The sequence below is a fragment of the Balearica regulorum genome, chromosome 1, assembly GCF_011004875.1.
Source record: "Balearica regulorum gibbericeps isolate bBalReg1 chromosome 1, bBalReg1.pri, whole genome shotgun sequence".
NCBI classification, from domain to species: Eukaryota; Metazoa; Chordata; class Aves; order Gruiformes; family Gruidae; genus Balearica; species Balearica regulorum.
In genome coordinates this window covers 60,896,285-61,140,077 of record NC_046184.1, presented here as the reverse complement: position 1 = coordinate 61,140,077, position 243,793 = coordinate 60,896,285, and the positions used below count along the sequence as shown (strand labels likewise).

The 243,793-nt window shown below is 41.3% G+C and overlaps 5 protein-coding genes and 3 long non-coding RNA genes across 13 annotated transcripts; 5 read left to right on the top strand and 3 right to left on the bottom strand.

Moving 5' to 3' along the window:
• The first annotated feature begins 1,063 nt into the window (after window positions 1-1,063).
• On the top strand, window positions 1,064-6,560 carry NOPCHAP1 (NOP protein chaperone 1). The gene is made up of 4 exons (XM_075754489.1): window positions 1,064-1,189; window positions 2,424-2,510; window positions 4,210-4,346; window positions 5,941-6,560. Exons 1-4 carry the CDS (start codon window positions 1,120-1,122, stop codon window positions 6,121-6,123), a joined length of 477 nt encoding a protein of 158 aa, XP_075610604.1. The 5' UTR covers window positions 1,064-1,119; the 3' UTR covers window positions 6,124-6,560.
• Window positions 6,561-7,643: 1,083 nt separating this feature from the next.
• ALDH1L2 (aldehyde dehydrogenase 1 family member L2) lies at window positions 7,644-42,516 on the bottom strand. The gene is given in 24 exon segments (XM_075754268.1): window positions 7,644-8,432; window positions 9,444-9,643; window positions 10,815-10,920; window positions 12,190-12,355; window positions 13,087-13,185; window positions 14,692-14,788; window positions 15,038-15,131; window positions 15,898-15,985; window positions 16,333-16,438; window positions 16,552-16,622; window positions 17,332-17,482; window positions 21,341-21,468; window positions 22,615-22,734; window positions 23,451-23,598; window positions 24,451-24,542; window positions 25,807-25,932; window positions 26,324-26,458; window positions 27,549-27,638; window positions 29,206-29,307; window positions 30,172-30,337; window positions 33,949-34,183; window positions 36,400-36,541; window positions 42,338-42,405; window positions 42,408-42,516. Coding segments are annotated over 24 exon segments (2,895 nt in total). The 3' UTR covers window positions 7,644-8,376.
• Window positions 42,517-51,594: 9,078 nt separating this feature from the next.
• WASHC4 (WASH complex subunit 4) lies at window positions 51,595-96,652 on the top strand. The gene is made up of 34 exons (XM_075754254.1): window positions 51,595-51,750; window positions 55,748-55,887; window positions 56,958-57,011; window positions 57,128-57,193; window positions 57,365-57,410; window positions 59,808-59,875; window positions 62,707-62,789; window positions 63,858-63,900; window positions 64,404-64,507; window positions 65,118-65,238; window positions 66,470-66,593; window positions 66,693-66,820; window positions 67,532-67,692; window positions 72,006-72,132; window positions 73,444-73,569; window positions 75,163-75,270; window positions 77,193-77,339; window positions 77,451-77,530; window positions 78,441-78,546; window positions 79,364-79,480; window positions 80,458-80,626; window positions 80,765-80,919; window positions 82,355-82,429; window positions 83,240-83,344; window positions 84,898-85,032; window positions 86,371-86,479; window positions 87,164-87,230; window positions 87,832-87,918; window positions 88,673-88,820; window positions 90,137-90,233; window positions 90,706-90,902; window positions 91,666-91,765; window positions 93,351-93,426; window positions 94,174-96,652. The coding sequence occupies exons 1-33, from the start codon at window positions 51,690-51,692 to the stop codon at window positions 93,416-93,418; spliced, it is 3,522 nt and encodes a 1,173-aa protein (XP_075610369.1). The 5' UTR covers window positions 51,595-51,689; the 3' UTR covers window positions 93,419-93,426; window positions 94,174-96,652.
• APPL2 (adaptor protein, phosphotyrosine interacting with PH domain and leucine zipper 2) lies at window positions 94,706-133,975 on the bottom strand. Its single transcript, XM_075754307.1, has 21 exons — window positions 133,715-133,975; window positions 128,589-128,687; window positions 117,934-117,993; window positions 117,404-117,475; window positions 115,482-115,569; window positions 113,446-113,487; window positions 113,266-113,324; window positions 112,149-112,295; window positions 109,838-109,920; window positions 106,143-106,301; window positions 104,853-105,041; window positions 104,496-104,538; window positions 104,361-104,417; window positions 104,157-104,245; window positions 102,370-102,522; window positions 102,196-102,245; window positions 100,862-101,036; window positions 100,147-100,183; window positions 99,873-100,013; window positions 99,148-99,195; window positions 94,706-98,272 (listed from the first exon to the last, which is right to left on the bottom strand). The coding sequence occupies exons 1-21, from the start codon at window positions 133,766-133,768 to the stop codon at window positions 98,144-98,146; spliced, it is 1,974 nt and encodes a 657-aa protein (XP_075610422.1). The 5' UTR covers window positions 133,769-133,975; the 3' UTR covers window positions 94,706-98,143.
• On the top strand, window positions 133,965-176,917 carry C1H12orf75 (chromosome 1 C12orf75 homolog). 4 transcript variants are annotated; one of them, XM_075754498.1, is made up of 6 exons: window positions 133,965-134,236; window positions 157,847-157,871; window positions 164,192-164,227; window positions 165,378-165,467; window positions 166,252-166,292; window positions 167,618-176,917. In XM_075754498.1, the coding sequence occupies exons 1-6, from the start codon at window positions 134,128-134,130 to the stop codon at window positions 167,626-167,628; spliced, it is 312 nt and encodes a 103-aa protein (XP_075610613.1). In that variant the 5' UTR covers window positions 133,965-134,127; the 3' UTR covers window positions 167,629-176,917. The 4 variants fall into 4 exon arrangements, with proteins under 4 accessions (XP_075610613.1, XP_075610623.1, XP_075610646.1 ...); XM_075754508.1 differs by having other exon boundaries at window positions 133,997-134,236; window positions 165,378-165,457; XM_075754531.1 differs by lacking the exon at window positions 133,965-134,236 and adding an exon at window positions 150,810-150,970 and having other exon boundaries at window positions 165,378-165,457.
• LOC142602066 (uncharacterized) lies at window positions 151,359-156,448 on the top strand. The gene is made up of 2 exons (XR_012835727.1): window positions 151,359-151,644; window positions 153,478-156,448. It is a non-coding gene; the product is annotated as an uncharacterized LOC142602066 (long non-coding RNA).
• Window positions 176,918-199,910: 22,993 nt separating the features above from the next.
• Window positions 199,911-206,820, top strand: LOC142602062 (uncharacterized). Of its 2 annotated transcripts, XR_012835721.1 has the most exons (4): window positions 199,911-200,750; window positions 201,180-201,516; window positions 204,221-204,353; window positions 204,887-206,820. It is a non-coding gene; the product is annotated as an uncharacterized LOC142602062 (long non-coding RNA). The 2 variants fall into 2 exon arrangements; XR_012835722.1 differs by lacking the exons at window positions 204,221-204,353; window positions 204,887-206,820 and adding an exon at window positions 202,307-203,812.
• An 18,900-nt stretch (window positions 206,821-225,720) lies between these two features.
• LOC142602045 (uncharacterized) lies at window positions 225,721-231,505 on the bottom strand. Of its 2 annotated transcripts, none has more exons than XR_012835682.1 (3): window positions 231,292-231,505; window positions 228,454-228,586; window positions 225,721-227,920 (listed from the first exon to the last, which is right to left on the bottom strand). It is a non-coding gene; the product is annotated as an uncharacterized LOC142602045 (long non-coding RNA). The 2 variants fall into 2 exon arrangements; XR_012835681.1 differs by lacking the exon at window positions 231,292-231,505 and adding an exon at window positions 228,668-229,689.
• Between the last annotated feature and the right edge of the window lie 12,288 nt (window positions 231,506-243,793).

The window sequence follows — 243,793 nt, the reverse complement described above, 5'->3', positions numbered from 1 at the left end:
GCAATCGTTTCATCGCTCCCTATTATGGGTTCCTTGACAGTATTATATCCCTCGTCCACTGAAATCACATAATACCCATGGATTAAGTATAGTATTTGAGGTTCACACACTTATTTTGGGCTGTGTGCAATTGCAGAAAGACTCATATTTTTTGTGGCCCAAGGCATAAAACCTTAGTCCTTGAGATTTTTCAGTCATCAAAGCAGGATTTTTTTTTTTTTTTTTAAACTGAAATTCTGGAGCACAGTTGAGTAGAAAGGTACAGACCAGGTAGCAAATTCAGTTGGGACGCAGCTAGTGCTGCAGGTGGCCTGGGAAAGTGGGAGAGGATGTTTGTTTGGGCCGGTCTGTCAGGAAAACAGCAATGTGGTCTCTTGCTTCAGGCCTTGCAGAAGGTTTGCATCTTGCTCCTTTGTGTTTGTTAAGTCTAAGGTACTGGGACCTGGGGGGGGGTTGGGTTTTTTTGTGTTTGTTAGTTGTTTTTTGACTGTTTTTTTCCCCCCCTTGTGTTCTTTGCAGTGAGGGCATATAAACAGCAGTTACCTGATTACTGCTTTTTTTTTTCATCTTTGGCTTGGACTTCCCGTTCTGTGTCTTATGAACCATTCGGTTTTCTTTCTACAGTTTGCACGTTGTCTAGATTATAAACAGATAGGGACAGAAACTGCAGAACAAAGTTTGAATTACAGGTTGGCCAGCGTCAACTGAACTTGATGGTTATATAAGTTTATTTTCCAAAAGATAATTAAAATTCCCTCGGGGTCTGAAATGTATTTTTAGGTGCATTTGTCAAATTCTGACTATGAAAGTGGGAAAGTTTTCAAAGAAAAGCAGCTGCTGGCAGGCGTTCAAGTAAAGTTATCTGCTTGCAGCTTGGCTTCGTACTCTCATTTCTCCTCCAAGGGATGGGATGGACTTTTCAAGCCAAATCGTTTCCTATAGATTTTAAAATATTTTCTTTTTGTCTGTGTAACGTGCTTTACTTTCCTTTCCGCATCGCGAACCCCAGGTTCACATGAGTGTACGTTCTGCACCTCCCGCCCTCCAGGGGGCGCTGCGCCGCGCCGGTTGCGGCGGGGCGAGCGACCGGCCCGGAGCCACTTCCGGTTCGGTCGGCGCATGGCGGGGGACGGCGGAGCGGCCGGCCCGGCCGCCTCTCGGGAGCTGCTGGCCGTGGGGCGCCGTGGAGGTGAGCGGCCCCTTCGGGGGGAGCCCCGCCGCCGAGACGTGCGGCGCTGCTCTCCAAGCTGAGCTGGGCCTCCCGCCCCAGTTTCGGCCGAGCGCCGGGACCGGCGGTGGAGGCCACAGCCCGGCCGCCCCCCGGGCCGGGAGGTTGGGGAAGGGCGAGCCGGGGAGCGGGGGGGTTGGCTTGGCCTGTGCTGAGTCCCCGGCCTCCCCCGCCGGCGGGCTGCCCGAGGGAGGGGGCTTTTCAGCCCATCTGGGTGCTAGTACTTCATTTTTTAATTAAATCTCGCGTGTTTTGAAGAACTACCGTTGTCCCGGGCACTGCTAAGATAATACGAAGTAAATGCAGGGGAAAACCCCACGTTAAACTAGTATCTACATTCATAACAACATTTCTATGAGGATAAAAAATGTTAAAAAGAAATAAAGATTCATTTTACTAAACGATAAAAGGCTGATGGCTGTGTCAGTGGTCGTAAGAACTAACTTCTCTAATTAACGTAGAGTTGGATTTTATGATCCTACTCATGAAAATACTTCTTTAGGTCATTAGCACCACTATTTGTGGCCTGCTTTCATTGATTGCCACTGCAGTCACATGTGTGAGGGAAGGGATCTAAATCAGTCTTTAACTAGCATGCGTTAGCTCTTACCTCGTTATGTTTTGCTGTGGGATATTGCAGATAATTTCTCTGTGTGTTGATATCTGTCGCTAAATAAGTCTTTGATGAAGGACTCTAAACACAGTGGGAGCCTGTAAGAAATGACCTGCTGGATCAGACCAACGGTCGATATAGCCCAGTATTCTGTCTCCCATCAACTGCAATAGCAGATGATAATTACAGAGAACTTGTTAGTTGAAGCACTGTGTGCTCCTTGTTTTTGTAGTTGTAATTTTGTAATTGTATGACTCTCCTGCCCTGAATTTGTCTAATTCTGCATTGAATCTGTTGATCTGGCCGCTTTCACAGCCTCTTGTGACAGCAAGTTCTAAACATTCACTGTCTGTTATGTACAGAAGTACTGAGGTAACCCACCTCACACAGACACAGAAACTGTCAAGAAACAATATTTGCAGGAAAGCAAACTGGAATTCCTGGAGGCAGAGACAGTTGAATCCTCATGTTTAGTCTTGGTGTGGAAAGGTGGGAAAGTAGCAGGAAGAAGAGAGCCCCACAGTTAAAATGTGACATTTGCAGTTGGCATAGGTAAACATTCAGATACTTGTTTGTTTCCAGGACTGGAAGAAACTTTGTTGATTAGTTCAAAATGTAGCAGCAAGAAGGCCACAACTTTACAGACAGTTAGGATGCCGAGGAGTAATAGTAAGTATATCTGTGTTATTGGAACAGCGTCAAGTAGTAGGTAACATCTTTGACATCACTTACTTTTGCTCCAGTGCTTTTCTTGTACCCTTAATAAAAGAAGAAACTTGTGTTCTGTTTCTTCTGGGGTTAGGTCCTCCATTGCAGTTGCATATCCCACAGGTTAATCATGTAACTGCTGCTTCTGCAAAACTAGCTTGTGCAATGCTGGGCATTACAGCTCTTAAGTTTTAGGGACTTAGTTCACCTTGCAGAAATACTCCTGCTGTCTGGTTGTAGTGAATTTGCCAGGTTGTACCTTTGGTCTTCATTGAGTTGGCTACTTTCAAATTGATGGAAGTTACGTAGATCACTTTCAGAACTTTATGTTGAATAAATGTGCTGGCAAGATTATTAAGCCAGATCATACAATCATTTATTCACAACGAATTAATTTGGGTGCATTAAGAAAACTTTTTTCCTTTAATCAAGCTATGTTCTTTCTTAGTCAAAGCTACATATAGATTGCTAGCATTCTCTTCAGTGTAACTGTGTGCATAAGAGGACATAGTGTAAAAATTGTTATTCTTTAAAAGTAGTATATCTTTGGGAGTTTTTCTCTTCATGAAAATATACCAGAGTTCTTTAGTCTTGGAATGTTATTTTCCAGTGTAGAGTTGTTGCTTTTATGCTGTTCTGGGCTTCTTATCTCTTTGCAGAAGTAATTTATCAGGATAAAATATTTGGTGTATAAAAGCATTTAATTTAAAATTAACTCCTGTCAAATTATTACATTTTTATTTTGTGATTGAACTGAGATTTAAAAAAGTAATAGAAAAAAGAAGTTGTTCTATCAAGTTCAGTTTTGGATAAAAGTCTCTACAAAGATGCTGACACTGTTTCAAAGGTAGATTATACCTGTTAGACTTCGTGGAGCTCCCTCAGAATAGTACCTCTGACTTAACGGGGAATGAAAACTAGTGATTGGCTCACCTGCATGTGCGGAGCAAAGATTATTTCAAGAAACTCTGGAGGCAGGTGAAGATATTCCCTTCCTCCATGGAAGGGAAGTGGGTGTGATTCTCCTAATGACACTGATTATCTTAAAATTGTTGGGAAGTCCCACTGAGCTTAGAGGGGTATTTCTGTAGAGGATAAGTGCTTTATACTTCAACCTAGAGCATCATCTCTGTTCCACCATCTTAATTTCAGAGCCCCTTTTGATAATGATGTTGAACTTTCTTTAGTGTAGCATGACATCTGTGGCATAAGTGCTACAGCTATTTTTTCCCTCTTTGAGACTTTCAGTCTATATTTTAATAGGGAAGAAAAGGGAACATAATTATATTTCCACTGGAGATAGTACCAATGTGGAAGTTTCTCAAGATGGCACTCAACATGTATTTAAAACCATGGAATTTACAAGCAAGTTTTGTGTAAAGTGGTCACATTTTGTTTTAAGAATCCGAATGGAATTGTTGAAGTGTTTTCTTCTTGCACCACATGCTGACCAATAGATTCAATAGCTTTTTGCTGTTGATGTCTTAGGAAATTGAATACTATAATAAATCCTCCTATTAAAACATCTTAGATATGGCAGACAGCTGGAAATTACAGTTGAAATGGACTCTGTTTAAATGCTCAGATTTCTGAGGTATAAATGTATAAATTCGTGTACATCTGTTTGTATATATACATGTGTTAATTATTTCCTTTTCAGTTTTGGACCGAGTACAGAGCTTTTTACCACAGATGGCCCATGCAAATGATGAGCTAAGAAGAAAAATGGTAACAGCACCAGCTCATCAGTTTGATATTGAAAATCTAGACAGTGCAACAGAAAAAGTTATAGAAATGGTAAATACTTTTTTTTTATTTTATAAAGTAAATTTAGATGTGATTAAAATAATTCTCTGATCTTAGAAGGAGCTAATTTGATAGATAAGGCTAAATCTTTACCATTTTAGTCTGCGATCTGCAAATTCAAAATGTAGATGTAATAAAAATGCTTATTTGGTTAAAATTTACTACTTGGTTTTCATACTTGCAGAATCTAATGACTGGCGATGAAGTAGTTTAAGGCCAGAATAAGATATACTTTTGAATCAGCAACTCTGAATCAAAAGTAAGTCATAAATTGTATTTTAAATGTCTTGTGGGTAATTTGGTTTAGAAACTGGACAGTGTAAGGCGTAGTAAGGCATAACAGAAAGCTTCAGTGTAAGAGTAATAACTAGTTTTCAGCTGTGCTTTGTAGGTATTTTTAGGACTGGCTATAGGTCTTTGGTTTTGAAAAGTTATTGGTGATGTTGTCATCCTTTATGGCTGGTATTTGTCTATTTATATACATTCATGTCAATGTTTTCTATCTGGTTTTAATTGAAGTGCTGCAGCCACATGTTCATGTAAGAAAATTTTTAATATGAAGATGATGTGATATGTGCATGTCCCAGACAAAGTGCCTGCTGGCCTGCAGACCCACAAGATAAAAGGCAGAAATAAGGCAGCCCAGGGTCTGGCGCATGAGCTGTCAGAATAATTTATTGGCCTCTGGTTGGATTCAGAGTTCTTGTAGATTGTATCCAGCCTACACGTGATAGGTTGTCCAGTGCTGGTACATGCTGAAGAATTCCAAATAAATAATGAGAAAACAAAGTGGATCATGAAGATTTTTTGTTTTAATATGCTGGAATGGGCAACTGGGACAGGATTTTAAAAAGATTTTTCATGTGACACTGTCTAAGTGTCTTCACTTTCTAATAAACAAGCCAGGACACCTCGTGATTGCTGTTTGCAAATCACTGAAGAAATTTATTTGTGTCTCAAATTCCTGTACTTTGCTTTGCAGCATACAGGAAATTTTTGAGGTGAGGATTATCAGTTTAAGACAGATGTTTTCAGACAGAAAAACAGACCTCAAAAGAGACCATGGCTCTGCGTATGGAAATATACGATCATTTTTGCTTCAAAAAATATCCTGGTGGTTTAAACTGCTTGCTATTTTACAGTAGCTGTAGTACCATGAACACTACTAGGTTATAAAATATGACCTATATTAATAAATATATAAACACATGTTTGTATATATATCATGACCCCTTGTACACTAAATGGTTTCATTTGAATTCTTTACTGCAAATTAGTTTTCATGCCTCCTGCTCATCACTTTAAATATCTGATTTAAACTGAGTTCAGCTATCTACTTATGTCTCTGATGATGTATAAATAGCTTTATATTTGCTATAGGGCAACATAAATTACAATTTAAATATTTAGGAATATGTCCATGAATGATATTTGTCATAATCCTAGGAGAACCCAGAAGTCTTTCTAATTGCGGTTGTGGTTTTCCTATGATAGTAGGCTGTTTCATGTGTTTGCTTTATGTTTTACTCAAGTGATAGAAGTGGTATAGAAATGTATAACATGTTAACTAAGGGTCTTTTTCCAGAATGTGGCCGTAGTTGAACTGAGTGATTCCGATACAGATGAAGAGATACTAACTTCAGAAGATGACTCAGAATCTGAAGATGACTGTACAACTGATGAAGTGACAATAGACAACATTAAGTTTCCTAAACAAAAGGGAGAAAAGGGCAAAATAGAAATTTTGGACAGCAAAGTGAATGAGTAAATCCATTTTTATTTTACTTCAAATCTAATTGTGTTTTATTACTTTGAGGACTTGGCCCGTAAAACCACCTTCTCTCCCAAAGTAGCATCCCTCAGGATTGTGTGAAATGCTATAGTTTACATGGTGGAGAATTCAGGATCCACTCATGACTGAGGCAAACTGGATTTCTGAAGAATTAAGTACGGTTTTATTCATCAAGCAATATGGAAATGAACTTCATTGTAGGTTAGACTAAGAAAGCATTTGGGCCACTGAACTAGTTAAGTTAAAATTCTTGTTCTCTTGCTTTGTTGAAGAAAGATTTTTGTAGTGTGATAGAAGTTTTTACTTCAAGGGCAGGAAAGAGTTAACTAGGAAAAAAAGCTTTGTTTTTATATTCCATATCCTGTGAAGTGTTATGTACAATATCTTCAATATTAAACATTATCTTGAAGTACTACATTGCATTCATGACAATGACTGTTGAACACTAACGCAGTGACAGATGAGCCGGCACGGGTGAGGACAGCCACGACTCAAGAGAGCGTTCGGCAAAGGATTATTTACCCTGTCTGCCTGCAGTGAGCTCCGTAGCATTGCGGGTAGGTTACTAGCTCATAGCTGGAACGTTTGTGGCTGCAGTGCAGATACCCATGGTACTTAAACAGTCAAGTCTGCCTCTCTGGTGTTACAGTTGCTTTAAGCTATGTTTTTCATCTCCCACTTCCCCTGCCATGTTTATGTCCTCTCCATTTTGTTAACAACTGTCACTGCCAGAAGAATAAAAAAATGAATTTTCAGCTGTTCTGTATTTAGGTTAGCTTGAGACAATTGTGAAACTAAAATCAGTGAAAGTATGTCTCATTCATACTTACCTCAGATTGATCAAGTACAGTGGTTTGGGCTGTTGTATTTACTTTGCAGATCAGTTTGCATTTCAGAAGCATCTATCATGCTCCTGGATGCCGTCATTTGTTTCTTAAAGGAACTTTGTATTTTCTATACCATTAAAATAAAAGTTTCTATATTGTATTTACTCAAATATTAAATGTCATGACTTGAAACCTGCAGTTATTTACAGAATTATTTTGTATCTCATACTTAAATCTATAGTTTTCTTTTAAGATCTGCTTCTTTAATATTTGTGATAAGAAAAGGCAAGTATTCTGGTCTGTCTTTTTAAAAATAGAAGGGGGCATGATTTACTGGAATTTACTGGGATTAACTGATAAAACCACAAAATGTTTTAGGGAATGGGAAGGATGGGAATCAAAGAATGGGACTGCTATTTGTAATGGCAGCCCACAGACCAGATAAAGCTTTGGGTAGAGTTGTAGTCTAAGAAGAGCATGTGGTCTGAATTCGGCTTTGTTTATTATATAAGGTCTCAATCTATGGAAAATGTCTCTTCAAACTGAAGAAATTTTGAAAGCCAACATCTTAACTCAGCTATTTTACAAGAGATTTTCCCATAAATTAAAAAAAAAAAAATGTGAAATACAAAGTAATAATGCTCTATAAAACAGTGGGAACAGTCCATGTGCACAGACACAAAAAGTGATTTTAATCTGTTAATGTAACCACCTTCCAAATTGCAGGCAGATCACGCACTCCGTATCAACAAAAAGATAGAAAATATTTTCTGTAACTTTAGCTTGATATGCATAGTTTAACACCAATGTTGAACTCTGTATGTCCTATACAAAGATCATAGTAAGTGCACTTTCTTGCATTGATTTACTTCTTATGGCACAAAGGTTTTCTGTACTGCTGAAGGATCACCAGAGCAGAATGTTGAATTGCTACTGTAAAGCTTGAACTGGTTTATAGCAAAAATGGCATCATCAGTATATTTTAATTCAACTTTAAGAGAAGGCTAATAACTAAGGATTTAAAATGATTATGTAAATATTACGTTCACACAAATAAGAAGTAGGCATGTGAGAACTCATTCTTTAGTTGTATTTAAAAAAATAAACCAACCCATGTTGTTGGTTTATTTGGGGGTATTGTGCTAACAAAGGCTGCTGCTGTATAGTTTAAATAACTTCAGGTTAATTTCCAAATACTTCTATCTGTCAGAGATACTAAAACTTGGACCTGGTTTATAGAAACTTATCCATGGAATGGGTGTTTTGGTTTGTGTTTCTTTTTGTTTTGTTTTCCAGTTGTAGCACTGCAGACAGCATATCCTGGGCATGGTATTAAGTGCTTCATGGAGTCATTAAGATTCAAACTCTGCTGAAAGTTTACTTTCCAAGTGAGGCTCTTCATTTAATATTCCACAGTGATAGCCTTGGTCCTAAGATATTCATGAAGAGCTTCTTCACCTGTACAAGCACAATATTCACCAGTTAGAATAGCAGCTAAATAAGAGAATGTTGTCAGAGATTTAACTATATTATTCAGAAAAAACCTTAAATGCTTTAGCTAATATTTGAGACCTTAAGGAACAATGGAAACTAATTAACTTACCCTCCCACTAAGATTTACAGAACTGGTTTGACAACAGCTGTGGAAAGAAAAAGGAGCTGGAATTTAAGAAGCAGCCGCCTGGATGGGACTGAAGCAGTGGCAGTGTCTAGATGGCCTTCGGGGGCTCATAGTTGAGTTTACGAACTTTGGTTTGCCTATGTTAAAGTTTCTAGGTAAAGAAGCTGTGTAAAAATTGTTAGTCTTTTTTCCTGACGCTATTACTCATTTTGGTTTCAGGAAATGTCTGATACTTGCTAGAGATTCCAAAGGCAAAAATCTGTTGTGTCCCTGAAAAATTTTTTTCTTTCATTTTTCTTTGCCACAAGGCTTGATCTGTCCAGACTTGTGAAGTTTCTTTGACAGATTAGACTTCACATTTTTTAAAACTGGTTTTGAAAATAAAAGATTTTTCAAATGCATCTTTCTCTGTGGCTGTCAGCAAAATTTGGTGACATTTTAAGGCATAAAAAAGTTTCCCATGCTTTTACACATTTAGAGGAGAAACCTAACTTAGCATTCTTTCTGAGGGTAAAGAAAGAAGATTTTGGCCAATACATTTGCTGCTTGACAGCATTTTGTACGCAGCTCTGGACAAGCTGCAATTTGGCTGTTCTGGGAGGAGTTGGAGAGGAATATTCTGCGTGCTGTCAGCATTGGTTAGTGAACGTACGGGAAGGGCTGAACTGGAGGTATTGAGGTGGGAATATTGTAGGGATGGGAGAGGAACGAGATTACTGTAACCGGAGGAATGTAGGAGATGTAGGAATTGCATCATGTTTTACTAGATACACTGTACACGGGGAAGGTGGTTTTTTCATTGATTTGGACTGTCAGTTGAGAAATGAGGAAGGGAGAAAACAACTTACCTAAATCTTTCCCAAAGCCAGACTGTTTAAATCCACCAAATGGTGCTGCCACATCAGTTTTGTTGTATGTGTTAATAAAAACTGTGCCAGCTTCTAGCTTTTCACTGATGTAGAGAGCTTTGCTTATGTCTTTTGTGAAAACTCCTGAAGCTAAGCCATATTCTGTGGTATTTGCCCGTTGCAGCACTCCATCGACATCCCTGTGAGGGAAAGAAATGATTTAATTGCAACTAGGTAAAATAAACAAGTGTTAGCAAACTTCTGCCTTCAATGTCATTGAAGCACCTTTTCCCACGCTCTTTCTTCTCTGGTTAGCTTTTTTAAAGGCAATTTATTAAGGACTAATCTGTGTGTCAATCTGACAGATTTATGGAAATTCATACCCTTGTTTCAAACTTGCAAAGCTCGTAAGCTTACATTTCAATGGTTAAGATCTACACTAAGAAATGTCAAAGGAAAAGTTGCACTATGCATACCAACTTTGCTCAGCTACAGTACAACATGGGGATTAGAGCGAAACAAAAATAGTTGTAAAGCAGACCTTGGCAGCAAATTATGAATCGGTTTGCTAAAATTTTGGCCCTGCTTTACAAGTCAATGGAGAATAAATGCTGAAATTCAGACTTCTATCAAGACACAACTTTTCAGGCCGTCTCCAGAGTGCTATTTTCTATTTGCATCTCATCTCCACATAGCTTCAAAAATCCATAAGAATTTAAAACTTTAAAAAGGTCAAAACAGTCCCTTATCACCATACCAAATTTATGGAAGGGTTATCTGTGTGGCTGGTTCTTAACTGCATTATCGAACTGCAGAATATGAAACCTGCTGGAAATAGTTATATGAAGTTTTTATATAGGGTTTTAATCTCATCTGTGTGTAAAATGATGATTTGGAATGAAAGCAGTTAAAACTGGCAGTCTACAAAACATACAGAGGGGGTTTCATTTGTAACAGTAATGTGCCAATGTGACACAATACACAACAACACTATGTGGTCTTTTGTGACAAAGAGAAAAATAAGTGATTCCGATGGAAAAAATACACATTTTGTAATTTGATCAAGCTGTTGCAATTTCCACATCAACTTCAGTAAAAATGTTTCACTGAATACTAAGACTTATTTAAGAACTGGCATTTAGGGTTGCATTAATTCCTATTACACACTGCTAACAGAATTAGTTCTATATTGCCACGGAGCAGGATACCTCTCATTAAAAAGGGTATTTTCTTAGCATTTAGCTGGAAGAGGATCTAGAGATTCAGATTGGTCTTAGAAGATTTAACTACATACTACGTATGCTATCATTTCTACACTTAGAGTGAAAATGTGAAAATAAAGTTTCTAACAGTAATTGGAGGAGAACGTACCCATTTTTAAATTTAGAAATCACCATCACAGGACCAAAGGACTCTTCCTGGGCAATATACATATGGTCTTCGACATCTGTGAATACAGTGGGTTCCATGAAGAAACCTAAACAGAGGACAGAGCATTATTTAAGCATGGCGAAAGTACTTTGTGGTTTGTATTGTCCAGGCCATCTCTTTTCTTTGAGGTCAGAGATATGTTGAGACTTGTAACAGAAAATATTAAGATCGATATGAATGAAGTATGAAGGAAACGCATGTGTGTAAGCACCAGAGAAACAGCAGAAAACTGTTTAAAAGAATGGCCTGTATTGATCAGAGCAGCAAGGTGTGCTGTTCCCTGCCAGGCCAGAAGCTCTGCCTGCCACAGCCCAGGGGACTCCGCAGGGGAAGACCCTGCAGTCTGACAGCAGGAAGGCAAGGCTACAGCATGTCCAAAGGCCACTGTCTCTCCTGTTTCCCAACAAGAAGACAGACTGTAGCCATAAAGGTCTGTATATCCCAAACAAGAAAAAACATGCAATGGGCAGCGACTTTGCCTGAGATTTGAGGAGGCTGAAGTAAAAACTGTGAGGCAAAGGGCCTCTTCATAACAACTGTTCATTTCTAAATGGTGCAAGGACCTATCCAAAAACTAGTTCATCATTGCCAGTCAAGACCTATCCTGGTATTATACACAAGCGATCCTCGTCAGCTACAGCTTGGTGAGCGTATTTCAGTGTGAGCGGGTAAGATCATCTTCAGAGATTTTCTGTAATTGTGTCCCTTTTCCATAAGATTTCCCATTTTGCTTTGCTAGACTGATTTCATATAGCTACAAATCGCCCTTTCATTTTATTTGGTGATGCAATCATTATGTTTTCAAACTCTGATGCAGAGGTTTCTCCTTCATTATTGATACAGGATAGATGTTCATGAGAAAATGTTGCCTTCATGCCTTCCCATTAAACTTAGTATACATATTCTTTAGATAGCAAAAAAGGCTTATAATGATGATGATGATGATGATAATAATAATAATGCCTTACGCAGTTTCCTCAGTCATCTTTAGTGTTTTGTTGACCTAAATGGATAGAATTATACATATGGTTCTTGACAGTTCAAGGATGTTCCACAAAAGGCCTCAATGCCTCACAAACAACAGGAATAAATGAGCAAAAGTTTCCTGTATAGACTAGATTCTATTTCCTATGTTCCACCTGAGTTGCACAACTTCTCTTAATATGAGACTTGAAAGCCCTGTTCTCAAGTGTCATCTTAGGCTTACCTGGTCCTGTTCCCATGACATTGCTACTTCACATAATGCAGCAGAGACAACCATGATGGCTTTTATTTGAAGTGTAAAAGTTCCAAACATCTTTGAACAGTATTTTACCTGGTCTACGTACTTGTCTTCCTCCATACACCAGAGTGGCTCCTTCTTTTACTCCAGTTTCACAATATTGCAGCAGCTTTTCCAAATGTGCCTTGTGATTTTGTGGACCATGATCTGTAGATCTATCAAGTGGGTCACCAATTTTCATCTTTTTTATTTCTTCCACCTATGGGTTACCAGGTTAAAATGAAGTTACAGGACACAGCAAATAGTTAAGCGACCGGTGATTTGGGATGCTTCATTGTTTGTGCTACGAAGTTTGTCTCTAAGAAAGGGCTGGATTCTTAGAAAGTGGAATGCTCTTCCCTTTCTAAAATGAGGCTTTGTATGGTGTATTATGTTCAATAATTTCTGTTTACTTCTGGAAGTTTTTGATGCTGTTTTCATGTACTCATTCTGCTATTAAGATAGGCATGTAAAATGTTAGCTTTTATGGTGGTAAATGTGTTACCACAGTGATTTCATGTTCTTGAGCCAGATAAATGAATTTTCCAGTAGTACAGAGTGGTGACTATTGGATTTTTAATAATGACCTTTGTATTATTCTAGCTACACTTCCAATATGCCTTTTTTTTAAACTTCACTGCAATCTTCAATCACATTGACCTAAGTTCAGTAATTTTTTTAATCTTACTTTCCTAGTCAAATATGAAATATTACTTAAGGTACAATAGCTACTTCAGTGTCACTTATCTGTGCATTACTGCTTAAAATATATCCTTTCAGTGCCTTCCTTTTAACCCCATAAAGAGGTTCCTGAGAAGCAACATTGCATATCATAAGCAATAATGAGAATTTAAACAACTGAAGATTAGAAAAAATGCAAGTGTCTATAAAATAGTGGCTCTTTGTGCCACAGAAAAGTAGTGTTTAAACTTTAGTCCTTGAATATCTTACCACTTTTCTAACAAATTCATCATGGATTGATTCTTCCACAAACAACCTGCCAGCTGCAATGCAGTTTTCTCCTTTGTTGAAATATACTGCTCCCATACCCTGATCAGGGGAAAAAAAATAATATTTATATGCATCCTTTTGTTCAATCTCCCTTTCCTTCTGTTCCCTTGGGTTGCATTCTGTGTTTGTGACCCTCAATGCGTAATACTTTATGTAAAGGGACATCATCAGTGCAACAAGCAGACTAATAACTGGCAAACACACTTCCATGGAGACAAATGGCTCCGGATGAACCCATTAGCAATGCTCTTTCCATTTCCATCAGCATTCCACAGAAACACCTGCTGCAGCATCACAGAGGAGAGGGCTGGCAGCACGACCAGCGAATATAAAACTGTGCTAATCCACTGAGCAATACTGCTTGCATCGAAAGTCGCGTGTAACTGGGTGAACATTACTTAACTCTAATCTGCAGAGAACCTATTTCAAGAGTGTGGATTCAGACCCCATGCAGTTTGTTCCTTTTTATTTACCAAGAACTGACACCTGCCATTGTTTTTCCAGGGGGGTAGGGAGCTGGGAGAAGGAAGAACAGGACAAATAAAATTCATAAGAAGGTAGTTTTCTAGCAGCTGCAGAGGCCTAGGGTCCTGGCGTTAGTAGGTATGACTGGGATCATGCGCTAGTGTCACATGTGTGGCAAAAAAGCATTGTTTCACAATCATTTAAAGCCAACAATGCCAGCTATAGCTCAGGCCAGCCTCTGCGTCACCCTCTCACTTCTACAGCTGAGAACAGTGGTGGGGTCAAGCAGTGGGCTGATGGCAAAGTTTTAGCTATTATTATTTTCCACATATACTTCACTGTGGAGTCACTCAGAGTCCTGTCCTGCCAAAAGACACTTCAAAAATGGTGAAAGTGTATAATAGTTTCTTCCTGGTAGCAGTGCTTGCTTGTGCTGGTTTAGAGAATTCACAGAATTAGCACTTTGGCTAAGTACAGTATAGAAGACCTTTGTTTGCTTTTTAGTGAGCAAACTGCGGCTGCTGTCATTTTGATGAATCAGATTACCTGAGCAGGAAATAAACTCCCTAAATCCACTGACTTTCTCATTTGCACATTATATTTATGAACTTTAAACATGTTACGTCTGGTTGGGAAGGTGGCTTATGGTGATTGACCATATGGTGAATTACAACAAACTATATGGCAATAGGGAGCTCAATGTACATTTTAACCACTTCCAGGCTTTTATTTTTTAAATGCTTTTTTTTCTTTTGAGTATCAGATTTTGACAAGTCAATATTAATGTGCTAACTTGGCTAGTGAAAATACTTTCCAGGTGTATTTCCTTGTTTTGTTGTATTTTTCTAATCTATATTTCTTGTAGTACTGATCCCTGCCTTTTTGGTGCAGCATGAACAGTTTAATTGTGCTGGCATAAAGAAACATCCTGTAGGAAAAGAGTCTGTTTTCTAACAGATTGCATGATTTTTCATGCAAGGGCTCCCTACTGCAGTTTTTGGCAAGTCAAGAGGAATACTGCAATACTGTGAGGATGTATCACAAAGGCTTTGAATGTATTTTACTTCAAAGTAACATTACCATTTTTACAGCTCTGTCAAGTTCACAGTCACTGAATATGATCAATGGTGATTTACCACCAAGCTCAAGAGAAACTTTCTTCAGATTAGTGGCTGCACTGTAAAAAATATAAATAATCATATAAAAACAACTTTTAAATAGCTTATTTCATTATTTCCTTTGAATCATATCTAGTGAAAATTTATAAACCTCTGTTTTCCAGTAGTGACTTAGTAGAATTCTACATAAAGGTAAACAGGTATATGTAGTTATGCTTTCTATTACTGCTACATGCACAATATAGCTAATAAGATACTTCTGAACTAGATTAAGCAGTGTTTATTTATGAATCTTTCGCTGAGAGTACCTCTTCATGATCTGTTTACCAGTTGGTGTTGAACCAGTGAATCCAACTTTGCGAACATCTGGATGTTCAGAGAGGTGCTGTCCCACTAAGCCACCTATCGGGGTGAGGAAAACAGCTTAACTGGACAGTACACAGGCAATTTTTACTACTCCAGCAGCAGCACTGTAACACAGAAAGAGCTAACAATATGTCAATCAAGTACAATATCACATCCTTATTTATATTTACAGCTTTATTCATATAACTATGAAAAACATCATGTTAGTTAGCTTGGATCACATTAGTGTCTCCAGATTCCCCTATCTCTCTGGACTAAAGAACTTCCTTCCTAATATTCCACTGTAGGTGGAATTATCTGATTTGTAACAGAGCCTGCCCCATACAGTTACTTTGTCACTTTCTTCCTCAGGGGAAAGAGGAAAGTGGTGACATCGGGTAACACGGTGTGGACCATGATTTACCTATAGTAACCAATATGCATCTTACCAGCTTGCTCTAGGTCTCAGAGTCACATTTAAGTACTTCCAAGTGATGATAAGATAGGAGAAAAAATGAAGTTTTACAATCAAGTGAAACATGCTTCTCTCTAATACATTCTTTTTCAGAGCATTCATGCTATTTGTGTGAACTTCTGAAGGGTGTAGGCTGACAGCTCTTACCACCAGCCAGAGGCAGGTGACATACAGATTTTTCCAATTCTGTTCTGGAAATATGTGAAATCGCTGTATGACATAGATGCAAGCCTATTACCTATGAAGATACACGCACTTATGTTATTGGTCTTCAAAAAGATAAAATGCTAGTTCACCAGTTTTAGCATGACCTATTCTTCCCAGAAAAATGTTTAGTTGAAATTTTACCTGAACCAGGCAGAATATTTATAACACCCTTGGGAAACCCAGCTTTAGCTGAGAGTTCGGCAAACTTCAAGGAAGTCAGAGGTGTGACCTAAGTAGAAACATTTAGATTAGGTCTCCTATTTTAATTAAATGTAATATGATATCTTTTACATTCAAGACATATTAATTTTGATACAATATTCATCTTCTTACAGTATTAACAAATTAAAAGTGATGGCTTCTTGTGGAAAAGAATTCCTTCTTGAAAATGAGAGTAGCAACAGAGCAGAATTGAAGACAATCAGTATCTTGTATCATCATGGCAATTTGTAACATTATACATGCACTTTAAAACATATGACAAGGTCAACCTAGGGGTGAAATCCACTAGATTGCCTGAATTAACTTGCCAACAAATAGGACCCGAGCCATCTGTACATTCCTTTTTGTTTGTACCTGAGCTGGCTTGAGAACAAGTGTGTTGCCTGCAGCCAAGCACGCTGCGCTCTTCCATGCAAGCATCATCAGTGGGTAATTCCAGGGGATTACGATTGCACAGACACTTGTAAAAAAAAAACAGGGAAAAACAGTGAAAGACTGTATTTTTGATGGCAGCTTTTTAAAGGCTTTTCTGCATGTCAAGGCTGTTACTAAGAAGAAAAAAGTGATACTTACCCTATTGGCTCTTTCTTGGTGAACGTTAGATTATGGTTTGGCCGGGCCTGGCTAATTGGAATTGTAGCACCCTAAAAGACAGAGAAAGGACAAATCTAGGTACTGTTTAATCATTTTTATTACAAATATATTTGCCATATAAGTATGTTTTGGAAAGCCACAGAGTAGGCTTCAAAATCAGAAGCATTTCTGCATCAGAGAAAGGGGTGGGGATGCTTCTACTGTATGATTCTCTACTATGGATACCATAGTCAACTCCTGATCTTCAGTTGGATGAAATAAAAGCGTAGATAACAAAAGCATGAAAGAACATAAAGTGAGGGTCAGATGGATAAAAAAAAAGCTGAATGATATTCTTGATTGGGGACCTTAAAAGGTACTTGAAGAAATGCTGTTGAACCTGTGCCACGTGCTGTGCCAGCCTTGGCACAGCAGCCTTGGTCAGAATGTAACATAGCACATGAGTCTCTGCACTTACCTGCATGATGACCACAGCGACATTCTGCTCCATGAATAATCAAGAGCTGACTAAGCATGCCTGTCCACTGTAACACCTCAATTGATTTCTGAGATATTTAGAGTCACATTCTAAATCCCTGTTCTCCAACTGGAAGCAGATTGTCCTTTTGTATTGCCAGGGAGACCCATTTTAGGTAAAATTCTAATTTTGCTTTATTTTTTGATTCCTTGACTAACACTGCTTTTTGGCACTGTCAGAACAAAAACAAAACCAAAAGTCTAGAGAAGCACTGCTGTTATTTCCTTTACATATTCACTTGCCTGAATCTTGTCACACCATCCAGCGAAGTATCTGAATGTTTGCACAGACATTCCAACATGAGTCTTCAAAGCTAAAGTGTAGACAGCTCCTGAGTCGATAGACTCTATTGTTGCTAACTCTTCTTGATGTTCTTCCATCAGGTCTGCAAGTCTTTAATAAAAACATTACAAATCCACATCAAAGAGAAGTGACAACTAACCATTGACAGCCTAAAATGATATTTGGTATGGCAAAGAACCATAATTAAAATTGCATTCTCACTGAATTTGGAGGTGGAGCACCGGAGCCACTGCTCACTAATATCAGTAAGAGCTTGAACAATTGCCTGTTAGAGTCTGCAAATGTCTTCACATTGGCTGTAGTAGACACTTGATGAAGACATGAACAGTGAAAACTTACCTGATATTGTTCAATTACAGTTTTGTAAATAAAATAATAAGTAAATTTGTACTCTTTTTCTGTTGTCCTACAAGGAGACAATTACAGAAAATCAGACCAGTAATTTGAAAGCAAATACACAATAACATAAGAAATGTCAAGTAATCAAAAGTACCAAGAAGGAGTACTCAGAGTCCTAGCTTAAGATTTGGGAAACCTACCTTCATAATGCTGTTTTGTATTTTTTTGAACTTGTACTAAAATACTTAAGTGTTAGATGCTTCAAAGGCACCCAGATGTCCAAAGACACAGCTCCTAATCTGTAATGCAAATTGAATTTTATATGCCTTGGTACATTTGAAAATCTGGCCCATGGTGTCCTTGGGCCTCAAGTTCTCCATCTGTTAGATTTATGAAGCAACACAATGAGGTGTGGTAAATATTATTGAGTTAATAGTAACTATCAGAGTGTCTCAAAAATGCATCTGCACAGACAGATACCTATACTTATGAGGAGCTCTTGTAATTTTAGCAGTCCCCTGCTCGGGCAGAAAGGTCCGTTTGCATGAACAAATTTTTACATTCAGGTCTTAGATCTCTCACATGTCAGTGAAACAGATGCATCAACATTTTTCTTAAGCTTCTGTCTGTGTTTTGGTAGTCAGACGTATAATCAACGCTCCCTTTGATTTTAAGAGCTCAACCAAGTCATTTTAGATCCTGTAAAGAGTATTCAAAACTTGCTGTGAAACCCATTTTCCCATTATGTAAATTCTGCCCATTTGAAGCATTTGCAGAGACATGGAAAAATGCTCTTTAATACTTGTTTTAACTGTATTTTGGAGACGCAGCTACAGGTCAGGGTATCAGCAGTAGTGTGTAAAAGAACAGACACGGCATGTCAGAGACAAAGGAGGAAGTTCCATTTAATGCATGCCTAATACCTTCTATTAATGATTCCTTAAGACAAAACAGCAGAGCTAGGAGCTTTAATGGCACAAACCTTCCCTCTGGTTCAGCACTCAAAAACCCTAGTTTGAACAGAGACCAGAGATGAAGAGGTCTTGTTTGAATTAAGGTGGACCAGAGGGATACTGCATTCATACTGGGGATGGTTTGCAACACGAACACTTTGGATAGCTATCCTAGAGAGCCAGTAGCCTAAGCAGAGAAGAGTTTAATCCAGGAATAATTCATGCAGTGTAGGGGAGTTACATTTTCAACATGCCTAACATAGTTATACTTGCAAATCTTTCAAGTGTAAAACAGAGCAGTAGTTCTAAGGCCTTAAAAGTTTCTCTTCAGGGCAGAGCTAACTTGGGCTGTCATGCACTCTATGTTCCTAACACAAATTAAACCCAAATTTGAACATACTTTGAATCTGTGCAGACTTGTGAAAAATGTGATTGACTGTATTTAATTTTAATATGAGTTCTGTGTCACTCACTTTCTGTTGTGATGATTACTCAACTTTTTTACAGTCCTGCAGGCCTTTTTTAAAGGCCTGGTCACATACTTTATGAGACAAGCAGAATTTTCAGTTTTACTTTCATTCTTTTTTCCTAAGATGCCTGCAATGTCTTGTAAAACATGTGACATTTTTTAATACTTCTTTATTTCTAATTACATCTACTCGGTCCATATGGATATGGTAAAAGAGGGGAGGGAAATTTACATCCAAGGCATTCAAGAAAGCAAAATTATAGCTATACTAATGTGATAACAAATGACCTGCTGCATACACTACAGTGGACACAGAGCCAAGTGCAGCATTACGTTTTCCCATGCTCCTCTTCCTTAGCTGCCAGAGCATAGACATGCAACGGATTCCCTACTCCTTACTGTCTGGTTAGGCTAAGCCCAGCCTTATGAGGACAGGATCATTTTTCTAGTTGCATATTCCAAACCTTTGAATCAGCTGGATCTTCAGTTTCCAAATCCTCACAGAAGTTGCACAGAGACCAGTGTGCAACAATAAAAGGAAGGGCAGTGACCTACCCCTGCACCCAAGCAAACTGCCAGACTGTCTTGCCATCCAAATACATAGCCTGCTACCATCCTGCAGCTGCTCACCATGTAACTCATCCTTCTTCTGCTGTCTCTTCTGGTGTCCAGGGCTAGCCTCCTGGCACAGCACAATAAAGGCTTAACACAGCAGCGGTTATGGACACGGTATTGAAGATTATCTTTTTTGAAGGTGAAAAAAATTCATTCTCTTCCCTATAGATAAATATCCAGTCTGCTCAGCACAAATGTCTTGCCCAGGACATCCGATAGTAATGTGGATAAGCCTGCAGACTACACCCTGCAGAAGAAAGGTGTTTGACACACAGGACCTACTTCTTCATGAGTTCCTTGGGGCAGGAAGTTTCAGCTCTATTCAAGATCCTAACTTCTTTAAAGCCAGCTGCTATGTCAAGCACAGTAACTAAGCTCTTCACCTGCTGAATAGGAACAGAATTTGGCTAGTACATCTCCTCTGTGCTGACGATTGATTTTCCATCATCACATTAGCTAAATGTGGCAATCAGGAATAGCTGTCTGCTTCTTCACTCATCTCTATTCTACTTAGTCATTTTTATGTCCTGGAAAAGAAAAAGCAGTGAAAACTCTTTATGAACCTCCCCAAAAGAGGCTTTCTTTATAGGGAAGCTCTGGAGCTTCTAGTCATCCCAAGTCTGGAAGACGGTGTTCTCTCTGCACTCGCTATAAGGCACCAGAAGCATCATGCTGCATATGGAGTCCATAGTTACTGGGCTTTTATTAGCTGCCTCCAGGACCACCCTCACAATACATAGCTAGCATCATCATCCTTCTAAGACCACTTCTTGCCCTTCAGGGATCAGAAACCACCACTAAAATACCATTCACTCAGCATAACCTATCTTCTGAAACAATAACACAGCCAAAAAAAAAAAAAGAACCATGCATTATCTGGGGTTGACACAATGAAACTGATACAAATAAGAAATACTGAGCTGGAAGTGTCTCAGATAAATGTGGGATTCAGTGTTTCCACACAGGACAATTCTTCCACAACAGACCATATCACATCTCCTAGAGGGGGTCTTTAGCCAGGTGAGAAGTATGTTGGGATATGATCCTGGAAAATTTAGCATCACTTAGAATGTATTTCAAAATTAATGGGAATGTGGCTGTATGTTTACTGTATGGAGCGCAGATGGAGGCAGGCTTAGCAAGGTCAGAAGTCTCTGCCTACCTACCGTAGGTAGACTCTGCCTGTAAACTTAGCTTTATTTATACAGAAGGATTTGGACTTTACAAGGGAATTTTCAATCCTTGCAATAAAAAGCATACAGATTAAATGAAGCTATCAAGTATTTAAAAGACGTTTACCTCAAATTCTTTGTTTCCATTCATAAATAATTTTAAAAAATGCTAGTAGTGAGAGACCACATAATTTTTCTCTGCTGAAGAAAGGTTAGTCAGCTAAGACTTGAGGCCGGTACACTTGAGTAAATTAGGGGATGAAAAGATGGCTAGTCTGGTTCCTCTGACAGTGGGATTACGAATATCCTTCATATTCAGAATATATATGCAACAATTCTTCAGAGGAACAAACCAATAAGATTTAAGAAAACAAAACAATAGGAGCTGCCTTTCACATACCTGTACATGAGTCGCCCTCTTTCCCTTGCATTCATTCTTCCCCATTCACCATTTTCAAATGCCTCCTTTGCTGCTGCCACTGCCTTGTCAACATCAGCCAATGAAGCAGAAGATACACTGGCTATTACCTGTCCGAAGGCACCATTGTGTTAGCTCAGACTAAATTGCTGGGATGCAGATTGTTACTCCTTCCACATAAACTTCCTGACTGGCTATAAGCAAATACTTGATATCCTCAACCCCAGCAGCTGACACGGGTGAGTCAGGCTGCAAAAAGTTCAGGAACAATTGAGGTGGCAGAATTTGGAGGCTTCTGCAGCGACTCTGATTCCTAGATCTATCTTCTTCTTGGCATCAAGGTGCATCGTCCTACCTGATTTAACTCTCTCTTTCCAGATGTAAAATCAATGTGATATTACAAAAGTTGGAAGTCTTTATATGTGATATGATGATCTAATATCCAAACATGCTAAAACGACTCCTGCATGTTCCATTTCTTAGGAATGGAGCTTCTGTTACCATAAGGCACCATATACACAGAGTCTTTTATGATGATTCTGTTCCAGAAATACACACATTGTAAATTCTAACACAGAATTGTTATGACTTTTATTCAATTCCATAATGAGTTTCAGGAAAAGTACCAGAGTCTGACTCATGATAATGAAATTTGTGGTATTGATTTCAGCAGAATTTCTTTACTCCAGAATGAAATGGCAATTGCATGGACATCAGAATCACTACTTTTACTTATAATTCATAGTTATGAATATATATCAACCAAGACTCAGTATTTCAAGACCAAAATGCAAAGCCATTTTTCTTACAGGCAATTTAAAGGGATGTTTTAAAGTTACGCTTGCCCTAAGACATCAGATTTGTAAAAAAAAATAAAATAAAAACTGAAGTTAATGACTGACAGGAAATACATATAATATCCTAAAAGAAATACTTCTTGAGCAACTAAAGCATAGCAATTTTTGTTTGCAAAGCTAAGCAAGAATGAAATCAAAGTAAAACATACGGCTGGGTATGGAAATTGACATAATAATTGAAGGGGAAGTAGGTTATTTTTACTGTGCAGCTTGACTATATGCAAAAACTGTAAAATATACAGACTGAGAAGTAAATTGAAAATTCAAATTATTTCTAGGGGTTGTTGAATGTGTACTGTATGGTTTTGAAACTGACAATATTCAGTTAGTGGTTTAGACTTTTTAATAGGCAAAGAAATTGAAATAAACTGCTAATGATCATATTTAGAAATTACTCACTGATCCATCCGTTGGATTTATAGTGTCATATGTTTTTCCATCATCAGCATTTATAAATTGGCCATTTATGAAACACTGGTATGGCATATTCACAGTCATGTTGTTCACATTTTTTGAAACCTAAAAATGAAATAAACAACAAATTAATTTAACAAGCTTCTGATATCTACAGCCAACATCCAGCCACATTTTACAATGTATATATGGCTGTTAGAAGCGGACAAAAGAGTAAAATGAAATGGAAATCATATTCTCCCTGAACACCAATGACCATACTCTAAGATAGTTAAGCTGATTTCTGTATTTTTTATCATTGGATCTCTATGTTCAAACCAATACTAAGCCCTGGTTAAGGCTGGTCCTAGTGGACTTCAATCAAATGCATAATACCCAAATTCAAGAAATCCTGACTTGCTTAATGACTTAAAAACCACACAATCCTCCTTTCACACAAAGTTTTTGAACAGACTTTTAGGAGAAAAGTCTAGCACTGTTTGCCTCAGGAAAGCAGAAGGTCTAGAACCATTCTAACTGAAGCATACTGGCAGAAGAGTGCAAGGGAGGTAGGAACATTTGCCCACGTGTGATCTACTCTACCGCATGTTCTTGATCTCCTGGTTTCTGGTACACTGTAAGTGACATTACATATATACCTCCATTTCAAAATGCAAATATATAAAAGCTGCAAAAAAAAAAAAAAAAAGCCACAAAGAGTTTTATGACCAAATACTTGTTTGCTTTTCCTACTGCATCAAGCAGTCTAATAAAATGCACTGTCTACCCTCTCCCAAAAAACAAGAAAGAATAAGCAATAAAGGCAAAATAAAAGGTCTTACATAATCAATGACTAACTCTTCTTCTTTGTCTTCTCCTCTGAATTTTCTGACAGCCATTTGAATAAAGTCTGCAAACTTAGTGGCCATATACACATCTTCATTCTGTAGTTGAAGTCCACTATATTTCTGTTTGATCTCTTCTAGCATTCTAAAGATTTTGAAGAAAGAATAAGTTTAATTACAAATGAAAGAATTATTCAGATAACTGAATCATTAGAAGGTCAAAAGGGGTCAAAACCAGGCACCAGTTTGTATGCATATGAATGTGTTTCTCTGACAACAGTGGCACAGAAGTTGTGCACTTTATGGAAATCTGTTGGTTTAATTGGGGGTGTGATGGAAAAGAAAATGTCAGTTCTGGAATACTTTTAGGTAAACTTTTGGAAATAAATGACAAATAGCATATATTGATTGATAAAACAGTTTATGGGACTACTCTAACCAATACATGGAGGACATTCAGAGCCCTATAAGACTGGTAAGTAATAAGGACAATAATCAGTTTGCTAAAAAAAAAAAAAAAACCACCTGAAATTCTGGTCTTATATTAAGGCCTGGGATAATTGAGTTGCAAAAAGAAGGTAGGTGAGGTGACCCAACACAGCATGAACTCTGCACTTGCAAGCATAGGCTCAATTCTTTCTGTGAAAGGCTCCTCTCTCCCTCTGGGAAGTTCTTTGCTCAGCTTCCCAGTCAGCCCCCTGGTCTTGAGATACCTGTTACTGCATGCAGACAGGTTTGAGCATCACCATGCTCCCCCATGTGGCTGATGTTCCTGAAGTTAAGAGGAATTTTCCTTCAATAGAAAGAGCAGGATTATGTCAACATCTCCTAATTTTGGGAGCAGAAGTGTATTACATTTTCAAAGGTAGGAAAGGGAACACTTAAATAGGGGGATTTTTTTTATCACTACTTGATCAACCCTGATTTAAACTCAGCATGACAACTTTGTTTCCCTTAACTTTGGCTACAAAATTTTGTTATTTTGAATATTTTTTACCTGACAACATGCATAGAGGATGCTCCAGATTTGAAGAAGTCTGTGGAATCCTCAATTACAGCAACATTGCTCAAAATTCCCTTCCAAATAGCCTAATAATACATTAAAAAAGTAATGACCTGATGTTAGTCAATAAATTCTTCAGCATAATTAGCTTATAAAAATATTTTGTCCATGATAATTTAACCTAATCAGCAAGAAACCTGAATGGTATAATGCTAATAATTTTCAGGCCCATTTTTTTCAAGATCTTTATCCTCCAAATAATAACTTCCCATTGTGTGATGGAATGCATCATCAGCAGAGGCAAGGACAGCCTGGAGCACTTTGACAGCATTTCTGGCACCTGGGCAGAGCTAAGAAGTAGCTTAAGCTGCATGCATGACATGGACACTTCTGCTAACATGAATAGTGAAATAACTGGTATTGTAATATTTCAATTAATTATAATTAGGTTTCAGAGTTAGCAGGTAGTGTCATGACCCGAAGAGTTTATATTTCTTTTAGCTATTGTCTCAGTCAGTCAATAGCTCCAGGCAGCTTTTAGGTTGTTGGCAAGCAGGTTTAAGGTAATCTTGAAGAAGCAATTTAAACTATTAGTGCACCAAGCTGCCTGACCTGTGCCAAAAATTATTGACCCTGTAGCAGAGTTAGCAGAAGGGAAGACATCTGTGATTCACTTGCTCTGGCACAAAACTTTAAGGACAAATGTGGCTTTCAGCTAAGCCCCTGACACTCACTACAGAGGGACGGATTACATGAGAGGGCAGCAAAGCGCCTCTCTGCCTATGAGAGCTTTCTGCTCCAGCTGCCCCACTGCTGCATCCCTCTGCCACCTAGCCCCTTGTGTGCGGCAGAAGAGTGACAGTGCACATGGGTACAAGGAGAAAATGGCTGCTTTTTTTCTTTCAGACTGCTGTTCTAAGGCTCCCTGGAGCTCGTCCAACAGGACCACTCTGAGTACATCCTAGTGAGCAACACCACAGTGAAGAAAGAATTTCAGAACTGTCCAGGTCTGTCAGTGTTGAAAACCTCAGTGTTGTGAGGCAGAGGTTAATTTGTTTTTCCTGACTCCCACCTTCATCATTCATAAATGTTTACCATAACTGATCCTGCAATCACTGTCTTTGTATCACTTGTATCTGAAAGAAAACTTTCTAAAGTGACATGTAAGTACTCCAGTGAATTCCCAATTCCACCTGAATTAATTTTAATAACTAAAGATTCAACCCCGTACTCTCTGAGTACATTTTATCAATTGCATGGCTAAATAAAAGATATGCTTTGCCTATAATGAGAAGTATGTAATGCTTTTGTCTGGAGTAATATCCTACTAAAACAGTTTTTTTTAATTACCCTAATATCTTCTGCCATCTTTTTCTCCTCTTCTGTAAGTTCCAGGGCAGTTGTTTCATCAGCAGAGAAGTATTTAGATGCAGGGATCATTTTTCCGTCCTCAAACTGTAGATTTCTCACTAGTACCTGAAAAATGAGAGGATATGATTTTACATTATGTGGGAGGCAATATATCCTCGTGTGAAGAGTTTTTAGGCATTAATATGGTTATTGAAATAAATGGCTTGCAGGAAAGCTGCTCTGATGCAGGTAATTCAACACAGGCCACTGCTACCTGTCTTTCAGATTCTCTCCTAGTGTTGGTATATTTTAGTCCATATTGGAAATGAATATGAATTGCGTGAAAACCAAAACATGAATGTCTTCTCTATAGGATGGTAGAGGATTGATAAACTTCAGGCGAATTAGCTGACTGTCATTAGCGGCTGGGTTTGCATAGCCTGACAATTCCACATTACTTCCACTTCTTGCTACAGTTATCCCATCCATGCTCATGTTTACCAGGGTGAACACTTACCATCTTCCCATCGTTACCAAAAATGACTAGACCATTCTTGGTTATAAGTCCAGGTCTTGATGCACCTTTTATTGCCAGCTCTTGTCCAGCAGGCACTGAAGCATCAAGTAATGATGACCCATAAAAAGTAACCACCTAAAAATAAATGGAATTAAAAGTGCACAGATTCTAAACATGCTCTAAAATTCTAACAATGAAATTATATTGTTTGAAGCTTTAATATAAAATAAAATATAAGTACCTACACATGGAAAACATGTTACAACATTATAGCTGTGTCTTACAACCCAGGTCTTGTAAAACTTTGCAAGCTGCCTAACCCTGCAAAGGTGCTTAGCCGTAACAACGTGCCTGCTGGAACGAGTGCAGAAAGGGAGGCACCTTTTGTCAGTGCATGCCCAAAGTGAGAGACCAGCAGAAGCCTGACTGTGACTGGTGGGGAGTCCTGCTCTGCACCCAGGCTGGCAATGCTGAACACTGCCTCTCTCTTGGGCTCTTCTGTTCTTTCTGGGCTCTCAAATCAGCAACAGTTCCTGAACACTAGGGCAGAATCAAGCTTTTTGGAGCAGCCTACTAGCAGATGGCTAATAGTGAAGTAAGAAAATCTGGACATCACACCCAGGAAAGATAATGTGATTTTTAAAGTATTTTATGCAAGTACAACGTGGATCAAATGTATAGTACTTAATAATAGTAATTAATACATTGAAAGGAAGTAGTTGATTTTGGATAAAATGAGATATATTTATTTCTGCAAATGATCTAGGCCCAAATCTCTTTAAAATAAAACTTCCTTTGTTATTTCAGTGGCTCACAGTGTTTCATTTTGCTCTTAATACTGTGATGTTGCCTACTGTACAGCATGGGTCGCATTATACTGTAATGCATGCCTGCTTCCCAAAATGACTGGCACAGTCTGGATCTACCCTTCTTATTGCTTTGTACCATGCCCAATTTTTTTTTCCAGATATTACTCGTATCTTTCTTTGAATTAAATGGATCTATTGTTTGAAAAAAAAAAACAACCCCAACTTTACTGTGTTCTGTACATTTGTTTAGGTGCCTGTTCTAGATATATACAAAACATATAGTCACCAAATGAGAGCTACTACAATGTAACTCTCACTTGTATTCACTTGTATGGAGGCACCTTCAGTTTTATAATAAAAAAGCTCAAAAAGAGGGTAAAGAAAAGACAAAAATTCTTCTGGTTTTCAGAGCATACCTGGCCATCTATTGTTGCCCATGCTCCAGGCACTTTATCATGCCCTCGAATCCAGTTGTGCAAAGCTGATGCAGGTTGGTCCCAGGAGATCTAGGAAATCAAGACATGCCAGCTAATTCTTCTCTGTTTAGTTATAAATCAAGTTAGTAATCTTTTCCTATATAAGTATTACAAATTGTCCCTCCTTCTCTTTCGACCGTTCATTTATTTAAGAGCATAGAAAGGGTCTGGTCTAAAAGGAAGATCAGTGATCTCCGGGTGGCTAATCATCAAAGACCTATCAAATGGGATGCTCTTAGCACTTCTGTGTTCTGTACAGCCTGTATCTTTTCACAGATTCTCCTTCTAACACTAATATAATGAAAATATAACTCTTTCTACTAGGTATTCATTCTGAAATAATTAATATTATGATTAACAAATATAATAAACACAGTATAAATATAAATAAGTATATGCTGGGGTATTACCTTTTGCTGAAAGTGATTTATTAGCAATAAATAGATCCTAAGTTCTTTAATAAATCTACAAGCTTTCATTAAAATACTTTCTAATAATTTACTAACCCTTTATAAATTGTTTCACAAATGGAATCCCTATTACAACTTGCAATTCCTGCAAGACTTTTAGGAAAAAGGAAATAACATTTTGTTAAGAATGTCATGTATATTTAATGTGTAACACCAGCAAAAAGAAATTCCTTTATCTTTGCAGTATTGTGAGTACATGTACAAAATGAATTAAAGAAAATACCAGAATAGCTATTAAATAACACAGTTCAGGTACCCAGCATCATTCTTAGTTTAAGCACAAAGAATATTTAGAAGCAAGTTACAAGCCGATGAGAATAGTTTTACAGCAAGGAGATTCAGCTAGTTCACTCCAGGGAAGCTCCTTATATTTTATATTAAAGGGATGAACAAAAATATCCTTATGCAAAACAATTTGTTTCTAAGGTAAGTCAGGAATGGAAATATGATAAAAAGTATCACCTGCGACATTTCAGGTGGAAAAGACTACATTTACCATGGACAAGTGACTGAAATTGTTGGAATAATTTTTACTTTTTCTTTTTTAACTTTTGCATGGGTCTAGAAAAGGAAAATAGGGTATTACAGGTAGCATTCACTACCATTTTATGGTGGCCTTCCCAACCACAAAGAAGATCCAGCTAATGCAGTGGAGGTGTTTACATAATACAGTTCTTACATGGGTGTTTAAATTCTTTTTTTCTCTGTTGTTTATGTGACCTATTTTTTTTTTCCTGATGCCAACTGGAAAGGTGCCAACCCTTGCTTTTTCTAACATCAAATCTATTTCTGGTAGAGAATTTAGTAAACAAGGAGAGCTATCTCCATTCAATGCTGTATCTAAAAGTATGGCAACATATTAAGAATCCACTGAAGGTGCAGCTGCCATCTAGCTATGTGTAGATGATCCCAAGTAGGACATCAAGTTTCTAAATATATGCAACTGCTGAAAGGAAGTAGGAACTTAACGCTCCTATTACATGCATCCTTGGAGTTATCCTAGGAATAAAAGGTGGGGAAATGACTGAGTTAAAATTCATGTTAACTTGATATCACTGCTATTGTAATCTGAGTTAATAACAACTTTTCTAGTGATATGCACAAACCACAATGTTATTTAACACTACCTCTGCGTTTTCCTTTTTCTGGATCCCTTCATATGTTGCCCCTTCTTTAGGCTGAGGTATACGAGGGGCCTTACCATCAGCAATTAGATGTACAGCTTCCACCTAAGTGAAAAAAAAAACCAAACAGATTTAATGTTAGCTTGGTTCACTTTTTTCCCTCAGTCATACTTGTGAATGACAGCAAAAGACTTTCTGCCACAAGGGAAACTGGTTTCTTTTTAAAACCTAGGATTTCTAAAATCTAGGGGACCAATGCTGCACTGATTAACATATATATATGCTTAAACCTCTTCGACAAAGAAATAGCCTCAGAAATTTGATGGGAGTACCTAGTCACCAAACACAGAGCAGCTACCTAAATGCTGCAAGACCGAAATGTGGCTCTGTATGACTGCACTCAACTCTCTCCTTTTTCCTTTCTGCAAAAAGCTATTTCTCTGCATTTAAGTGGAGAGAGAAAAAATTTCTCTAACGATCCTTGCAGAGTATTTTTTATGCATTTTCTTTTCTTCATTTTAAAATAAAACAAAAAAGGACAAGCATACAGTAGCCAAAGCTAATCCACCAGGGCTCTGAGTTTAAAACATCATCCCACTTTTTTTTTCAGTCTCCTCCCTAACTTTTTATTCTCTCTGAGCCAGTAAAAAATTTCACCTTGTAAAAACATTCAAGAAATCTGTGGAAAGAGCTACATTCCAGACAAATACGACTTCTTGCCTTCTGTGGAAACAAGATATGGTCTGCCTGCAGAGCATTTGTTACTCTGTCAGCAACAAATATTCTGAGGTCACCTCCTCAGCTGTCGTGAAGCAGTACAGCTCCACTGAAGTCTAGGATTCAGCTGAGCACCACAAGTTCTGTCTTTCCAAATGTATGCATCTTGTCTATATTTCCTTTACTTTCAAACTCCAACAGATGCTTTTCTTTTTCTCTTAAAATGCTGATATTTAGTACAGCTACACATACCATAGCCTTTACTCCTTCTGGGAAGAGAAACTGGTTATACAGGTCATCCACAGTATCGTTTTGGCCAACATCACATTCTCGCTGCAGAAGTATTGGTCCAGTGTCCAAACCATCATCAGCCCAAAAAATAGTAAATCCTGCTTTCTTATCTCCTTGAATTAAAGTCCTGGACATAAAAAAAACCCAACCAAACAACCTTACAGTAAATACAGACAGTATGAAAGTAGTCAGGGATATCAACCCATCTGTTACACATTAGTTTGCTTTAGGTAGATAGAAGAGACAATCCTAACCGTCTTTAACACTAGTTTCACTGCGCATTTCTTAGTCAGAAACCCAGGTTTGATACTGCTGATGTGTGGTTTCCACAAAGTGGCATCAGAAATGCTGCAACTGAATCCAGGGCGCCTATCAAACAGTTCATTGTGATAATTATTTTTAAAGTGTTCATTGTGATAATTATTTTTAAAGCATTATTAGTGGTGAGACACACAGAGCAAAAGGTGTGCAATAGTTATGATGTAATTTGAAAGATGGAAGCATCTACACAGCATATTATCTGAATAATTCATAGTTTACTGTAACTAGCTAAGCCTCACAACTTATCTGTAGGTCAGCAAGGGCAGTACAGTTGTCCCACTGCTGAAAAAGAGCTAAACTCAGAGTGGAAAATGATGGCTATGCAACTGTTTAAGGAAAAGTTTTTAAGGGAATTTACATCCAGCCAGATTCTCAGCTGCAGTGAATGAACATAGATAGCACTGCTTACAATAGGCCTGTGTCGATCTGTATCAACTCAGGCTCCGACTCTGAATCTGAAGGGAACTTCAGCCACTTAGATTTCCAGTTCTCTTTTGGAGCTGTAAGTGCCTCAGAATGATGTATAATCAAACAGAAGTGTGTTTAAGGGAGCAGCCAGAAATGGAGAGATATACATCTTTCCTACAGGCTTTTAACCATTTCTCTGCATGCAAACACCAATGCCATTTTCTGTAAGGTATATCACATGTAAGTATTCCCTTGGCAGTCCATGTTGTAACAGGATCGTCGGAGATCTGGCTTATACACATGAAAAATCACTATCAATTGTAAGCACTGAAAACTACATTAAAAGGAGTAAAGCACACATTTGTGCAGAAGAAGGGACAAACTCTAAAGACAACTGGGGAAGTTGGCAGGTTCACAGAAGTGACAGCTTGGCTAGCCCATATTGTATCTTTCCCACATTTAAGCAGCATCTCTTCTGTTTTATATTATGTGCAAATCCAAAAAGAGCACCCTGGTGAGAAATGCATGTCCTCTGCATGGCTGCAGAAGAAAAAGGTACCATGGGCAAATGTCCCTAATGTTGAATAGGTGACAGGATGAGAACTACTGCGTGCCCCCTCCTCTGCCCACCAGCTCCTTCCACAGACAGCTGATTAGAAAGTGGCAGCAGCTAGAAGAGGCTGTAAAGGATGAAGCGAGGAACCCTCAGAGGCCCAACATCCTTGTTTGTGTCTGGTGCCCCTTTAGCCATGCCTAATTCCCACAGGCTTTCTCAGTCATACTGTGGGGGAGAAGGGTCTGATCAGCACCAGGGCTGTAGCCACAACAGATGAAAGAAGTTGCATGCAAGAGGTGTGAGGGTGAAACATGAGAATGGTCAGCCAAGGCCAAATCAAGGCCAAATCTTAGCTTAGTTTAAAGGTCTTAGGACAACAGCCTTTACCTGAGAAGGGCAGGAGCAGGTGCTTACAGAAGGAACGTGCAAAATAGGGCAAGACTCGGTGATACACCATTGGAATACATTCTCATTTCTGCAAACCTTCACCTCAGAAACTCCCTGAAAGAGAGTTGGTATCTATGCCTTCCTGTGGAATATATCTTGATGAACTTTTCCTCTGTGAAAACACTCTTCTGGAGTTCTCTAGATGTGCAGTTCCACAGTTTAATAACAGACTGCATGGAGTAAAAGTACCTCCTTTTTTAGTCAAATCCTATTACCTGATCTCTTTGCTGACTGCCCCCTAACTTTTGATTAAGAATGACCAATCATTCCTTATTCACCTTCCCATGTCTTTCATGGCTTAATATACTGCTGGTACATTTCCTTCCCAATAACTTCTTTTCCAGTCTGAAGACTCCTAGATTTCTCTCCCATCATGTGGAAACTGTTCTATACATTTCACCATCTTTCTTAGCCTTTTCTGAAGCATTTCTAGCTCCTTCATGTCCTAACTGAGATGCAGACAGTATTTAAGATCTTCCCATGGTCTCTTTTCTGAGTAACAACAACTAACTAAATCTTATTGCTGCTTACATATAGTTAGGTTTTTTCCCCTTATGTACATTATCTTATAATTTTTAAACTTTGAATTTGACCACTCATTTTCTTAATCTCACTTTCACATTATCACATTTACCCATTTGTGTAAAAACTGTATTCTTTATTACAGATTGAAATCAGAGTGACTGGTCTACAGTTTCCTGGCTTTTCCTCCGAGCTCATTTAAAACTGATATTGCTCTTCCTGTTTTCCAGTCTCCTGCACCCACACAATCTGAAGGAACAGTAACCTGCAAAACCTTTGCTTGAAAGTCACCTGGTCCTGAGCAGAGATTCTTATTCATTCATCAGTTTATCTAAAATCTCTTCCATTCACAGTTCAGCTCAAGAGAATTGTTCTGACTTATTCTACACAAAGAAGGGCTGTGTGGTAGTAACATCTTAAGCTCCCCCATCCTGAATTCCAATACAGATTTCCTACTATGGTGTTCTCTTTGATAAACATCTTTTTTATATCGAACACCTAGATCACCCTATCTATCTCCTACCTTGAATGCATTTGAGAAAATGGTTATTATTCAATTTTATGCTGTTAAAAGCTAGTTCTTTACTTCTTTTCCGGATTGCTTTACTCTTATTTTACATCTAATTTGCCAGAGTTTATGCTCTTTTTTTTATTTTACTCTCTTGGACACAACTGCCAATTTTTGAAGGATTTCCTTATGTCTCTAATAGTCTACTTTACTCCTCTGTTTACGTACTTCAGCTTAGCATTTTTTCCATTAAGGATATAAAAAAAAACCCAACAAAATATGCCTTTACATTGAAGCTACAACACTGTGTCTTTAGATAATTATCATACTGCCTGTAAGATTCTTTTAAAATTCTTTCTTTATATTTACACAATTTCTTATTGAATTTAAACACAGTGATAATGGCATTTCCGCTGTTACAGGAATGCTAGATCTGAGTCTACTATGGTCATTATTGCAGTGTAGTTCTTTCACAGTAACATTTTGAATCTAGCCATGCATTGCTTAGGAAGACAGTAAGATAAGGTTTCATTCTTGTGGATTCTCTTCCCCCTTCCCTCTTCCCTTCCCTTCCCTTCCCTTCCCTTCCCTTCCCTTCCCTTCCCTTATTTCCCTTCTGTGAAATCTTAGGCTCTGCCTCAGGCCCTGTCGTGACACTGATCTAGTGTTTGTAGGTGACGAGCTAGGAGGGCAGTGTTCTGCCTGTGAAAATTACAGATTGTTGATTTGCCTGTGTAAATTATATGAATGTACAGATCATATCACTGATCTTCCCAGAACAGCTGCACTTGCATTGGAAAGCATAATGAATCTTAGGTATGAAGTGCAGTTCATGAACCAAATACTCAGCTGCTTCAGAGAAGTTCCTTCAGGGCAATTGCAAAGTCAACAGAACTGTGCTAGCATTTACATGAGTAATGGGTACAGACCAACATCCTAACATGACATACGTATAGTTTTGATGAACAAAACTCACCAGTTGATTGCAGAAGCTCCTCGGTGGCGTGGTAGGATGGATGGATGGTAAATAATTGAACCATGTTTTGGGCAGCCAATAACATCCATAGGGATGAACTGTGTACAGAACGGAAGGACATTTAGCTCTGCTCCAACTGATTTGTAGGCTGCAACTACCTCCTGGATAGGTTTGCCTTTAGCTCTCCATCTGGGGAACTTAAAAACAGGAGTGCCGTCCTTCTCCGCTGCCAGTGCTGAGGGGCAAAAACAATTTTCTTTTTAAATTCACATTTTGTGTTAAAAATTCAAACTTGAAATCAGAAACATATTGCATGGCAACTCAAGTAGATCATCAGGTGTATGATTACAGAGTGCCCTTTGTACTGTCTTGTATGTTGTTTAAAAACCTTTGTGCTGCGATATATTTTATTCATTCTGTCTTTGATTCTCATTCCTACAGCTTATGTCATTCTTAACTTTAAGTTCACTCTTGTGACTTAGCTAATAAGTACCAGTGAAAGCAGAAAAGAATGATGAATGCTATTGACTATTTAACAGTCACACTTCATTTCCTGTCCGGTCATTACTTTTGACTGCAACAGGTTTGTTTTAGCAGAAGTTAATTTTCCACATCAGCAATCTGTATGTGAATATGACTATGTACAACTAAGATTCACTCAAGTCAGCAGCATTTTGCCATGTGGCGCAAATAATTACAGATGCTAGAGGCCTTCAATAATTTCTTCAAAATTCTTTTTACTGATGCCTTCTGGATATGCTTCCATTTATCTGTGAGACACACAGCTCAAAAATAGGCTACACCCCAAAATAGGCTCAAAGGTGAGAAAAAACTGCAGTAATTGCAGAGAGAATTTTTAGATGTTTGATAAATTCTATTGCACAACTGCTTAATAACTCATCACAGAGAGCCAAACTCTACATCTGTTGAGTTATATGTGTAATAGGGAAAACAAGAAGAGGTATGGAAAATTCACCTAATTTAATTTATATTTCTAACCACATTTTTGTACCTTCTCTTTTTCACTTCTGAAACTGGATCTTAAGTTCGACATGAAGTATCTTTAGCTTATTAACCTAGGTCTTAAGTAAATACTTACTTAAATAGCATTCCATAGACATTAGTGTGTACGGCAATTGCTTTTAGAAATAAAAATTGCAGCTGTCTGAGGATACAGAAACATTAGCAAATTTCATTTGAGATTTAAGCTGTTTGAGTCAGCTGGAAGTAAAAAGCAACAAAGTATTTAGTGTTTTTTTTTTCACTAGACAGCAATAAACTAATTCTAAGGTTTAGTTAAAATAAATATATGATTGAAATCAGTGGAAGATTTGCTTAGTTACAACTCCTAGTGTAACAACTGTACAAAGATATATAATGTAACCAAATGTTATGGTATGCTTCCAGAGCTGGATAGTCGAACTGTCTTTTTCTAAACTAATAGTTTCCTCCTCTAATTCTTCCAAAGTGTGATTAAATCTTTTAATGAGGTGGACTTACAGAATATAATAAACTTGAGAACTATAGGTTAGTTTGGGAGTGCGTATCCCAGGTAAGCAAAATTTTGTTTGATTCATCCCTCATAAGAGTTCTGTAAAAACATGTCAGGACCTGACAAAAAAAAAAACCAAAAAAACCCAAAGTCTTAAGACTGCTTATGGAATGTAGTTTTAATTTCTGATTATCCATAAAGGTATATCCCATTCTGGCACTTCTATTTGCTAATCATATTAACTCGCTATTTTTCTGCTACCAAAAAAAAAAAAAAAAAAAATTACAATTCAGATGATTCCAAAGTAGCTTCTTTGTTACACTGAGTTCTGCTGTATGAGTACAATTCTGAATATATGTCAGGCAGCAACTCTTTCTTTAGGAAGTCTAGAAAATCCTTATGCATCTTGGCAATGGGAAAAGGGAGAGCAAAGCTTCCTCTACCCTTTTCAATGGGATTTCCATAGTTCAGGTGGAAGAGAAATAGGGTCTGCAGGTACACTGATGCATGCGAGCTTGTCAGAAAGGGCAGAAAGCCAGGGACAAACTGCTTTGGCTTCACGCCTTGAGTGTCCCAGACAGCACAGTGAAAGAGTGTCCCAGACAGCACAGTGAAACAGGTGACAGACATTTATGCTTGAGTACAGGCTCAGCAGCTATTTGCTTTAAGATAGAGATCTAGTTCAAGATGATTACCTCTAGGATGTACATTAATTTATTTATTTTTTTTAATATCATAATGTATGGCCCTGTATGGTTAGAAACAACATTTAAATACTAACTAACAAGGTTAAACCAGTTCTGGGACTTGTGTTTGTTAAAGCATAGTTCTTGTGCTGAGTCCAGTGTAACAAAGGCAATATATGCAAATCATTCCCATATAGATATCACCTTCTCACGAAAAGGCAAGTTTGTTCTGTATGCCCATAATTTTAACATTTGGATTAAGGTTACACTTACCCAAAGGATCGGCTTGTCCATTCTTGTCAGGCACCGTGAATACTCCTACGACTTTATGGCCCTCTTTTCTCAGCTTGTTATAAACTTCTTGTCCAAAAATACTTTGACCTATAAGGGCTAGCTTTAGCTTCTGTTGATAAGCCTGGTAAAAAGAATTAAAACAAGTCATGTTCCAGGATGCAAAGAAAAGATGATTTTGCTTACATTTCTCTCTTGCTCCTTCTTGATCAATGTTAATTTCACTTTAAAATGGAATAGTCTTTTTACCCCAATCATCTTCCAAGGAATAATAATTTTTTTTGTGATAAATGACAGGCAATGTACAAACGTACAATGTACAATTCGGAGAGTACACACTTAACATAAAAGTATCATCTGATACTGTCACTGATGTTTATATTGCTTTCCCAGTATTTTCATTAGACAGACCCCACTGCTTGTTACAAGATGCGTAACAGGCTGCATGATTCTATTTATAGTCAGAACTAATATGATAATAAATGAAAATACATTTTTTGGCACGGACACATAAAAAACACTTTTTCTAGGCATAACTTAGGTACCTGGAACATGCCCTGTAATTAAATGGTGGCATATTATTTGTGGTTAATATGTACAGGCTAAAAAAGACAAGCTTGCATTGTTCCTGTCAAGTTAATCATCATCCATTTGATTTTCCTACAAGGAAACACTGCAAGGTTCCTTTGTTTTAACTGCCATTGTCTTCTGTGTTTGCATCCCAGTACACTGGACACATGCTATTAAGCTTCTCCAGACTGAGTAGGTACCAATAAGTGCCACAACATTTATTTTTAGGATAGTTAGAATGTACTGCTACGTTATTTGAGTGTTTGCACCCTGAGAAAACTACTGATTCCTTCAGAGTCCCTTTAGATTTAAGGGACGTTTGTGCTCCTCTCCCACCCTACCTCCAGATCCTCACCTCTAATGCCTCCTTTATCCCAGAACTGGTATTCCTGTAGCTGCCAGAACTTGATTAGGATACTGAGGTAGGGAGGCACCGACCTGACAAAATGCAGCTTACTCTTAACTGGATCTATTCACTAATCTAGTTCATTGCACCGCCACAAGTCCTAACGCAGGTCCAGCAGGGGAGCAGGAATGAGCATGCAGGCACTGGCAGAAGGGTGGAACTGTCCCTATAAGCAATGCCTTTGCATTTTTCATCAGCTTCTGGAAAGTGAAAACTGGAAATCTTCAAAAAACAAATGGACTACCAGACCTGGTCATGAAGGAAAGGTCCAGACAGAATAAACAGAAAACTTACCTTCCCCAAAGCTGAATCTAGTAGAAACCATTCCTAGACTCAAACCATTAAAGATCCCTCCTGTTAGGAGGACTGAGTGAAAGGTTGAAAATAAATCCACATATTCCCCACTTTTATTCTTAACTTCATCTTTCACAACTGGACTTTGACTTCCATTTTTTTCGAATGACCCACCAGATGCCATAAGCTCAGAATGATAAAGAGGAATCAAAGCACTGTTTGCATATCTTAACCACTGGCATTTGTTCTGTATGTTACCACTTGTGTTTTTCTCCTCCCTCCTCTTTTCCCTTTCTTATGGTGGCATATGACAAATTCAACGACAAACAGAAATGTCCTGAAAAACTGGTTACTCAAAACCACAATCCATTGCATTCCAATTCATTTCACAGCTGAAATATTACAGATGTATTCTGCTGTTTTCAAATTACATTTTAGTGGTGCAGCTAGCCTCAGAAAAGGGACTTTTGAAATGCTAGGTTCCATTAGATGAATACTGAAGTGTGCTTTTTACTTTTTATATAAAACAATAAGAAATAACTATTTGTCCACAGACAATATTTTCCCTCTGAATGAAACTGTGTAGTAAAACTGTCCCTGTGTTACACCATTAGTCAGCACTAGTGCAACTGCAGTAGTAACAAGTAGTAAGATGCAAAGGTGGACATAACTCAGGCTCTTGCAAAATCAGATCGTTGTAGTTGGCTGGTAAAAAAGCCTATGAAGATGGTGATGATAATGTTCCTAACCAACGCTGCACTGTTGGCAGTAATGCCTAAAATACGACCACTATTTTGTTCTTAATAAAGACAAGGCCTTGTTCTGCATTACAATGAGCACAACTTGCCCTGGCGATCTTTGTCTAGCAAGGCCCAATGGGTGCAGGTAGATCTCATTAACAATGGTTTATGACTGATACCTTTGCTTTTACAGCAGAAATGTTGCTGCATTATAAAAAGTAACTATCAGATTTTCCTAATCACTTAATTATTTTAACTAGAGCAGGCAACCTGGAGAAACAGTAACCTGTTGGATCACTGAACATGTTTGGCATGGTATGAAATCCTCTGATTTCTGTACAGTGCTAATTTACAGTGGTAGCCCAACCAGTACATTGAAGAAACATTAAAGATAATCCAGATGAGAGTTACTTATTCTACTTTCATCCTTTTGTTAACATCTCTCAGTAAGAACACAAGACTGGAAGGGATCTCCTTAGCTAACAAATCTAGTCCCCTGCCATCACAAGCAATCATGTCATATGATTGCTTTTGCAAATTTATCCGACCTGCATTTTAAAGTACTTTTACTCACTGCTGTACTCAGTTGCTTTTCTGATACTTGGCCAATCTTGTAATTTCCAGTCCAAATTTATTACCATTTTAAGAGCTACTTTTTCTCCACTTATTCACAAAGTGTTAATAACATATGAATCCTCTATTCCTAAACTTAACTTCTAGTTCATGTTTCCCTGTCAATAAATCTGATTCTCATATTACATAGAACTGCATACCAGTTTCAGTTCCAAACCATGAGCTGCTGTAACTCAACATAGTTTCAGGAAAGCTGCATGTGCTTAATTTGTACTAGAACTGAATCAACAAACGATGAGAAGTAAACAGAGAACACAGACTCCAAATGAGCAAAAAAATAAACCTGGCAAAATTGAGAAGATTGCAGACTGGCTTAGCCCCATTGCTTCATTGTAGTGCACAAAAAGATTAGCCTGGCAGCAAATCAGCTCTGCTGTCTCACACTTACAGAAAGTTACTCACACAGAGACTGATCTCAATTGCAAGATGGATCTGGTAATTGTGCTATGACCAGTGATTCTTGTGTTACTTCTCCAATGAATGGTAGATGTATACTGCATTGTGATTTTTATTAACATCTGGCTTAGACGTGGCAATTTGCTTGTAGAGTGTTAACCCATACACTGTCACCAGCAGAAAGCAGGAGCCAAACCCACAAGTCAGCCACACACAGAATTTCTACTGAATAAAAAAAGAAGAAAAGAAATCCCATATGTGGAAGGGCTTGCATGATCAGACCACAACTTCAATCCTTTTTTGTCTTATTTGAAAAATGGCAGTTGAGCAACTGCACGAGATCTTATAGCCACTGTGTATCTTATTTTGGAAATTCTCCTCCAGCATTTTTACCTAAGATGAGTTAGACCTGGGAAAGTGGGAAATCCTTTTAGAAGAATTTAATGTGGACATTACAACCAATTAAAATGGAAAATTCTGTGAGATTTCACAGAAATGAGAAACAGTTTGGTGTTTTTTCTTATAGAAATGGCACACTTTGGCCAGCATACCATCACTAGTGTTCATCAAGAAGCTGTAGAAAGGAACCTCATTAAAAAACAGTGAAAAACCCTTGTGGTTGGAAAACATGCTAGGTGGACACTGGATCATTATCACTAACACATACAAAGATTAAACTTTGTATTGTTTCTGTCAGTGATATTAAGAGGCTATATTAGATTTCTTTTGCAGTTGCCTGGCTGACTATAGACATACAACAGTCATTAATAGATGCATGGGAAGGTTAATGGTCATGTAGTATCAGAGTGGATTTTTTGTTGTACTTTTGTAAGATTACCCAGTTCCTAGTTATGGCAAACAAAGCAGCTCGGGTGGCTTAGAGAGATCTGGCTTTTCTTTTATTACTTTAGTAATCATAGGATAATGTAGTTGTTACAACACTGCTACCAAAAAGATAAGAATTTAGAAGTCAGTGTTCACTCTACTGTAATTCTGTTGTTTTCACTGCCTGAACTTTTAAGTTCTTCTTTAACTTTCTATTTTGCTTATATTATAACACAGATTAATATTAATTCTGTTTCACTGACTCAAGTGCTCCCAATTTGGATGGAGGAAATAAGATCAAGATAAGGAGCATAAACCTGAGAACTACTGTACAAGCAGTCTTACGTTAAATGCTCAACTTGTCTGAAAGCCCACTTTTTTTCACTGCCTCAATATGGAAGTGCAGCTTTACATTTAACTTCCCTATTTAAAAATTCTGGTTATATCATCTGTTGATACAGTATGGGAATTTATTTTACAATGGCTCATTGAAAGATATACAGTATTTTAATGTTTGCTTCCATTCTGGTTATTTTTTTCCTCCAAGCCACCTAACCAAAAATAAAACTAAAAAATAGAATTAAGTACTGCATAGAGAAGCAGCCTAACAAATGCTGGAAACTATCTCATCAAGTTCTAGTTCCTAAAAATGGAAGACAAGTCCAAGAGCTACATTTTCTTCTCTCAGAAGAGTCTAATATTACAAAATCTATCCGTAGGAGAATATTTATTTCATAGATAAAAATAATTTTCTGTTACTGCCTCTTTTGTATGTGTGTCTAACATTCAATTGGTTATAATCTTCTAATCAAATTTCTTGAAGGTGAACATTTAGTCACTGCTACTCTGGTTATGAAGCTTACTATCAAAAGGATTACAATATTTTATTTATTCTGTATAAGAATTCAGTGAGGCTAGTAAATAGTTTAATGTGTTACATCTTTTTTTAAAAATTAATGTAGAATTCTGCCTCCTTTGAAAAGCAGTACTGCAACTTTATTTCTATTGAGGGTTCCCCTACATGTGCTAAATTCCAGTGCCTCCAAAGAGAAACCCACCGTAGAGCCTCCCCTCCCATCTACACATCTATGGGCAATGTGTTCTCATCAGTCATTCATTCTCATTTTTTGGCACTGCTGACTGCATTTCCAAAAAGCTTGTGTTAAATCTCTTTATTCTAACCCCTTCCGTGTGGATACCGTAGTAGAACTGCTGTTCTTACGCTAAACCAAGCAGTCAAACATGAAACAAAGAACAGTCTTTAGGAAAGAAAAAAATCTTCTCCCAGCCTCATTCAGCTTGCCAGACCTACACATCTGGACAATTTGGATTGGGCAAGGCTTTCGGGAGCAGTTACTTGCAGGAGTTCTGCAGTCTGTATATTTAACAGGACATAAAGAATAGGTTGGAACAAATGGGCAGAGCTGTAAAAAACTAAACCATGGGGTGCAGAAGAATTTAGGCCATCAACTCCAACCCTGAACAACCCACCAGCCCAGAGCTAGGAAGGTCACAAACTAAACAACTCCTCCTAGGCCAAAGCGTGGGGCTTCTCTCCAGCACCGGGAACGGACGTGGTTCTTCCCGAGAACCTTCAGCTTCTCACAGGGCAAATCCAGCGTGAGGGAGGCAGCGAACAGCCACGCTCACTTTGTTCTCGACACACCATTACTGGAGATGATCGCAGCATCGCTGGTGCCTGTTCCCTGCAGCTTCCAGGCACATCCCTGCAAGATGCAGCGCCCAGATGATGGCCGCGATCCCGCTCGCAGACTTAGCCGGGCAAGATGCTGCTTCTGCACCCAAACCAAGCCCTCTCCCCAGCCCTCCTGACCTTCCCGTGCCCGTACGCTCTTTACTAAAACCCCGGCAGAGACAACACGCATCACTCCTGATGCCCCCTCCCGCCACCTCCCCCGCTTTGCTCGGCCCCTGACTGCCCTCCGACCGGGGCGGCACGCCGAGGAGCGGCCCCCGCCGCTCGCCCCCGGCACGGCACGGCACGGCGGGGGGGGGGGGACACCACGTCCCCTGCTGCCCGCCCCACGCTACTCACCGCGGCCGTCGTGCAGATCGTCCGCAGCAGCCGGGGTGCTGTCCGCAGCATCTTGCGGAGCGCCGCCGGGCCCCGGCTCCCTCGGCCACCCGGCGAAGACCGAGCCGGCACCGCGGCCGCGGAGGACCGCCTCGTCTGATGCAACCCGCGCCGATGCCGCTGGCGCCCCGCCAGCGCATGCATCCGCGGCCGCGCGCCCCCGCCCGGGCCCACGGGGACCGGCGCGGCGGGTGGAGGGGGGAAGCCCCGCACCTGCCGCTCCCGCTGCCGCCGCGCCCTCCCGCTCCCTTGGCGGCTGCATGGCGGGACCGGCCCCGGCCCCGGCCCCGGCCCCGGCGCCGGGGGAGCGGCGGGGGGTCGCAGGGGGCGTGCAGCCCCGGGAAGGGGACGGGGAGCCAGGTAAGCGCCTCTGCTCCCCACCGGCTTCCCCCCGCGAGGCGCAGCCCCGGAGGCGGGCTGTGCCCTCCTGCTGCTGCCCACGGGGCCCGAGGGCAGGGACTAGCGGGGTGGGGTGGGGGGCTCCCGGCCCACGGGGATACGAATCGCGGCCACCTGGGCGGCATTTTGTGGTCTGAGGCAGCGCGGTACCCCCGCAGTAGTTCCCTGCCACGGGGCCCACTACAGCCCCTCTCCATTTACAACCTCTACCAAGGCTGTCAGCAAGACATTCATGGGAATCTGCTGTGACAGTCAAAAGATCATGTAGATTATCGACATTAATTTTTAGAATCATAGAATCATTAAGGTTGGAAAAGACCTCTAAGATCATCAAGTCCAACCATCAACCCATCACCACCATGCCTACTAAACCATGTCCCGGAGTGTGATGTCTACATGTTTTTTTGGCCACCTCCAGGGATGCTGACTCCACCACCTCTCTGGGCAGCCTGTTCCCATGCTTGACCACTCTTTTGGTGAAGAAATTTTTCCTCATTTCCAATTTAAACCTCCCCTGATGCAACTTGAGGCCATTTCCTCTCATCCTATCACTAAAGACTAGTCAAGTGCAGCAGTGGGAAGGGGGGAAAGAGAGAACGAAGAGATCAGTCTGTAACTGACTGTGAACAATTTATTGCATGCCAAAAATGCCAGTAATGAGGTTAAAAAACATTAATGACTTTATGGAAATCCATATCGCCAACATCGCCAGGTATTTTTAAAGCAGCTCATTCTACTCAATAATTTAAACAATTCTTCTTGCATTTGACGTCATCTATAAATATTTCAACTTCAGTATTTTTCTAAAGTTACAACAAAATCTTCTCGTCAGAGGTATGGAGAAGATCTTGAAAATACAAATTCAAAGTGCTAAAAAAAATCAGAAGGCAAATGAAAATGACCCCAAAAGGGGTATGAATAGCAACCCCAAAAGTTGATAGCATAGCAGTAGTATAAGCATCACTGCAAATTAGGCCAGGTTTAAATCCCAGCAAGACTTACTCTTAAAGAACAAGTGTGGGTAAAAGGCTGAAATACACTCTGTTCCTGTCAAGAAAACGAGGAAGGAAAAAACGGAGATGTTGGTCATCATATGGCCGGGTTGTGAATCACCTCAGAGATGTCAGAAGCAACACGAGCCAAGTGTATGACCTGCAGAGATCTTGCTACAGAAGAAAATACAGTAGAAAAAGTCTTGCCTAGCACTTGCAAACATCCATGTCTCACTGATTTTTTTATGCTTTCCTGCAAAAGAAACGCAATAGTAATCCCCAGGGTTTAATTCCAAGGCCCTCAACCTCTTCTTCGGGGTACTTCAAATGCTCAGCTATACCTGAAAGAAGAGCACCGCCGCAGAACTGCTGCTCCCTCTGTGCTCAGGGGACACGGGGAGGAGAGGAACTGCAAGAGCTAAATCGTGCCAGTCCCAAAGTAAGTCAGGTTGGCACAACACAATTCCCCCATGGAGTAAAGTTACACAAGAGCTTGCATTATGACTCTCATAACATAATTCATTCCCTGATTTACTCCCGTGTAGCAAAACTATATCCTGCCCTTTATTCAAGGCTCTTGGGGGTCCTGTAAGTGTAGGTGGCATCAAGTGGAATCAACAGAAATTATAATAAAAAGTTTTTAATTAAAATAAAAATACTTCAATAAAAAGTATTTGATTAAAATAAATTTGCTTTTGTAACGAAAATTCAAGAAAGAAAATCACTAGTCAGTTCCTATAATTTCCTCTCTATGAGGTGAAAAACCTAGGGGAGTATTTTGCTCACTTCAATGAAGATTCTTCTCATGATGCCTTCATTTGGAGTATGTAGTGACTTACTAGATTATGGAATAGTCAGTTAAGGGAATTAGTGAGTTTCTTTGCCTGAGACACTAAGAACTAAACTAGTAGAATTCATCAAAAAGTCCCATTAACAAGGGGATACAATACCTTTATACAACTGGTTCCTTCTCTAGTATCTGCCGTACTATCAGTTTACAAAGAATGGTGTACAGTGATTTCAGATTTTCATTAAGAAAGCAAAAAGATTTTGGTTTCTGGTTTATTTTTAAAATAGTATATATTCTGTTGCTACTGACTACTTCTATGGGCATGTGGCCTCATATCTTCTAATTATCTCACATAAAATCTACCAGATTACATTGTTAAAAGTGTTTCTTTAAAATACTCCCCCTTTAAATTGTATAATAGAAACATTAAAAGTAATAATCTTGTTGGACTAAAATGCCTCATTTAAATCCTACAGGCACTGTTAGTCTGAAATGCCCATTGATAATCTTCTTTTTGATTTACTCTCATATCTTACTGTGATGTATACAACAAGGGCCTGATCCTCTTTTAACAAATACCAAGTCCGGTTTCTATAATTCGTTTTGCTCATCTTTCAGCAGTGATTCCTGAAATAGAATCCATTCTTTCTTTTTGGCTTCATCTGCCAACAATTCACATAGTTGGTTATGTCTCTCAATTCTGCCATCCTGCACTAGAGGCCAATATCTGATTATTATCAGGTCTCATTCTCTGCCTGACAATGCCAACATGATTTAATTTGAGTCTCTTCTTGTCTGCCCCTTGCCAAAAATTCTTTTTTGAATTAGCAGTTTCTTTAAGAAAGATTAATAATTGCACAGTTTGATAGGTCATGTTGCAACACTACAGGAACTATACACACACGTGCACAAGACAGTCATGCAATTGACCCAAACCACTATGAGCTCGAATAAAAAATGCAGACATCTAGTCCTTACTAAAGGACCTATTTCACTACCTCAGACAATAGGAGGAATCGGTGCATGTGTAGTCTTCCTATGACTTGATGAAAGCTGCACAAATTCCATACAACAGAGTGCAAACAACTTCTGCTATAACAGTTAGCATCAAAATGGTCCTATATTGCAAGGTTTGGAACTGGATTCAAGCATTGCTGCAGTTCATGAAACTCCAAATACTGGTTCATGATCCAAAATCCTCTCCAACTAAAACACCACATACTTGGCATTTAACCGCTGACACACAGGCTTACGGCAAAATACCTTGTATTCCTAGGTACACAATTTGTAATGACTTCTGGCTCTACTCGTTATACACACGCATCATAGACAACATAACAGTGCACGTGTAAAGCACCAAGGTTTTAATTAGTTGGCGTACCTTCATCTTGAAAACACAACTCCAAACCTATTGAGACAATAATATATCTGCATTTATTTCACAGACTACTAAAATGTTAGGTAACAAAAGTGAAAAATCACAAGAGAAGATGTCCCTTGTATATGGGAATGACAGTATAAAGAAGAGCTGGGGAGTAAGATATGGGCTTTACTTTAGATTTCATAGTAATAAGAGGGGCAGGGACTGCATACCATCAGCTTCTTCCTTATGATCAGTGTGATAAACTCATATGCATGCGTTTTAACAACCACTTAACAAATTGGCTATTTAGAATTTCAAGAATCAGTGTAAACATTTACAGTCAAATCAAATCACATGGTTTTTGTCATCCAGAAAATGGTTGACCTGTCTGTTGGAGAATGAGCAATAGGTCTTGTGTGACATAGTAAGCTCCATCATCAGTGTTAAATGTTATAAGGGTTACAATGCACTCCTCTGGTCTTTATGTTGTTTGGAAGAAGTGACACCACATATTCCCCATTGATTTCTCTATCCCAGTCAGAGAAATACCTTGCAAATTATCCAAGTTTCTTGTTAATCATGGGAGAAACCCTAGCTCCAGTGGTATCAGTGTAAATTTATGCAATTGGTTTGTAGCACATTTTATACATTAAGTTTTCTCTCTTTATTTTTTTTCTTCCAGTTCTGGTCTTTGTTTCTTAAAGCCAAAGTTTAGCTCTGAAAAAACCCGCAATTATCCATAATAAGCTTTCCAGCGTAGGCTTTCCCCTTTCTGTTCCCTAATTTTCCAGAGATGTATCTCAGCAAGTTGCAAAAACATATAGATATATATACAGAAACTATTCAGGAGTTAAACATGCTTGTTCAAGAGCATGCTCACAAAGCAAAGTGTGTATGTGCAGAAATGTACAGAACAAATGTAAGACCTAATCCAGCTGAACATTGTAATTCCTTGTTGATTTCTGTGAAGCAGAAGTTACTCAGTGTCTTTGAAGATATCATCAAGACTTGGCAAGATCACTAGGGAGGGCTGTGTTCCACAGGACGCTGAGTACGTGCACATACTGAAGTGCTTGGGAAACTGCTTGGAATCTTCCAGGATTTGCTTTCTTTTGAAAATCATGCCCTGGGACTCAGTAATCAACTAAATTAGGTCTGCATAGGCTTTTTTTTTTTTTTTTTTTTCATTAGAAATCAGCTTTGGTGGGGCTTTTCATGATGAATAAAGATTTGGTCATAGTTCAGACTCAAATTCCTCAGGAGTACTTTAGAGTTCACCCAGTTTTAAAGATCAAGTAATTAAAAAAAATAAAGTAAGGCTTGGTACTGGTTATTCCCTAACTATGTTAATTGCATGACAAGTTTCAACTCAAATTTTATACAACAGAAACTTTTCATGTTTTTCCACTTGCTGAAGCAAGATTTCATGGGAAAGTTATTTCTTGTTTTCTCTCTGCTACATTTATGTTTTCTTCCCCCGCCCCCCCACCCCCCTCCTTCCCTGGATCTTAACTTCATTTCAGGTTAGACACACAATAGTAAGGCTTTCACAACCTACTCATGCAGATTTTCTACCATCTAGACAACTGTTTAAAATCTTGTGCTTGACATTTCATTTTTTTCCAGAGTAACCAAAAGGAGGCATATATTTGGTGATGAAAGGGAATTATTTTACCAATTTAACAAGTAGAAAGAATTATCATGTGCAGATGCCTTACTCATATGCATAAATTGAAGTCTCTCAAATTCCATACAATAGAATAGAAACTATTCCTGCAAAAATTGGCATTATCTTTGTGGAAAGGACTTGCAAGGAGCAAATCTCAGATAGTAAATCCTTTCTGGGAATCCTGCCACAAAAACTTTGAGCAAGAACTTTATTTAAAATATTCAGAGAACTGAGCATTAAATGTTCCATAGACAAGGAATGTATAGCATAGCTGGTTTCCTGCAGATCCAGCAAGCCAAATTCTTTCTCCCATAAGTAACTACAATTCTGTCAATCTTGGTGGAGCTTTGCCTGCATACACAAGAAGCAATTTTTGCTCTGGATGCTTTTCACCATTTTTTTCTATAAAATGGTTATTGTTTGAATGCTATTTAAAAATTTTCAATAAGCTTTCAAACATCATAAAAATACTGTTTAAAAATACCAGGTAACTGTATTGTCCAATATTGAATGATATTTCCATTATCCTCCCCCTCTGCTCCGCCCTGGTGAGGCCACATCTGGAGTTCTGCATCCAGTTCTTGGCTCCCCTGTTCAAGAAAGGCAGGGAACTACTGGAGAGAGTCCAGCGGAGGGCTGGCTACGAAGATGATTAGGGGACTGGATCTGAGGAAAGGCTGAGAGAGCTGGGTCTGTTTAGCCTGGAGAAGAGAAGACTGAGAGGGGATCTCTTCAATGCTTATAAATATCTAAAGGGTGGGTGTCAAGAGGATGGCGCCAGAGTCTTTTCAGTGGTGCCCAGCAACAGGACAAGGGGCAACGGGCACAATCTGGGACACAGGAACATGAGGAAAACCATCTTCACTGTGAGGGTGACCGAGCACTGGAAGAGGCTGCCCAGACAGGTTGTGGAGTCTCCTTCTCTGGAGATATTCAAAACCCGTCTGGACACCATCCTGTGCAACCTGCTCTGGGTGATCCTGCTTTAGCAGGGGGGTTGGACTAGATGATCTCCAGAGGTCCCTTCCAACCCCTGCCATTCTGTGATTCTGTGATTCCAACTGGGATAATTTCAAAGGAAAAAAAGATTTTTAACATCTCATGGAATCAAGCACCTGTTCATTTATGAATCCATAGATACCTAGCCACCCCATAAATAAAATGGTCATAGTACCATATTAATTCTACTATATTTTGGACTTTATTCTCTCACCTACCCTTTTTCGTACTTAAGTGTAAGTGTAACAAGTAATTTCAGCTGGAACATACTTATGTTCACATTTCACTCAGTTCAGGTGAAAGTCCAATATGAAATCTCACTTTCACGATCATTTTGGTCTGGTCAAAAGAAATTATTGTTTTCTCAACTATGCCTGTGTTCAGTAACACTCAGCTTACCAAACATCACTGTAACACTCAGCTTACCAAACATCACTGTATTAAAGTCTAAAGACTTTTCTGAGTATTGTATTATCTGAAGATACTAACAGATATTTGAGCAATCTTAGCAACTTCCTATAAGCTTGTACCAAATAAAAGCTTTCTGGTACAGATGAAAGCCATGAGTGTCACCCAGCTTTCAGAAATGATGCTTATAAAATGTCAATAATTTCATATGAGCAAACAGCATAAAGCCATTCACTGACACTAATCAATCAAAGTTGAGCTAGACTTGCTGTCACTAAACCAGTCAGCTTCAAGATAAAATCTAAATCAGATTTTCAGAGGAAATAGAAATTCTAGCAGCATCTAGAATTGACCTAAATATCTTCAGCGTAAGCAACAAAACACTGCCACCTGGTGAGCCAAAGGAAAACCCAGTAACTGCATCATGAATGGCAGCATAAAATTTACTGGTGTACTTACTTAAGTCTAATTGTGATTTTTTTTCAGTTACAGAGCTTCCTGTTCCTTTTTTAAAAATGCACCATTTCAATATGTTTTCTTTTGAAATAATTTTCTTTTTCCATATCCAAATTAACAGCTATATCAGCTTATGCTGTGAGGATCATAGTGTACTCTTTGGTGTGGCCATTGCATAGACCAACCAGTTGGGTTACCTTGCACTCAGAAGTGACGATCTCACAACCTTGCAATAACCAACCCTACAGTATTTTACTCTTTACAACTTCAGTTCAGATGTGGGGAAGGGAGGGCACTACTGAATGCCAGTTCTACAAGCGTCTCTCTTGTACCATCCTGCAGAATTCAAGGACGTGTTTTTCTGAGGCAGATAACAAAAAAACTACTCTTTAAGCAATCTGAAAGCCTCTGTTTCTGTGCAGTTTTCCATAGCTGAAAGAAACAGTATTTTGTTTCAAAGAAAGTATATATATCATTTGTAGAGAAAAGTTTTCTATTGTTTCATTTTTCAAAACTGGAAAACATACCTTGGCTTTGAATTTATGTATAGCAGCTCTGCTGAGTTCAATGAAAGCTGCATTTGCATGGCTGTAGACAGAATGTGATCCTTAAAGTCTAGCATAAATTATAGTTTTATTTTGTGTGATGCTTATCATCTCCTTAGAGACACTTGTGCTCACTGCCACCTGCAATGTCCTGCACAATTAAACTCTTAGGACTTAAAAAACCCACTATAAACATCTTAAGTTTGCACAGAAGCCAATGAGTGGAGGAGATACATTTACATTATGATTATTTGACAACATTTACCAAAGCAGAGTTCTCTCCCTTAAAAAAAAACCCTAAAGTTACTCTAAACATTCTTGATGTAATTTCACACAAAACTAAATTTGGTCTCTTCTTTCCCAGACTCAGGTTGGTCTCTTTAAATAGGTAAAAATTAATCATCAATAAACCTGCCAACCAGATCTTTCTTCCCTATAAACTTTTAAAATCAATAGATTCCAAAGGATGAATTCCTGTCAATCAGACAACAATTACAGTAGGTGCTATTTTCAGAGCTGCTGCATTACAGAGTTAGCTTTTTGGATGATCCTGCACTTACTGATACATCTCTCACCAGAGCTGCTATTTTTGGTGCTCCTTCCCCACTGAAATTGCTGATGCTCCTGGTGACACTGCTTTTGAAGCCATTTCCATTTCTGCTGATGCTACAGATTCTGCTGAGGTAATTGCTGTGGCCATTGTTAATGGCCATGAATGGCTACTTCTCTTGCTTTCCAAAGTGCTTCTATTTTTATTCCCTGATATTACACCCACCAAGGCCTTGATAAAAACAAAGTGATGACTGCATGCAGGTTGTACCTCATGGCTTTATGTGACAACAAACAACAGCGAGATGATTAGATGACATTGTTGCAGCAGTCACCCCGTCCAGCCCTCCCTGAGCTCCAGACCCTTCCCCAGAGGTGGGATAGTTCCTCCCACCGCTTCCTTCCTTCAGCATCAGAAAGGGGAAGTGTTGGGGGGGGTCACGCACTATCGCCTGTACCCGGCAGAGTTTTCCCTCTTCTCAGCAACGTGACAGAGATGTGGAATCGGTGCGAGAGGGACTCGGGCTGGGGCGCTGTACACCAGGGCAAAAGCAGAGAAGCTCCCAAAGCCAAGCCCCGGTCCCTCTGAGGTAGGCCTTGCCTCACCAAAACGATCAGCTCACAGATGCAGCGGAGTCAAGAGGAAAGAGGACTCCTCTGCCCTACCGCACCTCTGAGGCGTCGCTGCCCGCTCCGCAGGAACCTCGGCAGGAACCACCGCCCGCGGCGGCTGCCGCCACGCTCTCCTCCCGCACCACGGGGCCGAAGCGCCCTCCCCTCCCGCTCTTCCTCTGCTTTACTCCCCCTGACCTTCGCCGCGGGGCAGGCACTTGGCGGCACTGACACTTGAGAAACGGCCCGCCCAGCCGTGAGGGAGCTAACGGCCGGGAACGGCGGCAGGGCAGGCAGCGGGGCGGGGCGCCCGGCATCGCCTCAGGGGCGCCCGCGGGGTGCTGGTATGCCACGGCTGTCCTCGCGGGGGCGCTGCCGCCCGCCCCGCCACCGCCACCGCCCGCCCCGCCTCCTCCCAGAGGCGCCCCTCCGCCTCCATTTCCCAGAGTGCGGCGCGGGAGCGGGGCAGGAAGTCTCGTGCGCCTGAGTCAGGGGAGGAGGGGGAGCGGCCGTCGGGTGCTCGGGGCGGCGATGGCGCTGGAGACCCTGTCCCCGGACTGGGAGTTCGACCGCCTCGACGACGGCTCGCAGAGTGAGCGTGCGGGGAGGGCAGGACAGGGCGGGAGGGGAGAGCGGGGCTGCGGCGGTAACCGCCACAGAGTGGGGGTGAGGCGCGGGCTGAGGAGACCCTAGTCTTCTCCCGGACCCCTCTTGGCCCCTCACGTCGCTGCACCCCCGCTGGGAACGGGAGGGAAGAAGGAAGGAAGGGAGGGAGGGAGGAGGAAGAAGCAGCAGTCGTGGGAGCTGAGCGAGGTCACCCTCCCTAGCTTCCCTCACGGACCCTGCCCTGTGTGGGGAGCTGGGGCGCTCGCCGCGCCCCTTCCCCCGGCCGCCAGCCGAGTGCTGCTGCTGCTCCTCCTCCGGTCAGGCCTGCGGGGGTGGCCTGTCGCGGTGACCTTTTTTTCTTTTCTTTTATTTTTTTTTTTTTTTTTTTTTTCCTTTCCCATCACCCTCTCTGTAGTTGTCGGGGGTTGTTTGGGGTGGGAGAGTGGCCATTCCAACCCTTCACCCGCTCCGGGGAGTCGTTTCCAGTGCCCCCAGCGTGGCAGGGAGGTGGCAGGCAAGCTTGCCTTTTTTTTCTTGCACGAACCGGGCAGGAGGAACAGAGATTTGTCGTCGAGATGGTGTTTCTTTCCTTCCCGATCATTTCTTGTGGCTCACAAATTTTTGCGGTTGCTTCCTTGGTTAGCTGGAGAAGTCATATTGAGATAAGTTAGTTGTATGCAGCTTCCATTGGTAAAGGCTTTCTGGCATGGAGTTGGGTAGTCCACTTGCGGTTTCACCTTTAAAAAATAATTAAATAAGACATTGTGATGCTTCAGTCTTTGACAGTGGGTTTGTGTGCCCGTCAAAATCCACGTTTTTTTCTCAGCCTGTGGAGGTGACCTACTTTCTAAACAGGGAGCGTATATGGTTGTCGCACTGTAATACACACTGTAAATTGAACTGTGCCAAATGAATTACACCAGGTGTTGCTGTTAAAATATGTCACTCATGGACCAACTGTTTCACATATAATGTTATCCCAAGGGATGATACTGTTCATGCCATATTCGTTTAATCTGGATTTTAGTGGAAACTGAAGCTGTCCTGAGCTGAGGTTTTCACCAGTTCTGTAGCTGTGGAACGGAACATATAGCTTTTACTCAAAATGCCAGATCTCCACTAGTTTGCCCGTGATACTAAGTGCAGCTACGAGAACTTTACATGACATAATATGCTCCATTACCACCATCTTGATGGTGAACAAACAGGCTGATCTTCTGTTGAGAACAGCACACAATGTTCTAGGGAAAACCTGAAGAAAAATCCTGTGGACTTGGAAAACACTTTTTTTGTTGTCGTCTACTTTTACTTTATACCTATATCGCTAACCTATAGCAATTATAATGTTCTTACCTGAGGACACAAGATACTAAGTAAGTCTGGTTTGTTGCATCTCTGTCCTAGATATTTATGGACGTAGCGCTTGCAAATCCTGCTGTGGCAATACGTCCATTGAATATCGATATTGCTGATTTTATGGAAGAAGATAAGTTGGGGGATCTGTACTGCTGAGTAGATAGTAACAGTATTCCAATTGTAATTCTTTTATCACTTGAGGAGAAAATAAATCGAACTTTATTGTAAACAGATTATACCTTATGAAGTATGTTTGCTACTCTGAAGAAAAAGAAAGTATCTGCTTTCTGTGATTTTTCTTTCTCCATGTGAGTCAGTTTATTTAGGAAAACTTTTCCGCATCTTAAAAAGCTTCCCCCATTTCCAAGTCCTTTTTTCTCAGTTCAACCCTGCTTATCTCTGGCCAGCTAACAGCTTTCACTCTCTTGTCTCTCTGAAATAGTGAGAAATTATTCACACCTGTGTCTTATATGCGTTCAATACAAGGTGGCAAATTGAATGCTATCAATAGTTAAATACTTGGAAATATTTAATATCAGTTATATTGAGCTATAGCATTGTTCAAATCCATCATTTGGCTGCCGGAAAGGTGACAGTTTGTGGGTCTCTAGCAGAGTGCTGCTGTGAGGTTTTGTTTGAGAAATGCTGCCTGTTTTGTAGGGAATTGATTTGAACAGCAGTGCCAATTTCCTACTCTTGCATGACTTGGAAGCTTTTTCTGTTCTTCCTATAAAGTCACGATATCTCTGTCAGTTTCTCTGCTCTTAGTTTGTTGTTTGTGCAAGGGAGGAGATGCGTTTGAGGGAATACTGCAGCATGTCTCTATAATAAGTCTCCATACTCCAGAATTTGTAGCAGTAAAGTACTGAAGCTGACATGGTCGCTAGTTAAACTCCATTCTGCAGGGCTCCACAATTATCAGTGTTGTACTGGTTTTCTGCAGCAGAGCTTCCAGAAGATGCGCTGGAAGGAACCTGAAACATGAGATGAATTCGATGGAGTAGAATCACATGATGATACAACCCAAGGGCTGCATGTCAGACTCTGGAGTGCATACTGCTGATGGAGGGGTTTTTTGTTCGCTTGCTGTTTATCCGTTTACGTGAAATTCAGTCGCCTTATTTTGACAGTGCCTATGCAATGTTTAGGCTGCAGGTACGGGCAGAACCCAGTGGGACTAATGCAGAACTTAATGTGGGAGAGTTTACCATGCTTCTTGGATAGGCTTTGTGGTCCATGTGCCGTTATGGTTGGCATTGCTGCTGGCTTGAAAGTAGTAACTTAGAATTAGTACAGGACTTCACTACAGTCACTTTTCCTTCTCAGTCTCAACCTTCCTGTACGTAGTCCTTTTTTCATCTTTTCCTTATACGTTCCTCTCCGTAGGCCTGGTGCAGTGTCTCAGTCAAATATTTTCTTTTTCTCCAAAAAATGTCTAAGTGATAATTGATTCAGCAGTGCTCTTCCACTGAAATAGCCATCAACTACCATTTGGCTCTGTTAAACATGCAGAATAGAAGAATATAAATTTTTTTAGCTTTCTAGAGCAGCCTATCTGCTGAAATGTGAAAAGAGCACATCTAAAGCTACATGAGACTTCTTGTTTAGGAAAATTTCAGTTGTTCAGCTGACTTTCATTCTCTCACTTTTTTAGATAATGCTATTTTCAACAAATAGTAGATGATCGCAAGCTATTAGATTTGTTATCTAATTATGGGGAAGACACTTCAGTCTTCACATGAAAAAGGATTGTACTTCCTTACTGAGCATAGAAGCCTTGAGCTGTAATCATTGAGTCTGTAGTTCAGATTATGCAACTAAGTCAGTAATTGTGTATAATTGGGAGGGGAGGGAGGGTCTTAAGGTGACAAGAAAAAAGATCAGGATAGAATAGAGTGAATGAAACTTTTGTGGACCAGTTGTCGTTAGATTTACTTTGCTAATTAATGCCGCTGTTCTTGATGATTGACCAGTTGAATGTTACCTTTTGAACATAATAACCTACTTGCCCCAGCAATTAACAGGATAGCTGTGCATTTCAATGTCCAGGTGCTAAGCAGAAGGAAAGTTGTGCTTGAAGATGGTGAATTTGCAAGTGGGGGGAATGATTGAAAGCCAAAAACTTCCCATGTAATGCCCAAATGACTCAGAGAGAGGTAGCAGGGAGAGAGAGGAAGGCAGATTGCTACTGATACAACTGCTACTCAGACCAAAATGATTAGGCCCATTGCCTCAAAGTTCTAATATAATTGCGTATGGACTGGTTCAGCCGATGGGTAGAATCACCTGCTGTGTTAGATTTTCTTTGCTCAGCATCTTGATGTGATCATCAGGTTTGTTAAGATCAGAGTTTGAAAATATATGTAAATATTTAACATAATTTTCTGCAAACTCCTTAGATGTTTGATATTCTTTAAGTGGTATTTGGATTTCTTTTAAACTAACACTGAGTTGTATGATTGTTTTTAAACAAATAAGAACTTTGTATTAAAGGAAAAATGCTGCAGCAAAATGAGGAATAGAGTACTACAAGTTAAATAGCAACAGATTAAATATTTTTTAATAAAATTTTTGATATTGCAGTTTACTGAACAGTCAATAAAACTACAAATGTTATAAATTCTCAGAAATTCATGCTGAAGTGCAGTTGAAGAATTATGGAAAATTTCTTGAGGAATATACATCTCAGCTGAAGAGAATTGAAGATGCTTTGGATGACTCTGTTGGAGATGTTTGGGACTTCAGTCTCGATCCCATTGCATTAAAGGTCTTTATATATTAAATATGTATTGCAACTGTTATTTTCCTTGTTCGTCCTTCTCTTCAAAACCTGAGAAGTAAAACTTGATCCATTTGTGCTAGTAAAATTTTGCCTTTTGTGTTTGAGAAACCTATCCAATACTATTTTAATTGTCAAGTAATTAATAAATTGGTGCATATCATAAGAGAAGATTTTTTTTCATATTATTCTTTTCCAGTCTTCTGGATACTAGTGGAAGTTAAGTGAATTTATAGTTCTTCATGTGTTGGGAAGCCTAATTCTAGCAAACTTCTTCCCTGTGGGTGTTGGTGTCTTTATCTGGGGGTTGGGGTTCCAGAAGAGCTCACTAATACTTGTATAACTGCAGTGTGAACTGTTTGTAGTTGTGTTTTGTACTTAATAGCCTTGGTACAGTATTTTCTGTCCTCCAGAGGTGGCTGTTTCCTTGGTCATGAGTTCTCTGTCCTCTGTGGAGCATTACTTTTTTCTCTTTACTGAATTTGCAGATATCATTTTAAAATGCTTTTGTTAATCATATGGAACTTGTCTGTGCTGAAGATGCACTCTTAATTAATCATCTGTCTGAATAATTTGAATAAATTATGCATAGGGCCAGCACAAGTGCTGAATGTACATGAACTAGTCATTATCATGGCTGACTTCAGTACATGTCAGTGCCTGCATACAGATATACACTATTTCCTGCATTTGGGATTCTTAATTCATGTTTTAGGTTTCTTGAGCTGTTTTTTCTACGTATACTATAATGACCATGCTTTGCTTTCCACGTTTTGTAAGTAAATTTCTGTAAATGCTATATAGTGTATCTACTTGCCTTTCCTTTCACTTTAGGCAGAAAGGCAAATGTTTCCATGTAAATGTGAAGACTGAAGGTTTCCTGCAGCGTAGGTTGCCAGTAATGGCCAATTATTGCTCTCTTTATTACTGACCTGATTTGAGATTAAACTGGGGAAAGAAATTACTTACCTAGTTGGATAAAAGTATTTTTAACCAATATTTTTCTAAAGTTTGTTTGATTTTGTTTTGTGGTTTTTTTTTTTTTTTTTTAAATTTAGCTTTTGCCATATGAACAGTCCTCCCTACTGGAGCTCATAAAGACAGAAAACAAGGTGAGCGCTTTATGCTTAAAAGAAAAAACATATCAAAGAGTTATTCTAGCTAAAATCAAGCTCTCTAAATGTGAATCTATTTGTAATCTGTGTGTCTTTTTCCCCTTTGAATCTAGGTTCTAAACAAAGTAATAACTGTGTATGCTGCCCTTTGCTGTGAAATCAAGAAGTTAAAATATGAGGTAAATTCAGCTGTCTCCTATTACTCTGTATGACAATGTTTGCAGATTGGCAAGCTGATATATAAATTTATTTTTTAGCAGTAAAGAAAAAATAAAATGTCTAAATAATTTTTATAGCATGATTACATGTATCCTATTTATTAAAAAACAAATTTCTGCTTTTGTTGTTAGGCAGAAACTAAATTTTATAATGGCCTCTTGTTTTATGGAGAAGGAGGTAAGTAGCTCCCTTTACTGTAAAAGTTTGTAGTTTTATGTTATTGTTTCAGGTTATACTAAGTGCTTACAGTAAGTGTAATTTTATAGTACGGGTACATGCTTTCTCTGTCTTTGATGAAGACCAAATAACAGACTTTGATGTTCTAAGCATATATGTTAGTGTCTTGTAACTGTCCTGAGTTAGCGTAAGATAACTGTAAGATTTCTTTTACATTAACAAGAAGTTTTGTTGTAGCCTTATTTACATGAGAAGTAGGGAGTGTGGGCTGTTGAGGTTGTGTTTAATGTGTAACATACAGAAACCTGAGTGTGTATACTATAGCAGCAGTTTTTAAAAATATGGCATTGAAAACCTGTTTTTCACATGCAAAGACACCCTAAACCAACTTATTTCCTACTGGGACTAGACCTTACATTAGTTGTAATAAATTTAAATTTGATTGTAATACAACATTGAAACCATTAATAAATAATTTGGACCAAGTCCTGCCTACTTTACTTATGGAATTGTAGTTGTTCCAAGAGAAATTGCAGTGTGTTAATGTCATCTGCCCTTCAAGCGCGGGTAATAGTACTCATACTAATGTTTAGAACAAGACATAATACAGGGGCACAAGAGAGTGTAAGTCAATTCAGTTGACAAATCATGAGACCTTGCTTTAGGTGAAAGCTGCTTTTTTGTCTTGGAATTAAACTGGTAACTCCTCTGAAGGGTTCGTCTTAAGCTTCTGCCATAAGGGATGCTGGTCTGGGAATAAGCACAGATCTTGGTCCTGAAGACTGAATATTTTAATGAGTTGGTTTAGAGACGTATCACCTATTTTCTATTTCTGAAATTTAAGAGAAAGGGAAGGCCCTTTCATAGTAGTCTTGGAAAAGGGCTTTTTTAAAGCTTTTCAAGAGTCTTGACTGTGACAGAAGTACTGAGGAATGTGAAATCTTTGCGATAGAGACTGTTTATCACTCTTAAGTGCTATATGACTGCTGTGGTTCAGTTCAGAAAGATGAAAAAGTGTGGGGTTTGTAGTAGGTTTTTTTTTCTTGGCAGATTCTCACTTCTTATCAGACATGGTTTTAAATATCTTAAAACAAAGTGATGTGCTGCCAAAACGATACTAGAGAATCCTTTAAAACTTCTCCCTGTCTCCAGCATGAAAAAAGTCAGACTGTTGCAGATTAACATATTACAGCAGCAGTTTGTTCCTGATGGGTCTTCTGCAAGGAATGCTTGAGAATGGCAGGAACTGAGAGGTCAACCTCCTTTGGGTTAGGTGGGGATGCAGAATTACATTCTCCACTTCCATATCCCTCCATGTAGCATCTGCTTTGATAACAGCAAGCTTGCTTCTTCAGAATAGCTGGCAAAGTTACTGGCTCAAAGACAGTTGAAACAAATACTGTGCTGGCCTTTTCCTTCTGTGTAAAGAAACATTTTTTTCATTTTGTTCTTAGAGTGGCTAGGGCCAGTCTAGGAATGTTAAATGGTTAATTGTATGTCCCAAAAAACCCAATCCACTAAACAGAGTAAAGGTTACATAAAATATGTAAAGGGGAAGCATGCCATATTTAGAATCTTGTCCCAGAGCTCCATCTTACAGAAGTATGGAGACTCCTTTAGTCTCTGGTGACCACTCTAAAGGAACACATTTTATGAACCAATTTCTTATGCAGGTACACTTGCAATCATAAACCGTTTTTGCTCAGAGTGGCCCAATAGAAAAATTTCAGGTCTAGAGCATTAATCTGTCATCACTTTAAAAAGACTGTATTTTGTTAGGTAGTATTACAATTGCTCCAGCTGACTGAAACAATTTGGCATTGGTGATGTAATTATTGTATTTCATAGTATCCTGTTAGCGTTAACTATATGACACAGTACACTTTGAAGCTATGGTGATGAGCTGATTCTTTTGTGCAGGATGGCATGTAGGAAAAAGAAAAATCAATTTCTTGAGGAAATTGTATACTACACAATTTTTTTTTCTGATTAATGATGTAGTATATTCTTTCAGTAAATAACTACCAAGGATGTTCCTTGCAATATAAGTACCCAGTGTTTTCATACAAACTTAAAAATAGAAACTTTTATATTAACTTACATAATATACATGCCTTTAAAGAATTACATTTCATGTTCTATATTTTCTTTCAGGTGATGGAGACTTTTTTCCTGCTTTATGTCTAACTTGTAAACAATGTAATTTTAATGAGAAACCTCAAAAATAAGTCCAGCTTAGAAAAGCAAAATTAAAAGTTTTTAAGACTCCATCAGTGTGCTTATAATAATGTGCTCCACTTGTATGGCAAACAAATGGCTTGGAGAGCAGGCTTCAATGTTAATTTAACAGGTCTTACATAGGCTTTTGAAAGTAGTGACAAATGTTTGTCTTTCAAGCCACAGACTCCAGCATGGTGGAGGGAGATTGCCAAATACAGATGGGAAGATTTGTTTCTTTCTTGCAGGTAGAGTATGTTGTGGGTTTTTTGGTTTTCGGGGCTTTTTTTGACAGCAATTATAATCTTAATTTTACTTGCAAAGTGGATTTAACAGTCTGCAGCATCCTGCTTGCATCTTGCTGAAAGGCATTGAGGTCATTTAATAGGTTACTATGTTTTGCCTGCAGACCTGTCACAACCAGCTGATGTGTCACACATCGTTTTGGTTTTTGTTATACTTATCTAAAACTCTGGAAGTCTATGGAGAGAAGAAATTGCAGTTTGTGTAATCATTGTTCGAAGAAATTAGAATTTACTTAAAATTTCAGTAAGAGAAGATAAATTGAAGTTGTTTCATTTGATGGCAAAGTTAAAGGTATTTATGGTTTTAGCAAGTTTTAGTTTTCATTGAACTTTGGGAGTGGCTAATTGTTTATACATCTTTTTTTAACTGATAGAAGAAAGCAAATTAAAACATGCACCTGGAAAGAAATTGCTTGTGCCTCACTCAAATTTTCAGGGAAGAACACTCATTTCTTAAACAATTTGGTTATCAGGGTCCTTTGCGTGAAAACAGGATCTGTGTTTGTTCTTAGGATTTCCTGTGCTCTTAGGTTTCAGTCTACTGTGGAATTTTTTTCTCTTTAGTATAGCTTAAGTGATTGTCCTGCTTCCAAAAATGTTTCTATTTTTATGCAGTATTGCTTGTAATATCTGTGTTGAAGTAGAGAATATACAGGAAGCTTCCAGAATGTTTAAACAAATTCTAGTTTAACAAAGGTTAAAATTCCTGTTCTTGCTGTATACTAGCATGGCAGTAGTAATTTACAGAGTCATAACAGGTTGAATGCTATAGGAAGTTGTTTCTCAACCTCTTTTACCATGCAATTAGTTGTTAGGATATCTTGGGGGTTTTTTCCCTATTTTTGAAGCTTTTTATTCTATCAACTTTGTCAGTTTCTTCCTTCATCTTCCATTTCTTACTGAGCAGATGTTTGAGATGTCTTAGTGGTTCTGAAATGGGGCTACTGTACACTTGTGCTTTTCCAGACTTCTCCCCCCCCCCCCCCCGCCAGGATACTCTGTCCTGGTGGAAGTTGAGAGCGGGGTGACTGGCTGTTTGGATGTCTGTGTGCATTGCAGACCCACTTTGTAGAACAAGTTTATGTTTATTTGTGGGGTGTATGCTGATGTGTATATTTATAGGGTAAACACTACACAAAAATACAGCGGTATTACTTGTAAGCCCACTTTGTATGTATGCTACAATAGCTTGCTGATTGTTGAGCAACTTGAGAAAGAAGGGAGATGCAGGATGTTGCCCCAAAGGGAAAGTTACTGTGTTAACAGGTTTGTGTTGCTTTGGGTAAAGCTATGAGGAAAACTTTTTTTCCTTATTGAGTTTGTTCTTTTTCAACTGTTGTGTTCCCCTAAATCCACTCAGTCGTAGTCTGTATCCATAGTCAGGGAAGTGCTGTTCTTATCAATGTTATAAGCATATCCCCAAGGGTGGTGTGAAAATATCAATGAAGATGACAAAAGAGGTGCAATACTGCTTTCATAGAGCTTATCTCCATGTATTGGTTTATTGGCTCTTCTGAGTTCAGTATTTCTTGATTAACTAGATGTAATAGCCTCAAATTTGCTGTGTCAAAACATTTTTTCTTAAAAATTATCAAAGTAGTGCTGTAAAGCACAAGTTAGGTACTGTTGATCCTGCGGAAGACAATGTATTTGAAGAACTCTGATACTATGATAATCTCATCTGTATTGTGTAGCTGCTAATATGCATGTGCTGTTAAATAGGACTATTTCCTGGAAGTTTTAAAATGGCAGCTGGTCCCCCTTCCCCAGGAAACATGATCTCGATTGTCTATTAATCCATTCTTTTGGAATCTGTTGGCTTGTTTCAGCTGCATTTGATAGAGCAATACAAGTATAAGAAGTAATGACACTTTCATGTTTTGTGAAAACTGGTGACTAATAGAAGGCAGAAGCCCAAATAAGATCTATTTTTGATGGAGAGGAAGACAGAATTCAGCTGTTAGCCAGCCTTCTGGCAGGAACGGCAGTCTGGCTGGTTAGCCAGTGTGGGCTGTGTCTGCTGTGAAGCCATCTGTGTGCTGACTGGCTAGACTCATCACATGCTGACTTTTCTCTGATGGGATTAATACACCATAGTGCATTAATGAGCAAATATTACTGCCGTTAAGGGAAACTCAGATTCATTTGTCCGATTGCTCAAGGGATGCCTTGTTAAAATCCATTACAGAAGTTAAGATAGTCCTTTAAGTGGTCAGAGTTGACCTGTTGTTACTCATGTTGTACTATGTAGCTGAGCTCAAGTCCTGCTTTAGTCAAGCATACCTCAGAGACATTGTCATGTTTCTTTGAAAGCAATATTCTGTGGCTTATTGCTCTTGTGGGAGGTACAGGCTTCTGTGTTAATTTCTGATTTGAATTTGGCTGTCACCAGCTCCCAGAGCGTGATTCTTGAATCTAGTGGGGAAAGGCACAGCCTTTGCTATCAGGGATATTCTCTCTGAAAATACTTGGGCACTCTTGTCAAGTCACTTCTTACTGTCTTTTGATAAATTGAACCAATAGTATAAATAGTCCAAGCTGTACTGGAAGTTTGTGTTCAGTAGCTTCTTAGCTTAGTCCTGGATACTTTTTCGGAGCTCTTAGTAAGATGTTTTCCATCCTGCTGTAGGTCTGTCCACTGACTTGGATTGGGGATGTAATTGGAGCTTGGGCTGCAGGTTCAGTGGTTTATGTTCAGTATGTTGGATGTAATGACAACTTGTGTATGAGGAAGGTCTATATTTACATATGCATTTTATTTTATTGTATTTCAGGAGCTGTCTTGCTTTGTTACCCGCTGCTATGAAGTGGTGGTGAATGTAGTGCATCAGTTGGCAGTTCTCTATACCAGCAACAAGTAACTATTCCCTGAAATGCTACATTGTTTTTATGTAGTTAAACAAATGTATAAAATATGAATGTTCTGTCTAAGGCATGGTTGGTTTTGGGATATTGTTGTCTAGAGATATGGAGAGTGCTTTGCTGTGCAAGTTTGGTCTTCATAAGCCATTACAGAAGTGGATTTGTTTTATTTTCAGAAAAGGCAGTGTGTTTATATAATGAGATGCAAGATTTTTTTGGTCATTTTTTGATACAATTGATGGTTCAGAGGGACTTAGTGTTTATGATTTAGAGATATTATTCCTCTTTCATCCTTTCTCTTTTTGAGAGAGAGATTCCTTCCATTGACTGATACAGTGGATACCAGTAGCTTAAAAATCAGATCACTTTCACAGTCTAATGTTTTAAATATGTACATCTTGGTATATATTCCTCACAGAGCAACTGTGGTTTTAGCACCTGAAGTTGAGCTCAGTAAGGGTTGTTGGGTTTATCTCCTCTGAAAAATGAGGAGAGTTTAGCTCTGAATAGAATTGTTTGATTTGGCTCTGAATATAGCTGCAGGGCTCTTGATTCCTTTCCCCCTCTCCCCTCAGACAGGATAGCATCATTCTTCTCAGTTTTATTTGTTGTTTTCATTTTTGTCTTACACTACAGTACAAGGTAGACTTTTGATATGGTGCTGAATGAACAAGGCTGGATGTGTAGCTTGGACATGGCTTGATTAAGTATGTGAAGTGATTTTGTACTTTTGGGCCACAAGGCTGTACGTATCAAGGCTACTTGCTGTTAGCATAACTGAATTGGGAATTGGCGATATACATGTGCACTGAATGCAGTCAGTGGTTTGAATCAGTCACATGCTGTACATTTAAAAATGCAATATTAAATTTGATCATAGCATACAGATTTCACATAGTGTATACTTTTAATCAGATTTTGAGGCTGTTTTGTTTTCTGAAGTTACTGTGTTAATGAAGAAAAATATACCCCAAGAAACAAAGAACACACCGTGATACAGAATTGATAAATATGCTCTGTTCTAAGGGTTAAAAAGACATTAAAATATTTACTTTATTTACAGGAATGCACCTAAAATTATAGAGACATCTGGAGTTCATTTTCAGGTGGGAATGATTTAGAGCCCTTTTGCTTATGTTAATATATGTATGTCTTGATCATTAATCCTGAGAAAAGCAGCAAGAAAGTGAGTTTCAAGTACAGCTTTCAATCTGGAATATCTTTAATGGTTTTATTTTGTTAATCAGCTTTTTTTTGGCCTTTATGTGGAAAGAGCTGGTATCTCAATGTCTCTCATATTCTAGGTTTCTTAGCTGAAAAGTGTTTGCACGCTCCCTTATTGTGTGCAATGTGTGCTTCTGTGTGCAGACAATTTAAAAAAATCCTACCTTCAATGTTGAATAGACCAGTGAACTTAAAGCAATGCCTGTACACAAACTAATGTTTCTTGTGTCACTATGAGAAATACTAAAGCTTTTAAGCTACCAAACCAAGAAATCTCCAATTTAACTCTCTAGCTGATGTCTTGTTGGCTGATAATACATGACTGCAATAAACTTTTCAATAACTACAGTCCTTTTTTTTTTTTTTTTTTTTTTTTTTCCAACAGGCAATGTATGAGCATCTGGGAGAGTTGCTCACAGTCTTAATCACTCTGGATGAAATAATTGACAATCATGCCACTCTGAAAGATCACTGGACCATGTATAAGAGGTGTGTCTCTGAAGGTGTGAAAAATAAAAGATAAAAATATGTGCATGTGTCTTTGAAGAAAGTCAGTGTGGGAACATGGATTTTGGTAACCCTGAGAGTTTTCCAGAAATCTCAGTGGAGAGCAGGGCTAAGATCCCACTGTGTCCTTCAAACAGCACCAGTAAGTTTAAGTGCTGAATGTTGCATTTACAATACATGGTAAGCATCTTGACAGACAGGGTAATGATTGGTGGGGTTTAAAATATATTCAGTAAGAAATCTGATAAAAGACTATCCCTATCCATATTGATCATGGGGATGGGCATACAGATTTAAGTAAGAACTCTATCTTAAGTAAAAGCTGAAGAGTCAACAATTATAAAGGTAGTTAAATTAGTGGAATAATAACTCTGTTTTATTGAAAACCTAAATAAATGGGAGTTATTTAAATGCAAATGGCTTATACAGACCTAGTGGCTTGTTTGTTGTGTTTTTTTTTTAATTTTGGAGTTGCTGCTGGGCACATATGTGGGCAATTAAAATCTATTATCAAAGTGGTACAGGATATGGTAAAACTGTTAGCATGTTTTGATTGTGTTGTATGTATGTGTTCCACACCTACTCCTTACAGGCTGCTAAAATCTGTCCATCACAACCCTTCTAAGTTTGGGATTCAAGAAGATAAACTGAAGCCATTTGAAAAGCTACTGTTAAAACTGGAATGCCAGTTATTCGATGGAATGATATTTCAGGTAATAAAAGTAATATTCCCCAGTATGATAAGGGGGACTGTTGCATTAAAGCAACCCTCTTTTTAGGATGGTTTGTTTGATTTTCATTTTGTTTTCTTCTGGATACAGTGATGTGTGAATTTGGCTCTCGCATCTGTGCATGGAGGGGGGGGAAAAAGGCACTATTGTAAGATCCTTCCTTGCTCTTCTCATGTTCTCATGTGCTAGAACTGTGCCAGGCTTTGAATGGTAGCAGTTAATGCTTACTGTTCTGCAGAATTAAAGAAACACAGGCAACTTGGCATTAGGACAGTGTATTATCAGGGAGTCGTTTTTCACCAAAAATTTTAATAGTGGTCAGGCTTACGTAGCATAGGTACACTTTTTTAGCTACTTTTTCAATACAGTTAACTTAAATGTGTTCAAGAAGCTATCCTTTTTTCCTGAAAAGCGTGTATATGAGACCCTAAAATCAGATGTTATGGCATAGTGGGCAGAGGATAGCATTGGCTGAAACTGGTCACAGCAGAGTCAATTGAACAGGACTGTTGCTCAGTTCTTACGGCTTGTAAAAGCCTCCAAAAGGGAAATTAAATAACTAAGCACAATTTCGCTTATTCTTTCAAAGCACATTCCTATGAGCTATCCATTTTTCATCTTATGTTTCTTGCATCTATGTAAGACTTGCATCTGTAAAAGCCTCCAAAAGGAAAAATATTCTTAAATACAATTCCATTAAAGACTTTTCTAATATCTTTAGAAAATCTGAAGTGTGTCTCTATTTTTTGACTATTGTGGGGGTTTTGGTATTTTATTTTTTTTAAACCGCTACCAGTGGTGTGGGATTTTATGCTCCAAGTTCATGAACTACATCCTACAAGCGACTTCCATGGTAATCTTGTTTAGTTAGTGGATAGTTAGTAACATTATAATGTAATAATGTGAATACATATCTAGTTTCTTATCACTAGCACATCACATTTCTGTTAAGGGGCATTTTTAAAGAAACTGCTTGAAGTAAATAAAATGGGGTTTTTTGAATGTAGGTATAAGAGAAGTTTTTAATATTTTCTGTTATTATACTAAATTTAAGCATAGTTAAAAAACCTGTATGTTGTGAAGTTTAAGACTAACTTGAGGTTAGTCTTAAATCATTTTGGTTTTGCAGTATTCTTCTCTTGCAAAATCAGTATTCTTTTAAGGTCCAAAATCCATGGCATTATCATTATACTTTTTTTCCCTTTTTGCTCAGGCCTGTATAGAGCAACAGTTTGATTCTGTAAATGGTGGAGTGTCAGTGTCGAAGAACAGCACGTTTGCTGAAGAATTTGCTCATACTCTTCGCACAGCTTTTGCAAATGTGGAAGCTAAACTTGGTAATGCAAGCTCATGCTGCTTCTGCCAGCTTCACTGTTTCTAAAATTGTTTGTATTGTTTGTCTGGGAGGAGACTTCAAAAAAGGTGTATTTCTGCAGGCGAACCTTCAGAAATTGACCAGAGAGATAAATACGTGGGCATTTGTGGCCTCTTTGTACTGCATTTTCAGATTTTTCGGACCATAGACAAGAAATTTTACAAGTCATTGTTGGATGTCTGTAAAAAGGTGAATGCTTTATTCTTTTGTCAATAATTAAGAGGGGGAAAAATCTTCTGTAATGAAGTAGATAATTTTCTTAGTTGCGTAGCACAGACTTGAGCAAAGAAAAACCACACAATTTACCAAAACAAATCAGAAAGCAGAATTAAGATTTTTCTACTTTTTAAATTTTCCTCTGTCCCCCTTCTTTACCCTGCCATTTTCTTTTGAAGATGATCCAAAACCTGTACACTCACTTAGCAGTAAGGTAAAATAACTTGAAATTACCATTAAAATGTTTCTTCTCAAGGTTAATGTGGCAGTGAGGACAAAAAATTGAGTATTGTGGTACTGAATAAATGCAGTAGGTTTTGACCTTGCCTATAAACATGTATTTTGAAAGACCTCTAAGCCCAAAGGTGACTGGGGCTTTTTCACATCAGTTGGTATTAAGAAATAATTAAATTCTTTAATACTGTTTGGAATCACTGAGAGTGGTAATAACTTTGCCTGTGGTATCGTTAGTGGACTTCTAGGGGAGAAGCCTTTTTAACATGAATGTAATACTTTGTAGAAACTAATTATGCAGAAATAAACTGAATTGTGTGTTGTGGTTCCAGAGAGACATAAACAGGCATGGTGGCATAGTGTTTGTTGTAGTTACTTATGTTTATTGCTACTTTGTAATATTTTCCCTCCTTTTTTCTTTCTTTTTCTTTTTTTTTTTTTTTACCCCAGGTACCAGCCATCACATTAACTGCTAACATTATCTGGTTTGCTGACAACTTCCTGATTCAGAAGATACCAGCTGCTGCCAAATTTTTGGACAAGAAAAGTATTCATACAGTTAAAATGCAAAGGGAGAACTTTCTACAGCAGAAGGCACAGTCACTTACTAAGTAAGCTTCCTAAATACTGCTTCATAATGCTGTTTGGCAAATAGTTATAAATGTGGGTTTTTTCATTCGGTGTACTAGCATGTTATGTAGTGTTGCTCAGTGGTGTTAATCAACTTTTCCATTTCACTGCAGCAATACGTGTGTATTAGTGTTACTGAAAAAGCGTTGATCAAACCTAAGCATTTTTCCTTGTCACAGTTTCAGAAAAATGTGTATTATGTCACCAAAATAACAATGTTCCTGGCAATTCTAAATATTTGATTGTTTCAGTTATTTCTATTTCCATATTTTCAACTTCCTTTTTTTTTTTTTCAAGCTAGTGTCCAGTAACCTGAGCTGCTTTGTTTTCTCTTGAGGCTCTCTGCTTTCCATGTGTTTATGGAGTTAATTTGCTAGTAGGCTTATAAAGGAGTTTTTCTCTGCTTGGTGATGATACTTTCTTTGCAAGCATTTCTTTCTTCATGACTGTTTAAGTTGCTTGTTTAATGGTCTTTGAAATTATCTGTATTTGAAAAGGTTTCTGTTGTTTTGTGCTCTGTATAGTTCGCAGGTCACTTCTTAGAGCTCTAAGTTCTTCCTAAAATACGTGTAAAGATGGGTTGGAATTTTTTTAATTCTCAGTCTTATGAAGAGGTGTGCTGTATTGCATAGGAAGGTAATAGGGCTAAGATTTCTGTTTATGTTGCGGACCAAAGCAAGAAGGTGGCAAATGGGGTCTGTGGTATAGAAGTAAAAGCTTACATTTTGCCGGTTTTCTTCCAACCCTGTATGCAAGAGGTTGGGTTGGACGGAAGGAGGGAGGGGAGAGAGAAAAAAGCAAGTCCATGCCTACATGATCCTCTGGCAGATTATTTTCACAACTGCCCTGTTTCTGTTACATTCCACCTCTTCCTGGTTTACATCCTATGTCCACAGGAAGATTCGAGAGCTCTGACTAAATTGTTTTTCACTAAATTCTTTCCTGGGCTTTAATTCTGGGATGGAGCATAACTGTACTGCTTTGCTTCTGGTCTTGGGCAGTGGTACAAGTCATGTCTTGCAGCTCTTAAGATTAAGAAAATGTTGAAAGAGATCTGGATATTCACAGATGTTTCATAGAATCATAGAATCATTTAGGTTGGAAAAGACCTTTAAGATCATCAAGTCCAACTGTAAACCTAGCGCTGCCAAGTCCACCACTAAACCATGTCCCTAAGTGCCACATCTACATGTCTTTTAGACACCTCCAGGGATGGTGACTCAACTGCTTCCCTGGGCATCCTGTTCCAATGCTTGACAACCCCTTTGATGAAGAAATTTTTCGTAATATCTAATCTAAACCTCCTCTAGCACAATTCAAGACCATATCCTCTTGTCCTATCACTTCTTACCTGGGAGAAGAGACCAACCCACGTGTCTACAACCTCCTTTCAGGTAGTTGTAGAGAGCAATAAGGTCTTTCCCCTCAGCCTTCTTTTCTCCAGGCTAAACAATCCATGTTCCCTCAGCTGCTCCTCACAGGACTTGTTCTCTAGACCCTTCACCAGCTTCTTTGCCCTTCTTTGTATGCACAGTTTTGAGGATATTGTAAAAAAAATCCAGATTTTGCATCTGCAGATTTGAATTCTGCCAATAACTTTCTTTTTTTTACAAATTCTTGTACTGCCTTTGATAATTGGACTGTTGCCTTAAATAAGAGTATTCTTCAAAGTGTAATTTTTTGATGTCATAATCAGTGACCTGAATACATTCATAGAATTGTAGAATGGTTTCGGTTGGAAGGGACCTCAAAGATCATCTAGTTCCAACCCCCTGCCATGGGCAGGGACACCCTCCACTAGCCCATGTTGCCCAAAGCCTCATCCAATGTGGTCTTAAACACTTCCAGGGATGGGGCCTCCACAACCTCTCTGGGCAACCTGTTCCAGTGCCTCACCACTCTAACAGTAAAGAATTTCTTTCTAACATCTAATCTAAATCAACCCTCCTTCAGCTTAAACCCATTACCCCCTTATCCTATCACTACATGCCCTTGTAAACAGTCCCTCACCATCTTTCATGCAGGCCCCCTTCAGATACTGGAAAGCCGCAATTAGATCTCCCTGGAGCCACCTTTTCTCCAGGCTAAACAACCCCAACTCTCTCAGCCTGTCCTCATAGTAGGGGTGCTCCAGCCCTCTGATCAGCTTCGTGGTCTCCTCTGGACTCTCTAACAGCTCCATGTCCTTCTTGTACTGGGGCCCCCAGAGCTGGATGCAGTACTCCAGGTGGGGTCTCACAAGAGCCAAGTAGTGGGGCAGGATCACCTCCCTTGACCTGCTGGTCACGCCTCTTTTGATGCAGCCCGGGACACAGTTGGCTCTCTGGGCTGCAAGCGCACACTGCTGGCTCATGTTGAGCTTCTCATCAATCACTACCCCCAAGTCTTCCTCCTCAGGGCTGCTTTCAATCCATTCCTCGTCCAGCCTGTAGTTGTGCTTGGGATTGTCCCAACCCATGTGCAGGACCTTGCACTTGGCCTTGTTGAACTTCATGAGGATCACACAAGCCCACCTCTCAAGCCTGTCAAGGTCCCTCTGGATGGCATGTCTTCCCTCCAGCATGTTGATCACACCACACAGCTTGGTGTTGTCAGCAAACTTGCTGAGGGTGCACTCAATCCCGCTGTCCATGTTGCTGACAAAGATGTTAAACAGTGCTGGTCCCAGTACCAACCCCTGAGGGACGCCACTCATCACCGTTCTCCACTTGGACATTGAGCCGTTGACCACAACTCTTTGAGTGTGACCATCCAGTCAATTCCTTATCCACTGAGTGGTCCATCCATCAAATCCATGTCTCTCCAGTTTGACATGGTGTCAAATGCCTTGCACAAGTCCAGGTCGATTTCAGTTGCCCTTCCCTTGTCCACCAATGCTGTAACCCCATCATAGAAGGCCACCACATTTGTCAGGCATGATTTGCCCTTAGTGAAGCTGTGTTGGCTGTCACCAATCACCTCCTTATTTTCCATGTGCCTGAGCATAGTCTCCAGGAGGGTCTGCTCTGTGATGTTGCCAGGCACGGAGGTGAGACCGAGTGGCCTGTAGTTCCCTGGGTCTTCCTTTTTACCCTTCTTAAAAATGGGGGTTATGTTTTCCCTTTTCCAGTCAGTGGGAACTCTGCCAGACTGCCAGGACTTCTCAAATATGATGGAGAGTGGCATGGCCACTTCCTCTGCCAGTTCCCTTAAGACCCGCGGATGCATCTCATCAGGTCCCATGGACTTGTGCACCTTCAGGTTCCTTAGATATTCTTGAACCTGATCTTCTTCTACTGTGGGCGGTTCTGCATTCTCCCAGTCCCTGCCTTCTGCGACCTGGGCAGTGTGGCTCAAGCACTTGCCAGTGAAGACTGAGGCAAAGAAGTCGTCGAGTACCTCAGCCTTCTCCATATCCTGGGTAACCAGGTCACCCGTTTCATTCTGGAGGGGACCCGCATTTTCGCTCATCCTCCTTTTATCACTAACATACCTATAGAAGCTTTTCTTTTTGTTCTTAACATCCCTGGCCAGATCAATTTCTATCAGGGCTTTGGCTTTCCTAACCTGATCCCTGGCTGCTCGGACAGTTTCTCTGTATTCCTCCCAGGCTACCTGCCCTTGCTTCCACCCTCTGTAGGCTTCCTTTTTTTGTTTGATTTTGCCTAGGAGCTTCTTGTTCATCCACAGGGGCCTCTTGGTGTTTTTGCCTGACTATTCCTCCTGTAACTGCTACAATAAGTAGTATTGCAGTGTCACAATTCTGTAGCATGGAATAAATAGCAGTTTTAAAAGTTAACTCTTATTTAACCATTTAATTACAACTAGTGTAATCCCAGCAGATTAATTTATGGAGAATTACGTTATTTAAGAGCAGTCCAGTCTGGTATTGATATAATAAGGGGGGTGTGTGTGTATATATATATATAAAATATTAAAAAATTAACATCAGCGTAGGACTCTTTTTGTCTAGTGTTTAGAAGTATTTTCTAGCAGCTTTATTTACTGTTTTAATTTAAAGAAGTGTAGTATATGTACTGCTAAGAAGGCCATTTGTGCTCTTGAAAGATAGATGATTTTGACTCTTTGGGGTATGCTTGTACAGATATAATTGGCAGACTAATCCTTACCTGTAGAGACTTAAAATGTAAATGAGTATGAGGTTCTGATACTTTTGGGAATGGAGAGTTATTACTTTGGGGACTGAAGATTTAACATATTTTCCTTGCAAGAATTTAAGCTTTGGAAATAGAAAAGAAAATCTTCATACTCCTCTTTGTTTGAAGTGAGCAGCGTTCTTTGTTTCCTTCTCCAGAGATATGCAGTCATATTATGTTTTTGTGAGCTCATGGATGACAAAAATGGAATCTATCTTGTCAAAAGAGCAACGCGTGGATAAGTTTGCTGAGGATCTTTCTAACCGCTGCAATGTCTTCATCCAGGTGTGCAGTCTTTTAATGTGGTGATGCAGCAAACTGATGTTTTGGTGCAAGTTGTTGAACATAAGAAGAAATCACAGAAGTTCTGTGATCATCAGTGTGTTATTTTACAATATGGGAATTCTTCTAAAACTTTAAATGCCCAGTAGATACTCTTTTAAGTTAATCTGTAAAAGGCCTTTCCATAAAGTGTGTGGGGAAAGTGAATCTGACTAAATATTCAGTGGCTAAAATTTTGAATTTTTCTTTTGACTTAGGAAATTAAGAAAGCTTCATTTACTCTGTAGTAAAGGTTTCGTTTTTTTTTCTTTTTTGAGTCAGTCATGAGGCACATAAGTTGGACTGAACCAGTATCTACTTTAGTATTATTTAGCACAGTACATACTTCCAGTAAAGGTTTTGTGTTGTTTCATTGTGCTTTGCCTAGTGATGGTACTTTGCAAGAATCTTGCTACGTTCCGAGGCAGCTGGTTTTCTTTTGGCCTACTAACAGCATGTAGTCTTAATGTAAGATGCATCTTATTTCTGAATTTATTTTTGTTAGCTTTTATATGTATCTATCTGCCTGACAGAAATCTGATAAGAATAGGTGTGTGATAAAAGCATGATCCTGAATCTTCCATATCTGAAGACATACATGTACTAGGATCTGTGGTTTTTATATTTGAATTATTCGCAGTGGACTTAAAATTTTGCTTTGTAGCAAATTGAGTTTCCTACACCACTTGCTGTCTTTTCCTAGTCTCTTTCTGGTTTTATTGTTAGTACTTTTCCTTTGAAATAAGTTGAATAACATTTTTGTCATGCTGTGGGTAATCAACATTTTATTTAAAAGCTTAGCATACATTGATTTAAAAAGGATTGCTGTTTTAATGTGGGATGGACAATTCTATTTAGAAAGCTTGGAAGTGTATAAATACTGTCAGTGTATTTATTCCATGGAATCTGGAAGTTTTAGATTGTTTTTGTGATATAGGCTGGTTTTGGGGGGGATGGGAGTTCTTTGAGTTTTGTTTACAATAGGTCTGAAATTGTTAGACCTTTAATTCAGTGACCTATGTTTAATTTGAATGACTCTAGAAGAGGTTAATGATCAGGTGATCTAATGACTTGTAGGCAGTTTCATAATGTCTGCCTAATAAAAGGGTGTCATTCAGATTTGGGATCCCAGGCTTGCTTATGAAGTGGAGTGGTAGATTTTCTAGCGTGAAGAGGCAAAAGTTAACTGTCTGTCATGTATGAAAGAAAAGAGAGGACTTATTTGTTGTGAAAATATTCTTTTTTTTCCTCTCCTCACACTCATTTTATTTTTAGGGCTTTCTTTATGCATACAGTCTTAGCACCATCATTAAAACTACAATGAATCTCTACATGTCAGTGCAAAAACCTATGACCAAAACCTCGGTGAAAGCTCTGTGCAGACTTGTGGAACTTCTGAAGGTAGGTCACTGGATGAAAATTGTTTATTTCATGTAGGCGTTTACAGAGAACACTGATCAAACATCACATACTAAAAAACCCTGAGACAGGGAACATCTTTGCATGGGTGGCTTCTTGTTCAAGACTAGATTTGGTTAGAGAACAGGAAATTTGAGTTGGAAGGCTAGAACCAATTTTTATGTAACTTCTAACCAACTTGTTGGTGCTGTAGAATGATTGAAGTTGGAATGGACCTCCAGAGGTTGTCTGGTCCAACCTCCCGCTACTCAAGCAGGGCCACCTAGAGCTGATTTCCCAGGACCATATCTAGATGACTTTTGTGGAGTCTCCATCCTTGGAGATATTCAGTCTCCCTGGGCAACCAACCTGTGCCAGTGCTCAGTCACCCTCACATTGTTTCCTGATGTTCAGAGGGAACCTCCTGCATTTTGGTTTGTGCTCGCGGCCTCTTGTTCTGTCACTGGGCACCTCTGAAAAGAGCATGTCTTGGTGGTCTTTGCGTCCTCCCTGCAGGTATTTATATACATTGATAAGATCCTTCCCCCAAGCCTTCTCTTCTCCAGACTGAGCAGTCCCAGCTCTCTCAGTCCTTCCTCATATGAGATGTTTCAGTCCCTTAATTATGTTCATGGCCCTTGGCTGGACTCTCTCCAGTACGTTCATGTCTCTTTTGTACTGAGGAGCCCAGACCTGGACCCAGCACTCCAGGTGTGGCCTCACCAGTGCTGAGTAGAGGGGAAGGATCACCTCCCTTGACCTGCCATCAGTACTTTGTCTAATGCAACCGAAGATACCATTAGTGTTCTTTACAGCAAGGGCACGCTGCTGGCTTATGTTGAACTTGGTGTCCACCATGACCCCCAGGTCCTTTTCATAGAATCAAAGAATGCCAGGTTGGAAGGGACCTCAAGGATCATCTGGTCCAACCTTTCTTGGCAAAAGCTCTGTCTAGACAAGATGGCCCAGCACCCTGTTCAGCCAAATCTGAAAAGTGTTCAATGCTGGGGAATCCACCACTTCCCTGGGGAGATTATTCCGATGGCTGATGGGTCTCATTGTGAAAAATTTTTCTCTAGAGTCCAGTTGGAATCTCCCTAGAAGTAACTTGCACCTGTTACCCCTTGTCTTTTCCATGTGACCACATGTAAAAAGGGAGTCTCCATCTTCTTTGTAGTACCCTTTAAGTACTGGAATTTCTCTGCCAAGCTGCTTACCAGCTGGATGACTCCCTGTATATATTGGAATATGGGATTGTTTCTCCCCAGGTGCAGGACTTCGCACTTTTTCTGGTACTTTTTGCAAAAGAAAAATACTCTGTTTTGAGATAACTTCAGAAAGCAATGGTAAACAGAACTCGATTATTAAAAAAAAAAAAGCCCAATAACACGTCAGTCCTGAAACCTTTTTACGCTCCTGAATGGTTTGATTTTTCTCAGTTTCTAAGGGTTAATTGCAACTGCTACTAATGGTACGTTACCAAGTGGAAAGAGCCTGTTATTTGCAGTGTGGATGAGTCAGTCAGCATAAAGCCAAATTCTGAAGGCAACAATTTTGGTAACTACATGAACTATTGTGTTTTGGGATTGACTTTAGGCAATAGAACACATGTTTTACCGAAGAAGTATGATTGTGGCAGATTCTGTGACGCACATCACTCAGCATCTGCAGTATCAGGCTCTTCACTCTATTTCTGTAGCCAAGGTATGTAATCTGAGTTTTAATAATTAATCTTCCTATCTAAGTCTTTAAAAAAAAAAATCTTAATTTTAATTTAAAATTATTTTTCTTACTTTTGCAAAATCTGTCGATTAAGGTGGAGCACTACACTACAGATATATAAGCTTTCCAGTGGGTCAGAGCTTTGCCCTAGAAACTGTACAGCATAGATGGTTACCCCTTTTTGACCAAGAATGGTTCCTGTCTTCCTCTAAACTGCTGCATCTCTTGTCATGTTCCTCTTGTGTTCTTTTTGTGAAAAAATCATTATAAATAAAAGCTAAAACTGACCTTTTCTTACCTCTTTTCTGATGCACATTCTTAAAGCAATCAGTTATAGATCTAAGCAAACAGGCTGTTATTTAAATGTTTGCTTGGCAAAAATATCAGCGGTTAATATATGATGGCTTATAGGAGTCTAATGTTTGCATAAATTCACTATTGTGCTGTGGGGTAAAATGGCTTCGGATGGTAAGACTGTAATACCTACATATTATATCTTTCTATAAACAAGATCAGTTTACACATTTTTCTTACCATATCTTGAATTTCTGAATTCAGGACAAATAGGAAAATGAGATTTTAATATACCTGTTCTGATATATTAGTGATTATTTTATTATTTTATCACATTCAGTAGCAGAATTACAAAGGATGCTACTGATCAAAGGATGCTACTGATAGCCTACTGATACCAGTGCAGCTATTAAGTTTTCTTTCTTTTTTTTTTTTGTTTGTTTTGGCCATGCTCTTGTAAATGGATTACAGTTTTAACAGTAGACTTCTGTATTTTGGAAGTTTGATATGTTTTTGAAACTTTGGCTGTAATCTCAATTTATGTATCTAGCATCTCCATATTTTCTAGCATAAGCAAAAAAAAAAATTGTACTTCTAAAAAGCTGATATATTAACAAAATAAAAAATCAAGAGTAGCATGAACTGAAGAAGTTCCAAGATTCATAGCTACTAAGAAAAAATGTGTGTCTTCAAACAAACAGTTCACATATATTTAGATAACTTTTATAACCTTTTCAAATGATAGCTCTAACTACATTGCTACAAGTTATTTCTAAATGCATAGAAATATCCTGAGTCTTGTGTATTGAGCGAATATCAAAGAGAACACATCTGTGAACAATTCTTGGTATTTTGACTACTTTTCAGAAAATATGTAAGGAACAAATGCTGGTAAATAGAAGAGTTTATTACTAATAATCTTTTTTTACCTGCTCCATTTAGAGACAAAGTGGTGTAAGGTCTAAGACGTAAACCTAACATATCTTTAGCATGTAAGGTTAGGAGCTTCACATTGAACATACTTTCTTAGAATTGGAAGAGGTTTTTCTTTAACTTTTTCATGAAACTACCTCTTCTGAGTTATGCTGCTACTCACAAATACATCTGTGACTTCAACTTTTTAGCCAGAGGAGTTAGTTCCCTTTATTTGTTCATGCATATGTTTTTGCACTTAATCTTTGTGATAAATTAGAATTTGTAGAAAACTGCAAGTCATTGTTATTACCATGTTTATATGTCTTCTGGTTTTTCAGCTGTAAACTGGATTTTTTTACCAACAACAGAGTAATTAAAAAATAACTAAAAAATTTAAATTACATGTATCTTAGAACTAAAACTGACATGCAGTCACATGCAGTTTGCACAGTATTTGTATACTGTATAACCTGACCCATGTTCACGTTGAATTGTACGTATTCCAAGGGTATAGATAGGTAACATCATAGAATTGACAATGTAAGTGAATCTGGATTTGGTTAGCTCTGTTCACAAAACATAATTTGATTGCAGAAATACTTAATTTATGACAAGTCTATGAGCTTTGGAAAGACATAGTAAGCTATTGCTTTTGAGCTTAGGTAACTTTTTCTCTGAATTTCTTTGTCATCAAGAAAAGAGTAATTTCTGATAAAAAGTACAGTGAGCAACGCCTGGATGTCCTGTCTGCTTTGGTGTTGGCTGAGAACACCCTCAATGGGCCAAGTACAAAACAGAGGCGACTAATTGTTTCCCTTGCCTTGAGTGTGGGAACACAGATGGTAAGTGCCATGATTGTTTCAGACCTTTACTTGTTTGGTGTAGTTGTTTGTTGTACTTGTTTTTATATTTCTTATAAAGAAATAATAATCTGGTCTCTTTTATTTGTACAGAAAACTTTTAAAGATGAAGAACTCATTCCCCTTCAGTTAGTCCTGAAAAAACTAGACTTGATCAGTGAACTTACAGAGCGGTAAGCAGCAGCACATGATGTGTATGGAAGGCAGTATAATGTCACTGGGGGAGCTGGGTCTTGACTGTGGGAATTGCAAAGTCTGATAGATGCATGCTGGTGGTGGTTTTTGTGTGTATTGTAGACCAGGGATGGACAGAAAGAATTCTAGAACTAAGCCTGAAGCTTGCTGGTCTTTGGACGAGTCATATTTTACCTAACTGTTGCCAATTAGGTAATCCCCTTCTCTGATTGTTTAGAAATTCTGTCACTTTCTTGGATGGCTCAGCTTTATGTTAAGCTAAAGTCTTCCTCTTAACCCAAACACAGAAGTCATGAGTTAATACCAGCCTCTTTGGGAAATTAGGCTGTTAGGTCACGTGTGACACCATGTTTTACTGTTGCTATAGTTTTGGTGAACACTTGATTTCCGTAATGTTGGCTGTCTGAAAGCCAGGTGAGTATCTGGGGTCCATGCATACTTTATGGAGAGAGACAAACACCTGCAGTGGATGACTCATGGGACAAACTTCTGGGAAAAGTGTCGTACACAGTTTTTCTCTTTTTTGACTTACAGGAGAAACTTACAATATATGTTTGACTTCTAGGCTACTAATTGTGTGCAATAAGAAAATGGTTACTTAGGATTTTGCTGTAATGTAAGATTTAATTATTTCAGAGACTGAGTAACCTTATTTCTAAAGCAGGTACCTTTTTCCCCATCTTTTCCACTAGACTGATTATAAACAAAAAGTTCTTTATTCAAAAACTTTCTTTTGAAGGGCAATGCATCTGGAATATTGAAGTAACCATGTAAAACTTAGGCTTGAAATGCAGTTGTATTTAGTTTAAACACACCAAAATAAATATCACTGTGTTAGAAGAATGACTTCTTCCAATTCTGTGTCTAATAAGTAATCTTGTATTCTAGAATTCAAGCACAATGTGACTGTTGTTTCTTATACTGGCATCGAGCAGTCTTTCCAATCTATTTAGATGATGTGTATGAAAATGCTGTTGATTCTGCTAGACTGCATGTAAGTAATAATGTTAGTAACTTAGTTCAACAAGCCACTGTAGTGGGAGTGATTCAGAGGAGGAAAGGATAAAGCTTAGACTGAAACTCTTAAGGAAAAAGCTCAAAAAAAAAAAAAGTTTAACCCAGGCAAGAGTTACTACTGAGGCAGAAATTTCTTCTCAATCTGGAGGATATAAAAGCAGTCTTTGTTCCGAATCTAATTAAAGTGTATCTGTTAGATTGCTCTAAAAATCTCAGATTGCTGTTGTTAATTTTGGGTCTTTATGTGTCTTTCTGTCTCTTTGTTACTCTCTTCATTCATTCTAATTTGAAATGAGCACCTTTTGCTAGATTTGAACATTAAAAGTCTTTGCTCCACATTGTGGTTGCATATTTCTAAAACACATATCGCTCTGTTTCAGTGCTGCTGTGTGGGATAGTTGTCTTGTAGCTTTTTCTACCCCCCTCTTCTGTTCTCCCTTCTTTGAAGTATCAAGTATTTGCTGCAGAAGTGAATCACGCTTTGGCATACTAATCCTGATAAAAATCCATTGTCTATTCCAGTACCACATATCCCATGGTCAATTACAGTATTAAAATGATTATAGTGCAAATAATTTCAGATGAAATAGCTAATAATTATGACCTTCCAGTAAACAGATTAGTAGCAACTAAATACTTCAGATGAACACATTGACAGGAAGCTTCAGTAGGGTTTATGAAGTCTATTTTTAATAAAAGTGACTAGTGATTTTGATTTATTTGTTAGCTTTGAACACTATTTGTGATGCTGTTGACATGTCAATCTGTTTAAGCATAATAGCTTCTTTTTTCAGTATATGTTTAGTGCACTACGGGACTGTGTACCTGCTATGATGAATGCAAGACACTTGGAATCTTACGAGGTGCTTCTGGAATGCTATGACAAAGAAATCATGGAAGTGCTCAATGAGGTAATTTTATTGTAAATGGAAATTAAAGGCAACACTATGCTTGGAATATCTTTATAAACCAGCATCTATTGTACCAAACCTGATACAATCTATAAAAATAGCACAGAGACCTTTGAGAATGGCATGGAGTATTTTAATAAGTAAGAAAATGTTCAGGGATTTCTGGTTATTTAAGACCTATTGTTAATGGTATCTGTGTTGGCTGGGAACATGAAAATACTGCATTTGAAATTACGTAAATTGGCAAAACCTCAGTTACGGATTTGACTATTGGGACAGAGGAGTGCTTTTTGTCAGATTAGCTTCTGCTTGTATGAATGCCTAAAATAAGTACTGTTGTTCTTAGTATGTATGCGTGGCTTTTAGTAGTGAAGGCTCTATAAATGTAGGTGACCTCTTCTTAGTGAATTATCATCTAGAATTGCAAAGGATGTTTGACAGAAAGAAAATGTGAATTCACGTTTTGTAAGTCCTAGATTTTAACCTTTGAACCACTCTTTTTTCTTTTTTTTTTTGTTTGACTAGTTCAAAACCAAACATCTCACATATTCTGCAGAAAATCAGGCCAAACTGCTTATTGCAAGACTCTTACTCACTGAGTTAGGTCTTACTATTATCTAGATAGATAGCCCTAAGCCTAGTTCCACTTAAGGTGAGAAGTGAGAATACTTAAGTTTAAATTGTTAAATGCCTGTGTGGAAGTTTTTAATCATGTACAGAATGGCATTGGGTGGCTAAACCTCTACTGCTGTGTAGCTTGTTCTTGCTGTTGTATAGTAGAACAAGAACACAGGAATTAAATATACTTCTGGTTCCCAAGTATTGATTCAGTGCGACGTGTGTGTCCCTGCCAAAGCAAAACTGTCGTCACTACTTCAATGGGTCTCTTATGTATCTCTGGAGAGGGGCATTAGTTCTGCCAACGGAGCATTGTAAGTGGAAACTGAATGTGAGTTTTTTTTAACTTACCTGAATAGCACTTGCTGGACAAATTATGTAAAGAGATTGAAAAGGACCTGCGCTTATCAGTTCATACACACCTAAAGTTGGATGACAGAAACCCCTTCAGAGTTGGCATGAAGGACCTAGCTCACTTCTTCTTTCTGAACCCAATACGTTTTTTCAATCGATTCATTGACATAAAAGGTGAGAAGTTATACGTTTTCTTGATTCCATTATTTTCATCTCTGTTACACTTGGCTTAGTATATCTTTTCACTTCTTTCCACACTTCTGTAACTCAATAAGTAGTAGTATTTTAGTTCATCCTTTTATGTGTCTACAGCTTATGTAACTCACTATTTGGACAAGACCTTCTACAACTTAACAACTGTAGCTCTTCATGACTGGGCCACCTACAGTGAAATGAGAAACCTAGCAACTCAACGCTATGGTTTAAGTATGACTGAAGCACATCTTCCTAGCCAGACTCTGGAACAGGTACAGTGCTCACAAGATAGGAATATCTTTTTGTTACATTATACTGTCATACTAGCTAGCTAGAGGACCCAATTGTTAAAATGGAAGTACCCAAAGATTAGAGAACTGTTTGGAAAAAGTGACCTTTAATTCCTGGTTGACTTCTGAGACAGAGTCTCTATATACTTTTGGAGATAACACCAATATCAGTTAACTTCATGTTGGACTTGTATCATTCATTTTTTAACATAAGCTTTAATAAAATGAAATTGGTATACAAATTCAGAGAACGTTTTCATGAAAATTCAGTATCAGCATTTTGGCAAGCAATATGTCTGGAATACAACCTTTCCAAGTCTGGAATGACCTTTGAATGGCGGGTCTCTTCCTGGATTCATTGCTTGCTTCTCGGCAGGTTCTGTGTAGTGATCATCGAGAAACTTTCACTGGCTGAACATCGGGGACTTTAGGACATTGGTGCTTAGCTTAATACTCAGAGCCTCTTAGAAACTGCTGAATATAATTACACATAAATTTATAGTTTCATCAAGTTAATGGGGAAGGTATTCACTGTTTTAGGCTCAGTGCAAAAGAAATACAACTTGCATATTTCTGAAGACTTTCCTTCAAGATATCTTGGATGTTTTTGGCAGTTAGCTTCGTTCCCTCATTTGGGGAATAGCTTTCTATTGGCAATATTTGACCATCATGTTGTTAGAAAGAATTAAATCATTTCACAACATTGGTTTCATAACATTTATTCTGGCATGAGCTTTACTTCAAAACAAAGGCACTCCATGCTCCATCCCCCGCCAGCCCCAGTAAAATCCTGATAAAATCTTTGACATAATTGAAAATAGAGTGTATAGATTAAATAGCATCCTCTCTAAGTACAATGATACTAAAGAAACTCCTTCAAGCAAAACAATTGTAAACTTACATTGAAAATATAAAACTTCAGTCTTCTAGATGGTTTGGGCAAAACAATATCAAAAAGTAGCTAGTTGCCTATGTCTCTGTAGAAATCTATGTGCCTGTAGAAATCTCTTAAGATGAGATTCCATTTTCTGGAATCTGTGAACAGCCAAATCTCAATTTTGTTCTTTGTTTTTTTGTTGTGGGTTGGTGGGGTTTTTTGTTGTTCGTTTTTTTTTTTAATTGGGGCTTGTGGAATAGACTGGAAGATTCCTTACTTTCAGGGCAGTTGGAAAAAAACAGGCAGAAGCGCAAATGTTAAAATGTGAGCTGAGCTGCTTTTTTCTCCTCTAAGCGTTATCTTACAGACACTGAACAAAAATTGTTAGGAGATTTTTCATGTTGCAAACTGAAAACATTGCTTTCTAAAGTGCTTTCAAGTAACTACAGAAATAGTATTTGTGCACCTTAGTGGTTAGGCATGTCAGTAGTTCTTGAACTTGTTTATCGTAATAATTCTCAACAGATAATATTGTTTCAGGGTCTGGATGTTCTGGAAATCATGAGAAATATTCATGTTTTTGTATCCCGCTACCTCTACAATCTGAATAATCAGGTAAGGTATATCCCATATTTTTTTCCTAGATTTGGCTCTGATTTGAAGGGATTAAGGAATGCTGAGCAGTATACATGTAAGAAAAACCCAAGCTGAACATACATAATAACAAGCTGTAAAATACCTATTACTGCTTTAGAAAAACATTTTTGGGGATGTTGTGGATAGGTCTCAGAGAATGTTCTCCAAGCATATTTTGAGTACGGTGTGCTAGTAGGATCACTCCATGTCAAATATTCCAATGAAGCTAGGAGAAGGCAGCAATTGGCTGCTATATAAGGACATACTAAGTACGTGATTTTTCAGCTTCAAAAAAGGGTATCTGAAAATGGGTTATTAGAGAGATGAAGTAGTAAATGACATGGAGAACACATACAGGGAACAACCCTTTGTTTTTTCTCGCAGTGTGAGAATGAGGGGCCCACTATGGAAGTGAGAGGCTTTCTTAAAGAAAAGGAAGTACTTTTTCTCATAGCACATAATTCAGTAGTGAAACTCATTTGCCATGGTATCTAATGGGGCCAAAAGTACAAACAAGGGTCCAAAAGAGCTTAGACCAATTAATGTAGGATATACTCTCAATAAATGTGAGAGTTTGGGTACATCAGCTGCCTTGGAATTGCTTTGCAGAAACTGGAAGAACCTACCAAATAAAGTTTATTGTATACATGCTTTATTTTCCCAGTTTTTTCCCTAATTGCCAGTTCTCAGAAATAGGATATGGGCTACCAAGGTTAATAATTTATCACAGAATTCGTTTTGGGTAAATAACTTTATTTCTGCCTTCTCCTCCCACCCCCCGCCTCCCAGATCTTCATTGAAAGAACAAGTAATAACAAACACTTGAACACTATCAATATCCGACACATTGCTAATTCAATTCGAACTCATGGAACAGGAATCATGAACACAACAGTGAGTATCTTTGCAACCGTTGTTGGATTTTTTTCAATACTGCACAAAAGCCTTCAAACTCTTGCATGTCCTAATGATTTATTTGGTTGTGCAGTTTTTAATAATGCAATAATAATGTTCTGGGTGTGCTCAGAAAACAAATCAGTTCTTGGACATGACACAAATCAGTATCACAATCTCTTGGGAGTTGTGCCACTTCCAATTGTTCCATAAAAGTTAATGAAGAGATCTAAAAACACATTAAAGAACATATAGATGTTTGGTGGGACTCTGAATTTCAGTAAAGGTAAATACTACTTATCAAACTAGCATAGTAAAATATTTTAATTTCTAAGCTGCCTGCATAAATTAGCACGTTCTAAGTTTCTTATTAACAGTAGGCAGTTACTTTTGCTGCAGTTAAAGCATATCTTGAAGAATCGCAATGTTAATTTTTTTAAGTTCCTCTTGTTATCGTTAAACTTAAGACAGGTTACCTTTTAATTTGCGAAAAAAATGATACAGATCTCTGATCATTTATTGGAAGCCTGTGACTTCTTACTGCAATGCTTTTAATGATGTCTGTAGTATAAGTGCTCATTTTAACCAGCCGAAGGCATTTACCTCTTTGCAAGGCAGGTAAGGGCATTTCCTGTGGCATGCCTACTGTGGCAGGAATTTATGTGTGTCGTTCTCGGGTTCAGATATAGTGTCAAAGGTATTTTCAGGTTGGTGCTTTCCAATCTGCTGTTCAACTTCTATTTCTTTGTTGTTTTCTTTTTTCCTGTTCTTCTGGCTCTATTTAAAAAAAAAAAAAAAACAACCTGCTGAAATATTGAACCTGCTCTCAAGTCATTACTTGAAAAGTGGAAATTATTAGGAAAAATAAGGTTTTCATGCTTTCTTGCACTATTGGAAATAACTTCTCTTGCACTATTCTTCTAAGAATGATTTTCTTCTTGTTACTGGAATAGTTAATCTTGGGGACTTTAGTTACTCAAAAAAAAAAATGCTATTACATTATTTCCTGGTGATGTAGATTACTCACAACCTGAAGTTAATAAAAGTTGTTTATGCAGACATGAGCAGTAATTGAGATGCTTAGGGTAGAATTGTGCTTCTGCCTCCTGGGAGTACTGCAGAAAACTTTGAGGAAGTGAAAAGGTGTGTCAGGAGGTTATGAATATACCACAACCTAACTGAGGAAGTTGAGCTTGTCTGCCCTTTTCAACTAGAAACGTTGGTATTGCTTCAAAAGGACAGTTACAGGATATTCCAGACATAAACTAATGGCTGTGTAGGGCAGGTCATCAAACTGAAGTAGCTAACTTGTCCTTTGGTCCCGCTGCCCTTCCTGGAAGAGAGTAGGCCTTCCATGAGAAGGTTTTATTCTTTTAAACCAGTGAAATTAAAAAGCTAAGTTGAGAATAACAAACTGAAGTAAACTGAGTAGAAGGTTCTATTTCAGGAAGTTACATCATCATAAATACAAGTTACTCTGGAATCTGCTGAAAATTGGTTGCTAGATATGCTTGTTACTTTGCTAACTTTCTTGATTTGACTTTTTCTTTTAGGTAAACTTCACTTACCAATTTCTGAGGAAAAAGTTTTATATTTTTAGTCAGTTCATGTATGATGAACATATCAAATCCAGACTTATCAAAGACATCAGGTTCTTCAGGGAAGTCAAGGATCAAAATGATCACAAGGTATAGTAATTTTTGAAGGATTGAGACTAACTTGGCTAAAACGTGCTTGACGTGGTTTAGGCCCAGCCGGCAGCTGAGCGCCACGTGGCTGCTCACTCACTCCTTCCCCAGCATGATGGGGAGGAGAAGCGTAACAAAAGGCTTGGGTAGAGATAAGGGAGAGCTCACTAATTATCGTCACGAGCAAAACAAACTGAACTTAGAAAAAGGGATTCATCTAATTTATTACTAAACAGAATAGAGCAATAACATCAAGTCTTAAAACACCTCCGCCCACCCCTCCCACCTTCCTGGGCTCAACTTCACTCCCTGCTTCAACCTCCTCCCCCCTCAGCGGCAGGGGCGGGGGTGGGGGGAATGGGGGTCGTGGTCAGTGCAGCACACCTTCTTTCTGCTGCTGCTTTGTCCTCGGGGGGAGGACTCCTCTCATCGCTCCCCTGCTCCAAAATGGAGTCTCTCCCATGGGCTACAGTCCTTCCCGAACTGCTCCGGCATGGTCTCTTCCATGGGGTGCAGACCTTTAGGAGAAAACTCCTCCAGCGTGCGTCTCCCACGGGGTCACAAGTCCTGCCAGCAAAACCTGCCCTGGCGTGGGCTCCCCTCTCCACGGGTCTACCGGTCTGGCCAGGGACTTGCTTCAGCCCGGGCTTCCCACAGGCCACAGCCTCCCTCGGGTGCCTCCACCTGCTCCAGTGTGGGGTCCTCCACCGGCTGCAGGTGGAATCTCTACACCCCCTCATCCTTCTTCCACGGGCTGCAGGGGAACAGCCTGCTTCACCATGGTTTTCACCACGGGCTGCAGGGGGATCTCTGCTCCAGTGTCTGGAGCACCTCCTCCCCCCTCCTCCTGCACTGACCTTGCTGTTACATCTCCACACTTCCCCCTCCAGCTGCAAAATGCTTCCCCCCTTCTTAAATATGTTATCACAGAGGCGCTGATTGGCTTGGCCTTGGCCAGGGGCAGGCCCATCTTGGAGCTGGCTGGCATTGGCTCGATCGGACACTGTGGAAGCTTCTAGAAGCTCCTCACAGGAGCCACCCCTATAGCCCATGCCCCCACCTGCTACCAAAACCTTGCCACACAAACCCAACATAGTGCTACTTTTGGTGCACCTTCAGTCACATTAATCATAACATCCCTATTACTTCAGTGTGTACCTCCAGACAAAATGACAGCTGTTGTCCTAGAAAAATGTTACAAATGTCTGTATTCAGGATGGCTTTGTATGGTGTATTTATTAAAAAATGAAATTGCAAATGTATTAACATGTTGAAAACATTTAATTTTTTTAAGGGTAGGTAATTATACTTACAAATTATTTTAAAATATTTTTCTAGTATCCCTTTGAAAGAGCAGACAAATTCAACCGTGGCATCAGAAAACTTGGAATAACCCCGGATGGCCAGAGCTATCTTGACCAGTTCAGACAACTCATAAGTCAAATTGGTACGAAATGCAATCTAACACAATGTTACAAAAGTTATTAAATGAAACACGTCTTCATAGTCTAGTAGCTGGCTAAAACTAGATTTAACTCTAGTCAGATGGAAAGTACTTCACTTGTATTCTACATGAATGCTCTCACCTAATTACACAGAAATGGACCTTGTATGTCTGGATCTAAAATAGAGCTACAGCTTGCATAGATGCCTGTTGCCTTTTAAGTTCATCTTTTCTTTGTTACGGAAGTGACTTTGAGTGTATTTCCCAGTAGAAAATAGTACTCTTAAGTTTATGTATTCCAGAAAAAGACCATCTATCCAGGTGCGTTAACTTTGAGCAATGCATGACGTTACAATGGTATTTTCAGCTGTTGATGCTGTAGATGTGCAGGACTGACCTGAAGTGTTTGTGTCCAGTGAAACGAGTTTGTACTATTTGGCCCTTAAGCTGTCACGAAAGTGAACATGAACTTGCTAGATGATGCATTTGTGTTTTATTTCTCTGCATAGACTTTGATACTAGGGTTTAACGTAACTTTTTTTAACTTGTCTTTCAGAACAGTTTCTTTGCCAAAACTATATGCCAACTTCAATGTACATTTCAGGGTTTATAGGAGTTATGAAGAGTGTGTGTATAGATTTAAATAATTATAAATTATTTCCTTGTTTTTTTCTTTTTTTTTTAAAGGCAACGCTATGGGCTATGTACGAATGATAAGATCCGGTGGACTTCACTGCTGTAGTAGTGCAATTAGGTACTTCCACAAATATTTCATTTTTCTGTTTGATGCTTCTCATTCCTTTGCTCCCTATTCACGCTGATATTCCCTTGGTTCTTACCCATCTCCCATAAATTTTTGATTAATTTTTATGTCTTCATTGAATTGGATTTATCAAAAACAGTGCTGGAATTCAGAACTGTACAATCATTGCCATAAAGCAACAAAAATAAATTCTATGGAGAGAACACTGCAAAAGAGTTAATAGAATAAACATCTAAATCATTGGTCCTTAATTAAGTCAGTAATTCCTGATGTTAATCACTTCGAGAGGTTGCATTAAGGAAAAAACAGTATAAGCCTTGAGGAACTCAAAAAAACATTTCTTTGATACTTCTTTTTGTATGGATGATTGGGTTTTATATAAGGTCATTAAAACACAGTGACTTACAAAGAAATAGTTGGTTTTCTTGCAAATAATAGTAAACTTATAGTTAGCAAGTGCTAGAGACAGGAGATGATATACCTTTAAGTAATTCAAGCCCAGAAGACTAAATGAACTAAATTATAAATTATGGTGGATACATCAGTGAACATAAACAGTTGAGCATAACGCTAACAAATAGTAAGTTTTCAGGTTTGTTCCTGATCTGGAAGATATTGTTAACTTTGAAGAGCTGGTGAAAGAAGAAGGACTTTCAGAAGAAACACAAAAAGCAGCAAGGTACTCTAATATCATGCTTTTGAGGTCTGGGGCAGGGACGGGATGAGAGAATTGTAATTTCAAAGTTGTAAATGAGCTGTGAGTTGCATTTGTGTGTGTGTTTTAAAAGTTCAACTGATCTTATGTAAAAATACTTGATGCTCTTAAAAGTAGTGAAAATAAAGTAGTTGTTTAAAAAATGCTGAATACAAAGTGGTGTTTCCAGACATTCAGATGGGACATTACGAAAAGGCTCTTCGCTGAGAGGGTGGTCGGTCACTGGAACAGGCTGCCCAGGGAAGTGGTCGTGGCACCAAGCCTGTCAGAGTTCCAGGAGCATCTGGGACGACATTCTTAGTTATATGGTTTAGTTTTAGGTAGTCCTGTGAGGAGCAGGTAGTTGGACTTGATCCTTGTGGGTCCCTTCCAACTTGGGATATTCTATGATTCTATGACTTGTACTACTAGACTGTTAGAACCTGGCTTCTTGATAAAATCCTTGTGGTTTAAAGGCTAACAAGCTTTCCTCACCACATGTCTGACATCTACTTTTAGAATGTTCAGGGCCTTAAAGTATTCATAAACCTTTTTTTGAGGAAATTAAGAAACATGATTCAAGGTGGCTGCAGAGGTAGGATGTACTCTTGGACACTCTGGTCTGATTATTGGATTGTAGGTGCAGCCAAAGAGTGAAGAGAGGGTTGTTATCCTGAAGGGCGAGTAAGCAAGGAAACTTCTAGCAGAAACCAGGTAACATGTTGCTTATCCTTTGCAGGCAGTTGGACTCTGTCCTCAGTGACCTCACGCGCAACTTTGCAGAAGGAACGGAGTACTTCAAAATGCTTGTGGATGTATTTGCTCCTGAATTCCGCAGCCCAAAGAATATGCATTTGCGGAACTTCTATATAATTGTTCCCCCACTGGTTAGTATTTGCATGGTTTGTACCAGTATTATTTTTAAAAATTTAGCAGATCAGGTTTGTGATTAAGTATTCTACATTAGGCTGTTGATTACCATGTTCTGCTTTCTTCCCTAGTTATGAGTGGGATTGCTTTGAGTGTGGCTGCTTTGTTAGTTTGTTTTTCTTTGTTTACATCAACTCCTGTACTAGCACTGAAAAGGTAACTTTAAAAACTACTTCTCCTGTTTGAATCAAATTTGGGGAAGCCAAGATAAAAAAGGAGGAATTGGAACAGCAAGGATGAAGGGAGTTTAAAACCACGTTCTTCAGCTCTCTCATGTGTGCTCTTTCCACAGCACGTTAGGTATCTGTAGGCTCTTTTAATGTCATATTCTAATGGAGTATAATTAGGGCTCTCTCTATTCCAGTTGGATCTGGTTTTGCTAATGAGTTTTGTTTAGAAAGAGTCCAACTGAATTGAGGTGATGCAGACTTGAGTGCAGCATTCTGGGCATTTTAGAAGCAGTTCACTTTGAAGGCCTAAATGATTCATGTGTAACATCCTGTTTTAGAAACTAATTTCAGAATTGTCGACGAGCAATAAACTTAAGACTGAGAGGACAGGTATGTCATGGTGATAGAAGTGAGGGAAAGTAAAGGCTTATGACATATTTTTGTTCTTTTTCCTTCCCATGTGTGGAGTTTTTTCTGATAAATAGAGTTTCAGGAGTATGCCATCCATTTTAATTTTTTAAAGGCATTTCACTGTAGTTAAATTTGAAAGTGTGTCATAGGTTTTTGAAAAGTTGTTAATGTACGCACATTTCCATGTCTCAAGAGTAGTTATTGCATACAAACACATACCCATTGCTCGATATTACCACCTGGATCTATTGTTCAACATCATTATAAATGTAAGACTTGAAATATTTTTACAATTTTCTAAATAGTGAAATAACACACTGTGGCTTTAAAACACTGATCTCTTTAAACTTTCCAGGAACCTGGGCTTTTAATTATCCTGTACTTATTAACATGTTTACCTTTAGTAATCACCAAGAGAATGTGAAGTAATAGAATCTGACAAGAACAGTGAAGATGTACCTTTGGTTTTTATGTATGCATATGCAATTGTTTTCCAAAGCTTAACTTAATTTCTTCTCAAAAAAATCTAGAAAAAGGACAAATTTTCATACAAAAATGCATAATGATGGGAGACACAATTAGCATAGATTTGGATGTGGAATTATATTCATAGGTAACAGCATGCACGTGGATACCTTTTAAAATTTCTAAGTTTCTCTTGATGATTCCAAGATGGCTTTTCACTCTTTCAGACCCTCAATTTTGTGGAGCATTCAATCAGTTGTAAGGAGAAATTGAATAAGAAGAATAAAAGTGGAGCAGCTTTCACTGATGATGGGTTTGCCATGGGTAAGTTTCAGTATGCTGACTAGCCTTTGGGTAAGCCAATATAATGGATATTTGCAAGAACAGTTTTGTTTGTTTTGTGTGTTCCCATAATTAAAAATTCCTTAACTTTAAATTTGGGTTGTCTTGGCTTCAGCACAATGGATTTGAGGGCTCTTGTTTTGTTCAGAATCTCCTAAGCATGGAATAGCTGAGTATGGGAGCAGACAGTTTTGGTGTATGTTGGTGCTCCCCAATTTTTTTCAAAGCTTGCGGATCTCAGCAGATGAGAAGGTATGCAAGTCTTTGGATAAAGTATGAGGTTTTTGAAAATTGAGGCTTGTTCTTTATCCTGACTTCTTCCTATTAGATTCAATTATAAATTAATTGTGATTTAAATTTTAATTATCAACTTAGGCTGATCCATTAAACACATACACAAAATGTTTTATCAATTACATGTTGACTGTGGTACATGGTTTGTTAATGACTACAGGTGTGGCTTACATTCTGAAGCTTTTGGATCAGTACCAAGAGTTTGATTCTCTGCACTGGTTCCAGTCTGTTAGAGAGAAGTACGTGAAGGAAATAAGAGCAGTAGCTAAGCAACAGAATGTGCAGTCCACTAATCAAGATGAAAAACTACTGCAAACTATGAACCTTACACACAAGAGACTGGAAGTTTGTTTACAGGTATAGCATGGATCTAGTTATCTGTTCTGTATTGAGTTCTGCACTTAACCATCACAGTTCAGGTATCTGTTTGCTGACAAAGCTTATCAAGAATGAAAAAAACCAAACCCAAAACGTAGAGCACTGGCTACACCAATAATGCGAGAAGTATAAAGACTTGAGGTGTGTGATCTGAAGGGGATGTTGTAAGTGTTTAATATTTTGGTGAGTTAGGAATTTGACTGGGTTGATTGGGAAGTCTTTGTCCCATGGGGTTTGAAATGTAATGCAACTGAAACCGGAATGCTTAAATAGGAGAGAATAACTTTTTGGTTCAATTTTTTATAATAAAGATTTTACATAAGACTGTGAACCCTGAGAGTTGCTTGGGTGTTAATTCTGAGTTGCTAAGTTGAATAATTCACCAGCTGCCAAATATTCATTGGCTACTTAATTTATTGGCTTGCATGATTTTCCATGGGCAAGTTGCTCCAAATTCTCACTGCTGCTGCAAACCTCGTGTTCAGCCTCGGTGGATTAGGGACAGATTTATTGCACCGATGGTGCTTTGCTTGAATTATCCTTTGAAGTTTTTTGGCTGATGTTTGCTTTGTAAAATGCATGTGAACAAGGTATGAATGGAGGAAGATTTTCAAAAGCATTTAAGTGGTTTAGATATTGAAATCTAATTGCCTTAAATGCTTCTGAAAAATCCCATTTAGATCTGCCTACAAATTCATTCTTGTAATGCACTGACACTCCTCTTCTGTATCGTTTCTCTTAGGAATTTGAACTCCTTTATTTCTCACTAAGTAGTGCAAGAATTTTTTTCAGAGCAGATAAAACTGCAGCAGAAGAAAACCAGGAAAAGAAAGAAAAAGAAGGTGAGTGAATGCTATACATAGAACATTTTGGCTCATGAGAGAGTGTGCCTTAGTAGGGAAAGTGCTTTTTTCTTTTTTCCATAGCGGCTTTCTTGCTAGTGGGTTGATTCAGTATTCCAGAAAGAGTTTTATGGGGTCAAGGGTGATTGAGGAGTCAAGAACAGCTCACAGAGGCCTTCTTAGGAATGGGTGAATTTCAAGCTGGGCTTCTGAGGGGAACCCAGAAAAAAAAAAAAACCCCAACACCACTGAAAAGACAACCAACCCAAAAAAATCTGGGACAGGGACAATTGCATACTTGCAGTAATATTTAATTCAATAACTTCAGCATCGTACTTACCCTCTCAATGACCAGTTTTGACAGTGACAGCCTTTTCTGCACGACCTTAGCTGGTGTGAAATACTGGTGCTTTTCACCTGTTGTTTAGCAGCTGTTTTTCAGCTAATGTAAGCAGATGATGCAGATACTATATGTGACTTTCTGATGTTTAATATGTTTTGGTCTACTGTTGAATTATATTCAAAGAGTAAGATCTTAATTTGTGGTATGGTCTCTTGACTAGGTAACATGGGTATTTTGTGGTTTATATTCATGCTTTTATATTCTGTCATGAATTCTGGAAGATTGTTTCGGGTATGGGAAATTCTTTTCAAAGAAATGAGAGTGCTCCCAAGGATTAAGATACAGGTTGCCCAGAGAAGCTGTGGATGCCCCCTCCCTGGAAGTGTTCAAGGCCAGGCTGGATGGGGCTTTGGGCAACCTGCTCTAGTGGAGGGTGTCCCTGCTCATGGCAGGGGGTTGGAACTAGATGATCTTTAAGGTCCTTTCCAACCCAAGCCATTCTATCAGTCTATGACTGAAGTGCAGTTCAGTCACAAGTTACTTGGAAATTCAGGTAACAATGTATTAAAAATGGAATTGGTAAATAATTTTCCACTGTGGTTCTGACAAAGACACAAGTGACCTATGAGATTACAGTCACTGAGCCAAAGATCAGATTTCTTCTGTACTAGAAAAACAGTTTGCAGAGAAAGACGACATTTAGCATGAATTCAGATTTGATCATATTCCGTGAAGTTGCTCAAATAATTGTTCAGCTCAAAGAATCAACTACAAGCATTGTGCTGAGCAAGAATAGACATATTACCCTGACTGCTTTAGGAGGGCATTCTGTAGAACATCAGTTATTTTATTTTAGATTAAATGTTCACTGTTGTGCTATGTGTTCAGTTCTTTGAAAAACGTGTTTTGAGGTGAGAAAAGCTTGAAATGCATAGCAGGGTGAAAAGCTTTGAACGTGGTGATACCTTTGCCTTCTACCATAATATTTGGACTTGGACTCTGCAGAATATGTGAGCGTGCACGTGTAATCTTTACACAAGTTCTACCCATTGAAGAAACCTTTCACCCCAACTACAGATTTCTTCACAGGGTCAGGACCCTTTGTGCTTCAAGGTCAGTTTGCATATACTGACCATATGTGTGTGTTTGACATCAGCGTAATATATATACTAAGACTTTGGTTTTACTGCCTTGAATAAAATGTTAAACATGATCCATGTCTTTATTTTTTTATTTTTGTAGAAGAATCTGTTAAAGCAAGCAATGGAGATCTTTCCAACTCTACACCTGCAGATCCTGTTGTGAAATGATATGGCTGGTATGGGTGATGATTACTTACTCAAATAATTCATGTTCTTGTCATTATCAGTAACTCTCTGTAGGGGTAAAAGCCCTAGATTTAATTTACTTACTCTGTTAAACCCAAGAGAAAAATGTACAGTAGTATACTAGCATCCAGTGAGGCTAGGTCTGTGTCTATATTTCCTGTAGAAACTCCTATTTTTCAGGAGTTGACAGTATTTACAGCACTTCCTTTAGACTGAAAATAATTATTTAAGATGTTGACCTTGGAGGTAGTTATTTTAAAGTACTGATGTGCAGATCAAAAAAAAATCTTACTATTTTTTAGATGCATTCTTGCATCTCTAACACATCATTTGGGAAAAAAAAAAGATTCATAGGCTATATTGGTCTAAGATTTGAACAGGTACATCTCTTCAACCAGAAAAATACTGAATCAATTTATTGCACATATCTGTTGTCCAAAAAATAATTTAGACATGTTTTTATGCAGTTCTGTTGTATTTAATGCAGTCATAGACTACACTGTACGTGTAACAGCTTATGTTGAGAACGTATGTTAAAGCTATTACACAAAATGGAAATCCTATTAATGTTTTATTCCACAAACCCTTATTATTACTACAGATAGTACTGGCACTGTGGGAACTTGGGATCCTGTCAGGCATTTATTTTCCCCTGCTGTTTCCCCACCCCCCTCCATCAGAAAATGGGAAAACTAGAAAAGTTAATGTAATAAACTACTTCTCATTTCATACTGAAGGTCTGATTTGCATCCACAGAAGTAAAGAAATCCAGAGCCAAGACAGAACCACAATCAGCTCTTCCTTTTATGACCAGGCACTGTGTGATGGGTGTCTGTAACTAAGAAGTGATCTTACACTTCATGAATATGTTGTGCCTAATTGCAAGTTTCAGCCTCGATTCTCTATTTCCAAGCCTTTGTAGGTCTGTTGTACTGTCTGTGTTGTTCATACAGTCTTACACGCCTGACTATTAACAATAATTGCACTGCAGGCTTCAGAAGCTGCTGAACACTGTGAGAACTCTGTATAAATACAACATCTGTTAATGCCTGCAAGTAGAGGTTCTAGATGGTGCGAGTTACTCGGATTCCTAACTTAAGTAGCTAGACTTAGCTTAAAAGTAAACAGAACTTTCATTAAAAGGTATAGTTGTGTTTCAATCTCCCAGAACATAAAACACTTCTAGGTCTTACTAACTAGAATAAACTACTACAGTCAGTCCAACTGAGAATTACTTTTTGGAGGGATTTTTTGGCATTCTTAACTGTATTTTTTTTTTTGATCATACTTGCCAGCTTCTTTAATCCCTTCCAATTACAAAAAAATGTAATGTTTTAATAGTTCAGATTGTTCCATTCACCCTTGGGTCACTGGTTAAGACAATTCCTGACGTACTTCTGGTTTGCCCTTTCCTGCCAGTCACTTCAACATTCAGAAAGCTCGGACAAATGTTTTGTGGCAACTGGAAAGACTGGGCTGATCTGAAAGTCCTTTCGTTGGTTCTGAAAACATCACACAGAAGCTTCATGGACTGTTTAAATCAGCTGGGCTCATTAAACTTTTTATTTGTAATTCACGATAACTGCAGAGACTGCCCTAAAAAATGCTGCATTACTTGATTTATATTTTTGGTTTTTTATTTTGATACAGGTATTTTTTTGTAACTTGTGTAACTTTCTTTTTTGACCAAATTGTGCCCGCACCGAATGCTCAGCATTGCTGCTGAGATCAACATTCTCGCTGCTGCTGCTAATTTCCATACTGTTGCAATTGCAGTGGACATATTTCCGTATTCCCATCTCTTCTGAAGTCACTTAAGTTCTTGGCTTGGGGTGGCCAAGCACTACATTTCCGTCTTCCACAGCAACTGCAGAATCGCATATAGATGGCATTTGTTTCCCCCAGGATGGAATTGCAGGGTAGCTGGGTACAGTCAAGATATTACCCATGCTCTAATAAAATCTGCACTTGTATTTTCCCTTCTCCTATTTTTTTTCTTTTGGAAAGACACCGTCTTGGATAGGTAATACTTTGCAGTTGAACATAAATTGACCTGTGGGTTGTTTTTTTTTTAATGTGTGGTGGTTAACAAATTCGTGTGGTTCTGGTGATGGAAAGTCTACAGGAAAGACATAAGCCTATTTTTATAGAAGCCTGTTTAATCTGGGAGACCTGAATGTATACTATATATTGCAAAAATATATACATACACACAAATGTGTACAGTCATAGAGCTGTTCTTGCTAATACAGGATTGTAGTTTTATTTCCTTCTTTTTGTCATGTAGCAGCAGATACCTGCCGAAAGCTTTTCTTACCTGAAATACAGAGTGGGTGCTGGCTGTAGATGTGACACACTCCTCTGTCGGTAAGAGTCACACTAAATCATTTTCCCCCAGGAGAATCTGGAAGGGGTGCAAAATTCTTGCTGTGGTGCTACAACTATTTGCATTGCTTTTGCTCTCCTGTTCCAATTATAGGCACAAAATGGACCTTAACTGGTTGTCTGGAAAGGAGATGATGGAGCTAAAACAAAAAATCCCCCAAACTAAACAGAACGTGCTCACTCAAAATTCCCAGAGGTGTTAAAAGGAAAGTGAGGATGATGAGTTTGCTGCAGGGACATAAACCAGATCTCTAGTGGGTTTTTTCCTTCGAGTGGGGGGCAGAACAGTCTCCCCAAGAAGGCCAGTGCCACCACTGCCCTTGTGTGACATAGCCTCATCTCGTGCCGAGGCTGTTGCACGCAGAAGGGGTAGCAGCTGCTCTCGCAGGGCTCTTGCAACCTGTTTCTGATGTGGTGCTGTGCCCTTTGATGCCGGAAGCCCTGGGGCTGCTGTGCCCAGCACCTTGGTTGGGGGGGTGGAGCACAGCGATGCCTCGCTTGCTTTCGTCCCCAAGGTCGGAAGGCATTTGTGTTGACAGGTGATACATGATGGCTCCAGCAGCACCCAACTGGGGTTGGGCTGCTGGTGCTGAAGGGTAGGTTCTGGAGGTCCTGATGCAGTCTGTGATCAGAAGTAAATTTGAGTTTTCATCTGATGTGTGTTTGACAACAGCTCTTTTCAGCTTCTCAGGTACAAAGGACCAAATGTAACGCTTAATGTTTCCTAACTCATTGTACAAAAGGGTATTTTGTTACCTCGGTCTCTTTGGTTTGAGTAGAGAACATTATGTACATAAAACTGTGTTAATAAATGTAATTTTAAGAACTTCATTCTTAGTGTCTTCAGTAACATCAGTTCAGCAAGTGTTAATCTTTTTTAATGAAACAACTTCAACTTTTATTTATGAAGAAGTTTTTGTATCAGTTACTAACGCTTTCTTTCCATGGTTTTCTTAAACATTCAACAACCAGCTAATTGAATTTACTCCATGTCAAACACTTGCAAACCGGGATTTTTCAGGTGCTGTAGCACAGATTCTGCATACAGAAAATCTAGCTTCCTAGTAAGTGCTTGAGAAGAGTTAAATTAAATTTAAAGAATTTCAGCTATTTGTTCCAGTTATCTTATCTTGCTTAATACAAACTAGGCCACAGATTACATACCTCCCACCCCCCGATAACTACTGTTATTTTGTTTGTTTTTGTTTGCTCTTGCAAAGTACAGTTTCTCATGTTTTCAGGTTAAACGGGAAGGGAAAAAACTCTAAACTGATTAGCCAAATACATACAGTGTCTTAATTTCAGGAAGGTACTATGAGACTAATCAATACACTATAACCATATAATCTAGCATTTTATTGCTCAGTTTCTTAAAACCAAAGATTGCTGGTAGACCTAGCTGGTGTATGTCACCATCATGTTAAAAATACAAAGAATTCTTATTGTAAGAGTACTTATTTGTCCTACAATTACCATCTCTGGCAACTTAACTTTTAAGAAACCTAACCTTAGACAAACTGCACACAACTAACATGCCACATTCGTTGACTACTTCTGATGTTTGCATGTCAGTGGTATTTAGAATAATAAATCAAGGAGGTGCATTATGTCAAGTATTTAATTACAGAATGGGTGAGTGTGGTCCCCACAAAGGTAAGAGTAGGCACTTAGATTTGTTTTGTAAGCTTATCCTAGATGCAATATAAAAATAATTATATTAATAGGAAAAATTTAGTGTTTAACAAACTGTTTTGTAAATAGGCTAGCACAAAAGATAAATCTTGTTACACTTAAACTAGACTAAAAATAACTTCATCTGAAAATAAAGTAAATAGTGCATTTTTAACCTTCATTTAGATGCACATAATCATGCAAACTATGAAAATGGACTATGGTAGGAAATTTCAGGCCTGGTATTTGTTAAAGGAGCTGACAGCTTGCACTAATTTCAGTGGACTTGCAGGTTGCTGGCCATGTCAACTGGAAGACGTGACATTAACCCTTGGTGGCTGACAGCTACGCTCTCCAAACTGCTGGCAGCGAGGGGCCAAGGCTGAAACATTCCCAGAGATTGTCAGCTGCTGCCCAGGCGCACCCGGCAGGCGCTACAGTCACAAATGCAAAAAGCCTCAAAGGCCAAGTCCAGCTGTTGTTCTGTTGCAAAGCCAGAGGCAATGCCGCTACAAAGCGCTGCCACGCTGGCTGGAGCAGCAAGACAGAAGGCGGCCTCTGTGCGTAGATGACTGAAAACCAAAGTTTTGCAAAATGATTCCCTGCTTTTCCTGCTCCCGCACAAGCTGCAGGAAACCACAAGAGTTTTTTTTATGCTTCTGATTCCTCCCCTTCTTCACGTGTGGTTCCATCCTCTGCTGACTGATCATTCAGAAGCATGAACTTTCCATCGTTTGTTAATGGGACAGACTTCATCAGCTGAGCTAATGCTTCTGGGTCCTGAAGAAAAACAAAGAAAGAAAGAGGTGGACAGGCTGCAGCAATCTTTCAGTTTCCTCAGTACTTCTTGCTGAGGTTTTGCACCTTTTATATTTTCTTTTTTTTTACAACCTTTTGTCTAAAGGTTTGAATGTGAATAATTCTGGCCTAAAGTTTTGAAAGAAATAATCCCTTTTGGTTCAGTAAAACCATCCCTTGGGTGGTATACAAGGAAAAAAAAAAGTCTGTCATTTTGAGCCTTTATTTTGCTGTTCTTATCTGGCATTGATATAATTACTGAAAAACAAGGAGAAAAATAACTAGTTTTTTTTATTATACTTGTGCTTATTTTCTGTGACTAAAAGCTCATTCCCCCAACTTGTTCTGAAATCATAGCAGCAAAAGTACACAGCAACTACTAATGTATTAGTGTCACATCTTTATATAGATAAATTTATCTACAGTGGGCCAGGTAACTTTGCCAGTTCATTTTAACTAGAAAAACTTTCTGTGTTTTTCTTCCCTAAGGAAGGAATGAATATCAGTTTCTAAAAGTGAAACAGCAATAGGTACAATTTATACTTCATCCTAAGGAGCTTGTTTTTTTCAACACTGCTTACAGCTTCCTTCCAAACATGAACAACAGAATTTGTATAGTTCTGAATTTGATTTAGGGTGACACATTTTATCTCAAATCAAGGTACTGCAAAGTCAATCTGGGTTTATTTTTGCATGAACTACCCAGGGGCTCTATTAAAAATCATGTCTGCAAAACTTTGTCCCGAGGGAGAGTGGCAGTTCTCCTTTCTCATGCACACCAGAAGTACCTGGACAGTGCAGCCAAAAGCAGCGTATGATGCATCACAACACAGACATGGGGAACGAAACAAACTTACCTTCTGTGCCTCAATGATTTCTTTTCCCAAGCTAATGGCATAACAAATCTAAAAAAAGAAATATATATAAAGTTCAGGTTTGGTTTGGTTTGTTCCTTAATTGGGACTAAAATGCAGAAGTGTCAATCCAACCTTAGTCTTAAGTACGGGTCTAAAAGCAGGGGCAGAACACCAATTCACCAGGCTAACTACATAAAAATAAAACTCTCTTAGGCTGGTAAATCTTTGTACTCAACTCAGTTTTATTAACCAAACTTTATATCCAAACCTGGGGGATCTTTTCTAGTGCATTAAGTTACAGCTTTTAAGACAAAAATTGTCCAGCACGTTCGTTATTTTTAATAGCCTGTTGTTACCGTAGGCAGGAAGTAGCCAGTGGTATTAGCACAGCGTGGCTCTCGTGTCTTTGAAAGCTTTACTGACGTGCACGTCCGAACATCGCTGACGGTCGTTTTGTGGGTGCTGGTGCTCGACCCACACACAGTCCTGTCTCTTAATGTCAGCGTTAGCAATCGCACCCCTTCCTCCTTGTTGTACATGCTGCTGCATTACCTATGAGTTTGCTCCTTTGTTAGGCATAAGCCATTGAAAACATGTTATGGCACGTTTTCCTGGCAAGGAATTGAGTACTCTGGCTTCTTTAGCAGTGTTTCCCACATGCGTAAACCAAGAAGCCTACGACCTGTTTTTCTAATGAAAGCATTTTTATCAAATGTTATGCAAACCTTTTCTCCTTCTGTGTTGCTCTCAAAAATGTACGCGCTCATGGATTCTTCTCCCAGAGGCTCGCTGAGATGGACCACAAAGCCAATCAGTCGCCTGTTATCCTGATGAGCAGCAAACTGTGTCACAGTAGCAAGTTCAAACTGGAAAAGGATAATAAAGAATTTGTTTGGTTTTTTTAACCAGCATTTAGTTAGCTTGGTCAAGAGCTCAAGTTCATGTGACTGAGCATTCAATGCTGCGGTAGAAAACAAATTCAAATCAAAAGTTACTCACGCTTGTTCGCGTAACTTGGGTTTGAGGATCGATTAACCTGCAATTATGTGTAGGGGGAGGAAAAAAAGTAAATTATTTTAGCGTGATTCTTAGTAATTTCAAGGTGCTTTATAATAGTAAGGCAATCACTATAGCAGTTTTACAGACAAGGAAACATGCACAGAATCAAATACTTTATCTGTGATTTCAAGTCAGTTCAGCTCTAGACCCTGGCTCTCAGCTGTGTATAGGCCACAGTATGTTTCCAAATCACTAATTCAGTAAGCATCCCAAGTGCGTGGGCCAACACACTCACATACACATGGACATAAACACATGCCGGCTGAAGTCAATGTCTTGTATCAACATATTCTACAGTGACAATACTGACAACAGGATGGCACTCTTGCTGTTACTATGTGTAAGGAAAGAAAGAAGCTTCCAATGCATTTTTTTTTTTTTGCATTTTTTTTTGTATTTTTTTCTGTGTCTCTGTGGGGCCTTATAGCCCCACTGCATCCTCTAAATTGTGGTAGGATGTTCCTACAACTTAGTCAGGAGGATGATTTCTAGATACTACAGAGTAAGAAAAGAGACATTTTTACTAAGTAAAGTGAATTTCAGGATCTTGCTCCCTCAAAGGCTGTATTTCTGAGAAAAACAACCAAAAATATTTTACTAATCACAAGATGTACAAAGAGAACAGAATGTTGATGAGCTGAAGATTTTATAGTACCTCAAGTTCTTGCTGGTGACCATGAGATGGGACTCAGTCATACGAAATATGTTGTGAATGGCACGAGCAGCTAACACTTGTCTCATAGCTTCATAAATCACTTCACTTGTGTCATCTGACTGAACAGCCATAGATCCCAAAAACCGAACTATGAACATCTGCTGCAAGAGTGAATCTGGAAGATAAAAGGCGTGATGTCCTTCACTGTGCTACTTCAATTTTCCAGTTTCAATTTTCAATTTTATTTTTTTCACTTTGGAAATTAAACAGTAAACCTGTGGGTGGCGACTGCAGGAGCGGTGGCTTCCTGCTACAAGCCAGGCAGTGCTCTGACCCAGTTTTAAACACTGCTTGAACTGGCAGCAAGTAGGAAAAAAACCAAAACTAAATCACAGTTGCTTGTAAGCTTTAAAAGTCTAACTGGCCCTTTGTGCCTTATGTGATCAGCCAGTAAAATTCACCTGCCTATCTGGTTATCAGCTGCACATAAACTGTGCAAGTAAACTGTGATAAATTTATGATTGCGCGCAAGCCCTGGCTTCCATCAAATGAACTCTTCTCTTGTACGTCCCTCACTTTCTTCTATGTCCTTCTGACCCTCCCTCCATGCAGCTGGTTCCAATGAGGTTTTCATTCAATCCTGCCTTGCTCAGTGACTATCACTACAAGACTCCTGTTTACAACCAAGTAGCCATTCTGGGACAAAGCCATCATTCGATCGGGCTCCCTTTATGGCTGGTGGTGAGCAAGGTAAAGCGGGACAAGTCCCGCTGAATGCCACTGCTCAAAGGCCACAACAGCTGTGTCCGCACTGCACAAGACACCGCAAAGATTGCTGAGCATCTGCTTGAGCTGAGCTTCACAGACTCACTTGCGTAGTCTGCAATGCAGGGCAGTCAACTACGCACTGAACTCTCTGAGATGTAGATTGTGGGTTTCAGAGTACATATGGGTAAGAAATGGCTACTAAGCAGCCTCAAACTTGAGCAGAGTTATAGTGCAGTCCCATCAAACCCTTTCTAAAGAAGTCAACAGCTACTTAAAAAAAAAAGAAGAATGAAAGACAAAAAACAAGCCAACCAAATCTTTTTGCCTTTCAACATCTGAAACCTTATCTGGCATACAGCTTGGACTGTCAAGGAAAAAGGAGTTTGTTTTCACAGGTAGTGATCTTTAAAAAGCCGACTTCTGAAAGGTAACTACCTTCTACTGTACTACGGGCCTGTTACTGCTGCTCCATGGTGTCAGGTGCTTTTGAAGAGACACTGGATAGCCGACAGCTGAATTGGGCCTAAAATCATGACTCATTTTATCTGGGAAAATGAAGCACTGACCTTCCTCGTCTTTGCTGCTGTCTTCAGATTCCCCAAATGGATTTGCACGCCTACGAAATAAAAAGAAAAGCTCTTAATTCCAGATTGTGGTCACCATGCACACAAACGCTGTAATACTTAATTTCCTCCTCTGAGATCACTGTTAAAGTGGCTGATCACTGCCCCTGGCCATACCTGCCACCTCTGTTCTGGTCCAGGAATTCTGTGGCAGGCAGTACGATATCAAATTGAATCGGTGTTCCAGGAGCAATGAGTTGTGGGGAGTCTTGTATGCCAGCCGATTCGTTGGGAATTATTTTATCATTTTCCATATTCTTTACATTCTGGCTAAAATGAAAATGGGGAGAAAAAATAATGTTTCAATCAATCAGTGACACCCTATCTTTGCTTTGGAAGGGAGACAAGATTATTCAAAAATCCCAAGTGGGATTGAACTAGTATCCATAAACAGAAATAAGAGTATTTTCCTATTTACCTGTTAGTGAGGACACTTATAACATCTGGTTTATGTTTTGTACCTAAAGTTATATAGGAACAAAGTAAATGTTGGTACATTAAACCCGAGTGCAGGTAACTGCGAGTGCGGGCTGACTGAGCAGCAAGTTGCTGCTTGCCTCCCTGCCCTCTAGTGGCAATACTTAGACCCGCGTTGTCAGTTCAAGCAGCAGAGACCTGGACCCGTTTCTAAAGGTGTAACTGGCAATCCTGACATCTTTTTAAGATCTTCCTCGGCCACAGGCTCGTTACAATGTGATAGTTAAGAAGAATTGTTACACACCGGGTCAGATTTCTTCCTGCACTTTTTCTCAAAGAGAATGAAATGCTAAGTTTCCCACAGGTACTGAACTTGTAACTATACGCGTCACTACGTATGGTACACTGGGTTTACTAGCAGCATCTGCCATTTCTATAAAGTTTTCTGGTTGCACACAGATGTAAAAGTCACTTGGGAGATTAGTCATCAATGAAATAGCTACTTCCTTTGCCCAGTGAAATAGATGGCAATAGCCGTCTATTTATAAATCTGTAATCAAAGTGAAACAGCTGTAGTATGTATAAAATTACAAAGAAATTGACTGGCATTCCCCATGGCTATAGGGAATCTTTGGAATCTGTAAGCGATCATAATAAAGGCAATCATAAATCATAATAAAGGCACTGGCCTGAGAGGCGGAAGTTTGGAAAAGCTTGGAAAAGCTTGGAATTTCTAGGAGTAAATATCTGAGTAAGAATTTACAATTTTCTGACAAAACTTGCAGCGAAACCTCTTCATATTGAAGTCAGTGTGACACTTGCCCTATTTTATTTATCACACTGCTTCTGAAAGCAGGATTTCAGTCCAGCACTGGGCTTGAAAGCCAACTCTGATGATGAAGTCTGAAGAATTCTCACTAGGCAAGAGGCTAGGATCACGTGGACACAAAGAAATGATACATAAAATATATATTTGAATATAAGCATATCCTAGAGCATTATTAACAATTTTTCAAGGAGAGGAGCTTTATTGATTTACCTGAGTGAGCACAACAGAACAACTAATTATTGTGACAGCTGTGTGAGGCATATTCCTGTGACAGACTGAGAGGAACTGCTGGAAGTAATATGCAAGTATATACTTACTTCAATGTATACCAGGGACTCTGCTGGATGATCCACATTACAAGTCATTCCCTTACAGCAAAGGGCTTACAAATAAAGCATTGTGTTTGTTTCTGAAGAAACAGCAAAATAGCAACCACAAGGAGCTTCAAAGCTGTGATGTGGGGCAATAAGCACTACCCTCAACACCTGGCATCTCCTATGGCTTTCAGTAGGAAAACATCACAAGTAGAGGAATTTAATGGAACACGCAGGCCTGTAACGACAGGGCCTAGACGGGGCTTCTTCCTGCGTGACTGTTGCCCTGTAGAAAGAGCATGACCGAGCACACAGTCTCTAGTCTGTGCAAGCGAGAGCGTTACCTGGGGTGGTGAACTTCGTGTTTTTTCCCAAAGCTGGTAATAGGAGTCACTGCTTGCAGCGCTGTCTGATTTAACTTGATTGCGGCTGCCTATGCAAAAAAAGACCACACAGGCCTTTTACACACGTACCTTACACTGCCATGTAAAGAACAGTGGGAAAACAAGTTGGAAAGAATGGACTGAAAGCTGGAAACAAGCTCCCACCTCTGGATTGTCAGTGAGATAGATCTGTCTGGAGATGTTGTTGATGGCACAGATCCACTGGAAGGGAAAAATGAAACTGAACTCTTCCAGCTCACTTGTATACAAGACTAACAACATTAAGAAAATATTTTTTACCTCCTCGTATTCTTTCTTGCTTTCTGCTTGAAGGGTTATACCCCTAAAATATAAACATAGTGTATCAGTGCTAGCAGTGGACACCAGGACTGTTTGACTCCAGGTCTTATAATAACGTCACCAAGCTTTGCATCTATTAACCATCAAAGGAACAAATCTCACGAATAAGCTGCAGCAAAAGGATACTGCCTGCACTGTTCAGGCGGTTGTGGGGGAGGACAGGAAGGAACATGCTTTTAATTTGGAAACACCCTTCTGGAAACCCAGAAAGGCTATTATAGCAAGCATGTTTTACATGAAACAGCATCTGAAAGGGTAGGTGTGACTGGCTGTCCTCAAATAAAACCTGTCTCATACGCTTTGCCTGTAGGAGTAGTGATCTGAAAGCAGTATCTTCTGTCCTCGCAGTCTACAGCCATAACAGAGCAGTTGTCCAGGTCCTGGATCAGTCCTCCAGCTACTGCTCCCCTTGGCTGACACATCAAGTTGCCACCTTGAGTGAAGAAATACAGTCTTTCCCAAGTTGTAGTCACCAGACCTGTTTTACTAAACAGAAGATGCAGGGATAAAGACTCACTACTATTTAGAAAGGACTCCAAACATACATGAAACTGCAAACGAATCCTGATCCTAATCTGAACTTTATGTTCAGCCCTGGAATTTTTTTTATGATGAGTCTCTGTTAAGAAGTAAAAGCAGCACCTATTCCTTACAGAGACTAATCCTGAATGAAAGCTGAAGAATTAAACTAATTCCAAACTTGCCAAGTTAAAAACATTCTCTGCAGTATCTCCTAGTTAAGGAGTAAAAGAATTATTGGTATTGAGTAACTGACATGAAATACTATTAAGCTGAAAAGCAGCGTCAGCAATTTCAGCACGTAGAATCATCATTTAAAAAAAAAAAAAAAAAGTATCTTCTGCCAGTAGTATCTGAGTCCATCTTCTCCCTAGCTATGGAGTCCTATTATATTGTAATCCAGCTCTTCGAATTAAAGAAATTAATAAGTGTCCAATCCTCACAAAAAATAAAATTAAATTAAAAATTACTAGTCAAACAGAAATAAACTGGTATTTAATCAATTACATAAACAGGGTTACACTATATGCCACCAATAACACAGAGCTCCTGTGGAAGCTGATGGAAGATTTTATTTGGAAAATCTGCAGAGGTAACTATGTATGGTATACATTCAAAGTTACACACTTGCACTGTCCATAAAACTTTTAATTTATGTAAAGGAGGTCATTTATGAAAATGTGTATTAATTATAAATATAGCTGTTTATTTTCATAAACACTATGTTTTTTTTGGCCCTAAGAACTAGGAACAATCTGAACCTAGCCCCATCAGTTTCTAGTGTTTAGCCACTTGAAAGCAGGAAATCATCCCCACAGGTGAATGCAAGCAGAAGTAAACTTCTGTTTTCAGGGAAACAGTTTCAAATGCCTCTGAATTTGGTTTAAGTTTCTAAAGCACATTTTCAAAGATGACAGAGATACTTAGCAGCTGAAGACTACAGCTACCACAGTGATTCAGCAGCCTCAAACATCATTACCTGAGGAGTCTTTATGACCTAAAAAAAAAAAAAAAAGTAGCAACTCGTCAGCAATTAAACAAACCGGTGGGTAGCAACAGCCTTCTTACTTTCTAAGATTAAGGTAGCCAGCCTTCTGGATGAGATTTCTATTGATAGCAGGTGAAGTTACATCAGAATCTGGGGTGTAAACAGATTCATTAACTGCAATTAAGTCCTGCTGGGATACCCTCATTTTTTCAGCTTCAGCATCCAACTCTCCCTGTATGCTGGGGAAAAAAAAAACCACAAAACAAACAAAAATGAATTTATACTGCTAAACATATATAGATGTTGATCTAGTATAGCAGCACACTTCAAAGTAGGCTTCACTATAGTATCTCTTGGCTTTCACAGAACTTTGTCTTACTCCTACAATGGTATAACATGCAAGAATTCCTGCCATAAGACCACCTATTAACTGGTCACAGATTTTCAACAGTCAGTTTTCCTGAATTCAGAAAAATGTAACAAAATCTATAGCCAAGCCTCATTTTAGCTTTATTTTTTTTATAATACTGTCTTCCACTTTGGTGTGATTCAGAAAATATCCTTGGTGTAGGCTGGCAAAACTAGCTTTTTTTGAATATATCTGTAAAAATCCAGTTTTCTGAAAGCGATAACTGTGAAAGGGTATCTGAGTGCAAAATTTAATTCAGAGAACAAGTGATAATTCATTGCAGAAGCATCACATGGATATATACTGCAGTACTGAACATCTATGTTTTCATAATATTACTGTAAGACACATTTGGCATAAAGGAGGAAGCAGAGCAGCCACTTCACTGGAACAAGCAAAACGAGGTCAGAGTCATATGTCAGCGAAATACCATCATCATTTTTTTTCACCTCTACTGTCAGACAATCCTTGGGAGCCACTTAATTTTCAGAGGTTCCCAACAACCACTGGAGAATGCCATCACATCAATAGCCCTGGCCTTGTTTCCATCAACCTTACTAAGTCTGTGTTTCACCTGCAGACTCTTCTGAGCAATACACAGCAATGCAATGGGCATGATCAGAAAGTAACCAAAGGTCTGCCATTTTGAAAATGCAAAATAAGGAATATAATAATTAAAAAAATAACTATTAAACTATACATAAAAGGGCTTGGATCTCCATGTCAGCTGCAAGCACTATTTGGTGCGTGTGTGAACAAGGAAGTAGAAAACATTTTTTAGACCATCTGTTTGCACTGCCCTTCTGTGAACCTGAGGTCTGACTACATGCCTGTGAACTGAAGTCCTGAGGGAGCTGGCTAATGTCCCTGCAAGGCTGGTCTCTATCATCTTCAAAAGTTCACTGCAGCCAGGGAAAACTCATGGGGTGGAAACAGCAGGACCAGAGATCCACGTAGTCCACTATCCTCTCTCTGACAGTGCCTAAAGGCAAGTACATATGATTGTTCTCCCGTTCTCCGCCCCAGTCTTCTGGAGAAGTTGGTGATATTCTGTAACTGTTGAAGTAATCTAGAGACACAGTGCTGCATTTAAGTTAGCACTAAGCAGTATCTGGCTGACCAGATGAAGTCACTCTTGCATCATGCTGTTAGTCTGTTTCATGTTAGCTTAATTCCAGCTTTTCCTGCATCTTCAGAAAGCTGAGACTTCCTAAGCTCCCACATCACCTCCAAAATGAGACCAGCTGTGTGCATCTTACCACCTAGCCAAGTCATATGAGAGGCTGAGTTATAAAGGCTGAGTAATATAATCAGATCTGAATTAAATTAGACTGTATTTTGCAAGCTAGTGCCTTTCAACATTATCATTAAATGTCAGAATAATAATTATTTAAATTCCATTTTGAAACAAAAAGGAATAGTGCTGTCAGTTTTTATATAAGCGCTACTTCAACACATCTTTTGATCAGTCATTTTTGCTGCACCACAAATTGCTTCCGACAAAACTGCTCTGCCATTTTCATGGTTCCCAAGACTGGATTCCTCTTCCTAAGGTGTGTTTCTCCTATCCCCAAGGTAGAAAGGAGAGAAAAAGCTTACAATTCTGGAGTTATATGCATTTGTGGCAATTAGATCAATTGGTTACTGAGGATATTGTAGTGATCTGTCTTCTCTTATGTGTTTTTATACTGCTAGCAATATTCACTGTATAAATGAAAATATTTTTAAATATGAAAACTCAGTAACACAATTTAAATAGAACCATAGAATCGTTTTGGTTGGAAAAGACATTTAAGATCATCAAGCAGATGCAAGACTACATCACTGCTGAAATTCTGTAGCTGCACAACGGGTCTCAGTGGCCTGTTGTTCCAGGAAAACAAATCTGACAAATAAAAAGCTTTTAGCTTGATTAGCAAGCAGATCTGACTCATTGAGGCCTTGTGATCTCCAGCACTAAAGAAGGAAAGGAGTGGGCAGCATGGTTTTCAGTGGCTGTGTAATCTTAAGTCATGAAACCATGTCCTGTGTCAGTAACTGCTAAGCTGCACAGTGTCATTCAGAATTTTGCAAGCTTTTTGTTTTTCCAAAGACGTCATGCTCCTGTGCTAGTTACATTTGAGCCGTACTTTCAAGCTTTTCTGTGTGACAGACTTAAAACACAAAAAAACAGACTCAGCAAAAAACCTGAGCAGCCTGTTTTTGCTTCCATTTACTACTTTGTACTATCCAGAATTCAAATCCATCATACTTTGAAAAACAAGGGCTTATTCCCAGTGGCAGGATCCTCACTGTGCCTGTAAGACACAAGCCAGGTGCTCTAGCCTTACTAAATAAAGGCCACGATTTCAAGGGAGTTTAAAATCTGTCCTCCAGTCTGTACAAATGTTGTGTAGACTGTAGAGAGATTCATTTCAGAAGTGAGTGTGAAAAGATACATAAATAAGTATAAAGGTACAGGAAGTAAAGATTCATTTAGTGAAAGAATCTACTATACAGGGAGATTACTTGTAACACTGTTCTCAAATTAACAAGTATGCATTATTTAAAATGCCACCGGAGTCAGATGAGTAATGATTTGGCTATAGTCCGATATGGAACATATGAAGCAATAAAGTGAAGGACTCAGTGTAGTGTTTCAGCTGATTTAAAATAAATTATTAATGTTCTAATATGATTACATTTAAATGTAAAGTTTACATTCACAGGGACTTAATTATAAAGAAAACGTCAATCTTCACTACAAGCAGAGGACAGGGGTGGGGAGGGTGCAAGAAAAAAAAAAATCACAAAAGTGAGACAGTTTACTGAAATAAGGGCTTAGCCAACACAGGTGAACTCAGTGGACGGATACAGCCTATACTGGATGCAATGAGTATGTTGTCTAGGATAAGGAGTTTTGTTTGCCTTGTGTAGCTACAACAAACACTATAGACCCTAAATCCTTATTTGGCAAGTTAATGGGTTATTGTTACAGTATTACTACAGAAGACTCAGCAAGTAAACCTCCAACTGAGAATGCAGTTTAGCTCTATTTTATTAATTCCGTTAACCCATTTCAAGCCCAAATTCCATCGTTTGTGTCCATGAAGAGACATGGGGATGTAAGAAAGTAGGTGAACACTTTGCAGTATATAGTTCCTGGCTATACTGTAAAAATACTCTCTGCAATGCACTGGCAGCATTTTCCTTTACATGTTCAAACATACCTCCTTTCCATCTGCTGCTTTAACAAAATATGCCCAACACCACAATGCAAGCATGGAAGGACTCTCATGAGAAAGAAACAGAAGCACAGTCTGTTACATGCTGAAGGTTACAGTGCAATTGCTCTGAAATTCAAAGGAACCAGAAGTATTTTGTTACCTTTGAACCATGTCTGAAACAGATGACAAAAAGCTGTCCATTCTTTTGGAAAACATCTCTGCTCCTTTCTTAAAAAAGTTGATCTGAAAAATACAAACCAAACGGACACTGGAAGTTACCTTGGCTTTGGCAGACAAATAACAGGTTGTGGGGACTGTGTTAAGAGCAATCCCATTATGACTGATACTTTGGGCTGGCAGTCAAACACATGGTCAAAACAGCTGCTTTGCCTTTCTTTGTATTTCTCACTTTTGCAACTTTCCACCCTTTCATGCACCCTTTTACACACATAAAAGCTATCGGCTGCTGACAGGTGTCTTTCCAATGAACCTGCTAAATGAGTGGAATGAGGGAACAAGTAGCCTTCTCCCATACTAGCACTGTGCAGAATTGAGTCTAGTGGGGTTATGAGCCACTGCACGCAATGCCACCGTATCAGAAGGAATGGGACATAAATTGTCCATTAGATTTGAAGTCCAACCTGGACTACCAACTCCAACCTGGAAATTTTTAAACTGCTATGGCAAAGTCAGTCAGGAAAGTGATGAAGTGTAGCTGCGCTAGCAGAAGCCTCCAAGGCAATCAGTTATATCAACTACAGATTTACCACGGATTTTGTTCTGCTGAAGGAACTAAAAAACCTACTAAGGCCAAAGTGCGCATTTTGTGACAGAAGATGAATTCACTTAGCCCGTATGGCTCACCAGGCATGCAGCAGCAGCAAAGCGCTCAGTGTAGACTTGACCTTGGATTACCTGCTGTGGGGCACACAGTCAGCATTAGGACCTACTGACAACTCTGAAACATGGACATGGCTAGCACGTTTGTGCAATTAATAAGCTTTAAAAAAAAATAAAAATCAGCGAACTGCTCCAGAAAGAGATGTAAAAGCAAATTCTTGGCTGTTAAGCAATTTATTAGCTATTTCATCCGATTTTACTTGTGATTCCACTCCTTTTCCCTAACCTTGGGACATAGGATTCCTCTTACCTGTAACTCAGATTTCTGCAACCATGTTACTGATCAGACGCTCTTTACAGACAAAGGAGAGAAAGCACACTCTCCTAAAGAATGATTCACTTACACTATTTCAGAAGCCTACTTCAGGAGGGAAGAGTTCTAAATTCCACTGATTATAGTGAGACTGACATGCCTAGCTTAGATGTTGATGTCAGTTTTCAGTCAAATAAACCCTGTATTAGCCACTGCTTCTTCCAAAAATTCCTTATGGCATGCTCATTTGTTGGAAATGTGAAATATGAGACACATGTTTTGAGTAATCAATGAAGAAAATATATACTTGGGCTGAAGGGCGGTTCACAGTATTTAAGCATCAATATCAACTGGCTTCTGGCTACTCAGTCACTCCCATGGCAACCTAGGACTTTCCTGTATAAAGCACTGAGATACGGCAGGTTTGCCAGATAAAATACAGGGAAAGAAAGTTCTGCGTGGCTTCCAGTAATGGAAACCAATGCATTTCTTAGTATAATTACAGCAGAGAAGCAGTGTGAACTCCTGTGGTGGGGAAAGTGACTGAAGTCTCATTTATTACCTATTTTATATGGGCATATGATCTTCAAGAGACAATGGAGGTGATGATCCACACAACAGAGCACTGCACCCATTTTTTTTCTGTTTTCACAGCCCAGTTCTCATTTTCCCAACACTTGCTTTCATCAATGTTGAAGCACAACAGACCCTTAAAATGGGTGGTAATGACAATCAAGTGCTGTGAAAATACTAGTTTGTTGACCCTCCTGACATACTGCAGAGTCAGATTATCAGTATTACTACCACATTTTACAGACTTGAGAAATGCTCTATCAAATTGCTGGCAGAATGAAGATTAGAAAGAGGATTTGCCAGCCTTATGCTCAATCCACTCTACTGTTCTGTCCTTCCAGTTCTCCAGTGCATGCTCTGTTCCCTATCGTGTACACTCCTCATCAGTATGCTGAACATTATGTGCCAGGAAGGAAACTGCTACATAGGAGAGTTTGCGCAGACAGAGTAAACTGCGGAAGTAAATGCTGCTGCACTGACAGCTTAGCCATGAAAAAATTAACCCCAGGCTGATTTTGAATATAAGTGTATTGATATTTTTTTTCCATTGGTGTCTTTCCTGAATATCTAAACATTCAGCTATCTCCACAAACAAAATCAGTTGTTAGAATCTAGGCAAGCTAAGTCCCCCCACCCCTGGTTATCATTTTCCAGTTCTCAAAAAAAAAAGAGTAAATCCAGAGCAACAATGTTTTACTTTTCCCAGGGACACGCCTAAGTGATATAGACATCTTACTGTCCATACCTGTCCTCGTGTATATCCTAGCATAGGTTCCATCATTGCCACTCTCTTCCTGTACTGCAGAGCATTAAGGGCACAGTAATATTGCAGAGATGAAAGGTGCTGCTTTCTTCTTGCATTTGCCACTTCTTTTGCCACTTCTGCCTTCAGCTGAATGAAGATTGATAAAGAGGTTGATAAAGTGTTACTGTGAATATGGATATATTTACTGATTATTTTCAAGTTATCTTTAAACAACTCTCATCACAGAACTTCTCCACTATAAAATGAAGGATGAGAAACTAAGAAAGCAAATCCAAACCCCAAAGCAAGTACTTCAAGCCCTTCTCTGGCAAGATACTGAAGGATTTGGGGAGCCCCTGTGACAATAAACTACGTAACTACCACAACTAACATTCTGGATCTATTCTCAGTGCAAGAAATTTATTTACAGCTGAGATCACAACACAAGCCTACAAGCGCTGAATTCCGAGATAAGTAATTCACGATATGCTATATCACATTCTGTTCTGTAATGCATTTCCTTTAAAGGACCATCCTGTAGAACTGATGCACTCTCAGGATAGGGCCAATCACACACTTTTTGGCATATAGGGATATATTTTGGAATAGTGGTCCAGTGGGCAAAGAAGAAGAAACGTAAAACAATCCCACCAACACAGCTGTGTGTACTCTAAGTGGAATGCCAATCAATACAGAGAAATTTAGCAGGAAGGTAGATGCGAAAAAGTTGAATGCTTTACAAACAGCAGACACAAGGCTTCATGACAGTTCACAATGAATTGCGCCCAGTGCTACAGCATCATCACATCAGCTGTACAACAGTAGGCCTATACAAATCTATTTACAGCCATTTAGATTGCCTCTGTCTGAAGAGCTCCCCTGGATCTGAAGGGCTCTAGTTCAGTACAATACTTGACCACTTGCCTAACTTGGAGAAAACAGGTATAACTTCGCTGAATTGATGTTTGAAAGCTTTGTGTCTGCTTGGAAACAAAATCACAAGTACTCTCGAGCTACTGTGAATTTAACCGATGAACTCTCCAAAGTTCATAAGTGAACAATGATGCAGACAGAACGGCTGATGAAAACTTTTCCTTTTCCCTTTCACGTTTGTTACCTTTTCATTTTCTTTCCTTTTCGGTAACCTGCTATACTTTGCCATGGACACGTCATGTTCTGTAGACAAGGAATATTATTTTTTTTAGAAATGTGAAGTGTGTGTGTGCGTAGATTAAAAATGTCTTCTGTGATATAACAGGTGCACACCATTAGAAACAAACAAAATAGGGAAACATACCATTGCTAGCAAGGCCAAAAAGATCCTTCAATGTGCTTACTTCTGGAAAACAGAAATCAAATATTCAAAGTAAAAACAGCTGTAAACACTTCGTTCAACTGAGACCATTTAAGGCACATTTAATGCCTAAGTCATTCCAGTCCTTTCACAGCAGAGACACATAAGTTGTGCCTGTCTTGAAAATGATAAACCGGATCAGCTGGTGGCCATCAGAAGGCCCACCACTATCATAAAAGACCGGTAGTTCCTGACAATGCTTAGGTGATACTGAGAAATCCAAGTCCCAGACACACATGAACTAACCCCCTTTCCCGTACATGAATCCCCATCGATGTGGAACCTTGTTTGCTAAGTTTCTCTGTGGAAACAAGTATGTATCTAACATATCTGACTGTTGGCTACAATGCTTTCATAACAAGCACTGGCCACGAACTCATGATACAGGTAGAAGGAAGAAAAACTAAACAGGCGACTCAACTCTCACAAGCGTTGAGCACAAGCTACCCTCAGTGTCCGTACCAATGTATGCTGCAACTGGCAAAATCCTTCTCAAAAAGCTATGAAAAAAGCATGTTCACAAAACCAGACACTATGCAAATGTGAGAAGAACAAGGGGAAATTGTAGGATGTCATCATGGTCTCTGATTATTTGTAACAACCTACTCATTAATCAGCGTTTTTCTCCCCAGAACACTTCCTCATGACTCTAATGCAGAAAGACAGAAATTCTTCCCAGGTGTGACTAACTTGTACCTAAAGGTTTCTACAGTATTCAATACATGGACATAACAAGATCACAAGTAAAAACAAGAACACAGTTCATCTACCTTGCTTCCTTCTTTAATCCTACAATGAAATTTCAATATGGCCAGGTGTCTACTAAAAATGCTGTTCTACAGACTGTGTCAAGAGAAAAATGGAGGTGGTGATGGATGGCTGAATAGAACAAAAAAGATTTTTCATCCAGGGAAGATGAAGAAACTTTCATTTTTTTGTCAAGAAGCAGCTGCAGGTTTGGTTGCAGGCTTCACTTGCATTTTCTTTTTATGTCTTCTTTTATGAACCAGGGGCAGAACCCATAAAGATGGGAGCAGAGTCACTGTATTAGTGAAGCCACATTAAAGAGGTGGAAAAGTGTTTATAGAACCAAGATCCCACCATCCAGATATTGCTTTATAGTTGACATTATATTATAAACAAGACATCCACTAATATAGACACCTTCATGTCTTCATAACTTCAAATGAGATGCTACAATATAAGGAACCTAAACCCATCACTATTTTTTGCTGTAGTTGTTTTGTCTCCCATCAAAATGATGTCTTTAAAAAGTATATAAACAGGGCTGAGTTTAGGCAGTTGAGAAGTAGGCTTTAAAAAAAAAACCCCTCAAAATAACACACACCCCCCCCCGCTGTGGTAACGACTCATGTTTCTGTTGCATGAGTAGGTTAGAGTGTCCTTGACATTGAATACAAACTTGTTTCTTTTGAAATTGCACCAAATGTTTGCATTATTGCTTTGCTGTTTAAGTAATGAATTTCCAAGCTTGTGCAATCAGGTTACTTGGAAATACCCTTGGACAGCAAGGATTTAAAGCAGACTGATTCCTTAAAAGGGAGGGAATATGCTAGACTCTGAAGCTAAAACCCCATTCTTGCTTGTGGTTTTCAAACACAAAAATACTGTTTGCAAAACAGATTCACTACTAAATTTCCCTTCTTTAGGCAATTACGACAACATCAATGACTTCAGTGAAATCACACTAGTGTAAAAGCAGAGTGACCCTGCAAAGAACAAAGCTGTGTACTTTCAAACTTGCACCATATGGTGCATAAAATGTTACATGGTGAACTTGCGCTGTTTATGTCTGAGTAAAAGCATGCACCTGTCAATGAAATTCTGTAGCAGAAAAAAAAATACACAGAAAACTTTTCTGTGAATCATCAAAAACCAAATTATTACAGGGATTATATCTCAGTTTATTACGAACTAAGCAAGAAGGAACATGAGGAAAATTAAAACTTAAAATTTACCTGTGAGATCCTTTTCCCGAAATTGTATTATTGGGAGAACCATCGTATCTGCGAGCTGTTTTGCCAGTTCAGAATGAAGAATATTGAGCTGAAACAGAGAACAGAGGAATGTCCTAAGACACAGTGTAAATAAAAAACCAACCAAATAGCACTCTACTGCTGTTGAAGAAGCACACCTGTCATTTGTGCCCAGCAGACAAAAAAAAAAAAAAAGGATATAATGTACTTCAGTGCTTAAAATACATTTCTCAAGATATGTGAGACAGATGAGGATTTTCCCCTAAATGCTTAATTCCTGCTTGGTGTTTCCCAAGGATCCAAGAACTTTTCAGTTCCCACATACTGTATTAGGGCAGTTCATTTGACCATTAATTCCAATGCTTAACCCAACAGAATTTAATCTGTAATTGGCCTTTATTAACCAGTTTTTGTTAGTCTCTACACCACAGAGTTACATTTCCACCACCATGACTAGAATCGTTTTCCATTCTTGAGGGTTACCCGGGACACAAGCACAACAGGGGGTAAACACAATGAAAGGTCCCATTCAAGTATTTTACCCTTAGAGCAGTTTCCCATTCCTGTTTTTGTAACTGTTTCTCTAAAATTCCGCACATTGAAACATATTTTAAAGCACTTGTGTGACGTTCTTCAGCTTGAAGGCAAGGCTCTGATGTCAGTAGTGGCATGCTGAGAATATTGGATGGATTCAGGTAGGACAACTATCAATCACTGCTGCTCAAGCGCCTGATACTACAAACAAGGAGCACGCCACATGCTGACAGGATATTCTGCCCACTTGCTCACAGTATCCTGGAGGCCTCTGTGGGGTTATGCAGGTGAGGATGAAGTCACTATTTCCCAACAGATGATACAAAACTAAACGAGAGCAATTCAATGCCTGTAGAACAGGCACAGGGGGTAGCTCACACACAGAAAAGGAGATTGAGGAATGGAGCAGGTTCATCTGCTCCCAAATGGGATAGTTCTCTTGTTCCTGGGAAGGAGAAAGTTCTTATTTTGATTTATTCATAGTTCACACAGACAAGTACAAGACTTGTGACAATAAATGTTCCTTTCAAGTATCCCCTGAGAGCAGATGTGCAGCGGGAGAAGCTTAAGGTTAACCTTTGGGATTTCTATCACTATATTATTAAGAGTTATCCATTGGCTCTAAAAAAATTAACTTATTTTTTGCCCCACAACCCTCCTATCTCATCTCCCAAAAAGTAGACCGCAATACAGCCTTTTGCCGAACAACAACTTTTCTGATTGTACAGCCCTACTCACAATAGAAAATGTGATGTGACAAAGTTAAGCAATGAAGACCTAGATACTAAGACGATACTGAAATGTTATATGGGCAGGTCTAACAAAAGCATTTAGAAAGACTCTCAGTACTCAGCAGCAACCTATGGAGAGTAGGAAGTGCTCAGCACGCACAGCAGTAGTACCCAACAATGCCTTCAGCAGGCATTTCTGCAGCCTCCTCCAGACATCTCTGGATTCTGCGTGATCTCACAGCAAGTAAACTGCAACTTTACTAATTCACAGCTGCCCAGCATCCATCTCTGGCAGGTTTTGGCTCAAACTGCAGTGTTTAAAGCTTAAAAGTGAAAATGTCATTTAAAAATGGAATTAAATTTAAAAATGGCCCCAGCCTAGATGAAATATCCTGTTTCAGTCTCTTTTCTAATTCCTCTATTTAGGAAGTTCAGCTTCGCTCTGAGGACAGCATGTGGGATAAAGCCACAGAAACAGCTCTAACCATTATGAAAGGGTGACAATATACCTCTTTATCCCCAATTAAACGATTTGGTAAAACTCAGGCACAATCTAGCTTCAGTAGAAAGTCTCAGGACCAAAAGAAAAAACACCAATATTCTATACTGTAAAAATAGAATATTCGCGATTCAAATTACCTCATCCACAACTTTTGAAAAGTAATGAAGGGTGGATATCACTTCTTCATCTCCTTTACCTAAGGCAAAATGCTGAAAACAGAAACACAAATTTGGTCAGTATAAAATACAACATGTGTTTGACTACAAAGGTAATGAATACTCCTACAAAATGCAATAACTGATAAAACTAAATGGACAGGCAGGAACCCATTAATACATAGTCTTTTACTCCTCTTGTTTCAAATGAAAGGATTTTGGACAACGTATAATTAATGCTTATTATACTCATTTTAAAGTCATAGTCATACAACAGGAACAAACTGGTTTGCATCTTCATAAATTTATTAACTCACATTTTGCATTTTTTTTTTTTAAGAATCTCAGAAGTGACCTAACTCCCTTGAACATCCTGGGGAATTTTACAACAGCCTTCACATGAAACCAAGTAAAACAAATGCCCTAAGCACTTCTGCAAACCACACTATTTACACAAACTTCTTTGCAAGTGCTGAGGCTGAAAAGAAATCAAAGTCATACGTTGAACATACCTGCTTTTCATATGCAAGGAGCTGCTTCGAAAGTTGTTGCGTGGCAAGACACATTTCGTTCTACAAACAAAATTGATGTGTTAACAGAAATAATGAAAGGTCTTCAGCTTTGCTGTTACTACTACTTTGTTACCAGCTTCTTGAGTGAATCTGCACCTATTTACACAAATATTGTAAACAACTAGTCCCAAAATACCTGCATAGAGAAGCAGTAATAACAGGTATGCTTCAGACCTAATCAACACACAGTTTCAGTTATTCAGTTGAATAGAGGTAGGAGTTGGGGTTTAGTTTTGGGTTTGCCCCACCCCCCAAAATAACAACCAACCTCAAACATGTAAGCTCTCATACCAGCATAAGAATGTTTCATCTTTCCCCAAAATCTACAGCAATAAAGAGAACCAGCAGATGCACCTTTATATAATGCATTCATACTCAGGGAATATACTGATGCAACTACAGTGCTTTGACACAGGAGTACAAAACAGCACATAGTTCCGTACTTGCACGGCTAAACTGGCTAAAGCACACACATCCTCAAGATGTGCTTATGCAAAGCAAGACTTGTAGGGAGGGCACATAATTTTCCTGGACAGCTGGAAAAAAACAGACAAACATTTGGATACGTCAATCTTTAATCAATGTATTCCTAACACTAATGTATCAACTGCTCTGTCCCTTATTTGTTAACAATTACTTAAAACTGGAATAAAAGAAAAAGAGGAAGGGGGGAACTGGGTCTTAACCCCTGTCAAATCCTTTAACATAACCTATTCCTCTCTCCAAATATATAAGGCCATTGAGAGCTTGTAAAACTCAGAGCAATCTCTGAACTGCTTTAATAGCACCTTTTATGCTGGGGCTGGTACAGAAAACCATTAAAACTGGGACAGAGTTTGTGTGCTCTCTTATTGTCCCTTGTCATCCTGAGCAAGCAGAGCATGGCACAGTTAACTATCTGGGCCAGAGATTCTGAACACCCTTTACTTTGGCCTGATGCCACCTCTGACATACTGCATTACAACCTGGTGCTTCTGCACCACCTTGGTGTGTGAGGAACGAGGGTTAGTACAGACAGCAAGGCCCAAACATTCAGCCAGAGTCTTCAGTGCGCCCGAGCGCTCAGAAAGAACAAAGAGACAGTCACAGCCTAGGTAGCAGCAGCTGTATGTGAATACACGGTAGGAAAAGATGAGTGAGCTAATTCTGACCATCTTAAAACACTATGGTGATAATACAGGTGGCTGGATATAAGAGAGCAGAGGCCTTCCAAGGTAAAAACAAGGGCTCAGAACTGAGTTAATCTGCGTCCAAATTCAGATCACGTGGACCCCATGACTATTCTCACCTCACAGTGATGGATTAGTCTTGTTTCTTGTCTCAGACCAATTAGTAACGAGCATTACATTTTCATACAACAATAATGCCAAGGATTCATGTAAGATTTGCAGATTAGCTATGCAGATTGCATAGTTTTTAATATGAAAAAGTTTTACAGCAACACTTGGCATTTAAGTATTTCCTAAGCCAGTGGATGGAAAAGGATGTCGTGCCTTATAATAAATTAACCAACCTTGTTAAGGGCTCAGGCAAGGATAGGAACAACCCTTAAAACTCTCTGACCCCTGGCTGTAAGAACACATAAGAGACTTTGCCGCCTTCAAAGCAGGAGCTAGCAAGCAATAACTTGATGACAGGAAGGATGAGACTCCGTGCATAAGGACAGATGACATTAAAAGGGCTTGTTTGTTTGTATGCATGTGGGTGGAGTACAAAGATGAATTTAAGATTACAAAAAGACGCAGAAGTTCTCAGACCTGGGATCTTTTTCATAAACACAACCTCGAAGACAGAGCTGCGTAAGAACTGCAAGAAGGTTAAGTCCTCACGCAGCAACTGTGATGCCACCTGTCAGTTGTACAGCTGGGTCAGGGTGAGGGAAATCTTTCGAAATAAACTGAGTATTAGAAACATGCCTCTTTTTTTTCCATTTTTGTTTCAGTTCACTTATTCCTGCAGAGTCTGCAACTGTATGGTCTGTTCTGAATTCGGAAAGTAAATGCTTCTGGCTTAAACTTGTTAACACTAAAAGAAGCTTCAGAATAATGGGTTGACACCAAAGGCAGCCTATTCATTTGTGCTAGCCATCCTCAAAGCTTCTACCAGTTTGTTTTTTAAAGACTACCAGATCCTCAATTTCCTCACCCAATATCCAAAGAGTAACAAAGAGCCTCATTACTCATCTGTGTGGGACAGTTTGAAGATGGGCAATGCAAAGAAGTGTATGGAAGAAGCATCTCCCAGTGATCACCACTCCCCAGGAGCAGTCCCCAGTATGTGACAGGATAATAGGGGAATACATAAACCCCGAGGGTCTCAAAGGGGTGTAAATTAACATCACCATATCAAATATATGATCAGGTGACAACAGTCACATATAGACCCCAAGCAGACATTCATGGCATGCTACTCCAGGTACAGAACACATTGATGGAAGGGCCTGACACAAAATTTACTTCAGGATTTTGGGCTGATTTTGGGACAACAGTTCCACAAACCACTGATATTCCACTGATGCCAGCAGGTCATATTTTTCATTTATAGGCTCGGTTCTTTGTGTCACAACACCACAAATTTGTTACTCAATCCCTGTCCATGTGGAAGAGTTAATCCTGGGTCCTTCATCCTCCCTCCCAACCTCTGCCAGACTTTGTTCCTATTAGAGGTACCAAATCATTCATTATATCACAAGGAAAAACACAAACCAAAACAAAAACCAAACACACACACTCCCAAACAGTTGTGAACAAAGTAAACTAAGCTAGTAAATTGAAACACAGCCACATTGCATAAGGAACAGGAAGCAGGCAAAGTGCTCTGCTGACCTAGTGGTAATACTGCATTGCTGAGCACACTAATCCGGGAAAGTTTGGTTTAATCCTCCTCCCATTTCTTCCTAATCAGCCTTCTCCCTGCCCCTCCCTCCCACTCCCCCACTACTAATCAGTCTCAAGACTTAAAAGTTATTTGCATTGCTTCAGTTGACAGATCCACTAAATCCAGGCAAATTATTTCAACAGGTTTTAATCTATTTCCAAGACATTTTCCCATGGAATACAGCAACATTCACATCTTTCATCCTGAAGTGACTGAAATTCAGTATACCACAGCAAAAGAAAAGCTACAATACAATCCCGACTGCCTGCTCCACATCTCCTCCACATTACCTTGACATTTCAGAATTCATCAAGCATTTATGGAGTGGGAGAGCTATTGAGGAGATGACGTATCAGGCAGAAACTCAATAAAATCCTGAACAGAAATCCAAGTATTCTAAATGAAGGCAAAATTAACCAGTATTGGATCTCGCAAATACATTCATTTTCATGACATGATTTTACTCAACAGGGAAAACATCATTGCAGCCTTAATGTAAAAAAAGTATACTAGAAGGAAGGAAGGAAGGACTGTATGCAAATAGATATCAAGCAATCAGTTATGATTACAGATGCACTGACTTTTTTCTTTTTCTTTTTTTAACCTTCGCTGGCATGCTAGGGTATGATAGCCCTAGGAATAGATTTTTACTAACACCAGTTCACTAACACCAGTTCACATGGGTAAGGTAATGGAAGGGGTGTCTTGAATCTAGCATTAATCTACCAGAGATTAAAAAAACCCAACAGATTAAAAAACATTGTTTAATTCAAGTTATTTCAGTACCTGATCCTGCCTTCAAATAAGTCAGCAATAAAGTGTCCAACTGTTATTTTCTGACCTAGTGCCAAAGCAAAGGCATGTGATTTTTCTGGGTTGATTCCACCTTCTTCATTATCACCTTTATTCACCAAGCTGTTCATATCATCAGAAGAGAGTATGATTTTTCTGTAACCTGTTTGCAATAAAACCTCAATGCTGTTAACCATTTACCAGTGAGGCAGTCCATCCCTTTTTAGTTTCTTTTTGTATTTTTCCAAAATAAACTCTGAAGGCTAACACATTGAAGTCCAAAGATATTTCTGTAGACGATTGTCTAACAGACTCCAGATTTGAGGGCATGTAAAGGATTAAGTTGAGCTATAAATTAACTTTTAAAGACAGAGAACTATTACATCACGTCCAATTCCAATCCCAATATAATGAAGATTTCTGCAAAGCTACTTTCCTACTCCAGCTAAAGCTGGCATTTTTTAAAACTCTGCAAATAACCAGCACACAGAACTGCCAAAGGCTTCTTCATGTAAACAAGCAAAATACTGGTAAAGGTATTTATTCATACACCCTGTACATGCAAAATGACACATAATAAAATTTGGCTTACAACTGGGAAAGTTTAATGCCTCATAAATGAGAAAGAAAACAACAGGTAGGTGGTTGAAGGAGGAGATCCATGAGGCAGTTGCAGCCTTCTCATCCTTTCAGAGGTAGGGAGCATGTTTACTTTCAAAACCAGACACAGCACAGGACGAACCGGGTCTTGATACAACAGTTCTATGCAGCTCTGTCTACACATGCATGTCATCTTCCTACAAAATAGAATTCTCCAGCAATCTAGTAAATGTTATAGTCCTACAGGCTTAGGTTTGCATATTAAATGGCTTGGAAACATGAACCCAAGCTTGAGAGAAGCTAAGCCTCACCAGGGTGCTCAGGCTGCCCAGCACTTTACAAGATGAGGCTAACATATGGCTTGCCCTGCTGCTGATTCACAGCATGGCGTTCAGTCCTCACAAATGTTGAATGGTTCAGCAAAAGATTATCTACAAGCTTCAAGAAATAGAAGACACTAGTCAAAACTGCTGTAAAACAGCAAAAGCAGCTACAGCAGGATGGCTAGTTCAGTATGGAAAGAATCTCCTCAGTTTCTTGCAAACAATTACTATCAATCAGCGGGGCATCCATACATTTCTGCCTCCTTGTAATACTCAGATCTCCAGATCCTGCTTAGCACAATGTTAACTTGCTTCCAGGCACGGTACCAACTCCAACTTCATAGACAGTATTAAAACCAGCTCCCATGGCTTTGTAAATACATTAGTTCTCATGTGATAATGCTCTGCTTACCTCTATTAGCAACATATGGTGAATATGCCTCAGGAAGTGCAGAGGTGTATGATGCAAACTTACAATGGCTATGGAACAATAATATATACAGTATTTCACGGAAGTCGGTGTTGACAAATGTAATTTATCGCAAGTGTTTGTCCTATCTAATATTCTACTGAAGATTCTCTATGTGGAGCCGAAAGTTTACAAAATGATAACTTAAACTTTATTGTTTCAAAAGGTTTTGAGGGAAAAAAGCTTTATCTTCAGAAAAGGCAACACAATTGTTTCCTCAGACATGAAAAGAAATCAATTAAAAGAAAAATCCTATCAGTCTTGTTAGTTTAGCAAGAATTTAAGAATTCTGAACACTTGTGGTTATCTATGCAACATAATACAAAAAGCCATGCATGCCCTAGAGAGCTTGACACCTACCTACTGAGTTATAAGTGAAGTCAATACACAGGAAGATGAAACAAGCAGAACTGTTGAAAAATGCAGACATGAGGTGTCATGAATTTGGGGAGAGAAAATGCTGGTATAAAGCACTACCTAAAATAGACTTGGACAATACAGGCTGTCCTGTTACCAATGTAATGTGGTATATATAACCCAAGACTACTGCCTAATTGTCAAGAGTTTTCTTAAGAGTCTGGACATAAAAAGGCAGTGAGTCCCAGAGGCTGTTGCTGCTTTGCCTGTGTGACTCTGGAATCACAAGACAACTGCTCCCAGAGACACTGTTCTGCTGAACAGAATTACACATCACAATTCCCATGCTGTTCTATCTCTTAGTAGACAGAAGGCAACATAGTTTTCTTTTTATTCCTCTTCTGCCATCACTGCTCTTAGTATCTAGACAGATTTGTCAGGAATAATGAGATGAAACCTCCTTCCAACAACAAAATACTGCGTCTTACTTTCCTGTAACCTGCTTAACTGTTTATCCCTTCTAAGAGTCGGTACAGACAAAACAGTCTCCTGAGTTTTTAAATGACATTTTGTTTGAAGTGAAGATCCCAGCTGAGCCATTTCTATAGTATCATGAAGATCTGGAGATGATAGTAAAGCTCTGAAAATAATTTACAGTGGCAGTGGGAAGTCAGGAAAGCAAACTGGGCAGACTTTGTTCATACACCATTGCAAAAGCCTCAGCATGCAACTTAGGTAAATGAAGTCTTCTAACAGTCGCTGCTTGCTGCATTACGTATTGCTCAGGTAGTAAAATGTCCAGAATGATGAGTACAACATTCACATAAATCAGACAGCAGTAACACCAGATGCAACATCAGGGCTTGCTTGAAAGGAGGAAGAAGTACAGGAATAAACTCTGCAAGGAACATTTCCTCTATAAGACCATTAACATGATAACTACTTTAGGGTACCACAGCACAGATGGGAGAACTAGAGCAGGAAGTACAACATGTACTCGCACAAATGTGGTTCATTATATTTACACACATGGGCTTGCCAGATCAACCAAACCTTACTCCTTGAGCACAGCTCATACATCTGGTTCGCGTGACTTCTTAATCACAGCATCATACATTTGCCTTGTAGCATCACTGTCTCTGTTTTACTAAAGAACTCCACGTGTGAATAGAGTCACCACCCATCACATCTGGTGTGTGTGCCCAAAGAGGCAAGAGCACTGGTCCTGCTCCTGCAGAGCAACCAGGGGCTTGTCACATGTTGGGGTCCTTGTACTCAAAGGCAATTTGCTAGCAACACATCATCCAGTTGCAGCCTAGTGTTATCAGCCCCTCCACAGCAAGTGGCTCCAGGTGCCTAGGCAAAGGATCCACCGCTACACCCTGCAACGCCTCCACCCCGTGATAGGATGCTGCAGACCCTCCTTCCACTCTTGAGACAAAAGCAGTTTCAAGTCATTCCAAAGGTCTGTCTACATCATTTACTGTAGCCCATCCCAACAATTGGCCTACTCTCATTAGAAAAGTTAAAGGCATGCAAAATGAAGTCCTGCTTGAATATATTTAAGTCTGAAAAGTTATGTCCCCAGCCCCTAGCAGAAATCTGTAGCTTAATAAATAAATAGTAAAATTAAAAAGGGATGTTCAAAAAGATTCCTACTTTCCTAAGCATTTTAAAAACCTCTGGGCAAATATTTCTCTCTCACATTCCTTTCAAACTCACTTACCCAGGTGTTTAGAACAGCTTGAGCTGCCAATTTACAAACTTACTGCTGCTCTGCACACAAAGTAGGGTTTTGGGAAAAATATATGCATATAGCCACATGGACAATTAACAGCTTGCAGTTGGTACTAATTGCTACTCCCCTGAGACTTTGCACTGCATCCATTCAGAACCATCAACTATTGTTATTTCATCACAAGCTGCAGTGGTTTTAATTACATGAAAATCTGAGTTTTCATCACAAGAAACACCGAACTTCTAGTAAACTACTCCAGAAAATCTTAAAAATATGGTTGAGACATCTAGGAAGTTTTGAAGTTCAGAATGTAGTTAGGAAGAAAACAAGATAAATGTTTCTTAAACCATGATTACTGTTTTGAGGGGGCATAAACCCTGATTTTTCAATACTGTGGACTGGGACAACTCACTGCTGTTTTGTCTGACTGCCATGACTGTGATTCCAGCCATTTTTAGGGCTGTGCAAACAGAACTTGTGTCATTGCTTCAAAGTAGGTTGGTAACTGTAATTCCTGTTTTACAGACAAGGAAATTAGAGCAGGGGATGATAATGACTTTGCAAAGACAAAAAAGTCAGGAAAATAAAAAGACAAATTCAGAACCTGGCTTCATGCTACTCTCAACGTTTACACTCTACTAAATTTTGTTCCCTCTCAAAATGAGAAGGGTTGGTAGCACTTCCTAACGTGTCGCTAGTGAGGCCCAGACATCTCTCCGAAAAACAGATGAGCAAAAGCCGATTTTCTCTCAAGCTGTATTAGGCAGCAAAGAAACGTTACACGTAGATTTTTCTTAACTGTTCATTCACGTTTAGTGGGCACTTCAGATTACATTTCTCTTATGTGTTGTGTTTTAACCTGGCAGGCAGCTAAAATGACCACACAGCCATTCGCTCACTCCCCCCACAGTGGGATGGGGGAGAGGATCGAAAAAAGTAAAACTTGTGGGTTGAGATAAAAACAGTTTAATAGGACAGAAAAGGAAGATAATAATAATAATGAGGATAAAAGTACATACAAAAAAAGTAATGCTCACCACCCCCTGACTGATGCCCAGTTGGTTCATGAGCTGCAGCCCGCCCCGGCCAACTCCCCCCAGCTTATATACTGAGCATGAGACGTCATATGGTACGGAATACCCCTTTTGCCAGTTTGGGTCAGCTGTTCTGGCTGTGTCCCCTCCCAGCTTCTTGTGTACCTCCTGCGGAAGGCTCACGCCTCCTCGATGGCAGGGCCTGGGAAGCTGAAAAGTCCTTCACTTGATTGTAAACAATGCTTAGCAACAACTAAAACATCAGCCTGTTATCAACCTTGTTTTCACACTAACTCCAAAACACAGCACTACACCAGCTACTAGGAAGAAAATTAACTCTATCCCACCCAAAACCAGGACATTATGGCAACTGCAATCAAAGTTTTGTAATAAGGTATGTACCTCTCAAAAATTGAGGGTGAGTTCAGTCACAAAGCATGTCTTCCTTTGAAATACTCAGAAACAGCTCTTAAAAGGAAATATTGATATTTGCAAAGCTCGGTAAATTAGTCAGAAATCAATGTTAGCCTATAAAACACTAACATTCTCTTGGATATTAACCACCATATATGGATGAATTACTTCCATTAATTTTTATCTAAAAAACAGACTTTTGCTCCAATTTTAATGTATTTTTTATCTCATGCAAAAATAGCAAGACTTTTTAAAAAGTGTCTAGAAAAAAAAGATAAAATATTTCCATTTTCTTTTCCACTTACATAATTAATATGATCTACTTATGCTTTCTTGTTACTGCAATGTCATTTTTTTGCCACTAGGGGATCCCAAGACCACAAACCCAAACTGAAGCCACAACACACAGTGATTCCCATGGAATTAATAGCAGAAGCAACAACACTAATAACACTAAATGCTGAGCCAACGTCCTTGGTAAAGTCCCTAATACTGGCCACTAAACCTGAATCTTCCTAAGTCAATGGTGGTGTAGGGTGCCCTCCTCCACATCCTTACAAAGCTCGACTTAAAACAACTGCTATGCACTTCCCATCTCAAAATGGCATCGACCATCTGATGAAGTATTTCAAGGAACACATCCAATATTCACAATTGACTGAATATTTAGATCAAAGTAGAGCAGAAAGTATGCAGGAAGAAAGTGGCCAAGAAGTGCTGGGAAAATGAAGATTCAGTAGTACTGCAAAACACAGATAAGTAAATGCGCTGAGACAGTGAGAAGAAAGAGGAAATGTCATAACTGTGGGGCAACAGAAATGGAGAAGGTTAAAAACCGAGATGGAAAGGAAGAGGCAAACAAAAGCAGACAAAGCATTTTTTCATGCTTCCTAAAATGCCATCCTAAAAAGGCATCAACCAGGCAAAGGAACGTGTAGTTCACAAGCTAGACACTTAATAATCAAGCCATATTTATCCTCTGATTTCCTTCTTTCACCTATTTCAATCCTACCTGCTCCTTTGTCTCAGATTTCTACCATCCAACTTACCCACACTCTTGCTACCCTTAAAGCTCAATGACTCCACCAAAGTGCCTATCATTGACTTTCAGTGCTGATTTCCTGTCACCTCTCCAGCCCCTGGCTATGTGCTGTATTGTTTTCTAAGTATCTGAGCTGTGCTGAAAGGCTCCAAGTACTCTGCATTTGCACAAGACATGACGACCCTGAAGCTCTCTGTAGCTGGATCTTCCAGGTGTAGGTAGGCAGGTCCTGGGCAGATGGCTCTTTCTTCTAAGTCACACTATCAGTTACCCAGAAAAGTAATCCCACCAAACGGACATACACTTGCAGTAGTTTTATAGCAGAACTGATTCCTGATAACATAAGAATCAGGCACTCAGTCTTCCAGTAGATTCAAAATACCCCCATTCTCCTCACCCTTCTGCGTCCTCTGATTTACCGGCTTAATAATAGAAAAGCTGTTGTTTCTAACACTTTAGAAAATGTTATTTTTCTTCTGCTCCTGGTCCTGTATTTTCACACTGACTACTTTAGGTACTCAAATATGACTCCAGCTGTACATTCTCTCTGTAATCAATGGGCATAGACAGTTCCTTCCAATGGTAAGTCACAGCATTCAAGTTAGATGCTTGAAGTCAGTGTGAATACCTATCTGCGTATTGTGTCTACGTTTAGGCAAGCAATTTTGTTACGGTCGGCCTTCCAATGTACCATAAGGTAAGGAAATACCACAGTTTTTCTTTTATTAATTATCTAGAGATAGACAAAGCAGGTAAGATTTTTTTCATGCGTATGATTTCTGAACATCAAGGCGTAAAGGGGGTGAGATATCAGATGGAAAACACCCACAACTCCTCTTAAACCACAATAAGTGTAGGTACTTGGCAACTTTCATGTAAATAACAGCATCATAATAGCAATTTATCTTCTTCTGCACATGGAACAAAAGAAACACAAATGAAAAATTACCTGAGCACCGTAGACTCGTTGCATTGCTTGAAGCAACTGGTTTGTATATTCAGTAAGGGTTCCTGCATCTTCTTCAAATACACTGAGCAAAGACCGAGTCTTCAATGAAAGAAAAAAAGCGAACTGGTTTAGTCCCAAGTAAAAATATTAAAAAGAATCATAAACAACTCTAAATAAATGGTAGCAAAAAATACAAATCAATCAGAAATAATAAGCCTTGAACTTTGCATTATTCTGTTTATTCAGAATCTAAAAACATGTAGAAATTAGTCCTTCTATTATGGATAGGTAAACTGAGGCATAAGGAAGTGAAGTGATAAAATGCTGTGGCCAAATTCCGAGTCCCAGTCTCTTGCTGTAACTAACAGACATTCCTTCCAAGGTAATCAGGAATGTAAAAAATCCTGAATATCTGCCTGCTGACTATAGTAATCCAAAGCACATTAAGGACTCTCTGTCAAACACCACTGCTTGCTCACTTTACTTCTCTAACGTCAGACTGCACTAAAAGCACCCCTTTCCATGAGATAATTTACAGAGTATTATTCACTCTCAGTTGTCTTGAGCAACTCTTAAAGGGCCACTGCCAAAGCTAGATGACATAATCAAACATAATCAGACCAAACAACTGAGTGTTCATCCATAACAACAGGCACAGAAGTATACACCCACTCAGAGATACCCTGTACTTTCTCCATTCTGCTAGCTCATCCTTGTCAGCAAATGGGAGGAAAAAAGAGCATAATGACTTATGTTATCTTAAAGACATGAATTCCGTTGGTTTGTTTTGGTGGAATCATCAGGAACAAAGAATTATGTTGCGACACAGCTCCTGAGATGGGAAACAAAGATATCTCAGAATAATGCTGAGCTCCAGAATTTGCTAGATCAAGACAATAATGAAAGAGAGAAGGCTGTCCCTTTAACAAAGTTGTGATCCATCCTTAGTCTTAACTTTACTAAATCAAATCTATTTGATGCTAACTGGCAATGTCTTTCCATCTGTACAGCTACCTAATTTATATGACATAAACTACTTTCATCTGCTAATGTGAGGGGCACACATAAACTCCAGTACTTTAATAATGATGTCAGTCCTGTAACAGAGCAAGTGCTTTATCTATCCTCCTATTACAGGACTCTCTAATGTACCCGAAGTATCCAGGTTCGAATCTGGGAAATTTATTTCAAAGCTTTAAGATAGATTTAAGTTGCTCCACTGTTTTAACAGAAGGCACATGTACTTCCTCCTAGCAGTTATTCTTCTCTGCAAAACTCTCTGCCTAGATTTTACGGTTGCCTTGAAAAACTCGGGATCAGCATCCTTCAAGAACCCTGGCCTAAGATTAACTGTCATTTCATCTCTGCCGAGAATATCTAAGCCAGAAATTAGTGTTGCTCAGCAGTTAAAGTACATGACTTGGGAGTCAGTCCATGGGTTCCATTCTACACATTGCAAGGGAGTACTTCCATACTTTCAATAACTCTAAAGATCTCAACATTTCAGTCTAACGCGCTAAGCTGCTACAATACTTCCTACCTTAGAGACACTGGCAGTCAATGCATTTGGGAAACTAGTTTGAGATCTTAGCATGTAAGGAGATACGCAACACAAAGTACTGTTTTCAAATAAAGAGAACATAAAAACCAAAAAATGCAGAGAAGGCCAAGTCAATGAAATGGATACCAGGAACTCAAACTTATAAAAGACCTTTGTGCAGAACCTCCCTACAAGGACAGTGGCATGATTTTGAAAGTTTTCCACACTAAGCTATTATTTCAGTAATTGAAAACATACTGCTTTTCAAAATATCTGTTTTAAATGTTTTATCTTGAATGATGCATTAAAACAAGTAAAACTAATGCCAGCAAATTATCTCCTATCTCCACAGTGCTCATTTTCCCTGTGTTGGGTTATAACGGCACATGAAATGCAGAGGGTATGAAGATGATTAAAAAATAAATATGGGGAAGGTAAAAATGATAAAATTTGACACAATGTTTATCAACACAAATCTCAAGCCAAGATCTAAAAATTAAAAAGAAATTGCCTGAAGTAGGCTACAAATCACACGTTTCTGCATGCTGGAAAAGGTTTCCAAACACACTAATGTCAGCCAGATTCCTAAATCTTACTGAATTTTTGCAGATTCAGTGTTTCAGATGTCTAAATATGGACTGAAGTAGAACAGCTCTGGGAAATAATTTCTGAAAGTCTTGGCCTCAGTTATTAGCACATTGTTCAAAAATAATAAAAACAATAAATGATTCAAGCAGTTTGGAAGTTATTCTTGGAAACATTTATATTTAAGAACACCATTTTAAATCACTGCAACAAAATACCAGCATGCGTATATTTTTGTTGTTGCTGTTTTGACAAATTCTGGAATAGCAGCTAATGCTGCTGAAATAAACCAGTAATCCAAATATTCAGCTAACATTTAGGAGGCCTCATTAATAGCACCATTATCTCAGCTTCTGGAAACACAGGAAAAAAAAGTCTACTTTCATGTAAGTATTTTCCTTGGCTTTAGCATGACTGCTTACGTAAATTTCTCTCCTATTTTATGGCCAAACACTTCAAAATTAAGACAATTATTGTGGCCTTTTTCAGCCAGTGCTTGCAGACAAATCAAGACAAAAGTACTATATTGCTGGAGAGAGAGAAATCAAGTCTCAGAAAACTGATGAAGAAATAACTTTGGCCTAATTCTCTTCTGTCTGGCTTGTAATTTACATACTTCATGTAGTTTATACAAAGTGAGGTTATATCCTCATTTTACCATCTCTCTGCATTGCTGTAAGTGACTGCACCAGGCAGAAAAGAATAAAGTCACTTTATGCAGAAGTGAATGATCACATAAGCTGCCATGTTCTAAGTTCTGTGGGTCAGAGACTGCCTTTTTCCTTTGATTTTGTAGCATCCAGCTCACAGAGGTCCCCTGTTGTGCTGTGAATCTGAAGATCTCCCTAAGAAAAAAGTAATAAAAATATAAAAGACTAGGAAAAAAAAATCTGCTTCCTTGCATGAAAAAATAGATTTTAGCAACACTGGGCCATTATAAAAAAATAAACAATGCCCCTCCCTCTCAAAGTTATAGGACTTGAACAAAAAGTAATGACCAAATCAAGCCAAAACATCCTGCAAATACTCAGGTTTTCGCACAGCCTGGTATTTCCAGTAATTGCAAAGGAGATGTTAACAACCCTCATTTCAGGTCAGAAGAAAGATGAAGACCTCCAAATTCAATTCAGTGCATTGTTCAGCTGCTTTCAGTCAGTGTTACATTTTTAATCATTGAAGGAGGTGTTGACGGAAGAGGTAAATGAGTTCACTTACGCTGCGTGTCAGGTTCTTCAGCTCCAGAATGCACCAGAGATGTTAATACCAAAAATGTTAAAACCCACTCATAATAAATCTAGCACATTTTGGTAAACTGTGGAACACAGAACAGGTCAGGCTGGCAAAGAACTCTGCAGGTCACCTTGTCCAAAGCCCTGCTCAAAGCAGGGCTGACTCTGACGTTATATCAGATTACTCAACACTTTTTCCAGTCTAGCTTTGAAAATCTCCAAGGAAGAAGATTCCACATACACCATATTAAACAGATGATGAAAATCATTCTTACTAGGATTGGATTTCATGGAATTATATAAAAACAGGATAAGAAGAGGTGATCAAGATGAGCCCTAAGACTCATTGAGTCCTGACAGGTGCACGTCCAATCTTTCCTTCAAAATGTCTCTTGACAGACTCCGTAACACCTTTCAGCAATCTGCTCCACAGCTTACCTATTCATTCCTCCTCCTGATCCATCAGGCAGCGAGTTAGGATTACAACAAAGGGCTACCTGGGAGCAGGATCCATGCTGATCCACCCTGCCCTCCCTTCTTACCTGCTTCAGCAATTACTTTTGTATCTCTGCGCTACACTTTGCCCTCAAGTGCACCTTCCCCACCCCTCTGTGAAATTTCCACTCTTTCCCCTTCCCCTTACTTCTCGCTTCCACCCAAATTTCCCTCCTTCCATCCTCCTTTCCCAGCTCTCAAGGCTCACACCTCTGTGTTGCCTGAAAACATCACAACATGGCATGTTCTTCACTGTGGGGTTTCCACGGTCATCAGGGGTCATTTCTGCAGCAATGCTGTATCATGGCTTCCAGCAGTGGGGCACAGGGCGCTACACTAGGCTGGGCGTAGCACAGAGGTGAGGGCAGAAACGTACTCCCCTGCCTGCAGGGGTTTGGAAGAAAATGGCGGCAACCACCTGTCCTCGTTTCTCAGACTCCTTCAGAAGGAGGTCACCTTTGGTGGGATCTACCTCGCCTTGTCTATCCCCACAGGAACACCCTGTATCTGAACTACTGCCCTTGGGACCCGAGTGGGAAGGAGCAGCACACTGGCGGTGACATTCCTTCAGCCCACTTTTGTCACCAGGGCCAGGTGACTTACAGAGCAGAAGTCTCCCTTTCCCACAGGGACCTCGGAGGAAGACAGGGCATGGAGCCACGTGCACCTATCCCTCCCCAACACACCTCACCCCTTCGGGGCAACCCTCATAGTCAGCCAGCGCACCCCCAGATGGGCCAGCATGAGGAAAAAACAAAGGAGGGGTCACTCTGAGGGAGGTGAGGAGCAAGCGTGCAGTGCCCCGACCTCCTCACACCCTGCCCCTCCGCGCTGGGGTGCGGGCCTCTTCCCCGGAGGTCCCTAGGAGTAGACACGGCTTGTTTTTCACTGACATAAGCCCAGTAGGAGACCAAAGCCTTCCTCCGGTGCCACACGGGTATCGTTTACCTACTTCACAGCATCCCCGCGTCCCGACGGCTCCGACAGGCGAAGTCACCCTGACCCACTTCTCCGTCCGTCGGGAGCCCGCCCCGCTGCCCCGCCGCCTTACCCTCCTGCACCGCCTGCTGACACCCCTCTCCCCGCCCCGGGACGGCTACTCCCCGACCCTCCGGAGGTGTCAACCCACCGCCGGCCCTGCAGGACCCAGCGGGCTGCCCGCCGGCACCGCCAGCTCAGGTGCGTCACACCGGCGGGCGGGCGGACTCTCCCCCTGCAGCGGTCGCGGCGCAGCTGCGCCCCCCGCCCCAGCTTCGCCCCTGGCAGCGGGCCGCTACCTGCGGGCTGTCCTGCAAAGCCTCTTCCAGGAGGAGTTTATCGACGGCGGGCATGTTGGCGCTGCGGTGCGGCTGGGCGCAGGCAACTGGGTGCTCGGCGACAGCGGACGCGCGCTGGCACGCCCCGGCGGCGGGGCTCGGCAGCGTCCCTCCCCGCGGGGGCGGCCGCGGCTCTCCGCGGACAGCGGGGCACGGCGGCTGGCTGGCTGGCTGGCTGGCTCCGCTGACGGGGTGGGGGCGGCCGTCCGGGGCCGCTCACTCCTCCCAGTTCCCGTCCGCCGGAGGAAGCGAGTCACGGGGAGGGCCGGCGGCGGGAGGGAACGCGGCAGGCGGGGGGTGGCTTCCTGCCGCCATTAACTCCATGGGCCTGGCCGGCGCTGCGGCGGCCTCGCCCGTGGGGATGGAGGCCCCAGATGGAGGACGCCCTATCCCCTCCTCCCCAGCCGCAGGCAGCAGGGGCAGTAATGGCCTGCCACAGCCCCGCTCTTGGCTCCATCCCCTGGACAGTAGGGTGGCGGGAAGGTGGGTGCAGCAGGGGCAGTGGGATCCCCCACTTTGCTGAGGGTGATCTCCTTGGCTGTTAGGGTGCGTGGGTGTGATGGAAACGAGGGTAAGATCTCATCCTCCAGCCCAGGCCTGTGGGGCTTCAGGACCTCCAGCTGTGGGTGAGCCCTTTGCTGTGCCCCTCGGGGTGTCCCAGCTCCTCAGGGGCACCGCAGGGCTGGGGGCTGCCGGCGGGGCCAGCCAGGCTACTGGAGCCCCAGGTGGCTCGAAGAAGCATCCCAGGGCCTCGGCCACTTTCCAGGACCAGTGAAGCCACTGGCTAAGATAGACCCACTTAGAAATGGCCCTCCTTTGTGGCATCTGCATTCATTCTTGTTTATGGACAACTCTGTAAGCGAAGCTGTGGGACCACAGAGTGCGCCAGGCAGGTCAATACCCACTTAGCCATGTCCCTCCACTTGGGGGGTTGGAAGGGACGAGTTTTAAGTTACTAGTCCTTTATGTACAAAGCCATGTTTTTATTACCGTCTCATTGCTGTCTTAATTGCGTGGATAACTTTGGCATTTGGACATTAGCTTTGTTCAACTAAGCATCTGAATTAATGTTTTCAAAGTAAGCAGAGTCTTGGTTGATCCATGAGTATTTCATTATGTTCATGTTTTTGAAGGGTGGCCCCTGCTCTCGGATGCCTTGGTTTCTCTAAAAGTCCAGAGCTACTGATCTGTAGATTAGATGCTCCATGCTTGTCAGCTGTAGCCTTTGTTGTTCCAGTGTGGCCCAAGACAAAAATGGAAATACTCAAAACCAGAATCCCGTTTAAGAAAAAAACATTTTTGAAGAGTTTAGGAAGAATCCTGCCAGTTAAACAGAATACTCAAACAAAAATATTGGCTGTAAAATGATAAGGTGTTACCATCTTAGAAGAAATTTCAGTCTTCAGATAATGCATGTTGCTGCCCTCTTTTAAAAGAACAATAATTTTTAAAAAACATGCAGCTTGAGTTGTAAAAGAATTCTGAATATTAGGATTGACCTGCTTTGCCATTATGGTAAGTGCCTGCTCTTTGTGTCTAAATCCCAGTGGATTTTTCCACTCCTGTCATTCTTAAACAATGGTGAACATTTAATGTGGCAAGAAAGGTGATAGCTAATACAGATTTTTATTTTTTGTCTGATTAAAAGACTGTACACAAGCAAGTGGCCTTAGGAAAGTTTTGCAGATCAGCTGGATGATTGTTTGCTTTTATTATGTATGAGAAGTGCTCATTGAACCCTGTAATTTTGGCTCAGATAGTACTGTGGGTCTGACATTGATTGGTATTGCTTCTGAAGCTCATGATGGGACCTTTAACCCAATGTGCCAAGCCTGCCTTGGTATGACTCTGCTGCACTGGTCCTGAAGCTGGACTCCCTGTTCCAGGCCCTGGAGTAAGAACAGAGTTCTCACATTCAGTCCACTTTTCCTGCCTGAATAAAGATGCTGAGCCATAATAAAGATCACTAGCTAATACCAAAAATATCAAGTATGACAGTATATATTTACATAATGAGAAAACAAAAATAGATATGGCTTTATCATAATAATGGTCAAAAGTGGTCAGAGATTTGGGGTTTTTTTTGCCTACAGAATATGAAGTACAGCACTAGCTCGGCATTAGACTTAAGAATCCATCACTGCTTCTGAGCCAATTTTGTCAGTTTGTGTTAAAGTCTTGTTTTTCTTTCTTCAGAGATTTTTAAAACATTATTTGAAATTCAGTGAGGAAGACAAGACCACGCTTTATCAGATTTTCTATATCTGCTAAAGTAGCTTCAGGGCATTTTTTAATATTTCCCAAATACTTCTATTACAATTCTGCCCTTTTCTTTCCCCTTCTAGTCTTGAAATAGTTCAGCAACAGTTCTTTCCCATTGGGTTGAAGTGTTTCCTTCACCGAGAAAACATCGGTGTGGTTTGTGTTTTTATTTCACATTGTCTTCCCTCCCAAGAGCTATAACCTTTAAGGTCTTATCTTGTTTCTCTTGATGGCTTTGTTTAGTCTAAGGTTCAAGTGTAGAAGCCTGTTGTCATTCCAAAATTGAGGACACCTATTTCTAGAACAGGTTCTACTAGTGTTATTTAAATAAAACAAAAAGCACTTCAGTAACTACTGAAGGGTGATGGTTTTACTATCTGTCATTCTTTTCTGCATCATTACTTACACAGCTATAAACTTGGTGGATTGCTTTTTTGTAGTGATCAAAACATTTTTATTGAACTTTCCCACTACAGTCCAGCTGGTTTTGAATTTAAAAGAAAATCTTGCCTACTGATAATTGTAATTACCTTTTCCTTGTATTACTGATAATTGCAATTAATTTCCCAGTCACCTAGTTTTATTAGGTCTCAAGAATTATTCTTCAGTCTTGGCAGCTCCAAATAATGTTTCTAAAATAAGTAAAATAATCCATAGTACTACCACCAAGCAATTCAACAGTATCTTTATACAACAGTAGTGGTATTATAAAAAAATTGGGTCCATTTGCGTATAGGCAGACCTTTGGATAGGGGGTGTCTAAGCCTTTGACATAAGAAGATGCTGTCTCTGAGTTTCACGGGTTTCTGTGCATGGCACCAATGCTGCTGTGCTGGGCTGCCAAGCCTAAGCAGGGTACTGGGAACAGCCTGGCCAGTCCAGCTCCAGGTGGCATGTTTCTGGGGTGCTCTGTGGTACTTGTGCTGCATCTGATAGCCAAGGTAGCTTCTTCAGAGCTGTCTTGGTAGCTTTATATTGTACAGTATTTTTTATCCCTGTCTGGAAGGGAAGCGGCACAGCGTTTTATCTTGTCATGTGGTCCAGGAGCTGCTCACTGCAGTGGGCAGTGCTAGCAGCAGACTAACCCCACTTCAGCTCCTGTCTTCTAAATTCAGGTATTGAGTGCAATACTCAATTACTACAAAAAGTCTTGCTAGTGAAAAGCACTCTCATAGCTATTCGTCAAAGTCAAATTTAATGGGAACATTGTACATATGGGAAGAGAATAGGGAAACAGCAGACACAGTACCTAGAATTAATCACCTGAATGTTCAAAAAAACCTGTCATGGCAATATGAACTGAACTGGAGAACACTTCAAGTAAGCAGTCCAATTAATTTTTATGTGCGTATTCTGTAACCTACAGATGACTTGATTATGTTAAAATAAATGCCTCTTAGAATGTGAAAACTTAAAGTAAAAACCCCAGATCAGCCAAAATGAAATTGATGCATACTTCTTACAAAACTAATAAGAATTGATGGTATCAAATAAAATCAATAAATAATTGAGCGTTGAGTATGAAGTAATTCATTGCGTGAACTAATTGTACTGTTTCTAAGAAAAGATGGTGCATCTTTCCAGCAAAAGCCTGAATGTAGCCCAAAAATCTCATTGAGAGAATGAACAATTTTAAAGGAAAGAAGAAAGTTTGGATTGATCTGTAAGCTCAAGATTTGTCTGCTGTATAAATCTCTTGACAAAGTGAAGTAAGATCTTCCAGTACTGCTGCAGTTTTGCAGAAATTAGTGCATCTTCGAACTTGAACTTGGGGTTTTATGTGTGACAGTCTTGTTCCTGTGTAGGCTCGTCAGGAATATCCCTTGGTAACCAGCCAGCCAAGTATGGTCCTCCCCAGGCTGCCTTTGCTCATGTGACAGAAGGCACCACAGCATGAGATGGCAGCTGGGGACCACTGTGCCTTCTGCAGGATGGTGGGGTCTCAGTGTCATGCTTCCAGGTTTGCCCAAATGCTCATCCACCTCACTGCCCAGCGCCAGCTCGGGGCTGGAAGCAGTAGTGCTGAGCCTGGATGGTGCTGTGCCCAAGTTAATAAGCCCTGCCAGCTTTAATTGGCCTGTTTGGAAACAAGGCAGCTGTTGTGCATCCCTAGCATAATTTGTTTCCAAATTCGATAATCCACCCAGTATTAATGGAGAGCTGACTATAATTATTTTTTCTGGTTAGACTAGTTACAGAGTAAGTCATACTGCATTGTGTTTTCTTTCTCATATGTTCCATTATAACTTTAAAGAACATGTTGTGTTATACTTCCTTTTTGGCTTCATACCTTATACTTCACAAATTTCTGAGCACTAGTGTGCTAGTCACATGTTTGCTAAGTCAGCTGAGTCTATTTATGCATTTAACACAGTGTGTAATATTCTCATTCTTCGTGCTCAGTAACAGAGAAATCTGAACTACAGATAACTTTTAGAAGTGTAATCATTTAGCCTAAGTTGTGCAGCTGTCCTCCATAAATATAGAGGGTATATTAAATGATAGTAGCAATAAATTGCTTCAAATGAATTGTTTACAAGTGAAAGATTTCAAAAAGACTCTCACTACTCTCACTACCAGGAGCATCCTGAAACAATTTTTGAATGGTATCTGAATAAATTACTGGTTAAATTAATAATAGGGCATCTAATGTGCAGGAGAACTCTTGGACACATAGAAAAGGAGTATCTTGTGATTTCGTGTATGACCCACAAGATAATACCAGGCTGAAATAAAATTCCATTGAAATTATTAATTGCCATGTAACCAAGACCTCATGCTCTTTGTTTTAATGTAAAACACATGGCTTTGTTTATTTCCATTAAACACATTAGCAATATGCCAGAATGGATATGTACAGATGTACTGACTAGTGGGATGGATTGAATTAAAATCTCTTTGAAGGTGAAGGGTGTAACTGCCATCTTTAATTTCATGTAATTTAAGGACAATTAAGTTCCCTCATGTAACCAAGTACAGCAGCAGCCTCCATCTAGATCCAGAATAAAAATATGGTTTCAAAAGCCGAAGACTCTGATGACAATACTGGCTAGAGGTATTGCCACCGCTTCCCCATGCCTCCCTCTGCCCTGGGGTGTGTGGCCTCGGGTGGTGGTAGCACCACTCTCTAGGAGCCTGCCTGATGCAGGGCATCTGATTTAACAGTTTGCATTTGCCTTGCAAGGAACAGGAGCAAGCAGAGAATGGGTGGTTCGTCGGTAGCAAGAAGTATCAACATATTTTAAGCTAATATTATTACTTTCTGTCTACAGTTTTTTGCAGTGCTTGGACAAGTGCTAAGGTACAGGCTCCTCTCTCCTTTTAGCTGTGCTTTTTGTAACGTATGTTGCTCCCTATCCTAACCTAGCCAATATGTTCCCTATTTCATGTGATGATCCTATGGAGTTTGAGGGTATCTATCTGAGGTACTAGTGAAAAATCTTACTGTCAAATGCAACAAGTAACGGAAAGAATAATACAAGTGCTTCGTCAAAGAAATGCGCATGTGGTATGATTCTGTAGATTAAAATAAGAGACATCTAGTGCCTGGCATATAATTGCTTTATGAAATGCTAATAAGTTACCTAATAGGTGTAAAGGTTACCAAAGGTCAGAATACTGTGTTGCAAATGCAGGTTGGATGTGCAGGTAGGACTGTCAGTTTAGTGTCAGAGGGAACACTGACTCAGAGCCCTTCTTTTGTAGTATTTAAAATACATCATTAATCCAAATATCAGAAGGAAACACACTTAACGTTGTCACTGTGTCTAAAACCAGCTTTTAGCCTAATTTTTTTTGTCATGAGATCACCTGATCCAACCAGGTGCGGCACTCTGTGTTTCCTTCTGAGCAACAGAATCGCAAAGTTCATGTTGTCTTTACTGTGATCTCTCCCTTTAATTCACCTTCCCTTGGCATCTCTCTATGGCTGCTTGGGCTAAAAAAGCTGAATAAAGTCATAACACTTACATGTAGTGGAAAATATCCTAAGGCCCATTAGAAGTCCAGTGTCACGGTTTTCAGCTGGAATAGAGTTAATTTTCACAAGAAGCTGGGAGGGGACACAGCCAGGACAGCTGACCCAAACTAACCAAAGGGATATTCTGTACCATATGACGTCATGCTCAGTATATAAGGAGGGGGCTGGCCAGGGAGGAGGGGTTGCTGCTCAGGGTTGCACTGGGCATTGGGTTCCAGGCGGTGAGCAAATCACATCGTGTATCACCTGCTTTGTATATTCTTTTAGTAGTATGATTGTTATTTTCCTCTCTCTTTGCTGTCCTATGAAACTGTCCTTATCCCAACCCATGAGTTTTACCTTTTTCTTCCAATTCTCCTTCCCATCCCACTGGGGGTAAGGGAGGAGCGAGCAAGCGGCTGCGTGGTGCTCAGCTGCCAGCTGGGGCCAAACCGCGACAACCACAACAGTCTGTTAGCCCTTTTGGCCCTCCTGCTTGCTGTTTGGGCTCTTTTTGTTCTGTGTATGTAGCACAGCACAAGGGGGTTCTGGTCCATAAATGAGGCTACTGCAGACTACGGAGGTCTCAAATGGCTCTCGTGGTTTCTTCTCCTTCTTTCCCTTGAGCTGAGCCTCCCTGCGCTGCCCAAGGCAAAGGCAGAGCAGGACCTGGTGGTGCAACAGGGTGTCATTGTATGTTTTTAGAGAAACAGCAGAAAAAACAGAGGATGAGGCAGAAAGCAATAAGGAAACTCTAGGCAGTGCCCGAATGGGCACTGATAACACAATCTGTTTCCTGAAGGGGAGTGACTCCTCCAGGCAGGCTGCCAAGGCAGCGCCATGAACATGAGTACGCAAGCAAGTGCTGGCACACCGGGCAAATACGCTGCTGCATTGCTGCCCAGGGAGAAGGTTTGGGCACCCCCAATCTAACTCAGCAGGAACCATCTCATGGAGCTCCGTGCTTCTCTACAGTGCTCAGATGCTTCCAGCTTTGTGAGATCAGGCGTTTCCAATTTTTCTTCCTGTCACGGTCACTTAGAAGTTCTGCTGCTGCCTGGGGAAAGCCAAATACTGGAAACTCTTTCCTGTCCTAAGACTGGACCCGCTGTTGCAAATGCAGGGCTTGCCAGAAAGCCAGATTTCTGCAGCATGGGCACTGAGATGCTCCATCCAGCATTGCTGCTGGTGGCAGGATAGTTGCCCTGGCATGCTGGTGGCTTGTTTTCATGGGGGCCAGTACAAGGGGAGCAGACTGGAATGACTATAGTGGGGGTTGCAAGCCACGTATTGTTACTACCTTTCATAGTGTTGTAGCTCTTAGACTGTCATGTCAGAGATGTGCTGGTCTTACAACCAGAGCACAGCCCCCAGGAAGGCTGCAGATTGTGGTCCCTAGGAAGGCTGGCAGCAGGGCCAGACTGCTGCTGTTAGGAAGATAATTCTTCCTGTTGGCAAACCTCTCTCATTTTTTCCCAGGATAAAGGCCACTGTGAGCAAGGTACAAACAAGATGAATTATCTCACCAGGCCGCGGGCAGCTTGCTGGCTATGAACTGTCCACCTTAGGTGACTGAGCACCTCACATCAACTTCTCCGGAGTTCGCCTTGCAGCAGAAAAGCTGCCCTGCCCTTGTGCTTTCCGCTGTGAGATTTGCGATGCAGGCAGGTGTTTTGTAACCCATGTAACAATGCCATGTGGTACCTGTGCACTTGGCTATCTGGCTCCAGTCCTGCAAACATAGAAACTTGTGTTTAACCTGTCAAATTCCTGGAGATTAATCAGGCACATAAATGTTGGCTGGATCTGTAAATAGTTTTCCAGGTCTTTCAAATTCATTTGTGGTAACACATTGCTTGCCCTTGTTTTTCTTTCATTTTTACAAACGGAACATTTAGTTCAAGGGTCACATACAGTCGTTATCTTTAAATACTCCATAAAAATAAGCGCCGACAAAATCCTAGGTCAGCAAGCATCTGTCTTTGTGAAAACCATGAAGTGTGTAGACAACATGTACAGCAGACAGAGTCAATAGGACCTGATAATATACATGAGTTTTTCTTAGAGGGGACCAATGGTTCCTAACTAGTTTTTCACCTTCTCAAATCAAACCTGTGTGAAACAGCAAAAAAGAAAAAAGCCTGAGGCAGAAGAGCAATGCATATCCATGACTGGGAGAACATGAATAATAATGCAATGGAAAATATTCTCGTCAGCATTTAAACTAATTTAATTGCTTTGAAATAAATCTATGACAAAAGAAAAGTCTGCAGAGTTTTTCAGCCCTTGCCTGAACAGAACTGCTTGTGCATACAGTACTTCAGAGATCTTGTTACATTTGATTTACACTGCATTGTAGCATTGCCAAATGGGGCAATGTTCAGTACTTTGAAAACAAAATCGAGACAGAGCGGCTTAGTTTCAAAGAAGCGCTCTGGTTATTGTTAGGTTTGAGTCCAGATCTCTTCTTGTTTACACTGTTGTACATTTGGATCGGTGCTGCTGGCACATGTGGTTTCACCGTGTCGCAGCCTTCTGGGGCAGGTTTGCTGTGAGGGGCTACCAGGGCTGTCATCTCCCCATCAGCACTTCTCCAGGCAACATGTGCTTCTTGTAACAAGATGAGAGAGATTTGGGTTTTCCTTGAAAAGGACTAGTCCTTATCATTGTGAAGGAAAGAACAGATGCAAGTCCTCAAAACCTAAATGCTCACTAATCAGAAATCAAAGAAGTAAATCTCTACAGCAATTATTTTAAGCTAAGTTCATAATTCTCATGCAATCCCACACATTTTAAGAGCCCCAAGTAATGATTTTTGGACATAGTTGCAAATATTAGTAAATAAAATACTAGTGTTTTGGGAATAATTCCAGGGATATAGTGAGAAACAGCTGGGCTTGAGTTTTGGTGCGTTGCCTCCATTATGTTGTTAAATCTGAAATGAATGAAACTGGATTGAGAGCAGCCCTGAGGAGAAGGACTTGGGGGTGTTGGTGGGCAAGAAGCTCAACATGACTCGTCAATGTGCACTTGAAGCTCACAAAGCCAATCGTGTCCTGGGCTGCATCAAAAGATGCGTGACCAGCAGGTCAAAGGAGGTGATTCTGCCCCTCTACTCTGCTCTCCTCAGACCCTACCTGGAGTGCTGTGTCCAGCTCTGGGGTCCCCAGGACAAGAAAGACTTGTTGGAGCAAGTCCAGAGGAGGGCCACAAAGATGATCAGAGGGCTGGAGCACCTCTCCTATGAGGACAGGCTGAGAGAGTTGGGGTTGTTCAGCCTGGAGAAGAGAAGGCTCCGGGGAGACCTTAGAGCAGCCTTCCAGTACCAAAGGAGGCCAACAAGAAATCTGGAGAGGGACTGTTTTACAAGGGCATGTAGTGATAGGACAAGGGGTAATAGCCTTAAGATGAAGGAGGGTAGGTTTAGATAAGATATTAGGAAGAAATTCTTTATTGTGAGGGTGGTGAGACACTGGAACAGGTTGCCCAGAGAGGTTGTGGATGCCCCATCCCTGGAAGTGTTCAAGGCCAGGTTGGATGGGGCTTTGGGCAACGTGGTCTAGTGGAGGGTGTCCCTGCCCATGGCAGGGGGGTTGGAACTAGATGGTCTTTAAGGTCCCTTCCAACCCAAGCCATTCTGTGAGACTATGATTCTAGATAAAGTGTTTAATGCAGAGATTCCCAAACTCTATTTGTTTCTGTCTCTCTCTACCCTTTGTCTCTACTTGTAGATCCAGAAGCTGACTACATGTTAGAACAAGAGTGAATTGCTTCATCTTTATTAATGTAGGTGAGAGGAGATTGTCACCTTTATATAGGTGCTAAAAGGATGTCTCCTATGAGAACATTGTGTAACTGCACATATTGATTGCTTAGTTTGTTTTATTCCATGTGTACAAATACTCAGCTCTTACAAATATTTCAAATTATGTATACAAAAGCCTTCTCTAAGTACTTAAAAATTACTAGTATTTTAACTGTCAAAAATCACATTCTGATTAAAATTCAGTCTTAAAAACCATACTTTTACTCTTTGTCAGTCAATGCAAAATAATATAATTGGCATACGTGGGAGTCTTTTTTGAATAAGCTAACACATGCTGCTTCCATGTTGCTAATTGTATGAACAACTTTTTTTTTTTGCTGTATGCCTAATATGACAGAAGTTTCAATTAATCAAAATTATTAGCATTCTCTTGTATTAAATGCGTATTTAGATAAAGAAGTGCTGTTTTGATGGACATAGAGTTTTTTTCCTTTTTAACCTGGCTGGTATTTGCTGAAGCAGAATTCCATTTTTTTTATAAAATGGTACATACAGGTTATGAAAGTCCCATCCAGAGTGAATTATATGTAGCCTACCCAGGTTTTCAAAAAATAAGGTGGATAAATACACAGATTTGATAAAGACTTTTTCATCATGAGGATGTATCTCCTGTCTCTACAATCTGCAGGCACTCTGCATACAAAAACGAGGCAATGACTCTGCTATTTGGCTTCATTACCAGTGTAAGGCAAAAGCAATTACTATGTGTGAAAAACTGTAATGAAAATCTCTATCAACAGTAGAGGAAGAATTTACATCTGAAAAAGTGCATGAAAGTGAAAAGAAAATAAAACAGGGGTACCATCTTCCCACGATACTGAGCAAACGAGAGCCTTGTGTGCAGAAGGGCCTCTCTTGAAATTCAAGTGTGGGACTCCATAAGACAGACTGGTATATTGCGCAGAGGACCATCTTCTGAAACACTTGCCTTTTCTCCTATAGAATTTTGAGGCACAGAGGGTTTCTCTCAGGGATCTAGATCAGGTTGTCTTACACTACTTGAGTACTAGTTTAGGCTTATCAAATGGTGCAAGTGTGTGTTAGGTACACATCAGTGGGATGAAGCATATGCCTGAAGTGAAGCACGTGCTTTGTTTTGAAGGGATGCACTGCTACGCTGGCATCTCAATGACATCTCAGTATAAAGGTCCTTTCTCTAGCATTTTGCCATTTTTTTATCTCTTAATTTTTGTGATCCCTTCTTTGTTTGTAAAAGCTGATTTAGCTGTGTCTTGCAAATTAATTTAGGTAGTGAGAGACAGGAGAAAGAGATTACTCTGTCTGCATAGCATATTAAAAGAAGAGAGTAAGACGATTTTCTCCTCTGGAATAGAGCTTTGCGAGATTGTTATCAGCAATAGAAAAAGGAAGGTTGAGTGACCTCAGAGGTAGGAAGCACTGTTATGTATCTCCTGTATTTTTAAAAGACCTCTCATAGAAGAAGGTAATACAGCATATATATCAACCTTTTGGCACAGAAAGGATTCCAGACTGTTTCTGAATATATATTTGTCCATTTGTTACTTTCAAGTGCACCTATCTTGGATTGTAGCAGCAAATACACCAACACTAAGCCAAGCATCTTTTCCAAATGGAAGAGAGGGGAATTAAGGAAAATGTGCCCACGAATTTAGAATTTTATTATTAAAGTCACTCTGTTCCTCTATTTGTGTCTGGAAAGGGAAAAGGCGAGGTAGTTACGTGATTCTGAAGAAATAAGACATGGAAGGTCAGAATTTGCATTTGGGTAAAGATCTCCAGGGACGTTTTCTTGTTTTCTTCTCCCTTTCCCAGGGAGGACTCTGATGTCTCAAATGTAACCATTTCTTGAAAGCTGGTAATTCACTCTCATAGGCCTGAACGTGCAGCAGATGTTGAAACTATATTTCACTGCCACTGATATGAATGCAGCTGTTTAAGGAGACTGATAAAATATACCTCTTAAATCACCTTTGAGGTTGATACAATGATCCTTACTGAGACAGGGGTTCCATGTGCTTGGAGAATGTTTGGTTACACAGCCCAAAACTGAATCATCCTTACGGCTCTGAAAGAAAAATCTTGCAGGGAGTGGGTGATAACTGAGCTCAGGAGCAAATTCTTCAAAAGCTCTGTGCAGGTCTGTGTGCTAAAATCTAGAGGTTTTTAGGAACAGATGTGACACTGATGTGAACATACTGGTGTTGAATTATGACTTATTTCTTCCCCTTTAAATTACCTTTGAAAGTTTTACTCCTGAACTCTATTGCTACCTTGTGAATCAGCTAAGAATCATATGCCCTGGACAGTTAGCTTTTAAAAACAAAATGGATTTTCATGACTATGCACAATAATCACATTCAGAAAGAATTATGGCAAAATTTCCTATTGCCACATAGTGGGCACCTTCCAACAGCTGTGGAATCATGATAGCTTTTACTAATAAGTTCTTGATCTGTTTTTTCCCCCTCTTTATAGCAATGACAATAATTGAGTGTCTTGATACATTGGGCTTTGTTTACTGACATGTAAAAGCAAACAACCCCCAGCTGACCCAAGAGTGCTTTTGTCCGTGGTAGACTGGGGCTTACAGTAATGAATTTTTCAAACAGAATCATACTTGTAGCTTTACTGGGAAATTAGGGTAGAACTGGCTGACCTTTAGTGGCTAAACGATCACAACCACCATCTATGCAGTACCATGATATTTGAACAAGTCAGTGAAAACTACTAGCCCAAGCTGCTAGCTACAAAACAACAGTGCTGTAGCAAGATTGTAAAACTATGCAGGGAGAAACACAGTAGCCTGAAAACACTGGAATTTGAGCTTGAAAACACTGGAATTGAGAATTCACCATGAATAAGGTGGTTATGTCGTTTAACTCTGAAAATGGATTTGTAGTGCAACTCTTAAAATGGGAAAGTTTTGCCTAAATTGAATTCCTGTTGTAAATTTAATTAGGAAAAAATGAATTTTGGGATGCTAACTACTGATGAAGAATGGACTTTTTTTTTTCAGGACAGTTGTGGTTTTGAGAACATCCATATCTAAAAGACATTCTTCAAAAGAAAATACCCAGAAGATGGTAATTAGCACGATATTTTTTTCTATACTTGCATTAGCTGAGATACAAGCCTTTGAAAGCATGTATTTTGTTAGAAAATATCATAGGTGAATAAGGCTTCTATATGGATGCCTAGATGAAAAAGAATTTGGGAAAGTCTACATTCTTTCTTGGACAAATAAGGTCTGTTTCCTAAAACCTAGAAGTAACTATGGGATTTAAAAATCCTTCTCCGTAGACCTGCATACCAGCTTGACAGACAGAAGTAGGTTGTTTGGATTTCAAACACTCAGACTGGCAAAAATGTAAGAAAAAATCACTGGAATTTCAGATTTGGATAATACTGTTAACTAACCTGTTTTCCCAGGTGGGTAAATTTTAGGTTGATTTAGGGAAAGAATAACGAAGTCCTTTCTCACTACACCTCCTGAAATACAGAAGCTAACATCCATACATCTCCCAATCTTCCTGAGAGGAGATGGAGTATGCGGGGTGCGTCATGGCAGACACCAAAAGTTCGTTGATGCAGGGAACATACTCCTCTGAGGACTCCATTCCTTTAATGTAAAGCCTTCATTTAATTAACCTGTTTATGCCACTGTATTTTGCTACCAGTTATTTTCAGTAATGATCAGTTTGTGTAGAACACAGGTAAAATTGAAACTAAAGCATGTCTTCTCATTTGAAATAGGAGGCACCTACAATACAGATGCCAAGGAGAAAGTTTGCCTTGGCGCCCTTCTTTTAAAAGACTCAAGAGGGGCTGAACTCATTACAATCCCAGACAGTGTATAGAGAAATATATCTCATTCCCTTTGTCCTAAGTCCTCTGGAACCACTACTAGCTCCAGCTTTGGATGGGTATGCTGGAAGTTCTGTGCCATATTGAACTCAGTGCAATCCTTAGTTTGTGCACACAGGGCGCTCAGCTTGTCTAAGATACACTGAACTTTCTAACAGGAGTGAGACCGCTTAGAAGGAAGTTACAGCATCCTTCTGTTATACTTAATACTACTGCAGGTTTCTGAACCAGACTCATATCTTCTTGTGGCCAGGGTAATGGCTCGGTGTGAAGGCATCTCCAGGGAATTTTTGCCTCCCAGTTGCCTCTTCTAATATGTGAGGAGATGGCTTGGTTTCTGTGCTCACCACAACTGCTTCCTCCCAGGTAAATTATATATTAAAACCATGTTCATAGATTATTCCACAGCGTGGCAAGTCTATGGTCAGCGTGGGTTGCTGAGACTTTTTGTTTGGTTTTGTATTAGAAAATCATATGGGATCTTAAGCAACATGTCTTTCAGCCTTGCTTTCCTAGCACCCTTTCTTCCTTCCTAACTCTGCCGTTAAAGATTCACTTTGGGCTGATGCTTGGCACTTGAAAGTTGCAAGTGGCAACTTGAAAGTTGAGGATTTATTTTCTTATATGTGATTGTGTGGGGTTTGTGTGGCAAGGTTTTGGTAGCGGGGGGGCTACAGGGGTGGCTTCTGTGAGAAGCTGCTAGAAGCTTCCCCTGTGTCTGACAGAGCCAATGCCAGACGGCTCCAAGACGGACCCACCACTGGCCAAGGCCAAGCCAATCAGCGCCTCTGTGATAACATATTTAAGAAAGAGAAAAACAGTTAGAGAGCGCTTTTGCAGCCAGAGAGAGGAGTGAGAAGATGTAAGAAACTCTGCAGACACCAAGGTCAGTGCAGAAGGAGGGGCAGGAGGTGCACCAGGCACCGGAGCAAGATTCCCCTGCAGCCCATGGTGGAGACCATGGTGAAGCAGGCTGTCCCCATGCAGCACATGGAGGAAGGATGAGGGGGTGTAGAGATTCCACCTGCAGCCCGTGGAGGACCCCATGCCAGAGCAGGTGGAGGCACCCGAAGGAGGCTGTGGCCCCGTGGGAAGCCCGCGCTGGAGCAAGCTCCTGGCAGGACCTGTGGCCCCGTGGAGAGGAGCCCACACCAGAGCAGGTTTGCTGGCAGGACTTGTGACCCCATGGGGGACCCCATGCTGGAGCAGTTTGCTCCTGAAGGTCTGCACCCCGTGGGAGAGACCCACGCTGGAGCAGTTCGTGAAGGACTGTAGCCCGTGGGAGAGACTCACGTTGGAGAAGTTCGTGAAGGACTGTCTCCCGTGAGAGGGACCCCACGCTGGAGCAGGGGAACGATGAGAGGAGTCCTCCCCCTGAGGATGAAGAAGCGGCAGAAACACCGCGTGATGAACTGACCATAACCCCCACTCCCCGTCCCCCTGTGCCGCTGAGGGGGGTGGAGGTGGAAGCCGGGAGTGAAGTTGAGCCCGGGAAGATGGGAGGGGTGGGGGGAGGTGTTTTAAGATTTGGTTTTATTTCTCATTCCTCTACTCTGTTTTGCTTAGTAATAAATTAGATGAATTTCCTCTCTAAGTTCAGTCTGTTTTGCTCGTGACGATAATTAGTGAGTGATCTCTCCCTGTCCTTATCTCGACCCCCAAGCTTTTTGTTATACCTTTTCTCCCCTGTCTAGTGAATGAGGGGAGTGATAGAGCAGCTCTGGTGGGCACCTGGCCTCCAGCTGGGGTCAACCCACCACAGTGATTTTCAGAAAACTGGCCATCAGAAAGATGTGTCTGTGAACCTTTGTGAGATATTTTTCTGAAGCAAAATGCATGCAGTTGTGCTGCCTGTGTGCTTGGTGGCTGCTGGTGGTGAAGGAGGTGTGTAGCCATGCATATGTGCCCATTAGCCCTGCATTATTAAATTTTGAACTGATTGTTCAGGTTCAGGCAATTTGTCAGGAAGATATAGGCAAAGACCCTGAAAATACTGACTTTCTACAAATGTCATGAAAATAGATCCTACAAATGCTCCCTGCTCAGAGGTGTGCTGACTGCACATCGGCGAGCCCATACAGGTGTGCCTCCCCAGGGCATAAGTCCGTAGGAGACTGGACGCTATTGACTCTGTTGCTTATGGAGCTGCATGCTTTTAATATGCAATTTTTGCAAAGTTTGTAAGAGAACTGTGATGTCTTTCTTTCCTTTCTCTGAATAGACTGAAATGCAGCAGCATTTTATATCCTGTCCTTTTGTAGTAAAGGCAGTTATCAGTCATGTGCATACATGATGTTCATCCTGGTGTTTATATGACACCCCTAAAATGGCTTTCTGAGCCCTTAAACAGGTTTGTTGTAGCAGTAATATCTATCTATCTAGAGTATTTGTGGTCGCATCGGGCTGTATCCATTGGATTTCGGCTCCCTGGTCATTTGAGAGGACTGAGCAAGAGTAAGCCATCAAGGTTTGGAAGTATTTTACTTCTCTGTGTGGAAGAAAGGTTTGGGTTAGCAGAAAATAAGTCAAATTCTTTTAGGGACAATGATACAAATTTTGAATAGGAAAAAAAAAAGATTGCTTGCAGACTTTGTAAGCTCATCTTGCACATTTCTCTGTGCTGTTGACATTAATTGGGAAAAGCTTAGCTGTAGCTCTTACCAACTCAGTGGGTCTCCAGTTTCACCATTGTGTTTCTATAAGAAGAGAAATACTGAAAGCAACCAATAAATATTCGCTTAAAATAGCGAACTGGATGTTACAGATAGCAGATGTAGGGTTCACAGCCTGGACCTGTGGTTCCAAGGGTTTCCCCCGCGGTGAATGAGGGGTGTCCCAAAGCTGCCGTGAGGCCACGGGCATCCTCACTGCCCGGGGAAGCTCCGCGCTCGCTGCCTGCCTGTGGCCGTCGTTAGGCGTCCTGCAGGCTTATGCCTGGGTCGAGCCTTCTCTCCGGCTTTACAGCTCCAGCCCGGGGCGACTAGGGGAAAGCTCGGGAAGGGGGGGGGGGGTGTGTGCTTTTCCTCGGGGATGGACGGTGGGTGCAGTGAGGGGCCGGGGCTGGTGCCGGGCGGCGGCGCTGGGGACCGGCGGTTTCCCGGGCGATGGGTGGGGAGAGAAGGAGGAGGAGGAGGAAGAGGAGGAGGAGGAGGGGTCCCCGCGGCTTTATCTCCCACCCAGCTCCGCCCGCCGCCGGCTGCCTGCCGTTGCCGCGCCGCTTTGCTCCGCACCGCACCGCACCGCTCCGCACGGCCGGGCGCAGCGCCGGGCAGGGCAGCGCCCATGGGCTGCGGCAACTCCACGGCCAGCGGCGCGGGCGGGCGAGGTAGGGCGGCGGCGCGGTGCGGGCGGGCGACGCGGGGCCGGGCCGGGCCGGGTGAGCGGCGGTGTCAGCATCCCCGCGGGCAGCCCTGCCGGGGGGCTGCGGGTCGGGGGGCGGTGGCGGACGCACACCCAGCCCGGCGGGGCTGTATCCCCCCCGGTTTGGGGGATGCCAGTCCGAGCCGCGGGAATCGCTTGCCCGCGCTCCTGCAAGAGCATCTTCCTTTCCCGAGGCTGATCCACTTGCCCAGGGGAGAGAGGGTGACGTGGCCCGCCGGGGGGCACCGGAGGCTTTCCGGTGCCCGGGTTGTCGTTAGGGTCACCGCCTCCAACAGTAGCTGTCCGAGCCCAGGCCAGGAGCTGGATGTAAAGATCCCGCCAGGAGAGTAAGCTCCATCCTCTTCGCTTCCCTATAAGGCCACGAATGCCACTTCTGAAATGAATTTGTGCCACTTCTTCTCCTCTGCTTGCCGGAGAAGTTGGAGGATATTCCAAGATTGAGGTTTCTTGCATGTTAATGCGTACCGCTGGCTGGTGCGTCCAGCTGGCTCCCTTATTTGTTCATTGTTATTTTCAAAAGAGATAAGATCTGGGAGGATGGTGCTGTTGTGCTCTTCCTCCCCCCAGCCCCACAAAAAAAGGAAAGTATATGGAAATTGATAAGTGGACCTTCACCATGTAAGTTTAAATATGAGCATTTATGAGTCATTTTTCATCCTAACTGCACTTGGCAAACATTGCCACCTGTTTCAGTACCTGTATTAAGTGTTTCAGATACATTTGTTAGCTTCGTAACCTCTTGAAAATACACAGCAAAATAGTGGTTGGAGCAGCTGGAATCACTGGGTCTCCATCTCTCACCACTTTGACTGACTTTGCCCAGAACTTCAGTGGTGCCTCTGGTGGTCCTAGTCCTGATTTGCAGAACTGGGCATTATCTTTGAGCGTGAATGATGACTTCTCCAAGTTGTACGTGTGTGTATGTTTGTGTAGGATGCTGCTGGTCTCCCCACTAAACTCTGCACTTCACATTCACAAGGGAAGGGGAGGCTTTTCTGCCATTGCTTATTGGATTTCTGTTAAATGATTATACATGTGGGTTTTTTTCTGTCAGAGGCCTCTCTCAACCATTAAGAATGCACTGTATGAATTTGCTTGAACTTCCAGCACTCCTATTAGAGCTGTCCTGTTTGCACACATTAATTCTCTCCCATTAGTTGATTCCTGCATTGCTGTGACTGGAAGTTGTTTTAGTATATGACCCCTGTAGCTTCAAATGGCTGGGGTGATGCTTGTTCACATCCCATTTCTGTTTGCTGGGTAAAAGCACCAGAGCAAGTATCAGAGAAGTTCAGAGGAAAATTTTGAGTTGATTATTAGTCCCTTTGTGGTAGCTTCTTGATTAATGTTGATCTGGCCACCCTGTGGAACTCGTACCAGGACTCAAATGGGTAAATGACAAATAGACTAACTCTGACAGCAGTAGTATTTAGTGAATTATATTGAACTAAAAGTTTGTTCATTTGTTTAAATAAATATGTCCACTGTTGCATTAAAGGAAGCTATTTTCAACAACATTGGGCTTGTAGATTCATAAATTATTTTTACTGAAGGCACAGCCCCTTCAGTAGTTTCTCTTACCTGTACTGTTATTCATAATACATTTGAACTTGCATTTTGTGGCAGGCTTTTCCATACTCTTTAGAAATAGTCCACAGATCTCCAATGGCTTAGCGCAGGTAAAACCCAACAATGCCATGTAAAACACATAATGAGTATAATGAAATTATTACTGTTGCCCTAATAGACCTTTCCAAATCAAATACAGCTCTGAAAGATCCGGTTCTCTTCTAACTTTCACCACTGTCAGTCAGGAATAACTCTGTGAAGTCACATGTCTGCTATTTATTTTTTTCCATTTAGCATTCCTTATGAAGTGTGCCTAATAAAAATAAAATTATTCTATGTAGAGGAAGGAGAAGACATACCATTTTTAATTGGAATTCTAGAACTCTTAAGGAAAGTGTAACTCTCAATATTTTCCCCAAAAAGATGTGAATACCGTGTAAATACAAATTAATTTTGTGGCTTGCACAGCATGACTACATGTTTAATGCTAAAGTTATGACTATTCTACAGTCAGTAATGTCAAAGCTAGAGGTACATAACATACAATTAACCTGTAACACTCTCTGTCATATTATATGACTAAGGATAATATTGTAGCATACTTCACAGAATACATTAGACGTGTTATGCTAGTCCCCATTTTCTTACTCTGGTGAAATTTCTGTTGCCTAACTTGATTTTTCCTAAGCAGACGTATATGTAATGATAGTTCAGCTAATGATATTATCTTCTGTTGCACGACTGGAATGACATCAGAGGAGCTATCAGCCCTATGGTCTGCAAGATCTAAACTAATAGACATGATCTAGAATAGCATTTCTGTCTGTGGTGCAGTACTCCAGAACACCAATATAGCTCACAGAGTTTAAATTTTCCTTCCAGGGCATCAGACACTGGCAAAGGGCTCCTCAGCTGAGAAATGGCATCTTCTATTATCTGAGTAAACTGATGTATACACATCCTTCTTAAATCACCCAGCTATTTTATGTGTTAACTATGGATTATAGATATTTTAAAAAATATTTCCCATTACTCATAGGAAGTTTTATTACCAAATTGCTATTTTCCTGATGTTTTGTTTGCTTGCTTTACAGATCCTTCTTTCATGCTGTATTTCGTGGTGTTTTACAAGCTCCAAAATAGTTCTTTTTTTTTTTTTTTTTTTTTTGTCTTTTAAACATATGCCCTTAAACATCACTTTACTCTTGCTTCTGAATTAAGGCATTTCCCTTCATTCTAGTGTTGCTTCACTAACAATTTTTAACTGCCTCCTCCTTTCTATATCAATTGTAGTAGCAATGACAGCACCTTGAATTATGGTACTCAGTGGAGGCTGGCAGTCTAGCCTTAATTTAAATATACAGAGAAGCTGTTAGTCTGTGGAGAGCTTCAAATACAGCTAAATTCTGACAAAGGAGAACTTTCACATCAAGTTTAAGCAGATTTATTAACTTCAAGTTTGGTGGAATGCCCAGGAAACCATGCTGCCCATTCTGTTTAAAATCCAACTAATTTTTAAAATTGATGTTGGTCAGGTCAAGTCTATGTATGAAGCTGCCACCTGATGAGTTGAAGAAGTAATCAATTTGAAGTAAATTGATATAATTGTCTGTGGTTGCACTGAGGTATAAATAGAATAGATTCATTAATGTTAGAATTTGGTTCCATATTGCTGTCTTTCGGAGCAAATCAGAAAGTAGCCTACAACAGAAAACTCATTTGTAATCTTAACTGTTGCGTGCATGTATGCATAATTTTGAGGTTTTTATTTGCTTTTTGTAACAATTTAAAGTATTTACAATAAAATATTGGAGGAAAAATGTTTCATAATCTGCTCTAAAGTCAGATACTGGCATTTTTTGTATCCATGTTTTTATTCATGTAAGCGGTTGCCTCTCATCCTTTTTATGTTCTTCTGAAGTTTTTGTCTTCCACGTTCACTCATGATGCATTTCTCAGGATAGAGGAACATCCTCTGTGGCTATCAATTTCTTTCAACCATCTTTCGCATTTGTCCTGCTATTACTGACATCCTGCAGGGTCGCCAGTAACAAGCTACTGTTGTTTTGAAAGTGCCAAACCCCCCCTCTCTGAATGGAAGATGCTTTGGGGTACATTTTTGTCGTTCTTCATTTGTGACTGTTTAAATGCTATGGGGGTTTTTTTGAGGGATCACAGCTCTACTACTTTAGATAGAATGTTTTTCTTTTGTAAACACTTGGGCTCAGACCCACGTGTGGCTGAATGAGCCTCATTTATTCCGCAGGCTGTACTCTTCCTCTTGTGGCTCTAAAATTCCAAAATGCACCCATGGTCCTACTATGTAGATGGTGTGAGCAGAGAGGTCATTCAGGACAACTCAGTACTGCCTATTTTTTGTGGATGCAGCTTCCTGGCTACACCTCAGTCTGTTGCTGAGGTTAGGCAGGTTTTGGAAAACCAAACCAACATGAGCCTATCGAGACAAGGTTTGTAGGATCAAGAGGTGCCTTTTTTTAGGCCAAGCTGATAGAGTGGGAAAAAATGGACAAGCTTTCAAATATGTGAGCCTTTTCTCAAGTCATTTCTAAAACATCATGGCTACAAGAGCACTATGCCTTGCTGCTGTGGCACAGCTATGCACTGTTTGTGAATCGATAGTAAACAAGATTCTTTGGCTGAGCTGCTGGCAGGAGGAACTTGAGTAGCTATAAAATAATATGTCACTCACTAAACATGGAAGAGTTAGAGAAGTATGCCAGTGAAGTAACATGGGTGAGGGTGAATGGATTGGACTTTAAAAACAAACATGTCTGTACAAATTGAGATGTTATTGGGTTATTTGTGAAATAAAATCTATGTATAAGAAATGTTCAGGCTCCCCTTTATGAGTTTTTACATAGTTATGGACCACGTAACTGAAGTGATGTTCGTTCGCAAGCTCAGAACTCTTCCAGGAAGAAAACTACTTTGTGAACTGGAAATACTTTCAAATCTATATTCAGGTATTTTAGTGGTACTCAAGTGAATTTGGACCAAACTCTTGTTTAGCTTTTGCTAGTGAAAATGAGAAATAACACCACTGAAATCAATGTAATCTCATCTCATATCCTCACTTCTCAATGGAAGTGAGGATAACCTGATTCTTTGTGCTTATAAAAATGATAGAAAACAAACTTTTTGTTTGCTTATTTATTATATGTAAGTATTTATTTATTATAAATAGTAAAAATTATCTCTTAAAAAGTGAATTTGTTTTTATAATCCTTAGTTCTCAATGTTTTTGTGTGATGTATATTTCAAAATGCTGCAGTGGTTTTTCAGCAGTGGTACCCTCTCTAATATTCGAAGGAAACAAGTGCTGCTAGGTGTGAATGCTAGTGGCACATCTCTGTTCCCAAACATGGGTTCATAGCTGTATAGCTCTACAAGAAGCACAAGTTGATGGGTCTGAGAGACAGCTCCTGTCCCCAGAGTGCAAATGTACGTGTACCGTAATGCCTTGAAGATGGGTATGGCATTGAGCACGGGCATGGCATTGAAGTGTGCTTGGTGACTGACTGAAACTTGAGTATCTCCACTGGGAAACGTAGCAGTACTGTAGGCACACAGTTCTTCTCAGCTAAGGTTTCTGTTTGTGTATTAAAGACTTTTTACTTTTGGTATGCTTCCTGCAAGGAAGGCACTAGTTTTTCAAATGAGGATCTAAAGTGCTGAGACCTCAGATCAGCCTCAGCAAAGGCTCAGCAAAGGCCTCACAAAGGACCATTAACCTTTTTGGAGAAACTGAGTTTGTTTGCAGTGAGCTTAAATTGAGAAAATGAGAAAGTCGTGGTTCTGGTGCAGAGCAGGCACAGCACACGAATAGTTTCTTCTGAAAGAAAAAAAAAAACAAAATTCCTGCTAGCTGCAGCAATGGAACTAGGCTTTTCAAAACATATGTTGTCTGAGGTGTTGCTGATGCCTAGGCATCCGTCTAGATGTGCAGGGTGGTGCCCTGAAGGTTCATAGCTGAGCTGACTCCAGATGAACTAGCCTTGGTAGCAGAAAACGCCTCCCTACATCAGCTGAGACCGAGCTTGCATGCAGTGCTGCAATGCCAACCTTCAATCTGGACACAATTAATTTGGAGGGTTTATATGTAGTACTATGTAGACATGCCTATAAAGCCAAAAAGTCTCAGAAAGCTGCCTAATAGAATAAAGTTTTAAAGCGAGGACCCGAGCTTGTTGTGCATGTGTGAGATGAAAGCTGCTTGCTATTTATGGATATTTTTCAGCAGCAAAAATAACATTTTTCGAGAAATGAAGCACCGTGGCTGAAAAAAACCCAACCTACTTCCAAACCCATAAAATCTTTTGGATTGACAACTGTAGTTTCTTCAGAGTGAGCTCAGATGACCTCCTCCACCTAAGTACTAAGAGGAAAAGAAGTGAAAGGTTTTCTAATGTTTACTCTAGCTTGTGTAATTAATAGAAGGGATAATTTGCTGGTTACTCAGGTGAATGATATACCAGCAACAGCAACATGGCATGAATAACTTGGGAGGAACAGGAAAGAGTTTGTACTTGAGTGAATGTTCCTCTCCCAGCAAGAAGCATCTGAGTCACTGAAAAAAAATCAATCACTGAGATCAGGCAGCCAGGTGGTAGCTTTTGTCTTTTTGCTTTTTTGTTAAATAGCAAGATGAATTAACGGGTGGTTGATCTCTTTAGATGTCTCAGGCTTTGGATGTCTTGTGTCCCAATGTTTATATTAGTTCTGTCTAGTTGTTTCATAAAACTTTTTTTATCTGGCAGGAAGAACGGAGCAGCATTTTACACATGTAGTAACAAGCCTACAACTGAATGAAATGGCAAAATAAACAGGCATTCAGGAGTAACTGCGTAGTTAGTTGTGGTGACTTTGTAGCAGACGAAACCACCGGAAGACTGAGCAAAGCGAAGCATATAAAATTCAGAAAGATGGATTTTATTTCATGTTGCTCCCATCCAGAGTGACAGCACCTGGGCACTGGTCCACAGCAGCATCATTTTCACCCACTGAGAATCTGGCCCAGATCTCAGTGTGATAGACTTAAGGAACAATATAGATAATCATTAAGGATAATCTAGACAATCATGAGAAACCTGTTCTCTGACAACAGAAAACTCCTGTTGCTATTTCTGTGTTGTTTAGGACAGAAAGGCAGAAAAATGCTTACTGTACTATCAGTTGGTTTAGAGGATTATGCCATTATCTTGTAAACATGCACTTTCTTTTTTCATTCTAGGTGCCACAGGGACTACTAAAGATGTGTAAGTACTTACTCTACTCTTTCAAATATGTAACCCTGGACTTACCTCCAGTCTACTAGCCGTATACTCGATTTAGTCATACATGATTCATCTGGCTCCTAACGTGTAATCAACACCACCAGGTGTTTATTGTCTTTAGTGACAGCTTCCATCTCCACAAAACAACTTCACGTCTTGTTTACTTTTCTACAGATTCCTTCCCTTGTTATTTCTCTGACAGAAATGTCTTTTCTCTGCTTCTGTTGAGAGAGTTGTCTCCCAGAGGTGGTCACGTTACTTCAGACGATTCTTCCCTGTCACCCAGCAGTACACCTTTTTCCAAAGGCCATGTCATTGTATGAAGTGACCACATAAATTTCCACCAAGCACTGTGAGAGATTTAAAGAGCCACTGAGTCAAATTTCCTCCCATCGCAAGAGACCCAGTAACCCATCCAGACTTCCTTTTCAAGGTACCCACCTTCTCTAGATATTCTCCACATTGAAGATAGTATCTCTCAGCTCCTCTTTGTCTCCCTTATCTTTGACGCTGAGTGGCAGAGGGCAGCCCTACCCATCCTGTTTTTCGCTAAATGTGGAAGGTCTGAACCTGTATTGTCCTGTTGCCTCGTGCCAACTTCTGGTTTTCAGAAAAGCAGCAGCAAAAGATCAGCCTTTCTCAGCCCATTTTTCATTCGCTGATGCAGAAATGTGCAGGAACAGCTTTATACAGCAATAAATTTATTTTCCTATCAAAGGAAACATTAAAGAAGTCCTCCCGAGGTCTTGCCTTCTTCTATTTCATGCAATTGGTATTTTCCACTAGAGTTTGAGACTGAGGGACCTGGGAAAGATTTTCATGTTATGCAATAGGAACATTCTTCAGCTTTATTTACTTCATTTAGAATAACTACTCTAATTAGACAGAGGAATCCTGGTCTGGAAATGAGGGCTGCCAAGTCAGATAAGCAAGTGGAGACAAGAGCTTAACAACAGGCTTGTCCTTGCTATTACAGAGCACGGCTGAGAACTAATGACAGGTCTCACTTGGCAGATGAACACTGTTGTCACAGATACTCTTGAGATCTGTGTTACCCATCTAGTCTGTCTTCTGGGTTTGCAGTGGCAGACAATAAATAAATTACAGAAGGCAAGCTTATGAGGAACCTCTTCTTGATACAGTAACCTGCAGCATCCATGCCCTCAGCACTTCTATATATACAAAACCACTGTTTTTAATTTATATTAGGGCCTTTTTTTGTTGTTCATTTTAGATAATTTAAGTGACTGACTTTTAGAACTGTATCTCTCTCTTTGCTCTTTGGTAGTTTTATATTTCAAAATTGCAAGCACTGTTAAATTATGAATTTAGTAGGCACGTTTCTGAGCTTAAAGGTATGGGTATACGTAGAACTATGTTTATGTGTGAGTAAGCATTTGTAGGGCCAGGCTCTAGAAGTTAAACTGGGAACATCCTACTTATTAGTGTTAGATTATCTGTCATGTTTCAAAAAGTATTGAGATAACTTAGAAAAAACCTAATTACTAGTGCAGGCTTCAACAAAGTGAAAGGGTCAATCCTGGAACGATTACTCATTCAGATAAGAACAACCTGTGTGAGTAATAGCATGGCTGAGCCTTCTCGTCAGACATTAGAAACACAGATCTGTTAATGAGGAATGGCAGCGATGACCCAAAAAGTCCTAAATCAATCATCCTAATATTCAACAGCAGATATTTACAAAGGAAGTAAAATACCAGGAGAACTATTTTAGTTTTGTGGAAATGAACAGGTTTATATTAACTAACATTATAGATCCACACAAGCTTTTATTTTTTACCTTTTCACTTTTATCAGTTAAAAGATTAAAAAAAAATCTCTGTAAGAAACCCTTTTTTTTTCTTTTTTTTTTCTTTTCCCTGTTATATTTCAGTTGTATTGACTCTGGTCCAGAGAAGCATTTAGGTGTGTCCTTGCTTACATCATAGTTTTTGATACAGAATACAGTTATTCTAACTGAAGAGATTTCTCATTTCTTGACTGCGACTCATTGCCAAGGCACCAGCATCTCCTGGGCTGAGCAGCCAGGTGGAAGGAAGAAGGGCTGGATCCTGCTCTGAGCCCTCCCAGGTGATGACAGGGAAACTGCTTTGTCCTCTGGGCCTTAAGTTTCTCCACCAGTAAGACAGGGATGATGATATGATCTTCCTACACAAAGTGCTGTGAGACTGAGGGCTACGTGGTGACAAGAAGGACGTGTGGTCTGGGAAGGTCTCTCCCTGTGTACTCCAACCCTCAAATCAACGGTGAATCTGTCAGCCAGCTTCAGCCAATGCTCCTGCCCCACTAATAAAGAGAAGTACATCACTGCGAGCTGAAAAAGCTTAGATATAGGAGGAGTAACGTATATGCTAGAAAATAATGCAATGCCTGTGATGTTCAGAATGTGGCTAAGTTCAGAGGAAGATTAGTATCCGTAGGAAGGAAAGGATGCAGCAGTTCAAGCCTGTTTCAAAATACTGGGAAGAAATCCATCAAATGCAAATTACAGGTGCTTGTTCCCAAGAAACACTGAGAAACTGAGTAGTAGTAGTCTGTCACTTGTGCAAAGTTTAGTGAATCATTTGTGGTGGAACTACTGAGCACAGCTAGAAAGAGTCTGTATAATGCTTGGCATGAACAGAGTCGTAAAAGCTGAGGTAAGAAAAATGTGGATGGAATGAATTAATGTGAATGCCTGTCATTTGATATTTAAGATATTATGTGAAAAACGACAGCTGCTTTTGCCATCAAATGGACATAGGACTGATGGATGTAAAAACTGACAGTTGAAGCAAGTGTATTTTTCAGACTTAGGAGGGTGACAGGAAGCCTCTTGGGATAGACAAATCCTTACCAAAAGAAACATTTATTCTAGCTGAAAATAGAATGCCATTGTGTACATTTGCTGTTAAATCCACCTACCGGCTACGGGACTCCACCTACGCTACCTGCTGAAAACTCTGCTCTCAGTTCCTCTGCAGGAGGTGTCAACAACATCTGAGGTGCAGCGACACGGCAGCAGATCAGTGCAAAGCACAGCAGACTGCCAAGTTCCTTTTGCCTTCTATTCCTGGTGCAGAAAAGCTTATCCCATCTTGCTCTTCCAGGAGGACTCTGTAAATAGAGATATTTAAAGATATTTTTTATGCTAGGTTCTTCCTTCATCCCTGACATAAGGAGAAGCTAGAGACACATTGGAGGTAGAGAGGGAGAGAGAAAGGATGTGCTGGAGTCCTGTATCCCCATACCCTCCCTGTGAGTCTGGGAGATGTGGCGATGGGAGCGCTGCCGAAACCAAAGGAGCTTCTTCCCATTCTCATTTCCACGCACTCGAGCATTGCTGTCGCAGCCCTGCTCCCCGGAGCCACCCGTGTTCACCCGGCCTGGGCACGGAAGCAGCACCTACCACAACGGCTCAGCTGGGAATTTGCACGTGTGAAATTAGTGGACACCTTTCAAAATGGGGCCTTAAGCTACAGTGTGTGAGGGCAAGAGGTGTGCAAATGTGCTTGATGCATAAACTGGAGCAGCACTCCTTCCCATGCTGCTTAGAAAGGAGTTCCCAGAACAGGGTGGAAAATGGCTTCTTCTTTAAGTGCCATCACTAGGATTTTTTATTTTTTTTTTCTTCTCCCCTCTCATGTTTCCACATTCCTCCTGTCTCTGCTCACCGCCTCTTTCCTAGCAGGACTACAACAGAGTGCACCCAGTCATCACCCAGCCCAAGAGCTGTGGCCAGTACAATCCCAGATTATATTGGCTGTTGTGCATTTAAGGGGAAAGGTATTGCAAAATTAGACTTTGATTTGTAGCTATTAAGAGGAAAGGAAGAAAGTAAAAGGTTTAAAAACTTTAGCCTGCTTAATCATAGACCTGGATAATTTGTTTTGGTAAGAGAATGACAATAATGGTCCAGTGATGCCCCCTTACAAAACTGTTCTAGAACAGAAGAAAATAGCCCTGTTGCCTAGTAGAGGCTTTTTTTTTTTTTAAACATTGACATTAATTTCCTGTTGGAGTTGTAAGAAGAATAATCAATATTGTCTATTTTAGAGTCTTTGCGCTGCGCATCAAGTTGCCAGTGCTTTTAAAGGATTCTTTTTTGCTGGATAATGGTTAATCTGGATTATAGAAAATGTTTCCAGCTCTTTGAGAAAATCAATCCTGTGACACATTCAGTTGGTTCAACAGAAATGATTGTTTGTGGTCTTTTGGCACCCAAAGTCCCTTTCTTAAAGTGTTGTCTTTTTTTTTTTTGCTAAAAATACAGGGCTCATTTCTACTGATTGGTATACACAGGATTTTCACTTTCTTCAGCTGGAACTGGCTCACATGAGGACAGAGCAGCTTCACAGTCCCCAAGGAAAGCTGTCTTGGCATTTTTCTGGCCATGTGCATGAGGACTGCAAGGTGGCTTAGGCTACGTGGGGTCAGAGGAGGTGGGAGATGCCTTCTGAAATGGCACTTGCTCCTCCAGGGAGGAGTGGCAGGAGGGCCAGGGAATGAGGAGTTTATTGCTCCATCTCTCTTGAGTGGTAAAACGTAGGCAAAGACAGCAGATGAGGAGGCTCACCCCACTCAGTGCTATGCCCCGCGTGAATATCATTTAGTAAAACTGCAGCATACGTAAATTTACTCCAAACCCCTACTATTAAAAGGACCTGTATACCCATATTCACTGTGGTGACGCAGAAAGGATAGTTTGTAAAGTTCCGCCACTTAGAAAGAAGGTAAGTGTAGGATAATTTCCAAATTGCAGCAGTATTTTTAAGGCATTTGCTACCCTCCCAGGAGAGTGTTGCCTGAGGTTTAAGGGGTGTTTTCCGGCGTTTAAAGCTGCATCTTGCTATGAGCTCTCTGCACTTTGGGCCAAAATGCCGTTGATTTGAGGGATCAGTAATGACATACAGCCTTCACGATTAAACAGTGGGCACATCTACCTCTTAGAATAAATAAATTACAATAAGAAATGTCATATGTTATTGTTAAATATCATAGTCCAGGAAAGCCTTTCAAGGCTACAGAATGGATTTAGCCCTAACACTGAGTAAAGGCCAGCTCTCAGTTTTATCACCTAGGGAGCAGATCCAAAATTCATGGATCAGCTCATGATGGGGAATATCTTTGCATTGCCCCCATCGTCCAGGCAATTGGTCCTTCAATGGGAATACTCAGGTGAGGATATATGGGTGAACAGTCTGTGCATGAACATTTCCCCAGCGGAGCCCTCCTTGGGTCATGGTGCCCCCTTCGCTGTCTGCAGCCTTCCAAAAGGTACGGGACTCCTTCTCGGGCAGTTGTCACAGTTGCCCCCCAGGGAAGGGGTGAAGGATGTCTGTGGATTTAACAGCACTCAAGCTATCTTGCCTCTGTTTTTATTGCTAGGTTGGTAGGTTACAGACCAAGCTAAAGTGCAGCTGCTGCCCTGATCCATACCCAGCCATGCAAGCAGAGCTCAAAGTCCAAATATTTAATCAAAGGTGGGTGAGTGATTTGTGTGAAGGCTGACGCTGGGGCACGGACTGAGACTGCAGCACAGGCACTATACCCTCAGGGATTAAGAATAACATTTTTATCTTTTCTGTACTACATTTGGATGTACTACACATGGATGACGACTGCTTTACCCCCCCTGCTACACTGGAGAGTATTTCAGTCAAACCTTAGTGACTCCCTATTGACCTACGGACTGACCTGTGATTTTACCCTAAAGGTAAAAGAGAAGTAATTGCCCATTTGTAAGGGATTAGTAACAGTTATTTGGTTTGCAAACAACTCTGGCTTCTGGAATTGCAGCACCTCATTTTACGGAGAGGCTCTGTAACAACTTTTGGCACAGCTGCTGTGAAAGTTTATCTTTCTTCATCCTCATTCCCATACTAGCATGGATGCCCAGTCCCTTCCAGTCCTCTTTTGGTGGAATAGCAGCCCAGACTCGTTCCTGTTACGTGCAGAGCCTTTGTGTTCCTGTTATGTGTGGAGCAGTGTGGGCATTCACTTGGGAAAAGTGTTAATTTACCTGTGTCAGCTCCCAAACCTACTTTCAGGCATCACTGGCAGGGGTCGTGAAAACTAAGCTGCATTTATTCTCAATCCTTTTCTTTCTTCTGTACATTAGATTGGAAAATTGTCACACTTTTTGTGCCTGTTTGAATACTTTATTGAATTGTGGATGACCTGAATTAAACTGGGATCAGTAATAATCCCCCTCTTCCCTTGCTCCTGAATCTACCCAGATGGTAATGGAGTATCTGAAAGACACAATCTGCTAATGTGCTTTATATCTTTTGATGTTACAGAGCAGAAGAATCCGTATCAGATGATGACAAAAGGAGGTAGGTGCTCTACTGGGACTGGCTTTGTTTGCAATAGGCTGCGGTGAGTTCTGCCACCAGATGTACATCCTTCCTTTCCTCTTCCTAATTGCCACCAACATCACCAAAGCAGAGGGAAGAAAAAAAAAAAGAGAGTAGGAAATCTCTCACAGAGCCCAGTATTGATGAGTCCATCACCCCATTAGTGACCTGGGGAGGGGGGAACTTTGCAACAAGAAGAGCACATTACCTCACAGCTGTAGGTGATGTGCGTAATAAGGGCCAGTGACCTCTGCCTTTGCACCAGCCCCAACCACAGGCAATGGCATTAGCACTTGTGGGAGATCTCCGCTGGGCTGGAAAATGAAGGAAGCGTGATTATCACCAAACAAATCAGAAATCAACTGAGGGCCCCAGGGGCTGGACGAGGTGTGATTAATTTGGCATCCGATGGGACAGAGCAGTGTAATGGGAGTGTCTGCAAGTAGCTCCAGGCATAGCAAAGGCTCTTAAGGTCCCAGTTTTTCACCTCCTCGCACCAGTCCCTGCTTTTTATACAGGCCTTGAAGCCAGAAAAAACGCTCTGCAAGGCCATGATGGGGAGAGGGTTGGGATATGAAAGTACCTGACAACCTTGTGCTCCTTCCTACTAAGTTTTCTCCAAGTTTGACCCTAAGCAGGAGGATGCACGTCCCGTTTGTAACAAGGAGAGGTCAAAGTGCTGTTTAATTGGCGTGCGTTGTTTGAAGAGAGGTGCTTCAGTGGTCCCAGTGTTGAACATTACTATCAGGTTGGCTCTGTCCTCAGTTGGATATATTCGGTGTCTAGGAGAAGCTGGGCAAGTGCGGTTTATTGTCACAATGCAGCTGGGATTTAATGAAAAATATTAGGAACTCGAGTGAAAAATAGCTCCTTTCACAGGCTTGGGTCCCACTTAAGAGTAACAGTCAGCCTCAAGGTTTTTTGGCCTGGCACTGTATTAGCAAGCATGTGGTGCTTCATAGCACTTTTCCCATAGCTGTTGGAAAGGAGGGCTCCTCTGAGGATGCTTGTGCAGAGGTGTGCTCCTCTCTGACCATCCGTGGTCTTTGTGGTGCTGCTGCGTGATGCTGACATTATAGGGAGAAGTGTTTCCATTAAACTCTGATGTCTCTTTGTTTCTTTAAATCAGGAACTATGGCGGCGTGTATGTTGGCCTGCCGTCGGACGCGGCTGCCATGGTTTCCAGTCAGACGAAAGCTGCACCAAAAGGTATCGGAAGGTTGTGTATTGCATTTCTCCTGCTTTCTCAGTTTAATTTTATCTGGTAGGATGTATTTCCTTTAAAAATCAATTATTATTTCAGACAGACTGGCTAGCCTTGGAGCCTCTTAAGGCAGTGGGGGCTATTTATAATCGTTAAAGTGATTGTTCCCATTTATTTAAATCTTAACGCACTTTTGCAGGACGATCCTAGAGCAGATGCTGACAATATGGTACATTGTCTTCTGAACAGCTTCTCCACGCTCTGAGTGCTCTGCAAATTCAAAGAAAACAAAACCCTGTTAGGACTAAGAGGCTGTGATAGATGCACTTGCAGAGCCTCAGCGCTATTTTTAGTTTTGAAGGTGTTTACTTGCGTCGTGGTGAATTCCAGTAATAACAGTTAGTAAGTGCTTGCTCTCAGGTTTATTTCTGTTCTTATATGAAACCCAGTGCAAACTGTTTCTTTTCCACGTGATGTTTTTGAACAGTGGGAAAAGCATTTGGTTTATAGGTATTTAATAGACAAGTTATAAACATATATTTATGAAATCGTGTAATAATTGTTTAGATTTAGTACAACAAAATGCTGCTGTCACATACATACACCACAGAGTTGAGTCACTGACTGGTGCTTCCAAAATTTACCACAAAACAAGAAAAATGAAGAAAAATAACACTATTAACCATAATAATAGTAGCTGGTTTTTGAACAGTAGTACCTTTGTTGCATGCTTTTTTTAAATGGTAATCTAGTGATTTGTTCCATTTTAACCATCTCTACCTTTTGTTTTCTAATTAAGATTAGAAGGAAATAAACACATCAAGATCCAAGCAGCTGGAGGTACAGTATGTCTTAATTAATGTTATGTGCTTGGCATGCATTTGTTGAATGGAAACAGGGTGGCAATGCTCCCTGTGCTGCTCTCAGGTGATCTGGGAATTGCCCAGTTACTTCTCCAGCTGCAGCATAACTCTTCCAAAGGCTGGACCAAGGGCCAGTTCTCAGTGCTGCAGATGTAAATTAAAACAGGGTAAAGTCACCTTCTTGGTGAGAAGTGAGAAGCAAGGAAACTCCGTATTATCCTGTTTGGGAATGAATAAAAATAAAATGTCCTTGTATTTACCTTCAACCAAACCACAGCTAATCATGCTGTAGTACTAAGACCTCCCATGAGAGGTGAGGTGTATCAGCAGTGCGTAGACCAATGTCTGTAGAGACAAAGCTTTTCCCAGGAATAAGTACTTTTTGGTTAGAAAACATCTCCATTTTGGGGAGGACCTTGAGGACCAGAGTGAGGTACCCACTAAGTAAATTAATGGAGCTTTCCTCATGCTATGGGAGAATCTGTGGGGCTTTGTTCTCCACCAGCCAGAATAGGACAATGAAAATTTATAATCCTGACTTAAGAGTTTCAACTAACTAACTAACTAAAAAAAAAAAAAAAAAGTCTTTTACAAATTCATGTCTGAAGAAAAATAAACCAAGCTAAGTTTCCGTTCAGAATTTGAACTGAATAAACATTGACAAATTTCAAAAGGGAACAGTTTTGGTGTCTAGCAATTTTGTTGAAGAGCCAGAAACAGTTCTGGCTGGTCCTGGTACTGAACGCAGGCCCAGTAAAGCAGAACACACATACGCTGGTTATATACAGGGAGATCTGCAGTTGGTCATCACACCTAATTTCAGTAACCTGGCTGAGATGTCTAAGCTAGGAAGACCATCATCCTCGACCTGGGCAAGACTGAAACACCTTCCTGAGGTTGCAGCTTTCCATCTGCAGTTGATGACCAGAGCCTGGGTTAATTAGGTCCTTGTCTAGGTGCTTTAGTTAAATGCCTGAGGTTGGGTAGAATCAATCACTTGACATTTTTGATATTAAAAATAGTTGAAAGTGCACTTTGCCTTCACTGTTGCAAGATCAGGGCTTGGCTGCTGACTACAGCTGAAAAATGCTTACACAGATGAGCACCTTTAAATTTGCAAAGGGTCCTCTGAGCTTCACGAGTTTATGGGCATGTGCATCTGGAGGGCATAGACCACAAATCTCTCGGCTTCTAACGATGACATAGTTTGGTGGTTTATGTATAGAGTGTTACCGTATTGCTTTACTGATACTGCTTTACCAGTCCAGCTAAGTCTGTTTTGTTCTTTCTTTTTTTGAACAGTCTTCTACTGAGACCACTTTCCAGTGCTTTAGAGAGAGAGTTGTCTTTCTGCTGAAGATTTTTATATTTACGTAGCCTTCTGGAGAGCAAGAGAGATCAGAGCACCAAAAGATCTAAACTGTTGCAAGTTCCAACTACGGGTAAAGCTTAAAGTACAGCATTGAATCAGTTTCCTACAATGACTGCATTATGGAAACCTCCTGCTCTTCTCCAGTGAAAAGTGAAATTAATGAACTCATGGTGGATGTTTCTGCACAAGAGCTAACTTTGATGATCTGCAACTTATTTCTCTGTGGCCATATTGCAGATTTCATCAGCTATCAGCTACGCTTCATGTATTTTCTCCAACAATTTTTGATAGATTTTATATAGAAAACCATTACTACTGTCCATTTAATAGTTCCTATGGTAGGTTCCTATAAATTAATTGTTGATTTACTTCAGAGTAATATATTTGAGAGGTTTGCATCTTTTTGGTAATATTGCAAATTTTAATATTTTTGCTGTGAAAACTTAAGAAATAGGATGAAATAAGCATAAGACCATCGGGTTCTTTATAATTACTACCATCACTTTTATACAGTGAGACAAATGTTAGTGGTTAATTTTCACCTTTTAAGAAGATACTGCTCAAGGAAATTTATTTAAATAAGAACAATGTACTTAACTGTAATATTTACATGTCTGGTTTTATTTTCTTCAGCTTTATTTCTTTTATAAAGCATTACATGGAAAAAAAGATACTAATGAACCAAACTATTATGTTATGTCTTCCATTCTGTGGAATATTACAATAACATTTCCTTAAGTAAGGATGAAGTGATTAGTATTTTCAGAGATAGTGGGACTAAACTCCAGTGCTGCATCCTCCTAAACTGCAGATGATTTTTGATCACTATTAGAGTTTTGTATCCCTGACTCATCTCTAAGCATCTCCAGTATGGCAAATTGTAACACAACGAGTATTATTATTATTACTTTAGCAAATTGTTGTCTTAAATAACGGATGGGAGGTTTTAAAATACATTTAGTTTATAGCAGCTGTAGGTTTCTCACAGAACATAAAACAGATTGTACATTTCCATATGGCTGAACAAGTATTTAAATTATTAAAGCCTTTTGCATAATACTTTAGTCAAACTTTTTTAATAGGATACAATATTCCATATACTTTAAACAAACAAATAAACAACCCCCCATACACCCCACAGCACATTAATGTATTACTGTAGATCAATGACCACTTTTAAAATTAAAAGAAAAAAGGAAAACATAAAATTTGGACATGAAGTGAAATACTGTGAACCCTGAAATTACTGTCCATTTCACCAATATCTATCAAGACCAATGAACAACTATTGACTACGATTTCCAGAAACTTGCAGCTCTGGCTTTAAAATAAGTGGTAGTTTGTTTGGTGTGAGGCCTGTAAAAGAATTTAAAAATATTTCTTGTCCTCTTTCAAGTATTTCTGACATTATTTATGGCTATTCTCTAGAAATCTGCTACTTGGGATATCAATGATTTCAGGTTTCCAGCTCCTGAATACAAATATACATCTCATGCTTGACCCCTTCAACCTCAAACTGAGATGAAATAAGCTTGAAGATTAAGACGTGGTGTTAAAATATTTCAGTATGAATTAATGTGTGGGGATTACATCTGCAGAGCCTTGTTCTTGCATGCCAAGTTGATGAGAACTCAAATAGTAGTGAGCAATAAACATGCAGGGTTGCTTCCCATAGCATAAGAGTATAGTTTCCACATCACATGTTCCACAAATGGTCTAAACAGTTTGCACAGCACGTTTATTTAGTACGCAGCAAGTAGGCCCATGCCTGACCTGATCATGATTACCTTTCCCAAAGCAGAAAAAACACCAGTCATCCTAGGATACATTGTAGTTTGGCTAGTGCTTGAAAAGCCAACGGCAGATGCCAGTAATCTCCCCAGTTATTTGTCCGCTTCTGTCCTTCAGTTGCTGGGAAGAATCATCAAAGACATGGACAGGGCTAAATTCGAACATCACTTGTTCTGCTGCTGACATCTGAATCCCCATGTGTGGGCTGAGGAAAGGAGGAGGTGATCATCACTAAATAGCTCCTAGCAGTTGGTGGTGGGACAGTTGCAAAGGGTACTTTTTCTTGTTTTACATCATTGCTTAATTTTTCCTGTGCAGAGCTGCAGAGAAGTGTGGAGCACTTTGCAGAATTGGCCTCTTAATGATTCATCCTCTGAATGTGTGGGAGGTATGGTGGTTTCTTAATATTTTTGTTCGTCTGCATCTTTTAATCTCAAGAGCTCACTGATCAACTGACAAATGTTTCAGTATCATGGGCCGGAGCCTCTGCAGTAGATATACATTCATTTATGCCACATGAGTCTGTACCCGTCAAACAGAAGAGCTAGGGCCATGTCCTTGTCTAAGATTTGCAGACACTTGTCTTGTGGTTTCCCAAGGACCCACAGGTCTAGAAACTGTGTGACAGGACACTGTATGCAGTCTTGGCCAAATTCCCCTTAGGGAACTGATTTTCTGCTCATCAAAATTCCCCTATGGTGAGTAGCATTTCTTAAGCCTCTGGTAATAAACGCACATGATATTTCATGGAGAAATAGGTATATCTGCTCTTTCAAAACTTAGAATCTATGGATATTTCTGTTAGGAGAAGGAACACAAAAGAAACCCTGTATGCCAGATGCCAGCTGTGCATTTGATGGCATCCTCGGAGGATATTTAGGCACTCAAATGATGGGTCTATGTGAGAATTGACAACAGAACACAAGAAGCCATTGAATGGCAGAGTTGTTATTAAGAGATATACTTTGGGTTTGTCAAAACATCTTTAATTAACATTTGTAAAGAAGCAGCACTGAAATCTTGGAGCTGTGATACTATATCTCCTTTGCAGTTGTCACTCTTTCTCTAGCCAGAGCAGAGGAGACAGTTAAAATAGTTTAGCAAAGATAGTGGATTCAGACTTTATAATCTCAGAATCTCCAATTTGGAATTCTTTGACAGCTCAGAAATACTATGTTTGAATTCACATAACTCAGACAATTGAATCTTGAAAAATTCTGGAGTATCAAAGCATAGGACTGAAATTACAGTTTGTGATTAGCTGAAAAACAATCCAAGTATCTTGCTGGGTTGCAAATTTTGTTCTAGTTGTACAAACTATTTCACTTGAAGACAGCTACTCCTTTGGATTACACTGATGAGACAGTGCATTTATTTTGCTTTCTTCATAATGCAGAACTTGGAGCTTAGTTGTAAGGACGCAACTTCTCGGTATCTGGGTAGTCCAGACAGAGATACTGCCCATCTCATGTGTGCTAACCACATCACAGCATAGTTCAGAGGATGTAACATAGCTTTAAACCCCTGTGTCACTTAAGGGTTTAAATCTGTCACTAAGAGGGTTGCAGAAGACCTGGTAAAGCCCGACATAAGCTCAGTCAGGACTTCATTCACTAGAAGTGAAATCCTCTCACAGCAAAGAGTCCACACAAGGCTGAAGCTGCAGAAAAACATAGAGGTGAAGTTTGTCTCTAATGAACACAGAGGCAAAGTACTAATTTACGTGATTTCGCCCTGCATGTCCAGCAGAGGAGTCTCTGCTGTATCGGACTATGGTTGAAATGTCATCACTAGCGTATTGTTCCCCATCACCCACACAAGTCTAGTGATTCTCAATAATCATGCTTCCCAAGCAGTCGGTGAGTCACTGCTGATCTGTTTTCTGCAAAGTAGACCTCTGTTTGGTTCCCATGGTGATCAGAAGTGGCAATTATTACAGACTGCTACTACAGTTCCTCAGTTGCGTGTACCCACTAAAAGAAGCTCCTATCTAGTTATAGTTCCTTGCAGTTTTGCAGTACATCGTCATCCCTTCCTATGGACAGCAATTCGAACACTTCAGATGAATTAGCTTTGTGGAGAACACGCTGGAGGAGGGTGATTTGTGGAGTGTTGTTGGTTGTTTGGGGTTTTTTTGTGCAATGTATTTAGAAAAAAACAAGAAAATAACAGCTCTGTAAGCTTTCCATAGAGCGATGGTGTGCCAGTATTGCAGGAAAGCTTTTGAGTCTGGGCTAAATGATTCAACCCTTGTTTTAATAACAGACATGCACAGAACTTAGATTTATCATAATAGGAACGATTTCATTTTACATAATCTGACAATTTTTACTGTAACCCTAGGGTTTTCAAACATAGGAGTATTTCCCAGACAGCAGAACCCTGCTTGTGGGTGCTTAGAACGGCTGTCACCCTTCTCGTGGGAACTTCTGTGTAGTGGGCACTTACCTGGTCATTATTAAAATACCTATAGCTGAAGATAGGACCCTGCTCTCCATGAAGTGCAGTGAAACTCATTAGCTGAACTGTACTGAGAAAGAATTAGAAAGATACTATGGGATGGAGCCTGGATGAAAGGGACTTCCTGTGCCAGAAAGGAAGAAATACATAGGAGAATGAGGATTATAATATTATGCAGTAAAGATAGATGCAGAAGGAGGTTAGGAACTGAAAATGACATAAAAATGAAATAGTTTAATTAAGTATCTGCTCCATTTCTCTGTGATTCTAATCTCTTGAAAATAGAGCAAGAAGTAGACCACTGCCAAGACTGCAGAGAAATGAGGATTGGCTTATTGGTTCATTCCAACCCTCAGATGTCTGAGATCGCAAACCTTTTGGGAGACAACTTATCTCATTTTTATTCACTTAATGCTCAGTGTAATGAGCCCATGAACCTTATATGTCCTTTTGGGTGTTACCAGGATATATAAATATCCTGCCTTCTCTTTCAAAGTGTGTTGGTGTTCCCTTTGTTTATGTCTCTCTATGCAGACTGAAACTTCTAATTACTTTGGAAGTTTACATCATGCTTGAAAAACAATTTAGTAGACTGGAAAATACACAAGATGTAAAAATCATTAACAGGCATGGTACAAGGAAAGATTATAGAAGATATGAAAAGGAAGCAAGAGCTTAATCTGAAAAACAGAGCAGCGTTAGACCCAAAGCTTTGGTTTGCTTATGCCATCTATTTTACATTTCTCATAACTAATGGGTCACTGTGCAAGTCATTAGTTTGGATCACAGCACCCTTATCGGTGCTCTGGGAATTAGCAGTCCACTTACAGCGTTTTGTTTATAGTCTGATTCCGACGTTACAGGAGATGGCAGTAACGTAAAATACTCAATTCCACCCTTAGCCTTCATTGCCCACTTTTTATGTTGGCCAAATCTCAGTGTTGTCTGCAGGATGGCTTCAGCTCCATAAAAGCTGAGCTCATGGGATTCTTCCTGTGAGGCTATGATGCAGAGCGACATGTTAATTGGAGGCAAGTCATATTCAATAGCTGTTCTGTGGGGGATACCAGACTGCAGGAAAATGTAAGAGTGTTTATTGGAGTTAGGGAGGTATTCAAACTTTGGAGAGATTCCACATTGCATCACTACCAAACTCTACTTGACAGAACACAAACATAACACCACGTGAATAAATAAATAAAATCAGGGAGGTAATGCACAGCTTTCAGCTTATATCTAACATCACATTTATGGCTATATATTCCTGGACACTGACTGTAACTTTGAGTTGTGAATATTTTTCCACAGCTAGGTTTGCATTCCCAAAATGATTTTGCTGTAAGGAAAAAACTTCAAAGCATTTCCACTACCTGATTTGTCCATAGGAGCCTTACATGCTCAGCCAAGAGATTTTCTTTAAAATTAAAAGATTTAATTAGATCTTAATGTATAAATAGTATCAATTGAGCAAATTCCAAGCATCTGGTTATTATAACAATGTACTTAATCTCAAAAGAAACCAGTTGCCTACTTCTTTTTCTTCTTCCAAATTGTGGATTACTTTAACAAATAAATGATTAATTTTTTTTTTTTTACTGTTCTATCAAAGAAACTGGTTTGGATCATCATATAAAAACAAACCATTTTTGGCAAGGAATTAATTTGTAATAAGGAAACTGTGCCAGCCAGGGGAGATGGAGCTTCTATAAATTCCAAATGCTTTTTAATAGAATGAATAATGGTTGGAGAACTTACACAGCACTATTAAAGGGTGTTTGTTCAAGACATCATTGCTCGTGTAACAATTGCTTCTTGAGAAACCCGAGCTTTCCAGTGAAAAGAACCCTGAAAATCACTACTTGGAAAATAATTTTTGATTTCTGATAATAATTTGTCAAAAGCAGCATTATAATTTTCCCTTCGAATTTTAAGAGGAAGCCAAATTCTCATCTGAACCAGTAAGGTAAACAGTCAACCTCTCCTTGCCTGCAAACAATTGCAGGCAATTCTCATTCAGAGGTACAGGAAAAAACATAAATGGTATTGACTAGCTCTATCATAGAGACATATATGTTCACACACTTGAAATTAATCCCAGTCTTTAACAAATTACATTGGACTAGATTTCATGTTTTGTCCTTTCAGGCATTTTTACTGAAACATTATATTATTCCTTCATTTTTTCCTTTTGGCTGAAATAATCCCTGGCAAAAGTATTTATTCTATATTTGTTATAAGAATGTGTACTTTGTTGTAATTCTCAAAACTTCTTGCACTATTTCCCATTTTTATCTCGAGTACACTCTCTGGCATAAAACTCTACCACAGACTAGGTTTTACCCAAAGGGCTAGGTTCACACCTTTGCTCAAGTGAGCACTCCAAGTAGGTATGACTGAAGGACATTTTATCCTGAACACTTTCTACTCAGCTGGTTTTTTCAACTTCAGTTGAAACATGGATAATGTTGCCTGATTGTTCTCCAGGAGGAGCGTTTACTGCACATGTGACTGTATCATCTTTGAATTTGGGCTGACATGGTTATAGGAGTCTTCCACTTCTCAGTGTAGGGTCTTGAAACTTCATCTTACCTCCTGCATGACATCTCCTTCAGATACGTCTGTGGACAAGCAGCTTTGTGCTACACAGTTGGAAGGCACAGAATGATGTTAAAGTGTCGCCATCACATTCCAGTTTGAGCAGTGATGTGCAAAACAAGAGTAAACATTACTGGTAAATTAGTTGGAGAGATGACTTTGCAACATTGCACAGTCTCTTTGGAGCAGCTTGGAATAATGACAAAAGGAGCAAGATAATAAGGAATCAGGTCCTGTGATTCAATATCAAATGCCTGTAGTAGACATTACAAGTTATAGTGGTATCCCTTGCACTGTCATTGTGGTTGCCATAAAGTAGTTGCAGTCTTGTAATAATTTCACCTGCACATTGAGTTGAGAGTGGCTGACCATTTGACCCATAGGTCTTCTTGCCTAGGTCACAGAGTCTGGCTGATGTGCAGAGTGTAGCTCATCATAATCTGAAAACTCCCACTTTGCAGCCTGCTGGTTTTGCCACGTGGCTCTGCAGCGCACCTTCATGGTGTCTACCGGTGTAAATAGTGAAAAGTGGTTTGAAGAACCAGCTGATAGACTGGTGGGGCAGGAGGACACCTCCATGACATACTCCCTCTGTTGATCCTACTGTCTTTTTGGTCCTCTGAGTGAGCTATGGTGGCTTCACACCCACTGAAGGACCAACCATGTATTATCAGTGATGCTCCCCAGGCCAGCTGTACCATGCCATACCCACCCCATGACAGCAGACCAGTGCAAGTAACACTGCTGTGCTGGAGGGGTTGGCCTTGTCGTTGGCTGGTTGAAATCTTAAATAGAGCTGGGATTTGTTTTTTCTGCTTCCTTCACTCCCTTAGCAGCAAAACCCAAGTGACTGCACTGAGTTGCCTTTTATGTGCCTCCTGAACAAGCCTTATGTTCAGAGCCGCGCTGGTGACAATCAAATTAATCACTGTCGCATCGGCAGCTGCACGTCGGGCTCTCCCGGCAGCCTCAGAGGAGGCGGGCTGTAGCTTGGGATGTTGGAATAAATGCTTGTCCAAAGTAGGTCAGCAAACCCTGCCTGGCCTCCAGAAATGGCTTTGTTCAGGGACAGCAAATTTCTTTCTTGGTATTGCTGGGGATCGTTTTCTTCAAATGTCTTTCGTGGGAAAGAATCCTACAGACCCAGATGGCAACACCGGTTCCCTGGAGCCTGAACCCTCTGGCAAACTTAAGAGAAAAAATGTTCTGAAGAGAAAGAATCTCAAACACTTGTTGAAAAAAAAAAAAAACCAACCTAAAAATGCATAAGGATCCTCTGTGAAGAGCTTTGATACACCTCGGCTGCTCTCACTTCTGGTACATTCAACTGATTTCTCCTTAAAAGCCACAAATATCTTAAGCTTTGATTTCATAGTATCTATACATATAATTTGAGCAGTTAAAAGTTTACATTTTTCAAAACACTTATTTCGAATTTTGAAAAAAGTTACTCTATGTATATTATTCTGATTTCCAGGAAATTGCCCCAATTAAGTAATCAGTTCTACAGCTTGTGGTTATTTATTTTTCACTCCAGGGTTTAGTTTTACTATATGGACTCAAGCGCTGGTATTAAAATGAGGAGTTACCTCATTTAACAAAATATTTAGCAATGACAGTGCTAACAGTATTGCTTGTCACTTCGCCACCGCCTGTGGCAAAGTTAGAGTTTATGGACGTAATTTAAAAATCAAATTAATTTAAATAGCTTTGCTTCTTATGGAGCTTTTAGGTCAAGTCCGAAAGATAATGGACTCTGTAAAAAACATTGCATCTGGGCTACTTCAGATTGCCCTCTAAGCCATAAAAATATGTCTCTCAGGTTTTTTTCTATAATGAAACCTGCTGTTGTCCAGTTTCAAGGTGATTCATTTTAGCTCTGTTCTAGCCTCTCTACTGATGCTACTATTATTCTGCAATGAAAAAAAGGACAACCACCCATTTCTGGGTGCTCTGTAAAGTTTTAAAAGCAAAATAGCTTAAAATAAATGTTTGCATCTTGCTGTGTTTTTATGACCTCCAATGCACTTTGGGTACTACTAAACTATAAATAAGATCAAAACATTCACTCTCTCATGGTCAAAAACCTAAAATACTCAAACATTAAAAAAATTAAAGAATGCCAAAATTAAGCTTCTTGATACATTTGCATTATGACGCATTTTTTGACAATTTGATCAAATATTCTTTTTTCACAGCATACATGCTAAAATAGACTAACCTAATTAGATATGTATGAAAAAGTATATTTTCCCTTGAAATTTTGCAAATATTTGTTTATTCATTTTATCATTGTTTTATCATTCCTTTGGGCCAATTTGTTGCTCAGGAATATGCTTTCTTGTACTGCTTGCGCAAGTTAGACAATAAAAATATAAATGTTTCTCTTGTTCAAGGTAAGCACTTCTCTTTGAACTACTGAAAGCTGGTTCTTGGCTACCCAAAGGTAGTCTTACTACCAAGGGCAACATCTGCTAAGGATTGTCAGTTGCTGTTTAAATTTCAGAATAAAAATGTCAAACTTTCAGCTCGATAAATTCCAAATTATTTTGTTTTGCCTTTACAGTAATTTACTGGGAAGTCAAAAGTTTTCATCGTGTTGCCGAATGGGTTAAAATAAACTTAAAAAGAACGAGCGGGCTGGTACGCTTACTGCTTCTTGAAAACTAGTGTAGGTACATCAAGGGATAAGAGGCACCTGAAAAGAAAGCCCAGCCCCTGCCTTTGGGTGGACAGTCACTCTTTGGGAGCATGATGCAAAAGTGTGAAGTTTTCCTAACCACCCAGATGCCAAGCCTGTAAAAAGAGTTAGTCATTTTTTTTGCTCTCTGTGTCTTTACATTATTTTTATTATTTAAAGCTAGTTACCTGTGGAAGAAAGCCAAAAGTACACAACTGCTATTTTTTCAGCAGGTTGTCTGTTTGCCTGGTCAGTTTTGATTTGCATTGTTTATCTGATTTCAGAGCTAAAAATAGACACAAGGGGCCAGGAATCAGAACCTCCAGCCTTCCTTATGCCACGCGTTTGTTACTCTTGGCTAAACCACTTCGGTGTAATCCTTCAAAAACAGTTTTTAGACTTGAATGCCCAAGCAAAGGGCTTTTGTTCTCATAACACCTCGGCGCTCCTCCAGGGAGAGCCGCGAGGAGTTTGTAGCGGTGAGCGTGTTTTTCTGAGGCTCTTGGGACCGCCGTCGAGGCTGGGTGATGCGGTGAGGAGCCCGCGCGTTGCCAGCAGGCAGGCTAGCGGGGGGCTCGATCTCCCTCTCTGCCCTCTCCCTCCTTTCTGCCTCCTCGCAGAAATTTCTCTGCCCGAGAAACGCAGCCCCAACGGGTTTTACATCAGCCGGAGAATAAGGATTTAGCACTGCTGACGCGTGCGATGAAGGAGGGAGAAGGGGGTTCGGAGATGAGCAGAAAAGCAAGAGCATGTTAGTGATGTTGATGAATTGCTGTTTGTTGAAATGCTGCTCCCTGCACTTCTTCAGTGGAAATTACTCTTTTCTAGATGGAGAAACAATCAGTAGCTTAACTTCATTACAAATGCCGAAAAACATTACTCATGTTAGCAAAACAGCTTTTTGTTCTGTCTTGTTTTCTCTTTAAAAGCCTCAGAACCTGTTACTGTTTCTAGTAATAGCTTGGAAATGAGATTTTTTTTTTTTTTTTTAAGTAGGAAAACCAAATAATCCCTGATTTCATTCCCTGCTCAAATGCAACAGTATGGATCCTCTCGTGAATTCTCCCACCGTGTTCACAGCTCGGCTGGGGTCACAGCAGCAGGCACTGCAAACTGTGCAAGCTGACCCGCACCTCGTGCACGAGCCCCGAGTTGTGGACAACGCTTTTTTGGCTCGGAGGAGGATGTCTCTGTGTTTGTGTGTTTCTTTTCATCGGTCAGCGTTAATTCCAACGGTGCCCACTCTCTGGGTTAAACAGCCACCAGTGCACCTGTACAGAAAGCCCTGGCAGCAGCACGCTCGCATCTTCTCCCTATGGCTTTAGGCAAAGATCCAAACATTGCAAGGACCCGGAGTGAGTTTTTCACACACTGAGATATGACTGATAAACAGCTATTTTTACCTCGTCTGAGAATGTCACTGTCCCCCATATTAGATGTACTTCCGAGTGACACACGAGTCTCTTCTGACTCTACGGGCAAGCATTTAACTTGTCATTGCTCCCAAACTGTTTGGACAGACCGGACAGCTCTGCAGAGGTCCAGCCTGAGAAAAAAACCTCTAGAGTCACAAAAATCCAGATTTAACCTTGTTTTGCCCAAGAAAATGTGTGGATTTTGTGACCAACTTTTGTTCAGAAGAAAAAGTTTAATTTGGACAAAAATCGTGTTTACTCTCCACTGTGACCGGTGAAAGGATCAACGGTAGAGGTAAGAAAGGGGAATTTCAGTGTTTCCCTTATGTCCAGCCTGGGATCACTTTGGTCCTTGATTTAGCATTAGAGGTTTTTCTTCTTGCATTCACACCCTCCAGCTGATAAAATTGCAGGTGTCACCGCTGCAAGGGAGCCACCAGCTCTTGCTTGTCTCAGGGACGCTTGAGGAGGTGGTGGAACTGGGCTTCCCCAGGGCACCAGGAGCAGTCCTCTCTCCAGGGCCCAAACTCCCCTACTGCATGCAGCTGCAGCCTTGGGCAGGAGAAGCTCTTCCACAGAGGTGGCAAAGACAGGAGAGATCCCAGCATGCTCCCACACTGCGTTTTTTTTTTTATGGGACCCATCAGACTCCAGTGTGGGACCGTGGCTTGTTGAACAGCAGCTGAGCAGTAGGAGCCAAAACCTTTTCATGAAGTCACCCATGATGACCAGCCTTGATGAGGCCATTACTGCCTGGAAAGTTTTCCTTTCCCAAGGTATTCGAAAGGGGAGGATGCTGTGGCATTCCCCAAAGACTGGACAGTTGGGGTCAGCACATGGCACAGCATGAAGACTGGAGAGACAAAGCCTGCTCTGTCCTCTCCTGGGGACCCCCAGTGAGAAAGGTGTTGGGGGAAAAGCACCACATGAGGAGGCAGAGAGTACGTGGCAGTAGAAAGGTGGCAAGCAAATACCAGAGAGCATCAGGCGGTTTGAAGGTATGTGGCTGAGTTCATGGCCTGTGAGGGGAAATGGGAAAATCAGGGGCACGCTGTGGCCATCTGAGTTTGTAAAAGGGAACCAGAGACCTGCAGCAGGGTTTTAGGTGCAGATGCCAGGGAAGGGATGTGGGACAGACATTGTGGAAAAAACAATTTAAGCGGCTTTCACCTCAGGATGTTTGCAGGCTCTGAAACTTCGTGCTTTGACATCGATCTTTGTCAGCAAAATCCTGGACTTGGTTCTACAGGGGACACATTACAGGTGTATGGAGCAGGGGATTCAGGGGATGGCAGCTGACAGAGGATGCGGTATGAGAGTGGCTTTCTGGCCAGGGAAAAGGAACCAGAGACGGGAAGTGGGGACTCTGTGCTGTAAACCCCCTCACTGCACAGGGACTGGCTGCAGTGAAAGCAGAGGTGAGGGTCAGAGCAAGAGTCACAAAACTCTTGTCATGAAGACATGGAAATCTTACTGGCTCCTGGACATGGCCTGTACGTACCTCATCCAGGGAATTGCTGGGAAAAATTCAGACATCCAGGAGTACCTACCGAAACTAGCAATTAGGGGAAAACTGAAGAGTTTTTGCTGGGATGTGGAGAAACCATGAAAGGCCTGAGGTGCTTGAAAGGGACACATCCTATTCGGGGACCAGATCCAACTGTAACTGCATAACGCACTGCAAGTAACGGTGGGCGCCTGTGAAGTTGACCCCCCTGGAGACCATCGTAGGTGCCCAGGGCTGATGAGCAGTAGAGTGAGAAAGGTCTGGGGGCTCCTGCCTTGCCTCAGGACACTACTTTGTGCTAAAATGCTGAAAACCAGAGAGATAGTGGGAGCTGCTGGAGGACGAGGTGGGCCAAAGGCTGTCCAGATGGAGCAGAAATCCAGTTGGGAGGAAGTTAGAGACCTGGTCCTGCTTGTAATGGGAGCCACAGGGGGGATGAAGACTCTGAGAACAAGTGAATAAAGCCCTTGGGGCAAGGAAGGAGGCTCGGGCCATTTGTCTCCTCTGTGTGTACACGCGTGGGAGGCAAACCAGCGGCACGCTGGAGCTGTATTAAAGGGTGAATGTCTCTACGTGGGGAAAACTGCGTTTGATCTCTCCTGCTGAGCGTGCAAGGGTTGCAAGGTGATTGTGCACGTACGCATGGTTGTACAAACGCTCCGTGTCCGGTTGCCCCTTACAGACGGGCACGACTTGACCTGGTAAACGTAAAAAAGGGATCGGCCCGGGCTAGGTACGCTCTTCTGACCCGAACAACCGAAGCGCAGCAGGATGACGCTGCGAAGGCACCACCATGCACGTCATCGGCTCCCCAGCAGAGAGCAGCGTTGCTCCAGCACTGAGCGGCCCCGTTGGGTTCTGGCTGCGGGACGCGGCGCTGGCAGCGCTGCGGGGCGGCGGTGAGGGGCGGCGGGGCTGCGGGGGGAACCACCACACGGAGCATCCGTTTTCTCAGGGCGGCCGCGGAACGGCGAAGTTCAAAACATCTGCTGTAGGGAGAGTATTTAACGGCAGAAAAGACAATCTATAGCAAGAATGAAAAGCTCTCGGTCTGTGTGCAAGGGAGGGGAAGTGCAAGGCAAACTCACTCAGGAAGGTCAGAGCCTCTTTCATTCTAGGGTCACCCACAGCACGGGAAAATTAGACTTCATTATCTCATTTGCTTTCTATCAGAAGATTGAAAACTTGTAGTCCTGCAAGCAGTGGGATGTACTCATCTCAATGCCTAATGCGAGGCACTTGGGCCTGACCATCAGAGGTGCAGGTCACCTACAAATGTAATTGAGCCCAGCTGGGGTTGGGGCCACTGACACTGCCATCGCCTGCTGCCTCCAATTACGGGCTCTAATGGAGGTAACCCACCCAAAGGGAGTGCTATTTCAGAGGCTGGCCAGCAAAAGTCCTTGAGAGCATGTGGTTGCTCAGAGTGAGTCTGAACTGGACCTGCTTTAAGCTGGCTGCTGATCCCGCATGCTGTGAACTGGCAAAGTTACTTTTCCCAAAGGGCCAGTGAAGTAAAGTATGCTCAGTGAGTGCACAGTCAATGTTTCCTTCACAGCCCGTGCTTCCCTCTCCTCCAGAGGCTGAAATGTCAGGCAGAGCTGATTATTTTTTTTTCCTCTGTGGGGAGAAAAGCAAGAACTGTGTCCTAGGGCAGGATTGGTCCCTTTGGGGCAGCCCCACCAACCTCACTCTGTGAGGGACCAGCCTGCACAGGGCCACCCTTGATGTCCAGCTCATCCCCGCTCCTGTGGCAGCCCTGTGTGGCTCCCTGGCAGGGTGCTGCCTTTGGCCAGCCTGTGTCCCACTGGTGTCTGCACGGTGCATCTCCCTGCTGGCTTGTTGGGGCTTCTCTGTTAACATTTCCCTGCTCTGTTGCAGCTCTGAAATGTCAGCACCAATTATACCTGCTGAAATACGAACCTTCTGCCAGTGAGGAAGGGACAAAAATAATGTTGTTGTCCTCTTCTTGTGCATGGAGCTGAGCGCTATTGAGGAATCGGTCCTGTTCCGAAGTGGCACTTTGATTTTTGGGCTCTGCGGTCCTTGGTACAACCGAGCAATGGGTCAGGCTGTAGTGTTTGGGATGGGAGCTAGTACTTTTGTTGCCCTGCCTTACCTCATAGTAGCACTTCCTTAGGCAATGTCCTGGATTGCCAGAACCAGTGGATTTGTTAATCAGGCCAGCAGCAAGGTAGCAGAGCACTGAGAAAACCAGACGGGCTCGTGAGTGTGGTGTTTTGGCAGCAGACCCATTTTTGCCTGCTGGAAGATAGAAAAGTTACAAATCAATGTAAACTGTCACGTGCTTTGTGCTGTAAGCACCTCTCAGCTATTAGCTAGCGCACGTTGCCAGCTCATTTCTCATGGACAGTTATTAAGGCTCGTTCTTCATTTGGGCTAGACTTGAAATGGCATCTTGAAGCAAAAGAACCCGACAGCCTTGGCTCTCTGACCCCCACTCAGCTCTGCTTGGTAGCCCAAGGAGTGTTCCTCCTTCTGACACTTCCCGTCGCCTCTGACATCTAGTCCCTTCAGGCAGCTGGGTTGTTTCAGCCAGGTTTCAGTATATAGTTGGTTTTTCCGTATGTATTTAGTGGTATTGGGAAAAATAAATACACCAGCAGGAGAATTGCACACCAGCAGTCAGTTCCTCTGGGGAGCAGCGTATTTCAGGGATGCTCAATCTCCTCTGAGTTTGTGCCTCTGTGTTTTTTTCGCTTTCTAGTAAGACATGAAACCTGCTTGGAGCTTTTCTCATGCCTGTGACATTAGCAATGGCTGTGTCCCATGTAGATGTCTGCTGTCTAATGAAGGAAGGGCTGCTACTACAGCTGCAGAGGGACAATGGGGAAGAAGGATTAAGAAGGTCTTTCCCCCTCTGATAACCTGGGATATGATCGATGATCACCAAAGACTTGGTTCTTAGACTTCCCCCTGCCCCCCCACCCCTTACAGAACTGTGGAAATGAAATGCATTCGTGCTACACCAGTCCTGAGGGAAATAGCAACGGCTCTGTGCCTAGTGACTCTGAGCCTGTACCACGTACCACAAAGCTACTCCACTCTCTAAAATCCAACTGAGATAATAGCTCTGGTGTCACGACAGTGATAATTCCCCTGCTGACAGGCTGCACACTGCAGCAGTAGCTCAGTTTCAACTACCGGAATGAGGAATTCCTGCTGAGATCCACTGGTCGCTCCCCGGGGTAGGGCCCTACACCTTCCTGCCATTTGGCCAAGGTGCTGTCCTCCTCCTGCCAATGCTGTGGCTGTAGGGATGGAGCACTGTTACTCTTGAAATAAATAGCTGAGACCTGTTGCAAAGCCTATTAAAATTGATGCAGGTCTTTTTTTTTTTTTTTTAACGGATTTTGCTAGGTTTGGCTCAAGCCCTCGGCAACATTGCTCTTGCTCACTGTGAAACTTGGAAGCAACCTGGGTAAACAAGGCTATGGCCTCATGTGCTATTTCCAGACTCCTGGAGAGCCGAGCCTGGTGCTATGGCAGAGATGGAAGTGACTGTAGAGCAGCGCTGCTTGGCCGGGGGACGGCTGGCCCTTCACAGCAGCCGATCCTGCCCTCCCTCCTTCCAGTCCCTCTGAGCTGCCATCGTGCTGTTCCTTTGCCCCTTGCTGTGTTTTTGTCGCTGTGGGAAAGTCTCCTGGCCCCGTCCGTGAGGTGATGAAGTCTATGCTGCTGGGAGGTCTGGAGCTGCTGCAGGTGGAAATGGATGGTCTCCAGCCTCTGCCGTGGTAGCTTTAGCGGTTCTGCTTTGGTGTGCTCTTCTCAGGGGTCGCTGACGAGCAGGCTTCTAAATTAGTTTGAAACTTGTGCTAAATGCACTTAAAATAAAGCAAAGTCATTAGGAGCTGTATGCCATTTCCTGAAAGCAGCTGGGCCTTGTCTCCTTCCGAGACGGGATGCTACAGCAGCAGCGTGACTCTGTCTAACCATTCCCGTGTTGATGTTGGTCTGCAGAATATCGTGAGCACACTAGACTGGAGCTAAAATGGCAAAAATTTGGTCAAGGGGGACGACCCTGAATTTCAGTAACAACTTGGAATAAAATCTTGGCTTTTAGAAGTTCCTTGGTAGCCGACTAGTGTTGTACTATTCTTTCAGGAAAGAGAGTGCTCCCCTCTCTTTCAATTGTCAGGTATATGTTGTATTTTTATGAAGAGGTCTTAAAAAACATGCAGTGTGCTGAATGGGAGAGATTCAGGGTCACGAAAGAGCATGTAGCGTAAAACCTTGGGAAATGAATTCATTAGCGTGCCAGTGAGTGATGTAATTTTGCTGATTTTAAATTAAGGCTTGATTAATAGGCCTAGCCTTTTTTTGAATCGAAGTGATCTTATTTGGTGTTTTTTGGGGGTTGCGAGAATAATTCTCCTGTGTTTGTGGAGGTGCAGTCATGCTTACTGCATTTGCTGCCTGTTTTCCAAGTCGGACTGCTCACCACCACCACTTTTGTAAATTAAGCTACTGCAGCATTTTACAATCTGCAGACGAGATTCCACCCTCGTGAAAAGAACTGCTACTTTGCAGATGGCAGCAAAGTTGTGCTGACTCTGACATTGCTTCTCTGTCTGTAGAGCCAATTGTCTTTGAGAGTGCTGTGCTACCGAGCCAGAGAAACACGTGAGAAACCTTCCCTCTCCTCCGTACGTGGGAGGGTGTTGACACTGTGATCTCTTAGTAGGCAGATCTCTCAGTATTTAACCTTGGAAGGGTAAAACTTTCTGAAACGTAATAAGGAAAAATCAGGGCCACGGTTCCTCCCATTGTTCTTGCAGGCATCTGCAAGAAATTGAACACAGAGAAGCATTTTCAGAAGAAGTGAAAAAAGAGAGAGATGGAGATGATAACAGAATATGAAATACTGGCACCAATGTGGTCTAACTGGGTATAGCTTTAGGGGGAAGTGTCCTTATTAGAAGTTACTTCTTCCCTCTTCCTGGACTGTTGTTTAGACACTGCTGACTTTGGTATGTAGCCTGTGTAGAAAGGAGCACTTGCTGGTGAGAACTATTCCAATTAATGGGACCAAGCTGTTTCATGCAAGAAAGGACTGGAGAATTGCTCTCTATGTATGTTAAATTAGAGTGGACATGAAATAGCTGAGCAAACTCTCCAAAAGGCTGAAACTGTAGCAAAAATTTATTCTTCAGGAGCCTGATCCACAGCCCATGGAAGACAATTGTAGTGGTTTCCTGACTTCCATGACCTTTGGATCACACTCCAAGTTCTGTGCTAAAGATGGTATATTTTTTATTTTATTTACTTGTGGTTTTGGACTACTATTTCTACTCAAAAGCAACTGTTAGATTTCTGAAAAAGACAACTTGAGCAATTAGAATAAGTGAACTTTTGCTGTGAATAAATTGCCAATAGAAATATGGTAATGACACCCAGGGATTGTGTATTAATAAGGACTAATTAATTGGTCTGATTTGATGCTGAAAAGAGAACATCACAGCTTTTTGTGCTCTGACACAAGTTAAATGTTAACAAGTCCATAGAGGTGTTTGAATTTGGGTTCCAATTAATGTAACCACATGTATACCTTAGCCATTTGCATATACCTAAGCAATCAATATTCAAGGCTTGTGAATCTTGCTACCTTGTCTATAGTGACAAGATATTGGTGCCCTGAAATGTCACCCCTAATATTTACTATCTGAGACCTGTACAGTACAGGAGGAAGAGTCCTATCATACCTCTGAAAACATCTTGTTTTGTTATGAACTACCTGCACAGTGACAGAGACTACCTGAGACTTTGTATGCTACATCCCAGGAGCAGAACTGTTTCAAGTGGTCGTGTGTGAACTACCAACAGAGCTAGGGAGAGCAATGCTGAGTCCTCTGGGCCAGGTCTGCACAAAAATTAATCCTAGATCAGCTATGCTGAGCAACATGGCACAGGGATTTCTGTTCCACAAATACATCATTGTAGGCCCAGGCTGGCGTGCCTGGACAGCACTGTGTTGCACGGTATGGATTTACCCAGTTGTCCTGGGTTTTGGCTGGAATAGAGTTAATTTTTACAAGAAGCTGGGAGGGGACATAGCCAGCACAGCTGACCCAAACTAGCCAAAGGTATATTCCATACCATATGACATCATGCCCAGTATATGTGGGGGAGCTGCTCAGGGGTGGGCTGGACATCAGGTTCTCAGCAGGGAGCAAATTACATTGCGTATCACCTGCTTTGTATATTTTTTGATTAGTATTGTTATTATTTTCCTCTTCCTTTGCTGTCCTGTTAAACTGTCCTTATCCCAACCCATGAGTTTTATCTTTTTCTTCCAATTCTCCTCCCCATTCCACCGGGTTTAGGGGAGGAGTGAGTGAGTGGCTGCACAGTGCTTAGTTGCCAGCTGGGGCTAAATCACGACACCGGTCTATGCAAGCAAAGGCCTCTACCTCCATCTTGCAGCTGGTGGATACTCAAGTCAAGCCAAAGAGTACAACTCTGTCCTAAACTCTGTTCAGGTGCAGACCTCACTCAGAAGTGCTTTCAGTCAGTGTTGCTCTTGGCTTGAATTGAGACATAGCTGAACATTTTTGCCGTCTCGGATCAGGTCTTTGCATGACAGTCTTCCTCACAACTACTCTAGAAAGAACTCAGGATACTTTGCAAGAAATTCCGATGTCTATTGGCACTTCTTCAATCCTGTTGGTCTGGGACCAATTCCAAACAGACTGTCAGTGGGTCCCTGAAAGTCTCTCTATTCAAGGACTATGTCAAGAAAGCCAGCTCTGTGCAGTGTTAGATGAGAGCATCTAAAATGTCAGCTCTCCAGCCCTGGTACAAATCTGCTGTGGTAACAGGTCTTTGCAGATGCGCAGATTTCCTTTGAGAAAGTGTTCTTTGACAGTAATGTGGAATTACCCAGGACACCTCTGTTCCTTTCTGCCTTACGTTCTGTATTCAAAGGGACAGCTCAGCATCACAGACTCGCTTTTGCTTCCCTTGCATCTGTGGTTGTGAGACTGGTTAAATATGTAAGCTATCAGATCTACTAGAAAGGCTTGTGCCATGGGGAAGAAGAAAAGCAGCGAGCGATCTGCTCTGCGAGAGCTCTTCAAGGCCACTTGGTCTCCCTGGGCCTGCTCATGGCTACAGTTCTGCGTTCCCCTGTGCAGCAAAGCTCTGAGGTCAGAGCTAGATTTGAGGCATCTCCAAGGTGACTTGCTTGTCCCTGTAGTCTGGTGTTTCCAGATTTGGAAGGAAGGGGGAGGAAGGGAGTGCTAGAACAAACCCAAACCTAAATAGCTCCCCGAAACTCTGGTCTGCAGCCCCATAAGTCACCAGTCGCCTCTTTCATCCTTGCAGATTCTCCTCTTTACCTCGATACTGGCTGACTTGCTAATTATTGCTGGTACCTTTGCTAATGCTCCCTGGTTCCCAGAGAGGCGCATCTGGGTATGTGGCACCTCAAAAGGAAGGGGAAGAGCACTGATGAGGCTCCGTTTTTCTTCTGTGTTGTTCAGTGAGCGCAGCTTTGGAAATGTGGGTGGACACCTGAGCTGGGGCACAGATAAGGTAGATTTATATTTTTATACATCCTCAGGATGTGGCTCAGCTGATTAGCCATGGTTTTCCCATTTGAATCTTTCTCTGCCTGAATATTAGAAACACCATAGCCTCAGAAAAGGGATACCTCTTCTTTCAAGTTCTCTTCATGTTTTCCAGGCAAGAATGTAAGGGTTTCGAGCAGTAGCTTTCCAGCTGTACCTGGAATGTAACTGTAGGCTTGCTTTGTTTATTCCATGTTGGGATTTCTCACATCTTTCTCAAAGCTGCTGTATTCATCTGACTTTGAGGTTCCTACTGTGCCTTCAGGCTCCCAGTGCTCAGGGTCTTCGTACAGCGTACGTGTATGTTCCCTTGCAGGCAAGGGTTTGAGAGGTAAGATAGCTCACAAATCCTGTGACCCACTGGTGGCTGCATGGCTTTTATTTCAAAGCCTTGAACTCCCATCTACATCTTCCCTTTGTTGCTTGTTTTGAAATGGATCCTCTCAAGGATCTGTCGGACTGGAAGGCCACCCAAAAGGCTGTGACATACGCGGATCTGATCTGTTGACACTTGGTCCACATTGCGGCGGCGATGCGTCCTGACAGCTTTGGCTTTCCTGAAGCTGGGCATTGTGCAAGCAGATACGCGTCAGTACCTTCAACTTGTTCAGGTCTCGGGACTGGTCTTTTTGGAAAGAAACTGCAAGCGGGAGTTACTGCGGTGCTGGTCATCTGCAACCACAAATGTTATGAAAGCAAAGCTGACAAATTGGGGGGGAATGCAGAGGAGAGCAGTAAAAATAATAAAAGCTTTCATAATTAAAACCAGTAGATTTGAGGTATAGAGAGCTGGGAGCTTCCCCCTATTGATAAGAAGCCAGCAGCAAGACAAACCTCTCTGTAAATATATATATAAAGGAAAGTTATACAAAATATAAAGATTGGTTCAATATTGTGCTGATTTTACAGCCCTTCCATTGACTGTTTATCTTGGGGTTGTTAAGAGAAGAACACACATTGCCTGTCTTTAAGCATGAAGTGGCAAGCTAATGCCTCAGGGCTCGTAAAACGTGAGGGGCAAAGGGTCTGCAGAGAGGGAGAGCTGAAGCTCCTGAACGATTCCTGTGCTGGATCAGTCTCTCAGACCAACCTGCCTTCTTCAAGGGGCAAATGGCAACCCGTTTGCTAAGCACAGAGCTGAGTGTTGAAAGTTAGGTGATGCTTTCCTCTCTTTTCAGATAGCTTGGTATGCAGTCAGCCGCCGTATGCTTCGCTGCGTGAGCTCAGAGCTTCACCAGGTTTGGGAAACCATAGAGACGGATCAGCTTGGCCGGCCAGCATTGAAGGTTGCTCTCTGTGGGTGCTTTGAAGTCTTTCAAAGGATTCAGCTTCAAAAAGGGTAGGCTAGAGTTGGTTTTGGAATCATACATGTCCTAAAAAGTGTGGCTCAATTGCTACCGATGCCTCTGCAGACCCAGCTTGCTTCTGTTTTGCCTGGTGTAGACACTGTGAGTTTAGCTGTGCTTCCAAAGGAGTCTTTTCTTACTCCATGGGATTCATCTTCTAGGACTGAGCAACCTGGAAGTCAGCTGGACCTGCCTGAACTGCCTGCCGCCCTTTCAAAGGCATCATTAATAGAGGACATCTCCAGCATATACATCTCCAGCATTAAAAACAAAGCTAACTAGCTTACAGAGTTTTGAAAATGCTGTCCGCTGGGAGTTTATGAATTTATGAATTGCTTGCATTTATTTTTACATTTCAGTAAGATGTGGTGAAAGCCGTGCCCTGGCTAGAGCAGGAGCCAGGTGGCGTGTACTCGTGTCTTTGTGCATGCGTGTTTCTGTGATTGCATAACCTAAGTAAAACCCAAACCCAACGCTGGGCACGGGGACAGTCTGCTGAGTAAGGTGGTGACGTCACCATCATTGGACGTACTCATCTTTAAGGTATAGTGTGGGTTTAATATGGGCGAACGGGCTTGTTCTGCAAGGGTGTGGAATAAAGAACTGCACAGAGGTTTCCTTCCAGCTCTGATGCTTCTGTGGAAGGCTTTCTGGAAAGTAGATTAAATGGCAAACCACTCCACGTCCTTACGGTGTCGCTGAAAATAGTGGGCAGTATTTGGTTCCACTGAAAAGCTATGTGGAAAGCTGTGTATACTGGAATTGCAGGGTTATGGATGACAGCAATCGCTCATCCCACTGAGTCTTGAAACAGCTCTATGTTGAAAAAAAGTTCCTTATAGCCATAGTCAGTAGGACATCTACTGGCTAGTTGTCCCTCCCATCAGAAGACAGGGCTGTCTGTCCGTATACATTTTCCAACAAAGGAAGGAGAAAGTCTGGGCTGTCTGATTCACATCCGTCTTCTCAGATGACAAAGTAGAGAGCAAATGCTGTGGAACTGGTGAAACGCAGACTAATGCTGTGTGCAGGAAAAGGACTTCAACAACTAGCTATCTGTTCTGAATACTTATCCATAAAAATAAAATCAGTTATTCAAATTGTGTTGTAATTTGAATTATTCAAATGGGATTATTAATACCTGTTAAAAGAAGAGTAAGATGTGTTGTGACTTCTTTGGGGAATGCCCTCGTTTGGTTTGAAGAGGCATCCACCGCGGAAAGGAAAGAGGAAATGCCCTTCTGTCTCGCGTGCCCTGTTTGGCACGGCCGTCAGTATAGTGTCATCGATATAAAAGATTTATGGCAAGGAGTTAATTTCCTTGAGGGGGCCAGAGAGAGCAAGAACAAGTAGTCTCTTGAAGGATGTCATTCTCTGTAGGACAGAACTCTAAATAGCCTTGGCAGTGTGGCCTTAGTGGATGAAATACAGGCCAAACTGTGCCCTAGCAAACGAGCCTGAGATGATACCAGGGGAGAGAGACAAGTTTAGGTAGGCCTCGTAAAGGCTTCAGTTACCAGTGCCACTTTTTCTTCTGGGTAAGGCAGACCTTTGTATGACGATGCCCTGCTGCCCATATCTTCAAATGTACTGAATCTGCAAAACATTGCAAAATGTGTGGCCAAATACCAGGTATTTGCAACTTCCCTGCTTAAAGTGCAGCTGCTCCTTATGTGGAAAAGTGATATAGACTGCTAAGCCATGCTAAATCTGATGTAACAGGGGGAAATTCTCCTCAGACTGCCAGCAGCATATACATGGCCTGGTCTGAGGAATGGAAGGAAATACACCAAAATCTGGGAATACCGCTTCTGATAGCCAAAAAAATATTCTCCTCCAAAACATCCCTCCCCTTCATGCATGGTTTCCCCTTTCATCACGGGGGTGATTCAGAACTGCGCTGTAACAGATGGAAAGGTTGCTACTGATGTCAGTAGATCTCGCTCTGTATCCATAGGGTCTTTACAAACTGCTTTCAGCTAGTTTCTCTGGAATTGCCTGAAAAGCAGAGTTTTATAAAACTGTAACCTCCCCCTTCTCATGGAATCTGGGGCCTCGTATGATTCTTCCTCTGAAGTTCCAAGGCGGTGCATCAACCTTTTCTCACTGTCTTCGCCCAGCTCCCCTGATAAGACGTCTGAGGTGCAGACAAAAAGTGTTTATCAGGACAGAAAGGTATTGATCCTACGGACAGAAGTACTCTTGAGATCGATCCCTCAAGCCTATTTTAGACCTGTAGGCACATCCACAGTTTGAGGGCACAGAGGTAGTGGGTGCGTTCCTCAGCTGTTGGGCGCTCAGACTTCTGAGTTCTCGTGGCATTGGCTGTGACACTTGAACGGCAGTCGAGAGCGCAGGAACCTGGCAATGTAATTTTTAAAAGGCGCTGGGGAATATCAGGAACTGGATCGCTGTCAGTTGCTATTGGACACTCTTTGAAATATAAAAACTTATAAAACCCATAAAATACAGAAATGGCTGGTTAACTGGTGAAATCAGAGTGGTGCCCACTTGGAGGATTAATTAAATACTCTCCTGTTTTGGTAGATTGAAGTAGACAGAGAGCTATTGGTTCTTCTTTTAGCCTGGGGAGAGAAGCCTGAATCGCTTTGTCTTGTTGGAATGTGCCGTGCGTCCTTAGGGATAAAATAGAAGTGAATAGAGAAAGGGGAACCGCACTGAATAAATAATACAGTATGGCATGTTGCGTGGTGTACATAATCAAAGGTTTGTATGTAATGTACGAACTCGGGCTATTAAAAAGTGATGTTGCAGTGGTATGCTTGCTCGACTCACATTGATGGCATGTTTATCTTTAATGCGTTTCACTGATTCTGTAATTTTAATGCTAATAGACCAGTCCTGTGGTTCGCTTTATTGTATGGAACCTGAACAGTGTTTTCTAAGCCATTTTGGCATCTGTTCCAGTTGGATGAGAAGAGCTATCCCAGTTGGATGAGAGAATTGACGGAGGGCTGAAAACCAAAACATATCAGAGAAAATGCCAGCCAGAGAACACAATGGGGATAATGTTAAAGCCAACATACTATAGCTACAGGGTTAATACTATTGCTAGGGGTAATGAATCCTCAATGCTGTTCATTTTGAATGCCTGCCTTCTCTGTGCAACAAAGTGCTTGGCTCAGAGTCATAAAGTGGAGGCATAAACTAGAAGGAGCTTGAAACAGAATACCCTGAACTGACCCATTCATGTCCATGTAGAAGAATGAGATAATATATATAGTTGGTGGAACTATGTGCATGCTCCTATGAAGGGCTTTATTTAGCATTACCAGGAGAGACTTGTTTGATGCTAACCTTGAGAGCTGGCGAGGGATGGAGCACTTTGGCTCTAGTTCAGGAAAGCATAACATTCCGCATTCAAGAGGATTTACTTGTATCCTTAAAGCCAAGCACATGTTTAAGTGTCCTGTTGGCCCACGGCCCGCTTGTTCAGCACCTTGCAGAACCAGCTTTAAAATGGTGGCACGGGCAGAGAAGTTTTAGCGCATGTTATCACCACCAGTGCCTGGAAAGAAATGTGGTGCTTTGGCCTCAAGCCCCCTCCCACTCTTCTTCTTTTTCAAGGCCTAATCTGGTATCTTTCCAAACTAATTTGGGAAGAGTCCTTGCAGGACTGAACCCTGTATCCTGCAGGTTCATGGCAAGCTCTTGTTGACTTTGTAGGGGCAGGGTTTGGTGGCTGGTCTTTAGAGTCTATCCAGAAAGGAAATGTACTGGGTCCTGTGATCTTGTGAATCTGAAGCCAAAAATTCACCATTCCTCTTATGGCTAAACAATCATGAGCTGCAGTGGGGGTTTTTGTTCTCGATCTTTTAGTCTAGCGGGAGTTTGCTTTCTTTGGTATAACACCACTGCTGTCTTCTCTGCGGTATGTTATGTCTGGCAAGAGTGCGAATGATGGAACTGAGGCTTGGAGTCACCTTCTATCTTCACAGCGGGGAGGCTGAATTACTGCTAAAAGGAAAGCCTTTATTCATTTATTCATGTATTTTTGTCAGCTACAGCCAACCACAACTTGTCGTCTTAGACACATACATGTGGAAATACTCTGTGCTCTGAATAGGCTTTCACATAATGTGTGAGTAACCCTGCACAAGTCCTAATAACCCAACCAGGAACCGGCTCCTACTTGCAGGTCTCTTTGGAAGGCCAGTTGCCGGTGTATGTTTTAATGCAATTTTCCCATTTACCAAGGGCGTTAAATAGAAAACTAATGATGTGTTGTAGCACTGAAAAGCCCAGGCTTTGATTTTTATGGTCCATCGGGCAGAGTATGGATTTGAGAGGGGAAATTGGTTTCAGCCAATTTCTCCTTTGACTGCAGACAGCTCCCTTGCTTCTCAGTCTCTGTGGGTTCAAATTCCATATAGTTAGTTGGTGCAGATTTTGTACCACAGTGTTTTAGAACAATTCTTAACTTCAAGTTGGTCTATACGGGAAAGAAAATTGTACTCTTGCTAAGGAAGTTATAAGTAAACTGTCTTTCATCACGTTGTATAATTATTAAATATGCTGACGAGAAGTCCAGAGACATGCCCAGAAGACTTCCAGTAAACACCAGTGAAGTCTTAGGGTAGCTCAAGGTTGTCAAACTGCTCAAGATGTGAGCAGCAAAGAGATCACAGATGAATGTGTCCTGGGATTGTTGTTCCCTTCTACCAGTGAAGACATCCCATTACCTCAGCCTGCTGTTCTTTACTTGGCCACCTGTTATTTTATGCAACCGTACGGTAATTACTACTGGCATTCATTTGCAAGTCTGCTTGGTGCTACAACTTTTTACATTCCTTTTACAAGATATTTCCAGTCTTAATACCCCTTTCATGTGCTCTTTTGCTCAAACGAAGTTTGTGAAGGAAAGCACAGCTTTTACCTGTGATTAGTAAGGACTAATAAGAAAAGGAATGGGTCAAAAACTATGCTGCACTTGCAGGTTAGAGCTCCTGTGAGATCAGCTTGAACAGTGTGTATCAGAACAGCAGTAAGTTTAGGGCTGTTAAATGTTTCAGCTTTAGCTCTGTCTGGTCGTTGCTGTGATTGTGGGCATGTGGTGGCATCTCTTTACAGCCTTGGGAGTAAGTCCTGCGGTGAAGCATCAAGTGTGCCACTACAGCGTCAGTGTCTATTTTCCTCACTTATTCCTGACCTTTCCAAACCTTTATGCAGCTGGGGAACACTTCATTGTTGTATTGACAGAGGGCCACAGGAGTGTTCAATTCCTGCTATGTCTGTTGACCAGAATGAAGTAGGACAAGAGATGTTTGGAATGTTCTGTTGAGGGTAGTCTCTCTCCTTGATGGGACATATGGAGTCTTTCCTGGTGGGGACTTACGCAGCCATCCAGGCTGCAAAAGCTCAAGATGCTCAGTGATTCATTCTCCCACTATGCAGAATGGAAACCTGCAAAGTATCCCAGCCAGAGAAGGAGGCTTGAGTTGAATTCTGGGGTGAACACTATTTCATTTTCTGAATCAAAAAGCACATTAAAAAAATCTTACCATGGGTCAAGAAAAACTCTTTTGTTTTCCTTCATTTTTGGTTCTTTTACATTTATTTCAAACAAATTCCAGTTAATTTAGCAATGAAACATTGTTTTAAAGTAGAACCACACTATGTGGTTTCTAAAAAAATTAGAATTTTTTCCCACTGTTTTTGTCCAGTCAAAACAAGCTAATCTACTTGACTGACTCAAATCAGCATTTTTGATTTGTGTTTCAGGTTTTTGTGTTTGTTCTGCTCACTGTTTTTAAGATTTAATTACTGAACATTCCTGTGATGATAAAGACACTCTAGTGAAGCTAACAGAGTCCCAGTCATGCCTTTTAAAATCTGCATGAGTTATATGGTGTTCATAATTCTTTTTCTGTGCAAGAATGAGTCCCCGGTCTGCTACAATGTTTGTACAGTGTATGAAATGCAGAAAACAGACCTGTCAATCAGGTGCATGAGGAGACGTGGCATCCTTGGAGTTCTTGTCATTTCCTCTGTCTCCTGAAGCAGCAGACATGGCCATGCCCCCTTGGTCTGTCTCAAAAACCCTAAATGGATTTCAACCAGATTTCAGTGTGGTCAGCATGGGTTGTTCCTATCAAGTAAAAAACCAGAGACTGGTTATGGCAGAATGCTCTTAACCTGTCTTTGCTTTCAGACTGCAGTACCTTTTCCCCAAGCTGTGGGAGAAAGTGTATCGTAGCAAGAGACAACCTATTCATTTGTCTTCAGCCTTTAATAACACAACAGAAGAGGTACCCATTGAAACAAACAACCAGCAAGCAGCAGGAGCAGGCTGGAGCATAAAAATATTCAAACTAAATGGTCTGGAAAGATAAGAGCTGAGCTGATCAGAATTTAGATCTACTAATAATGGACCTGTGCAGGGATTTGGAGTACCTTGCCATTTGCTGAAGGAATTTACTGCAATCAATCAAGGCTGTTTTGAAGACACCAGATTTCACAAAGAGAAAATCCAGCATAAGATCAGTAGTGAACAGGAAGGCAGAGGGTGTGGAGTCTGCTGGTTCAAACTCCATGGTAGTGAATGAAGTCGTTCCTCATCTCTGTGAGCTTCAAATTAGGTCATACTCCCAATGCAGATGCTCTATTTCAAGCAGGAGTGACTCTAAATGCATCTCAGTGAACAGACGGTAACCAGAGCTTTTCTTCATGGCTGGGGAAACCTTAATAAATGTGAATTTGTGCATTCTTACTTCAGTCTCATTGCCATATATTCATGTATGGAAAAGTTCAATTTCCATTAAGTTTGCAAGAGGCTGGAAAATTATGTGCCATGGAAAACACAAAACCCACTAAAACCTGCTAGAGACATCCTCACTAAGCTATGCAAAGAAGACCCATTATAAAACATATCTTATAATCTGTCTAATTAATGTTAATTTAGTTGGTTATTCACAGTACATTTCTCCTGTTTATTTCCACAGAATTTCTCATGGCTCCTTGGAGGTCGCTTATTAGCCGTGCATAGAGAGCTATGGCAGACATGCAAATTCCGTGAGCCAGAAGATAATTTAAAACAAAGGAGTTACAAAGCCAAAATGAAATGACAAAGAAATTACAAAAGCATTTTAACACTTCGCAATTGAATATGGATGTTACAGTCTGTCAAGAGGTAACTAGAAGGAAGATTAATGCAGTCTTTCACAGCCCAAGGAACTTTTCTCCCACCTCTCGCTAATTACTCTGCTGGTAATATGAAAACATAGAACCAAAAATACAGATTGGAATCAGTGTCACTGTACTACTGCCTCTGGAAGTTCAGAGGAACTTTTTCAGAACTGTCAAAATATTGTCACCAGTCTTCTTTTCCCATTACAACGCCATTACGTTTTGCTAGGAGGATTCTTTTGGCCAGGTAAAGGAAACAAAACACGCCTTGCTGACCGGTACCAGGCCTCGGCACCTGCCTGGGCAGCGGTGCCAGTCCCTGCCCCATGTTCTGTTGAGCTCTGGTCTGCATCAGACCCCGCAGCGATGGGAGGTTGCACATCCTACATTCTACGCTAGTCCCAGCAGCAATGAAACATTGACAAAAGACAGACTTTTTTCTTTTGCAAAAATACTGTAGAGTTGTTTTCACTTCAAAAGGAAAGAAAATACTTCTCAAAACATAGACGATGCCATGAAAAACAGTATCTTCCCTCTGGCTGAGATGTTCTGAGAAGTCCAGGTGTTCTGGACTTCTCTTCAACACGGGAAGGCTTTAAGTATTACGTGAGTATTAGGGTCAATAGGGAGCTCATTTATTACCCTTCCTCTTTCTCCCCAGTGAAGCCCAGGCTTGTCAACAAATCATGTATAAATTAGCCCCCCTAACCACATGCAAGCAAGTGGATCTGAGCACAAGTTGGATGGTACAAAGATCTCCCATTCTTCATTGCTCTGTTTTGCACTGTGTTTTCACTGACTGTTACAGTGTTTAAAGCACAATGCTGTGGTACTCATCAGCTAGGCTTCCGCATGGAGGATCTCTGCAGTACGTGTATCTTCACCCTGCTTGTTCTACTGATGATAGGTCTTCCAGAGGTTGGCTTGACTTCATGGTGCAACATCAAGCAGGCGTGAGGCCACCGCATCTGGTTGCAAGAACCAGAGTTTCCTTTCGCCAGCACAGAGAAATTGTGCTCACCTGTGGGTCCCTGACCTTTTTCCCCTTGGATCCCCCATTTTAAACACACAGGAATGTAGAAGGTAAACCAGGAAAAAGACCTGTCATAGTCTTCAATGGCAAAACTCGACCACACAGGATTCCCTCAATGCACTTAGGCTAAATGCTGCTTGCATATGTATTTATCACACAGAGGCACCATGCACATTCCAGTCCTCCCCATCAGTGCAATGAAGATCTGCTCTACTCCCCACTTTCAGCGCTAAGTGGACATGTTTTCCTGTAACCATTGGGTCCCCGCAATAGGAAATTCACCTGGGCTGTCCAGCTCAAAGCTAGACACAGACAACATAGACAATGTTCAGGAAGGCATATACAAATGAGGAATCATAGCTGCTATTCTAGAAAAGGCTCACCTCCAGCTTGCTATCAGTGCAATCACTAACAGCAGAATTTTAATGTTTTTTTTGTTTTCTTTGCAGTATTTGAACTTCTCGGAATGTCACATGTCCTAATATTCCCTTTTCGTTCTCGTTGCGCTCTGGTGATTTGCACCCTTATCTAAGAAGCTGATCCAAAGCTCACTGAAGGCAACAGAAGTCTTGAGGACAGGTTCAAGAAGCAAAAGTAGTTCCAGTGCACGTAGGCGTTGTATTCTCTCTTTTCAGTGTGTTTTCCAGCGTGAAATAATGTCTGCTTTGCTGGTTGCGAACATGTTCCTATCTTCTATCTCTTAACATACCTACTAAGACCTTGTACATTCCAGTGATATTTTAAGCCAGAAGGTCTTAAAGTACAGGTCATGACTCATTGCCCGAGGGTCGAAAACCTATTCCCTTTCACTGTCTCTGGTCTCCCACTGAAACAGACCTGCTGAGTCACTTGCCAGTAGTCCTCCTCCGATCCCAGCAGCACTCTATAAATCACTGTAGCCATTCCCGCATGTTTACTTTGAAGCACCGTGGGAATCAGCCCGGGGGATTGTGGGACACGTCCGAGAAGGTCAGATGATAGAAAATAAGCAACTGTGGAGTCACAGCAGGGCGCGAGGTTGAGGACACCTCATCGCAGCAATTAGCAAGATAGATGATACCAAAGAGCTCATGATCCAGTTAGGTTTTCAAACGTCCAAGGACTACTGAAGGACACAGATGGAGGGAGACGTATCAAAACTCACTGGCAACAAGATTCACTAAAGCATTTTCTGTGTGGATCTGCCCCATAGTGGCACAAGGGCACAAGCCTCCTTGCAAGTCCGTAAGAGCTGGGATCCCAGGTTATTTTTCAGGTTACGGACAAAGGAGGACAAAAAGATGGAATTGGAAAACTCTGTCTTCCCCTTTGATCCTCAGGTCGTCAGGTGACCAAACGATGAAGTCCCTAGGGCTCTAGGCACTTTAATGCCACCTTCTTAACCTTTTGGTACAGGCTGGTAGCAGAAAAGCAGCTAGTGACAGATGATCCTTTGTAGAGTGGTGTGGAAGACGATATGGTTTAGGTCAGCAGGGAAATGAGTGCAGTCTTCTGGCTGTGTCACTCGATAGCTCTACAGACTTATTTTTGAGGACAGATCATGCCTGAGATATCTGTATGGGAACAACTCAAAAGTGAAAGCCGTTGAACAAAGTAAGTTCCACGGAGAGAGGCAGTAGCTTTTCTCATCGCAATTAATAATGTCCCTTCCTACAAACTTTTCCTTATTTATATCCTCAGACCATCTTGGCTCCAACATTGTCACTACAATATCAAAATACTTAGATATTTCAAAATACAAGAACCATCTCTGTACTTTAACTAAAGTAGCACACTGGCAAAATACTGTCCCAAATTAATACATCTGCTGTGCCTGAGGCAAGATTTCCACGTGGATGTCAGGTAACCTGGCAGAAGGAAGCGGGTTTAAAATGCCATACACCTTCTTTGTCCCAAACAAGCATTAAAAATAATTTCTTGACTGGGCACTTTCGTGACCACCTGTAGACAGGAAGTTCTCCAGCAGGCGTGATTTTTCTGTACTGGGTTTTCAGATGACTTTGAATTTGTCTGCCAGATTTATTGATGACTCCTGTAACTTATTCATTTCTTCCCCTTGGACACATCACTTCAGGTCTCTCTGATCTAGTGCCATATAAAACCATACTCACAGCGACGAGAGTTACTTTTTTTTCTGCCGTGGTCTACCCTCGCCTCAGACCTCTTTGAAATGGCCACTGCCAGTCCTTGATTTAGAGCTGGTACTTTGGAACCAGGTATTGTAGATACTCGCTGGCTATTTCCCACTCCTTCCTGTTTCTCTACCTAGCCGTGTTGGGAATTACTCTAGCAGCAAACTACCAATGTCTCGTAGTTTCCTCCACATGACCAGGACACCGAACGAGGCTGTGCCCAATTGTCTCTCCACAGCAACGTGCTTGATGTCTGCGACCTCCTCCACAGGAACAGCCGAGCTATCTTGAAGCCCTCCTTCTTCCTCTCTACTTCCAGATCATGTTTGCCGTAGGAGAGCAATGAAAGCCTCTAGCAACTCTAGCTGGCTGGGACACCGTATGCAGGCGGTCACCAATACTTACCCCAGCTCAGGGGCTTTAGCCTAGCTGCATATTTACACGCTGTCCAGCAATGCGCCCAGGCACTACTGTGACAAAACACAAAGCTTCTGCTGAACTTAAAAAAAAAAAAAAAAAAAAGAAAAAAGAAAAAAAGAAAAGAGGATTTTTTCTTATTTTGACTTGCACCAGTGAAATCTATAGGCACCTTGTAAATGGGATTGACTGCAGTCCCAACCTCATGTCAGGGAGAGAGGCTAGTCCTTCTTTTTTTTGAGTTTCAGACTAATGCAGCAGTGTACTTGAGAGAAGCATCCAACCCGCAGCTGCTTTTAAATAGTTTACAAAAGACTGTATCATTTGTAATGACAAGGTTAAGCCACTGGCACATGCAGTCACTGCTTTATCACTGACATGGGTCCTTTTTTTAGCACAGTCCAGCCCACAGCCCAAGGAGAGCATATAATAACTCATGGCACCGATTTAAAAATAAAGTCTTTGTCAATGCCAAGCACAATAAGCTTAAGGCCTGCAGCGACTATTCTGGGAAAATAACCACCTTATTATTTCAGAGACATCTCGCAATATTCCCGCCAGAAAAGACTGACCTGAGCAGAAACGCTGCTGTCCCGGTTTGAATTCTGCTGAAAATGCCTCCACTGACAAATAGGCTTCTCTAGTTCATAGTTCCAGAGACACTAAAGTAATTGAGGAAAGTTACGTGAGCCCAGATCCTGCTTTCTGAAGCTTTGAATCCAGGGCACGACTCCTCCTCTGTGGTAAAACTTTCAGAAACAGCTATGATTTCAAGTCTAAGGCAGTCATGTAAGTGTCGTTCTAAGGTGATCCCTTGGTACTGCTAACTTCCTGGATCTTTATTTAACTGGTTTTGCAATTGGATCAATAGCAGGGATGGATCCACCAGTCCTGGCTGTGAAATTTCCTTAGAAGTGTTTTTTGAAAGCTAATTTCTGTGAAGAAGAATACGGTAAACACGCAACCTTCTAATGTCATTAGCAGGGTAAAGCTGGAGCTGGGGATGTGCTAAAAAGGAGGTTGAGGTAACAATTGCATTGACTGCCAAGTCAAGGCAAGCTACCGATTGCTGGCAACAACTCAGGAAGCGAGGAGTTATCTTTATCTCTTTTGGCTCCTCAGGGGGATTATGTTTTAACTGTTTCTAGAGCTGGGAAAGGTGTAAAGGAGGTGTCTCTCTTCAGTAAATCATGACAAAATCAGGCAGATGATCTTGGTGTAGAAGAGCGCCTGAAAACTAAGAAAAGGAATGAATTTATTTTCAATTGGTGATACAGGTTCTGACTGCACATATTGCAGTCCTCCAACTCCTATAACTATTAGATTGTTTGTATGTTGTTTTGAATTAGTTTAGAATCAACTTGACAATTTTTTTTTGCAGAATTCCTTGTATCTACAAAATGCTCTTGTGGCCTGGGGTGATCCACTGTACTCCATAGACGTTATGAGTTGAGCCAAAGCAGGAGCAGGGCTGAAAAAGAGGCAGCTCTTGCATTGACGGTCATCACAGCTGGCCTTAGGTTAAATCGTTCCTCCAATACTGCCGAGGATGGTCTCGGTACAAGCTGGAGGAATTAGCGCACACAAGGTGGACTCCTCCAGTGCTGAACATGGAGTGCAGCAGTAGAAATTCCAGTGTGGACGTCCTTACCGCGAGATATCAAAACAAGGCCTATTCGCACCAGTTTTTGACTGATGCGTACCTATCCACTTCTGAGGTAAGTCAGGGGTCTAGTCAGTGTTGATATTTGTCCTGCATTAAGTGCTTGTCACCGTCTTAGGCACTCAAATTCCTGTCAAAATCTGACCCACTCTCATCAATACTGCGGCCACTTAGGAACGCTTACAAACAGTGTGTGTCGCTTCGTCACTATGTTGTCCGTGCAAACTGCAGACGGTAGAACAGAAAAATTGGCAACATCCTGCAAGTTCCTAACTGCAATAGGCCCTTTAAATGGCTGCAAATTCTGTTCTCCCAAGCATTGACCATTTCGTGGTAATCTACTCCCAAATCCTTTCCCATTCCTATAACTTCTTGCGTTCAGACACTATTGAATTCCAAGTCACCTCTTCCGTCTCGTTGTTTCCTTCCCACACAACCAGGTCTTTACGATTGTTTATTTTCCTAACTGGAGAAAAATTTGGAATCTACAATTAGCATCTTTTTTGATGTTAGTTGTTCTAAACATCGAACTTAGCTCTTTTCCATGATATACCCATGATAAGCAAAGGTAAGCAGGACAGAACGTATGAAAAGACTCTTTAGCAATGTTCAAAAAATGCACTTGCTTGTTCAGCTTAGCAAGAAAAGTGGCTACTATTGGGCTGTTCCCTGTAGAATTTAGAAAGAGAGAAGAAAGAAGGATGTATCTCTTTCTGAATACTATATTCCTAATTGTACAAAATTTATAGACTAATAAAGTTTTAATCGAGTTCAGCAGTACGAAGGCATTTTCCCTGCTCAGCTATTTCTTCTCTAAATGAGTCTGATCCTCCCAACATCCACAGGAGATGACTAATAAACCAGCCAGTTCATGCACAGAGCTGCACAGAAGGGGAAATCATCACACAAAGAAGCTGACTGGCTTGCTCAAACAGAAATGCACTCGGTGTCAGATGAGGGACTAGAGCCCAAGAGCTCTTGGCTGCCAACTTCTGTGTTGAGACTGCTAGGCAAAGCTCTTTGTTATTCATTCGCTTGTACCACACACAATTGAAAAACCCACAAAAGGCCAATAAAATGAGCTGATGAGTAGTGGAGCACAGATATCTCCTCTTCTAGGTGGCTAGTGTTGAGCTGATGATGGCAGTTAGCGGGCGTCCCTTTCTGACAGCTGTCTTACTGCTGCTCAACTCAGAAGTCAGCAGAGGATCTCAAAGCACTTGAGCTTACATCACTAAAATAATGCTGGTCAGAGTAATGTGCTCATTACCAAATAACCCCACATGTTCACTGGACACAGGACCTGAACTTCTCAGAATATTTCTATCCAAACTCGGCCACCACAGCGGCTCTCCCATGGCAGGAGACATAGCAGGACTATCTTTATTTCCAGAAGTCTGAACTCCAGAACTAGGAGCAGTACTTCGAACTCAATTTCACAGTTCTTTTCCGTAGGAGAAACCACATCTGTAAGTAGATTGAGTGGATCTTGCTTCAAATTCAAAGATACTCCAAATGTTTACAACTTCTTACATCTAGTCAAATAATCTTAGCAAAAGTCTAATAATAATTCAAGGAAGGCACCCGTGAACATAAGCAGCAACCAAATGGCCAACATGAAGAGCATTGCTAGCAGAGATTAATGAAGGTAAAGAAGAGTTTAAAATCCCCTGAGACTCTTCCAAGTGGATGACACAATTTTTCAAAAATCTTTTTTTGCTGACGAGCAGGTAAATCTGGCTTCTTAAAGAGGTAACAGCTAACTATCCAGTAAAAAACATGCTACTGATTTTTGAGTAAAAATCCATTCCTAAACCCCAGAAGAGCTTTGCTTTTGAAAGTCTTCCCTGTGAACAAAACTGTTTCAATAAGCCTGTATCTTCTGACATGAGTAGATGTGCTAGAAAGCTCCCAGAAACTTGTTTTGTACAGCACAGCGAGAGGCACTGGTAGCACCTGGCTACAGCCCGACCACCCCGGTGACCGATCTCCGTTCTCCCTCAATGCCTCGGGCAGCCTGATGGATGCTCGTGGCAATATATCCCAACAGCAAACAGCCTGCACTGAATTCAGAAGCCAACGCCGCACAAACCAGGGCTGTACAAGCAACTGCATTCCTCGAGATGGGGAGCCATTCTCCTGCATTATGCCAAAGGAAAAATCTACAAGATGGGTGTAGAACCCAACGCACCGATTTTATTGCCTTTTTCCAGCAAGCCGTCTCAGCCCACGGCCTGTTTTGGAGGCAGAGCACTGCACGTAGTGCTGGAAGAACCTCTTCTGTGTTCCCAATGAGCTCAAGCCCAAAGCCTAGCCAGGCTGCAGACATGCCCTGCAAGCTCAAACTGATCCCAAAGGCGTGCCAGGCCCGTGATACCTGTGAGCTGATTGTCTGCATAGACTCTTCCACAGCACTCATGGTGACCAGACTCTCAACCGTGTGAAAGACACAGCTGTTGAAGAAATCTCTTGAGGATTTTCTGACTTGCTGTGTTTGAACCTCTTTGGTTTTTCACTTATTTTTACTGGAGACAAATGAAAAAGCTAGATTAATTACATCATGCAGTAAAAGCAGAGAATGACAGCAGCCATCAAAGAGCACAAATCCCATAAATCCTTGTAATAGGCTGAAAGGACGCAACGCTCAAGTGGGCAGCATTTCACTGGTGGTAGTGGAGGTAGGTACTCTGGTGGAAACTTTCCTCTCAGCAACGGGAGAGTTTTCAAGGGCTCATTTCAAAGGCATTCCGCTGTTTCAGGTACGCAGCACTGGATGAAAGAGGAGTTGGAGAGGAAGGCACTTTTTGTGCAAAGAGTCCGTCGGTTTCTTCTCTTCCATGATCCCAACAACCTGTTCATGGCATCATCTTTTCAAAACACCTGGAGGTTAAGGTAGGCCAGTTGTTTTCACCCAGACCAAAGAGAGAGCTTTCGAAACCCAATGGGAATTCCCTCAGGCAGCTTTGACTTAGTGTTAGTCCTGGGCAAAGCAGGACACTGTTTACACTGGGCACGCTGCCTCTGACCCACCCACCATGAGCTTTCACCTCTCAGAAAGGATGCTTGGCCCGTGCTTCTCTCTCACCTGGCAGACCCTGCCGAGGAAACCGCAAACAAATGGCAGCCCCAAATCTTCCAGGCAAAGCATGGGACCTGCTCCATGTGCGCAACGTACTTCCAAGCCATCTTTCCTAAATGCTCCGGTGGGACGGGACTAGTGCGTACAGTTACGGCACTGGCAGCCACTTCACCAGGAGGCTGTGAGAAGGCTGCTGGAGGATCAGAGGAGCATCCCCTCGGCTCCAGCAGCCCCAGGCTGCTCTGGGCAGTGCTAACGTGCATTGCAGCAGCCTCTCCTGGCCCTGGAGATGGAGATGCTCAGCCTAAACTCTACAGCCATACTGACTTTATCCTCCCTCATGCAGGATGCAGAGTTACATAAACTTGGTGAAGAGAAGAAATCCTTGGAGAATGCGTGAGGCAGAAAAGAAAATACCCCGGTATGCTAACGCCCTGCTTCAGCCTCAACAGGGTGAACATTTTGCCTTCTGCTCTACACCGTGAAACCAGTCGCAGGCTGTTCTTCTCCCCTCACAACCATCTGAGCTCTGGCAAGAGGACAGAGTGACAGCCCCGATAGGATGGCAAGAGCAAATCCCTGTTTCTGGGAGAGGAACAGGGGATATGCCTTGACTTTGAGTGCACATGAGTTCTTCTACACACTAGTGCATGCTCGTGGAATCAACTCCCCCCATTTCTGCTGTACGCTTACGTTGTTTGAACCGCTCTGGATTTCACGTGCCGAAGTGGCAAGGTCAGGGAGAGTCTTCCCGAAAGACGCACTATATCAACTTTTCTAAGTTCCTCATTATTATGGTTATATAAACTCTTGAAAAATACAAATTAATCTCTTTTCAGCAACTCAGAGCCACTCAGATTTTGACAGAAATGGGAAATCACAGTTACAAAAACTAAATCCTGCCTTTGTTTCCTGAACTTTAAACTACAGATTAATTTGACAGATGTCTGAGCCTCATTAATATTGCTATTGTCTGTCTCTGAATAATAACCCCGATGATCACGATGCTCTTTTGAGACACGCATACTTCAATAGTATGCTCATTACCAAAAAAAAAAAAAGTAAACCACATTAACTAGATTTTTTTTTTTCATACGGCCATGAAAAATGCATCTGAAAGGGAGATTTGTAATATTTCCAATTTCATGAAAAACTGTAGAAGAACTGGAACATACTTGAAACGTGTTGCTAAGGCATTGCCATGGCTGGGAATGCTGTCACTTTATTTTACAGGCTCTCTGCATGGCCAGGCTGGTGCAACTTCCCAAGGACCCACTGGCACTGGGGCTCTGCCAGGGTGGCTGGACCAGGAGGAATTCGTGGAGGAACAGGGCCGCGGCCAGCACACTTCCATCTTCCGGTGGTATCTGGCTCCTACAACGGCTTTGCAAAACCACAAGCTTTTAGGCACAATCTCAAGAATCCCTAAGACTTCTCCGAAATGCTCTGAGAGGCTTGCTGGCCCGTGGCACTTTTTTCACGGGAGAACCATCATTTTGCCCCTCAAGTTCAAGTGCAGCTTATTCAGACCCAGAGGCCCAGCCTTCGTAGAGCGGGTTTTCGGAACCAGTTGGGTAAAATTGCCTCTTTGCACAGTGTGTTTGCACACCCCATACGGCAGCATTTCAGCCGGAGCAGATGATGCTCATTTGTGTCTTGAGTCCAATGGATGCGTAGCTTGAAGAGGAGGCAAAACTGGTGACCGCCTGAAGGTCTTCAAGCAGGCCGTTTAGGATGAAAAATGAACGGTAGCATTTTGTCCAGATTTACTGTTTAAATCTAACCTTCAAGCATGTTCCAGCAGCTCTCCGTACACTCTACTTGCATCCCAGACCAGGATGGCTTTCCCCTTTTCACACCTAGCCCTCTGTTCAGAATGGCACCTATCATCCTGATGTGGGAATGCAGACCCACATCATCAGCCCTTCCACGTCTTCATGCACACGACCCTCTTTCTTCCACCCGTCCCACGCGGACACAGCCTGATCTTTTCAGAGACTCCATTCTGGTTTGGGAATAAGGCCAGTTCAATTAGTCTACTTGAAGTCCCCAGAAGATCTCCGGAGGACAAATAAAAGATGACTGATGTAAGGCTTTCAGGGTTTTCTGTATGTAAAGATCCCAAGGCACAGCCCCTGCTTTCCTGGCGCTCCCTTCTCCTCCGCTTTTGGTTAAGGTGACAAGAGTCTTTCGAGGCACTGGATGAGCAAGTCAGGGAAAAAAAGAAATCATCGCTCAGGCCGAGTTAAATATGTTTTCCTAACGTTTCATTCCAGTCAAACCTCATGGGAATTTGCTCAGCTACCATTGCTACTCCTGCCACCCAAGCTAACCGTGCGCATTACTGACTGACGGTCCTTTTCCTAGATTTGCCAGAATTCTCACTCTGATGAAGTTCTCCTCGTTTTTGTCCTGAAGAGGATTCTAGGATTCTATTAATACCTCCCTTCCTTTTTTTGGCAGTCTGTTCCAAAACGCTAAATCCTTAGTTCCTCAGCAGGGGTATAATATCTTCTCTTATTAAAAATACTGAAACACAAGCTTACCCAGAGGTGTGTTTTATTTGACGTGAAGAGATTCAGCAAAAAAGCTTCCCTGGGACAGCTAGTGTTTCAGCCGTCCTGCAAGGGTTTGGCAAATGTTCCAAATGTTCTGCTGGACTCTCTGTTTGAGATTTTATTAACCCCTTTCAAAAACGGCAATTTCCACAATTTCCAAGTGCAGATGGATGGAAATTTCCAAGTCTTTTGTCTGGAGCTATGGCACAGGCAAAGAGAAAGACTGAGTCTCTCTTGATCGATGGCTGGGGAACAGAGTGAAGAAGGATCATAAAAAGCTGTGTTTCCACAACTGGCCGCAGCAGCGTTTTACAAACAGACAGTGAATTTGGCCTCCAAAGAGGGTGACCACCAAAGCGCTCCCATCATCAGCCTGTAGTGCTGTAGAGTCTTGCTGTGAAGGGGCAGGAGAGAGCTGGAACCCCGTCTGTGAAAGCTCAAGAGAATGAGAAAGGAGGGCCAAACATTTGGTGGAGTGACCACAGAGTCCCTAACGCTCGCGTGCTCATCGAGTACTAGATCAAGCGCGCGGAGGCCGAGAGGAGTAAGCAGATCTCCCAGGCTGTGTGTGCGACAGAAGAGATCTCTGCACCAAGGCAGAGCCAGAGAAGTCAGTCCCGAAGCCGAGGTTCTCCCAAAGCCAAGGTTATCCGCTCAGAGCCCTTGGTCATGTTTAAATACTTTGGGCTCTTGCCATCTCTCAGGGAAGCCAGTGTGAGTCTTTCCATTGACTTAAATGGAACTTGGGATGAATCTCTAGGCCTAATCTCTTTCTCTCACTTCCTGTTTACATCCTTTTAGGTCTCTGTGACAGACGTCTCTCAGATGGATTTCACTAGGCAGTTAACTTTCTGCTGAGCAATTTCCCAAGCCACGTTTCTTTCTACATTTTTCTTTCTTTGCAAATCCCAATGAACAAAACCCTTCTCACTCTCCAGCTCTGGTGGATTTTTCATTCACTCATCTCTTCCTGTCAGACTCCTGGCCAACAGACTGTCTTTGGAGGGTTTAATCAAACTGCTGGCCAATGAAATGGATGTTTGTTCCTCGGATAGACTCTTCCAACTCAACCTGAAAGCCCCCAAATGTTCTAGCCCCCAAATGTTACTCCAGATTCTCATCTGGAGTAAAGCAACTCTTGGAGATACCGGCAAAGCTTTGCTGGCTTACAGCACTTGAGAATCCAGTCTTCTAGTAACAACAGTTTTGGTCAAAGTAGAAAGTGTCCGGCCTGGCTTTCCTTTGTTTTGTGCAAAGTGATCACTGTTCTGGCAAGCAGAAAACCCATCAGAATGTGTCTTTAAAGTCTTGCACAAGGACATAACCCCCCCCCGACCCCTGACCAGTTACCCTGACCCCTGACAACTGTACCCCAACCCTTGACCTTGATCCTGACCCCTGAGCCCCACCTGTGACCTTTGACTGAACACTTGACCCCTAAATGTTAACCCTGAACTTTGATCCCCCCCAAAAAGACTGACCCATTACCCCAGGCCTCGGACCCTGACCCTGACCCCTGACTCCTGACCCGTTAACCCCAATCTGACCCTGACCCATAGCACCTCACCCCAAACCATGACATCTGACCTGTGACCTAGCATACGGTAGTTGACATTAATCTGACCTTTAACCTCTTGGACCTCCCATTAATGACCTTTGATCCCCTGACCCAACCCAAACTTTTACCTAAACCTTTCACTTTAATTAAAACCTTTGACCCCAATCTGTGACTTTTTACCTGTATCCCAACTTCTGGCTCCAATCTCTGAAATTTTACCTTTGACTACTTTTCAGCAACCTTTGGCACTCGATCAGTGAGCTTTGGCCATACATGACATTTGACCCTTACCCTCAACCCCTGACCTTTGACCGCTACATGATCCATGACCTTTAATCTTTTTCATCCTGATCCATGACCTTTGATCTTTTGACACAAACCCATGACCTTTGCCCCTTGACTCTCTGATCTTTGATTCTCGATCTGTGTCCTTCAAAAGAAGCATGACTAGCAGGTCGAGCGAGGTGATTCTCCTCCTCTACTCTGCTTTTGTGGGATCCCACCTGGAGTACTGCGTCCAGCTCTGGCATCCCCAGTACAAGAGAGACATTGAACTGCTGGAGAGAGTCCAGAGGAGGGCCACAAAGATGATCAGAGGGCTGGAGCACCTCTCCTATGAGGACAGGCTGAGAGAGTTGGGGTTGTTCAGACTGGAGAAGAGAAGGCTCTGGGGAGACCTTATGGCAGCCTTCCAGTACCTAAAGGGGGCCTATAGGAAAGCTGGAAAGGGACTGTCTACAAGGATATGGAGTGATAGTATAAGGGGTAATGACTTTAAGCTGAAGGGTGGTAGATTTTGATTAGATATTAGGAAGAAATTCTTCACTGTGAGGGTGGTGAGACACTGTATCTGGTTGCCCAGAGAAGTTGTGGATGTCCCCTCCCTGAAAATCTTCAAGGCCAGGTTGGATGGGGCTTTGGGCAACACGGTCTTGTGGAGGGTGTCCCTGCTCATGGCAGGGGGTTGGAACTAGATGATCTTTAAGGTCCCTTCCAATCCAAACTGTTCTAATGATTATATGAATTTGACCCAATCTGACATTTGACCTGACCCCTCATTTCAACCTTGACCATAAATGCTATGGCATCAAAAAACTTCACCAACTAACTATATGGAATTTGAACCCACAGAGACTGAGAAGCAAGGGAGCTGTCTGCAGTCAAAGGAGAAATTGGCTGAAACCAATTTCCCCTCTCAAATCCATACTCTGCCCGATGGACCATAAAAATCAAAGCCTGGGCTTTTCAGTGCTACAACACATCATTAGTTTTCTATTTAACGCCCTTGGTAAATGGGAAAATTGCATTAAAACATACACCGGCAACTGGCCTTCCAAAGAGACCTGCAAGTAGGAGCCGGTTCCTGGTTGGGTTATTAGGACTTGTGCAGGGTTACTCACACATTATGTGAAAGCCTATTCAGAGCACAGAGTATTTCCACATGTATGTGTCTAAGACGACAAGTTGTGGTTGGCTGTAGCTGACAAAAATACATGAATAAATGAATAAAGGCTTTCCTTTTAGCAGTAATTCAGCCTCCCCGCTGTGAAGATAGAAGGTGCTCCAAGCCTCAGTTCCATCATTCGCACTCTTGCCAGACATAACATACCGCAGAGAAGACAGCAGTGGTGTTATACCAAAGAAAGCAAACTCCCGCTAGACTAAAAGATCGAGAACAAAAACCCCCACTGCAGCTCATGATTGTTTAGCCATAAGAGGAATGGTGAATTTTTGGCTTCAGATTCACAAGATCACAGGACCCAGCACGTAACTGCCTGTCATCGGGAAAGTTTTTAATGGGATTTTTTTAGTTTTCTAGTAAAAGATTTGCAACAGCAAAGCCAAGTCCAAGCCTTGTCACATTTGCCTGTGGATGGGTGGCGTGGCCCTGCATGGGGAAGACAGGCACAGATGAGGGAGATGGCCTAAGGCTGTGCCTCACTGCAGTGCCTGGTTGCAGATGCATGGGCAGTGCCTTGTGCCCAGCCGCTCACCACAGCCTGGAAGAGCCAGCTGTGTAAGAGCACACCGTCCCAGAGGCCACAAAGCAGTTGATGATCTACCACCAGAACAAAGACACATTCGCTGAGCAGCCGACAGAGAGTTGGAGCCACCAAAGCATTTCCCTTTTCACAGGACAGATATTCCTTTCTGGATAGACTCTAAAGACCAGCCACCAAACCCTGCCCCTACAAAGTCAACAAGAGCTTGCCATGAACCTGCAGGATACAGGGTTCAGTCCTGCAAGGACTCTTCCCAAATTAGTTTGGAAAGATACCAGATTAGGCCTTGAAAAAGAAGAAGAGTGGGAGGGGGCTTGAGGCCAAAGCACCACATTTCTTTCCAGGCACTGGTGGTGATAACATGCGCTAAAACTTCTCTGCCCGTGCCACCATTTTAAAGCTGGTTCTGCAAGGTGCTGAACAAGCGGGCCGTGGGCCAACAGGACACTTAAACATGTGCTTGGCTTTAAGGATACAAGTAAATCCTCTTGAATGCGGAATGTTATGCTTTCCTGAACTAGAGCCAAAGTGCTCCATCCCTCGCCAGCTCTCAAGGTTAGCATCAAACAAGTCTCTCCTGGTAATGCTAAATAAAGCCCTTCATAGGAGCATGCACATAGTTCCACCAACTATATATATTATCTCATTCTTCTACATGGACATGAATGGGTCAGTTCAGGGTATTCTGTTTCAAGCTCCTTCTAGTTTATGCCTCCACTTTATGACTCTGAGCCAAGCACTTTGTTGCACAGAGAAGGCAGGCATTCAAAATGAACAGCATTGAGGATTCATTACCCCTAGCAATAGTATTAACCCTGTAGCTATAGTATGTTGGCTTTAACATTATCCCCATTGTGTTCTCTGGCTGGCATTTTCTCTGATATGTTTTGGTTTTCAGCCCTCCGTCAATTCTCTCATCCAACTGGGATAGCTCTTCTCATCCAACTGGAACAGATGCCAAAATGGCTTAGAAAACACTGTTCAGGTTCCATACAATAAAGCGAACCACAGGAATGGTCTATTAGCATTAAAATTACAGAATCAGTGAAACGCATTAAAGATAAACATGCCATCAATGTGAGTCGAGCAAGCATACCACTGCAACATCACTTTTTAATAGCCCGAGTTCGTACATTACATACAAACCTTTGATTATGTACACCACGCAACATGCCATACTGTATTATTTATTCAGTGCGGTTCCCCTTTCTCTATTCACTTCTATTTTATCCCTAAGGACGCACGGCACATTCCAACAAGACAAAGCGATTCAGGCTTCTCTCCCCAGGCTAAAAGAAGAACCAATAGCTCTCTGTCTACTTCAATCTACCAAAACAGGAGAGTATTTAATTAATCCTCCAAGTGGGCACCACTCTGATTTCACCAGTTAACCAGCCATTTCTGTATTTTATGGGTTTTATAAGTTTTTATATTTCAAAGAGTGTCCAATAGCAACTGACAGCGATCCAGTTCCTGATATTCCCCAGCGCCTTTTAAAAATTACATTGCCAGGTTCCTGCGCTCTCGACTGCCGTTCAAGTGTCACAGCCAATGCCACGAGAACTCAGAAGTCTGAGCGCCCAACAGCTGAGGAACGCACCCACTACCTCTGTGCCCTCAAACTGTGGATGTGCCTACAGGTCTAAAATAGGCTTGAGGGATCGATCTCAAGAGTACTTCTGTCCGTAGGATCAATACCTTTCTGTCCTGATAAACACTTTTTGTCTGCACCTCAGACGTCTTATCAGGGGAGCTGGGCGAAGACAGTGAGAAAAGGTTGATGCACCGCCTTGGAACTTCAGAGGAAGAATCATACGAGGCCCCAGATTCCATGAGAAGGGGGAGGTTACAGTTTTATAAAACTCTGCTTTTCAGGCAATTCCAGAGAAACTAGCTGAAAGCAGTTTGTAAAGACCCTATGGATACAGAGCGAGATCTACTGACATCAGTAGCAACCTTTCCATCTGTTACAGCGCAGTTCTGAATCACCCCCGTGATGAAAGGGGAAACCATGCATGAAGGGGAGGGATGTTTTGGAGGAGAATATTTTTTTGGCTATCAGAAGCGGTATTCCCAGATTTTGGTGTATTTCCTTCCATTCCTCAGACCAGGCCATGTATATGCTGCTGGCAGTCTGAGGAGAATTTCCCCCTGTTACATCAGATTTAGCATGGCTTAGCAGTCTATATCACTTTTCCACATAAGGAGCAGCTGCACTTTAAGCAGGGAAGTTGCAAATACCTGGTATTTGGCCACACATTTTGCAATGTTTTGCAGATTCAGTACATTTGAAGATATGGGCAGCAGGGCATCGTCATACAAAGGTCTGCCTTACCCAGAAGAAAAAGTGGCACTGGTAACTGAAGCCTTTACGAGGCCTACCTAAACTTGTCTCTCTCCCCTGGTATCATCTCAGGCTCGTTTGCTAGGGCACAGTTTGGCCTGTATTTCATCCACTAAGGCCACACTGCCAAGGCTATTTAGAGTTCTGTCCTACAGAGAATGACATCCTTCAAGAGACTACTTGTTCTTGCTCTCTCTGGCCCCCTCAAGGAAATTAACTCCTTGCCATAAATCTTTTTATATCGATGACACTATACTGACGGCCGTGCCAAACAGGGCACGCGAGACAGAAGGGCATTTCCTCTTTCCTTTCCGCGGTGGATGCCTCTTCAAACCAAACGAGGGCATTCCCCAAAGAAGTCACAACACATCTTACTCTTCTTTTAACAGGTATTAATAATCCCATTTGAATAATTCAAATTACAACACAATTTGAATAACTGATTTTATTTTTATGGATAAGTATTCAGAACAGATAGCTAGTTGTTGAAGTCCTTTTCCTGCACACAGCATTAGTCTGCGTTTCACCAGTTCCACAGCATTTGCTCTCTACTTTGTCATCTGAGAAGACGGATGTGAATCAGACAGCCCAGACTTTCTCCTTCCTTTGTTGGAAAATGTATACGGACAGACAGCCCTGTCTTCTGATGGGAGGGACAACTAGCCAGTAGATGTCCTACTGACTATGGCTATAAGGAACTTTTTTTCAACATAGAGCTGTTTCAAGACTCAGTGGGATGAGCGATTGCTGTCATCCATAACCCTGCAATTCCAGTATACACAGCTTTCCACATAGCTTTTCAGTGGAACCAAATACTGCCCACTATTTTCAGCGACACCGTAAGGACGTGGAGTGGTTTGCCATTTAATCTACTTTCCAGAAAGCCTTCCACAGAAGCATCAGAGCTGGAAGGAAACCTCTGTGCAGTTCTTTATTCCACACCCTTGCAGAACAAGCCCGTTCGCCCATATTAAACCCACACTATACCTTAAAGATGAGTACGTCCAATGATGGTGACGTCACCACCTTACTCAGCAGACTGTCCCCGTGCCCAGCGTTGGGTTTGGGTTTTACTTAGGTTATGCAATCACAGAAACACGCATGCACAAAGACACGAGTACACGCCACCTGGCTCCTGCTCTAGCCAGGGCACGGCTTTCACCACATCTTACTGAAATGTAAAAATAAATGCAAGCAATTCATAAATTCATAAACTCCCAGCGGACAGCATTTTCAAAACTCTGTAAGCTAGTTAGCTTTGTTTTTAATGCTGGAGATGTATATGCTGGAGATGTCCTCTATTAATGATGCCTTTGAAAGGGCGGCAGGCAGTTCAGGCAGGTCCAGCTGACTTCCAGGTTGCTCAGTCCTAGAAGATGAATCCCATGGAGTAAGAAAAGACTCCTTTGGAAGCACAGCTAAACTCACAGTGTCTACACCAGGCAAAACAGAAGCAAGCTGGGTCTGCAGAGGCATCGGTAGCAATTGAGCCACACTTTTTAGGACATGTATGATTCCAAAACCAACTCTAGCCTACCCTTTTTGAAGCTGAATCCTTTGAAAGACTTCAAAGCACCCACAGAGAGCAACCTTCAATGCTGGCCGGCCAAGCTGATCCGTCTCTATGGTTTCCCAAACCTGGTGAAGCTCTGAGCTCACGCAGCGAAGCATACGGCGGCTGACTGCATACCAAGCTATCTGAAAAGAGAGGAAAGCATCACCTAACTTTCAACACTCAGCTCTGTGCTTAGCAAACGGGTTGCCATTTGCCCCTTGAAGAAGGCAGGTTGGTCTGAGAGACTGATCCAGCACAGGAATCGTTCAGGAGCTTCAGCTCTCCCTCTCTGCAGACCCTTTGCCCCTCACGTTTTACGAGCCCTGAGGCATTAGCTTGCCACTTCATGCTTAAAGACAGGCAATGTGTGTTCTTCTCTTAACAACCCCAAGATAAACAGTCAATGGAAGGGCTGTAAAATCAGCACAATATTGAACCAATCTTTATATTTTGTATAACTTTCCTTTATATATATATTTACAGAGAGGTTTGTCTTGCTGCTGGCTTCTTATCAATAGGGGGAAGCTCCCAGCTCTCTATACCTCAAATCTACTGGTTTTAATTATGAAAGCTTTTATTATTTTTACTGCTCTCCTCTGCATTCCCCCCCAATTTGTCAGCTTTGCTTTCATAACATTTGTGGTTGCAGATGACCAGCACCGCAGTAACTCCCGCTTGCAGTTTCTTTCCAAAAAGACCAGTCCCGAGACCTGAACAAGTTGAAGGTACTGACGCGTATCTGCTTGCACAATGCCCAGCTTCAGGAAAGCCAAAGCTGTCAGGACGCATCGCCGCCGCAATGTGGACCAAGTGTCAACAGATCAGATCCGTGTATGTCACAGCCTTTTGGGTGGCCTTCCAGTCCGACAGATCCTTGAGAGGATCCATTTCAAAACAAGCAACAAAGGGAAGATGTAGATGGGAGTTCAAGGCTTTGAAATAAAAGCCATGCAGCCACCAGTGGGTCACAGGATTTGTGAGCTATCTTACCTCTCAACCCTTGCCTGCAAGGGAACATACACGTACGCTGTACGAAGACCCTGAGCACTGGGAGCCTGAAGGCACAGTAGGAACCTCAAAGTCAGATGAATACAGCAGCTTTGAGAAAGATGTGAGAAATCCCAACATGGAATAAACAAAGCAAGCCTACGGTTACATTCCAGGTACAGCTGGAAAGCTACTGCTCGAAACCCTTACATTCTTGCCTGGAAAACATGAAGAGAACTTGAAAGAAGAGGTATCCCTTTTCTGAGGCTATGGTGTTTCTAATATTCAGGCAGAGAAAGATTCAAATGGGAAAACCATGGCTAATCAGCTGAGCCACATCCTGAGGATGTATAAAAATATAAATCTACCTTATCTGTGCCCCAGCTCAGGTGTCCACCCACATTTCCAAAGCTGCGCTCACTGAACAACACAGAAGAAAAACGGAGCCTCATCAGTGCTCTTCCCCTTCCTTTTGAGGTGCCACATACCCAGATGCGCCTCTCTGGGAACCAGGGAGCATTAGCAAAGGTACCAGCAATAATTAGCAAGTCAGCCAGTATCGAGGTAAAGAGGAGAATCTGCAAGGATGAAAGAGGCGACTGGTGACTTATGGGGCTGCAGACCAGAGTTTCGGGGAGCTATTTAGGTTTGGGTTTGTTCTAGCACTCCCTTCCTCCCCCTTCCTTCCAAATCTGGAAACACCAGACTACAGGGACAAGCAAGTCACCTTGGAGATGCCTCAAATCTAGCTCTGACCTCAGAGCTTTGCTGCACAGGGGAACGCAGAACTGTAGCCATGAGCAGGCCCAGGGAGACCAAGTGGCCTTGAAGAGCTCTCGCAGAGCAGATCGCTCGCTGCTTTTCTTCTTCCCCATGGCACAAGCCTTTCTAGTAGATCTGATAGCTTACATATTTAACCAGTCTCACAACCACAGATGCAAGGGAAGCAAAAGCGAGTCTGTGATGCTGAGCTGTCCCTTTGAATACAGAACGTAAGGCAGAAAGGAACAGAGGTGTCCTGGGTAATTCCACATTACTGTCAAAGAACACTTTCTCAAAGGAAATCTGCGCATCTGCAAAGACCTGTTACCACAGCAGATTTGTACCAGGGCTGGAGAGCTGACATTTTAGATGCTCTCATCTAACACTGCACAGAGCTGGCTTTCTTGACATAGTCCTTGAATAGAGAGACTTTCAGGGACCCACTGACAGTCTGTTTGGAATTGGTCCCAGACCAACAGGATTGAAGAAGTGCCAATAGACATCGGAATTTCTTGCAAAGTATCCTGAGTTCTTTCTAGAGTAGTTGTGAGGAAGACTGTCATGCAAAGACCTGATCCGAGACGGCAAAAATGTTCAGCTATGTCTCAATTCAAGCCAAGAGCAACACTGACTGAAAGCACTTCTGAGTGAGGTCTGCACCTGAACAGAGTTTAGGACAGAGTTGTACTCTTTGGCTTGACTTGAGTATCCACCAGCTGCAAGATGGAGGTAGAGGCCTTTGCTTGCATAGACCGGTGTCGTGATTTAGCCCCAGCTGGCAACTAAGCACTGTGCAGCCACTCACTCACTCCTCCCCTAACCCCGGTGGAATGGGGAGGAGAATTGGAAGAAAAAGATAAAACTCATGGGTTGGGATAAGGACAGTTTAACAGGACAGCAAAGGAAGAGGAAAATAATAACAATACTAATCAAAAAATATACAAAGCAGGTGATACGCAATGTAATTTGCTCCCTGCTGAGAACCTGATGTCCAGCCCACCCCTGAGCAGCTCCCCCACATATACTGGGCATGATGTCATATGGTATGGAATATACCTTTGGCTAGTTTGGGTCAGCTGTGCTGGCTGTGTCCCCTCCCAGCTTCTTGTAAAAATTAACTCTATTCCAGCCAAAACCCAGGACAACTGGGTAAATCCATACCGTGCAACACAGTGCTGTCCAGGCACGCCAGCCTGGGCCTACAATGATGTATTTGTGGAACAGAAATCCCTGTGCCATGTTGCTCAGCATAGCTGATCTAGGATTAATTTTTGTGCAGACCTGGCCCAGAGGACTCAGCATTGCTCTCCCTAGCTCTGTTGGTAGTTCACACACGACCACTTGAAACAGTTCTGCTCCTGGGATGTAGCATACAAAGTCTCAGGTAGTCTCTGTCACTGTGCAGGTAGTTCATAACAAAACAAGATGTTTTCAGAGGTATGATAGGACTCTTCCTCCTGTACTGTACAGGTCTCAGATAGTAAATATTAGGGGTGACATTTCAGGGCACCAATATCTTGTCACTATAGACAAGGTAGCAAGATTCACAAGCCTTGAATATTGATTGCTTAGGTATATGCAAATGGCTAAGGTATACATGTGGTTACATTAATTGGAACCCAAATTCAAACACCTCTATGGACTTGTTAACATTTAACTTGTGTCAGAGCACAAAAAGCTGTGATGTTCTCTTTTCAGCATCAAATCAGACCAATTAATTAGTCCTTATTAATACACAATCCCTGGGTGTCATTACCATATTTCTATTGGCAATTTATTCACAGCAAAAGTTCACTTATTCTAATTGCTCAAGTTGTCTTTTTCAGAAATCTAACAGTTGCTTTTGAGTAGAAATAGTAGTCCAAAACCACAAGTAAATAAAATAAAAAATATACCATCTTTAGCACAGAACTTGGAGTGTGATCCAAAGGTCATGGAAGTCAGGAAACCACTACAATTGTCTTCCATGGGCTGTGGATCAGGCTCCTGAAGAATAAATTTTTGCTACAGTTTCAGCCTTTTGGAGAGTTTGCTCAGCTATTTCATGTCCACTCTAATTTAACATACATAGAGAGCAATTCTCCAGTCCTTTCTTGCATGAAACAGCTTGGTCCCATTAATTGGAATAGTTCTCACCAGCAAGTGCTCCTTTCTACACAGGCTACATACCAAAGTCAGCAGTGTCTAAACAACAGTCCAGGAAGAGGGAAGAAGTAACTTCTAATAAGGACACTTCCCCCTAAAGCTATACCCAGTTAGACCACATTGGTGCCAGTATTTCATATTCTGTTATCATCTCCATCTCTCTCTTTTTTCACTTCTTCTGAAAATGCTTCTCTGTGTTCAATTTCTTGCAGATGCCTGCAAGAACAATGGGAGGAACCGTGGCCCTGATTTTTCCTTATTACGTTTCAGAAAGTTTTACCCTTCCAAGGTTAAATACTGAGAGATCTGCCTACTAAGAGATCACAGTGTCAACACCCTCCCACGTACGGAGGAGAGGGAAGGTTTCTCACGTGTTTCTCTGGCTCGGTAGCACAGCACTCTCAAAGACAATTGGCTCTACAGACAGAGAAGCAATGTCAGAGTCAGCACAACTTTGCTGCCATCTGCAAAGTAGCAGTTTTTTTCACGAGGGTGGAATCTCGTCTGCAGATTGTAAAATGCTGCAGTAGCTTAATTTACAAAAGTGGTGGTGGTGAGCAGTCCGACTTGGAAAACAGGCAGCAAATGCAGTAAGCATGACTGCACCTCCACAAACACAGGAGAATTATTCTCGCAACCCCCAAAAAACACCAAATAAGATCACTTCGATTCAAAAAAAGGCTAGGCCTATTAATCAAGCCTTAATTTAAAATCAGCAAAATTACATCACTCACTGGCACGCTAATGAATTCATTTCCCAAGGTTTTACGCTACATGCTCTTTCGTGACCCTGAATCTCTCCCATTCAGCACACTGCATGTTTTTTAAGACCTCTTCATAAAAATACAACATATACCTGACAATTGAAAGAGAGGGGAGCACTCTCTTTCCTGAAAGAATAGTACAACACTAGTCGGCTACCAAGGAACTTCTAAAAGCCAAGATTTTATTCCAAGTTGTTACTGAAATTCAGGGTCGTCCCCCTTGACCAAATTTTTGCCATTTTAGCTCCAGTCTAGTGTGCTCACGATATTCTGCAGACCAACATCAACACGGGAATGGTTAGACAGAGTCACGCTGCTGCTGTAGCATCCCGTCTCGGAAGGAGACAAGGCCCAGCTGCTTTCAGGAAATGGCATACAGCTCCTAATGACTTTGCTTTATTTTAAGTGCATTTAGCACAAGTTTCAAACTAATTTAGAAGCCTGCTCGTCAGCGACCCCTGAGAAGAGCACACCAAAGCAGAACCGCTAAAGCTACCACGGCAGAGGCTGGAGACCATCCATTTCCACCTGCAGCAGCTCCAGACCTCCCAGCAGCATAGACTTCATCACCTCACGGACGGGGCCAGGAGACTTTCCCACAGCGACAAAAACACAGCAAGGGGCAAAGGAACAGCACGATGGCAGCTCAGAGGGACTGGAAGGAGGGAGGGCAGGATCGGCTGCTGTGAAGGGCCAGCCGTCCCCCGGCCAAGCAGCGCTGCTCTACAGTCACTTCCATCTCTGCCATAGCACCAGGCTCGGCTCTCCAGGAGTCTGGAAATAGCACATGAGGCCATAGCCTTGTTTACCCAGGTTGCTTCCAAGTTTCACAGTGAGCAAGAGCAATGTTGCCGAGGGCTTGAGCCAAACCTAGCAAAATCCGTTAAAAAAAAAAAAAAAAGACCTGCATCAATTTTAATAGGCTTTGCAACAGGTCTCAGCTATTTATTTCAAGAGTAACAGTGCTCCATCCCTACAGCCACAGCATTGGCAGGAGGAGGACAGCACCTTGGCCAAATGGCAGGAAGGTGTAGGGCCCTACCCCGGGGAGCGACCAGTGGATCTCAGCAGGAATTCCTCATTCCGGTAGTTGAAACTGAGCTACTGCTGCAGTGTGCAGCCTGTCAGCAGGGGAATTATCACTGTCGTGACACCAGAGCTATTATCTCAGTTGGATTTTAGAGAGTGGAGTAGCTTTGTGGTACGTGGTACAGGCTCAGAGTCACTAGGCACAGAGCCGTTGCTATTTCCCTCAGGACTGGTGTAGCACGAATGCATTTCATTTCCACAGTTCTGTAAGGGGTGGGGGGGCAGGGGGAAGTCTAAGAACCAAGTCTTTGGTGATCATCGATCATATCCCAGGTTATCAGAGGGGGAAAGACCTTCTTAATCCTTCTTCCCCATTGTCCCTCTGCAGCTGTAGTAGCAGCCCTTCCTTCATTAGACAGCAGACATCTACATGGGACACAGCCATTGCTAATGTCACAGGCATGAGAAAAGCTCCAAGCAGGTTTCATGTCTTACTAGAAAGCGAAAAAACACAGAGGCACAAACTCAGAGGAGATTGAGCATCCCTGAAATACGCTGCTCCCCAGAGGAACTGACTGCTGGTGTGCAATTCTCCTGCTGGTGTATTTATTTTTCCCAATACCACTAAATACATACGGAAAACCAACTATATACTGAAACCTGGCTGAAACAACCCAGCTGCCTGAAGGGACTAGATGTCAGAGGCGACGGGAAGTGTCAGAAGGAGGAACACTCCTTGGGCTACCAAGCAGAGCTGAGTGGGGGTCAGAGAGCCAAGGCTGTCGGGTTCTTTTGCTTCAAGATGCCATTTCAAGTCTAGCCCAAATGAAGAACGAGCCTTAATAACTGTCCATGAGAAATGAGCTGGCAACGTGCGCTAGCTAATAGCTGAGAGGTGCTTACAGCACAAAGCACGTGACAGTTTACATTGATTTGTAACTTTTCTATCTTCCAGCAGGCAAAAATGGGTCTGCTGCCAAAACACCACACTCACGAGCCCGTCTGGTTTTCTCAGTGCTCTGCTACCTTGCTGCTGGCCTGATTAACAAATCCACTGGTTCTGGCAATCCAGGACATTGCCTAAGGAAGTGCTACTATGAGGTAAGGCAGGGCAACAAAAGTACTAGCTCCCATCCCAAACACTACAGCCTGACCCATTGCTCGGTTGTACCAAGGACCGCAGAGCCCAAAAATCAAAGTGCCACTTCGGAACAGGACCGATTCCTCAATAGCGCTCAGCTCCATGCACAAGAAGAGGACAACAACATTATTTTTGTCCCTTCCTCACTGGCAGAAGGTTCGTATTTCAGCAGGTATAATTGGTGCTGACATTTCAGAGCTGCAACAGAGCAGGGAAATGTTAACAGAGAAGCCCCAACAAGCCAGCAGGGAGATGCACCGTGCAGACACCAGTGGGACACAGGCTGGCCAAAGGCAGCACCCTGCCAGGGAGCCACACAGGGCTGCCACAGGAGCGGGGATGAGCTGGACATCAAGGGTGGCCCTGTGCAGGCTGGTCCCTCACAGAGTGAGGTTGGTGGGGCTGCCCCAAAGGGACCAATCCTGCCCTAGGACACAGTTCTTGCTTTTCTCCCCACAGAGGAAAAAAAAATAATCAGCTCTGCCTGACATTTCAGCCTCTGGAGGAGAGGGAAGCACGGGCTGTGAAGGAAACATTGACTGTGCACTCACTGAGCATACTTTACTTCACTGGCCCTTTGGGAAAAGTAACTTTGCCAGTTCACAGCATGCGGGATCAGCAGCCAGCTTAAAGCAGGTCCAGTTCAGACTCACTCTGAGCAACCACATGCTCTCAAGGACTTTTGCTGGCCAGCCTCTGAAATAGCACTCCCTTTGGGTGGGTTACCTCCATTAGAGCCCGTAATTGGAGGCAGCAGGCGATGGCAGTGTCAGTGGCCCCAACCCCAGCTGGGCTCAATTACATTTGTAGGTGACCTGCACCTCTGATGGTCAGGCCCAAGTGCCTCGCATTAGGCATTGAGATGAGTACATCCCACTGCTTGCAGGACTACAAGTTTTCAATCTTCTGATAGAAAGCAAATGAGATAATGAAGTCTAATTTTCCCGTGCTGTGGGTGACCCTAGAATGAAAGAGGCTCTGACCTTCCTGAGTGAGTTTGCCTTGCACTTCCCCTCCCTTGCACACAGACCGAGAGCTTTTCATTCTTGCTATAGATTGTCTTTTCTGCCGTTAAATACTCTCCCTACAGCAGATGTTTTGAACTTCGCCGTTCCGCGGCCGCCCTGAGAAAACGGATGCTCCGTGTGGTGGTTCCCCCCGCAGCCCCGCCGCCCCTCACCGCCGCCCCGCAGCGCTGCCAGCGCCGCGTCCCGCAGCCAGAACCCAACGGGGCCGCTCAGTGCTGGAGCAACGCTGCTCTCTGCTGGGGAGCCGATGACGTGCATGGTGGTGCCTTCGCAGCGTCATCCTGCTGCGCTTCGGTTGTTCGGGTCAGAAGAGCGTACCTAGCCCGGGCCGATCCCTTTTTTACGTTTACCAGGTCAAGTCGTGCCCGTCTGTAAGGGGCAACCGGACACGGAGCGTTTGTACAACCATGCGTACGTGCACAATCACCTTGCAACCCTTGCACGCTCAGCAGGAGAGATCAAACGCAGTTTTCCCCACGTAGAGACATTCACCCTTTAATACAGCTCCAGCGTGCCGCTGGTTTGCCTCCCACGCGTGTACACACAGAGGAGACAAATGGCCCGAGCCTCCTTCCTTGCCCCAAGGGCTTTATTCACTTGTTCTCAGAGTCTTCATCCCCCCTGTGGCTCCCATTACAAGCAGGACCAGGTCTCTAACTTCCTCCCAACTGGATTTCTGCTCCATCTGGACAGCCTTTGGCCCACCTCGTCCTCCAGCAGCTCCCACTATCTCTCTGGTTTTCAGCATTTTAGCACAAAGTAGTGTCCTGAGGCAAGGCAGGAGCCCCCAGACCTTTCTCACTCTACTGCTCATCAGCCCTGGGCACCTACGATGGTCTCCAGGGGGGTCAACTTCACAGGCGCCCACCGTTACTTGCAGTGCGTTATGCAGTTACAGTTGGATCTGGTCCCCGAATAGGATGTGTCCCTTTCAAGCACCTCAGGCCTTTCATGGTTTCTCCACATCCCAGCAAAAACTCTTCAGTTTTCCCCTAATTGCTAGTTTTGGTAGGTACTCCTGGATGTCTGAATTTTTCCCATTTTTCCCAGCAATTCCCTGGATGAGGTACGTACAGGCCATGTCCAGGAGCAGGTATGATTTCTTCGCAGTCAGAGTCACAAAACTCAAGATAAAGTTCTTCAATTGTGTTCCAAGTTTACGGTTCCTTGTCAAAGGACACAAATTGGCATGAAAGGTTAATGATCATGGAATGGTAGTCATGGATCATGGCCAGGTGACAAAGGTCACAGATTGGGAGTCAAAGTTCAGAGATTCAGGTGTTAAAAGTCATGGGTTTGGGTGAAAAGAACAAAGGTCATGGATCAGTGTTAAAGTAACAGACTGAGGTCAAAGATCGTGTCTCAGTCAAAAGGCAGGGGTTAGAGGTGAAGGATCAAATGCTATGTATGGCCAAAGCTCACTGATCGAGTGCCAAAGGTTGCTGAATGGGGGGCAAAAGACATGGGTCAGGGACAAAGGTCAAATTTCAGAGATTAGGGTCAAAGGTTGATATTTGATTGAACGTGAAAAGTCACAGATCGAAGTCAAAGGTTATAATTAGGGTGAAGTGTCAGCATCATGGTTCAGGTCAGGTGAGGGGTCAAAGGTCCTCATTTTGGGGGATCAGGAGGTAAAAGGTAATGTATAAGGGTTAAAGGTCATAGGTTGAGGTCAACTCCCATGTGTCTAATCAAAGGTCAGAGGTTGAGGTCAAGCATCAAAGGTCATGGTTTGGGGTGAGGTGCTATGGGTCAGGGTCAGATTGGGGTTAACGGGTCAGGAGTCAGGGGTCAGGGTCAGGGTCCGAGGCCTGGGGTAATGGGTCAGTCTTTTTGGGGGGGATCAAAGTTCAGGGTTAACATTTAGGGGTCAAGTGTTCAGTCAAAGGTCACAGGTGGGGCTCAGGGGTCAGGATCAAGGTCAAGGGTTGGGGTACAGTTGTCAGGGGTCAGGGTAACTGGTCAGGGGTCGGGGGGGGGTTATGTCCTTGTGCAAGACTTTAAAGACACATTCTGATGGGTTTTCTGCTTGCCAGAACAGTGATCACTTTGCACAAAACAAAGGAAAGCCAGGCCGGACACTTTCTACTTTGACCAAAACTGTTGTTACTAGAAGACTGGATTCTCAAGTGCTGTAAGCCAGCAAAGCTTTGCCGGTATCTCCAAGAGTTGCTTTACTCCAGATGAGAATCTGGAGTAACATTTGGGGGCTAGAACATTTGGGGGCTTTCAGGTTGAGTTGGAAGAGTCTATCCGAGGAACAAACATCCATTTCATTGGCCAGCAGTTTGATTAAACCCTCCAAAGACAGTCTGTTGGCCAGGAGTCTGATGAGTGAATGAAAAATCCACCAGAGCTGGAGAGTGAGAAGGGTTTTGTTCATTGGGATTTGCAAAGAAAGAAAAATGTAGAAAGAAACGTGGCTTGGGAAATTGCTCAGCAGAAAGTTAACTGCCTAGTGAAATCCATCTGAGAGACGTCTGTCACAGAGACCTAAAAGGATGTAAACAGGAAGTGAGAGAAAGAGATTAGGCCTAGAGATTCATCCCAAGTTCCATTTAAGTCAATGGAAAGACTCACACTGGCTTCCCTGAGAGATGGCAAGAGCCCAAAGTATTTAAACATGACCAAGGGCTCTGAGCGGATAACCTTGGCTTTGGGAGAACCTCGGCTTCGGGACTGACTTCTCTGGCTCTGCCTTGGTGCAGAGATCTCTTCTGTCGCACACACAGCCTGGGAGATCTGCTTACTCCTCTCGGCCTCCGCGCGCTTGATCTAGTACTCGATGAGCACGCGAGCGTTAGGGACTCTGTGGTCACTCCACCAAATGTTTGGCCCTCCTTTCTCATTCTCTTGAGCTTTCACAGACGGGGTTCCAGCTCTCTCCTGCCCCTTCACAGCAAGACTCTACAGCACTACAGGCTGATGATGGGAGCGCTTTGGTGGTCACCCTCTTTGGAGGCCAAATTCACTGTCTGTTTGTAAAACGCTGCTGCGGCCAGTTGTGGAAACACAGCTTTTTATGATCCTTCTTCACTCTGTTCCCCAGCCATCGATCAAGAGAGACTCAGTCTTTCTCTTTGCCTGTGCCATAGCTCCAGACAAAAGACTTGGAAATTTCCATCCATCTGCACTTGGAAATTGTGGAAATTGCCGTTTTTGAAAGGGGTTAATAAAATCTCAAACAGAGAGTCCAGCAGAACATTTGGAACATTTGCCAAACCCTTGCAGGACGGCTGAAACACTAGCTGTCCCAGGGAAGCTTTTTTGCTGAATCTCTTCACGTCAAATAAAACACACCTCTGGGTAAGCTTGTGTTTCAGTATTTTTAATAAGAGAAGATATTATACCCCTGCTGAGGAACTAAGGATTTAGCGTTTTGGAACAGACTGCCAAAAAAAGGAAGGGAGGTATTAATAGAATCCTAGAATCCTCTTCAGGACAAAAACGAGGAGAACTTCATCAGAGTGAGAATTCTGGCAAATCTAGGAAAAGGACCGTCAGTCAGTAATGCGCACGGTTAGCTTGGGTGGCAGGAGTAGCAATGGTAGCCGAGCAAATTCCCATGAGGTTTGACTGGAATGAAACGTTAGGAAAACATATTTAACTCGGCCTGAGCGATGATTTCTTTTTTTCCCTGACTTGCTCATCCAGTGCCTCGAAAGACTCTTGTCACCTTAACCAAAAGCGGAGGAGAAGGGAGCGCCAGGAAAGCAGGGGCTGTGCCTTGGGATCTTTACATACAGAAAACCCTGAAAGCCTTACATCAGTCATCTTTTATTTGTCCTCCGGAGATCTTCTGGGGACTTCAAGTAGACTAATTGAACTGGCCTTATTCCCAAACCAGAATGGAGTCTCTGAAAAGATCAGGCTGTGTCCGCGTGGGACGGGTGGAAGAAAGAGGGTCGTGTGCATGAAGACGTGGAAGGGCTGATGATGTGGGTCTGCATTCCCACATCAGGATGATAGGTGCCATTCTGAACAGAGGGCTAGGTGTGAAAAGGGGAAAGCCATCCTGGTCTGGGATGCAAGTAGAGTGTACGGAGAGCTGCTGGAACATGCTTGAAGGTTAGATTTAAACAGTAAATCTGGACAAAATGCTACCGTTCATTTTTCATCCTAAACGGCCTGCTTGAAGACCTTCAGGCGGTCACCAGTTTTGCCTCCTCTTCAAGCTACGCATCCATTGGACTCAAGACACAAATGAGCATCATCTGCTCCGGCTGAAATGCTGCCGTATGGGGTGTGCAAACACACTGTGCAAAGAGGCAATTTTACCCAACTGGTTCCGAAAACCCGCTCTACGAAGGCTGGGCCTCTGGGTCTGAATAAGCTGCACTTGAACTTGAGGGGCAAAATGATGGTTCTCCCGTGAAAAAAGTGCCACGGGCCAGCAAGCCTCTCAGAGCATTTCGGAGAAGTCTTAGGGATTCTTGAGATTGTGCCTAAAAGCTTGTGGTTTTGCAAAGCCGTTGTAGGAGCCAGATACCACCGGAAGATGGAAGTGTGCTGGCCGCGGCCCTGTTCCTCCACGAATTCCTCCTGGTCCAGCCACCCTGGCAGAGCCCCAGTGCCAGTGGGTCCTTGGGAAGTTGCACCAGCCTGGCCATGCAGAGAGCCTGTAAAATAAAGTGACAGCATTCCCAGCCATGGCAATGCCTTAGCAACACGTTTCAAGTATGTTCCAGTTCTTCTACAGTTTTTCATGAAATTGGAAATATTACAAATCTCCCTTTCAGATGCATTTTTCATGGCCGTATGAAAAAAAAAAATCTAGTTAATGTGGTTTACTTTTTTTTTTTTTGGTAATGAGCATACTATTGAAGTATGCGTGTCTCAAAAGAGCATCGTGATCATCGGGGTTATTATTCAGAGACAGACAATAGCAATATTAATGAGGCTCAGACATCTGTCAAATTAATCTGTAGTTTAAAGTTCAGGAAACAAAGGCAGGATTTAGTTTTTGTAACTGTGATTTCCCATTTCTGTCAAAATCTGAGTGGCTCTGAGTTGCTGAAAAGAGATTAATTTGTATTTTTCAAGAGTTTATATAACCATAATAATGAGGAACTTAGAAAAGTTGATATAGTGCGTCTTTCGGGAAGACTCTCCCTGACCTTGCCACTTCGGCACGTGAAATCCAGAGCGGTTCAAACAACGTAAGCGTACAGCAGAAATGGGGGGAGTTGATTCCACGAGCATGCACTAGTGTGTAGAAGAACTCATGTGCACTCAAAGTCAAGGCATATCCCCTGTTCCTCTCCCAGAAACAGGGATTTGCTCTTGCCATCCTATCGGGGCTGTCACTCTGTCCTCTTGCCAGAGCTCAGATGGTTGTGAGGGGAGAAGAACAGCCTGCGACTGGTTTCACGGTGTAGAGCAGAAGGCAAAATGTTCACCCTGTTGAGGCTGAAGCAGGGCATTAGCATACCGGGGTATTTTCTTTTCTGCCTCACGCATTCTCCAAGGATTTCTTCTCTTCACCAAGTTTATGTAACTCTGCATCCTGCATGAGGGAGGATAAAGTCAGTATGGCTGTAGAGTTTAGGCTGAGCATCTCCATCTCCAGGGCCAGGAGAGGCTGCTGCAATGCACGTTAGCACTGCCCAGAGCAGCCTGGGGCTGCTGGAGCCGAGGGGATGCTCCTCTGATCCCCCAGCAGCCTTCTCACAGCCTCCTGGTGAAGTGGCTGCCAGTGCCGTAACTGTACGCACTAGTCCCGTCCCACCGGAGCATTTAGGAAAGATGGCTTGGAAGTACGTTGCGCACATAGAGCAGGTCCCATGCTTTGCCTGGAAGATTTGGGGCTGCCATTTGTTTGCGGTTTCCTCGGCAGGGTCTGCCAGGTGAGAGAGAAGCACGGGCCAAGCATCCTTTCTGAGAGGTGAAAGCTCATGGTGGGTGGGTCAGAGGCAGCGTGCCCAGTGTAAACAGTGTCCTGCTTTGCCCAGGACTAACACTAAGTCAAAGCTGCCTGAGGGAATTCCCATTGGGTTTCGAAAGCTCTCTCTTTGGTCTGGGTGAAAACAACTGGCCTACCTTAACCTCCAGGTGTTTTGAAAAGATGATGCCATGAACAGGTTGTTGGGATCATGGAAGAGAAGAAACCGACGGACTCTTTGCACAAAAAGTGCCTTCCTCTCCAACTCCTCTTTCATCCAGTGCTGCGTACCTGAAACAGCGGAATGCCTTTGAAATGAGCCCTTGAAAACTCTCCCGTTGCTGAGAGGAAAGTTTCCACCAGAGTACCTACCTCCACTACCACCAGTGAAATGCTGCCCACTTGAGCGTTGCGTCCTTTCAGCCTATTACAAGGATTTATGGGATTTGTGCTCTTTGATGGCTGCTGTCATTCTCTGCTTTTACTGCATGATGTAATTAATCTAGCTTTTTCATTTGTCTCCAGTAAAAATAAGTGAAAAACCAAAGAGGTTCAAACACAGCAAGTCAGAAAATCCTCAAGAGATTTCTTCAACAGCTGTGTCTTTCACACGGTTGAGAGTCTGGTCACCATGAGTGCTGTGGAAGAGTCTATGCAGACAATCAGCTCACAGGTATCACGGGTCTGGCACGCCTTTGGGATCAGTTTGAGCTTGCAGGGCATGTCTGCAGCCTGGCTAGGCTTTGGGCTTGAGCTCATTGGGAACACAGAAGAGGTTCTTCCAGCACTACGTGCAGTGCTCTGCCTCCAAAACAGGCCGTGGGCTGAGACGGCTTGCTGGAAAAAGGCAATAAAATCGGTGCGTTGGGTTCTACACCCATCTTGTAGATTTTTCCTTTGGCATAATGCAGGAGAATGGCTCCCCGTCTCGAGGAATGCAGTTGCTTGTACAGCCCTGGTTTGTGCGGCGTTGGCTTCTGAATTCAGTGCAGGCTGTTTGCTGTTGGGATATATTGCCACGAGCATCCATCAGGCTGCCCGAGGTATTGAGGGAGAACGGAGATCGGTCACCGGGGTGGTCGGGCTGTAGCCAGGTGCTACCAGTGCCTCTCGCTGTGCTGTACAAAACAAGTTTCTGGGAGCTTTCTAGCACATCTACTCATGTCAGAAGATACAGGCTTATTGAAACAGTTTTGTTCACAGGGAAGACTTTCAAAAGCAAAGCTCTTCTGGGGTTTAGGAATGGATTTTTACTCAAAAATCAGTAGCATGTTTTTTACTGGATAGTTAGCTGTTACCTCTTTAAGAAGCCAGATTTACCTGCTCGTCAGCAAAAAAAGATTTTTGAAAAATTGTGTCATCCACTTGGAAGAGTCTCAGGGGATTTTAAACTCTTCTTTACCTTCATTAACCTCTGCTAGCAATGCTCTTCATGTTGGCCATTTGGTTGCTGCTTATGTTCACGGGTGCCTTCCTTGAATTATTATTAGACTTTTGCTAAGATTATTTGACTAGATGTAAGAAGTTGTAAACATTTGGAGTATCTTTGAGTTTGAAGCAAGATCCACTCAATCTACTTACAGATGTGGTTTCTCCTACGGAAAAGAACTGTGAAATTGAGTTCGAAGTACTGCTCCTAGTTCTGGAGTTCAGACTTCTGGAAATAAAGATAGTCCTGCTATGTCTCCTGCCATGGGAGAGCCGCTGTGGTGGCCGAGTTTGGATAGAAATATTCTGAGAAGTTCAGGTCCTGTGTCCAGTGAACATGTGGGGTTATTTGGTAATGAGCACATTACTCTGACCAGCATTATTTTAGTGATGTAAGCTCAAGTGCTTTGAGATCCTCTGCTGACTTCTGAGTTGAGCAGCAGTAAGACAGCTGTCAGAAAGGGACGCCCGCTAACTGCCATCATCAGCTCAACACTAGCCACCTAGAAGAGGAGATATCTGTGCTCCACTACTCATCAGCTCATTTTATTGGCCTTTTGTGGGTTTTTCAATTGTGTGTGGTACAAGCGAATGAATAACAAAGAGCTTTGCCTAGCAGTCTCAACACAGAAGTTGGCAGCCAAGAGCTCTTGGGCTCTAGTCCCTCATCTGACACCGAGTGCATTTCTGTTTGAGCAAGCCAGTCAGCTTCTTTGTGTGATGATTTCCCCTTCTGTGCAGCTCTGTGCATGAACTGGCTGGTTTATTAGTCATCTCCTGTGGATGTTGGGAGGATCAGACTCATTTAGAGAAGAAATAGCTGAGCAGGGAAAATGCCTTCGTACTGCTGAACTCGATTAAAACTTTATTAGTCTATAAATTTTGTACAATTAGGAATATAGTATTCAGAAAGAGATACATCCTTCTTTCTTCTCTCTTTCTAAATTCTACAGGGAACAGCCCAATAGTAGCCACTTTTCTTGCTAAGCTGAACAAGCAAGTGCATTTTTTGAACATTGCTAAAGAGTCTTTTCATACGTTCTGTCCTGCTTACCTTTGCTTATCATGGGTATATCATGGAAAAGAGCTAAGTTCGATGTTTAGAACAACTAACATCAAAAAAGATGCTAATTGTAGATTCCAAATTTTTCTCCAGTTAGGAAAATAAACAATCGTAAAGACCTGGTTGTGTGGGAAGGAAACAACAAGACGGAAGAGGTGACTTGGAATTCAATAGTGTCTGAACGCAAGAAGTTATAGGAATGGGAAAGGATTTGGGAGTAGATTACCGCGAAATGGTCAATGCTTGGGAGAACAGAATTTGCAGCCATTTAAAGGGCCTATTGCAGTTAGGAACTTGCAGGATGTTGCCAATTTTTCTGTTCTACAGTCTGCAGTTTGCACGGACAACATAGTGACGAAGCGACACACACTGTTTGTAAGCGTTCCTAAGTGGCCGCAGTATTGATGGAGGGTGGGTCAGATTTTGACAGGAATTTGAGTGCCTAAGACGGTGACAAGCACTTAATGCAGGACAAATATCAACACTGACTAGACCCCTGACTTACCTCAGAAGTGGATAGGTACGCATCAGTCAAAAACTGGTGCGAATAGGCCTTGTTTTGATATCTCGCGGTAAGGACGTCCACACTGGAATTTCTACTGCTGCACTCCATGTTCAGCACTGGAGGAGTCCACCTTGTGTGCGCTAATTCCTCCAGCTTGTACCGAGACCATCCTCGGCAGTATTGGAGGAACGATTTAACCTAAGGCCAGCTGTGATGACCGTCAATGCAAGAGCTGCCTCTTTTACAGCCCTGCTCCTGCTTTGGCTCAACTCATAACGTCTATGGAGTACAGTGGATCATCCCAGGCCACAAGAGCATTTTGTAGATACAAGGAATTCTGCAAAAAAAAATTGTCAAGTTGATTCTAAACTAATTCAAAACAACATACAAACAATCTAATAGTTATAGGAGTTGGAGGACTGCAATATGTGCAGTCAGAACCTGTATCACCAATTGAAAATAAATTCATTCCTTTTCTTAGTTTTCAGGCGCTCTTCTACACCAAGATCATCTGCCTGATTTTGTCATGATTTACTGAAGAGAGACACCTCCTTTACACCTTTCCCAGCTCTAGAAACAGTTAAAACATAATCCCCCTGAGGAGCCAAAAGAGATAAAGATAACTCCTCGCTTCCTGAGTTGTTGCCAGCAATCGGTAGCTTGCCTTGACTTGGCAGTCAATGCAATTGTTACCTCAACCTCCTTTTTAGCACATCCCCAGCTCCAGCTTTACCCTGCTAATGACATTAGAAGGTTGCGTGTTTACCGTATTCTTCTTCACAGAAATTAGCTTTCAAAAAAACACTTCTAAGGAAATTTCACAGCCAGGACTGGTGGATCCATCCCTGCTATTGATCCAATTGCAAAACGAGTTAAATAAAGATCCAGGAAGTTAGCAGTACCAAGGGATCACCTTAGAACGACACTTACATGACTGCCTTAGACTTGAAATCATAGCTGTTTCTGAAAGTTTTACCACAGAGGAGGAGTCGTGCCCTGGATTCAAAGCTTCAGAAAGCAGGATCTGGGCTCACGTAACTTTCCTCAATTACTTTAGTGTCTCTGGAACTATGAACTAGAGAAGCCTATTTGTCAGTGGAGGCATTTTCAGCAGAATTCAAACCGGGACAGCAGCGTTTCTGCTCAGGTCAGTCTTTTCTGGCGGGAATATTGCGAGATGTCTCTGAAATAATAAGGTGGTTATTTTCCCAGAATAGTCGCTGCAGGCCTTAAGCTTATTGTGCTTGGCATTGACAAAGACTTTATTTTTAAATCGGTGCCATGAGTTATTATATGCTCTCCTTGGGCTGTGGGCTGGACTGTGCTAAAAAAAGGACCCATGTCAGTGATAAAGCAGTGACTGCATGTGCCAGTGGCTTAACCTTGTCATTACAAATGATACAGTCTTTTGTAAACTATTTAAAAGCAGCTGCGGGTTGGATGCTTCTCTCAAGTACACTGCTGCATTAGTCTGAAACTCAAAAAAAAGAAGGACTAGCCTCTCTCCCTGACATGAGGTTGGGACTGCAGTCAATCCCATTTACAAGGTGCCTATAGATTTCACTGGTGCAAGTCAAAATAAGAAAAAATCCTCTTTTCTTTTTTTCTTTTTTCTTTTTTTTTTTTTTTTTTTTAAGTTCAGCAGAAGCTTTGTGTTTTGTCACAGTAGTGCCTGGGCGCATTGCTGGACAGCGTGTAAATATGCAGCTAGGCTAAAGCCCCTGAGCTGGGGTAAGTATTGGTGACCGCCTGCATACGGTGTCCCAGCCAGCTAGAGTTGCTAGAGGCTTTCATTGCTCTCCTACGGCAAACATGATCTGGAAGTAGAGAGGAAGAAGGAGGGCTTCAAGATAGCTCGGCTGTTCCTGTGGAGGAGGTCGCAGACATCAAGCACGTTGCTGTGGAGAGACAATTGGGCACAGCCTCGTTCGGTGTCCTGGTCATGTGGAGGAAACTACGAGACATTGGTAGTTTGCTGCTAGAGTAATTCCCAACACGGCTAGGTAGAGAAACAGGAAGGAGTGGGAAATAGCCAGCGAGTATCTACAATACCTGGTTCCAAAGTACCAGCTCTAAATCAAGGACTGGCAGTGGCCATTTCAAAGAGGTCTGAGGCGAGGGTAGACCACGGCAGAAAAAAAAGTAACTCTCGTCGCTGTGAGTATGGTTTTATATGGCACTAGATCAGAGAGACCTGAAGTGATGTGTCCAAGGGGAAGAAATGAATAAGTTACAGGAGTCATCAATAAATCTGGCAGACAAATTCAAAGTCATCTGAAAACCCAGTACAGAAAAATCACGCCTGCTGGAGAACTTCCTGTCTACAGGTGGTCACGAAAGTGCCCAGTCAAGAAATTATTTTTAATACTTGTTTGGGACAAAGAAGGTGTATGGCATTTTAAACCCGCTTCCTTCTGCCAGGTTACCTGACATCCACGTGGAAATCTTGCCTCAGGCACAGCAGATGTATTAATTTGGGACAGTATTTTGCCAGTGTGCTACTTTAGTTAAAGTACAGAGATGGTTCTTGTATTTTGAAATATCTAAGTATTTTGATATTGTAGTGACAATGTTGGAGCCAAGATGGTCTGAGGATATAAATAAGGAAAAGTTTGTAGGAAGGGACATTATTAATTGCGATGAGAAAAGCTACTGCCTCTCTCCGTGGAACTTACTTTGTTCAACGGCTTTCACTTTTGAGTTGTTCCCATACAGATATCTCAGGCATGATCTGTCCTCAAAAATAAGTCTGTAGAGCTATCGAGTGACACAGCCAGAAGACTGCACTCATTTCCCTGCTGACCTAAACCATATCGTCTTCCACACCACTCTACAAAGGATCATCTGTCACTAGCTGCTTTTCTGCTACCAGCCTGTACCAAAAGGTTAAGAAGGTGGCATTAAAGTGCCTAGAGCCCTAGGGACTTCATCGTTTGGTCACCTGACGACCTGAGGATCAAAGGGGAAGACAGAGTTTTCCAATTCCATCTTTTTGTCCTCCTTTGTCCGTAACCTGAAAAATAACCTGGGATCCCAGCTCTTACGGACTTGCAAGGAGGCTTGTGCCCTTGTGCCACTATGGGGCAGATCCACACAGAAAATGCTTTAGTGAATCTTGTTGCCAGTGAGTTTTGATACGTCTCCCTCCATCTGTGTCCTTCAGTAGTCCTTGGACGTTTGAAAACCTAACTGGATCATGAGCTCTTTGGTATCATCTATCTTGCTAATTGCTGCGATGAGGTGTCCTCAACCTCGCGCCCTGCTGTGACTCCACAGTTGCTTATTTTCTATCTGACCTTCTCGGACGTGTCCCACAATCCCCCGGGCTGATTCCCACGGTGCTTCAAAGTAAACATGCGGGAATGGCTACAGTGATTTATAGAGTGCTGCTGGGATCGGAGGAGGACTACTGGCAAGTGACTCAGCAGGTCTGTTTCAGTGGGAGACCAGAGACAGTGAAAGGGAATAGGTTTTCGACCCTCGGGCAATGAGTCATGACCTGTACTTTAAGACCTTCTGGCTTAAAATATCACTGGAATGTACAAGGTCTTAGTAGGTATGTTAAGAGATAGAAGATAGGAACATGTTCGCAACCAGCAAAGCAGACATTATTTCACGCTGGAAAACACACTGAAAAGAGAGAATACAACGCCTACGTGCACTGGAACTACTTTTGCTTCTTGAACCTGTCCTCAAGACTTCTGTTGCCTTCAGTGAGCTTTGGATCAGCTTCTTAGATAAGGGTGCAAATCACCAGAGCGCAACGAGAACGAAAAGGGAATATTAGGACACGTGACATTCCGAGAAGTTCAAATACTGCAAAGAAAACAAAAAAAACATTAAAATTCTGCTGTTAGTGATTGCACTGATAGCAAGCTGGAGGTGAGCCTTTTCTAGAATAGCAGCTATGATTCCTCATTTGTATGTGCCTTCCTGAACATTGTCTATGTTGTCTGTGTCTAGCTTTGAGCTGGACAGCCCAGGTGAATTTCCTATTGCGGGGACCCAATGGTTACAGGAAAACATGTCCACTTAGCGCTGAAAGTGGGGAGTAGAGCAGATCTTCATTGCACTGATGGGGAGGACTGGAATGTGCATGGTGCCTCTGTGTGATAAATACATATGCAAGCAGCATTTAGCCTAAGTGCATTGAGGGAATCCTGTGTGGTCGAGTTTTGCCATTGAAGACTATGACAGGTCTTTTTCCTGGTTTACCTTCTACATTCCTGTGTGTTTAAAATGGGGGATCCAAGGGGAAAAAGGTCAGGGACCCACAGGTGAGCACAATTTCTCTGTGCTGGCGAAAGGAAACTCTGGTTCTTGCAACCAGATGCGGTGGCCTCACGCCTGCTTGATGTTGCACCATGAAGTCAAGCCAACCTCTGGAAGACCTATCATCAGTAGAACAAGCAGGGTGAAGATACACGTACTGCAGAGATCCTCCATGCGGAAGCCTAGCTGATGAGAACCACAGCATTGTGCTTTAAACACTGTAACAGTCAGTGAAAACACAGTGCAAAACAGAGCAATGAAGAATGGGAGATCTTTGTACCATCCAACTTGTGCTCAGATCCACTTGCTTGCATGTGGTTAGGGGGGCTAATTTATACATGATTTGTTGACAAGCCTGGGCTTCACTGGGGAGAAAGAGGAAGGGTAATAAATGAGCTCCCTATTGACCCTAATACTCACGTAATACTTAAAGCCTTCCCGTGTTGAAGAGAAGTCCAGAACACCTGGACTTCTCAGAACATCTCAGCCAGAGGGAAGATACTGTTTTTCATGGCATCGTCTATGTTTTGAGAAGTATTTTCTTTCCTTTTGAAGTGAAAACAACTCTACAGTATTTTTGCAAAAGAAAAAAGTCTGTCTTTTGTCAATGTTTCATTGCTGCTGGGACTAGCGTAGAATGTAGGATGTGCAACCTCCCATCGCTGCGGGGTCTGATGCAGACCAGAGCTCAACAGAACATGGGGCAGGGACTGGCACCGCTGCCCAGGCAGGTGCCGAGGCCTGGTACCGGTCAGCAAGGCGTGTTTTGTTTCCTTTACCTGGCCAAAAGAATCCTCCTAGCAAAACGTAATGGCGTTGTAATGGGAAAAGAAGACTGGTGACAATATTTTGACAGTTCTGAAAAAGTTCCTCTGAACTTCCAGAGGCAGTAGTACAGTGACACTGATTCCAATCTGTATTTTTGGTTCTATGTTTTCATATTACCAGCAGAGTAATTAGCGAGAGGTGGGAGAAAAGTTCCTTGGGCTGTGAAAGACTGCATTAATCTTCCTTCTAGTTACCTCTTGACAGACTGTAACATCCATATTCAATTGCGAAGTGTTAAAATGCTTTTGTAATTTCTTTGTCATTTCATTTTGGCTTTGTAACTCCTTTGTTTTAAATTATCTTCTGGCTCACAGAATTTGCATGTCTGCCATAGCTCTCTATGCACGGCTAATAAGCGACCTCCAAGGAGCCATGAGAAATTCTGTGGAAATAAACAGGAGAAATGTACTGTGAATAACCAACTAAATTAACATTAATTAGACAGATTATAAGATATGTTTTATAATGGGTCTTCTTTGCATAGCTTAGTGAGGATGTCTCTAGCAGGTTTTAGTGGGTTTTGTGTTTTCCATGGCACATAATTTTCCAGCCTCTTGCAAACTTAATGGAAATTGAACTTTTCCATACATGAATATATGGCAATGAGACTGAAGTAAGAATGCACAAATTCACATTTATTAAGGTTTCCCCAGCCATGAAGAAAAGCTCTGGTTACCGTCTGTTCACTGAGATGCATTTAGAGTCACTCCTGCTTGAAATAGAGCATCTGCATTGGGAGTATGACCTAATTTGAAGCTCACAGAGATGAGGAACGACTTCATTCACTACCATGGAGTTTGAACCAGCAGACTCCACACCCTCTGCCTTCCTGTTCACTACTGATCTTATGCTGGATTTTCTCTTTGTGAACTCACCATCTCTGGTGCCTTCAAAACAGCATTGATTGCCTTTCTGCTGGATCTGTTACACTCCAGCATTAGTTACTAGGCCTAGCACAGAAGGGACATTGTAGTCTGTGCTAAACAGGAGCTCAGATGACAGAATCAGTATAGTTTCTTTGAATTTTGCACTTAAAAATATTTGCTTTGCCGTATTTATTCATCAGGGAATTCACAGATATTATTTTTAAAAAAAAATAAAAGCACATCTCTGAAAGTCTAAGATTGTAGTAATTAATCCTAATGAGATATAATTATGATTATTTATTTTAGATTTCTGGACCTAGGAACACTTAAGCTGTATTTTATTAGAAACGCCATTGCTCAGAGCATTGTAAACCACCTTTTCTTGATCCATTTGATACGCACTTTGAGCAAGAGAAATCTATCTCATTCCCTGTACATTTTTAGAAGACAACAGTTTTGGATCGTGATGTGCAGTGGGGCAAACTGGTTATATTAAACATGTAGGAAAATAACATTAAGTTGTATTTTTCAGTAACATGACAGCAAGAAATACCTTCAAAGAACCCTTCCTGGAGTTTCTGGTTTTATCAGGGTATTTGGTCTCTCTGGTTCAGTGCCTAGTAAAAATAGTCCAGCTTTAATAAAGCACAGATGTTGACATATTCACTCACCTTCATCATTGCATGGATGCATTTCATACTGAATTTCACCTAAGGAATTTTAGACTTTACAGATAATAATCAAAAACACTTCTGGTTTCCCATTGGGATCATTGCTGTTTTTTCAGATCAAAGATGCCCCATCAACATAATGACTTGAGATGGAAAGTTGTGATTTTTTTTATGTACTAATGAAAAGATTAATGTGGCTTAAGCATGGTAAGTTTAGCACCTCTGTTCCTTAACCTTGTTTAGCCCTTATGCTATTAAACCATATTTTTGCAATTCTTTCTTAAAATCCTTCTTTGTCCTTTGCTATCAGCAAGGGTAGTCATCTATAATAAAGTTAGGATTCTGTTTCAATATAATTAAATATATTTCCTTGCTGAATACATTCCAAGCATTCCTTGGAAATACTTCCTTTTTCATGTATAGAAAGCCTGGTATGTTTAAATTTCAAACAGCACCATTAGTGCACAATCCAGTACTTTATTTCTAATGATACATCAGATCTGGAAATTCCTCAGCCAGTTCAAGACAGGCAAAGGGGCAAGTTTTCAAAGTAGCAAGCTGGAGGTACACCCGCAAAATCCGTATAATGGTTAGCAGATTTTTATACTTCACTTTGAAGATTTATCCCTTTCATACTGAGCATGCTCTATAGACCATAATAGATTGTTAGCACTGATTAAAAATAAATCTCTTTCCAAAAGCATACTGCCTTTAGAAGGAAGAATGGTTTAGTGTGGTTACTTTAATGGACAATTCAGTGAGGGATAGCTGAAAAGATAAAGAGAAATTATCCACTTCTCAAATCATGAGAAATTTGGATGTTTTACTCTCTTTTCTATTAATCCTCTGCAATCCTCACATACTGAACTAGAGGGAATCCCCATGAGACAATAGAACAAAGGAATAAGTACGTTAATGACTTAAGTGTGTAGGCATGGGAGGTTGACCAAAAGACTAAAGCAGATACTGAGATTTTTTTTTAGAAAAGTTTAAAAAAAAGTGTGTACAGGTGTGTATTTGTGTGTGTGTATGTGTGGATGTAAGAAAGAATACTGGTGGAAAAAGTGTCAGCTCTGGTTTACCTGTGGAGGGAGCAGTGTTGGAGGAGGCCGCAGCTGCAGCACCGATGCTATCACTATCATTGATCACTGTAGAATGTGAGTAATTTGCTTATTTTCATTCTTTATTGTTGTTTTTGCAAAATTACCAGGCTCTACTGATTATTTCTTGGCTCTTTACAAAACATGTCATATTCTGTGCAGCATTAGGTTTGTAATGCAGGAGACCATAGAGCTACCAATGTGCAAGAAACGTTACTGTATAAGCATAGAAAGTTTCTTTCATGTGCATTTATCAGAGAAACTGGGGGGGATCCAGCGAGTCCGTAACAGATACCTGAGCTTCCTTTAAAAGAGATGGTTCTCTTTTTCTTTCACAGTTTGGCTGCTTATGAGTAACTATCAGCAGTTCCACAACTAGCTGAGAGTGGACTCCACTAAAATACAATTGAGAATGTATAATTAAGCAGAAGCTTCATAGGGCTCAATGTCATATGGAGTTCTCTATATATAACGAGGCGGTAGACCATGGTGCTAAATCCAAGACTCAGCTCTACCTTGACTGTACTAGAATGCTTGACCAATGCTTGACCCTCAATATAAGGAGACAGATATTCTCCTATGTTGATTTCTGTCCTGTGCTTCCTTTAATATTTCTTTCATAGGCTGAATATAGAGTAAAACAAAATAAAAGACTTAGCCTTCAAATCATTGCCATACAAGGGTCTGGCACAACTTCCCATGATTGGAGTCCTTTGAGATCAGTCTCTAAGTGTGGCATTTTGTTTGTTTTACTTACTGTTATACATTTTTTTTCTGCATGTCAGTGAAGTCCTACCACTGCTGTGACATTGCTTCAGGAGAACCAAGAAAGCATTTGGATGGTATATTTTAAATAGCATACAGTATTACACTGGTTATTGACTCCAAATATGTTGAAGTAGTAATAGTAATGACAAATAGTAAAGGCTATTACCCAGTGTATTAAGTTCAAATAAAGTAAAAGAGTATTAGAAAACCCTCCAGATTACAGGATATGAGAAGACAGAGTTGAGAGAACCCTTGTGAGGTCACCTTACTTACTCATCCCTCCACCTGTGGTATGATCAAGCTCTTCTCAAAAACCTGCAGGGACAGATACTCCCCACCTTTTCTGGCAGGCAGTTCCATTATTTGCTACCATTCCATGAGAGAGCCTGTCCCAAGAATCTGATCTGATTTTTCTTGTTGCAGTTTAAGCTTGCTGCTTCTTGGTTTCGTATCCTTGGAAATGGAGAATGGGCTTATCCTTCCTCTCATACCATAGCCTTTCACATAGTTGAAGACTGTTAACATGTAGTATTCCTTTCTGCCATGACCTTTCTGCAGTTCTCATTTCTTTATATAACCTATATTTAGACCGATTACTTTTGTTGCTTTCCTGTGGACTGTGAAATTTGTCTGCATCTTCCTTTAAGTGTATTGTCTAAAGCTGGACATGGGACCGCACCTGGGGCTTTCCAGTGCCGAGCAGAGTAGAAGGATTCCTTCCTGCACCTTGAATCAGAATCGTGTGTTCAGGTATTTTGCTGTTCCTTGTAAATGATTTCTTTCATTATTTTGACAACTGAACACAAAAAAAAATCCACAGCCATTTTTCTCCTGAAGGAATAGGAAATTTCTAATGAACTGTTAAAAGTTCACATGCAAGTAAGTTTAATAGCCATACTCTGGTCCCAGCAAAGTCTTTAGAAAATTAACTATTGTCTATAATGTGATCAAGATTTGGTCCTGAGTAGACATTAGTTCTTGATATAATAAATTACTTCTGAAGTCTGTAATTAATTGAGGTACATGGCAGTTTGCAGGTCCATGGCTAACCTTTTGTCTGATTCCCCAAGAAGAAATTGAAGTGGGATGTGATTATGTAGCTCACAATAGCATGCAAATCTTGGAAGAAATGCTTGCCTTCTAGGAAAATTAGAATAGGTCTGTTTAAGAGTCAGTCTTTTCTGCTATGCAAGGAAAATCCTAGCCTTGGATCTATAGGCTGTCCCTTGCAAAGAAGCTTAAATTTCTCTAACTGTGTAGTCCTTTACTTTGATCATGTTCCATGTGTACAAGACAATCCAACCAATCTGTCATTTGTGACTTAAACCTCGAGTGTTATAAATAAATGCTGTGCAACTGCTGGCTAAAGGACAAATCAGAACATTAAGACGATTAAGAGAAAGCAGAGCATCAGTCCAACTACAATAAAGCTAATATCATTCAGTCCACTGTAATTTAAAACAGCTGTCAGCTAGTCCTGGCTTGTGATATAACAGGCCAAATTCTTGGACACTGAGTTATTCTTAGAAGTATGCATACAGGCATTGGCAAGTCATGCTGCAAATTGCCTGTTGCCAGTACCCTGTCAGTTGTATGTGCCAACAGATATAAAAGCTATTGTTCTAGCTCATGAAAAATAACTTCAAGTTTTTAATTTCAGATTACTCAAACACTGTGGGGATATAGGAGCCAATGCATTTTAAACTAAACCTCACACAAATGAGAAATAATTCAGTAAGTGTTGTTCAATTCACCCCAAAGTTAAAGGAGGTTTTGCTCACTCATTCTAATGGACAGGGTGTGGCCCAGTCTGGTGACCTCAAGTGAAGGATGGGAAAAAAGGGAGAAAAGGACAAAGCTGCATGCCCCTAGAATGAAAAAAACATTGGTGCGCAATAAATAGGCATCATACTTTCCATAAAAGTTACAATATGTATTATTTTAAGTCTTGTCTGTTGAAATGTACACCCTCACCTATTTCATCTACCCTCTCTTTTAAAGATCCATGCAGCTACCGGCATTTCCTGTGTAATATCACTTAGGAAAGTGAAAACATAAGTGGAATTTTCAATAAAAATGTTGTTTGATACAAAGCTGAGTTATTTCCATATAGACCATGCTTTCAGCTTCAAGAGCAGAACCATTGCCCTTTTGAAAATTTGTATTTGGGGTTGGAATTTATTGAATATACTTTTCCTTTCTTTTGCTCATGGAAATGCGTGATTGACAGCTTTATCCTTTCTCCTTACTTTTGTCCTTCTCTCCTGTTCCTTAACTGGATGCCCATACTTTCACAGTTTGGTGAATAGTGTAGGTAATTTGGGACAGAAGGATGGCAGGAACATATGTCATCATAGTGTTCACAGGACATGTTGATGAAGTAATGCTGTATTCAGGAACATTGCAGCTTTTATTGAATTTTATGTGTAAGGTGGAATGGAAAACTGTGGTGGTTCTTGAAAAAAATAATTTGCTATTGCATTTTATGAGGATTCAGACCTCTTGCTTATGTTTCGTGTTCCAGAACTGCTCAACCTTATCCATCCAATAAATGGAAGAACCTAACTGGATTTCTAGGTAAGCAGTAGAAGGAACGAAGCTCAGTCTTGTCAAGGATTTGACACCCAAGTGCATATATGGACTCCTGGGAAAATCTGAGGTCAGAAACTGTGGGGCTGTTGAAGCTTAGGCATCTCCCTGGTAGACAGTGACTGATCTGTGGTTTTAGGGATGCAGTTTACATGCCTAAGTCCTCCTTCGTTGCTAGGTTTAAATCCCAATTGAGTTGTAATAGAATTTTGATGCCAAAGTAAATAAGTGGATTAAAAATTGTCCTCAGTGTATCTGAAAGTGGGGTTTTTTCACATGGGTTTGTAATTATTTCATGCTCTGATGGCTTTGGTGGTTTCTTTTCTCAGGGTTGAAGAAAACCTTATCTTTTGTTTTAATCTATTTCAATCTAGGTTGTAGTTTGAGCACTGGGCTTGAACAAAACAAAACTCACTTGTTTAATTTCATCTGGTCTTGTCTTCTGATGCAAATACTTTGAACAGCAGTGATTCTGCAGAAGTCATAAGTGGGTTTGTAAGTTCTAGTACTATCAGGCTTAGAAACAGAAACATCTTGTGGATAACTCAGAAGTCGCATGCAAATCAGTTGCTCCTGTTGTGTTCATTTATGGGGCTCCATCAAAGGCCTTTGGTTCCTTATGAATTGCAGTACAACATACCAAGGGTCAAAAAGGAGCTTATTTTTCAGATGGCAAGAATTATTCTAGACATATAGCTTATGATGGAGTGAGATCTCTTTGGAGGTGGTACAAATGTAAGCAGTAGTTGAATTATTTCTATTTTATAATAAGACTGATGTTTAGTAACTGCCCATTTGCACTGCTGTGCTAGGGAGTCTTACTGCTTCATCAGTGTTTGAAGTAAGTCTCACAGCATGGGGTATTGCCCCTGTTTTGCAGATGGAAGAAGTTGGGGGTAGAGAAGTGAAATGCTCCCACAGGAAGCCTTTGGCAGAGCCAAATAACAAGAGTCCTGATTCATGGTCTGTGCTATGGTTGCTTGATTACATTTTCCTTTTCTTCTTTCCTTGTTTGCTGGTGAATCATGACAGTGGGTGACCCCAATTTATACTGCAGATGGTAACATTTAAATCTCATGAAAGTCTTCATCTAGTGAACTTTTTTTCCAACCTTATAATATCTTTTTCCAGAGATTCAACTGAAAAATAAGGAACCTTTGTGTAGAGTATCAGGAATCTGATCTACTAGTTTAACATTCTGAGCTTGGCTAAAAGAATAAGCTGGTTTTAGAAGTTTTCTCTTTTTTATTTTTTTTTTATTTTTTTTCTCCCATGATTCTTCTTCCTGCCTTTGCTTTCTTTCACGATTTTTCATAAGGAAACCAGAATTATGGTTATGTTGTGCTCTGTTCAGGTAAAGTTTTAACAGTGAATTGCCCAATTCCTCTCAAAATTGTTATTATTCAGT

Coding starts and splice junctions, on each gene's coding strand:
- APPL2 (XM_075754307.1), bottom strand. CDS start 133,768: ATGCCCGCCGTCGATAAACTCCTCCTGGAAGAGGCTTTGCAGGACAGC. Junction 117,994..128,588: donor AACGAGTCTACGGTGCTCAG/GTAATTTTTCAT, acceptor TTTTGTTTGTAG/AACGAAATGTGTCTTGCCAC. Junction 101,037..102,195: donor CAGCAGCAAAGACGAGGAAG/GTCAGTGCTTCA, acceptor TTTATCTTCCAG/ATTCACTCTTGCAGCAGATG.
- NOPCHAP1 (XM_075754489.1), top strand. CDS start 1,120: ATGGCGGGGGACGGCGGAGCGGCCGGCCCGGCCGCCTCTCGGGAGCTG. Junction 1,190..2,423: donor GGCCGTGGGGCGCCGTGGAG/GTGAGCGGCCCC, acceptor GTTTGTTTCCAG/GACTGGAAGAAACTTTGTTG. Junction 2,511..4,209: donor TAGGATGCCGAGGAGTAATA/GTAAGTATATCT, acceptor TTTCCTTTTCAG/TTTTGGACCGAGTACAGAGC.
- C1H12orf75 (XM_075754498.1), top strand. CDS start 134,128: ATGGAGGACGCCCTATCCCCTCCTCCCCAGCCGCAGGCAGCAGGGGCA. Junction 134,237..157,846: donor GACAGTAGGGTGGCGGGAAG/GTGGGTGCAGCA, acceptor TTTTCATTCTAG/GTGCCACAGGGACTACTAAA. Junction 165,468..166,251: donor GCACCAAAAGGTATCGGAAG/GTTGTGTATTGC, acceptor TTTCTAATTAAG/ATTAGAAGGAAATAAACACA.
- WASHC4 (XM_075754254.1), top strand. CDS start 51,690: ATGGCGCTGGAGACCCTGTCCCCGGACTGGGAGTTCGACCGCCTCGAC. Junction 86,480..87,163: donor ACAACTCATAAGTCAAATTG/GTACGAAATGCA, acceptor TTTTTTTTAAAG/GCAACGCTATGGGCTATGTA. Junction 90,234..90,705: donor TGATGATGGGTTTGCCATGG/GTAAGTTTCAGT, acceptor TAATGACTACAG/GTGTGGCTTACATTCTGAAG.